Source organism: Puntigrus tetrazona, chromosome 20, assembly GCF_018831695.1.
Source record: "Puntigrus tetrazona isolate hp1 chromosome 20, ASM1883169v1, whole genome shotgun sequence".
NCBI classification, from domain to species: domain Eukaryota; kingdom Metazoa; phylum Chordata; class Actinopteri; order Cypriniformes; family Cyprinidae; genus Puntigrus; species Puntigrus tetrazona.
Window position 1 is genome coordinate 21,688,568 of NC_056718.1, and position 282,680 is coordinate 21,971,247.

The 282,680-nt window shown below is 36.9% G+C and overlaps 41 protein-coding genes, 3 long non-coding RNA genes and 2 pseudogenes across 60 annotated transcripts; 21 read left to right on the plus strand and 25 right to left on the minus strand.

The window, feature by feature from the left end:
• Positions 1–1,850: 1,850 nt before the first annotated feature.
• Positions 1,851–9,127, minus strand: fez2b (fasciculation and elongation protein zeta 2b). Of its 2 annotated transcripts, XM_043220185.1 has the most exons (9): positions 8,859–9,127; positions 8,008–8,116; positions 7,797–7,913; positions 7,552–7,693; positions 6,298–6,563; positions 5,603–5,678; positions 4,838–4,903; positions 4,698–4,725; positions 1,851–3,717 (listed from the first exon to the last, which is right to left on the minus strand). In XM_043220185.1, the coding sequence occupies exons 1-8, from the start codon at positions 9,083–9,085 to the stop codon at positions 4,715–4,717; spliced, it is 1,014 nt and encodes a 337-aa protein (XP_043076120.1). In that variant the 5' UTR covers positions 9,086–9,127; the 3' UTR covers positions 1,851–3,717; positions 4,698–4,714. The 2 variants fall into 2 exon arrangements, with proteins under 2 accessions (XP_043076120.1, XP_043076119.1); XM_043220184.1 differs by lacking the exon at positions 4,698–4,725 and having other exon boundaries at positions 8,859–9,126.
• A 1,711-nt stretch (positions 9,128–10,838) lies between these two features.
• Positions 10,839–24,495, minus strand: wdr26b (WD repeat domain 26b). 2 transcript variants are annotated; one of them, XM_043219768.1, is made up of 15 exons: positions 23,950–24,088; positions 22,772–22,865; positions 22,599–22,698; positions 20,098–20,154; positions 18,973–19,109; positions 18,704–18,801; positions 17,553–17,709; positions 17,335–17,473; positions 15,886–16,026; positions 14,870–14,989; positions 14,635–14,780; positions 14,466–14,544; positions 13,603–13,732; positions 13,330–13,524; positions 10,839–12,205 (listed from the first exon to the last, which is right to left on the minus strand). In XM_043219768.1, exons 3-15 carry the CDS (start codon positions 22,677–22,679, stop codon positions 12,180–12,182), a joined length of 1,506 nt encoding a protein of 501 aa, XP_043075703.1. In that variant the 5' UTR covers positions 22,680–22,698; positions 22,772–22,865; positions 23,950–24,088; the 3' UTR covers positions 10,839–12,179. The 2 variants fall into 2 exon arrangements, with proteins under 2 accessions (XP_043075703.1, XP_043075702.1); XM_043219767.1 differs by lacking the exon at positions 22,772–22,865 and having other exon boundaries at positions 23,950–24,495.
• Positions 24,496–24,916: 421 nt separating this feature from the next.
• LOC122324966 (adenylate cyclase type 3-like) lies at positions 24,917–41,661 on the minus strand. 2 transcript variants are annotated; one of them, XM_043219766.1, is made up of 21 exons: positions 41,337–41,661; positions 39,433–40,247; positions 37,900–38,049; positions 34,215–34,348; positions 33,092–33,203; positions 32,841–32,968; positions 31,902–32,060; positions 31,656–31,824; positions 31,511–31,582; positions 30,974–31,068; positions 30,740–30,901; positions 30,531–30,618; positions 29,767–29,883; positions 28,849–29,120; positions 28,532–28,613; positions 28,275–28,433; positions 27,194–27,340; positions 26,982–27,098; positions 26,772–26,898; positions 26,555–26,679; positions 24,917–26,068 (listed from the first exon to the last, which is right to left on the minus strand). In XM_043219766.1, exons 2-21 carry the CDS (start codon positions 40,063–40,065, stop codon positions 25,892–25,894), a joined length of 3,225 nt encoding a protein of 1,074 aa, XP_043075701.1. In that variant the 5' UTR covers positions 40,066–40,247; positions 41,337–41,661; the 3' UTR covers positions 24,917–25,891. The 2 variants fall into 2 exon arrangements, with proteins under 2 accessions (XP_043075701.1, XP_043075700.1); XM_043219765.1 differs by having other exon boundaries at positions 30,974–31,071.
• Positions 41,662–43,976: 2,315 nt separating this feature from the next.
• batf (basic leucine zipper transcription factor, ATF-like) lies at positions 43,977–52,510 on the minus strand. The gene is made up of 3 exons (XM_043220634.1): positions 52,203–52,510; positions 49,833–49,937; positions 43,977–44,826 (listed from the first exon to the last, which is right to left on the minus strand). The coding sequence occupies exons 1-3, from the start codon at positions 52,266–52,268 to the stop codon at positions 44,623–44,625; spliced, it is 375 nt and encodes a 124-aa protein (XP_043076569.1). The 5' UTR covers positions 52,269–52,510; the 3' UTR covers positions 43,977–44,622.
• On the plus strand, positions 47,399–50,180 carry LOC122325564. The gene is made up of 3 exons (XR_006247308.1): positions 47,399–49,561; positions 49,740–49,965; positions 50,058–50,180. It is a non-coding gene; the product is annotated as an uncharacterized LOC122325564 (long non-coding RNA).
• Positions 52,511–62,308: 9,798 nt separating the features above from the next.
• On the minus strand, positions 62,309–66,626 carry jdp2b (Jun dimerization protein 2b). Of its 2 annotated transcripts, none has more exons than XM_043220461.1 (4): positions 66,469–66,626; positions 64,315–64,514; positions 63,856–63,960; positions 62,309–63,051 (listed from the first exon to the last, which is right to left on the minus strand). In XM_043220461.1, exons 2-4 carry the CDS (start codon positions 64,507–64,509, stop codon positions 62,863–62,865), a joined length of 489 nt encoding a protein of 162 aa, XP_043076396.1. In that variant the 5' UTR covers positions 64,510–64,514; positions 66,469–66,626; the 3' UTR covers positions 62,309–62,862. The 2 variants fall into 2 exon arrangements, with proteins under 2 accessions (XP_043076396.1, XP_043076397.1); XM_043220462.1 differs by having other exon boundaries at positions 64,315–64,511; positions 66,469–66,622.
• A 4,928-nt stretch (positions 66,627–71,554) lies between these two features.
• Positions 71,555–75,256, minus strand: si:ch211-153j24.3 (proto-oncogene c-Fos). Of its 2 annotated transcripts, none has more exons than XM_043218899.1 (4): positions 74,576–75,256; positions 74,165–74,374; positions 73,254–73,361; positions 71,555–73,164 (listed from the first exon to the last, which is right to left on the minus strand). In XM_043218899.1, the coding sequence occupies exons 1-4, from the start codon at positions 74,654–74,656 to the stop codon at positions 72,553–72,555; spliced, it is 1,011 nt and encodes a 336-aa protein (XP_043074834.1). In that variant the 5' UTR covers positions 74,657–75,256; the 3' UTR covers positions 71,555–72,552. The 2 variants fall into 2 exon arrangements, with proteins under 2 accessions (XP_043074834.1, XP_043074833.1); XM_043218898.1 differs by having other exon boundaries at positions 74,165–74,377; positions 74,576–75,249.
• A 2,590-nt stretch (positions 75,257–77,846) lies between these two features.
• fosab (v-fos FBJ murine osteosarcoma viral oncogene homolog Ab) lies at positions 77,847–80,035 on the plus strand. Its single transcript, XM_043220155.1, has 4 exons — positions 77,847–78,087; positions 78,372–78,587; positions 78,702–78,809; positions 78,916–80,035. Exons 1-4 carry the CDS (start codon positions 77,983–77,985, stop codon positions 79,528–79,530), a joined length of 1,044 nt encoding a protein of 347 aa, XP_043076090.1. The 5' UTR covers positions 77,847–77,982; the 3' UTR covers positions 79,531–80,035.
• Positions 80,036–82,724: 2,689 nt separating this feature from the next.
• On the plus strand, positions 82,725–85,802 carry tmed10 (transmembrane p24 trafficking protein 10). Its single transcript, XM_043220054.1, has 5 exons — positions 82,725–82,966; positions 83,499–83,619; positions 83,785–83,858; positions 84,342–84,468; positions 84,569–85,802. The coding sequence occupies exons 1-5, from the start codon at positions 82,781–82,783 to the stop codon at positions 84,688–84,690; spliced, it is 630 nt and encodes a 209-aa protein (XP_043075989.1). The 5' UTR covers positions 82,725–82,780; the 3' UTR covers positions 84,691–85,802.
• A 514-nt stretch (positions 85,803–86,316) lies between these two features.
• On the plus strand, positions 86,317–90,678 carry eif2b2 (eukaryotic translation initiation factor 2B, subunit 2 beta). The gene is made up of 8 exons (XM_043218885.1): positions 86,317–86,583; positions 87,432–87,552; positions 88,581–88,732; positions 88,854–89,017; positions 89,527–89,622; positions 89,748–89,885; positions 89,965–90,031; positions 90,491–90,678. Exons 1-8 carry the CDS (start codon positions 86,412–86,414, stop codon positions 90,646–90,648), a joined length of 1,068 nt encoding a protein of 355 aa, XP_043074820.1. The 5' UTR covers positions 86,317–86,411; the 3' UTR covers positions 90,649–90,678.
• An 81-nt stretch (positions 90,679–90,759) lies between these two features.
• Positions 90,760–98,919, minus strand: zc3h14 (zinc finger CCCH-type containing 14). Of its 5 annotated transcripts, XM_043218881.1 has the most exons (17): positions 98,737–98,916; positions 98,281–98,323; positions 97,257–97,371; positions 96,853–96,893; positions 96,349–96,508; positions 95,369–95,678; positions 95,120–95,286; positions 94,942–95,039; positions 94,469–94,597; positions 94,141–94,218; positions 93,385–93,541; positions 92,895–93,094; positions 92,641–92,782; positions 91,931–92,067; positions 91,773–91,849; positions 91,075–91,181; positions 90,760–90,981 (listed from the first exon to the last, which is right to left on the minus strand). In XM_043218881.1, the coding sequence occupies exons 1-17, from the start codon at positions 98,770–98,772 to the stop codon at positions 90,978–90,980; spliced, it is 2,001 nt and encodes a 666-aa protein (XP_043074816.1). In that variant the 5' UTR covers positions 98,773–98,916; the 3' UTR covers positions 90,760–90,977. The 5 variants fall into 5 exon arrangements, with proteins under 5 accessions (XP_043074816.1, XP_043074814.1, XP_043074815.1 ...); XM_043218879.1 differs by having other exon boundaries at positions 90,760–91,181; positions 95,369–95,675; positions 98,737–98,919; XM_043218880.1 differs by having other exon boundaries at positions 90,760–91,181; positions 94,150–94,218; positions 98,737–98,917.
• Positions 98,920–99,391: 472 nt separating this feature from the next.
• On the plus strand, positions 99,392–105,576 carry rmdn3 (regulator of microtubule dynamics 3). 2 transcript variants are annotated; one of them, XM_043218883.1, is made up of 12 exons: positions 99,392–99,808; positions 99,894–100,050; positions 101,046–101,186; positions 101,264–101,594; positions 102,594–102,696; positions 102,875–102,935; positions 103,008–103,083; positions 103,165–103,242; positions 103,893–103,991; positions 104,078–104,131; positions 104,986–105,066; positions 105,141–105,576. In XM_043218883.1, the coding sequence occupies exons 1-12, from the start codon at positions 99,646–99,648 to the stop codon at positions 105,225–105,227; spliced, it is 1,431 nt and encodes a 476-aa protein (XP_043074818.1). In that variant the 5' UTR covers positions 99,392–99,645; the 3' UTR covers positions 105,228–105,576. The 2 variants fall into 2 exon arrangements, with proteins under 2 accessions (XP_043074818.1, XP_043074819.1); XM_043218884.1 differs by having other exon boundaries at positions 99,394–99,808; positions 99,897–100,050.
• Positions 105,577–105,660: 84 nt separating this feature from the next.
• rad51 (RAD51 recombinase) lies at positions 105,661–110,565 on the minus strand. Of its 2 annotated transcripts, none has more exons than XM_043218887.1 (10): positions 110,285–110,471; positions 109,835–109,929; positions 109,623–109,760; positions 109,424–109,541; positions 109,251–109,342; positions 108,223–108,317; positions 107,359–107,472; positions 107,146–107,275; positions 106,186–106,307; positions 105,661–106,087 (listed from the first exon to the last, which is right to left on the minus strand). In XM_043218887.1, exons 2-10 carry the CDS (start codon positions 109,922–109,924, stop codon positions 105,964–105,966), a joined length of 1,023 nt encoding a protein of 340 aa, XP_043074822.1. In that variant the 5' UTR covers positions 109,925–109,929; positions 110,285–110,471; the 3' UTR covers positions 105,661–105,963. The 2 variants fall into 2 exon arrangements, with proteins under 2 accessions (XP_043074822.1, XP_043074821.1); XM_043218886.1 differs by lacking the exon at positions 110,285–110,471 and adding an exon at positions 110,482–110,565 and having other exon boundaries at positions 105,662–106,087.
• A 199-nt stretch (positions 110,566–110,764) lies between these two features.
• Positions 110,765–126,462, minus strand: adgrg11 (adhesion G protein-coupled receptor G11). The gene is made up of 20 exons (XM_043218877.1): positions 126,425–126,462; positions 125,995–126,104; positions 121,953–122,090; positions 120,138–120,353; positions 119,942–120,016; positions 118,664–118,747; positions 118,413–118,541; positions 118,178–118,216; positions 117,063–117,131; positions 116,800–116,959; positions 116,267–116,426; positions 116,017–116,151; positions 115,559–115,666; positions 115,430–115,472; positions 115,067–115,167; positions 114,767–114,888; positions 113,482–113,747; positions 113,261–113,348; positions 112,052–112,347; positions 110,765–111,521 (listed from the first exon to the last, which is right to left on the minus strand). The coding sequence occupies exons 4-20, from the start codon at positions 120,310–120,312 to the stop codon at positions 111,376–111,378; spliced, it is 2,196 nt and encodes a 731-aa protein (XP_043074812.1). The 5' UTR covers positions 120,313–120,353; positions 121,953–122,090; positions 125,995–126,104; positions 126,425–126,462; the 3' UTR covers positions 110,765–111,375.
• A 2,173-nt stretch (positions 126,463–128,635) lies between these two features.
• On the plus strand, positions 128,636–135,552 carry bmf2 (BCL2 modifying factor 2). The gene is made up of 4 exons (XM_043220582.1): positions 128,636–128,784; positions 130,157–130,515; positions 131,162–131,355; positions 133,005–135,552. Exons 2-4 carry the CDS (start codon positions 130,179–130,181, stop codon positions 133,104–133,106), a joined length of 633 nt encoding a protein of 210 aa, XP_043076517.1. The 5' UTR covers positions 128,636–128,784; positions 130,157–130,178; the 3' UTR covers positions 133,107–135,552.
• A 435-nt stretch (positions 135,553–135,987) lies between these two features.
• Positions 135,988–147,234, minus strand: flvcr2b (FLVCR heme transporter 2b). 5 transcript variants are annotated; one of them, XM_043219612.1, is made up of 11 exons: positions 146,428–147,234; positions 145,500–145,641; positions 143,315–143,455; positions 141,689–141,756; positions 141,376–141,479; positions 140,568–140,678; positions 139,823–139,928; positions 139,589–139,700; positions 138,539–138,594; positions 137,525–137,651; positions 135,988–136,519 (listed from the first exon to the last, which is right to left on the minus strand). In XM_043219612.1, exons 1-10 carry the CDS (start codon positions 147,010–147,012, stop codon positions 137,568–137,570), a joined length of 1,509 nt encoding a protein of 502 aa, XP_043075547.1. In that variant the 5' UTR covers positions 147,013–147,234; the 3' UTR covers positions 135,988–136,519; positions 137,525–137,567. The 5 variants fall into 5 exon arrangements, with proteins under 5 accessions (XP_043075547.1, XP_043075546.1, XP_043075549.1 ...); XM_043219611.1 differs by having other exon boundaries at positions 135,988–136,974; XM_043219614.1 differs by lacking the exon at positions 137,525–137,651 and adding an exon at positions 136,864–136,974 and having other exon boundaries at positions 146,428–147,232.
• Positions 147,235–147,391: 157 nt separating this feature from the next.
• On the minus strand, positions 147,392–150,363 carry LOC122324883 (trace amine-associated receptor 13c-like). The gene has a single exon (XM_043219616.1). It carries the CDS (start codon positions 150,348–150,350, stop codon positions 149,364–149,366), a length of 987 nt encoding a protein of 328 aa, XP_043075551.1. The 5' UTR covers positions 150,351–150,363; the 3' UTR covers positions 147,392–149,363.
• Positions 150,364–154,032: 3,669 nt separating this feature from the next.
• On the minus strand, positions 154,033–155,766 carry LOC122324884 (trace amine-associated receptor 13c-like). The gene has a single exon (XM_043219617.1). The coding sequence runs from the start codon at positions 155,017–155,019 to the stop codon at positions 154,033–154,035; it is 987 nt and encodes a 328-aa protein (XP_043075552.1). The 5' UTR covers positions 155,020–155,766.
• An 880-nt stretch (positions 155,767–156,646) lies between these two features.
• Positions 156,647–158,038, minus strand: LOC122325102 (trace amine-associated receptor 13c-like). The gene has a single exon (XM_043219989.1). The coding sequence runs from the start codon at positions 158,013–158,015 to the stop codon at positions 157,038–157,040; it is 978 nt and encodes a 325-aa protein (XP_043075924.1). The 5' UTR covers positions 158,016–158,038; the 3' UTR covers positions 156,647–157,037.
• A 5,453-nt stretch (positions 158,039–163,491) lies between these two features.
• On the minus strand, positions 163,492–165,685 carry LOC122325101 (trace amine-associated receptor 13c-like). Its single transcript, XM_043219988.1, has one exon. The coding sequence runs from the start codon at positions 164,477–164,479 to the stop codon at positions 163,493–163,495; it is 987 nt and encodes a 328-aa protein (XP_043075923.1). The 5' UTR covers positions 164,480–165,685; the 3' UTR covers position 163,492.
• Positions 165,686–167,767: 2,082 nt separating this feature from the next.
• On the minus strand, positions 167,768–169,311 carry LOC122325100 (annotated as a pseudogene).
• A 197-nt stretch (positions 169,312–169,508) lies between these two features.
• stx7l (syntaxin 7-like) lies at positions 169,509–175,950 on the minus strand. The gene is made up of 10 exons (XM_043219990.1): positions 175,887–175,950; positions 174,936–175,046; positions 174,530–174,599; positions 174,318–174,408; positions 174,078–174,215; positions 173,306–173,355; positions 173,104–173,200; positions 172,907–172,979; positions 171,309–171,391; positions 169,509–170,821 (listed from the first exon to the last, which is right to left on the minus strand). The coding sequence occupies exons 2-10, from the start codon at positions 175,012–175,014 to the stop codon at positions 170,726–170,728; spliced, it is 777 nt and encodes a 258-aa protein (XP_043075925.1). The 5' UTR covers positions 175,015–175,046; positions 175,887–175,950; the 3' UTR covers positions 169,509–170,725.
• A 370-nt stretch (positions 175,951–176,320) lies between these two features.
• taar15 (trace amine associated receptor 15) lies at positions 176,321–177,319 on the minus strand. Its single transcript, XM_043220544.1, has one exon. The coding sequence runs from the start codon at positions 177,317–177,319 to the stop codon at positions 176,321–176,323; it is 999 nt and encodes a 332-aa protein (XP_043076479.1).
• Positions 177,320–182,174: 4,855 nt separating this feature from the next.
• Positions 182,175–183,197, minus strand: LOC122325342 (trace amine-associated receptor 13c-like). Its single transcript, XM_043220356.1, has one exon. It carries the CDS (start codon positions 183,195–183,197, stop codon positions 182,175–182,177), a length of 1,023 nt encoding a protein of 340 aa, XP_043076291.1.
• Positions 183,198–190,586: 7,389 nt separating this feature from the next.
• Positions 190,587–191,612, minus strand: LOC122325436 (trace amine-associated receptor 13c). Its single transcript, XM_043220485.1, has one exon. The coding sequence runs from the start codon at positions 191,610–191,612 to the stop codon at positions 190,587–190,589; it is 1,026 nt and encodes a 341-aa protein (XP_043076420.1).
• A 3,226-nt stretch (positions 191,613–194,838) lies between these two features.
• Positions 194,839–195,861, minus strand: taar13a (trace amine associated receptor 13a). Its single transcript, XM_043220499.1, has one exon. The coding sequence runs from the start codon at positions 195,859–195,861 to the stop codon at positions 194,839–194,841; it is 1,023 nt and encodes a 340-aa protein (XP_043076434.1).
• A 2,069-nt stretch (positions 195,862–197,930) lies between these two features.
• Positions 197,931–198,956, minus strand: LOC122325446 (trace amine-associated receptor 13c-like). The gene has a single exon (XM_043220496.1). The coding sequence runs from the start codon at positions 198,954–198,956 to the stop codon at positions 197,931–197,933; it is 1,026 nt and encodes a 341-aa protein (XP_043076431.1).
• Positions 198,957–201,583: 2,627 nt separating this feature from the next.
• On the plus strand, positions 201,584–202,627 carry taar10 (trace amine-associated receptor 10). Its single transcript, XM_043220545.1, has 2 exons — positions 201,584–201,908; positions 201,981–202,627. The coding sequence occupies exons 1-2, from the start codon at positions 201,584–201,586 to the stop codon at positions 202,625–202,627; spliced, it is 972 nt and encodes a 323-aa protein (XP_043076480.1).
• A 5,756-nt stretch (positions 202,628–208,383) lies between these two features.
• taar10a (trace amine-associated receptor 10a) lies at positions 208,384–209,394 on the plus strand. Its single transcript, XM_043220154.1, has one exon. It carries the CDS (start codon positions 208,384–208,386, stop codon positions 209,392–209,394), a length of 1,011 nt encoding a protein of 336 aa, XP_043076089.1.
• Positions 209,395–211,204: 1,810 nt separating this feature from the next.
• LOC122325159 (trace amine-associated receptor 1-like) lies at positions 211,205–212,261 on the plus strand. The gene has a single exon (XM_043220075.1). It carries the CDS (start codon positions 211,213–211,215, stop codon positions 212,221–212,223), a length of 1,011 nt encoding a protein of 336 aa, XP_043076010.1. The 5' UTR covers positions 211,205–211,212; the 3' UTR covers positions 212,224–212,261.
• Positions 212,262–221,833: 9,572 nt separating this feature from the next.
• Positions 221,834–222,844, plus strand: LOC122325217 (trace amine-associated receptor 1-like). The gene has a single exon (XM_043220181.1). The coding sequence runs from the start codon at positions 221,834–221,836 to the stop codon at positions 222,842–222,844; it is 1,011 nt and encodes a 336-aa protein (XP_043076116.1).
• Positions 222,845–226,075: 3,231 nt separating this feature from the next.
• LOC122325154 (trace amine-associated receptor 1-like) lies at positions 226,076–227,086 on the plus strand. The gene has a single exon (XM_043220067.1). It carries the CDS (start codon positions 226,076–226,078, stop codon positions 227,084–227,086), a length of 1,011 nt encoding a protein of 336 aa, XP_043076002.1.
• A 2,164-nt stretch (positions 227,087–229,250) lies between these two features.
• taar11 (trace amine-associated receptor 11) lies at positions 229,251–230,237 on the minus strand. The gene has a single exon (XM_043220547.1). It carries the CDS (start codon positions 230,235–230,237, stop codon positions 229,251–229,253), a length of 987 nt encoding a protein of 328 aa, XP_043076482.1.
• Positions 230,238–231,727: 1,490 nt separating this feature from the next.
• Positions 231,728–233,768, plus strand: taar1b (trace amine associated receptor 1b). The gene has a single exon (XM_043220062.1). The coding sequence runs from the start codon at positions 231,814–231,816 to the stop codon at positions 232,804–232,806; it is 993 nt and encodes a 330-aa protein (XP_043075997.1). The 5' UTR covers positions 231,728–231,813; the 3' UTR covers positions 232,807–233,768.
• Positions 233,769–235,588: 1,820 nt separating this feature from the next.
• On the plus strand, positions 235,589–236,611 carry LOC122325331 (trace amine-associated receptor 4-like). Its single transcript, XM_043220346.1, has one exon. It carries the CDS (start codon positions 235,589–235,591, stop codon positions 236,609–236,611), a length of 1,023 nt encoding a protein of 340 aa, XP_043076281.1.
• Positions 236,612–238,128: 1,517 nt separating this feature from the next.
• On the plus strand, positions 238,129–239,148 carry LOC122325361 (trace amine-associated receptor 4-like). Its single transcript, XM_043220383.1, has one exon. The coding sequence runs from the start codon at positions 238,129–238,131 to the stop codon at positions 239,146–239,148; it is 1,020 nt and encodes a 339-aa protein (XP_043076318.1).
• Positions 239,149–242,759: 3,611 nt separating this feature from the next.
• LOC122325420 (trace amine-associated receptor 4-like) lies at positions 242,760–243,773 on the plus strand. The gene has a single exon (XM_043220469.1). It carries the CDS (start codon positions 242,760–242,762, stop codon positions 243,771–243,773), a length of 1,014 nt encoding a protein of 337 aa, XP_043076404.1.
• A 3,033-nt stretch (positions 243,774–246,806) lies between these two features.
• LOC122325511 (trace amine-associated receptor 4-like) lies at positions 246,807–247,892 on the minus strand. The gene has a single exon (XM_043220548.1). It carries the CDS (start codon positions 247,890–247,892, stop codon positions 246,807–246,809), a length of 1,086 nt encoding a protein of 361 aa, XP_043076483.1.
• Positions 247,893–252,080: 4,188 nt separating this feature from the next.
• Positions 252,081–253,093, plus strand: LOC122325421 (annotated as a pseudogene).
• Positions 253,094–255,402: 2,309 nt separating this feature from the next.
• Positions 255,403–256,422, plus strand: LOC122325418 (trace amine-associated receptor 4-like). The gene has a single exon (XM_043220467.1). It carries the CDS (start codon positions 255,403–255,405, stop codon positions 256,420–256,422), a length of 1,020 nt encoding a protein of 339 aa, XP_043076402.1.
• A 2,410-nt stretch (positions 256,423–258,832) lies between these two features.
• On the plus strand, positions 258,833–259,861 carry LOC122325415 (trace amine-associated receptor 4-like). Its single transcript, XM_043220463.1, has one exon. The coding sequence runs from the start codon at positions 258,833–258,835 to the stop codon at positions 259,859–259,861; it is 1,029 nt and encodes a 342-aa protein (XP_043076398.1).
• Positions 259,862–262,443: 2,582 nt separating this feature from the next.
• On the plus strand, positions 262,444–263,460 carry LOC122325419 (trace amine-associated receptor 4-like). The gene has a single exon (XM_043220468.1). It carries the CDS (start codon positions 262,444–262,446, stop codon positions 263,458–263,460), a length of 1,017 nt encoding a protein of 338 aa, XP_043076403.1.
• A 2,978-nt stretch (positions 263,461–266,438) lies between these two features.
• LOC122325416 (trace amine-associated receptor 4-like) lies at positions 266,439–267,467 on the plus strand. The gene has a single exon (XM_043220465.1). The coding sequence runs from the start codon at positions 266,439–266,441 to the stop codon at positions 267,465–267,467; it is 1,029 nt and encodes a 342-aa protein (XP_043076400.1).
• A 4,312-nt stretch (positions 267,468–271,779) lies between these two features.
• LOC122325417 (trace amine-associated receptor 4-like) lies at positions 271,780–272,802 on the plus strand. Its single transcript, XM_043220466.1, has one exon. The coding sequence runs from the start codon at positions 271,780–271,782 to the stop codon at positions 272,800–272,802; it is 1,023 nt and encodes a 340-aa protein (XP_043076401.1).
• An 827-nt stretch (positions 272,803–273,629) lies between these two features.
• On the minus strand, positions 273,630–275,139 carry LOC122325422. Its single transcript, XR_006247296.1, has 5 exons — positions 274,713–275,139; positions 274,530–274,547; positions 274,370–274,445; positions 274,082–274,136; positions 273,630–273,779 (listed from the first exon to the last, which is right to left on the minus strand). It is a non-coding gene; the product is annotated as an uncharacterized LOC122325422 (long non-coding RNA).
• A 3,692-nt stretch (positions 275,140–278,831) lies between these two features.
• On the minus strand, positions 278,832–280,805 carry LOC122325423. Of its 2 annotated transcripts, none has more exons than XR_006247298.1 (4): positions 279,792–280,805; positions 279,619–279,687; positions 279,123–279,331; positions 278,832–279,027 (listed from the first exon to the last, which is right to left on the minus strand). It is a non-coding gene; the product is annotated as an uncharacterized LOC122325423 (long non-coding RNA). The 2 variants fall into 2 exon arrangements; XR_006247297.1 differs by having other exon boundaries at positions 279,123–279,279; positions 279,792–280,804.
• Positions 280,806–282,680: the final 1,875 nt, after the last annotated feature.

The window sequence follows — 282,680 nt, forward strand, 5'->3', positions numbered from 1 at the left end:
TATATATTAATTATTTTTACGGATTTAGTTAACAGCAGCTCTGCTTCAAAACAAACATTTATCAAATAAATTAAGATGTAAATCTAAAATCTAAGCTTTTTCTTTCGTTTTTTTAATATAGCTAATTTTATATATCATTAAATTATACATTTAAAACTCCACTTTGATAAGGACGAATGATTCCACCATTTAATCAGGTTTATTTTATTTCAATTCATGTTTATTTAAAAACTATTTTATGGATTTAGTTTTAGTTGAGGATAGGTTTAAGATACATAAGAATACCTATACGATAAATACTACATCTAAATGAGCTGAGATCTAAAACTTTATCAAATGTAATCTGGAATGTTTTTAAAATGTCGAATATTGATATAGTCGTAAATGCAGCGCTTTATTTTAGGAGCTGTTTGATGAATCTCGTCGTGTTCTGGTGTTGTTCAGGAGGTGATTGAGAGTAAAGTGATGGAGGAGGACGGTTCCGCCGAGGGTGAGGGGGGTTTGGTGACAGTCTCAGGTCTGTACACACAAAACCCTTTACAGCGCAGCGTCAGTCAGCTCATGGACAAGAAAGACGAGGAATCATGGGAGCCGCACTTCCGCCGCCTGGACAGCGGCCTGGTGAGAGCAGCTCGCTCTTCTTCCGGACACGTGCTTTTTCTTTTCCGAAACGCCGTTTTGATAACCTGTCTCGTGTGTGTGTGTGTGTCAGTTTGAAGGTGAGGAGTTTGTGGACACCATCAAAGGCTTCAGCACAGTCAAGAAGGAACACACCATGTTCACCGACACCAACCTTTGACCCTCGCCGTGACCTTTGACCTTCATCTCAAATCATCAGCACTTTCTCGGGACTGAGGGGAAAATGAACTGAGCTGACTTCAGAACTGACTCTGTGGACTCGTTCCTGTTATACCGACAGGAGGAAATGGACTGTAAGCGGACGAAAAAATAAAAGTTCACATCAATAAGAAACCATAATGATGGTTTGAAATGAATAATTCTGTAATACGGCAAACAAGCATCGTTTAACATTGGTATGCAAGTCTTTGCTGAAACATACTGCTTTGTAATTTTGCGATGAATGTAATATCTTGGCACTAAGCACAAGCGCCTACTTCATAATAAACATATTGCACATATTACATATTGAGACAACTTTTCATAAAAATGTATTCTGTTAAAAGTCACATTCTATAACATTTAAACTGGAAGGCCTTCTGCAGCTTTGTAGTAATAAACAGAATAACAGATTATTATTTATTTTCAAATATTTCTTAAAACAACTTATTTTCAAGGATTCATTAAACATTCATTCTTAACTGCTATTACAGTTTCAGAAAAATGGAAAGAAAATATCCCAAAGAAAAGAAATTAATTGTTTATTGCATTTATTACACTTTAATACATTTTTTTATACTTGTGTCTGTGGATTTTAATTACAGTACATAGCTTTAAAGAGTTTTATTCTGGTAAAAATGTTTTAAAAACAGGTTTTTCAACAATTTTCAACCTAGCATTCAGATTTCCTGTCTGGAAAGATATGCAAATTAGCGCATTTTTAAATTAGCTAATGCCATACTAGATCACTCATTTGCATATTTTAAAAGATTGCAAAAAAGGCCCACGTACCTTGATTATCAAACTGTGGAAATACAGTGATTTCCATGAGTTACATTCTTTAAAATGGCAATATTCTTAAGACTAAATTAATGAACAAATTTATTAGTTATCAATTTGAAGCATACATAAACATATACACGCTCAGATTTTTTTCTTTTTGATTTTCAGAAATTCAGCTCATGACTGGCATTTAGAGTAAAAAAAAAAGGTTTTACTGACAGACACAGCAGTTTTGATGAACAGATGCTTTTATTTGAAAACTGCCCTGCTACATACAATGCATTGCTTATAAAATACTAATTCAAAAGGACCATTACTGCTGCATTAAAAATAAGGTCAGTTTCAATGTACAAAATTTCATGCATTCAAAAAGGCAGCATTTCATTATTGCTTGTATAAATATATAATCTCTAGTTATTATAGTATGTGTACCCTGATTTACTGTGCACTGCTAATGTTCCTCAGAATCAGGCCACGGGCACCCAACGAAACTAACATCGTGATCTGCAAAACTGTTCCCTTTGACACCAATTGAAAGTGCATGCAGCCACTTACTTTCTGAACGCTTTACAAACAATTTCTACCCTTTGATAAGTTTCAGCTTACAGAACAGACTGATTTAAAGACATGTGAGATGCTTCAGTCTAAAGGAATAATTCACTTCGAATTTAAACTCATGATCCAAACCTGTATGCCTTTCTTTCGTGGAATAAAAATTCATATAAAAAGCAACTGTGGAAGATTTTAAATATTATGGCACATGATCCATAATGGACCTCTTTTATGCACATAAAATCATACAAGGTTTTTAGAGTGAAATAATCCTTTAAAGGTTTCATCAAAAATGACAATGAGCTGAAAGGCTACTCAACCTCAGGACATTTAAATCACTTAAACGCTCAGCAATGGATCCTCTGCAGTGAGTGGGTGCCGTCAGAAAGAGTCCAAACAGCTGATAAACCTCACAATAACCCACAAGAAATCAATCATTATTACTTAAGACACTAATTGATAGACTAGATTTGTGTGAATAACTGACGTTTTTATCAGCTGTTTGAACTCTCATTCTGACGGCACCCATTGCTGAGTAAGTGATATAAAATGCTACATATCTCCATAATGTATTCCTATGAAGAAACAAACTCACCTACATTCTGGATGGCCTGAGGGTGAGCAGATTTCCTGGAAATGGTCATTTTTGGGTGACCTATTGCTTTGAGGTCATGCATCTACAAGACTCTCTGCATCACAAACACATACAAAAATATCACCTCTATCCGTTTCAACAAAAACCAATAAACCAGAGACAATCATTTCATTTTCTTACATGACCTTAGTGAGTACAGACATAAGTGTTTCTCTCTTTACGAGTGTGTTTTTTTAGCTCTACATACCTTAAAACAGAAGTCGACAATGTCCTTCCTTCACCGCTAAGATCAGATTTCACTTCAACTGGCAGCAAATACTTGTGCCTTTCACTTCTTTTCAACTCAACATTAATACTGTTACAGAGAAATGTTAGAAAGCTGGTCAAACAGAGTTCATAATCTAGTAACTGGCCATTAAATAAATGTTGTATTTTTAAAATAGTACCACTAAATCCGTTCAGCATGACTGAACGGTTTCATTCCCATGACAAACGTTTAGATTTTGCAGCAGCAATCTTTTCCTACACGAACGTTTGTACCTGCTTTTGCTGGAGAGATTGCTTTTAAAAAAAATCACTGAAATCAATTCATTCCATTATCAGCATCTTACATTTCGTCTGATGCAAAGATCAAAAGGAAAATCTTGCATCTAGATGTGCTCTAACGCAAACGTGCATGAGTTATGACAGCTGCTCTGTGATACCTAGTGTATTCTGACAGTAAGTGAAATGTGAACCGCGTTAGGAAATGAACTAGATACTGCACTCAAGCTCCCACACACACACACCAAACACACACATTCAGACTGAGATATGAATGCCACAGGTGGGTCAATTCGGTGCATGATTAGTCAAGAACGCCATCTGGGGAGATGTAGATGATCAGATGACCGACGTACCGATGATATTAGCTGCTTTTCAGCTTCAGGAACTCTATGTGGGACACAACACTGAAAAAAAAGACGTGAAAGGATTGATCAGTAGAGGCCTGAAATAAATTACAGCATTGGTCATGTTTTTTTTGTTTTGGGTTTATTAATTTGTTTATTCAGCAAGGATGCATTTACTTGTTTAACGGTGACAGTAAAGCCATATAGAGAGCAACAAATGATTTCTGAAGGATCATGTGACACTGAAGACTGGAGTAATGATGCTGAAAATTCAGCTTTGAAGCACAAGAATAACTTACACTTTACTACATTTGTAGCAATAGCCAAAAATACACTGTGTCAAATTATTGATTTTCTTTAATGCAAAAAATCTTTAGGATATTAAGCAAGGCTCATTCCATGAAGATATTTTGTAAATGTTAATTTTTGATAAGTAATATGCATTGCTAAGAACTTCATTTGGACAAATTTGAAGGTTTAGATTTTCGATTTTTTTTTTTTGCAAAGTCAGATTCCAGATTTTCAAATAGTTATATCTCTGTAAAATAATGTCATATCCTAACCATACATCCATGGAAAGCTTATTTATTCAGCTTTCAGATGAAATACAATCTCAATTAGAAAAAAAAAGATGACACTTATTACTAGTTTTGTGGTGCATATTTCGTATTATTACTGTATTTTTGATCAAGTAATGCAGTTTCGGTGAGCAGTAATTTATATTGTTGCTGTATATTGTACATCATTACCACAATTTCTTCTCTATGAGACAAATAACGTTCACTAACACACATCACAGAGAAGACAACAAATACTACACACACACACACACACACACAGATGACAAAAACCTATTGTACACACACTTGTGCGTCTAGGTGGGGTTATTTATCTGTGGCTTCAATACAAAATTACCCCCTGAAGTGAGGGAAAAAGTATCCTTTTGTGAACCTCTTTATTTGAAATATTAACATATAAATATAGAATTTTGTCACTTTCAGGCTGGTCATTATAATTAGCGATACATAAAAGCAACACACCTCTGTCACCTGTTCTCTCACACCAGTGCTAGTGGTCAAATGCAGCGAGAGCAAAAAAATAAAACACATAAAACACAGAAGATCAATGAGGCTCAGACTGACAGCGATTGAGACTGATGGGTGATTCAGATTTCTGATACCTTTGAGGATGTAGTCGGTGAGAAGAGCAGGAACTGTGTCACTGTCCTCACGCATGGCATGAACAACTACAGAGAAACACATTCATCCTCAAGATTTTTCATATCAATATTTTTAAACTGATTTAGGTAGCAGTGATATTATTAAAATAAAATAATTATAACAACAGTAATTCAAATATAATATAATAACTCTCAAGAGTTTGTCAGGATATTTCTTTTTTTATTTGCTCAATATTACAGTTAAAAAACAGTACTATTTTGAAATATTATTAAATCGCAAATAACTGTTTTCTATGTTAAAGTGATTGAAAATAACCGTTTTAAAATATTATTTGTTCCTGTGATCCAACAAATGCTTTTGATTATTATAAATGCTGAAAACAGCTATGCTGATACATATTTGAAAAGAACTGCAATTACGTGAAATTAAACCTTTTTGTAATATTAAAAAGGTCTATAATGGCACTTTTGATCAATTTAATGCACCTTTGGACCATCAATGCTGCTTTTTAAAAAGTAAAAGTACCGCTAAAAGTATTATTTTCTCTCTTGTCCAAAAAAAATACAATTGTACATTTAAATAATTCAAAATCAAATGTTTCATTGATGAGTTAATATTAAAATACACAATCATTTATACTTGTTCCAAGTCACAGTTAAAAAGAATGTGTGAGGTTCACACAAGTGCCTGACCAAAGTGCCATTAGTGGTCAGATTAAATGAAAGTACATTTGTTTTCAGATCACTTAGAAGTAATAAACTCACTCTTGGTGAGGATCTGCAGGTCTTCTACAGACGGCGCTCCGTTGCTCCTGTCATACGGGATCACCGTCGTCAGATACTGAAAAACAAATAAAGGTGATCAAAAACTAAACAACAAAGTTTATATAGATAAATAAAAGACAAAAGTGCTGAGTAACAATTAATCACATCTAAATAAAACTTTTTATTCATATAATGTGAACATATACTGTGTATATTTAATCTGAATATATAAAAGCGACACACCGTATTTATTTTTATATTTTACATGTACATATTTAGATAATATAGAAATATATTTAATATTTAAAATTTTTTTTTTTAAATATATACATGTGTGTGTTTTTATATATACATAATATTATATATAATGCACACAAAAAAAAAGTTTATTTTGGATGTGATTAATTGTTAAACAGCCCTCAACAATTGCAATAAAACAGATCTTCTTTGTGCTGATTTGGAGAAAAAGATTAGGCTGTCGGCTAATGATTTTAAACATGGCATAATAATGCGTAAAGCGAAGCTGCAGTTGTACTGAAATATAAAAGCAATACTAATTCAGCCAAATCATCGGATAAATGGACAGACGAGGGTTTGTGTAGAGCTTTGAAAATGTTCCAGTTCTTCATAGATCTACGGAGATTTCTGCGGATGCATTTCGTGTGGGCCTGCTAATGAGTAATTAGCATCCTTACGGTTCCTGGCACATGCGAGCGGTTGGATCTCTGTTCGGAGCCCGTGGTCTTTATCTTCCTCTTTTTCTTCAGCAGCTCTCGATGTTCTTTCTGTCGGTTCTGCACGTCGATGAGAGCCGAGATGAATGTGTTCTTCACCTCCTTCTCGTAGTCCAGCTCCTCCCTGACCGCCAGCTGATCGATCAGCTCCTCGGAGAAACCGCGGATCTGCCGCTCCACCTCCTCCAGACGCTCCAGCAGCTCAGACACACACAGACCACGCAGGCCTGAGACAGAGACCAAGTCATTCACACGCAAGCTTACTTCCATTTCTACAGCACGGTTATTTCATAACACGCTCATTTCGACAGTCTAGTTCTGTCTGAGATGTAAAAGATACGTGTGATCTTTACCACTTTAATTTTTTGGCTAAATAAATTCAAATAAAACGGTAATAGAGGGGTTCCCAAACATTTTTTAATCAGCTGAACCTCTCAGACGTAGTAGTAGTATGTTTTTATGTAATGGCATGTCCGCATCTTTTTTTAATGGGAAAAACTATTAAAAGTATAATACAATAAAAACCAGTAAACAAACAAACACAAGTTATATTACCAAGATTTGTTACACTAAAATATGATAAATATTCTAAAACCTTTCCTGGGAAAATTGTACAAAATAACTCTTTAAGCGAGTTCACTGCATATGAGTTTTCCATAAAATATTTACTTAAAGATATGATCAGATGCCATGCAAGTAAACAGATTATAGTAGATATAAAAATAAATAAATAAAAATATATAAAAAAATTATAATTAGTAATTTCATTCATTTTTAAATTAACTACATATGGGCTGCATGACAATTACGGGTTTTCTATTTGAAGACAACATTACCTTAGATTTTTGTATCGACTTTATATTACACTATTATTTTATTTTATTTTTAAACATTATTTTTAAACATTATTTTACACCTAATTATTTAAGACAGGGTTTCTCATAGTCAAGGAACTTGCAGGAAATTCTGAGTTGATGCAAAACTAAAATTTAATACAATTTGCATTAAACGTTTTATAAAATTTAAATAAATAATTTAAAAATTAAACCACATTAAAACAAAACAACAAAAAGATTAAATATTTGTTACAAACATCGGAGAAAAATGCAAAAATGTTACGTAATTTAAATACTACGTTAAAAACTACTTAAGGAGTTGTGAATGCAACCGTGCAGCAAACAGAACAAGCTGTGAATACACGCATGCGGTACTTACGTTCCTCGTAGCTGCTGCTGGATGTGGAGTGTGTGAGTGTGTGTAACTCGTGCGACATCAAGGAGAGGTCAAACTGAGACGGACTGTCACGATCCTCTTCATCTGGAGACTGTTGCATGATCTCTTCAATCTCCTCAATGACCTGATTAACACGCAGTTTCGAGGAAAAGGTATAGCGAATATCATCACGAATTATCATCAATGGCTGGCCCTCGCTTAAAAGGCCTGTAGTGTATATACTGCACCTGTTCCGCAGTAAACAGCGGCTCCTCGTTCACGCATGAGATGATGATGGTGTGCATGTCCATCTGATCTCTGAGCTCCTCGTCATCGGACACGTCAAGATTATTGACCTCGGCACTCTGAAAACACACACACACACACACACACAGTATGAGGTCCGTCTGCACTGACCGAAAGAAGCACATGTATGACCGGACGGCAGACGGATCTCACCTCCTGAGGTCGGAGGTTGAGCGTGGGCAGGTGTAGTGAACGAGTGTGAGAGGTTTTCCAGTTCACCGGCATCACATTGCCGTAGTTCTCCGTCAAAGTGTTCCATATCCTGCCAAACAACAATAAAACGATAAACGAGGAAGACAGCACATGCAATACTTCGTAAAGTTTTCGCTTCACACTCTCAATCCTGTAAAGCCTGGCATATGAAATAAAAATCAGTTTCGAAATGGAACAATGTCTTGTAAAAAAAAATTGCATGCATGTATGTTTGCGAGACATATTTGATAGATCAGGCTTCTGATTTGCAAATACAATACAAAATATGCTGATATTTCTACAGCCGAAAAGTAAGCTTGAAGTAGGTTTTCTATAAAATATACATTTCGGCTGATACACTGTATATATATATGTTTCAGTAAGATTACAATGAGATACTACTACTATTTAGTTTTATGGACTAAGTCCTGTAGTTTCAATACATCATGCAATGAATGCAATACAGATGAACAAATAAATATTCATTAAACACTCTTGCATCATATCTGATAATCGCATCTACCACCCTACTTTTTTGCTGAAATGCATGACATTTTCAAAATGCACTCGCTAAAATTGTACTGCAGGGTATTTACAACAATAACACAACACTACCATGGTAAATCATGGCACTTTGTTAATGTAAATAAAGAACCGCGGCCAAAATATGAAACCTAGACTAAGCTAGCGTTGTTTACTTTGAGCAATTATAACTGGAGCGAGTATACGTATTCATTATATAAAACATATGAAATACTACATGACATATTTCGCGTCGTTATGGTTATTTTGAGCATGTTTTTGTCACTCACTCGTCATCGCGCAGCAGCTCGCGTTCACTCACTGCGCTCACGGAGACGCTCGTGCACGCGCCGCCGGAGTACGGGAAGCTCGCGCTCAGCGTCTCGTCGAAGGATGCGAAGCTTTGGGTCTGCGGCGAATTCTCCGGTCCCGCGGTCCAGCTGCTGTGCGAATCGGCCGCTTTGAATTCGTTGAAATCCTCCCAGTCTTCATCGAGCGGAGCGACCGGGGCCGCCATGACTGCGGCGGACGACGATTCACAGAGAACGCGCACGCACTATAGGGCGAAATGGGCGGAGCGACGCTGCCACGCAAACACGCGTAATCAAAACTAAATTTTAATTTAATTTTTAAAACTAATTTAGGATAATCTGTTTTGTAGCTAAACAAGCTATTAAAACGTGTTTACTTTTATTTTGGTGTTTTTTATTGAAATTTATTTATTTATTCGTAACTTTTTTTTATTAATTTAAGAGGATTTTATGCAACCTACATTTTTTTTCGCTGTTTAATTTTATTTTATTTTTTTTTACTTTTAGGCTACTTGTGATAATTGCTGTGATTATGTTTTATGTATTTTAATTTTGTGATTTCTGTGTAAAAAATCTGTACCCTTTGTAATTATGAGTTTTACTGTTTTATATATATATATATATATATATATATATATATATATATATATATATATATATATATATAAAATAACCAACCTAGAAACCTAAACAAAATCATTAACTAGTACACACACACAATTCCTATTTTACTATAAAACAGTATTTTTTTATAGTCTATATTCTAGTATAATTTCAAAATAAATGTACATAATAGCAATTTTAAAGTACCATCTGCTACTATTATTACTATACCATGGTACCACTTTTTGAAGTACTTTCTGTAGGTGGAATATTCTCCTCACAAAAGCAGACAAATATTCTGTAAAGGGTTAGGAATTGGTCGCAGTTTAACCCGTGCAGGCCAGATGAAATGCTTCATTATGTTTCAAAACCCTGAATGCTTTATTGAAAATATGCATACATAACACATCTCCTACACAACAATACAAAACAGTACAATCACTTTTGAAATAACACATTTAATGCAAATGGATGCCCTTCGTACAGGAGCAGTTATCATGAAGGAAACCTCTCACACGTCTGATTCACAGTCAAACATGAGAGCAACACACCTGCAGTTAGCTGGAAAAGAGAGACCCCTCTTGCATATGGTTAGTAGAGTACACAAACCCCACAGTACAAGAGTAACAATACTACCCCCATCATCATTATACGCATTACTAATATGTCCACTGCTGTAATGGGCAGGCTTGGTTTTAGTTCTTTAAAACAATGAGGAATAGCCAAAGAATCCGCTCTCAGATCAGCTAAATCAACAGCAAAGATGTGTCACAGTGCACAAGCATCAGCCTGGTCTGAGCAGCGACCAATTATTGTTGTGATTTTATTCAATTTTTTTTTTTGCTTATGGCACAAAATGGTCCTCAAGTAAACAGGCAAAATTCAATGAAAACCAAAACAGGCAGATGTTGCTGACCAACTCAAAGCCGTTCGATATCAAAATCCATTTACAAATCTTTAATAACTGGAAAATCATCCACGAATGATCAAATAATTGCTTTTTGTTGATTTCCACAAGCTGTCAAGGATAAAAATGCCTTTATAATAAAGTGACGCAACTTTAGAAAAGTTTTTCTGGATAATTTGGATTTCCGATTGAACTTGCACCTGCAAGGCAAAGGCCGGGGCGTTTAGCACCATCTTATGACTGTGGAAAGCATTAAAACTATGGTTAATGCAACTATTTTTATTTGTTTTTAATGGAACACTAATAATGCTTAAATAAAAAGATTAAAAAAAGGAAAAAGAAAAAAAAAAAGAAAAAAAAAAAAAAAAAGAGGAGACAATTTATCTGGTTATAGTTTAATATAATGATACAGAGAATAAAGTCAACCAAAAAAAAAAAAAAAAAAAAAAAACCAAAGAAAAAAAAAAAAATTTTAAACCAAAGAAAGTAACAAAAACTTCCATAAAAACAGGCAGAAAAGCAATTCTTTTCAAACATTTAATATCAGTCCATAGCAAACATTTCTCTTCAAAAATGGGATTGAAAAGCCGGATATTTGGTGTAAACAGCTCAGGAAAGGTGACTGAGTGGATATAACTCAACTAGCGCACAGGATGAAATTGTTGTGGATATGTAGTGCGGTCAGAGACGGTTTATTTTACTGCTGGTATGGCTGCTGCGAGAAACATTATACGGGGCTCTCAGCTCAAACGTTGCTGCATAGGTCATTTATACGCCACAAACTCCTCATCAGGAGCCGAAAATCTGATTGACAGTTTGAGTGTCACAGTATCTTTCTGTTTAAAGCTGTGCGTTTCGCCCTCAAAGTTAATTTAAATTTGTACTAATATAACAAAGTCTCTCTCCCGAACGCCACCTCTAAGGTAAGTGGTGAAAACAAGGAACTTCGCTAACAGCTTTCTTTAAAAATCAAAAAAAAAAAAAAAAAAATGGTTCTCAAGTTTTTGATCCACAGATGAAGGTCTCTGGGGCTTCGGTCAGATTCTGTTAAAATGATTTGTACGGCTAAACAAGGGACACACTCGAGCTGGTGTGAAAAAAAACAGTGCCACATGCGAACGTACACCAACTTTAGGCACATTTGAACGCCCATACACTCTCTCTCTCACACACACACACACACACACACACAAACAAACACACGGCTGTGCTACAGGAGGGAGGCTGAAGCAGAATTCAGTCGAAACGGCGACCTTTGACCCCTACTGATGCATGGGAGTCCGGTTGAAACCAATGCATTTGTGTTTTGAAAGATTAAAAAAAAAAAAACAGAAAAACTACAGCACTCCATCAACACTAAAGCCCAAGCTGATCAGCTGCTAAAGGAACAAAAGAGAGAATTGCTAGGACTAGTATTTCTTTTTAAAAAAAGTGCTTCGTCCTCTGCCGCTGGAGGATCGGGAGCGAGAGAGAGAGAAGAACATTGAGTGTGAGTTTATTACACCCGCCCGGGCGCTCCAGCTCTCGTCTTCAGGACTAATGAAAGGGTAATTAATGGGAACAGCCACGGGAATCCCGCAGAGGGAAAGAGATCAGATCCGTCGGTATGGAAGCGGGTCGGATCAGCGTCAGGTCTCTGCTGCCTCCGGACTCTTGAAAGCCAGGCTCTGAATCTCTTTCGCGTTTGCGCTCGTGCGTCGTTGTGGAGGAGGACAATGCTGTAATTGTGTTTTTCTCTGTTGGATTTTGCATTTTTCCAATGCGACGAGTCATCTGTTCCAGGGCTGCCATCAACTGTCCATACTGCTGCAGCTCTCTGAGAAAATGGGAGAAAAATAGACTTATTCAGCAAAAGTTTAGACATTTAAAATGTTACAAAACATTTCATTCTGTTTTTTTTGTATTTGTTCAAAATATAAAAGCAGCGCAACAGATTCAACAATAATAAATGTTTCTTGAGCAGTAAGTCAGAATATTCAAATGATTTCTAAAAGGTTTATGTGAGACTGGAGCAATGATGCTGAAAACTCAGCTTAGCATCACAGGAAAAAAAAAAATGCATTTTACAATATATTCCCATACACAACAGTTATATTAAAAATGAATTCTGAACAATATTTAATTAGAGTGTGATTTAGACTCACAAAACAGAGACACACACACACAAAAGCAAAAACAAATCAAGATCTGGTTGTTTGATTTTTTTCCCCTTACTAACAAAAAAAGAATATTCTCCTGTTAAATTATGACAAAACAGTGTTATTCTTTTCAGTCACAACAGAACAATGAAAAAACCTATTACAATTATATTTAAATGTCCAATAGCCTAAAATAAGATTGAATTGCAATTTTTTCTCAATTGAAAATGAAACAGGAAACTGAATTACAGAGAACAAAAAATGCAGAGTGTGATTTCATTTTTGCAATGCTGCAATAAAATAACTAAAAACAAATTAAAAAAAAAGTAACCTCCCAAATTTTCTACATTTATTTACTTACAAAATGTACTGGATTGTGAAGTGTTTTATACATAGGTAGTTGGAACAGGAAATTTAAATGACAATATTTCATACTTTCCAAAAAAAACTAAACAAAACAAAAAAAGCTCTGAAATTTCTAACAGCATTATATAGAGTACACAGTTATAGTTATCTATATCACAGATATTTGGAAGTCAGGAAAGATGTAAAACATCATGATTTTTATTTTTAAAATGTCAGAATATGACATTATTTTCAAATGCATTTTTACGCACAAAACACTAAGACCAGAATTGTGTATTAAGTCCTGATGATTTTAAGAACATTATTGAAACTCAATTATAAATTAAACTTAGATAATCATTTGTATTATAAAACAATGAATCTGAAAAAGGGAAGCCCTAACTCTCAGTGCAATTAGACGTCCTGCATGTTCTGTGACTGGAAAGCGTGTCTGTACCATTGAGGCCGTCCAGCTCTTGTGCGTCCAGGAAGGGTGCAGGTCCCCAGATACGGACTGTGCCGTCGTCAGAAGCGCTGGCCATAAGACTGGGAATACAGGGGTTCCAGCTGACACAGTTCACTGTGCGCGTGTGTCCCGTCAACTCCACGATCGGCAGCTCGCTGCGCTTGTGCCAAATATATACCTTATGATCTGAGAGAGCAAGACTGAGTGAGAACGATTCATTTGAAGCAGACCTGAAGAGAGAAGCCGAAGGATAAACCAAAGCACCTTCACTGCCGCTAGCGATGAAATCCTCGTTGTGTCCACCGAAGCAGGAGTGAATGGTGTAGAAACCCTGTGTCACACCTTGATACTTCCTGACCAACACACGGTCCTGTAGGTCCCAGAGATGAACACCCTGTTGTGAAAAAACATGACATTTGGTTAGAAGAGGGCAAAACTAATTAATATAAATTAAAGATGGAAAGTAAAACATTATTGCAATACAATTTAATACCAAAAAAGTAAATACATTTTTAAAAAGTGGAAAAATAATTTTAGGAATTATTCATATTTTCTTCATTATAAAACACGGATATTGATTCATTAGAATTTTTTTTACTTTTAATAATTAGCGTAATTTTAAACTGTGATATTAACTAGATAAAAAAAAAAACTATTTAAATAGAACAAATATATAAAATCACAAAACTATTATTAAATTATATAAAACAATATATAAAACCATTTAAGTGAATACTGCTGTAATAAAACAAAATTCCCAATAATTTTTCTCAAAATGAATGAATTTAAAACAATTATTTAAATTATTTTTAAATGATATTTAATTGAAGGGTAGTGAATATATACAGTATAAGACAGTATAGGATAATTAGTGCTGTCACACGACTAATCACATAATTTTTTGTCTGCATAATATGTATGCGTACTGTTTATATTTATTATGTATATAAAACTACACACACACACATACACACACAAACCGAGAAGATTTCAAAATGAAAGTAATTTTTTTTTAAAATCTAAATAAAAAGCTGCTGATTATTGTGATTTAAAAACTATTATTTAAAAGATGGATTAAAAATAAAGTAAACATTTTGAATACTGTAATAATGATGCAACATGCTTACCTGAGTTGCTACATTTAACAAAGCTAATCTTCCATTCTTAGAAACAGTGAAAGACATTATAGGATGATCCTCCTGAACTCTAGAGTATAAACCAAAAGAAGCGAAAGATCAGACACAGTTTTTTTTAAAACGCATGCGTTTCTGATAATCAAGTCGAATAGCTGCATACATGTTTCTGTCTGTTAGGTCCTCGAAACTGTAGCCACGGATCCTCTGGTGCGTATCAGAGGCGAGAACAGTCCGGCCGTCGGTCATACACCACAGGCACTGCACACGAACGCCTTCCCATGACTCCAACAGGTTTCCGTCAAGATCCTGGCCGATCGCAACCAACAAATCATTACTAAAGTGTAGCCCGGCAAATCCTGACAAATCAAACCTCTTCGCATCCGTTCTGAACTTACACACTGGTAGAACTGCCCTCTCTGTCCTCCTGTAACAAAGCGCTTTCCATCAGGGTTCCAGGCCACGCTGGTCAGGCTGTCCTCATGAGACTGACTCATCTTTGTCCGCAGTTCTCCTGTCTGACCACCAGGAGGAAGAAGAGAGTCAAAGGTCAGAGCTGAACTAAAGATGAATTCTGCATCTAAAACACTTGAGTGTTTTAGTCCCCCCTTTTCTGTATGTCCGATGCTGTTAACATGGAGAAAAGGATGGCCAACTGCCAAAATAAAGAAACTTAATTTAAAGAAAAACATAACACAAGGGTTACATGACTGTAACAAAAAGTAAAACAATATTTAAGTATGATAAATACAAATGTATTTATTGTGTATAATTTAACAAAATTAAAATAAAAAAATAATAAATTTATTGATAATGCAATAAAATTTAAAATAAACAGAACATTAAAAAAATTTAATTGAAAATTTTTGGGATACCACTGAAATAAATTGCTAAATTAAATTAAAAATAAATAAAATCATTATTTTTTTTTAAAAACATTTTAATCATTTTATATTCTGTCATGCTAAAAACTTAAACATACTTGAGATTTTGGATATTACAATAATGACAAAATATCTAGATATTTTGTTTCTCTTTGACACTTTCAACAAAAGCTTCTTGCGACAAAAAGTAGCCACAGCGAATGATGGCAAACATTAAATAGACATCAAATGTGGCTGAATGAGTAGTTTTAAACTTCCTATCATCTTCTCACCAACATCAGTAGGCAATACACATACACTAAATTAAACATCCACAATTACAATTTACGTGTAATACTTTTAAAAACAATCTGTTTCTGCCATGATTCTTAATTAGACAGAAAATCCTGAGCTGGTAAAAATCTGGGTAACTGTGTGCTCTTCATCTTATATAATCGTGACTTAAAAGCAGCATTAGATCAGCCCTGATTCGGAAAATCTCTTGCCACAATCCCAAAACTGCATATTTCTTTAAAAAAAGAAGGGATTACCTGAACGTTCCATAACCAGAGCTCGGAGCAGTCGTCAGGACCGCAGGCGATCAGGTAAACATCATCAGGGCTCCAGGCAAGATACGACACACCATATGCGTGACCCTCCAGAGTCCGCACAAGCTTCAGCTGATGAGAGTCCTGTGTGTGAGAGAGCACATTCATTCATTTATTCGAAATCAACACAAAAAAAAAAAAAAAAAATAATAATAATAATAAAAAAAAAAAAAAATAAATAAATATATATTTTTTTTTTAAATCACCCAAAAAAATGTATTATGCTCTGTTTTATTGTGCTTCGAAGCCTCCTCAGTGTATGAGACTTTCTGCTTTAAGACGAATTAAATCGGATGTATATTAAAAATTGTCCTGGCCTCTCCAAGCATTTCCATGGGACAAAGCAGGTGTGTGTTGTGAACAGTTCAGTAGAGAGTGCATACAGTATGTGCATCCGTAATAAAACATCCGTCACACGGCTCGGGGGTTGAAGAAAGGCCTCCTGTAGTGAATCCACTTTTTTTCCTCACTTCTGCCGACTGAAAGCAGCCCCAGCTCATGACGTAAAGTATTGTGTAGCGTGATTAGTGACGAGCGTGGAGACAGAACAAAACAAATTGAGGATTTTCAGAATATATGCCAAGAGGAGAGTGGTTTTCTTTTTATAAAAGTAAGCAAATGTTTTTATCTTTGTTCCTACATTTCCCAGAAACTTGTCTGCGGCACAGATGCCTTACAACATCCGCCAGGACTGCTTCCGGATACCAGTCTGCAGAAGTGAGAGGAGTGTGTTCATTAAGTCTAAAATATGGATATTTATCTTCCAAAAACGCATGGATTCGCTACAGGCCTTAATTGTCCCACGGAGTCATGTTAAATCAAAAGAAACAGCTTCTTTCAGTTCCTTACGCCACACTTATACTTAAAATAATCACTCATAAAGTTCAATAAGGTTGAAACTAAATAAAATATTGTTCACATTGGGTTGTTTACATTAATTTTGTCATAAAAGCAAAGTTGCAAATACATTTAACCACATTTTAAAACATGAGTGTGCAGTTGAAAACTTATATAAAAAGTTATAAATTAAGAATCAAATTAAGGGAGAATTGCATATTGAATTGATGAATTAGGCATATTCTTTTCCCCTTAATTTATCGTTATTTTTCTTTTATGGATACACACGCTGTATTTCACATATAATGAACTGTAAACAGCAAACACCTGCTTTGTCCTATTGAAAGGCTTGGAGGGGCCAGGACAATTTTTAATATGATTCAGATTGGATTCGTCTGAAAGAAGAAAGTCACATACACATAAGATGCTTTAAATGTGAGTAAAACACAGCCTTTTTATTTTTGGTTGAACTGTTTTACTCAGAAAAGTATCACTGTCTCTTTAAAAATCGACAACTTTTGAGATGCAAACAAGCAGAACAAAGTCTTCACTCACCGGTTCCACCTGCCAGATAATCACAGTTGTGTCTTTTGAGCCGGTGGCGAGTTTAGTGCCGTCGTTGGAGAACTTGCAGAACCAGACTTCATTGCAGTGCTCTGTGAGGATCTGCTGCGTGTAACAGGGAAACTGTTTCCTGCAAACACAAGTACAGACGACGCGCGTGACATCTCTGAGGACGGAGGGGCGCGTTAGAGTGAGAGAACATGGCTCACCTGCTGCAGACGTGATCCAGCAGTAAGGACACAGAGTCCAGACTGGAGTCCAGTTTGGTGTTGTGATAAAGGCAGCGATCTCTCTGCATCTCCACGGCTTGTCTGAGCAGTGTCTGCAGCCGCCGAGGGGGCAACATTACAGAGGGGGGCAAGTACGCTAAAACAAACAAACACCAAATACTAAATCATAAATACAAACATATGATAATTCTGTGATGTCCTTAAAAGTTATAAATGATTAAACATGATTAAGCACTCTAACAACTAAATCAATGTCTTAATTCGTTTATTTTAAGAACTCTTATTTTTTTTGTACATTTAATAATAAAAGTATTATAACAAATAGTATAAATTGCATAAATATTATATAAGAAAAAGAAAAAAATGGCAGCAGAAGTATGAGCTAAATCTGACAAACTTTTCTTTTTGACCATTTTGGAACGTCCTTAAAAAGATACAAACAATAAAACTAAAAAGAAGCAGTAAACCATTCTAAAATGCAAACAGTTATTTTGAAGGCATCTTAAATCATACACAGGTTGTGTAATCTGACCTGCCATCTGTCCTCGGCCATCAGAATCGGCTAAAAACATCTCTACCATCTTGACTTCATAATTCTATTCTTTTTTTTTAAAAAAGTTCCTTTTAGACTTGCACTCTATTTACTGCTTGTTTTCTTTATATAAAACATTTGAAGCATTTCTTAACACTAGCCTTTCTAATCCTTCTGTATGCCACTTCTTTTCTTTTTAATTATTATACACTTAAAGGCCTCCAACACCAGCTTGATCTTTGTTTTCTTTTTATTAATTGCTTAACAATAAAAAAAACTTGCTATGTGTACTGTATTAACCTAAATTTATAGCTTCTGTTTTTTTCTGCTAAATGAGTAAATGTGAATAATATTTATCTTAAATAGAAGTATTTTAAAAATAACATGAAAATAATAAATTACACAAATGTAATGCACAAATTACAATATTATAATTTTTATTAAGATAGCAAAAACTTCTTTATTTTAATGTGTAGTTACATGTACTTACTATAGTAATAACAATAAATTGTTTAATTACAAGCAACAAACTCAACAAGTCTACGGTATGCCTTTACTTGTATAGCCCTTTGAATGTTTTTTGTGGTTGGACACTCACTCTGGAGTTTGTCCAGTAATCTACATCGTGATCCAGCGCCTTTTCCCTCCCATTCAGCCTTTGCCTTCAGATCCTCAGGGTGACTGCACATCAGATACCTGAAAACACACAGCCAATCAGAGTGAGCCACTGACAGCTGTCACAGTCAATCACAGAGTAATTATATATATTTTTTAATTTAAAAAACACTATTGGAAAGACAAACGTTGTTTATGATTACCAATAACTGAGTATGTTCATGTGCGTGCGTGCATGCATGCATTTAGTACCCGCTGAGCACGTGGATTCGATCTGTGTTGTATTTGAGCGGAGTCAACTCTCCTCTCAACACTTGCAGAGCTTCCAGAACTTTTCCGTCCTCCAAATACTCCAGATACTTCTGCTGTAATAGCAGAAACTTCATCCGCTAGGACCAAAGAGAGAAATAAAAAAAGATTCACTTTCAGTAGCACTTGAGTGACACTGTGTATGACCCACTCTATGCAAAAGTAATAAAAAAAAATTGATCCAAAAAATAAAAATAAAAAATTCAAGTTTTTTTTTGTATCAGTATTTTTATTGACATTAGTTTTAAATACAGTTTTTGAATGTTGTTTACATATAAAAATATGTTATTTAATTATTGTTTTTAACCTTTATTTTATTTTTTACAGCGAATTATGAGGCGCAAATGAACTTTTGCTCACTGAAGACCACTATTGAATCATTAGGGGTAAATGTCATATTAAATGTCAACCCGCCTTAAAATAACAGTTCACTAAAAATCTACCATTTTCTAAACTTTTTATTGGTGTAAAGGCCCATTCATGACAAGAAACATAACAATAAAGAGAACTTTAAATATAACAATATTACCATCCAACGATATTGTGTTTATTCTCAGCACACACGTGTCTGGTGCTTTAAATTCTCAAGCACATGAGAACAAGACAGATTCTAATGGGCTGTCAATGTTTATATTGTTCATTAGCTGAAAAACAAAAATCTGTTCTCAAAATGATTCCAACGTTATTTCTTTGTGCCTTTATCGTTATAATTGTGGTGCGAACGCTGCTATTCTTTAATATTAAGAATGATTTTTAGAACTCTGACGGCACCCATTCACTGCAGATGATCCATTGGTGAGCAAATGACATAATGCTACATTTTCCTAATCTGCTCCCATCAAGAAAAATTTTAGCAATTTTTTATTTTTAGGTGAACACATGGTGCAACCAAATCAAGCACAGACATAACTGCAAATTAGCTAGTTAATAAGCTTCTAGTGTCATCTTTGTGTGTCAGTTTAAGTTAGAAGAGCTGGTGCTACCAGAGCAAGAACAATTACTGCAACACTTGTTCCAGATGAAGCTTTTAGTATTAAGAGTCTATACGGGTGAGTCCGGTGCTCTTACCACAATAGCGTTGGGTGAATGCATCAATGCTTTCAGCTCGTTGAGGTCGTTTTCAGCCTGTGTCACACAAAGAAACAAAAACGTCAGCTCAGCATTTTCATCCAGCATTTTGGGAAAAAGGAAAAATAAATAAATAAATCACCATCAACCATACATAAGTAATGGCTCATATCCTCCCCGAGCGGTACGCAATTACGAACCGTACTGTACCACTTTTTTGGTACCCTTCCATAAGGGTGGAGCTAAACTCACTGCAGAACCTGATTGGTTGACTAGAACCGTAACTTCATTGTGACACAATGAGATCCCCTTCCACGAGTTTATTTACACTGGCTTATTTACATCAGAGTGCTCAAACACACACAAAAAAGAGGGTACTTATTATTTTATATTTGCACTCAGACAATAGTCATTTCTCAATATGCCTTCTTTTCTGTTCTTGTGAACTTGTGAAACGTACGTCATTGTCCAAAATCCTGCTAATTTGCTAAATATTACTATTATTGTGTCATGAAGTATAGTTTTAAGAGTATTCAGGCAAGAACATAGTTGTTTAAAACTCAAATCTGTGGTTTATTTATGAAGCTAGCACCTATTTGATATGCTGAATTCATAGCTCAAGGTGATTGCCGGGCGCTCAATGTTTATGTATCAGCCTCAAGCTTGGCTAGTCCCTCCAACACTTGCCGCCGGCTCCGACATCTCTGTAGTGACTAAACATGAGATACGATTCATTTTGGGTAACGTTATATTCAACAGGCATTCGCAGTCTCATGCATCTTTTATTTGTTCCTGGGCGTATAGTTTGAGCTAAGCACATTATAAGTTATATTCTTTATAGCTATATTTATTTTGAACTTGATCATAGTGCAGCACTGACAGTCTTTGCTTTTGTCTTTATTTCCTCTTAAGCTTCTTATACTTTTATAATGGCAATTATTGTTCATTAAAACCCGTAACATTCAGTGGAAACGAGCTATAAAACATTGAAGCTCAGTGACGAAACAACTCAATTCTACTTAAAACAAAAATGCTTTAAATTAAATATAATGGGCCACAAAAGAATCTGGACAATTTAGTCATGCTTCAACTGTCTGAATGTATTTGTATTAAATTAGCAAAGTGCAAAACACAGGTTGAAATTCTAAAACTAAACATGTTTTTTAAAATGATGATAAGCTATGACTATGAGCCCTGAATGTGTTATCACTTTAAAATTCATCAGCATTTTCTTCACAAAATCCACTTCAAAGAAAAAAAATAAATCAGTATGTTTTTAAGTGTGCCTCTATAAATAGACGGAAAACTAGAAACAAATTATTTGGAAAAATTGGATTCAGCTTTGCCACTGTGAGGCAGAAGACAAGGAAAGGGAAAAGTAAACCCAAAATCCTGTCAGAAACGGCTGCTTCAGTTCCTTAAGACAGAAGAACTAAATGTGTAAACAATTTCTAGAGTTAGTCTTTTTCCACCAAGCCCTCTGAAAAGCATTTTCCTAAAAGGTTGAGCATGATCATCGTTTCTGCATGACATCTTAGAAGAGCTTGGTTTTAATAAACCTGCTTCTTCCTGTACAAAATATAACATTACTGGATTGCTTTTATTTCCACCAATTTAAACTGCACTGCAGACAAAAATATGAGTACACTTTTCAAGTGGCCCCAGACTCTTTCCTTTCAATTTAGTTACGAACAGAACAGGAAAAGGAAAGACCTGCAATCATGTTCTGAAAAATCACTCTTGTGGTTAGAGAATAACTGCTGCGTTAAAGTTAAACATTTGTAAGATAAAGTCTTGGCAAAGCTTTACCAAACATAAGAACAAAACTCTATGGATGCAAAACCAGAAGGAATTAAACTTTTTTTTTTTTCTTATGCTTTAATTCAAACCACCTCTGCTGGGCACCAACTTGTTTGCCAAAAAATTATAAAGTTTTATACATTCATTTGATTACCACCATATGTTATACAGTTTGTATTTTACCATACAATAAAAATAAATAATAATTAAAACAATGTTGAACTTATGGAAAATTAAACATTGTAAATGTAACTATTAGTGATAAACTACTGAATTGTTAAGGTTGTATTGATTTAATGGACTATGTATCCTTTATTATTTAAAGCATAAAACAAAATTTGAAATATTAAAATGGCAAACAGAATTTGAGAAAAAAAACTAAATGATATTCATTTCACAATGCTCTGTTTATTGTAACTCAGTACTGTGAATATTTCTCAATGTAATAAGATATTTAAATAGGAAAACGTATCCATTTTATCCACTAGGAACTGACTGGATTAGTGAAAAATGGTTGTTTGTTTACTATTTTTTTGTTTAGCGCCATGCCAACTAAGAGGAAAAATAGACTAATGAATAAATACATTAAAACAACAAATAATAAAAAGATTGTTCCAAAAACAAATCTCAAATTAAATCCAGCCTCACTTCATCAAAATAAAATAAAAAAGTAAAACATGTGAAGTGTGGCATAAGCTCACCTTGTCCCATTCACCTTCCATGACGTGGTTCCGGAATTTAGTGGCTGACGGATGCTCCAGTCTACAACCGGATTCCTGCATCAACAAATCCACCGTCTGACTGGAAAGACACAGAGAGACCTCACACACGAGCAATGAATTACAGCGCATACAACACTTTTTATTTATCTGACCTTTAGAGAAAACAATAACTGAAGCTTGACTGATCCTATTTGCCACCTTTGAGTAAAACAACGGCTAGCGCCTCGAGTACTGCTCGCATCCCATCTGACATTGAAAAAAAAAAAGTTAAAAGGCCAACTATTAACCTTCGAGTTCCTATCACATGTATTAACAGTTTCATAAAAGCAATAACACACTCGGGCTTCGCTATATTATGAAGGTAACGACGAGATGAAGGTGTTCTGGGGATTTCGTATGCACCTGCATCACTCAGCCACATTGCAGCTGATATCAGTCCTCTTATGTGCGTTTCATTATGGCGTGAAATGGTTCTATATTCACAATTCATCATTCAAGTAGAAAACAGAAAAAAAAACACAGGTGAGCCCGAACATGCAGATGAAAATGATGGCAGTGACTGGGAAGCTAGACAGGTGAAGCCTTCTAGAACAGTGAAGTGTTTTGAATGCAGGGTCTGACAGAATTACGTCATGCTATGATTACAAAAGAGAGTGTGTGTGTGTGTGTGTGTGTGTGAGAGAGGGAGGGGATGGATGTTTTCAGTTTTCTTGATGTTTGCGGTTCATCTTGTAGTCTAAATCTAGGACTTGCGTTTTCAAAGCACGCGCACATGGATCGTGATCGTCCTGGATTCATGTTTTGCGGTTTGAATTTGAATAGCAGCTGATGGCTTTAGCAGATCTTCACTAAAATTAGATTCAAGCTTCTTTCTAATGTAAACCAGCTGCTGCTACACACACACACACACACACATTCCACAGCCGCCATTAAAAGACAACCACACACAAAATGTCATAATGATTTGATAATGCGTAAACGCGCACATGTGATAAATCAGCCAAGGGATGTTGATTTGTAATTAATCAATTTGTACTTTCTACGCTATTAAAGCTCGAGTATGTTTCTGGGCCCGACAAATAACGTTACTTGACACAGACGTACAGCTGTCATCTGTGATCGCATCTCTCTTTGTGTGTAACTGTACGATAGGCCTATTCTGGGTTAGATCGTGGATAAATGTATCTCATTTTCTCGGGGAGGAAAGGTTTTGAATGTCACCGAGCGCTACTTTTAAAGCTCGATGTCGCGAGCTCGCTTCGTTGATCACATAACGGCTGCGAAATCAGCGATCAAGCGACTCGGTCCGGTCGTGAACCGCGACACTTACTTCAGCCCCAAGCCGTGCAGATGCTGTCCGATGAGGCGGATCACGTCTTCCTCCGCCTGAGACAGACGCTTCTTCTTCTTCAGGGAACCCGAACCAGTCCCGGAGGCCCCCGAAGCCGAGCCTGCGTTGCTCTGGAGGCCGTTGGCATCTCCGTTTTGCGCGTTGGCCGGGTGGTTCTGCTCCTGTCCGGTCCCGTTAGACTGCATGTTGGTGCCGGTTCGGCTGAGGTGGGTCGCTGACGGAAGGCCCTCTGAAGCCCCGGGCTCTCCTACTCCCTCCGCCGCCGAGGCTCGGTGCTTCTTCCGCGGGGGCGGCGACGCTCCGCCGGTGTCCGAGTCGGAGGAGGAGGAAGCGGAGGCCAGAGTTTCCTCACCGAGAGCGGCCGTGGTTAGAAGCCGGTGAAGCCCGGGGGAGGGGAAAGAGGCGTCGGGCTCCCGCGGTCCAGAGCGCGTTCCGTGCGAGGCTCGTTCGTTCGTGTTGTTGTTGTTTCTCTCCAAACAGCTGCAGATCTAATGGCGTCCAGACGCGCTGACGTCACCGGACATTCCCCTGCTGCCTCACTTCCGGACGGCGCTCCCGCCAAAAGGGGGCGCACACGGAACCTTACCGCATACTAATAATTTATCAATAATTATGCTAATGTATAGACTTATAGACAGATTATCAGAGCACTGGATATATAAATTGTTTACTGTTGACAGTAGCCCTTACAACACATTACTTCTGTCACATATAGCCATCTATCTATCTATAGATATTTATCTATCTGTCTGTCTTAAAATATTTCTTGTAGACTACTCAAGTATTCACTCTAAATTATGCTAAAACTTTTTGTGAAGTTTTCAAATGACATAAGATTTCTAACCTTGAAATGGCAAATATTTTTACATTCATCACTAGACTTGTTTACTTGACTTACTAGACTTCTATTGATGATTAAACCAAAAAGCTACTAAATGTGTCTGTTTAATGTAATGTTTTTAGGTTTTTTTATTGGCTGCCTTTTAAGTCATGAAATTTTCTTATTCTGTCAAACAATAAAAAAAAACTGACAACAGCGTTAAGAGCTGCTAAATCCACAATCTACAAAAAAATCCACACATTCTGAGAGACATAATTATCTGATCTATAACCAAAAGTTTCATGTAGGTCTGTCTATACATGAAACAAACAGTACGTCACGAGTGAAATGTGTTTATAAAAAGGCATTAAATGTCAATCAGCCTGCTGGGTATGAGATAAAGACCTGCAGATGGTGATTATTAAAAAAAAAGTAAATAAAAAAACGTTCTGACTATACATCAACTAAAATATTGTCTCAGTGTGATATTCTTGGCTAAAGCTACATGCAAAATAAAAATATAACTCTTAACGCTGTAATAATAGAATCCAAAATTCTGAATGATATACATTTTTTCATGCTCTTCTGTTAAAGTGATGTGTGTCTTTGAGCTGACATAATTTGAGTAGTGTTTTTTGGTCCTGATTGTGTTTGTTTGTGTTCAATAATTATAATAATCTTTATCAATTATTATGGGCTTTATATAGCCAACAATAACATTTTCTGTAATTACAACTGTCAGTTCATAGTTTACTGTAACCATATCAAATGCATATCAGCTATTTTTAAAACCAAAAGTGTATAAAGCATGCAATAGACCATATGGTGTGTTTTTGATCTGTCTCAATGATGGAACATGTGTTTTTAAAATAAAACAAGCAATATCAGTTTTTCAGTTAATACAACATTTGGCTGTTGTTTGTAGTGGGTAATTTTTCCAGAGTTGTCTATTGGGTTGTGCATGTGCTGCAGACTTGTTGAGCTGTAATGCTTATTTGGGAGACCCATTTTGACCCTTTTGCATTGTTTCTAAAAAAAAGTAGAAAAAGGCCCAAAATAACACAGAATAAAATGTCAATGTCCTTATCATCCTCAGTCTTCTCAGGATTTGTCTGGTATTTGATGTGGGAGAGACACTGCATTTGTCTTTGAGACCGGGTTGTCTTTGCCCTTCATAAAGAAAGTGAGCAGTTCTCCTTTTCCTTTTACATAGATGGGTCCTCTTCTGACAAAACGGAAACCGTACTCCTTCAGGATGTTATAGCAGTCCTCCACCACCTGGCGAGCACCAGCACCAGAAAAATACGTCTGTATCATATTATATATCTTCCATAATATAATCATTTTAGAAATATATATAATTTTATATATTTAAAATATAAATCCAGAATTCTCCAAACCACTTATTCTCCATAATGTCATGGGTAATTAAAATATATGTTTATATATTTTTTATAAAATAGTATTTATTATTTATTATAAAATAAATTATTTAAAAAAGGAAAATAGTTATTTTACTATATATGTTTATATTGGTTTGGCATATAAATCATGATGATAAAACGATTAAATATAATATAAATATAATCATATTTCCTTTGTTTTAGTGAAAATCTGAAAAATATTTGTCAAAAGGCTTAATTTTTAAAGCTGAAAAATACTGATGAGAAATACAGTATGGGAAATGCAAAAATATTGAGAAAATATTAGTAAATTATTATAATTTTTTTATAAATAAAAATAAACAAATAAAGCTTATATTACCTGTATGTTACCCATAACCCCAGTGGACTCCATACGACTGGCCACATTTACAGTGTTTCCCCAAATATCGAAATGAGGTTTGCGAGCACCAATCACTCCAGCTAACACACCCCCCTTATTCAGACCTGGCAATAAAACACACAGACAACATGGTCGAAAAACCATAAATACTCAACTATATCGTTACTTAATCAGAAGTAGCGTTCGGTTTGCTGACCTATGCGCAGCATGAAGTTATTGAACGACTGTTTGTTTAGGTTTCCAAGTGTGACTTTCATAGCCAGTGCAAAGTCTGCCAAATCAGCGAAGTGTTGCCAGCGTTCCAAGATGGACTGATCCTCTATCTGCATCCCAAACACACAATCAGCATCAGTAACAGACTACATTAGAGTACGTATTATGTGTTAGCATGTGTCGTGCAGCTGACCTTGCGGTCGGCGTATCCATTAGTGTTGCTCTCCGGCGTCACGCCCGATGCTGCCATGTATGTGCTGCCGATGGTCTTGATCTTTGTAATGTGGCGAAACTCCGTGCGATCCAGAAGCTATTCCAAATGAAAAACACATATGATTTTAAAGAGGACTTCTGCTTAACAAATGATGACAGACATGAAGAAGTAAAGGACAAAGAGACACTCACACTGTCAAAGTCAGAGATGATCTCATTCAGGATTCGAAGGCATTCTATTCCTCCATTGTTTATACTTTCCTCCGTGTAAAAGTCAGAGAAGTTGGGAATAGAGGCAAACATCACGCCAATCTCATCGTACGACTGACTGTAAAGTTCCTGCAATAAACAATTAAACATCAGTATGCGCAGTTTCATTTAAAGATTGCTCTCTGACAGGAATAGACAGCAATTGTTTTCCAACACAGGAAAAAAAAGGTAATTGCAAGTAATGGATTTTTTTTTTAATTTGCAAAAATAATTTAATTTAATTTAATAATTTAATTTCAAAAAGCATCTGAACTGTAAGATATAAAACTGTCAGAACTGTAAAATAAAAAGTTGCAATGACCTTTCTTGTTATTCTGTGGTGGAAACAAAAAAAAGTCAAAACTGCAAGATGCAAACTCAGAATAGTAAAAAAAAGGAAACACTGTGAGATGTAAATGCTGAATTTCAAGAGACAAAAAAAAAATCTAAATTTAAACTTTAAAATCCTTAGAAAAAATAAACAACTAGATGCCAATTTCAAATTCTGAAAAAAAGTTCAATATTGTAAGATGTAAACTTTGAATTAAGTGAAAAAATTTAAAAATGCAAGATAGAATTCTGAGGGAAAAAGTCAGAAGTATGAAATAAAAGATGTATAAACTGATACAAATAAATTTCTCAAAAAATTATTTACAATAGGCTATGTACAAAAAAGTCCAAAACTGTGAGATATAAATTTCAAATACTGAGAAAATGTTACGATGTAAGCTCAAAATTCTAAGAAAAAAAGCCATAATTGCGAGATGTAAACACATGATTTTGAGAAAAAAAAGTCAAAATTGGAAGACCAAAAATTTGAATTATGAGTAAAAAGTCCAAATGAAAGAGATACGTTCAGAAAAACAGCAAAATTGCAAAATGTTAACTTCTATGTTAAATTCTAAGGGGCAAAAAGTAGAATTTTGAGATGAGCCATAGTTATATACAGATTTAAGCTCACAATTCTAAAGTTCATATTGTTATGCCATGGCAAAAACAAGCTTCACTACTGTACAGTACATGCCTCATCGCGCATCTTAGAGCCCAGGAAGTGTTTGGCCACATGATCAGGAAGCATGTTAGTGACCAGCGCCTCGTTGTACGTTCTCATTTCATACACTTTCTCCTTCTGATTGTGAACCTCAATCTTCCACAGAAACAGTTTACGCGACTGTCTTTCCACCTGAGAGAGAAGAACAAAATTAGAATTAATGTGCTGATATTTGCTAAAAACTGCGTAGAGGAAATAAATGTGAGTTTCTAAGCTACTGTCGGACATACGTGACGCGCAAAGTAGTAGAAACTCATCATCATGATGATAATCATCACAGTCAGAAGATATCTGGTGGGAACCACTGAGTAACTGAAGAAAAATGTTAATTAGCACAAGTGTTTTCAACACTGATAATAATAAGAAATATTAAAATGATTTCTGAAGGATCAGGTGATACTGAAGATATATCCTTTTCCTTTTGCACCACATGATATTTTGGAATATATTACAATAGAAAATGGTTTTCATATTTTACATCATTTACACTGTATTTTCGATACATATTGTCCAAGTATGTCTGAACACAAACTCAAGCTTGTCTCACCTGTAGTCCAGGTAGCGAATGAAATCGTAGATGTCGTAAATGTACATCCAGCTGTGGATGTTTACGGCACCTGTTGCTATGGTAACCAGCAGCATGAGCGCCAGCTTGACCACATGGCTGAGCTGTACGAGCATAACAGTTGCCACGAGCGACAGCACTGATATGTATCCGTAGTGTTTGGGGTTCTCTGCGCAACCGCCGTCACCCAGAGACTCGAGTGTCATGCCGGAAGAGGAGTTCAGCAGCACAAGAGGGGGCTGAACACAGCTCAGCTGAAGAAAATGGCAGGAAAAAACATTTTAAGAGCCCTATTTAAACACAAAGTCTAAAATGCAAGTTGCAGGTGCATTTAGGGCGTGTCTAAATGCACTTTTGCTATTTTAGCGACGAGAAAATGGTCTGTGTGCCCAGGTGCATAGTTATATTGGGTTGTCCCTATTCTCTTGATAAGCAATGGGTGTTTTTTGGGTGTAATGTGCAATAATCCAACTAGGGTCTCATCTCCCATTCAAATAGATTGCTATTTACATTGCGGAAATTTTGCTTTTCAAGTGAAGAAACCGATCTGCTCATGCGCAAGGCTAATTCTGATACACGCAATGACTGTCCATCATTACATTTTTATATGTATGTAGCCTACAAAATAATATAACTACACAATAATCCTTTAGTTTTTAATATTTGGCATGTGTGCTCCTGGGCATACTTGTGTGTAATAAGCAAAGTCAATGTGCGTTGTGGACCCGCCCACATTAACGCTAATGATAGGGCCCTAAAATTCAGAATTTACTAAATGATTTTTGAAATATGCAATACAATGGCAATACAAAGTCAGGATACAGGACATCATACGATCATGTCAGAACAATAATCAGTCAGTAATAATAATTTGAAAATTGGTGACGTCTCTTTTCTCACCATATCAGCCACCTCAGCCATGGTCAGAACAAATATGGCAGCCATTGCCCATGTGTTACGAGCCCATCGTGTGCGGTCGATCCACTGAGAGAAAGACACCAGCCTACGGGGGAAGACCTGATACACACATATCACAATATTGCATAGTCAGTCTCTCTCTCACACACAGCCAAAATTACTCAAAAAAGTTTGAAAAACGGGAAGCTGAAATAAAATAAAATATAATATACTGCATTAAAAAAAAATCTAATTAATTTCAATTAAATTCATTTAAGTACTGAAATGACTAAAACTGCAATAAACTGGAATGTAAATCAATTTAAGCTAGTAATGTGTAAATTTGTACTTTTTGAATAGAAATATGGCGTATGTAAAAAGCGCAGCCTTTTGCATTTCAGTACAGTAACTATCCTCCAAACTGTTGGCATAGTTTACATCAGGCAAGAGTGTGCACGTTTATATTGACAACATGATTAAATATTTGGAGTATCTTGCTTATAAAAAACAATGACACAAGGACTTTTCATTCTGATGTAACTGATATGTTCATCGACATAAATACTTGATTTTGAGAGATTAACTAAAGATTTTTACATGCAAATATTAATGATGATTCGAGAAAAATGCTCTCAGTTCTGCGACTGAGAAAAACTTAAATTAACTCATTAATGAAAATATTAATTATTTTCTTTCTTCTACTTTTAAAAGTGAATAATGACAAAAGGATGCTCTCGTGAGTTCACTCAATGTGATGTTGGACTTACTCGAGGAAAGATGGCTGCTAGTGAACACAGCGTCAGAATCAGAAGTAACAGCTCACCAACAGCTAGAGTCACATAATTCACTATCAGCCTGTCAGAAATCAAGCGGATATGAAAACATTACACAAGAGAGGTGTTAATATCAATAAAGTATATGAATAGTCCATTTATTATGTTGTATTAGTGATGAATTATTTATGATCCTCACTTACTGTGGGTCTATGAGCATTTCCATGACTGAGGTGAAGATCAGAACGACACAACAACAGCTGAACGCAACACCCGTCCGTCTCTCCTTCTCTGCTGAGTAACGAGACTCCAGATCAGAGTCCTCAAACCTCAGAGACAGAACCGACGTCTTCCTCTTCTCCAGACTGAGAGGGAGACGGTGATGTGAGACAAAGCAAAGAGAAACTGGGACTGAAGCAAAAGTAAATGGTCATTACGTCTCCTCTGTCTCTCTCTCCAGCAGAGCTTTGTTCAGCAGCTGGTTCAGATGCTCATCCTCTATCCCTTCATCGATCATATTAGCCAGCTGCAGCTGCTGAGAAACCACACACAGGTCAAAGGTCGATATGGAGAGACAGACAGATAGATAGATAAATATAGACAGACAGACAGACCGACAGACAGATAGATAAATATAGAAAGACAGACAGACACACAGATATATAGATATAGACAGACAGACAGACAGACAGACAGACAGATAGATAGATAGATAGATAGATAGATAGATAGATAGATAGATAGATAGACAGATAGATAGATAGATAGATAGATAGATAGATAGATAGATAGACAGACAGACAGACAGACAGACAGACAGACAGATAGATAGATAGATAGACAGACAGACAGACAGATAATAGATAGATAGATAGATAGATAGATAGATAGATAGATAGATAGATAGATAGATAGATAGATAGATAGATAGATAGATAGATAGATAGATAGATAGATAGATAGATAGATCTCACCTGTGTCTCTGACTCCTCAGGTATGTTCTTTACTGATGTGTAACTGCCGCTGGGTTTTGTTGTATTAATCACCTGAAGAAAGTTTCAGATCAGTTATAATGAGAACAGCAGATCAGAGAATAAGAAAATCGATCTTGATACGCACTGTGCCGTTGGTCACTCCGTTTGTTTTGGGAGTGTCTTTGGACACGAGCACCAGGTATGTGTCGATACCTTTCTCCAGAAGATACTCACAGCGCTCTCCTCCATTGCCCTCCTCCAGCTCAAACTCACCGTGCAAACAGTCCATTGTGTTCTGAGAGATGTGCACACGCCTGCAGAGAGAGTCAGCTACACTGCAATTCACAAACAAGAAACTAATGATTTAAATACAGATTGCAGCTCATCTCACCCTGGGATGCCTCCTGACTCCATCTTGTTTGCTACAGTAACATCAGTAGACCAGACATCAAACTGCCAGCGCTTCTGTCCCAGGACTCCACCGAGTACAGTACCCGTGTGCACACCCACACGCATGTCCACTTCTGTCTGAGTTTTTTCACGCACATATCTGAGCATAAGAGAGAAGCATATGAGTCAATAAAAATGTCTGCTTTATAGTGGTTTGATTATATTAATCAATTATAATATAACTGTATATTTATATGTTTAATGAAAAAATCATATATTGATTATACATATTATACATATTTATTTATCTATGTTATTTAATTTTTTTATAAATATAAATTATATATATATAATATATATATATATATATATATATATATATATATATATATATATATATATATATATATATATATATATATAATATATACATAAAACTTAAAATGAAAACATAAAAATAATACATATACACATAAAACAGTATATAGTATTTTGTAATTGTAATAATGTATATATAATATAATAATAATAACATATATATATTTCAAAATCAAAAAACGCAGAACGTTTTCTGTAAGGGGTAGGGTTAGGTGTAGGGTTGGTTGTGGGATGTTTTGTACAGTATAAATACAGTCCAATAAATGACAAAAAACAACATGCGTGTGTGACTGTGTGAGTGTGTATGTGTATAAAACTGATTTTCATATTCATATACCTACAAACGAATTCCTTAAAGCAGTAGAACCCTACTTTTGTAGGTGGTTTTTAAGTGCCCTCTTATTATTCATAATTCAACAAATTCATCAGTGTTTCTTCCAACCCCTCCCACACTGATAAGCTCTAGGTAAAGTTTTTTCACAGATGCCATATATTTGAGATAAAACCCCTCCCATATGGCGTGTCCTGTAGATAAAGCTCCACCCAGTGGATGTGTGCTTACGAGATGGCCTCCACCATAGACAGGCCCATCATAATGGAGCAGACAGCATGATCTTCACGGTAATCTGGCAAACCACAGATACAGTAATAACAGTCTCCCAGAATCTTGATCCTCAGCTGGTGGTGTTGCTGTTAAAACACAGTGTTTGTATCTCATAAAAGTACCCTATAATATATGAATTTGTAGTCTTTTCTTCACAAGGTGGACATACATAAATATATAAAATGTGTGCGTTGGCTGTTTTTACTCACTGCTGCTAGTTTGTCGAAGCGAGCAAAGAGTTCGTTGAGCAGTTTGACAAGTTCTTTTGGGGTCACGGCAGAAGACAGTTGTGTAAAACCTACAATGTCTGCGAAAAGGATACTGCAGAGAGCGTGGAGATGTTAGATCAATACTTCAGTGTGTTTGAAGAATTTGAACAGCCTTGTTTGAAGTCAACATGAAATGACTGAACAAACCTGTAATGTGTAGTATTTGTGAATTAAACATGATATTCAACAATAAAAAAATGCTTTGGCTTATTATGAGACATCGTTTTGCGATCTACTAGTGTAACGATATAAATACAGGAAGGTTACACTGAAAAATTTGTATTTATGTATTTGATTTGCATTTATAATTATTCATTTGGATTATACCGTTTTAACACAAGAACACGTAATAAATGTAACATGAAGCATATTTGTCAGTCGTACATTTATTAAACATAAGAAAAAGGTAGGATTTCTACACTCAAAAAAAATGGCAGTTTATTAATACATTTGCATGTATTTTGTTATATTTAAAAAATATTATTTTCAAAAGGCACGTATACAAATAGCATAAATCTTTTTATTGATAAACCAATTACATTTATTCAGTTAAAAATTATGGATGGAACAATCAATATTTAGTTAGTTAATTCAATTAATTAAAAAGAGAGGTACTAAAACTAAAAACCAAGCAGTTTTTGTTATAATATATATATATATATATATATATATATATATATATCAGCTTATTCTCATTTTCACTGAGGTTATCTCAATGTACTAAAATAACAATAAACTGTATTTAATCAAATAAAACTAATTGAAAGTCAATAAAATATGTATATATATATAAAAAAAAAACTATAATAGTATCTAAAACAACCATGATAAAAATATATAAGATTAAATTAAATTAAATTTATTATTGATATATAATTTATATATCAATATATAATTGATTTATTATTGCATTCTATTTATCAGCACTAGAATAGAAATGATATCTATATATCGGTGAACAGACTCAAAAGAATCACTGAGGTGAATCAAAATCAAGTTGTGCGTAATAATAAATGAAGACAGAATAACAGTCATGGAGTGACCATTAATTTGAGTGTTTTACCTGACATTTTCATGGCGGTACATGTACATGGTATTGAACTGCTGAGCATCTGATTTCTGATTGGCTCCTTTCTTCATGCCCTGAAGCATCTCATCTGCTATGTGCTTCGGCAAAATGGACAACAGCAATTCCTCCTATACATGGACAAAACATACGGTACATATCAAAATACGTATCTACACGTTTGTGATTATGCACTATAATCCTATCGTAATTATAACAAATAAAGAATTGCAACGTCTTATGATCTTTGCAAGAGTCAAATGTATATTTATAATTTAGTGGAGCTTCAACAGGTGTATCTAAAGTCTAAAACACTGTCCTCGCTCTAGTTCACGAGAAGAAGAGCGATGTGGGATTTCGGGAGTTTGATCGCAGAGTGCATTTGTCCCTTGACGCCGTTGCCATGGTGAGTTAAACCTGTCATCCGTGCTCTGATTGGCTGGATGCACTCAAATCCCAGAAGCCACCGCTACTGCAGTGGCATTCTGGGATTGACAAGGTCTCTGGAAAGCATGTGACAACATAAGCAGGACAGACAGAAATACATGCTGTACAGATAGGCTGGTGTTAGCGATTAAGGATTCCATTAACACTTAATAGCAAATACTGTTAGTCGGTAATATGGCACAAGCTGTCAACATAAATGGGGCAAGACATCACATGGGAACCTGCCATTAATTTGCAGAATTTAAACAGTAAAATAATGCTGATAAAAAAGTAATTCATAAGCGTAATGAAAAAGTTGCATAGTTGGGACTACTAAGTATCCCAAGTTGATTTCACCATAAAACATTTTGGTGCATTAAGTGGTTCAACAAAATTGATGGATGACATATTTTGTCCAGGACTATCTGTTTGTTGACTAATAGCAGAAAGAAGGAGCGCTTTGAAAAATTAGTTTCAAAATAGTTAATGTTTGCAATTAAAAAAAGGTTTACAGTTTGGATTTGTGATGCTAGTGCCACAGAAATACCATCTGGTAGTGGTATCACGCCTTTTTTTTTTTGATTTTTTCCAATACTCACTGATACACATGCATCACAAAATCCTCTTTTGAGACATTTATCTTTCTGTTCACTAAGCTAAAACGATAAAAAACTTTTTTCATCACTTCAACACAAAAAGTGTTACCTTGTACTTGTACATGTGTAATGACAATAAAGTTGAATCTAATCTAATCTAATCTAAAATAAAATATATGTTAAATATTTGAAAAATTATTGTATTTCAGCTAGTTTTTCAGGTAGTAAGCATTGTTTCTTTTTTTTATTTACTTTAATTTGTACTAAAATAATAAAAACTAAAACTGAACTTATATATATAATTATAATATATAATTTAATACATGTATAGTCTTTATGCAGCTATTACATAAACAATTTAATAAATATATACAATGTTAAATATATATATTTTTATGAAGCTCTTAAAATACTTAATATGTTTTCATGTAGCTCTTAAATTAATAAATATGTAATTCAATCGTACTATGGAGGGTCGAATTACTAAAAATGGAAGAGTAAATAAAATTTTTAATATATAAATAAATTGTTAAATACATAATAAAATAATGAAATATATAAATAATGTAGAAATACATAAATAAATATATAAATATTTATTCATGTATTTAATTATTTCATTTTAATTATTTATTTATTTATTAATTAATTCATTCATTCATTTATTTCATTGACATTTAATTTTCAGGGTTACAGTTGTTGGATCGTCACCAAGTGGGTTGTATCACCTTTGATTTGAACTTGATTTCTTCGGTCTTGCTTCTAGTTTAAGCGGCTTTTTTGTTTTTCGCATCACGGGCTATAGCTGAGAATGACAAAAGATCAGTTTTTGTGTCTTTGACACGTTTTTTTGCCATAATTCTAAATTGTTAATGATGAAGTATGACGTCTTTAAAGCTGAAAATCTATCTAATTATGAAGGTAAATCAGTAACACAACTCGAGAGCCGTTTAAATTGAATGTGAAAACTTGTCATATTAATATTTGTATTACAGAATTTACACTCACAGCTCTGATGTGAAAATCTGAAATTTGAAGTTGTGGTTAATAGTTCTAAATTTGTTCAAAATTTTCAGTGCTGCTCTCCTCGCGTCGTTTCATGTCATCTTCTCACTCATTAAACTATGACAGTTGCTTTACTGCAAAAAATGGTCACTCTAAAGTGATGAAACTATGGTTCCATGTGCTTTTTAAAACCATTTTCATAGGCAGATGTATCCCTTCTGCCTTGACCATAAAGTAGATTCATTTCTACTATGAATGTGAATTGTTCTACGATGGAAATAAACACTTTATTCATTCATTTTGTGTTTTAAGTAAATGTGAAAAGAAGATCGGTTCACATTTGAATTGTGTCACGACACGTTAAAGAGCCACAAAACTATATTTATTGTTTTATTAACCTTGTTTTATATCATAAGTTACCTGCTCTGTCTTGTTTGTCGGTGTTTTGTCATCTTTCTCTTTTGAATTTGTATTTTTTTAATGCGTGAGAAGACGTGTGTAGTGTGAGAGCTGCATTGTGTTGTTCCTGAACAAGAAAGAAGACCAAAGAAATCGAGTTTGAAAGGTGACGCCACTCACTGAGTGACATGCTGGCAACCGTAACACCGAAAATGAAATAAATAAATAAATGATTAAATACACTAATATACTAATACACTAATAAAAACAATGAATAAATAGATAAATGATTAAATAGATAAATGAATATATAAATAAATATGTGATTAATCAATTAATAAACAGATAAATAAATATAAATATTTACATATTTGTGTTTGCATTTTTGCGTTTAGTTATATATTTAATTATTTCATTTTGTATTTAACAATTTATTTCTAACAATTTAAAAAAACTTTAATAAACAAATCAGAAGTGCTGATTATGTTAATGATATTACTATAATAACTATATGTAAATAATATAATAATAAATAAATAATAATAATAATATATACATGGATGTGATTCATGCATCTGTTAAATGAATTATTAAATAAATATAAGTCTTCATATAGCTGCTAAATAATTTCATAATTGTTTGGTATTTTTTTCTTTATGCAGCCCTCAAATAGTAAATATATGTAACTTTTTGGCTGAACTAATGTCTGTATTGCACTTTAATAAAAATAAACTATATATATATATATATATATATATATATATATATATATATATATATATATATATATATATATATATATATATGCCTATCATAAAACTAGGTTTAGTACGTACTGTGTGACCAACATAAAATAATGTGTGATGGCAAATTTGGGCTCTTGGGTCTTTAGTGTTGCTGCTGTCACAATAACAGTAGCCTAGGGATTGACTTCAGTACTGCAATAAGAGTGACAACGGAACACAACCTGCTCTATGTGTGTGTGTGTGTGTGTGTGTGTGTGTGTGTGTGTGTGTGTGTGTGTGTGTGTGTGTGTACAGTGTGTCCTTGTCTCTAGTTCTGCTCAGATGTGCCAATAACAGGTAACAGGACACATGGGTCCCAGAGCAGAGCTCCACCACTGAGCCCAATTAGAACATCTCGGTGCATTCATTACTCACACACTCTAACATGGCGCAAAATCCCCACAATAGCATCCGGTGCAACCGTTTTTATTCAGAGAGAATATGTATTTGGGTATGCATTTGTGCACGTACCTGCTGTTGGCTCTGTTCTTTCAGCGTAAGACTGACTTCCAGAGATTGTTTGGCCTCAAGGAACGCCGTTCGGTACTTACGGTCGGCCATGAAATATGACATCACGCCCACCAGCACAGCAGCAAAATACAGCATCAGATTCGCCACCAGCTACGAGAAACAACACACTCATGTCACTTTTGTTTGAATATACACACTCCAGCCTCACAGGACATGGTTTTGCACATGAAAAATGTAATGTTTTAAAGGTGTGGTTGAGATCGACCCATGACGTCAATGTGAAATTGTCGTATCATATCCTTCCATGGGACCGGTGTGCATGACATATAACATGTTGCTCCCACAACCCTCTGCTGTATGCATTACAGTTTTAGGGACTGTCCCACAATCTCCCCAAAGTACCGTTTGCAAGTGTCTATGTAAAATTAGAAAACACTTAAACTGTTACTAATTCAGTGTAAATGTTTAGGAGTTATTTTATGCTCACTGAGGCTGCATTTATTTGATGAAAATACAGCATAATAGTGTGAAATATTACAATTTAAAAAATTACTTTTCTATTATATAAAATGTAATTTATTTCTGTAAGGGGAATCGTGATTAATCACATCGAAGGTAAAGAATAATAATAAAGATTATATTAAAATAATAATAATTATTATTAAAAATAATTATATTGTAAAATAAAAACATTATTAAATATCACTTCAAGTAAAATACTATTATAGATATTATAATTCAATTATTACAAAATACAATTATTTCATATAATTTATTTATTACATGAAGTAGCCTACTATTTTTATATGGTTAGCCTATATTAATATATCGATTATATTATTCAAATGTAAAAAATAAAATAGTATTAAAATATAATATAACACAATTACTCAATGCAATTTATTTGTCACCTCATTAAAGACTATTTTTGTAATGAAATTAGACTGTGCCTTCATAAACACCATGGTAACAAAATTCATACCATTTAAAAAAGTATATAAAATTGTAATTACCATTACAAAATAGCACTGTGTGGGTACCAAGCGCATTCAGAAGCATAAACAATGCAAATCGCTGTAAATGATTTCTTCACAAACAAAAATACTTTTAAGTATTTTCAATATATATATATATATATATATATATATATATATATATATATATATATATATATATATATATATATATATATATATTTTTTTTTTTTTTTTTTTTTTTAAAGTGGCATGATAATATCCTAATATTCAAGGTTATTCAATGTTAAGTGACAAAACTATAAGTGCGCGTTTCTGTGAACTGGGGACGTCTATTACTTATACTGACCAAAAACATCCCCTAAAATATCCCCTTACAGAAAACCTGTTTGCATTGTTACACTTTCAGATAGGTTAAACATCATTTACTAGTTTTGATATTTTTTGGCCAGTCCCAAAATGTAAAAAAAAAAAAAAAGATTTTTACTATCCTTTTGGGGATATTAGGTCAAGTACAAGTATATATATATGTGTGTGTGTGTGTGTGTGTGTGTGTCACCTGTCTGATCAGCACTGTTAACTGCAGTTTGTCTTGGTGTCTCTGTGCTATAGTGAATGCCAGCAGAAGCGTGTGCGCGCAGCACGAGAGCGCGCTGAGCAGCGCGATGGGCGCGAGCGGCAGCGGGAGCGTGAGGAAGAAGGAGAAGAGGAAGAACGTCTGCCATCCTACAGTGTCACCGGCCGCGTGAAACCCCGCGAAGTTCAAACTGAAGTAGCACAGCACGTGGACCGTGATGAGCGTCCAGAGTGCGTACGGCACTAGTCCCCGGGACACGAATCCCGGCAGCAAGCGGAACCGGCACAAAATGTAGAGCAGAATATCGGACGCGAGCCCGCCCGCCGCCACCGCGAGCGTCTTCAGTTTATCCTCAGAGTAAACCACCGCGCACATGATGACGACATAACCGTTAAAGAGGGCCGCGAACACGATCAGCACCAGTAACGTCTCCTGCCGCTGCCGCAGAAAATACGTCTGATAAACTTTCTCCAGAGACTCCGGCGCAAACTTGAGACGCATGAAACGCGGCAGCGAGAGCGAGCCGCCGCGCGCCGCCGTTATCTCGCGCGCGCCTCCGCCAGCGTGCGGCTCTGCCACGGTAACCGGGCCGTCCTGAGTCCCGTTCACCGACATACTGAGGCCCTACCGGAGTTTGACGTGTAATACTGCCGTCTGTGGAAGATCCGTCACGGCTGTCCGAGTTTATTCCGCTCGGGTTTGAGTAGAAACGCACCGGAGAGATTCAGTTCGTCATTCCTTAACGATCCCCGGCTCCGTTTCCATGACAAACGCATTTCGAATCGCTCTTCCACATCCTAAAAATACAACAATAACCAGGAAAGGAACAAATAAGCCCTAGTTTCCTTATTCATTACGTTAAAATATGTAGATATTAAAACCGTCGAACGATTAATCGCGATTAATCAGATTTGTTGACAGTTTTGTTTACATAATATAGGTGTGTACCATATAAGTGTATTAATGTTTATGTAAAACCACATGGAATATATTTTGGAAATATTTACATATATATTTATATTCATGTAATTCATATTATATAAGAATATATTTAATAGCTTTCTTGCATATATATATATATATATATATATATATATATATATATATATATATATATATATATATATATATATATATATATTCATGGCTGTGTTTTTCTATTGTTTATACATAAAGATGAACACTTATATATTACGTAAACAAAAACTAAATGATGACTCACTTAACAGCACTAATTAAAATGTTATTCATATATTATAGCCTAATGATAGCTCTCATGAACTAGGCTACTATAGATAACGCTAAAAAAAGAAGAATTTAAAGGTACACATAATCACGCAAATTTAAGTACAAGTTCATTAATTGACATACGTTTTTTAAAAATGATCTCTTTAAAAATGTTTGTGGCGCTCGCCTCAACAGGTAACCTTAGAAAGAGAACGCTGCTCCATGGATCTGTTTTATGACAGTATTGCCTGGTCAGTTGATTAAATATAAGTATAGGCTATACTAATAGCTTAGTAATTGTCTACACAGTCTGGCTAACTGCACATATATACATGCATGAATAAATAAATCAGACTGTTATCAGATTAAGAAAGACCAACAAAAATTTGATTGTATAAACTGATTTGATTTTACCCCACTATGCGTTTACTTTTTGGACTGAACGCAAAAATAGAAATATATGGAGAATTGTTACAGATTTTCCAAGTAAGTGCAACAGCAGTATCTAGGATAAATGAATAAATATAAAAACATAAAATATCATAGGTAATCTACGTGACGTTTTTTATTTTTGTGTGCACTGATTCTGATTATGACCTTAATGATAAGACACAAATCTAAACACCAATACAAAATTAATGAACAAATTTGTATCTTACCTGATTCAAGTGGAAGCGTGATTTTTTAAGCTACTGCTGTTAAAGTGGCAAATCACATTTCTTGACATTCTTTAAAATAAAACTAACAAAAAAAAAATACATATATATATATATAAAATTATGAAGGGATTAAATTAACTGAATATTAAGTGATATTTACAAATATTTATTCCGTTAAAGCCAGATATTCCATTTTGGAGGTTTGGTAAACAATCCATATATCACTGAAGGCTTTCTGATAACCTTCATGTAAGACTGTCAGTATCCTCAGTGAACCTCAGATACAAACAATAACTCCAGCTCTCGCTCTCTCTCTCTCTCTCTCTCTCTCTCTCTCTCTCTCTCTCTCTCTCTCTCTCAAACACTCTCTCTCTCTCTCTCTCTCTCTCTCTCTCTCTCTCTCTCTCTCTCTCTCTCTCTCTCTCTCTCTCTCTCTCTCTCTTCCCCTCTCTCTCTTCCCCTCTGTCTCTCCCTCTCTCTCTCTCTCTCTCTCTCTCTCTCTCTCTTCCTCTCTCTCTCTCCTCTCTCTCTGTCTCTCTCTCTCTCTCTCTCTCTCTCTCTCTCTCTCTCTCTCTCTCTCTCTCTCTCTCTCTCTCTCTCTCTCAGACAGTGTTGCTGTAACCAAACCCAACTCTTTCCAGGTTGCTACAGTGTGTTCTCTTGTGAGTATAAAGCTGATGCCTGAGGGAACTACACAAATGTGTTGTCGCATTAAGTTTTCCATTCTATAATATGTTGTAATGATTTCCGCTACTGTTTATGTTCATGTAGTAGTACTGTTCATGCCTGTTTGTTTACAGAGCTTTCACGTGGGGTCATCATTCAAGAACATTTATCTTCCAGAAGCAGCAGTAGTATTACAAAGGTATTCCTCGTTTCCATGCTGGCTCTGCTTGCCTTTTTATCGCACTCTTCGTACTTCACAGGTATGTTTCAGCGAGAGTAGGTGTGTAAATAGAGCTGTTTCGTTTGCATGCAAACATTTAACCATTATTCCCCAGTTAAGACAGTTAATGTCCTCTGCAGGGATGCTGGATGGAGTTGTTGTCCTCAAGGCCACTCGTACACATGGGGGCAGCAAACTCTTAGATTTGATTTGTTTGAACACAAGGCGTCCTCTAGGAGGAAAACCTGTAAATAGGAGACTGCTTTGTAAGCTAATTTTATTTATTCTTTATATAGCCAGGAGAATCCCATTAAAACCTCACAATGTCTTTCAGGGAGACGTGGGGCCTTATTTATAACTGCTGTGCACGCAAAACAGAGCTAAAAAGATGCAAAAGGTGAGAATTAAAAAAACAAACTTGACTGGAAATTTGCCGACCTGCATGCAAACTCTGACCCATGCATACGCACATCTTCCTGGAGTGGATAAAAAAAGGCATTAAATTAAGTCGTTTTGCAGAACTTAAAATAGAAAATATTTTTTTAGCACGAACCATGATGAATGATGTGCTTACGTAATGTGATGTTATGGCGCACATCACTGGATTCGGTGGCCGAGCGGTCCAGTATCCAGACTGAATAAGTCTAATGATAATAGCTATATGATAATAGTCTAAAAATAGCTTACTGTACAACTTCAGTTGATTACATGGAGGTGTTGATGTCATGTGAAGGCATCTCTAAAACATTATGAAAAGTACCGCTATTTGAAGGATAGGCTACAACTTGAAGAAAATGGTAAGATTTAGGCTACACGTTTACTTTTTAAAATACTTTGTTAGTGATGCAGTAAATACAGGCCTATCTGTTTCCACCAAATTAACTAAAATATGTTTACCTTATCAGCAAAACTGCATTTTAATTGTTTAAAACAAATTAAATACTATTTGGTCAGTGAAGGAATGAGATCGACTCTATTCTAATTTATGTTTTACTTGATATATTTATTCTTATACATAACAAGGATATTGGATTAAATTGAATGTATGGCACAAAATGGCATTTATAGTCTGTATTTCATATTTCCCTAATGTCTTATACCTTTGATGATGTGAAACGGTGTCACTTGGATGGGAAATGATATGCAGATCAGGTTATGCATAGTAAAACTAGGTATTGTAAGCTCCGTATATGGTTATTTGGTGGAGGAGTTGGGGTGGGTTTGCACAAGCTTCCCCTAACTGGGATTTATTTTAAGTCTGAAAACTTTTATGTGTATGGAAAATTTTGCTTTTGAGCGTACATACACTTTAAGTACTTTTTAGTTTTATAAATGAGGCCCCTGGTCATGATGAAGGCATATATTGTTGTAGACCTATATTGTTGGATAAAAACAAATTCTACAACAATCAGTTACTATATTTGATTTCACGTAATATTTTCTTCCAGCGCCTTTATGTTTATGATATGGTGTTTTAGGAAAAAATGGCTGGTCAGAATTCATTTACAGTTTATGAATAAAAAATGGAAAAGGGAATAGGAGGAGGACAAGAAAGTGTGGGCTCAGTTTGATATAGATACTGGATAATAGCCTAATTTCTAATCAGAGGTATTTATTTAGATGACCAAACATGCTTTTTGGAAATAAAATATTTCATGCATTATACTTAGGCTAGAACATGAACCAATTACAACATTTTTTCACAATAAATGAAACAGAGATGACAATTTGTTCAAATTCATTAAAAGTCTCTGTGTATTTTACAGTTTTTATTTTGTCCTCAGGTGATCACGGGTACAAATTTTTTCTCCCTCCACATTTGAGATATAGCCTCATACAACTTTAAAATATCCCAAAGGGTTTAGAATAAAAATACTTTTCTAGAATCGTGTATAAAGTACATTCAGAATGTTTGACCAATTCAACATCTTAAATGAGTCATAATAGAAAAACATTCACACATATTATTTGTGAACAGGATAAACAATCATTTTTCTTAGAATCCAGTCATCTCATAAACATTTCACAGAAATAGAATTAAATAAATGATCATATGAATCAGTAGAGTGGTTTCTAATAAAATCTAAATTAAAAACATTCATTGTGTCAGTAGCCGACGTTTAACACTACAGATGCTTGCATTTTACAGACATGAGTTTTTGTTCAAGGAGCTGGGATTATTTTACTTTAGACGAGAAAAAAAACGAAAAATTCTATTCAGATGTCAGTGCCACAAAAATCATTACATCTGCAGCCTTTTTTTTTCTGATATTCAGGAAATGATTGTAAGATCACTTCAGTGCCCTCTGATGACTCTTGTGTGGTTCATGACTCAAATCAAAGTTCATTGACTGTCGCCCACAGGCGGATACCCGGTGGTTCTGCGGCGTCCTCTGCTGGTCAGAGCGGGTAATGAGGCACGCTGATGTGCTGGTGAAAAGCACCATGGTGAGCGCCGTACAGTAGCTCTGTGGACGCACCGCTCAGGCCCGTGCACAGCGGCTCATGGTTGCTCAGGACCGTGGACAGATATTTGGCCTCTTCTGTGAGTCTTTTCACCTCTTTCCTGAGCGCCGCGTTCTCCTTCTCCAAACTCTCACTCTCCTAGAGCACGAACAGAAAAAATACATTTGATGAGCTCCAGAAGTCAGAAGGATTGAGATAAAACACATTTCCTGAAGAATATGTACACTGAAAAAAAAAAAAAAGGCAGGGTGTAACTTAAATTTACTATTAAAAATGGTTATTCATTAACTGGTATAATGTTAATAAATCAACCTATCAAAATCTATCAAAGTTCCTTCATTGAATTTACTATTTTTTTTAGGGAAGTGGTTGCAATCAATTTTTTTTTAGCTACATTTAAGTAAATTAATATTGCTAAAAGTTGATCTACTAAATTTGTTTATTTAAATGTAACTTGATTGAGGCGAAAGTCACATGATGAACCGTAGCTCACCACAATCAGCTTTTTTATATATATATATATATATATATATATATATATATATATATATATATATATATATATATAAATAACACGTTGACCCTGCTAAACCTAACTGATAAGAAAAAACTAAAACTAATATATTTATTTAAAAGAAAAAAATACTATATTTAAAGTGCAACAGCTTTTGATTGTAAATTACAGATTTTTTTTCCACACCCAAAACAGTATTTTACTGTAAAAATTCATGAAATGTCTATTACAGTTTTTCACCATATATATAGATAATTAACAGGTTTTACTGTAGCATTTTCACAGTAATTTTCCGTTGAATCCCCTTTTTTTTTTTACAAAAGTTTTTCACCATATAGAGATAATTAATGGTTTTACTGTAGCATTTTCACAGTAATTTTCCGTTTTTTTTTACCATGTCAAGTACATTCAAAAGGACATGAACTTCAAGTTTTGTCCTCTTGAGGTCCGCCACAAAATAAGTAGCCTACATTAATCATGGCTTTTCCTAATCCTTAGTAATCCCGGCTATTGACTATTCCAGATTTCACACTTTACATTTGTTGAATGTTGAAGTTCCTATTTACATATTTATATGGTCAATAACGTTTATTGGTCAAGTAGGCAAGTAGCTCAGTTTAATTATTCATGTGCTCTGAACAGTCACGGAATGTTTCATACACCCTTATCTTTCATATACTGATGAAAATATCAAACGTTATAAGTAGTTATTAAGGATTTAGTAGTCTTTGCTTTTTGATTAGTAGTCTGTTGCTGACGTTGTAACACATTCTTCTTAACACATTCATGAGGTCAATAACTTGGAATGACCAAACAGGCATAAACCTATTTTTATAACTGCATAATATTTTTTTGTATATTGCAAATTTGTATGAAGTAGTCTATGAATCATTTATAAGGTAAGCACTGGTTTACAATTGGCAGTCTGCTGCCTATACATTTGTAAACATGTTACCGTTCTTCTTTACAGATTTATGAGGTCAATAAAGCTTTTTTATTTCACTGTCAAAGCTTATAAATAATTAAGGAAGTTGCTACTAATTGGTTGCCATCTCAAATTTTAACCTAAGGTTTGTCATATTATGTAAAGTATTAATCAAATGTTAAAAGGCCAAGTCATTTTCATTTGTATCTTACTTTTCACAATGTTTCAAAACAGAAAATAACATCACAGAGCAAAAGGAACCCCCCCTCCACAAATGAAGAAGAATCCAAGAGTCATATGCATTCACATATGTGCATAAATGTTCATAGGTACAATTTTAAATAGATGAAAGCATGCATATACTTTTATCATTATTTTTAGGCGCTGTAGGGGGTCACGATGGTTCCCGCTCAGTGACATCAGCGTCCTGTGTTCTGCAGCTCAACTAGCCGCTCCGCTGCCTTCCAGTCACTCTAGGGTAAAACCCCTCTGACAAGCGTCATTCAACTTTATCTGCCCACGGCACATAGCGACACCTTACCAGAAATGACAGCTGAACACTCCCCTTGACGGCCCACGTTTCTCAGGCAGACCTCAACTAAAAAACACATCATGTCATACGGAGGGAAATTTTAGCTTCCTGTTTATCAAGTATAGCCGCGAAGAGCGAAACCACATACTACACTAAACACAGAACAGTGAGTCTCCCTTACACAGAATGGGTACATGAGTTTCCTCTACAACATATTCAGCTTTGGACTTGTGTTTTTGTTTGTCAGGAGTAGATTTATTATTATTTCATATCTAATATAATTAATTAGATTTAAATTATTTGTAATGTGCAATAAAACAAGAACTAAAAAAAATTAGACAATTGTTAGTGAATTTCACAATTAATCATAAACAAATTGCAAGCAACAAAATGAATTAAATGTGAAACTTTTAAAGCAGATAGACTGAAATGATATTTCTTGTTAAATATACTCCAATAATATTTATTTAACTTCTTTATTCTTTACTTATTACAAAATATCTTTTTCAGTGAAATAACACAGGCCCAAAAAAACCCCCAAAAAACTGAAAGTGCTAGAAAGCTATATTGACATTTAAAAAATATATAGGCCAGGGTTTTTTTGTACAATAACATACCATAAAACTAAAAATAGTTTATAAATAAAATAAAGTAAAATATAAGTATTAGATTAAAAAAAATAACATGGAATGTTATCTTGGCATTTAAACAAACATAAATAAATCAAATTTAATCTAATATAAATGATAAAAAATACAAATGTCAAAACCACTAAACAAAATTACTAAAAATAAAGGGCAATTCAAAATATTAATAAAATACTATAATAATACCAGATGCACATATGACATGCTTAAGTCAAAAGTTCAGGTGTTTACAGATCGGATTATTAAGCATTATTAATACATTACTAGTATTAAGACTCAATATTTCTATCTGCTGATGTGTGACCTATATATGCATTTCTCAAAAACTGTGCAACCTCAAAATCGAAATGATATGTGGTTCCTGGTAAGCGGTATGTGCCTGTCTGGACAGCATTTCCCACTCTGCGTTTAACCGGTTGAATTCAGGGGAACTCACATGAGGTCAGTGTGTGTGTGTGTGTGTTATCAGATCACTGATGCTAAGAACTGCAGCGGGGGCTGTCAGGACTGAGTCTGACAGCAGGTCAACTAGCTAATCAAACGTCTCTTTTCCTGAGAGAAAGCTGCTTATCAGTTTCCTTTGACATCTACGTTCTGTGAATCAGACCCGATCTCATTCTTAAGCACAATCCACAAAGTTGAATCACTCCAGTATACACTCTCCGAAAAAAAGATAAGACTACAAAAGCTGGCTTATTTACCTCTAAATGGTACATTTTAGTAGAATTTGATTTTTAGCGCATGTGCACAGTCAAACGCACAGCCTTTCAATGTTTCATATCTTGCATTAAAGGAGTGCTCAAAACACATGCGCACTGCAAAAATGTATATTTTTTTCAGTGTCTGCGTTTTTTCCCACATTGGTAATAAACTATAGAAACGTCTTTATACTCAAGAGGTGTGTATATCAGAGTAAATCTAGCTGTATATATGGAAGGCCGAAAGGGCCAAAATACTTTAAATGGAATGCGTGATATTTTATTGCATCAATACGCACTGTTCATTCTCGTTAACATGCCTTCAAATTTACGGTTGTACTGTTTTACAAAAGTATACATAGTTATATATTAGTACCTAAAGCAGTGCTCAGCAACTTTGGTCCTGCAGAGTTTAGTTCCACCCCTAAACAAACACATCTGCCCGTATGCTCTTAAAAATAAAGTGGCTTAAAACCATTTTTGAACCATTCGATCAAAGGTTTTTTTAAGAACCATCTCTTTCTTACCTTTGTATGATATGAAAATCTTATTTTGTCAAACAGAAAGGTTTCAATACTCTATATAAGTCTTCTAAAGCCAATAACCGAAGTCTTCATTCAATGATTATCTCTTCTCAGCCGCAGCTTTCAAATGTCATGTTTTCATACACTCATTTTCAAACCGGGTTTGATATCTTGCAGGTCTCATAACGGAACGTGACATGCAAAATTTTCATTTGCCGACACATGAATGAAAATATCTTGTTTTGTGTTCCAGACAGTCACGCAGGTTTGCTATGACATGAAAATTAGCAAAGAACTTTAATTGTTAATTGAACTATCCAAATAAATAAAATAAAGTCAGTTTATTGGCGTTGTTGGTTCCATGAAGAAACTTTAACATCCATGGAACTTGTCAAACGCACAAAATGTTCTATAAAGTCAAAAAAAGTTCTTCAGATGACTAAAATGTTCTTCACACTGACAAATAAAGGCATCTTTTAAGATATGCTCATATAAATTGGAATCAAAAATGTGTTTGCTGTGAAATCCCCCTTTTGAACTTTTATTTTTAGGATCTTTCTTTGTAGCTGATGTAAAGAAGGGCATAACTGCAGTGGATCTGTTCTGTTGAGTTTCTGGAACAGCATGTGCAGCGATCAGAGGAGTGAAAGGACGTGAGTAATACCAAAGGGAAACACCCATATAACAAAGATGCTGAAGGAAAGTGATAGAGAGTTTTGGCTTTGACTAAAAGCCAAATGCGATCCAAACGGTTTGACGACTGTTAGACAGGCGTGTGCTCGAATGTACAGACTGCAGGAACTGAATGCACGCATGCAAAGCATTGCATTTCTGTAAGAACCAGTCATGCAGATTTGAGGGCCGTTGTTGTTGTTTTCTTGATAAATTACAGAGAATTTACGAGGTGCACGGCCGCTCGATTCAGCTGAGCGCTTCACCCACGCAATGTAATTAATGCCAGAATCTGAAGCAAACAAGACCAGAGCCACAACAAGTGTGAAGCACGACAGAAGCCGTGACGCATCACCACATGGTCAGTAAAGCTTCATGTAAATACAGTCAGAGTCGATCAGCATCATGCCTGTAACACAGCTGGATGCAGTGATGCTGGACCCTCTTTTTGGATTTAGCTTCATATTATTCTCAAAATGTTTGCTTGTTCGGTTGTTTTTACTGAAAATGGATTATTTTGTCTCGCTAAACTGTCACAGTTTGCAGCACTAAATAATTCAGGTTTGTGGTTAACGAGAAGATGACCGGGTGTCAGGTGCGTCGTGGATGATGTTTCTGGATGAAGTTCTCACCAGGTGCAGACTGTCGGCTTTCTGCGTTTGTCTCATTCGGCTCTTCTGCGCCGCGATGCGGTTCTTCTCTCTCCTCATCACCTTCCTTACGTCATCCGTCGAACCCTGAAAACCAGCACACACCAGTTTATGTGTACGCCAGCACAAAACTTTCGTGACAACGAATGACATTTGCAATCCTTTTTATGAGACATTTGCTCAGATCCAGTCTTTTTGTCATTCCAGAACACTTTCGGGAGGGTCTCTGACCAGGATGTAGAAGCTGAAGGTCAAGTTCCTCCAGAGCATCTCCATGTATCCCAATCATACAAAATAAAACCAATAGTGTTTTTATTTTTTAGATTTTCAGGCCGTTTTTTATTTATTCTAATTCTAATTCATAATATGTGTATGTGTATGTGTACTGTTTATATTTATATGTAAATATATTGTATTTTACGTAGGTATTTTATGTGTTAAATTGTTTACGTTTATGTAATATTTATATTTTATTTCAATTTATATAAAATACCGAAAGATATTGTGGATTTTAAGTGTTGATTCTACAGCTGAGATGTTTTTTTCATTCTAGTAGCTTAAAGAGCAATACTTTGGTTGAAAGCCTCCTCCATGACTGCATGTTTTTCACATGTTGTGGCAGACAGGTGACATTTTCAAAGAGAGGGCAATCTTTTCCCACAACCCCAGCAGCCCCTGAGCTCTGACGTCCTTTACTGAACCCACAAGAATCAGAGTCAGAGCGACTTTTTCCATATGACAAATTCCCCACAACAAGAGACCCTCCAGAGGTGTGTGAATGTTTTTGACTAGCTGTTTCAGGTTAATTCAGGGAAACTTCTACCGCCAGGCCCAGAAGTTCACAGCTGAGCTACTTCATGATAAATTCATCATTCAGATAAATTCATAATTCAGACATTATGCACTTTTTAGTATTTGCAATGAATCAACCTATATATTGTTATTTTTAGTAGATGAAGTATAATGTCAGTTCACTGAAACAAAGTGTCACAATACTTCATTTTTGAACCTATATATATATATATATATATATATATATATATATATATATATATATATATATATATATATGTGTGTGTGTGTGTGTGTGTGTGTGTGTGTGTGTGTGTATATATATATATATATATATATATATATATATATATGTGTGTGTGTGTGTGTGTGTGTAGCTTGAAAAGTGCCTTTCTTAAATAAATAGTAGTAATAGTTTTGCTAAAGCATTGATGTTCATGTGTGGCTTAAGTGTCCAAACAGTCTTTGTGGCCACTGCTTGTAAATGCACGATACATGGAAAGAAACTGAAGGAGGACTTGCACAGTTCCTATGTCTGAATCATGCTCATGATAAACATCTCTCTAGTCCAGTGAGGTTGGAGAGGATGTAGTGGTCGTTCACTTTCAGCTCGTACAGCCTCGTGCCATCTTAACGGCAGTTTCACAATCACTAACGTCGGTCATATTCTTTCACAGCATGATGCTGTGTACAGCTCTATAGTTAGAGTCAGTTACTCAACGCTTAAACTGATTACCTTCATAAATATTGAAATAGCATGTGAATGGTTCAGTATAGAGGTTAAAATCACCATCAGCCTCATGACTTCCTCTTAGCAGTCTCATAATCTTTCGTGCACACGTGCAAATCTACATAGTGACATTCACACATACTCTGGAAATGCATGCGCAATCTACAAGAAAATAAGTGGATTTAGGTGTTTAGGTGTTATTCATATTTAACTCGTTAATTTTTTATGTTATATTCCATCTGGTTAGACGCATGTTGCATCATCGGTTTCAACATCTATCTAAACCAAATCTAATAACTGGAATGAATAAAATTCAATACAAATAAAGAAGCATGCATGCATGAAGAATACATATATATACACACATACATATTAATAAAAAATATGTGAGAATCCGAAAATAATCCAAATAAATACAACTGTACATTTTGTTTCTTATTAATATTGCATACATTTATGTTAATATTTTACATAAATAGCACAATTAAAATAGTTACAATTTGTAAAATTTTTGTACATTTTTATGTATTTATGTATTTATGTATATAAATATATATATATATATATATATATATATATATATATATATATATATATATATATATATATATATATATATATATATATATATATATATATATATATATAAACAAAAAACTATTATTAAAAAATTAAATGTCTTTTATCTATTTGAATTAATTGATTATTATCTCTTTGAAGTAACTGAACACATTTATTTATATTATTTATCATATATTAACATAAATAAAGCGATGTTTTAAATGCATTTGCAGTAGGTTGGTGAAGTGTGTCTGCATGGTATCTCTTACCTGTTTATTGCCCGGTGAGGGGGATTTGGTATAGCTGGTGTCGTTATTGTCAGAGCCCTGAGCCATGCCACTTCAGTCCCTGTGAAACCTTTGACCTCCTTCAGCGTCTGTCTTCCGCCGGTGTCTTTCTCTCTGCCTGTTTAACTATCTATCTGTCTGTCTCTGTCTGTCTCAGGCTATGTGAGACTGCATGTGTTTAGAAGAGAGATGTGAACTGATCGCGGTCCACTGAAGAATGAGTAGAGACTGCAATACTCACACTCTTTCTTTCTTGCTCTGCTTCACTCCCTCTCTCTCTCTCGCCCTGCCTAATTAGCGATGTGTGATGTGGTCGTAGTTAGAAAACCTCTACTGCACTAGACTGGAAGTCACATGCTTCCTGGAAACTTTGCATAAAGCTTCTTATTTGCAGCAGAGCTGATGAACCTTCACAAACAGGACAGACAGACGGATGGAGTATCACATCTTCTCCATATGAACTGTGTGGCAAAAAGTGATTATAAACTTAAGCAACACTTGAAAATATCTGTTATAAATCATTCAGCTACATATAATTATAAATAATAATTTATATAATTATAAACATAGTTTTCTTATATTATAAACTAGTTTAATTATAAATAATATTTATGTAATATATTATATACATTTGCATTTAATAATTTAGCAGATGTTTTTATCCAAAGCGAGTTAAAGGAACACTTTTTTTGGAAATAGGTTAGTAAGTTAAACTTTGCGGTTTTGGAATCTATTCAGCCATGATATACACAATATAACTACAGATGAGTCAAGTTTTAAATAGGAAAAACATCAAAACTCTTTGGTCATTTTTGAACGCTATGCTACTGGTCTAATTGGATTCAATGATCTATGCTAAGCTAAGCTAAAAGTGGTATCGCTAGACGCGGAGATCAGCTGAATGGATTCAAAAACGCTAAAACTCATAAATATAACAAACAATGCAGTGTACACTGTAAGCTTGAAAAAGTTGTATAATAATGTTTAATATGAATACACAGTGCTCATAAACGGCTGCTGAGCTTGTATTCTCAAGTAAAGCGAGTTGAAACAGTGCTCCTTACGTCACCACTTAACAAGCGGATTAATTGGTCATCTACTGGCGAGAAAGATTTTTTGAAAATGCCTAAAGACTCACTTTCTCGAATTGAGATAGGCAAGTCATTCCACTAGCTGGGTAAGAGTCCAGGAAAAGGTCTGAGAGAATGTTTTTTTTACCTCTTTGGGATGGCGTCACAAGGCATTGTTCATTTCTCTTGTAAACAGCAATACCTTGCAAACAGCAATACCTTGAATTTGATGCAAGTGGCCATTGGCAGCCTGTGTGAACTGATAAAGTTAAATGTTAATTCAGGAATTTATAACCTCGAGGTTAGACTATTGTAATGCTTTATTGGGTGGTTGTTCTGCACGCTCAATAAACAAACTTCAGTCCAAAACACAGCAACCATAGTCCTTACTAGAACCAGCAAATACGATCATATTAGATCAAACACTGCTCTGGCTCCCTATCAAACATCGGATGAAGTTTAAAATCTTGTTAATTACTTAAAAAACCCTGAATGGTTTAGCCCTTATCACATTATATTCCTGCACATCCGCTGCGTTTTCAAAACTCTGGCTATTTGACAATACCTAGAATATCAAAATCGACTGTGGAAAGCAGATCATTTTGCTATTTAGCATATAGACTGTGAAACAATCTCCCTAACACTGTTCGAGAGGCAGACACACTCTGTCAGTTTAAAACTAGATTAAAGACCCATCTCTTTAACCTGACTTACACATAAACACACTTATACACTTCTGTTATTCAAATCCGTTAGGCTGCATTAATTAGATCAGATGGAACCAGCAACACTCCCCATAATTCACAATGTACACGTTATATTGTGAAAAGAATGGCATCTACACTAACATTAGTCTGTTTTTTTTTCTTATTCTCTTTCTCTGTTCGCATCCAGATCAGATGATGGATCAGCACAAAGAGATGACCTTCATCGGAGACCAGAAAACCAAGATGTGGACAAATCACGTGGACAAATCACACACACACACACACACACACACACACACACACACACATAAGTCCTTTACACAATCTGACATAGCTGCGTTTAAAATTTAACTGGAAATTAAATGCTGAAATGTGAACACCTACAGTCTGATCATCTGGTTGGAATGAGAAGCTGAGTGTCCCCAGAAGAGAAGATCCAAGCACTGAGCCTTAAGGAACCCAATGACAAGAAAGTTGTGACTTCTGAAACCGTACCCCATCCAAGACACCCTGAAGGAGGTAAGACTTTACTTTTTTTATATATTATTTATATTTTTACTGTATTAATAATTAAAATATTTGTTTAATATTTTCAACAATATTTTTTAAAAATCTTTAATATATACACAAAAAATCACCAGTTAATTAAAAACCATTCAGCAAAAATTATGTTTAGAGTCCATCCAAATATTTTTTGGTCCACTATAACATCTATTTAGCTCTTGGAGTTAAATTTAACTCTGTTTAATTTAACTCTATGTGAATTGAATTAACACTGCCAAGTTTGCTGTGTAGTAATCTTGGCAGACAGCATCCCGACCGCCTGTGTGTGTTTGTGTGTGACATTTAGATACAGAGAGAGACAGACTCATTAGTGCTGTTTACCGAGTAAAGTGTCAGTATTCCTATTGCTCATGATCTGAACAAACCCATAACAGAAGTGTTAAACTTCATTGCATAACTCACCCTGTGCTGTTTATTTTACAGACATAAATGATGCGGCTTGTTGATGTGGTGTCTTTTCATAGCAACAACTCAGAACATCCTAGCAACATGCTAAAAACACTGACCAAATTAGCAACAGCACAGCCATAGCATTGTGGCTGTGGGTTTTACAAGAGTATGCACCCCTTAAGTTTTCTTTGAAAAATATGAATATTTTACTTACAAAAATATTAAAATAAGTCAAATTAAACTAATTTTTTGTTTTTGTTTTTGTTTTTAAATAATACTTTCATAGTAATAACTTAGAAAACCCTAGCAACCACACAGCAACATTAAAAGAAATAAAATAAAAATAAATACAAATGTGAAATAAAATAAAAGTACCACTCCAGCTTTTGTCAGAAAATATCAGAAAATATTTTATTGTTTAAATTATTATTTCTATTCATTTTTAATTTATTTAATTAAATTCAATTAAATTTATTTATTTTGTTTATTAATACTAGTCCTATAGTATTACATCAGAACAAGCAACTACACAGCAACATTTTAAATAAAATGAAATAAATTAAATAAATCATTTCAAATTAAATTAACAGCCATTTAAGAACACACAGTATAATTTTAAATAGTTTTTTTTTGTAGTTTAATAGTAAATTTTATTTATACATTTGATTTAATGTAAATGGAATGTTATAAAAAGTTATGAATGAAATAGCTTTTTTATGTTTTTTTATTTTACATGCTTAATGATAGAAAATGTAGCTGCATAGCAACAAAAATAATAATAACAATAAATAAAAAAAAAAAAAAACACTCAAGCTCAGAATATATGGAAAGATTTATTTTATTTTTGGTTGGTCTTTTTTGTAATATTTTATTGTTTTACATTACTTTTTATTCTACTTCCATTTCTATGATTTTTTTTTACCTTTGCTATTATTATTATTATTATTTATTTTATTTAGCAGTTATCTACAGTTTTGTTATGCCAGTAATAAACTGAAAGAAACTGAATTTGAAATTTAAGACAGAGAGAGCAAGAGAGCGTGAGTGAGAGAGAGAGAGAGTGAGAGAGAAAGAGAGGGAGTGAGAGAGGTGCTTCCCCTTCAGTTGCGGAGTATTTCAGCAGGTGCACTGATCACACTCTATCACTTAAGCTCAAAAATTCCACATGACTTCACCCTCCACATTACCATAAGATCAACAGCAGCAAAAAGTTTTAAGCGGCATATTTTCATAAACGCCGCAGATGACAGATCTCCCACCAGTAGTCTGCAGACAATCCAGTGGCAGCGCAGTTACTGTCAGTGATGCAAACGCCGCCCAGTGCCATGCAGTGAAAGCTGAGCTCCACACAAACACAGCCTTCCGCAAAATGACACACAAATTCAAACAAAAGCGGCCTCAGGGTTTCTCGCTTTCCTCAGCACGAGAAACTGCTGGGATTTCTGAGCTGGAGACTGCTATGAATGCGATGATTGAGGAGGAAACAGAAACTTGTTATCCTTGTTTGCTAAGGCAAGCATAGCATTAATACGAACCGCTTACAGAACAAACCGCTCGATCAGAAATAGACATGCATGCTGGTACCTTAATATAACACTGATAAAACGGCAAGAAACTCTCTAAACACTTTAGCATAGGCTTCAGCATGGAGATTATTGAACAGCTGCAACATCATGCTGCCGGGTTTCGCACAACAAATTTTTAAAAAAATTTTTAAATTTATTTGACACATGCTTAGAAATATACAGCGTATAGTTTCTATGTTTTTGAAATTAAGACTAAGCTACAAAAAAACTAAGCGTTCCAAAGTTTGGGGCAGTGTTATTTCACTATTCACATATATATATATATATATATATATATATATATATATATATATATATATATATATATATATATATATATATATATATATTACTATTACATACATATATATATACTATTATATTTGAATTGAATTTGCTTTTGTATATATATATATATATATATGTGTGTATATATATATATATATATATATATATATATATATATATATATATATATATATATATATACGTATACTATTATATTTGAATTGAATTTGCTTTTGTTTATTTTTATAGGGTTTTTTTGTAACATTTCATGTGTTTTGCCATTTTTTTGTTTTTAAATATTTAATTTATATTTGTGCAATTAATTGCATACAAAATAAGTTTTTGTTTACCTAATATATGCACGTGTGCTGTGTATATTTATCAAGTACATGCATGCATGCATATATCTTACAAAAATATGTTTATACATTAAATATATTTAGTTATATTATAAACTATATGAATATAAATATAGACATGTAAACAAAGCAAACAAACAAATATGAGAAAATTGCAAAATAATTAAATATCAAATATTTCTTTTCTTGCTGCCTTTACGGTAAAAATCGAAGTGATTGCAGGCTTGCAGTGAAAGCGAGCTGCTCTTCTTCCTGCCGGTTTTAGTGCAGTAATGCGCAGTGATCTGTGTGGGAATACCGCTTGTTTCTTTCCCGAACGCGTTTGTTTGTTCACCGTTTAACGCCTAATCTTCTGCAGTCATCACGTATGCTGGGCAGCGTGTGTGAGTAAGATGAGAAGCCACAGAGATGTGAATGGATAGTTTTATATTGTGCTGCGCTTACTGGATACTCCACCTACACACACATACACACACATCACGAATCAGTCAGAGCTTCTTCTCGAGGCCTAGCACTGAATTCTGATAGATCACTAGACAGACAACATCCACAGATGCTCATCTGAGCGCTTGTTCCCTTCAGATCAGTGCCTGAAGCATTCTGCACGCTTCAGCACAGAATTACAAGCAAAAATGAGCGGTCAGTGAGATTTCAGTTGCGAAAGAATCCATTAAAGGATGCATTAAATTGACCAGACGTGACAGTAAAGACATTTACAATGTCACTTTTTTTTTTTTTTTTTATAAATGCTGATCTTTGAACTTTCTATTTTCGCCAAAGAATCGTAATGTTCGAAGCAAATATTAAGCTGCACAACTCAGTTTAGAGCTGAGCCATGATTCTTAGCAATTTTACACATGGGTTGGAGTTGTTTTTCAGATTTTGCCATATAGTTACATTTATATATATATATATATATATATATATATATATATATATATATATATATATATATATATATATATATATATATATATATGATTGAAGATATGAAAACACAAGATATGATAAGTGTTTACATTCATTCTGCTCATAAAAATATTGTACAAATGAAATATTGTTTTATAACTGCTGCCTCTTAAATACTGAAATATTAAAGAAATTCCTGCTGAAAGACTTAAATGCAAAACTATTGAATAACATACCAAAATGATGAAAATTAAAATACAAAAAAAAAAAAAAAAAAAAAAAAAAGAATTATTAGAAAAAATTACATGTTGGAATATTTTTTAAATTAAGAAAGAAAAAGGGAAGCACTAAAATATAAATGAATTTTAAAAAATATATTTTAAAAAATGTATTTGAAACAAAACATTTGTGCAGCTATTTTTATTGCTAAAGCTTTCAATGCAGGTAATCATCAATCCAGATTACGTAGTATTGGAGTGTCTAATTTAACCTTGGATTACAAACTAGTTCTTTTACAGACATGCAAAGATCGATCAGCAACTATCTAAACCATTAACTATTAATAAAGGGGTCCCTCAGGGCTCCGTGTTAGCATCAACCTTGTTTTCTATCTACATTAATAATATTCCTCATCTGTAGTCAGAAAAATATATTCACCATCACGTCAGGATGAAGTCTTAAAACAGGCACAGAATAGTTTTAATAATATTCAAGAGGCTTTTAATGAATTAAATCTAGCTTGAATTAGCACAAAAACAAAAGAAATGTCTTCTGACATTATAACTGACATTATAACTTTGCACGAGGCAAAAATTGAAGTAGTATCTTCGTATAAAGATGGCTTGCTAGCTCTTTGACTTTGCTATCCACAGTTAATAGATCCTACCACATTGGCCAAGAAATATCTTGATGAAACCACTGTTTTATCATTGTTTAAATATAGTGATGCGGTATATAAAAATACACGTTCTGGATCAATTACACGCGTTGCATCATGAAGCAATCGATTACTAATGCACCTTCATGGCTAATTCTACACCCTTTGCATAGAAGACAGGAAATTCACGGGTATATAAGTTCTGCAAGGTTTATTATTTAAGATCTTTTCAAAAGTTGCTGAAGCCTCTTTTTTAAACATGTACAACTAGATCACTTCCTTGACTATCCCTATAAAGAAAAGTACTTTTGGTTGGGCAGCTTTAAAATTTGTCTGCCCCGTTTTTTTGATTGACGATTTTTCCACCCCAGAATGAAAATTTTGTCATTAACAATTTTCCCTCATTTCTGTCCAAGCTGTAAAATTCTAATTTTATTTGTTGCATAAATAGATACACATAGGACAACATGTAGTGAAATGTTTTGTGAGACTGTTCTGATATGCGTTTATAAACACTAATAAAACGACTAAAATAAATCATATAGTGTGTCGTTAGTTAGTTTATAGAGAGTTGGTATATTTAATGTGAAACTACTGAGTGTAGGATGTACAGTGTTCAGTAAGTTGTACTGAAGGTCATAGGTTAATTTTCTGGAGTTTCCTTTTTTTACTGGAATTGTAAAGGTAATTTCAATATTTTCTTCAACAACAACAATTATTTTTAACTACAAGCACTGCAGCAAGAATTTTTATTTGTTTAAACAGAAATATATATATATATATATATATTTATATATATATATATATATATATATATATATATATATATATATATATATATATATATATATATATATATATATATATATATATATATATATATATATATATATATATATATATATATAGGAGGATATATATATCCTGCTGAAATGCTTAAATGCAATAACTTGAATAACTTTACCGAATAATGAAAATTAAAATAGAAAAAAAAAATATTATTTACAAATTACATTGAAATATTTTTTAATTAAGAAAGAAAAAAGCGAGCGCTGAAATATAAACACAAAAAAAATATTTAAAAACTTTGAATGAAAATAATAAACAACTGACTAAATGAAAGATAAAATTAGGCAGATTAGATAAAATTAAGTACTGAGCCTGACTTACTTACTAATCAATTAATTAACTGACTGATTAGTGCCGTCAAAAGATTAACCGCATCCAGAAAAGATTTCGTTTACATACTATATGTGTGTGTGTGTGTGTGTGTTTATGTATATGTACACACACATATACAATATTTTGAAAATATTTACACATATTTACCTGTATACGTTTACACTGTTATATTTTATATTTAAATATATAAACGTATATTTAAAAAATATATACATGTGTGTTTGTATTTATATATGCATCATAAATATACACATTCATATATTATGTAAAACAAATACAGAAAAATAAAAAAACTGAATTTTAATGAACAAATTAAAAACTGAATCACCTACTGAAATAAAATAAATAAAATTATTATTATTATTATTATTAAAAAATGCTGAAATGTGTACATAGTACAGTACTGAAATACGTGAACAGTGAAAGACTCTGGAGAGTTAAATAAGATTAGCTGGACTTCTGATCTCAGCTATAAGAAGTGCTGTTTTTAGGTCACTGCGGTCGCTCTCATGAGTGATTTGGAGCTGTTTGTGTTCAGTTCTGCCTGTTGAAATCACACAGTTCTTGAGGTAGGACTCGATGGCACCCAACCAACATTTTTTTTTCCCTCAAGCGCTTGGAGAAACAGGGTGAGGAGCAGATTCTGACAACCGCCCACGTGAGAAACATGTTCTGCCAAAAAGACGCATTTTTAAAAGCCTGGAACTGCTGAGCAGAAGGTCAGACATTTGATCAAAGCAGCTTTCAGAGCGAGAAAGTCTGAAGCCAGACCTCAAGAAAGCTGATCAACCCAATTCTGACGTGACAAAAAAGAACTAAAGACAGAAAATGAACAAACAACGAGCAACCCACTCGATCCGGCTTTCAGCTGTTTTCATTAGCAATTACAAAGCGGCCCGAAAACGCAAACTAATCGACGCGAACGAACGCATGGATGTAACTAAGTTCAGCTTTTCCAGCCAAACATTTCACAAATGATAAACCAACAGAGCTTCCTTTCAGACTGAACGATGTGGAAGTATTTGGACACGATCCAAATATGTTATATATGTCATATATTCGTATCTTAAATGTCCAAATGCATTTCAAGTTTATTGCACCGCGTGATGGAGGAAACGTGTCAAAATTGTAAAAGGAGAAAACAACAGGATCAATGGAAAACAACTGTAAGGCAATGGAAATCTCAGTGGAAATCACCTGGTTTTGTCAAGTTCATTTCTCTCTGACAACATCTTATTTCCACTAACAAAGTTGGCTGCAAAAAAAGAAAGTGAAAGGGAAAAACGTCTAAAAATGTTATCTAAGAGCGATGCAACTATTACATTTGTAATGCAAAAATCCTTCCTTTCATTAATCCATTCTCCAAGCCTTATGTCTTCTGTAGGGTCATGGGATGCTTAAGCCTAATATATAAAAAAACAAACAAAAAAAACTACAAATAGGGCATTTCTCATAGTTTAGAGTAGGCTAGTCTGCAATTTGAGAAATAAATAACGTGTATTCTACTTTGTAATCTTAACATTTAAGTAACTTATTTGAAAAAATAACAATCGTCTAAAAAAATTCAAAAACCATTTAAACAATAGTATTATAATATATGAATCTAAAAATAATATTAAACAATACAAAATAATAATCTTTTAAAGTAAAATAATGTAAAAATAACTAAAATATATTATATTAAAATAATAATATAAAAGTAATGTAAAATCAAAAAGCACTGGCTAATAATTAATATTCTAATTATGTAATATTAAACGTTTACATTTACACACACACACACATATACATATATATATACATATACATATACACATACATATATATATATACATATATATATATATATATATATATATATATATATATATACACATACATATATACATATACAGTATATATATACATATATATATATATGTATATATATATATATATATATATATATATATATATATATATATATATATATATATATATATATATATATATATATATATATATATATATATATATATATATATATATATATATATATATATATATATATATATATATATTTATAGAACATAAATATTAAACATATTTTAATATAAAAGTGTAAAAAAATAAAATATAAAAATTAAGAATATTATAAAATAGTAAATTGATATGTAACAATATTTGAATGAGACAAGTTGTATTTGAAAAATAGGCTTTATTTTAATGGGGCTTCATGTAACAAAGAAGCATTATTTGGTAATAAAAGTGGCCGTTCAACAGACACCCTGAACATAAAACATACTCTGTATCATGTAATGGCACAATAAAAATGTAAATACAATAAACAGTACAATATACAATTGACCGCGTCAATGCAAACAACTGTAAACAATCGGTTCTTAGCGACGCCCGCGTCAGTGAAGAGTTTATCAGACAGCGCCGCCTGCAGGCCGCCGGAGGAAGCGCTCAGATCAACTGAGAGACGCGACGCCTGCAGCTCCACCAGCGCCTTTCTAACGTCTTTGAGCTTTTTGGGTGATCTCGTGGAGGTTTGTTTGTCGTCCACACAAATGTCCTTCCTTTTTGCTTTATGCTGATATTGACACTGACAGGATGTTGTTGTTGTTGTGTTTTTTTTTATATGTATAAATCCCAGACCGTTTCCTCTGAGAGTGAATGTCCTGCATCATCTCTTCTTCTTGTGCTAGTGTCCTGACAGCGCCTCAGCTGTGTGTGTGTGTGTGTGTGTTCAGTCGGACTGCTCCTCACGCCGGTCCAGCACGTGCTCGTCGCTCTCGGGGCTCTTCACGCTGTCTGTGCGGACGATGCAGGTGGGCCGGTGCAGGTTGAGCATCACGATCAGCTGCTGCCGCTCAGATTTCAGATCCTCGATCTGAGACTTCAGCTCCGAATTCAGCGTCTCCAAGCGCTCAGACTCCTACAGCAGCAACCAGAAAGCGTTCGGGTTAATTGGGCCGTCTCGCCGCACACAAAAACACACAAGTCACGCTACTTTACAGCGTTTGTGTTAATGGTTATTTACAAAAGCTGCAACTATTACTAACAGAATAGTACTAATAAAAAAATGAATAAACAAAATTGCATGCATAATTACACAAGTGTTCTGTATACCACAAATATAAAATTTAACATTTATAACATTTTAAATACCTTTTACATTAAATAGTTTTAACGTTCACTTTAAGGTAACACTTTTCAATAAGATGTCATTCGTTGAAACTAGTTAACATGAACGAACAATTATTACTCTTTATTAATCTTGTTTTTAGTTCATAAAAATACAGTCATTCCTTGTTTGGTCATGTTAGCTCACAATTAAAATGAATGAATACTGTACAAGTTCATATGAACTAATGCAGTTAACTGATGTTATAAACCTTATTGTAAAGTGTTACCCATTTTAAAGTTCTGCAATATAACAAATGAATTACCAAAAGCACAAATATTGATAAATTAATATTATAAAAAAAGAAAAAAGGCATGCATAAAAATTGCATAAGCATCAGGAGTTTTTAAGAAAAGCTATATTAAATAACTTTTATATGAATAACGGCACAGTAAACAGCTAAAACCGACTGAAATGACGTCAACTGCTGCTGCTATAGTCATTAACATGTAACAGGAGCACTGTAAAATAAAGTTTTCCTTTATTTTCTTTTCCTTTCCCCTCAGTGACCGCTAACGAGTCCTCAAAGGGGCTTTTGTACATCTTCTAACTCACCTTCTGGAGAAAGTCTGTTCTTTCCTTCTTTCTGTTTCGACAGCGAGCGGCTGCGACTTTATTCTTCTCTCGCCTCCTCTTCTTGCGTTCCTCGTCATCATCTGCCTGCGGACAGAAAAAATCAAATGTGTTCGTTAGATCTACGCGCACTCATTTATACACGATAAAATGTTATTATAATACACAGTACTTGAACTAAACCTAAACGAATTGTAACTCTCTCGTGTCCAGCAGGTGGCACTCTTGACCAGTTTTTTTTTTCCTAAAGGGCTTTCAAAGAAGCTTCTCAATCAAAAGCACTGGTTTCACTTTCTCAGCTGTTGCCCGTATGTTTTGAACTACTCAACTTTCCACATTTTTGAACATCCGACGTAGTCTGATAGCGATCTGAGTTAGAAGATGCAACGAGAACTTGGCCTTGAGTGTCTGTATGTGTTAAGTGTCATGTTTTGTTCTCACCTCACCCTTGATGACGTCGAACGGTCTCTTGGCGTGTCTGTTCAGGATGAGAGGAGACAGAACCGCGCCGAGGCTGTAGAGCTCTGCTAGTTTGAGCTGGTCTGTCAGGGTGGTGGCGGGAATCCCAGCCAGAGGACCGACGCTGGGCAGAGAACCGGCCGTCATCAGCGGATCAGGGATCTGACCGGGCATCATTTCTGCTTCAGAAACAAACAGGGAGATGTCAGTGCTTCTGTTGGTTTTAAAGAGCGTTCACGCATTCAAATTGCAATAATTCTTCTGTCCTGTAAATCAAAAATTGCACTAAATTATCACCAAGTCAATATATTTGTTGACTTGTTAGCACAGGGGTTTTTTGAGTCGCAAAAGCGTTACTTGTGGATCATCTTGACAATAATATGATCAACGATGCATGAGCTCAGATCAATGAGGCACATGTAATAACTGAAGTTGAATGCCAAAAAAGACCCACTTTTATATTAAGTGGCCTCCATTACTCGCATTTAAATTAATCATTTTGGAAAAATGCACTTATTGCATACATGCATATTTTTACATTGCACTTATATTTTTAAAAATACCTGTTTGTAATTACATTGTTGAACCATCCCTCACTCCTTAACTTAGCCTTCAACCTACCCAGACCGCTAAACCTGTCCCTAACCTTACCCATATCCCACCTCAATAGCACCAGAAGTGTTTTGCAATAAAACATAAACACAATAATTGATGCAAGTGCATAGTTAAGGCCACCTAATATAAAGTGTGACTAAATGCAATATTTATATAAAAAATACTGTGCTGTAATTCATAAGCATTTTTGTATGCTATTCCTAAAAAAAAGTGCAAGTATTGTTTTTTTTAGGAAGACGTTATACTGTGTTTAATCAAAGTCGGTATAGGTTTTAGTTCAATGCAGAAACATGAACTAGTATTTCCAGTAAAAATAAAATCCTTTCCGGGTCAAAATGACTAGACAACTGCAAGAGGGTTGAAGAAAACACTAGCAGTAACCTTTTCACAAGTTTAAGAAGAGTTTTTATTTTGGAATTAAGTTTAACAAGGACTGATGGGTCAAAATGCGTTTCGTCTCCAATGGAAAGCCACAGAGAATAATGAAGTTTCCACGAGAGGAACGCAAACTTTGTAAATGTGCATGTAAATCTGCCTCTCACAGAGTTATAGGAAAACGTCAAGATTCCCAAGAGCACAAACAACACCTACGCATGTTAAAACCGAGGCTTCTGTAAAGGCCATTACAAGATTATGTAACAGTCAAACATGTTTCTATCCTGAAAAACTCCTCAAGCCATTCGCAGCAGCTCCTGGCTACATTCTTCAGAGTACTTCAGAAAGACACATTTTACTGGTGATAGACTAAGAGCAAATGATCTTTTTTAATTTATTACATTTTTTGCGACAAATCTGCATAGAGACAATTTAGCATTTCTTTTTGCATCTGACCATTAGAAGTTCAAAAGAGAACATATTTCCACATTAAGAAACTATTTAATGTTAAGGACGAACATTGAATAAAAGCAGCCAGTATTTCAGGTCCGGTAAATGCTCAGTGTTTGAAAATGTTTTGCAGCCGACATCAGCAGTGCGATAAAATGATTTCAAAGTGCAGATATAATATCAAAACAATACAAATGCATAAAACCTAAGCATATAAAAATGTAGTTGTATAACTGCAAGACAAGGCATTTAAATCAGTCTCAAATTTAAGCACCCCTCAAAAAGCTAGTCTTTTTTTAATACTTTAACTCTAACATATATTACCATCTTCTATAATGGGTAATAGATGGTCAATGTATTCAGTTTTAAAGTCTCTAAGAGACCCCTGGTTAGAAAACACTGAGCACAACAATACAGTTAAAGTAGCCTACAGTACAAAATGTACTTTTGTGTGCATTAAATAACTTGGCTGCTACAGAAAATACATTCAGCACATCACAGTGATGCATGAATATAACCGAACTCTTTCCTAGGTTTTTATTAGTATATCTCATCGTCAATGCAGTTGTATCATCAGAAGTGCAGCATTTTATCATCACCATGTTCGACCTTTACAACGCTCCCGACGTCTTGTCCGATTCAACTCCGTGATTTCAGCGTGAACGCATTGTAATAGCAGCAGAATAAAGCACTTACTTGTTCGCTGCTGAGAGTCGGCGGTCGCTCGTCCGTTTAGCTCGTTTGCGCGTCTGTTCCCGTTGCATCAGCGCGTTTATGTATCGCTGGGCGCCGTGGAATGCGGAACTCTCCGCGCGTGACGCCAGCAGGAGCGCTAGGCCACGCCCCCTAGCAACCAAACAACACAACAACAGCGACCGGGACTCCCTGCGAGAAGCCACCGACGCGGGACATCCCGTCAAAACACAAACAATACAACACCGTGAGCTCATGTGTTTATCTTTATGTAACGAAGCCTCGGGAAAACTCGAGTTTCAGTAGGCTACGAGAGCCACGAAAATCGAGCCAAACCGCGCAAACATCTGCAAGGTGTTTACAAAACCATTAGCCTACATGTACCTTACCAGTCCGAAGCTTTGGGACAGTAAGACTTTTAAATGTTTTTTTTTTTGTTTCAAGGACGTCTCTTGTGCTCACGGTAAAATTATAAAATAGTTTCACTTTTTTTAAATCACTTTTCATTTTGAATACATTTTAAAATGTGATTCAAGAGCTGATTTTTTTACTCCAGTCACACTTCAGAAATCATTCTAATATTCTGATTTGCTGCTCAAAACACACACACACACACACACACACACACACACACACACACACACACACACACACACATATATATATATATATATATATATATATATATATATATATATATATATATAATGATTTTTCTGGTTTCTTTGTGAATGGAAAGTTCAGAAGAACAGCATTTATCTGCAATAGATCAATTTAAAGCACCCTTGCTTATATATATATATATATATATATATATATATATATATATATATATATATATATATATATATATATATATATATATATATACACAGACACACACACATATTACAAAAGCTTTTTATATAAGATAGTGATTTTTGATCTTTCTATTGAAGATTCCTGAAAAAAATTTACCCAAACGTTTTTAATTTGAAAAGTTATTTTTAAAAAAAAATAATAATAATTTTTACCTGTACCTCGGATCAAATAAATGTAGGCTTTGTGAGCAGAAGAGATTTCTTTAAGAAAAAAAAAACAACATCTTACTGGTAGTAAAAAAAACTTTGAACTGGTAGTGTAGGCTATCTGTATAATCTTTGTTTCTCTTATATTACATTACATTTGTTTATATGTTATAAAAGGATTTTATAAACTTGTAAAAAAAACTAAGCCTGTAACCCTGCTGAAAACAATAGCTAAAAGCAGTCTATTCTGTTCTCCCAACCTGGTCTGACCAGCTAAAACAAGTCTGCCAGCTATGACCAGTCTGGAGCTTAGGCTGATTTCAGTGTGTTTTACAAGTCTTTCTTCTTCAAAATTTCACCTTCAACTCAATGTGATTTTTGCTATTTGTTTTTAATTATTTGTGAAAAGTAGTTTGTTTGTTTTTTTGAGTAAATCCTTTTGTTGTCATTGCTAGATAGTGTATTATTTATTTATTTAAACTTACTTTTATTCATGTATCTTTTTATTAATTTATTAAATAAGTTTTAATCAAAAGTTATTTCACGCAGTTTTTTCTTTAAACTTTTTCATGGCCCTCAACCCAGGCTATGTCACAAAATATAGTAATATTCAATAAAGATGTTTATATTCAAGTTACTGTATAATACAGTACAGAATACAGACTGGAAGTCTTTGCATAACATCAAAGCAGTTATTAGCAGTTATTTTACAGAAATAAAAGCACAAGTGCACTTTAAGCAGAACTTATTGAAAAGTGATAAAAAACAACTATAGCGTAGATAAAATACTTCTGACGGTTTGTGGTTGTGAAATGCAGGTGTGAACTGCACCTGCGGTTTCTCTGCTAAAACACCTGTTTGAACTTGAGGGAAACTGAGCTCATACTTTACTGTTAAGACGAGTAGAATTAAAGCACGTAATGAAAAAGGTGGGAAAAGGCAAAATGCCTTCGTTAAACTACATTTGTATCAACTGAGCACACGATACAGCGTCATTCTTTAACATGATATTTCACGTTTGTGTCTTAAATGGAGACCTGGAGACATTTCTGCAAATTTGCTTTAACATTTTTCCACACCCTCAAGAGACAATATGACTACAGATAGCTTTACAGGCAATCATTATCCTGTTGTATAACACGCAAGATGCTTTCGCTTTCTTACAGATTTACAAGCTGTTACATAAACTTAGCAATATATATGACTTTCTTTAAGTTTAAACGTTACTATTTCAGATCCAATAAAATCTGCAGTGAAAAAAGGTTTTAAGTGCCCAATACAAACATGTCTTTCCAAATCTGCTTTATTGCATTTGAACCAGACTTTAAGTCTTTTAAGCTGCTTCGTGAAGACGTAACATCTTATTATGCAGATCTCTCTCACATATTTGTTTTTTAACAGTCATTCGTGGCTATCTGTGGTCAAAATCACCGTATATCTGGCCGTTGGGCCATATAACTGAATGCATCTCAAATAATCTAATAATTTCCACAATTTTGCAATAATGAATGCAATGCATTTCTGTTCGCACCCACAGACACGAGAGAGAAATCGGTGTAATGAAATGGGAATTTTATGATCACCCATTTTTTTTTTATCTGCAAGTATGGTTTATGTATTTATGATTCAACAATCCAACCTGGATCTTTTGGCATGTACTGAAATACACAGACAGACTGACCGCAGACACAATCACCTCTGTGTCTCACCTCTGACACACAGACAAACTTCCTCTTCCACATTTATTGTCCGACAGCATTACTTTATCATCAGAAGAATCATCAGGATTCATAAGGCCTGGTCTTCAGTTACATTTAATGCACATTATGTGTCTCTTTGTAAAGATTTAACACTCAAAAGTGCAGACATGCAAAACTTTTAAGGGCGAAAGGTTGAAAAGGCACGAAACGTGATGAGATATTCAAGCTTAATTCCTTCTTCACTGACTGTATGTGCACACATTAAAATCCTGATGAGCAATGCTGAGTACAACACTTCTGCATTTCACCATCATATTAATAAACTTAAGACAATGATACATTTAAACCAAACAGCAACCAGACATTGTTGCAAACTGAGGCCCACTTCCAACCCTGGAAATATAATATAATTGGAAACACAGTCATTTGCAAACGCACAATCACAAATCAGTTATACGCACACTATTTATGCAATTAAACAGAAAATAACGCTGCATTATCAGCAATATGCAGTTTCTTTTGCTTTTATTTGCCAAATATTTCCTAGAGCAAACTATTTCTCTGCATACTTAAAAAGTTGTTTTGTGCATGATAGTTGTATGACTCTGTATAAAGAGTCAACATTTTATTTAATAATTGTGTTAACATAAACAAGCTTGTGGATTTAAATACAATCTGCAGCGATATCCGAAACATTTTAAGTCAAATGTATGAGAAGAAAACCAAAGGACTTGAGGCACGCCAGATATACATCTGACTTTAAACTTCACTATATGTTAAAAATCTGCAACCTGAATCATGCACGAAAGAGGAAGCCCTGCCGGACATCGTTTTATTTTGGCCAGTTGAATCATTAACCTGGCACATGTTGACTAATCAAAAGCTGTCTGTCTGTCCATCAGGTTCCCTTTTTTTATCCTTTGTACTTTAATAAAGTGGCCAGAATGAGATGTTTGTATTGTGTTTGTTCCAAGAACATGCTGTAAACATTGCCAGCAGCAGCGGTATGTGGATGTGAGCAGTGTGTGTCTATATTGAGCTGCTTTGGTAGGGAAGCAGAGCTTCACCTAAATAAGAAGACAGATTTAATTCTGGGCATATTTACAGTTGATGTATATGACCAAGATCATGATGTGTGTGTGTGTGTGTGTGTGTGTGTGTGTGTATTATATACATATATATATATATATATATATATATACATATATATATATATATATATATATATATATATATATATATATATATATATATATATATATATATATATATATGTGTGTGTGTGTGTGTGTGTGTGTGTGTCACAAAGTTTTAAGATGGTGAAAACTTTTAACAAATTATAGATTTATAGAATTTATAGAAATAATTTCCATTAACACGTATTTAGATGCAAGTAGTTGGTCACATTTGTTACAATGTAAAAGAAATGAGTTTTTAAGTTCAGCTTATCACTAAAATTGTTGCTCTGATTAAACATTTGAAATTAAACGTTTTAATTATTATTAAACTGGACAATATAAGCGTTTTCACTAATGGCCTTGGACTTTTGGACTCACTTTATACTGCAGATAATCAAACACACACACACACACAAAAAGCACTGCTATAATATGGGCACGGAAGTTAGTTGTTATGAGCAGTGCTTACTTAAAAAAACAGGAGTAAAATGCTTAAATGAACAACAGTCCAGTGTTTGACATTGCTTTAGCTCTCAATTACTACACTTAAATAGAGGAGGGATTTAGCCGTTCAGTGTTTTCATCGACATTATGACTTTGCAGCAGTGCAGAGGCCATTATCTAAGAAGTAAGTTCGTTATATATGAACGTACGTGAACGCTTAAAATATAGGCACTACGTTGGAAACCCAAATGAAGTCCCGAAAAATACAAAACAGTTCCCGTAACATACCGAGAGCTTCGCTCCCCTTCTCTTTCTACCAGGTCTTCCGGGAAAACTTTCATTGGTGAAACACTACTCTGCTGTTTCCATAGAGGCAGAACAACAGCTCGATTTCGTTGCCTAATATGGGCACGGAAGTAGAACCGAGAGCGAAAAATGCGTGCGCGTAAATACGCAGTGACGTCAGACGCTTTAAGTCGCGTCCCAGGCGTAGAGAGAACGTTCCGGCCGTTGACAACAGCCTCGGTATTGGCGTATCGTCGTGGGTGAATGGCGTTTCACAGATACCCTAAAAAATAGACGGATGGCGAAATTCGTGGAGTGATAATAGACGTGGGTGAATGCCTATGTTTAGTCGAAACGATGCATTCATTTTCGTGCGTGCAAATGTAAGAAACTCCAAGAGATGCGTTACATTTCTGCCTCCCTCTTATTAAATAAATCAATGCACACATTTGCTAATTTTGATATCTATTCTTTGTTTATTATAAACATGCCAGACCATTGAAAAGGAAGCAGGAAGAACAAAAAAAATGCATAATGATTTTTTTTTTTTTGCCACCATGGTCAGATTATTATAATTTTTTTTTTTTGGACAATAGCAAAAAACAGTTAGTCACACACTAAAGACACGGTGTAACAGACTGCACTGTACATCACCACACCAACTGATACATTTACACGTACCTACATGGTACAAAAGTGCATATAAGCATGTCTTTCACAGGATGAACAACATATTCAACAATGTCAACATCTGGAAGAAACAAACAGTGACTATAGTGACTTCACTGGATGTAAGGGTCACAGTACATCTACTGCACAGCATTCACTATTTTTTTTTTGTAAATGTTGAACATGTCAGACTCATTTATGAAAGCGTTTTTATGAGGGTTTTTCGGTTTTTCAACAATATTTCACAGCTCACCCTTTCTTTCTTAGATCATTTTACTCTTAAAAATAAAGGTCCTTTATTGGCAATTAAGGTTCCGTGAAGAAATTTAAAATAACATCCACAAAACCTTTCCACTGCACAAAAATAATGTGCTGCTCTAATAAAAACAGAAAAATAGAACTGTTCTCCCGGGAAACCCAAAAGGTGTTTTCACACCAATGCCATAGAATGATTATTTAAAAAATAAAGATTCATTATTAGCATCAATTCTTCTATGAAGACACTTACCTATCAGAAACGTTTGTGCGTGGATAAATTTCAACAAAGAACAGTTTTTTAAAAACTGAAAGGTTCTTTTTTTTGCACTTTTAAAAATAAAGGTTCCGAAACTGTTGGAGGTCCACGGCAATGCTATAGAAGAACTATTTTGGGTTCCCCAAATATCCTTTTAGTGACCAGCTATTAAAAGAACCATATGTTCTTAGCGTGGACAATATCATCATGGAACCGTACATGCCAGTAAAGCACCCTTGTGAAAACCCCATCTTGGAACCTTTATTTATAAGAATGGTGTGCCAGAAGCTTCATAAAGTCGTCAAGATTTCTTTGGCTGCATTAGATTTCCCTTCTTTCCCACTGTCATGCTTCTCCATGTCTGCATTGCTGAAGCTGAAGACGGGCACGGCGCTGGTGCTGCTGCAGCTGGGGCTGCATGACGGAGAGCTGAGAGGTTCCAACCCTCCACCCATCGACATGTACAGGGTTTCCCATTCGCTCAGACCCAGAGAGCTAGTGAGGTCAATATCTGGCACTAACAGATCCATGTCGTCGCCGCTGTCAATCACCTCGCTAATGTCTTCCATGGACACATCTCGCATATCGATGTATGGCTCCACCTCGGCGGGACCCAGTTCGGCGCTGGAGCACAGGAGGACATCGGAGTCGCCAAAGATGGCGGCGCTGGTGGGGTCGGCCTGCTGAGGGGAGGTGGGCACCTGTTCTGGGGAGGCACTGGGAGCTTGAATCTGCTCCTCCTGGGCTTGGGTTTGCTCCTCGCTGTCTGCCGCCGTCTCCTCCTTGAGTTTACAATGGGGCTTGTGAGCCGAGAGGATGAGTTCGAGCCGTTCTTTCTCCTTTAACAGACTGGAGATCTCAGACTGCAGAGCCGCTTTGTCCTCCTCAAGGCTATCGGTTTCCTATACGAACGCATATTATAATCATATCGTGCACAAACGTATCGTTTTTGAAGAAGGTGGTTGCAGAATATAGGGGTTTGTGAACTTACGGCTTGGAGGCTGTTGGTTAGCTCTCGTCTGCGATTTCGACACTTCGCGGCTGCGAGTTTGTTCCTTTCTCTTCTGATCCTCTTTCTCTCCTCTTCCTCTGGAGAAAGCTAAAAATAAAAAAAGCACATTTATATATATGGATTCTAGAATGATCAAGATAATCAAGTTGTCTTCTGTTAACCAAAGCACCATTCATTTTATAAAAAATAAAATATATCTAAAAAAACTGATATTGCTCAGAAATAAAGGTACAAAAGCTGTCACTGGGGTGGTATCTTTTCAAAAGTATAGTTTGAATACTAATATGTACCTTTTAGGTACAAAAATGTACCTTTTAGGTACAAACATGTACCTTTTGAAAAGGTAATGCCCCTTTTTTTACCTTAATTTCTAAGAGTGTGAAATATCACAATTTAAAAATAACTGTTTCCTATACCTTTCATATTAAAATGTGCGTGTATATCATTAGAGTTTCATATTAAAATCCATATGCATGTTATGAAGTAGTATTAACTAAAGAAAATTAAAGTAATAAATAATAAATCAAGTAAAGCAATACGGGCATATATCTGTGGTTAATAACAACTGAGTGATTTTTTCTGCACAAAATTCAAACATGCATAGAACAGTTTTACTTAAAATTGAATTCTTAAAAATAAAGAGGATGTTTACAGAATAATCATTTTATGTTATTCAAAGAACACACAGGTGTTAACGATAAAAAAACATTTTAATAATAAGAAGCACCTTTTTTTCCTATTAAGAACGTTTTCTGCAGATGAAAGGTATATGAAATAGTATATCAATGACGTAAATATATGTTTTCTACAGTCAGCTGAATGTGGATTTCTTCAGAAAAACATATAAACAAAAATCTAATTTATGTGAATTATATGAAATGGGCATTTACCTGATCTTTCACCCCCTTCCTCCGTCCAGCGAAGGTCTTTCGAGTCGGTTTGGCATCTGTGGAGTGAGATGAGCTCTGTGGTTTCTCGTGTCTGCAGGGCGACACTGAAGAGATGTCAGTCGACAGGACCATCCACTTGAGATCTGGAGCTGAAGCTACAGCAGTGACCGTTGGAACAAAGGGAGCACCAGCATCCTTCAGAATACCTGTCTTCTGAGAACGGGCACGGAAATGTGTTCATCATACATGGTCCATAACAAAATTGCATTTTAATACCACTTACATCAATCATTTGTTTGTATTAAAAACAAAAAAACCCTGAAATAATCACATAAACATAAATAACCAATCACAGCTTTTAAAAATATCACATTTAGGTTACATTCCAGGTAAACATGCACTTGATTGTACCTGCGTATCCTTCATCTCAGAAGCTGATGTGTGCAGCAGCTGTTCTGCAGACACCTGAGAAACACTCGCGTTTTTAGGCATCACTTCTGCTAGATCGCTCCAGGAGATGCTGGGAACCAGATTAAAATGTGACTAATGTCACCGAATGCTATTCTTCGTTTTTTTTTTTATATCTAGATTGAGGTTACTACGCTAGGAGGCACCAACCATCAACGCCGCTTCTCTTTATAGTGAGGCAGATTTTTATGAATGAAATCTGTGAGACTGTACCACTGATCCGGAGGGGAGACAGTTAAGCGTGAGCCCAATATATATACGGCATTTCGCAGATACGCCTCGCTCGAAACAGTGCTCGTTTTCATGCAACGTTTTAGGCTTTCAAATAAAGCGTGCTGCGCGTAAACCGAGGTCATTTTGTTAAATTGCAACCCTGCAGCTTTCACATGAATGAACAAGATACGTCATTTTACGTGCCTTGTTTGCAGCCTGCCTTTTGCATTCCTGCGAGAGGATCGATTTATGAATATTACAGACTTATATCTCCCTGTATAAGATGGCTTGTCTGCAAGTGCGCGATTGTGGGACGAGGCATGTAGCTGACAGAAATAAGCAACAAAAATACACGCTTGCATTTGACATCATGGGTGTAAGAAAGTGTTAGCATGCCGAAGCATAAGGCGAAATTAAACAATAAAATAATTGTTGGGATACTTCAACCGCGCCCTTTCTATTAAAAACTGTGATTTTTCGTATCCCTTGTCAATTACAATGATGGATCTCCCACTCAGAGCGCTCCAGCAACAACCCTGTCGCTAATGTGAGCAGCCAATCAGAGAGCTGCGTGCCATGACCATATATGGCGCATCCGGTGTGAAGCGTCTAGCTGCAGCGCTACTGCGGCACAGCCTATTTTTATCATATCACACTTAATTCAATGACAATCTTATGACGACATCTTCTCCAAGTAGCCAAAATTATCTAAGTACGTGATTTAAACTTTTTTTTATAATGAAGCTGTCGATTTCATAACTGTCTGCTGGCAGACGTTATTCTCCGCGCGATATTAAGGATTTGCAGTAAACCCCAAAGGCTTTCTCACTAGGGCTGGTAGAAAACGCCGTTGTTCTTCTCCATAACCTGTGTGAAAATCTCTATTCATAGCTCTGATGAGGTAATCCTGCTTTCTTTCACACGAGGGCGTGTGAGTGGGGCCTCCCTTCTGTCCACAGTCCAAGTGTTTCCCGGCAGATCCGCCTCTGGTTTCTGATCTGTGATTCTCATAAAGGCAAAAGGGCCTTATGCAGGGCTATTCCGCAAAACCAGTATGTATTACCGAAATAAATTGATTTTAATAAAAATGTAAAAAAAATATATATATTTTTATGTTTTATTTTGGAAACACTTTCTGTATTTTAAAATTTTAATTTAAAATTTTATTTTAAAAATTAAATTTTAAAAATGTATATATTTATATATTATTATTAATTGCTTTGTTTTCTGTGTGTGTGTGTGTGTGTGTGTATGTGGAAGTCATTTTTGGACTGCTCTCCAACTTCATATTTCAAAAACCTGATGTCACAGTGACATCATAATCTTTTCAGGATATGAATTCCTCATATCAAGGGTATTTAATCCCTCTTTTTTTTAGCACATCTATTATTACACACGTCGTCAGGTTTCTCACAAGGTGATTAAAAATAATCACAGGTTTCGGATACCATTATTTTGCACAGCGGACTAGTGATTGTTAATAAGCGCAGAGATTGAATTCTATTTATAAAAACTCGCTGTGGTCTCATGACCTTGAGCACAAGACTAGCAATGGCTAAATAAAGAATAAAACTTTCAGCCTGGTTGAAGGAATAGTTATATAGTTATTGTCAGTAATAACTCCAATACCTCAGACACATTTTTCTGCTTGTTTTCCAAAAAAAAGCAACGAGAGTGACATTTCCAATGAAATAATGATCGCTCTTTAGTTTTGTAAGCGCCTTGGAGTGCACACAATCATTGCATTGTTTATTTACTGTCAATGAGAACAGACGGTGAAAGGCGAAACTTTAGACTTCATTCGCGGAGGCTCGGGTTGCAGTGACGTCGGTGGGAGGGGCGTTGCTTAGACAACGCGGAAGATCAAACAAAACACGAACACAGAAGTAGAGCAGTAAAATATGACATCACATGGGAACGCTGATAGAGCTATTTTCGTTTGTTAATCAATAACAAATCTACCTACTTAGGTCATATTTACCCGTAGCTAATGGCGGGACGTGAAAGTCCAGAATATATCCAAATAGACATTGTGCGACCCAAAAATAATAATAACACAAATGTAGGACTAAATATATAATAATTAAATAACCACCACTCGCTCTCTCTATATAGCTACACACACCAATAAACAGATGTGTTGATTTATTTTTATTAATATGGGCCTAATATACCGACAGCCTAGAATTTGAAATATGTAGGCCATCTGAAATATTAAATAATGTGAAAATGTGTTTGTTCCAGTGACGCAACACTCGCCGCTATGAAGGCAACTCAGCATTTTATCGCAAAGCAATCCGTCATTAAACAAGCGAAGGCAGCTCAGGCTGTATTACTGCGTGTTTGTGTGCAACTCTCGAGACACGCCTTTTATTGCGCAAAGGCACGAACACATCCCGAGGCCGTCCGTGTTCCGAGTATGCAATCTAAGAACATAAAGTGTGCCTAGAACGTGAGCTTTAACTAAAAAGCATTTAAAGTTTGGATCAATATGTTTTGCTTTATATTACATTGATATTACTTTAATGACAATAACTGCCTATTATACAATATAATAATACGGTGATGATAAAAATGCATTTTTTTTACTTCTGTAAATAAAGCAGTTTAAAAGTTGTCTATGAAAACAATGAAGCCTTCTCGAAGTATCTTTACATAATGCTTTACACTGCACAGAGTGTTTCCCATCAGCACTCCGCCTCTTCAGGATGTATTCCATATAAGGTAAATGACGTCTTGGGATCCCCTGCTATGGAACGTCATGTATTCCACTCCGTTTCTCTTCACAATATTAAGCTACGAACGTTTTTTACAAACGTTTTGTCATGTACTAAGTTTATACATGTGCATTAGATGTGTACCGATTTTGTATCCAGCAGAATGCGTCCATGACGACGTGTTTTCGGAGGTTTCCAAGCAAACACTGGCAGCTCGAGGCTCCTCCCACCCTTTGACGTCAGTGCGCAGACTCCTATAAAAACTCCGCTGGCGCTGTGGCTCGGCAGTCAAACTTTGGATACCGACAGAAAGGAGAACAGCAGACGAGCAGGGAGCTAGCTGACCGAGGCTTTTGAAACCTTTCTGACTTTCTGGATATATTAGCGCTGGATAGCTCTTGCTTTTCGACTTTGGACAAGATGATGTTTACCAGCCTTAACGCCGACTGTGACGCGTCTTCCCGGTGCAGCACGGCGTCGCCGAGCGGAGAGAGCGTCGCGTATTACCCGCTCAACCAGACTCAGGTATTTAAGAACATTATTATTCACATAAAATGATTTAATACTCAAAATGACTTATTTTGTAGTTTATTTATCGTAGCTGAAGTGTTCAAATTGGGAGTCGTAATAATTTAAATGTGTAATACATAGGTTAATAATAGGTAATAAACATAATACACGAAATGATTATTACATAAATGTTGTTGTTGTTGTTGTTATTATTATTATTTTTTAAATATACATAAAATATATAAGCATAATCTACAAATATCTGGCAGATATTAAACTATTTCTTACGTGCATTTCAGGAGTTCACAGACCTGAGTGTCTCAAGTGCCTCTTTCGTGCCAACCGTGACCGCGATCTCCTCATGCCCAGACCTGCAGTGGATGGTTCAGCCCATGATTTCATCTGTGGCGCCCTCCAACGGCGGAGCTCGGTCCTACAACCCAAACCCTTACCCCAAATTGAGGGTCGCTGGAGCCAAGTCCCCCAACTCCAACAAGAGAGCCAGAATTGAGCAGGTAAGCAATGCACCAAGTTTGTTTTTAATGACTGATCATCCAGTGCACCTGCTGCATCCGTTGGTTGCTTTGCGCCGTTCCGAAAGTAAAATCTCCATGTTGTCGCTTCCGCAGATTTCTCCAGAGGAGGAAGAGAAGAAAAGGGTCCGTCGGGAACGGAACAAGATGGCTGCCGCAAAATGCCGCAACCGCAGGCGAGAGCTCACCGATACGCTGCAAGCTGTAAGTACAGAGCAGATCTTCGCAAAGAGTCTTTCTTTAAACAAACCGTGCAAGTTAATGTGTGGCATCTATCAGTCTAACAAGATTCATGTTTCTTCCGAAACAGGAAACCGACCAACTTGAGGATGAGAAATCCGCCCTTCAAAACGACATCGCCAACCTGCTCAAAGAGAAAGAGAGGTTAGAGTTCATCCTCGCCGCTCACAAACCCATCTGCAAGATCCCGTCCAGCTCCGTCTCCCCCATCCCCTCCGCTTCAGTCCCCGAGATCCACAGCATCACTACCTCAGTGGTCTCCACCGCGACCGCGCCGGTTACGACCTCTTCCAGCAGCTCGCTGTTCTCCAGCACGGCCTCCACCGACAGCTTCAGCTCCACGGTGAAGATCTCAGACCTGGAGCCCACCCTGGAGGAGTCTCTGGAGCTCTTGGCCAAAGCCGAGCTGGAGACGGCTCGCTCGGTCCCAGACGTGGACCTGTCTAGCTCTCTGTACACTCAAGACTGGGAGCCTCTCTACACGCCCGCTAACAACGACCTGGAGCCCCTTTGCACGCCCGTCGTCACCTGCACCCCGGCCTGCACCACCTATACGTCTTCCTTTATGTTCACCTACCCTGAAAACGACGTCTTCCCCAGCTGCGGGCCTGTGCAACGGCAGGGCAGCAGCAGCAACGACCAATCATCCGACTCCTTGAACTCCCCAACCCTCCTCACTCTTTGAGAATTCACTAGAGACACTTAGAATTTATATTTCTGACACACAACTTGATATAATCTGGTATTGCAGGGCTATGGAACTGACTCTATCAAGCAATCGTCATTGCTTCCTATATTTAACTGAACCATACATGCCTGCCAAATGTAGCAAGATAAGCATGGATTAACTGATTTTGCATTAATGATCTAGTTATTGTTAAGTTGACTAATAATTTTTTTTTTTTTTTTAGTTTACTGGTGCTAGATTTGAATTGTTGTATTAGTGTGTTCTGAGCAATAGAGAACTGATATGTTTTGCCTTTTACGGTTGATTTCTGAATGTGTGAATTTTATTTACTCAGATGTGTGCTGCCTAACCATTGCATTAAATGGTCTGACGTCCAAGTATGAAGTTTTCTGTGAAAACGTAGTCTGTTTAATTTATGGGATTTTTATTTTTGTACTGAAATGTGAACTTGCGAATTGTTTGCAAATCTAGAAAAAATAAATATTAAATGTACCAAACATTATTTGTGTTATCAGCTAGATTTATTGATCAGACTTCAATTATTCAAAAGTATCATTGTCTTTATCTTAATGAATTTTTTTTTACTCAGAAGTGACATCAACAACATTTAATAGTAATAAATCACAATCTCTTTTTTGCTTAATAAATGCTTAAAGACTCTGTATTAACTAGTTAGTCCAGGTAGACTTAAGTTTTACAATCCTAGGCATGTTTTAGCCTAAGAATGAACTATATGACTGAAACCACACCTTGGTGATAAATGAGACATTAAGATTTTCTATTAATGTTCAAACTATGATTCTTTGTGTATTTAGTGATCGCACGTCTTGATAGACACCAAACCTGTGGAAATCCTGAATGTGTCAACATTCGTTCAAACCAATGACCAGAGCCCTTGTGATTGGTTTGCCTTATTTTATCTGTAACATATTGCTGTCCTAAGAAATTGCAGCGGAAATGATGTTGTTCATGTGCGTAAGAGACTGTGACGCAACCACAGCATTACACTAGGGTCACTTCCTTCCTGTTTCATGCTTATCGCAGTTGCACACTTAACAAGTGACTCTTGAACCTCAAGATCTTCTTCCTTTTGTCCGTCTGTAGCTATTTAAAAAAAAGTAGAACTGAAAGATACTGACGAAACAAAAATCAATGCCCAAAGGCTAAATAAAATGTTAAGCATTGCATTAATAAAGAAAAAGCTCAAAACTACCGCTTTGTGTCTCTAACAGCAGACACAGCCAGTCAGGGAGAAAGAGGGCCCTGACGTGAAATCACGTAGTATGTAATAATTCCCTGTCTATTAATACAATTGGCAGACTCCAGAGAGAGGCAGAGACAGAAATAGCAGGTGCGCTGCCTTCACCATCAGCATCAGCATCAACAGCAGTAAAATTAGCACACGGTGACGCCGACCTGCGTCGATGCAGCAGCCCAGGGGAGGAAACAGACAGGCAACGTATGCTCGAGAGCAGAGGAAAAAAAGCTGGAGAAAAGGGAAAAAAAGGCAGAGAGAATCCAGGCTAAAGATAGAGCATAATGCACTGCTCCCTCACTGATAGAGACACGCAGTTGGATCGCCGCCATTTTCTACATCATCTGGTGGATAATTACCAAACTAAGGCATGAGAAGACTGTCTGATTATTTAGATGAAAACACATTTATAAAAGCTAATATAGGGTCGCTACTGCGTATTGATAGTAGGCAGATGTCACACTAATTTTAAACCAGACAACATTTCACCCAGTGATCAAAGGCAGTAATAAATATGAGCAGCTTTCATGATGCCACACGTGAGCTAAAGTCCATAAAGACCTCAATGTTAAAAAAACTTTCATTCATATAAAATCTGAAAACAATTTCTAAATATTGAGTTTAAAATTGTAATTAAAAAAAAAATGCATTTTAAAGCAGTAAATTAAGGCCATATTGCTAATAAAATTAAATTCAACATGTAGTGACAACAAAATAACAAAAAAGAAAGCACAATGAAAATGTATGTAAATGTCAGTTTACAGGTTTTGACTGTAAAATTATACAGTTATAGGCCTAATGTATTAACTAACATGAACTGTGAACAGGGCATTTATTACACTAATCTTTGTTAATGTTAGTTACTAAAAATTAACTGTTTATTCATGTTAGCTCATAGTGCATTAACTAATGTTTACAAAAACAGCTTGTAATAATAATGCATTGATATGCTGAAGTCAGGATGAACTAAGATGTATAAATGCCGTATAAGTATTGTACATACTTGATATTAAATATAATGCTGTTAACTACTGAACCTTATTGTAAAGTGTTACTGTAAGATGATTTGTTAATTTTTAATTTTGGAAATAGTACTTCTAAAACATGCCATTAATGTAAATCATTTGATTTAAATCGGGACTCTGGAGTGCATATCATGAATCATTTTATTTAGACTGGAACTTAGTCTGGAGAGGTTTTGTGAATCATTTTTTATCATTCATTATTTAGATCATTGGACTGATCCTTTCCAAATCTCTTTAAAGCGGCTGATAATATAGCAAAACCTCGACAAAGAGACCAGAAATAGAAATAGTGCAGCAAAATATAAATGTGTTATATTTCACAAGTATTTGTACCTTGATGATGTTGATGATGGCAATTTTCTTACCAGAATACAATAAATGCCAATATTTATGTCTCTCTATTAAATGAATAATTAAATGCATAAGCAGTTGTTAATAATGCACAATCACAATATCAGAGCACAAATCTTGATTCACAATTGTGTCACAGTGTATGTTTTCAACGTTGATTATTTCAGTCTTTTCTTATAAAAAACCCCACTTAATTCAACATCCAACAACTCACAGCTACAAGCCACTACAGTACCTGCTGAGGCTTTAAATTTATCAGCATATAGAATAGAACAGATGAAAACATACACAAAAATAAACTTCACATGAGCATTATTTTGCCCATGTTTACATGTTGCATTTTTATTTATTTTTTTGGCATTTAATATTGCCCTAAGTCATAGTTTCGTAACCTTGCATGCGTAAAATGTCTCAAAAATTAAAAGAATAAAACATTTCTGTACATGCGCAATGTGTGTTGGGAGGCCTGTGCTGTTCACCGTATCTCCGCGAGTGGGCGCTCTAGATTCGCAAAGAACCGCAGCGTGGGTGCGCAATCCGCGCATGCGCGAAATCAGTGCGCAGGCGCAGTGCGCAGCTCGATCCGGGCCTGCAGCAGTGGAGCGATCGGCTCGTCATGGCGCGGTTCCGTGTGCTCTCGCTCTCTCTCTCGCTGTTGTTTGTGGTTCAGTCGGTCGTATCGATCTCATTCTACCTGCCGGTGCGCAGCAGAAAGTGTCTACGGGAGGAGATCCACAAAGACGTGCTCGTTACCGGAGAATACGAGATGAGCGAGCAGCCAAACACGAAAACCAACCTGAAGGTGACGTCACGCCACACATTTACCGGATTAAAGATTTAAATATCTGCACCAAACCGTCGTTACCGGTGTATTCAACAGTTACTTTACGTTTGTTCGGGGTTCTTGGTTGATTCGTGCTGATCGTAGCGGCTCGGCGAGTTTAAACGCGAGGCCGTGTGTTAGTGCTACATGGCGCTTCCTGGTTGGACGACGATTTAATGATTCATTACAGTTGGTTTTAATAACATCCCGCTGGTTAAGTAAATCAGATTAATTGATGTAAATGACGCTACGCCTTTATTTAGCAACACTAGCCGCGTGAAGTATAATTGTGAATGTAGTTTGTGTTCCGCATCATTCACCCGAGTTGTAACACGTCAGTCTTACTTCCACACTCCCATACAGAGAAAGCGTATATGGATTAACCTAATCAGTGTTGTATAAAATATTAATTGAGTTATTGATATGTTTGGCCTTCCTTGTAATAAACAGCTGTTTGGCGCGTTCGTCTGCTGGGCTGTAACTGAATATTCAATGTTGTGACCCCTGTTAGATCACAGACTCCTCTGGACACATCCTTTATGTGAAAGAAGATGCAACCAAGGGCAAGTTTGCCTTCACCACAGAGGACTATGACATGTTTGAGGTGTGCTTCGAGAGCAAGTCCCCTATGGGTGAGTGTTCGACACATCCGAAGGCTTTCTTATTAGCACCTCGCTGACATATGTTCGGCTAAAAGTGATGATTCGATGGGAGATGTATACAAATCAGCACCGATACAGGCCTACGCTTTAAATTCTGCGTTCGTTAATTAATAATTTTTTTCCCCTTCCATTTAGGAACTGGAAGAGTTCCTGACCAACAGATTAACTTGGACATGAAGCATGGTGTTGAGGCCAAAAATTATGAAGAGGTTTGTCTGCATTGATTTCTCAAAGGTTTGGGGTCAGTTTCGGCAAGCTCACCAAGGCTGCATTTATGAAAATAAAAATATTATCAGCATTTAAAACAACTCTTCTATATGCATATAGTTTGTGACAGAAAGCTTTTTTTCAGCATCACTACTCCAGTCTTCAGTGTCACATGATTCTTCAGAAATCCTTCTAATATGTTGATTTAATGCTGAAGAAACATATTTTCAATCCTGAAAACAGTTGTGCTGCTCAGTGTTTTTTTTTACATGACACATTTTTAACTTAACTTAAACAAAAACATTTTAAGTAGTGAGTCTTTTATAAGACTAAATGCCTTTACTGTCAGTTTTAATAAACCTATGACCCCAAACTTTAAGCAGTAGACTTTCAAACAGTGCTTTTGGAGGTTATCTACACCTACCAGAACTGCAGCTGTTGCTTTGATTGCGCAGTCGCTCTGACGTCTTTCTTCGCTTGTCCAGATTGCCAAGGTTGAAAAACTGAAGCCCCTGGAAGTAGAGCTCCGCCGGCTGGAAGATCTTTCAGAATCGATTGTCAATGACTTTGCCTACATGAAGAAGAGAGAGGAGGAGATGAGAGACACCAACGGTAAGAAGCCTCAAAACGTCTGGCCGAAGCTTATTTCGAGCGTAAAGGTGAGGGGTAAACGAATCGGCACGGGCGGCTGACTTTCTGTCGTGTTTTGCAGAGTCCACCAACACGCGTGTGCTGTACTTCAGCATCTTCTCCATGTGCTGTCTGATCGGTCTGGCCACGTGGCAGGTCTTCTACCTGCGCCGCTTCTTCAAGGCCAAGAAGCTCATCGAGTAAAATCTGCCTGTAAATTCAGGGACCCAGAACTACTTCCTGACATCAGAACCTCCGGCCCCTGACATTTTGCTTTGCCCCGGCGATTTATTCCGGTCGCCGCGGGTGACCTGAAGTTTATCGGGAGTGGACGTGCATCAGGGAATTCTCTGGGAAGCGATTGATGCTTGGCGGCCAAATTGTCTTTCAGTGCGTTGTACATTTTTGATACAAGCTTGTTCGGTATCATTTTGGTAAAAAAAACAAACAAAACAAAACACCCAGTTTATTTTGCTTTATTTTCTCGTATTTATACTAAATGACAGCACAAGCCCCTATAACTGATAAAAGCTACGCTCCCGTGAGAGAAACTTTGTGCTCGTTGAATGTGTGTGTGTTAATTACTGTAATCTGTTCCGCCTGTTATTTGGAAGGATTGATTGTTTCACATGAACAGATTGCAGACTGATGTGTCGAGCTGTCTGTATTATTTCTAGAAAGACTTATGTTTGGTAATGCAAAGCCATTTCATCAAAATGAAGTCCCACTCACTGCAAGTGAAGAGAGAGAGAGAGAGAGAGTGACCGCACGTCAGAGCTTCAAGCTGTCATATATCATTCTTATTTTGAGAAATGTACTAATTTTTAAGCAGTTTTATTTTGTGGGGCAGCATCTCTATTTAGTTTGCTTTATTACGGGAAAGTGTGTGTTCATCTGTGATTAAAGTCTTTATTATTTGATTGTTAGATATTCGTTTCTCCACAGACTGAATAAATGTTCAATACAGCAGAACTCTTGCAGTGGGCCTGAGGTTAAAGGTGCATAAATGCCATCGCTGCTCCATCGGCTCTGGTTTGATTTGTTACAGGATCTACTCGTGTTTGACAGATCAAACTAGACTTTGATTTTTCTTTTCAAATGCTTTTTATGGAATAGTGGTTACACATGTCCTGGGTGGTTTGGATCAGATTTATTATTATTATTTGCTGCCAGTGGTTTAATTTTTTTTTTTTTTTTTTTGGCTCAAGTGTTCAGTAATTTACAACGGCGATGTTTTTGATTCTAATTAATTTTGGTGAAAGTGGATTTCGGACATATAATTGGCTTGTCATTCAATAAAAATTGTTAGTAAAGTATTTTGAGTGTTTGTGAGTTACTAGCAAATGAAATTTGTTGCAGCAACGGGGCATTTTCATCTGACAAAATCTGAAAATTATAAGACAGAAAATATTTTTTAAGTTAATATAAGAAAGAATAACGTAAAACACTTGTCATCTGACACTAAAGACTTGAGTATACTGAAAATTCAACTTTGCATCACAGGAATAAAATACACATACAGTCTAAAAGAAATTATTTTACATTGTAACTATTTCAAAATATATTTTTTTTACTGTAAAAGGCATATGGTACTTCTGAAACATTTAAAAATCGTACCACCATTAACTCCAGTATAACAATCATTAACTACAACCAGTTTTATATGGCTATAGCGCATGTATTTTAAATATACAGCGCATTTTCAACATTTTAATAGGCTACTTTTGCATGCAATTTGTTTTGTGGTTCAATAGAAAAGACTGGATTGATGTATGGACGCTAGGCGGCGCTGTTACAACAGTCCCGATCGCAGATAAAAAAAACAGAAGAAGAGCAGGACTCGTGAACCGGAGGAGGTTTCTGTCCGGTTCCGCGAGCGTTCAAGCTGTCAGGAGAATCAACGCGTTACTGAGACACCGGTCAAAATGCCCGGCGCGGATAAAGAGACGGACCTGTCCGAGCGCATCGAGTCGTTTCTGTCCGAGCTGAAGCGCTGCGGCAGCGGGGCGGGATCCCTCCGGGGCTCGGCGGAAACTGCCCGAGAAACGACCGCTTTACTCCGCAAAATCACCGCGCAGGCCCGCTGGGGCAACGCCGGTGAGTAAGCGCCGTCTTGCTCGATAAATGCTTCGCTGACATCGTTCCCGTGCTTGTGCTCGACAGCAGAGCTTTGCAGTCTTTCATATCTCATATTCCTGATGGACCCATTCTAAAACGTACATGCGGTTAAATATGTACTTGTAAGAGTTTATGATGTAAACAATACATTATTGTCATAAATATGTTAAACATTACCACAGTTACTTATAATAGTAGTTATTTGTTCATTTGAACACTTATCTTAACATTTGTTTTTAATATTTATTCTAATCATTTAATTATTAATTGTTGTGATCAACTTAGTTATTACAATATTAAATTTAATATAAAGTAAAACTAGATTCAAATAAATTAGCTACTTTTATTATTTATTTTAATGTATTAAATGTTTTTATTTTGCTTTCTAAATTATATTATTAAATGTTATTTTAATACCATATTGTTTTTTTATCTATTTTATTGAATTATTTCTTGTTTATTTGCTTTTAATTATATTTTAATGATTTTTGTATAGCACATGTATGTCAAAAATGTATAATCTTATTTCTCTTATGTATCTATTTACACGTTTTTTTAAACACTGCTTTCTCTTCTTTTTCTCTTGCACTTCCATAGGGCAGGGATCTTCAATAAATCCAGTTTCCTGCAGAGTTTAGCTCCAGCCCTGATTAAACTCCCCTACCTGTTTTTTTTCGAGTGTTTCTGAAGACGATTGGGGTTAGAGCTAAAAACTGCAGGAAAGTGGATCTTGAGCCAGATTTAAGGATCCCTGCGATATGGATCTTCCCCATTTTGAAACAACATCTTGAAGTTTTTGCTTTTTTTTTTTTTTTTTTTTTGTTCAGGTGAGCTGATGGAAATCATACGGAAGGAGGGCAGGCGGATGACGGCGGCACAGCCGTCCGAGACCACCGTCGGTAACATGGTCCGCAGGGTGCTGAAGATCATCCGAGAAGAATACGCGAGGTATCTGAAAGTCAACCTTGTAAATACAGCCCCTCTTCCCTAACGCTAATATACAAAACCTTAAGGAGCAAACGAAAACTATTATCACTGAAGCCCAACCAATATTCTCTTTAAATTTCACACAGTCAAGGGAACAAACATGATAACCAATTAAATCTCAGCATTTTCTCAGTGTGAATGATAGATGAGGTCTGTATGCTAATGTTTTGTTTCCTCTTTGAAATTGGTCTCTTTAGGAACTGGTGCTATTTTTAGGTTTTCATCTAACCAAATCACATACTATTGTTATTTCCGTACTGTTTCCGTTGTAGTACATGACATCTCTAAATCATTTACCATTAGGTCTGTTTGCCTAGAAATTGTCTTTCCACGTTTCCATCGTTATCAGATAGCATTGGATATTTTTAAGGTCTGTGTTTCCTGTTGGAAAAAAAACAGCATATGCTGTTTGAAGCCGGTTTAAACCGGTCCTTAGCCGGCCATGTGCTGGTTTTAATTTGTTCGGACCATCTTAAACTAGCTCAAAACAACTTCCCAGCTGCAAAACGTACTTGCTTATTTTAACAAGCCAAAACAACAACAGCGACGACATATAAACTACTCACCTGCTTATAAGACCTATGTATTGGACCGCTTTCTTACGTTTTTTTGGTCGAGTTTTAATGTTATTAGCTATCGTTTGTTGTCACGAGCCCAGCACGCGTCTCGAGCCATCAGATTCCTCCGCGCGCAGAATAGCGGAGCCGAAGCACAACTCCCGACCAAAACAATGTTCCTCCGCGGATAACGTGCAGTATAACGCTTCAACCACTAGAGAGCCAAAAGTTATATTTAAAGTAACAGTAGTATATTTTAAATTAATGCCGTGACGTCGTCAAACAAACTAACACGTTATATTACGCTTCCCCCCCACATTAACACATGATTAAAAATGACAACTTTTTCTGGCAGAATTATTCAAGGTTGAATAAAAGACGGATACCGGTGTTGGAACATGACATAGATGAGCAATCTGAATCTCTCCTCAGATCCAGAGGCAGCAGCGAAGAGACGGATCAACAGGAATCTCTGCACAAGCTGCTGACGTCTGGAGGATCCAGCGAAGACAACTTCAGACAGCACTTCGCTCATCTCAAAGCCAACGTCATCGAGGCCATCAACGAACTGCTGACAGAACTGGGTGAGAATCCACTTATGCCTACATCCAGCAAACTGATCATCAGACGTCCCAAAGAGCCCGAGAGATTTTTTTTTTCCCTTTCATATTTTCTTGTAAAGCTAAATATGCCTGTGATTTTTAGAGGGCACCACAGACAACATCTCCATGCAGGCGCTGGAACACATCCACTCTAACGAGGTTATAATGACCATCGGCCGCTCCAGAACAGTGGAAGCTTTCCTGAAAGACGCGGCGCGGAAACGCAAATTTCACGTCATCGTTGCGGAGTGTGCACCCTTCTGTCAAGTGAGTACATATTTGCATCCATTACATTCAACTAAAGTGGCTCGCAAACACCTAATAAGTGGAAAATAATAGGACAGCTAAAATTTAAATTATGATATTATAATCATTGTGTTTTAAATAGTAAATGTAACATTTTATCGTATTAATCATTTTAATACATGATTAATAAAACATACAATTTTGATATTTAATTACTATATTTTAATTTTTTAAAAATAATCAACTTTTTAAAAAAATCATTTAATGCATATTTGTTTTACATTTATTATAAATTTTACTATATATGAATGAAACAATAATATGTTTGGCATAGATGCATGTATTTTTATAAACTATTTAAATACAAATATTAAATACTATGATGTAAGTTATTGCCACTGTATTTCTATTAATATCTTTATGAATGTTTTAAGAGTTTAACATCATAATGATTTTGGTTTTTATACCAAGTGTATTGAGTAGTGTTGTAAATTGAGGTTTACAATAATTTTTTTTTTTGGGTCCGTCAGGGTCACGAAATGGCCACAAGTCTTTGCAAAGAGGACATTGAGACCACAGTGATCCCAGACGCGGCCATTTTCGCTGTAATGTCAAGAGTCAACAAGGTGAAACTACGAATTGATGCCCAATGCTGCGATTTAATATTCCAGATTTTAATAAAAATTGTGTTGCATGTTAGTCATACAGACTCTAGTTACTCAAGTTCCTGACTGAATCGCTTGCTGTTCAGGTGATCATCGGCACACAGACGGTTCTGGCTAACGGCGGTCTGCGGGCGGTTAATGGCACGCACACACTGGCTCTGGCTGCTAAACACCATTCGACTCCTCTCATCGTCTGCGCTCCCATGTTCAAGCTCTCGCCACAGGTATCCCACACCCCGTGCAGTCAAAGCAGACCTTGTGCATGCTGTCGAGGTTTCATGTGGATCTTTTTTGTTGTTGTAGTTTCCTAACGAGGAGGACACGTTTCATAAATTTGTTTCACCACATGAGGTGCTCCCCTTTACCGAAGGTAACGTCCCGCAGCAGCATTTTACTCAATTTCGTTTTGGAGGGTGCTAAATGGTCAAGTTCACTCGCTCACCAGTGGGCCCCCTGCAGTGAATGGGTGCCGCCGGAATGAGTCACAAAGAGCTGATAAACACATTACAATAATCCACACCACTCCAGGTCATCAGTTAACACGTGAAGTCTTGAAGTAAAAAGCTAGATCGTGGACATCTAAAAGCTATCTGCATTTGTTTCTTACGAACATGCAGCTTTTCATTTCAGTTGTGTGGTTTACTTTTATCAGCTGTTTAGGCTCTCATTCTGACGGCACCCATTCACTGCAGTTGATACAAATCTATACTTATGATTAAAACTCACCTTTGTTGATGGACAATTGGTAGTTTTATCAGTAACTATACTTTACAAGAACTAGTTTCACTTATTTGTTGAAGTTGTGCACAACGTTTCTTTTTTTTTCCAGGTGAGATCTTGTCTAAGGTCAACTCTCACTGTCCGGTATTCGACTATGTTCCTCCCGAGCTCATCACATTATTCATCTCAAACATCGGGGGAAACGCTCCTTCATACATTTACCGTTTGATGAGTGAACTTTACCATCCTGAAGACCACGAACTGTAGACTAGAAAATAAAGAAACTCTTGACTCGCATGTTTGGCTTTCAAAATCTGTGACTGTGAACTCAATGAGTATTTAAGTTACTGCTCCATACTCCATAAAAGACAACATTTGTGTGTGTGTGTATTGTTGACATTTAATACACCAAATATATTCTGTAAATAGCTTACAGGAACTTGCAATTTATAAAACTCATTTGTTTTAAAAATGTCAAAAAAAAAAAAAAAAGGAAGAAAGAAAAAAGCACAACAAAAATGATGTGAGAGATAGAAAGCTCTACATGAACCGTAGAAAAGCTGCAGCTCAGGCGTGATCAGTTACTCCAGTATTTCTCAACTGTGGGGAAAGAAACAGATTTGATGATTACAGATATTTGATTTCACAAGTACATTTTATAGGCTTTGCTGTAATAGTCCGAGTTTGTGGCACCTGCTCTGTGTTTTGGTCCATTTCAGAGCACTTCTGGGCGGCACGGCCACAGCTGGATGGTAGAAAGTACAGCCCGCTCGCTTGCACTGCGCCGCAAATCTACACGGCTGTGAAAAACAATTAAAAGGAATTAAAGCAAGTGTATAAAAATAAGGAAAGATTTTGCGCACAAAAAGTAAATAGTTCTGAGCTCACGCTGACTTGTTAATATCAGAACTTCTGCTTTGCTTTTTTAATTTGATTTTTCAGAGACTGCTGAAATTCTTCGAGTGTCATGTATTTATTCATGCAGTAGCACAGCTCTAATATGCAAAGTTTGCATCTTAAAGCGCACCATGTATGAAGTTACTGAATCTAGTCGTCTTTAAAACAAGTCCCAAGACATTACAAGTTGACAACAACGTGGAACAGCATATTCACCCACTTGTTGATCTTTTCAGTTTGGCCTGAATGGAAACGCAAATTGACACTAGGTGGCACTTTTGAAGCATTAAAAGCTCACAAAAGCTGCTTAAATGAAATCTACCAATCACTGGAGGGGTTTGGAGAAATTAATCGTTTGGAAATCTATATACATAAATATCCAAATAAATGCATATTATAATAAAATTCAAGTGTTTTTTTGACTTTGTTCCAAATGCGAACCTTTCATAACCCATAATAGGGGCACTTTAAAGTGAAATTGATGCAAGACTCACTTTAGGGTGGTAGAAGGGACAGTCCAGCTTTTTACACTCTGGGAAGAAATGGCACACGGTGCTGGCTGGAGCTGGATCTACAGGGTCAGAGGTCACAGTTAAAGATCAGCGGCCTCTTATAAACACATTCCAGCGTATTTTATCTTCATCTTACGCACCTGCTCTCGTAGGGTTACTGCTGAGTCTGCGGCTGACGTGTGTGAATGGACAGTCCGCTTTGGAGCACTTGGCATCAAACTTACAGTTTGGATGAATGAACAGACACTTGTTGCCAAATTTACAGTTGGGAAACATTCTGCAATGGAACAAAAAAAAAAAAAAAAAAAAAACGATTTTAAATAAGCTTTGCTATGCATGACTGAAAAGAAATCTCAAATTATTAGTTTATTATTAATTACTCAATTCCAGCTCCACTGTTCATGACAGGAAGGGAGAAAAAAAACTACAGAAAAGTTCTAAGATAACAAAAAAAAGGTTTAAAATAAATCAATAAATATAGATACATAGAATAAAGTAAAATAAAAAGCCTGTCTAAATAAGCTGTCAGTTTATAAAGAGTAAATTAAAATGAACAGAAATAGGAAGATAGTTACTGTAAAATACTGTTATATCTGTTATTACTCAAGGTTCACTGTTATTAGTTACAAAAAAAAAATTGAATTGCATGCAAAAAATTTGAATTAAAAAAATGCAACAATTGTTGATTGCTGTAAGTTGCAAAAAAATTAAATGACTACAAACTAGACTAGACGGTTTTTCATCTGACGCAAAACAAAGACCAATTAGTTGAGGGTTTTTTTTGTTACAAAAAAGCACAAATAAATAGTAAAATGAAAAACGAAGAGTTGGGCTGGTAATGTGTTCTCACTTGCACTGTGTGTTGGGGTGATGGTACAGACACTCTTCTCCGCTCTTACACGCGGGCCAAAACTTGCAGCGTTCTGGAAGTTTCTGTCGTTTAGCCTGAACCGGCTCTACGTCCATGTCCTCCACCTCATCCGGCTCTCTATCTGCAGGAGAAAGACAGAATGAGGGTGAGCAGGGCAAATCAGAAAGGAGTGTTCACTACAGCTATATGTAACGTCAAAAATAACCACACACACATGAAACTCTTCATCTTACCGCCTGTGTTTAGAAACTCAGTGCCGAGTCTGAGGTGGACAGCAGGTTTGGGTCCATTATTTTCTGGAAGGTCAGAGGTCGCATTGAACTCATCCTCAGGCTCCATCTCCTGATCTGTGCGGTTTGCTAAAGGACTGGGGACTCCATCTAATGTCACGATGAACTTGGGACTCGCAGCTTCCACGACCTCCGCTCTCTCTCTGCAGAGGAATGAGATATGAGCATGTGACACTAAAAACTGAGTCTGCATCTCAGCAATAAATTACATTTTGAAATATATTCAAACAGAATACAGTTGTTTTAAGCAGATATAATTTAGATATAGATATAAATTCACAATAATTCTGTTTTACAGTTATTTATTTATATAATGCAGACTTGAGCTTTCAAACATTTATTTTATTTAGACCTTGCTAAACTCGAAATTGTGCATGGTGGTTTATATGCATAAAAATAAGAACTGTTTTCGCTTGAAACCCGTCTGTGGTACCTGGCCTGCACCATTCGGGATGTGACGGGTGGGTCTTCGGCTTGATTGACAGCGCTAGGCCTGTTCCTCGCTGGAGTCTGTTCAAGTTCTGGCTTCCTCATGATAAACGAACGAGTGTCCAGAGCGTTGAGTCTCGCCGCCTCCAAAACCTGCAGCTCTGAATAAAAAAAACAAAACACGATTCTGAGCGAGTATACTACCGGTCAAAAGTTTTGGTCGTAAGATCCCAGTTTTGATCGGTAAGATCCCTTATGATCAATAAAGGTTGAATGAACAAAAATACAGATTTAGATTTAAAGATTTAAACTTTTCTATTGAAATTGATTCTTGTGACACTGAAGACTAGAGTAGTTTTGCGTCACATGATCCTTCAGAAACCATTCTACTGAAGATGCTCATTCTACCAATCTTGAAAACATTTGGGAAGATTACATTATTACAGCTTCCACAAAAATAGTACATTTAAATATATTGTAAATAGTCAGTTGCTTTGATCATGTGTTGACCAAATGGTATTTTGAACCAAATCAACTGACAAGTCAGACTAACTGAATTTAAGCCTGGCTGATTTGGTGTTTTATGGATGAGACACAAGGCCCACGTCTGATCTAAAATATCCAGATAGAAATTTGTTGGACATTCTCAATGGTCAAGTGCAACGTTGTTTATAAAAAGACTGCCCAAAGGTTGCCTTGTGTATCATCAGCCTAAGATAGACTTTGCTGTCACAGGTCAAAGTTAGGTTATGTCCCTCACTGTATTCACCGAGCTGCTCTCGACTGTCCTCTTCTGGAAGCTCCAACTGCAGACGAGATGCTAAAGCTATGGATTGTGCTGAAAAACACAGAAAAGAAACCAATTTGTAGTTTGATAATTTGCTCCTACCGTCAACTCAATATTTGAAAACTTTTTTTTTCTCCCATTGTCAAAAATAGTGTTATTTATTACGTTTGTGTGTTTTTTAACCTAATCCAAACAACCCAACTGTATTATGATTGGGATTAACTGAAATGCACAATGAAAAACAAGATTTTATCTGTTACAGCAAATGCACTCTTAATTTCTTCAAGCAACAGATGCTCACCATTGTGCAGCGTTTCCTGGGGTGTGAGAGCGTGCAGGTGCTCCTGGACCAATCGGATTGCAGCATTATTCATCTCGTCGCTCGCCGAACGTGTCCGTGGTGCTACAGGAACCGTTTGCCGCTGGGGAACTACACGGGAGAATACAGAACAAGGGTTATCATTATTAACAGCTTTGGAGACCCCCATTCTAGTACAACAAGTTATAATAATTAAAAAGAAATTACTAAATTAAAACTCAACTGAAAATGAAACGTTGCCTTGATAGCTAGCTGAAATAATTTGTGCTTAGATTATTTTAATTAACTTTTAGTTACCAATAATAACCCTGAGTTGTAATAATTTGTTCTCTCATGTTGTTAAAGGACAACAAATCAGTAATTCAAGGCCACGGTTTTTTTTCTTTAAATTACAGGCTCTTTAAATAAATACACTGTGTTAAACCAAGAGTTATTATTAATTATAAATGTTAAACCTGTGTATGTAGTGGTTTTACTGATGGATTCCTGAGCTTCTGAGATTGCTTTGAGGATCAGATTTTTATTGGCTTGTTTAGCTGGTGGAAGAGAAGGCCTGCAAACACACAAAACACCAAATTAATCTGCTAGGAGTAAACATTTTTTCCCCCCTCTTTATTTTAAAGAGTAACATACTTGCGCTCAGGTTTCGATGGAAGAGACACTTTGCTGGCAAGACCGTAGTCTTCCTCATCTTCATCCTCCTCCTCATTCAGATCATCACTCTCTGGTCCGCGTTCATGACCTCTGTGAACCCGAACCACCGAACTGGCAACAGGCGCCTTTCGTTTTCGGGACAATTCCTGAAGGATGCCATTGACTAAGGTGACGAGCTACGCCTTCATGGACTGAACTGTTGCTTTGACTATATGGAAATTCACTCACCCTGCTGCTCTCCGCTGAGCTCCTGTAGCCCCGGCCATGGCTGGAACCTGACCTCTCCTGACCTCTCGTGACGTCTGAGGACCTGTAAGCATCTGCAGTCTGTCTTGAAGACTCCAGCACTGGTCGTGGCCTGTCCATGGTCGAGCGGCTGTATAAAGGCTGAGGGGTCAAGCTCTGCTCCAGGGGGTCGTAGCCAATGAGGTCATCATCCAGATCAGGCTTGATGTCAATCACAGCTTCTGCCGACGCCTCCATCAGTGGTTTGACAGCGGATGTGAGTCTGGAGGGTCTTTCAGAAGAGCCTCTCCTGCTATATAAAGCAAACACTGGTGAGCTTGTGATCAATTAAAGTGCCCTATAAGAGAATAAAAACATCCTGCAAAGATTTAAATCTAAAAGTACACCGTGTATAAAGTTAGTGTCTCTCAAACAAAGGTTCACTAAAAGGAGTCATTTTTAAAGCAAGTCCCGAGTCATTTAATTTTAACGTCAACATGAAACATTAGCATATTTTGCACCCACTTGAAATTAAAATGCAAATTAATTCTTTGCCACTAGGAGCGGCAAAACAGACCTGTGCTCGCAAACACGGCTCTTATTATGAAATGGATATGAAATCAACCAATCACAGAAGATTATCATCATTCAAAGGTGGGGTTTAAAAAAAAAATTAATCGCTGAGCAGATTTTGTTGTTGAACAAAACCAAAATATGATTCTTTCACAACCCATAATAGGGGCACTTCAAAGACGATGATTGATTTCTATAATACGGACAAAATTACTACCAAAGTCAAAAGCAACCAGTAACCTTTTGGTCACCAACATGCATCAAAATTCTAAATATATTATTTTATGTTCAGCAGAAGAAAGACACTCATACAGGCTTCCAACAACTCCAGAGACGTTCTTTTTTGGGTGAGCTATCCCTTTAAGACAAATCTGCAGTGATTTGCTGATCCACTCATGGGAATTAGTTACCTGGTGCGGTTCTCGTGGGCTGAGCTTGAGACTCGACCCTCCAGCTTATCAGAGCGCGAGCTGGAAACAGCAAGAGTGCGAGGCTCCACCCCCCTCCGGTTGTTTTCTGCTGGGATGCTGGTCTCTGAGTGCAGAACGGATGGACGGAGAGGTGTGGGCTCTGCAAAACCAACAGAAATATTGGCAAACTAACTTACAATACACAAACCGAACCAATAAGTTTAGGCTGAGACATTAAAATTAACGGGAAATCTACAAAAACAAAAATGAAAAATGACAAAATGGTAGAATGATACGTTTATACAAATAAAGCAAATTCAAAATGTTAATTATGCAAAAACTGATACAAACAACAACTGACCAATTTTCCAGTCAGCAGGTCACAATATAATTAATGTTTAATTAATACATTGACTTGTAATTGATTGTAATATTAAATGCAAAAAAAAAGAAAAGGATTACATAAAACCGTGCACAATGGGATAACTTTAACATAACACATACCTACTGCAACCGATCTTAGCTTGTCCAGAACACCATGTAGCCTACAACACACACAAACAGCATTTACTTCACTGTTACATACTTTCAGTACAACTGTTTTCAGCATTGATAATACTCAGAAATGTTTCTTGAGCAGCAAATCAGCATATTAGAATGATTTCTAAAGGATCATGTGACACTGAAGACTGGAGTATTGATGCTGAAAATTCAAGTTTGCATCACAGGAATAAAATAATAAAAATAAAAATATAATATATATAAAATTTTATTTTAAATTGTAATACTACTTTACAATATTACCATTTTCCTATATGGACATAAATACCTTGGTTAGCAAAATGAGACTTAAAAAAAATATATAAATCTCTCTGACCACAAACATCACAATGTAGACTTTCACCTACCATACAGTGAACTTGATTGTATTGTTGCCTAGAAACAAGGACAGGTCGTCTGCCATCTGCTTTGGGTTCTTCTTATTGGCCACCATGACCATGATGTAATCTGGAAGCTCCTCATCTGACAGAGACACACAGCAACATGTTTAATCTGACCATTAACGCAAAAAAAGTGTAATAGACATCTTGTTTATTAGACATCCTGTTTCCCATACAACATAATTTAGACATGCATGAAGATGGAAGAATTTGCTATTGCTATTTTTAGCAGTGAATGGGTGCCGTCCCAATGAGTGTACACACAGCTGATTAAAATATCACAATAATCCACAAGTAATCCTCACCGCTCATCCTCAATCCATCAGTTAACAGCTTGTGAATTAAAAAGCAGTGTGTTTGTTAGAAACCATTGATAAGACGTTTTAACTTCAAACATTTGCTTATGCCTGAAATATGAGTAATCTATCCAATCTTTTTTTAACTAACAGAAGAACTTTTCACATGACTTTAATTGATGGTCTGTAGTGGTGTGGATTATTGTGATGTTTTCAATCAGCTGTTTGGGATCTCATTGACATGTTTGACGGCACCCATTCACTGCAGAGGATCCATTGGCGTGCAAGTGATGTAACGCTACATTTCTTAAAACCATTTCTAATAAACTTATCTGAAAGTAAATACATTTTCAGCAGAATTCCTTTCATTTTACTTTTAGATATTCGTTTTGCATGGTAGTACCCAAGCTATCGTAATCGCACATTGCACCAGCTTTGCTGCAAACATTTTGCAACACAAATGCATGGCTTCTGTAAAGTCAGTCAAGGTGAAAGAGGCAGAATGCAACTGTTCATCAGCTGATCGTGTCGCTTTGATCCGATTCTTTAAATAGCTCGCAGAACTTCCCGTTTTGCAGGTGACAAGACTTTCCTCTTAAATTTTCCCCTGCGACAAGCACACTAAAAACTAAAAGTAATGAAACGCAATGCAGTGGATTAAAAATTAATCACGCATATCCGGTGCGAGCTCTTACCCACATATGCGCCGAGCTCTTGCAACTTTCCTTTGATTGCGGTCTGAAAAACAAGAAATCGCATTATTACATGGGAAATCTAAACAAAACAGCACGTACATCGATACGTTAATATTTCAACAGACAAATGCTACCACATTTAACCTTTTAAAAACAGCCAGACGACAATCACATGGTACTTTAGAAGATATCATGGTACCGATAGCTCATGTAACGCAGTATTCATAATATAATACTTAGTGAAGATCACTGATACTCAAGCACACAAAAAGCTAAAACTTTTTGCTATATTATATACACACACCGATAACATTTAGTAAACAAAAAAGCACATGGACGTAAAAAAAACAGCAAGAAGAGAGTATCGCACTTAACAAGGGACATTCATTAAAACACAGCTGTGGGTTAGCGAGCATGCTAAACACTGCCGAAAGCGACGCGTTGAGAACGGATTACCCGTATTTTCTTGCTGATCTCAGTTCCGATCTCCATTCTTGTTTGGTTTGTTGCTTCCCCTCGGATTCGAGACACTATTTCAATTAACAAGACATACAAAAAAACAAGACAAGAACAGTTTGTCGTTGCTAGGCCTCGCGTGCCGCCTATCTATTCATACTGCGCATGCGCAGCCGGCTGAGCACGATATTGTCAGTTTGTTTCACTTAAAATCATTTTATTAATAAAAACATAAATATAAGTCCCGAATATGTACAATATATTTTTTTTAAATACGATTTTAAAAACCATTGTTTTAAATTGCTCACTTGAATATAAATAAAACTAAATAAATGTGTTTATTGTTTAATAGCAATGCTTGATAATATATAATCGCAATAGTAATAAATGATCATATTTATTATAATTATAATTTTAACATAATTATAAATATAATTTTGATTTAGTATTATTTTACTTTATTGATTAACACGATATTTCTAATAAACATTTTTAACAAAAGCGTTTATTTATTTTAGTCAACACGGATACAAAAAGGACACGTTTTAAACTGTTTAAAAATATTTGCGTCAACTCTGACGGTGACTAAATTCTTTATGAAGTCTACCCGTTTTTGTTTTGTTTTGTCGCTCAGTATTACCTCTTCCGGTCCGCCAGGGCGCGCTAATGCTCTCCCTCTCTCACGCAAACGCTCCTGACGCCTCCTGTCAAACAGCGTGAGTTTGATGGGATTGAGATATTTAGTCTTTAAATAAATAATCGAGAATTACAGGATGAGCCGGAGCTGTGTTTACATCTCTGAATCATGAGGATAACGAGGGATAACGCGACGGCTAGTTAGATCCGCGTGAGAGAAACGCAGATGCGCCGATAGCAGAGGATTCAGGGGGATTTTACGCGCGGTCGGCGATGAGCTGGCTCGGCAGGAACGCCGCGATCGGTCTCGGCGTCGGTGTGACGATCAGCACCGGCCTGATCGCATTATTGATCATTAAGGAAGCTCTCAGGAGGAGAAACCGCCGCGGCCGCCTGGTGCTTCACAACGCGAGCTCCGCGCTGCCGAACGACATCGGTGCGAACCGAAACGCATCACGTAGCCTAAATCGTCCGTTTCACGTGTGTGTGACACTGGTGTGTGTGTTTGTGTGTGTGTTCAGTAGACTCCGCCGTGAGCGGGTTGTCTCCTGAGCAGCAGGTGGAGCTGAGGAAGACTCTGGATGAGGTGATGAAGAGCGTGTCCGGTCTGAGGAACGAGATCGCGGAGCTTCGAGAGGGTCTGAGGGACATCAGCGCCACCATCGCTGAAGACGTCAAGTGGGTCTATTAATATTCAAGAAACCTGAAAATGTGTAATATAAACAAACAAGACAACGTATTTTTTCCACACATAAATAAACAAATATTGAATTCATATGACATAAAATTATAATTAGAAATGCAGCAGCTCAACTGTAATGTAAATAATAATGTATAATAATGTAATAATAATAATAATGTAAAAAAATGTAGTTTTGCATGACTGGAATCAATTACATTTTTAAATATATTCAAATAGAAAATTTTGATTAAAACGTATATGTGTATTTAACAAATATTTAATTAATATGACATAAAATTATAATTAGAAATGTGTCATGGTTGCCACAAAAAAAATAAAGCAGCACAACTGTAATGTAAATAATAATAAGAAATGTTCAAATCAGAACTAGAATAAATTACATATTTAAATATATTCAAATAGAAAATTTTGATTAAAACCTATGTGTGTAATATAAACAAATAAGATAACATATTTCCCAGTTATCAGAAATAGTAATTATTAATACGTTAACATTTAAGTTAAGCCTCTTTGCCTAAACTTATTACTAAATTCACTAAATTACATCTTTGCAATAACGCATAATACGGTATTAATAGTTGCTATATATAGCCTATTAATTACTAGACAAACTGAAATTAAGTGCTATAGCTTAATATACATTATACATTCCAAACAAACATCATATGGAGTCGAAGCTTTTACAGTATTTACAAAACATAAATAAAAATGTTATTTATTAAAATAGATAATATAGACGGTTATTTGAGTATAAGAATTTAATGTAATATTGGCATAATGTACAAAAGTTGTTGTTTTTGACATGCAGGTTTATTTAGACATTGAACTTGTGGCGATAGAAAAATGTTTTCTCAGCATAGGATAAATGTTTTTTTTTGCGGTTTATATACATGGGCTTTTTTTTATGCCTTTATTTGGACAGGACAGTGCAGAGTTTCTTCATCTGCCTCTGTTGTCTCTTTCCTTGCAGGAAGACGGTGGAGGAAAGTCAGAGATCGCGTCGGAGGCGTACGCTGATGCCGAGGGAGCGCTCCGAGTCCATGAGCTCCAGCTCCATTTACTTCACCGCCAGCGCCGGGGTCGCCAGCCTCTGTGACGACAGCGAGGTCGGGTAAGTCCCGTGTGCCGGGATCCCGCTTCGCTCTTTGAGGCTGTGGTGTTCGTTTCAGCAGTTGAGCTCTTCCACAGATACTCCACGGCTTACTCCAACGCAGAGTCCGATTACACAGACCGAGAGACGGATCGCGATGGTGAGGACGATGGGAGGGACTCGGAGGAGGAGGAGGAGGATGAAGATGAAGATGAAGATGAGAGCTGCGCTACTGTGCTCACGCTGAGACACGACGACTCGCAGGCTGAGGAGGAGGACGATGAAGAGGCCGGGCTCATGGTGGACTGTTTAGCAGATATTCCTAGCCCTGAACTCGCCCTCCTGCTCGCCCAGTGTGATCTGCTGCATGCAGGGGATTCTGGGAAAAAAGCAGAGGGCTTCCAGCTCTTGATGGAGAACAGACCCCTGGTGAGATATTTAATGATAAGCAAGGAGAGATACATAAAAAAATATTTTTAAATTGCTAATTATTTTGACACCGTATTTAAAGAAAATACATTGTATTATTATTAGTAGTAGTAGTAGTATTATATTTAACTTTTTTTATTACCATTTAAAAGTTTGGGGTTAGTATTTTTTTTTTTTTTTAAAGAAATAAAAAAAAAAAGAAAATTTTAACTTTATCAAAGAATTCAGAAAAAATGGATCATGGTTGCCACAAAAAATATGAAGCAGCACAACTAACTTAAATAATAATAATAAGAAATGTTCAAATCAGAACATTAGAACGATGCTGAAAATTTAGTTTTGCATCACAGGAATAAATAATATTTTGAAATGTATTGAAATAGAAAACATATTTTACGATATTTCAGTTTTTGTAGTATTTTTAATCAAATAAATGCAGCCCTGGTGAGTATAAAATGCTTTATTCAAAACATATAAAAATATTATTAACACCAAACTTTTGAATCATTGTGTATATTTTATTGTACTTAAATATAAAGTATTTAGTATTTACAAATTTATTTGGTATTTACGTAAAATTCAAAACATTTAAATTCTAAACATTTTACAATGTATACAGACAAATTAAATGCATGAATTATTATTAACTTGTATATTTTAATTTATTACACTTTTCAAACAATATATTTTAAAAATGTTTTATTCAAAATGAATACAGAATTCTAAGTAAAGCTAAATCACTTCAGAGGTAATAAAATAGTAGCCCTGTGCAGCGATTATTCACATCCAAAATGAGGTTTTTGTGTACAAAATATAAATATATATGTATATGCATATGTATATGTGTATATATATGTGTATATGTATGTATGTATATACATATGTGTGTGTGTTTTATGTGTGTTTTTATGTACACAAAAACTTGTATTTTGGATGTCTAATGGCAATTAATTGTTGCCCAGCATTAAAATATAGGCTTTTTTGTGTATGTGTGGTCAGTATGCTGATAACGTGGAGTTCATGTGGCGACTGGCTCGTGCCTACAGCGACATGTGTGAGACAGCGGACAACAGAGAAGAAAAGAGAAACTACGCCGAGCAAGGTGAGGAAATATCACACGAGTGCCCTACAAAGTGCCCTACACTTCCTAACATCATACTTCACGAGAATAAAACACTGCAAAGGCTAGGAAACATCACCTGCTGAGTGTTGAGAAAGCGTTACACACTCAATTATAATGTACTGTACCTGCACTGACCTTTGACCTTTTGACACTGAAGGCCATTATGAGGCAGAGGCGGCGCTGACGAGGAACGAACTGAGCGCTGATTGTCACAAGTGGTATGAAAACACCTCAAACATACTCATCTTCACTGCATGCGATGAGTTTTGACGTCTAGCGTTTTCTCTCAGGTTTGCCATCCTGGCGCGGTTGTCTTCACAGTACGAGAGCATTCACGGAAAAATGAAAAGCGGTCGCGTGCTGAAGGTGAGCCTGTGAGGGTTCACGGCAGTATTGCAGACGGACGCGAGTGTCTTGTGTGTTTAACGGCTGTGTTTGTACCGACAGGAGCATTTGGACCGAGCTTTGGCTTTACGCGACGACGATCCCATCTGTTTCTATCTGCTCGGCCGTTGGTGTTTAGAGGTCAGATCTGGCTGCTAAAACAGAGCCGACACTCTCTGTAATAATTTATAGTGCTTGCTAATCCTCCCTGGACGGGAAGTCAATAGGGTTTTGGATTACTGCAGAAAATAAGCTCTGTTACTAACAAATGCGTTTTGCTCATTAAAGGGGTCATACGATGCGATTTCAACTTTTTCTTTCTCTTTGGAGCGTTACAGGCTGTTAGTGCATAGACAAGACTTCTAAAGTCTCAAAACCATAGAGATATTCTTGTCTACAACCCCCTAAAACAACTGATTTAAACAAGAAAGATCACACATGCAGTCATGGTGTTATGTTTACATTTTTCTTTAAAAAAATCTACTTGTTTCGGAAGCTCAGAGGAGAAACAATAATGTACAGTATGTGGAAAATAATGTTTTTGCAACCTTTCAACGTCTTTAGTCACATTTAGACACATATTAGCAACTGCCTTTTTTAAGACACAAGTGAGTATTACTCATGGACATTATATACCACAGGAAAATTTAAAAAAACCCACTGATTCTGGGATCAAAAAGTAAAAAACAGAATGCAAGTAAAAATAAATAAATAAATGCTGATGTTAACAAATGACCCGAAATATCTCTGAGATGCACATGTTTTTGTGTGTGTGTATGTGTGTGTTGTAGGTGAGCTCTCTGGGTTGGCTGGAGAGGAAAACCGCTGCTACGCTTTATGCTACTCCTCCCACATCCTCAGTGAATGAAGCTCTGGAGAACTTCCTCAAGGTAAAAGACAAGTCTAATGTACGGCTTCAACTATTGAGAAGATTCAATAAACTCGTGCTGATATTTCTGATTTGTCTGATCTGTAGGCAGAAGAATTAAATCCAGGCTTCTCCAAAATAGTTCGCCTTTATATCGCCAAGGTAAATGTATCGTCTATAATGGGTTTATTCATAAGATGTGTCATTCTGTTAAGGCAAGACACCACAGGTGAAGACAGTAATTTGAAATGTGAAACTTAATTGATATCACCATACTTAACCCCATTACCCCTTTGATTAAAAAAAGTATTTTAAGAATGTTCTATAGTCATTTTTTTAGAACGTTATGTTTAAATAATGTGCTATCCAATTAAATATGCACTAATTGTTATATTTCCAGAAGAGAAATCTGAACGTTGGATAAAATCGGGTTTAAAATAGTTTTATTTTGTTTACATACTGAGGCGGTTTTGGATATGTATTTTTCATTTTTTAATTTTTTAATCAACAGCCAACAAGAAAATACCTTAAAAGTGATGTTATTGAAATAAGGCAAATGATGTATAAAGAAACAGATTAGAATAAAACAAATTTAGGTGCTATTTAGGTGGAGATTTCTGACTTATATTGAAGTAACTATGTAGTTTTATTCATTTATTTTTTTACCTTTTTAAATATCAGTTTCAGGATGATGGCACAATGACTTTTAGTGCTGCTTCTGTTAAATGTCTGATCTGGAAAAGTTCTTTCTGTATATTATTGAACTGTGCATTGATCTGGAAAAGTTTGAGGCGAAAGGGCGAATTGCTTTACGGCAGCAACAAATGCACGTGTTGAGCCGTAATATTTACGACAGCGAACTCCACTCACTTAACTGTAGGGGGCTCCAAAGTCGCAAAAATACACAAAACAATGGTTTTGCCTGCAGTATGTTGACTGTTTACACAAATAATTATTCTTTTCCTTTTAAAACGTCTTACTGGAAATCCATGCATTGTATATCCCTTTGTTTACAGTGTCATAAGGAGCTAGGAAATGTATCAGAGGCCAGGAATTGGGTCCAGTTAGCTCTGAGCACACCAGTAGGAACCAATGAGGTGAATTTGTGGTCTTCATAGTTTAATTAGTATTTTAGGTTTTGAGACTCGGATTAATTGTTTTGTTTCTTCAGGATTCAGACAGCGCAGCTTTACAGGAAGAGCTGAAGCCTTTGGCTGACAATACAACGGACCAACCAATAAGCAGTATGAATAATTAGGGTGGAGTCTGAAAATTGTCTAACGTAAACTTTTTACATTTTATGTGGTACGTGCTCTATTTATTTAACGTTATTTGCAGTTGTGCATTGTTAAAACATATTTTTAGTAATCTATAAAATATTATATTACTATAAATATTCTATTAAAATTGTTTGCTATTGTTCACATATCTTCACAAAACACTGCATTTCATTCCCTACGAAAGATGAAGGCATCGTATCGTTCCTAATTCTTAATATGCTGTGAAATTAAGCATTTAATTGTTTAAACGAAATGACTGATGTATGATTTCGTTTTGACGTGATGTGAATTCCTGAAAGATGACAATAAAATAGCACATTTATCTCATATTTCGGCATTTTTCAATGGGTTTACCCGATGGTACCATACATCAAAATGCACTTTAATTAGCTTAACAGATAAAACACTTTAATTCTGAGTAGTTTTATGTACAAGACAACGGTTCAGTCCAGACAAGACAAACAAATATAACAAAAAAAATATATAACAAACAGCACAGAGGCTGAAATCAAAGTAAAGGGCAAATAATTACACCAGCTCAAATCATTCATTTCCACCAATCTGCATATATGTAAATAAACCAAGGATTCACTCTCTTTCCAAATAATTCCAGACTAAATGTGTCCACATTTACGCATTTCAGTCGTTCTACAGGAGTCTTTTCTCCGGCCGATGGTCTCGTATCACACGCTCGGGTTCTCTGTTGAGATCCTTTCAGTCTTTAGCGTCACCCACTCCATCAGCATTAATGGCAAACATTGCCTCTGCCTCAGGTAAACAAGGAGAGTCGTAGATCTTGCATATCCGTGTCTCTCCTCGACCCTTCCGCAGGTATAATCTAGAGACAATTAATTAAGATATCATCATTATTATTATTATTATATAGAGTACGAGAGCATTAAACAGCAACCAAGGTCATATAATGCAAAGTTCTACCGAGTAGTCGAGGCATGTGCCAGGATATTTCCTCCAATCGGCTTCTTGGGATCTGCTGAAAACATGGCCGCTCCATCCACCTGTGCTACCACCTGGTTAGTGATGACCACGGCCACACCAAACTACGAACCGGATTTAAAAAAACATAAGATATTTAGATTATTTCCATAAACTCACATCACATATATGTCATAGAAGTCACATTTACATGCTTTACAGAAATAAACGGGAAAACAACAGTAAAGTTCTTAACATTTTAAAGCAACGACAACAGCGTCATTATTCAACTCAATTGAGATTCACAAGACAAAACCATGCAACAAAATAACATTTTTCTTTAATTCAGACAGAAAGTGCTAAAGTCATTTTTTTTCAGTTTACCTTAAATCTTTAAATGTATTAAATGCTATTTAAATCTACTACACTTACTTTTGTAATTTAATGTGTAATGCATTGTCATTGTTTCACAATTTTAAAATGTAACAATACATAAGGTATATTATAAATTTATTTTATCCACCTTTTTTGAGGTTTCCGGTTTGTTAAGATGCAATAGGGAAATAACAACCTGCAGTAAACGGTAAAACTGTACTAGACACCAGTGTTTTCATAATTTAAGATAATACATTAATATAACATGATAGGACACACCAATTTTCCAAAGTATTTTGTACAGCTAAAAATAGTTGGACGTGAGTATAGTTTCCAGTGTCATCCATCGAATTTACAAATGGCGGCATTCAATTTTGCATCAGGAAAAAAGGTGGATAGCCATTTGACAGTTTACAAATGGGAGCAGCCAATGAACTTTCAAATGCATTTTAATAAATGCGTCCGAAAACAAACAACGAAGTGTAGTTATTACATTTTAGAAAGTTAAGTCTGGGGGACTATGTCTATACGATTCTACAAGGAGGTTGTAAACTTATAAACGGCATGTGTGTGATCTTTCATCTGTACCTCATCGGCGAGACGGAGCAGCATGCGTAGAAAGCGGCCCAGATGGCCCTGGCGGGCGGACAGCTCTCCTCGACCGGAGTAATCCGTCCTGTACAGTGCAGTAGCGCTGTCTACAATCAGCAGAGCGTATCTGGAGAGAGAGAGAGAGAGAGGATATTTCAACACAGAGCTAATGGAGTCTGGAGTCAGTTTCTGGCTGGATGTGTGTGTTACCTGGACTCAGTCATCATAGCGGAGGCCTGATACAGGAGCTGTGTTTGATGGTCCGTGTTGAAGGCTCTGGCATACGCCACATTATCCAGCACATCGCTGCCCACCAGCCCGTACCTGACACATCAAACACACACTTCATTCAGAAATAGGCCTAATGCCAAGGTGAAATGTTTACAAAGATTATAATGCACACTGTAAACAGACTTTATTAGCTTATTTTAGTTTCCTTCACTAAATTTTATCCTTTTAATTTATCAGTATTTCGAAAAGAAATGCAAGAAGCTATAGCCTATATAAATGGCAAACCGAAACAAATTCATTTGAATTTGAAAAAAATGAAACTAATGTTGGGTCTCTCAATCGACACTAAATCAACCGTTTCCATATTTGTGATGCATTCGAATGCCAAATTAATTGATTAGTCTATATATCCACAAAATATTCACATAAAATCTCACGCAATCTTTTTTATTTCTAACATTAGGAACAACTGTTCCTTTTAGCAATAAAAGATAATCAGAATTTTAAACATTTGCTTTCTGTTCGAGAAGCACAAAAATAAAAAAAAGTAATAATAATAAAAAAAAATTAAAATAGGGCTACATGTTGCAGTTTTTCTTTATTAAGTAAAATATATTTATTTCTATATAATACTTTTTTCCCCCCATTTGCAAACGAGCTGCAGGTGCGTGATGTGATATGACCTTGTTTTCTTTTGTTTGCTAGTTTTTGGAAATACAGGAGTTTTTTTATGGGTCAAAGATGCTTATTCTTTCTCATTTAATTCAATTCTAATTAAAAATCTTGATGGTTAACACACACAGACCCACAACAGAATAAAAGTGTTTCTAAAAGGACTCTGACCTCTCAGCTACAGCCAGCAGTCTCTCTGGACGAAAGGTTCCTTCGGTGTCGATGTACATGGCTTTTCCTTCTCCACCGCCTTGATCTATGGGCAGCTGAAATTTAACATTAAATGTTAACATTTTAACACCGTAAATCCGATATGAAATAGCAGCCAGATGTATATAGTGTACATAAATAGTGCTTACTATACACATGCTATACAAGCATTTACTGCACCCTTAGAAACGGAATGAAAAAAACAAAACAAAAAAAAACCACATATGTTGTATCCTATTTGATGCATCAGGATTATATACTGTGATACTGGTCAATATGTAGCTTTAACCTAAGAAGAATACACGTTAGTTTTATTCAGAGGACCAAACACAGAAGAAATATGCAATTTGGTGCAGCTGAAATTCTAAGCTTGTAATGTAATTAATGAGATCTTTTTAACAGTATTGCAGACTACATAAAATACATATAAATATCATCTGTCACCATATCTCCCTGTAATGTTTGACATTGAAATGTTTGGCATTTATAAATATAAAACTATTTCAAAATGTATACAGTAACACAATGATGGTTGAGAGATAAACAACGTTCCTCAAAAGACCGATAGACACAAGATAAGTGACAATATTTGACACTCAATTTTAACTAATTTTTTTAAAAATAATTTATGGATAATCACATAAATCTAGGCCAGCCTGTTCTCTTGAAATATAACTTACAATATAAAATATTGTTTATTTTTATAAAAATCTGTACATTTCACAAAGATATGTAAATAATGTTTTTGAAGTCTCATGTTCACCAAGACTGCATTTATTCTACCAAAATGCAGTAAAATGTATAATATTGTTACAATTTAATTCCATTTCTATTTCAATACATTTAAAAAAAAAACAACTGAATTTTCAGCATCATTACTTTTAGATTATTATCAGTGTTTAAACAGTTGCCCATATTATACACATCTTCCTTGTCCCTTAATGTGTCCCATAATTTAAATCATCTTAAAAAAAACAAAGAAGTTTTACCTGGCAGGTAACGGCCAGTGTGTGACACAGCTGTGTCTTTCCTGTGCGAAACTCGACGAACATCTCAGTGATGGATCCCGTCTCGATTCCTCCTGCACAACACAGACAAAGATCGAGTCAGGCGATTCTAGCATTTAGCACGTTATTATCTGACACACAGTTCAGCGCCGCACCCTGCAGGAGTTTATCAAGCTCTTTGGATCCTGTGGAGATCTGGATGATCTCGGCTCTGCGCTGGTGGAACTCCGTCGCTGTGGTGAAGCCCATGGGAACCATCTTAGCCGCCTCCGTCTGTTAGTTAAAAAAAATTTAAAGTCTGCTCGCATCACTAACGGAAAGAACCAGCGACAGCGACGGGGACCGGGGTCTCACCAGGATCTTGTCGGCTTTGGCTTCGCTGATTCCCTTGATGTTCAGCAGCTCTTTCTTGGGCGCGTACGCTACAGCCTCCACGGTGTGAAAACCACCATCCTCCAGCTTCTTAACGTCGCTGCTGCTGATGCCACATTGCTGCAGAGAGATTTGCAACATCAGCACCGAACGAAAAGTCGTTTAAAGGGTGTTTGTGTTTACATGCATCATACCTCCAGGCGTGAAACTGGTTGTGGCCCAAAATTTTCTTCCTCTTCGACTTCGGCCACTGCCTCCACCCGGGACGCGTTCCTCATAGCCATATTTACTGTTTGGTAACACATGACACTCTATCAGCTTCACAGTTGAAGTGAAAACTTGGTAGATACATTTGGGTTGTACTGTTTACATCTAAACCAAACACTTAACGAATGCATTTAGTAAAAACAAAAATGACATCCATGTAACGTTATATTAATGCATTATCACGCCTTTCGTTGATGGTAATACCACAGTCTTTTATAGCAGAGATTTGCATAGGTTTCCAAGCAATACTGTGAAAAAGTACTACGATATTACAGACGGACACAGTGTTTTCTAAGACTCAAAAGCAATATCGGCTTATGAATGAACAAAAACAGCAATCATTAACCAGTTAACTGCTAATAATGTGGGATATTAACTTATTGATCAGTCCGATGGTGCGTTAGAAAAACCGCAGGACAAACACAAACATCCTAACGAGCTCCAATCGTCACAAACAAACAATGTTCAACGTGCTCAAACGCGTTCTTACAACAAAAGTCATATAATAATCACGTAGACGCGAAACTATTTCATCGGTTAAATCTATAATATCGCGTTTTGTGTTGTCGCTCACCCGCTAAGCTGCAGCTCCTCAGTCTGAACTTTCCCGCGTGCCGCCGTCACGCCACGTCACCGACGTCGTGACGCAATCACGTCATTGATCATTCAACGCGTCATATCTGTATTTGTTTTGTTTTTAAAAATATGCGTGAATGCCGATTTGTGAGGACATTTAAAACAGTGCCCCCTACTTTAAAAAAGTAATTGGCTATAGTTTTAATATATGACGCTTTAAATAAAACCGTGTAGTTCGAAGCGTCTGTGTAGGTGCAATAAAAACTCAATAATTCATAGCGTTATATTATTTCGAGTTTATATATGTGACCTGTCAACAATAAAACGCTTGTACACGGGTATACACAAACAGGTAATGAAAGCACAATAGAAAGTTATATTTTTAGAGCTGTTCATAAACTACCAAAGTCAAAGACAGAAAATATACCCACTGTATTGATAAATTAACAAAGCATTGTAAAATTCTATCACAGTGCAGTAATAAGTATTTAGTTTAAACAAAACAAATGTATACACATGAAATTACACAAACACAAATTCATCAATAGCAATAGCATTGTATTATGAAATTCAGCTACACATGTAACAGTTTTTCCAAGAAAATTTAGTAATTAAGTATTATATATTGGATTATAATACATTATTAGTTATACAGTTTTTATTTTTAAAATATTTTCTTTATTTAGTCTTAAACTTATTAGATTTTGTGAAATTACAATTCAGTTAAGTTCACGAACTGAAAGAAGGCATGTTCTTAATTTCTAAAGAGTACATAAAGAAGTACGTATGTTACAGGACAAAATGTGCAGTGGACTGACTCACTATAATACTACAGAGGAATAGAAAATATCAACAGACAGACATTTCAAATCCAAAGACTTAGAGATGAAGGTCAGGTGGCTTTTTTGGTGTCTTCTGTTGGCAGGTCTTCGTATGGATTTTCTGTATTGGTGACTTCAGTCATGGTACTCTCTTCTGAAGCTGCTGGGTCTCCTATAAGGGTGCTTGTTTTCAAGTAATATATGAACAAGAACAATCCTAGAAAACCAATTAATAAAAAATATGGATTTGATATTAGGCACGTTTTATGTTATATTAGAAAACAATATTAGGTTGAATGTTTTTTTAAAGCCTTTAAGGCTGCATTTATTTATTTAAAAATACATTAAAAATGGAATTGAAAAAAACTCCATTAATGAATAATATTTTTAATTATTCCTGTGATGCAATTTTGAGCATCATTACTCCAGTGTCACTGAAGTGTATAATCATTCTAATATACAAGAAATATTTCGAATTATTATCAGTGTTGAACATTGAATGCTGATCGCAATTTAAAATATATATAAATGCAATATTTCACAAATTCACAATACAGATTCACATTGTATTTTTGATATATGCATCCTTGGTAAGCATAAGAGACTTCTTTCAAAAACATTATTATTCATTAATATTATTCCAAATCTTTTCTCATTATTTTAAAGCTTTCAAGTCGTATATATGATAGTGCATCCCTAAAAGCTGATCAAATGATAAACATATGCATTTAAAATCAGTGCTCTCACCTTGAAGGGAGTTCAGGATGGTGAATATGTAGTATGATGGCAGACGCAGAGCTCCATAGCCGAAGAACGCAAAACTCCAGGTGAGTCCCAGCATACAGCAGAGGCCCAGGACGGAGGTGATGTCCGAGGTGGCGGTTCTTGAGTGCTTCACCACTGTAACCGTGTTTAACCTGCTCATCTTCAACATGGAGAGCCATCGCAGCACAACAATGAAAGTGCTAAAAGTGAAGATGAAGATGAAGCTGTAATAACCGATGTTCACGTAGTAGTGGACATCAGAGTCTAAAATCCAACACCTGCAGGGGTAAAAAGTGGAGATGGTTAAAGTTAATAAAATTACATACTAATGTAGATACACCCTCAAACCCATTTACTAATTATTTCTTCGTATGAACAGATTTGAAGCAATGGATGCTGTGCAGTGAATGGGTGCCGTCAGAATGAGATTCCAAAAAGATGACAAAAAATAATCCCAATAATCCACAAGTAATCCACTCCAGTCAGTTAACATTTTAATAATTTGGATACAGGACTATACTGGCCAAAAGTGATGTTATTTTAAAAGTTTCCACATCTAATATCACTTTAACAATTAGTAACATTCTCAAGTCAATATATAGTGTTTTACAGACAATAAACTGTCATTAGTAAATAGAAAATACAAAATGCACTTATTTAATTTTAAAATGCATTTTTAAAACCTTAATAAAAGCAAAGACTACAAAAGGGGATTTCACAATTTCGGATTTCTATTCCTACTACAATTAAAATATAGAATATAAAGTTCATCCCCAGCTCCTCTTTTACAGATGCATGATCACTTAACTGCTCATCAATAGAGATATATAATCTATGAAGCTCATTGCTTAATTGTAAAAAAAATATCCATAGTACTGTATTACTCTTGGAACTTGGAAATGCAACTGCTGTTTATAAAAATATCTGGCAATTTTTTAGCCTTCAGAGAGGTTGAAACCTCAGCAAGGTTTGCCTGAGATAACTTCTACAGTAATCTAACCCAGACTGAACAAAAGAAACTTTTTACATTATAAAAAAACTTTTGCATACTAAAGTAAGTTCCATGGATGTTAAAGGTTTTCATAAAATGTTTTGGGATTCATAAATGGTTATAAATGCTTTTTATGCATAACATCATAAGGCTGCCATTATATTTTAGGAAGGCTATCTCATATTTTGCGATCCACTTACATAGTTACATTGCTTGTGCCCGTTGTTATGGTCTGCTCGCCATATCTGTGCAGGGCGTAAATGACACTGACAACAAGAGCAGGAGGAGCTGAAACAAATGCAATCATAATATTAGTAAGCGAGCCTTCAAAGTTGTTGGGAATTTTGACCATTTGATCATCTTTGATTGTCAGAGCACTTAGCGAAGTTCTTCAGAATGCGTATTTAATTAGTGAACGAACCCCAGCCAACCACAGAGATCTTGAGGATGTAATGTTTGATGGTGACTGAGTGTTTGGCCATCTGCAGGCAGAGGTGAAAAGCCTCCACTCCAAACCAGGTGAAACTGGATAGCAAGCAGTAGTGCATGAATCCAGCCATGACTTTGCAGGCAGTGGTGTCTTTTGCACGTGCTACGTACTCATTCGACAGGAAGGCCACGTTGAGCAGGAACAGCGCCACAAAGAGATTAATCAGCACGTGGGCTGAATCAGTGGCCTTCACTTTCCTGAAATTTAAAACGCAATTCATATTTTTATTTCATTGCCTTAAGATCAATCAATCGGTCACTTTTATTTTTATAGTGCTTGTATCAATTCAGATTGTGTCAAAGCACTGAACAGTATCAAATAGGAGTAAAGAGTGATTATAATGACAAGATTAAACACTTAGTTTTTATTAAATGCAGAGATGGGCAGTGTAATCAAATCAAGGGTAATTGCCTTGATTGGCCTTGATAATGAAGTTACGTAATCTTTAAATCTTTTTAAAGTGAAAAGTATTACGAGCCAGCAGCCACAGGATATCAATGTAACGTCAGGTTGATGTTGGAGTTAATGTCAGACAGTTGCATTTTGGCTGAAAATATAAATCGGGTTGGCGCTAATGTGACGTTGACTTAACATTTGAGTTAAAAACAACAAATATCAACGAGGGCTGATGTCGGTGCTGGACGTCAAATTAACATTGACATTAGAAGCTGAATTGACATTGAAGTTTGGTCACCAACCAAAATTGAACCAAATATCTTTTCTTGAGACTGCTGGGAACCATCATTTTAAACCGGGATTTAATTTAGTAGTTATGCTGCATCTAAATTAAACCCATTGTTAAAGCATTATTCTGGGTTTAAGCTTAATCAGTAGCACCTGTGACACGACACGATTTTATTGGAGTAAAAAAAAAGTTTTCATAATTTAATAAGGCTGCATTTATCTGATGGAACCCCAGTAATATTGTGAAATATTATAAAAATTTTAAATAACTGTTTTCTGTTTGAGTGTATTGTAAAATGTAATTTATTCCTGTGATGCAAAGCTGAATTTTCAGCATCATTGCTCCAGTCTTTAGTGTCACACGATCCTCCAAAAATCATTCAGATATGCTGTTTTGCTGCTCAAGAAACAATTTGTATCATTATCAGTGTTGAAAACTGTTGTACTGTTTGATATTCAGTGCTGTTTTTTTTTTAGCAAATACATTTAGCCTTGGTGAAACGTCTTACAAAACTCTTTATTAGCATCTCACCTTATGAGAAAGTGCATGAAGAGCCCGATAGACAGGAAGAACAAGGAGAGGCCGCAGCCGATGTAGGTGATGTAGGTGAGAGCGTTGAGGTCTTCTGAGGAAATGGTTACATTTGGAGGGATCTGTATTAAAACAGTGTTTAGTTACACAGGACACCGGCAACATGAAATATTTACTAACCATTAAACCATTATCTTCACTGAACCATTTTACCAACTACAAATGAATAAACAAATCTAAAGGTGCAAATACAGCTTGGAAGTTAATATCACAAATTCCAGAAGGAAACGGAGAACCTACCATGAGCAAAGCGAAGAAAGTCAAATGTTCGCATTTACATGTTATATCGTTTTGTCCTTTAATGGTAATACACCCTTCAGTTGTCCAATTTGGCTGACTTCCTATAAAAAGAGAGAATGGTTAGTTTTGAGTTGAGTGATATTTTGAGCGAATTAATGAAATTGACATGCTTTGGTCAGCAGAATGGGCCGTAATATTTAGGACAAATCCAACATTAAAATGTACCTCTCTGTGATACAGAAACTGCACATGTATTATTTAAAGTGACATTTTTTAAACAGAATATTTTAATGTCTGTGGTGTAAACAACATGCAAAAAAAATAATAAAAATAAAATAAAAAAAACACAAGAAGATCACAGACCATTTCCATCCCATGATTTACAAACAGGAGATCCAATCACCGTCTATAGAGGAACACATCAGAATATAACAAAATAAGATTAGGATAGATTTAGACTACTAGAAATACATTCTCATACATTTTTAATACCTGACTTATTTTGAAGGTCAAGCTGATAGGGTCACTCAGATTGGTAATATTTGCCCCCATTTCGATTGCATAAACCTCATCATTTAAAACCGTACTGTTCTCTGCATCCTTAAAATAAAAAATTAAACGAGATTGATTAGGTTTGTTTAGTTTTATTGCTAAGAAACAGAACCACCAGGTTTCTATAGAAACATAATGTGATATATATGACAAATATGATAAAGTGAAAAATTATAAAATAAAAAAAAAGCAAAAAAAGCAAAAAAAGAAAAGAAAGAAAAACATGTTCAGGATAATCAGCCTGTTTCATAATCATTTTAAACCACATTTGTTTTTATTAATGCTGTTATGTACAACTAATTTGTAAAATCGTTCTGTTAAAAGTAGCAAAAAATTCTCGTTGTTATAAAAACATCCTTTAGAGCTTTAATAAGCCTATTGTTGATGTTTCTTTATACCTTTGTCATATTGGGAAAGCGGAACACACTGATAAAAGCGTTTTCTGCACTTTGGTTGAGCGCTTTCATAGCGGCTTCCTCTGGAATACTGAAAGCGTTGGAATAATTCTTCAGTACATCAGCATCTTCTAAAACCTGCAAACACATGGATTTCCACACTGATGTACATTTTATGTTTTGAAGAAGCTTTTTTCACTGCCATCATTCAAAGTCAAAGAAAACATATGTCTGAAGTCATCCATCCACTTACTCTGATGCCAGTTGCTGAAGAGTAGATTAAGTAGGACGTCTTGATTTTGGACTCTGGTGAAATTTTCTTCAAAATCCCTTTAACGTTACCCATGGATATAGAGGCCACGGTCAAATTTTTCATCGTAGCCACAATGCTGGCAAGACTTTTCATAACCTCACTGAACGAGATACAAGATTATTTTTGTTATTGTTGTGATAATAGAGTAATGGTTTAATTTATAGCCGTTGGGACAGCATGTACGGCAGCGTTAAATATATAGTGAAAAATGCTATGTGACAAGCCGCGATCTCCCATATTTAAAAAACACAATTAATTGTTTTAGCATAAAAATATACAATGTTCCATTTAATTGTTTCTCATGTGCATCTGTCCAATACATTATCAAGTTCAGCAAGTTACGGAAACTTTCTAAACACGGTTTGCAATGTTTGCATGTCAATGTGTGCAATTTATAAAATAAACTGCTACTTGTGTAACAAATATTACCACTAAAAACCTGACTAGACTCAAATTTATAAAAAGGTACTTACGCAGCTGCACCAGCATCTGTTTCTGTTTTAGTAGTATTAAATTTATTTGACATTTCGTTCGGTAAGACGACAGTTTCCATAACTTGAAAAGGATTTCCACATTTATAACAAAATGAAGTTTCATTTTGAAACTTAATGTTGTTTATTTTACTTTCATCCCCTGCATTACATAAACATAAACATAAATTCAATGAATAAGAAGTAATTCAAAGCAATATCCAGCACTGGTTTTTAATGACACATATATTCTGTCCTGTTCTTACCGCTACAGCTGTTGTCATATTTTGCATCCTTGCAGCGCTTTGTGGGATTCACGCAGGTAATATTACATGCTTACACACACACACACACACACACAAACAACATTATAAGCTATATATATATATATATATATATATATATATATATATATATATATATATATATGTTCCAAATTGTTAGGCAAGTTGAAATTCTGGCACAAGAACATTTTATCAATCCCAAACCACATCAAACTACTATTGATTTTGTATTTAATCATATATAAGTTATAAATATTTGTGTGTTCCAAATTATCAGGCAATTTTTTTCCAGATAAAATGAGCCAAAAATGAGATTGAACTGAAATGGCCAAGAGAAGGATACAATACTAATACAATAAAAGGTTTAAAGTTAAGAAATGACCATTGGTCAGCGAAATGCTCAAGGGGTCAGCAGAGTCAGAAAAATAGGTGGATAAGAAAATAAATATGTTAGGAATATATTAGGAATTAATGTCAAAAATTAGGTAAGAAACCACCAAGAACCATTTAGTCTCTAGCGCCATCTTTTTCCAAAACTACAATTCCTGCAGTCTCCACAAATGCAGCGTTTCAGGTTTTCAGAGAAATCCAATAAGTCTTTTTAAAGATTTTAACGGACTGATAAGTTATGAGTGAATCTTGAAGGAACAGCTTCACATCGTACTGTTTGAAGAAATTCATTTTCCAGAATCTGGCAGGAGGTTTTAGGAGCTCGTATTAATAGAAATTGACTAAAATGAATTCAAGATAGACATTTCAGGATAGGAGGCACTCATAACTTATCTGTCTCTAAAGCCTATGAAAAATCAGTCTTAATGGATTTCACAACACTTCAGCATGTTATTCTTATAAAACAAGTGTTATTTTCTACCCGAGCAAAGTCTCTGAGAACATGAAACACTGCACTTGTATAAATACATGCACACACATACACTTGACATCTTACATGAATAAGAACAGTATTGCACAGTATTTACTAACGATTATTACTACATTATTACTGCAGTATTTATAATATAATCACAGTATAATAACTACTACTATTATTTAATTATTTTATTTTATATAGAATGGACATAGTACTCTGAGATACTCACTTTGGTCATATTTAGTGCTTGTGTTGGTCCACATACAATCTTTAAGATAAAGAAGAAAAAACATTTCAGCTATCTCAAAAAGCAGAGCTGCAATACAGTACAACTTGTAATACAGTAAATATAGTGAATGAACTGAAACAGAATGTCTTTAAAGATGCCAACAGTTGTTGTCATACACTTCTAAAATCATAGGCTACCAATTGCATACAAGCAAAATGACAAATCCTTCATTCACCTTGTCCAGGACTAAACCAGTTTATCATTTTGCTGCACTTCGCTTCAATTAAACAGACAAACGTGGGTATAACACTTCTGCTTATATTGAGTGTGTATGGAGGGGATCTAGACAAACTCACACCATTGTCTGCAAGAAAAATACACATTTTCATTATTGACAGTGGCACTATGCTCTAAAAAGCATATTTGTGTCTAAAGCCCAAGACACGAAAAAGATCTCAAATATGAATCAAATATGTTTAAACCCACCATTGCTGTATGTTGTACATGGGTTGTTTGTGCATGTATTGTTTTCAAATGAAAAAACTGTCATATTGAGCAGTTGTGGTTTTACTGAAAGACATAAAAATTCATATTTTAATGTTAAAATAAAGTTAAATGTACACGCACACACACACACACACACACACACACACACACACACACACACACACACACACAGCAGATCAATATTAGAGAACAATCTATAAATAGATTTATATATTTTTAAGCAGAATTGATACTTCAAATCTGTCCCAGCCACCTCTACTTTATTACAAGAGTATCCTTCTGATCCAGGGACATTAATTTAAAAATGCATTGAAAAATTATATAATGTTATAATAGACACAGCCAGGTTTACTCACTGAAGTATTTAATTGTGATAAAATAATTACTTTATAACCGTATTGGAATCTTACACACATGCTACAGTTAATCTGAGCCATGCATTATTTTAACTGGTGATAAATATTATTGGAGTGGCTTAATATAGCGCAGGAGATGCAGATAACATGACCCTTAATTAAGAAACTTAATTAATGCTGCCGCATAACAAATCTGTTTCAAAGAAAAAAATTAATTAATTGCTAATTACAACACTAAAATAAAAAAATTAAATCATGTATTAGAAATTATGAATATAAATAATTGAGAATTGTTTTGCAGTGTGATGGGGGTATTGTCTCTCTATTAAAAATTACAGACTGATTGGGAGATGCTTACAGGGAAGGAACTGAAATGTTGCTGGAGGAGGTTCTGATAAACAATTGCATTCACTCTGTATAAGAGGCCTGCCCTTGGGCTTTGGTCATTCAGACCCATTAGAGTTGCTCTCATTGCTAAAGTGAACTGTGGACCAGGTCTCATCTGTGATATCATTATGCCTGCTGCGGCCATGTTAGTTGATTATTTCGCCGGAATGAGAGTATAGTTCCTAATCATATCGGCCTAGAAAATCGCAACATTTGATTTAACATGCTATAGCTACAAAAGAGTCAAGTTTTAAATAGAAAAATATTAATATAAATGCATTCCCTTGAAAGTTTATGTCTTACCTGTTCAGACTTTCCTGTTCAGAGTTATGACTTTGCAAAACAGAATTCTTATATGTCAGAGATGTGAAAATTATCTACATTTATATTTGTATTCCGTATTTAACAGTATATAAGATTTTGGTTTTCTTAGTTTTTGAGGTTCTCAAGCAATTTTAAGTGAACAGTTTCTCTATTTATTTTGCTGTTTAGGCTAAATTAAGTTTTTCCTCACCTGACCCTCCAGTAGAATTGCAAGGAATAGTAGACTGGCACTGTAGTTTTCTCCATGTACCATTACTGCATGCACCTATTTAAAATCATAAACAATACAAAATGATTATACAATAACAACAGTTACACATTAGACATTCAGTATTTTAGTAAACACATTCTTATTTACTTTAATGACCATGTCTGCTTTAAATCACCTGTCATGTATCCCATGAAACCATCTCTACCCAGTATCAGCATATCCATCCCCCCATTATCCGAACATTGCGAAGTCTCTTGTGAAGGAGGAGGACATTTAAGACAGAAATTTCCTAAAGATATGCAGAAGGCGCCGGATACAATGAGCAGGAGGCCACAATTGGTCAACTTCATCCTGGACAGGATGTCAAGGTTCCTTAATAAAATCTGAATAGCTGCAAGAAAAGTAAAACATGAACATGTTTTGCTTGTAAACTCAAATGAAAATGAGAACAGCTGAAAAATTTTGAAAAATCCCTAAAATTATTATTTTTTAAATAATCCATGATTCAGGTGTCATTTGCTTCCAGTTTTAGGTGTACAAAAACAGTCTGTTATACTGACTTATACTGCAAATGGGTGTTTCTTTTCATATTATTTTAATTTTATTGTTTTTTATAATAAAATTACATTTGATATATATTTTATATAAATATATAAATATATTGTTGGAATACTGTTGCAGTGCAAATAGTTTCCCATTTATTGTACTTTACTATTCTTCAAGTTATTTACCTGTGGCTAATGTCTCATATTCAATTCTCACATATTCTTAAAATAGCTTACTTTTATGTTGCAAAATAAGGTTGTGTATATGTATTTATTTTATTGTTATACTTGGTGTAGGTTTCATTAATTTGTTTGCCATAAAAATAAATAAAACTAGGTATAGGTCAGCGGAAATGAATTTCTGAATGAAAACCGATGCAAATTTTATTGTAGTTATGTTACGGTTTTGAGCTTTGGAACATTTAGTAGCCATTGCCTTAGTTTATATGTCGGACAGACTGCAACGTTCTACTGAAGAAACAAAGTCACCTACACCTTTGATGTCCTGGAGGTAAGCAGATAAACATCAAATTTTCATTTTTGGGTGAGCTATCCCTTTAAACTTTTTAATTTGACTGTGAATGAACCACATGTCCACCTGTGAATTATACACTATAATGTTTTATATTATTATTATTATTATTTGTAGTGATACAAAGTACTAGAGAAATGCTCAGAAAGAAGATAAAAGAGTGCATATTGAGAAATGGCTATTGTTTGTGTAAAAATTTTTAATTCTAAAATACACTGCTATATTTTTCTGTGTTTGAGCAAATAAACACTCAATGACAGCCAAGCAAAGTTTTATCTTCTTCTATCACGCAAACATGATGATTCTAGTCACCCAATCAACTTTTGTACCAATCAACGTCTGTAGTTTAGCTTTGGTTCGGACATAATTGTGAACCATACCATATTGTACTGAACTTTATCACTTGGCGGAAGCTGCTCATATGTAAACATGCATAATGAAATGGTTAATTTAAGACAGTACTAAATAAACCCACAGTTTTCTTTTTTGATAAAATTGCTAACATTTTGCATATTCTGCAAGGGGTGTGCAAACATATGAGCAGAACTGTACATTCAGCAGATACTGTTATGCAAACTGATTGAACCAACTGAGAAAAAAAACACAATTTATCGCAGCAGCCATAATTTCAAGATTAAACTAGAGTAGAACAAAAGTGTAGAAAATAATTAAATGAAGCACAGTTATTTTTGTTTATACAAAATACAAAATAATACAAAATAACTGGCGTTAATGCATGAGTAACCATTACACTCCACAAAAAGTAGTTTCTTGGTAGTGGAAAAAGCTCTTTAGATATTCAAAATGTTCTCCACATAAAAAAAATAAAATTCTTTGAGGATGAAAACAGAATGAAAAAAAAAAACTCTTTTAGAACATTTATATTTATAAGATAACTAAATGAACTTCTTACCTGTTGAAGAGTCGCTGAGTCTTTAAAAGAAATTTTCATTTCATCAGATAGAGACGGTACATAATTTTGCATGTAGCATTTCCTCCCTCCCCCTGTGGGTTTCTGTTTTTGCTATTCACACCTCTTGATGCAAATAATCTGGGAAAGAAAAATGAGATGAGACAGAGTCACTACATGAACAGTCATTCTTTACGGTTAGGTGATTATTCTGGGACCTCAGTAGGCAAATGAGTTTAGACAGGTTTTACTGGTTAATCTTGTAAAATTGCCCATGGATGTGTTTTTTGTATGTACATGAGAAGATACATCTTTACATGAACATGTACACTGACAATCATAATTAATATACAGTTACAAACTTTAAATTAACTCCCTGTGGCACTTTCTCTCATTCACTTTCTCAGTATATGATATCACAGCCAGATCAGTACAACTGAATGTCACAAATAACATTTATGTCTTTCGTAGGAAGACAAATACGCCCTAGGAATCATCTGTTGCTTAACAAGGCATCAGTAAAAAAAGGGCTCTGTAGTCATATCGGTATCATAGTGCGGTAAATAGTAATTCATCTGTTAAACAAATGAGATGTGTCACAGAAGACATCAGCCAAACAAATGAAACCTTGTGAGCTTATAGTATACTATAACACAGACACATTTCAAATGGCTCTATGTTGAACTGAAGCACATACTGTGTGTAGATAATATACAGGAGTATTCATGATAATTATCATAAATTTTGATTATACACGTGGACCTTTTTACAAACACGTATTGTTAGAGAATTATTTTACTTTGACTTATAAGTCCGAGTGATTTCAGTTTAATCATGTTTGGGCAAATGTAAGCAACTCTGTTTAATTCTGTTTGCATCTTGTCAGTCGGCTTATTTGGATCATTTAAAATAACCCCTTTTTTTCAGGATTCAAGACACATGCTGGGTGTTAAATGGCATAATGAGTCACCGCTGGAGAAGATTCAAACTCATTTTGTTTTAGAAACATCCACCTTCAGGTTGTGATGTCTTTTTTTTTCTGTGGTATGGTTTTATAAACATATGAATATTGTTTTAGGTTGCTATTTATATTTCAAGATTACCACTTATATTTACAAGATTAACATTTAAAAGTAATAATAGTGAGAGATATTATTATGAGAGTGGCAACTGATATGTAAACAGATACAGTGTTATAAACATCTCATTGATGTTACAAGCTACCAGAATTTCATCCTACTTTTGACCATAGAAATATCAGGACCTGTACCAAATTGCAGTTTTTTTTGTTCACTTTGGGCCTCTTAAGAAAACTGAGGTCCAAATTCTCCTGTTTCATACTATATAAACCATAAAAGCAAGGTGTATTATTGTAAATTATACATCATGCAATACACATACATTATGTCAGGCTTTTCAGGGTTAAGTGTCCATTAACAACCACGCTCTTGTTTGTGTTCCGTTCTGAATATTCCCATCTTTTGTTCAGATTGCCAGTCTAAATCCGACTGACAAAAATCACATGAAATACACTTTTTACTAATCCATGTCAACTTTCAAGTCACATACATATGTGGTTTGAAACCATATCATCATCGCATTTTTGAAACCGCTCAAATCGGAAACTGAGTAACTATTTTCCTATGAACAAGGAACTTCGTTTTTAATGTAGATTTTCAATTAATATGATTTGGTCCAAAGTCATTTGATGGAACTGTTGCAGTACAAATATTTACTTTAGTTATGTATTTACTCAAGTTTCATGTTAAGTATTTTAAATATTACTTTGGAAGACAATTAACAAACAACCATCACACACCTGATAATGTGCAGGATTTTCTTTTGTTTCTTAAAAAATATCTTTTAGATCAATAATTTTATGAGCTAATGAATCACACTGCATCATTAAGGTTTGGCATGAGGTTGTGAGTTTACAAGGATCTTTCAGGAAATGAATGTAAAGCAGGTATTTCGCTGCAGTGTTACCTTATCACCAGTAGAGGACACCATGACATTTTTACTGTGACACTGTGAAGTTACTACTCTGAAAAGAACTGCCGCTTTTAATTAGAGGAAATAGCTTAAACAAGATTTTCAAGTATTTAAATGACAAAAGAATGCCCAGTGCTGAAAAAAACACCCAACTCAGACTGTTCAGAGACTTTTCGGACGCACTTCAATGGTGGTTTGACATTTGTAAACCATGACCTACTGTATGACACAGCCTACAAAAAAACTGCTTATCTCATACTTCACACCTCAGCAATGTGCGCTGCTCATCTATTTTTAGAGCTCAGTTGAGTTTGTGGTAATAAGATGGTGGGACATCTGTTCTTTCAATGAACTCATACACACATGCAGGTGGTTGAACACAAGAGATCCCGGGGGACCCTATTGGATGCCAGGCTGCAGTTTGCTGACATCACCTGTCACCATCTTCCCTTCGGGCTCCGGATGAGGATGGAGCAGTTTCCTTTGATCCAGAGCTGCTGTTATTGACATCATCTCAGGGATTTCCAGTAGTGGTTGACACACACACACACACACACACACACACACACACACACACACACACACACACACACACATGTTGGTATTTGTGGTTCTCCATAGGTGTAATGGCTTTTATACTGTACACACTGCCGGTGTATTGACCGGTGACGGTGACTCTACATTCAACCCTACCCCTTACAGGAAACTTTCTGCATTTTAGAATTTCCAAAAACATAAAATACAAATAAACACCATTTGGTATGTTTTTAAGCCTTTTGAATTAGGAGACATAGGCAGTGTCCTCAAACCACCTTTCAAACTGTAATACCTCTGTCATACCCATGTCATTGAACAAATGTCCCCGTAAAACTGTACACACGCATACACGAACACACACAAACACACACACAAACATACACACACACACACACACACACACACACACACACACACACACACACACACACACACACACACACACACACACACACACACACACACACACACACACAAACACATCTATGTTTTTCTTCTTGGTTTATGAAATACTTTAGCTAATTGAACGACTGAATGTTTGCAACCACCGTTACTGTATTTGTGGTACTCAAAGCTGCATTTAACACATCTTTTATCTTTTCCTTATACATTATATTCTTAATATATATATTGAAGACCTGAGTAAATAGAAGCACAAGCCCCATGTTTTTGCCATTGTTGCTTACAGTTAAGAGTTAAAAGCGGCTTTAAAAATTAATCCAATAGTTTAATTATTAAACTGATTATATTTATCCAGATCGAGGTGGATTATTTCTTTGTTCTTTCAACTTTCACGTATTATTTCACAATTTACATTTTACTTTTTATTTAAAAAGTGGTACGAGGTATAGGTCTACGGCATTATTAACAGTACAGACCTCATAATAATGAAGTAAAATGTAAAGTAAAAATAGACTTTACAGTAAAATTGGTCACATACATCGACATGTTTAATGTTTATCATGTATATGAAGTTTTTCCAACTTCAGTTTATGAAGTACTTAATTTAATTGCTAAATTCATATTATTTAGTTGCCAGTGCAATATATATATATATATATATATATATATATATATATATATATATATATATATATATATATATATATATATATATATATATATTAATGTAAAACCTTTTTTAATTTATTTTTCAACCAACTTTTTGGTTTACAGTTGCTTCAAATAGCCTACAGTATGTGGTTGATGTCTTTTACAGAAAGCTTTCCTAATACTGTTGGCATCGGTGCAAAAAGGCCAGATTTTCTTACAGTAGCTTCCACATAAATGAAAGATCGGACTAAATACATGCAGACATAATCCTTATATTATTGCCATTGTGGCTTAGAATCTAAAAGTAATCCAATTAGCTTTAAAAAAAGAGACTTACTCAACTTATTAAACCGATTATATTTATCTAGATCATTGAGAGCGATCATTACTTTGCCAGTTCCTTCTGCTTCAGATTTGACATATTAATCTGTCTTCCCTCAAGCATGATGTCATGCAATCTTACAGCCATGATGTCACTTCTGATTCGTCTTCGGTTCTGTTCATTGAGCTGCTGTCGCTTGTCTGGGGACTCATTCTTCTTGCTATGTGAATCACGCACTGCTCAACACGCATCTAAAGTTTAAACACAACAGAAGTAAACACTGTTTAGAAAAAAAAGGACCAGCCATACCTCAAATAGGACATTGCAAATGCTAAAATTTGCAAACGTAACGTCTTCACTTCAACAGTTTATAATATATATGTCGTTTGTAGCAAAACCTCATGTTAAATTCTGAGAGGAGCCGCATCAGATATCTCAGCAAATACTGTCATAGTATGAACAAGCATTAAGAAATCACGTATATGTGATATTGCAACAGACATTTGACTCCCAGATATTACGAGTGCAAAAAGTGTGTTAATGAAGGCCTATCGTACAAAATACTTCTTACTAAGAGCAGAACGGCAGCAACAACATCATGTTTGGCTAGCATTTGGATGACTGACAGAAGCCTAACCACACCCTGTTTTAGCAATTGTGGTTTGTTACTAGGAGTCCACGTTGTTGCTCGGCCAATCAGGATGAAGAGAAGTTGACCTTCTGCTGTGGGTGTATCTCGTCAGGGCAGCGGCAAAAACATATGAATGACTGCGAGATCGTCATGAGCGACCAATCAGGACGCAGAGATGATCTGACCAATCGCAGTCGCTTTCTGTTCTGCCGGACAGTTACCAAGTCACTGTTACTGCCTGGGAAAGCTGGGGCCGCCTGCCATTGGCTGAAAGTGCTGAGAACTTAGCGGCTGATTGGCTGAATAAACACACGCCGTTGCTAGGGAGGTGCACCAATCACGGTGAGGCCGAAGTCAGCTGTTTGGTTTCTAGGCAGGATTTACTCACTGAGATGTTTTGGCGGGAGAGCGGGGAGGAAGGAGGGGGCTGTAGAGTGAAGTGGAGCATGTGATGTGTTTGTGTGTGTGTGTTTTGCTCTTCCTCTTGTAGGATCTTTCTGATGCAACATGCAGTTGTGAGGGAGGCGTCTCCTGGGCCTCTTGTGATTTGATTTTTTTTTAACGGGTCTTTACTATGAAACAAGAGCCAATGATGTAGCTGTTGCCACGGAGGCAGCGCCAGCATTTGTTTTGCCTCGCTCTCATCTCTTGTACCTCCCCATCCACAGTTACCGTAGAAACAGAGTCACTTTGAGTCTATTTCAATCCTCTTCCTCTAGTCAGTGATTTGTCTGTACCTCATCCTGAAACCATCCCAACATTTTAGCAAACCGAAATCCGTGCCAGTACTGGCTAGTTAGTATGCAGGCTCCAAACAACGTATTACAAAACTGAAACTATTCCTCCTTCACGTGTCAGTCAACACATTCTGTCTTAGAGTTAACTAAGACTTTTTTTCATATTTAAATTGGCCATTGCAACCACGCGGTTGAGCAGCATGGCAACAGTGAGCGCAGGAATGCTGAGCCCAAGGGCTGTCTGAAAGGATGATGTCATCGTAAGCGAGTGAGAACAGGAAGAGTGATATTCAGGTGACTCACTGCCCATTTACAACAAGTGCACTTGAACTGTGCACTTGAATTCTGCCTCGCGCAGAAAAAAGCATGCACAAAAATGCAAAAAATGGAAATGTTCGTAACGGCCACATATGTTCCTCTGTCCAATCAACTTTAAAAATGTTAACCAAAAGAAAGGTCGACAGATGTCAGGGTCAGTGTGTTTTGTCCCTTACTAACCAGAAACGAACACTGACAAGGTTTTCTCTGGACCTTAAGATTTTGCAAACTACAAAAACTGTGCAAAAAGTGCAAATTGCATACACTTTACCAAACCCATATGTCTTTCTTTCTTCTGTAAAAAAAAAAACACAAAATGTGTATATATTAAGATTTACTCTCTCTCTCTCTCTCTCTATATATATATATATGTGTGTGTGTGTATATATGTATGTGTATGTATATAAATACACACACAGTTGTCAACATTTGAAGTTGATCAATAAAGTTTATCAAAGCGAGAACACATTTTAGGTTTTAGGACAACTTTGATAAAAGGTTCAGATGCACTTCAAATGTTGACTAGTGTATATTAGATATGCAGGCTTTGGATAAATATTATTTGTAACTTCTAAAATAGTTTATAACGTTCTCGGAGGTGATGGCCATCTTGAATCTTCCAAGTCCCAGGAATATCACATAAAATGTTATGTTAAATAAAAAAATAAAGTGTTTAATGTCATCATTATACATTACTATACATCACTCTATTCTCCTATTAGATACTGTTCAGTGCTTTGATACAATATGTATTGTTAAAAGCGCTATATGAATAAAACTTATTGATTGATTGTGACAACGGAAACGTGCCTTTCACTCATTTTGAGCAGTTTAAAGCACTTTTCTCAACAAACCCAACGTTAAAGCAGCATTAAGAAGGTTTCTTTTAGTAACGTAGCCACTTAATAACAATCGGAAACTACTTAAACTGCTGAAATATGCCGCTTTTAATAAAAAAAAAGGCTTACAGTCTCAACACAAACCCTAAACTGACCTTTCCCTCGGGCACCAACAACAAGCAGATTCCCGCCTCCCGCTCGAGTAATTACCATATCACGTGACGCCAGGTGGGCGCGGCTTTCTGCGCGCTCTTGTCCAATACCGACATCTCGAGCGCACGGCGCAGAATGAAAGCGGAGCGAGTTCGTGTTAGTAAATACAAGCAGAGTGAAGACGGAATAAAAAGAGCGCTGACACAAAAAGCGGAATAAAAGCAGCACTGACACACACATTCAAGCACTGGCGGTGAGTGTCTATTGTTTCCGTATTTTAATTACTGCAGTTTCATTGTGCATTTTCTGATTTCTGTGGTTTACCGTGTAAAAATAAGAACCGAAATGAATCTGCTATTGGCGTTTAAAAAACTTTTGGTTTTGGTGATTTGATCTGTGAAAGAAAGTGACAAAAATCTTAAATGACAGAATAAGCATCAGAGCATACTGAAATGTCATATTCTGACTTGCCCGCTTGAACTTTATAAAACTGAAATAATAAAACAAAAAGCATCACGTGAAGTCTCATTCTGTCCTGATTTTTTTTAAGCATTTGCTTGTACTACGGTGTTACCTGGTGCTGTATCCTTTGTTGTGGTTTGTTTTTGAATCCCCTGCTGAAAACATCATCTTAAACCGCATGAAAATGGTTTGGTAAATAATATGGTGGTTTATGATGGTCTGCAATGGTTTTTCAACCTGGACAAACTGGTGTACTGTTTGCCTCTTGGAAAAAAACACCCTCTTAAACCAGCCCACAGGCAAGGGTAACCAAGACCAGCCAAGACCAGCAAACGATCTTGGGCTGGTTTTTCAGGAGGGATTAAGAGTTTAATTCTCCTTAATAATCATCTGTCCATATGATAATCTCTCTATTAATAGAATTACACGTTTTAAATAATTATTTGTCCCGATGACTACAGCATTCACGCGCTGGAAACAAATTGAGCAAAATAAAAAAACCGTCTCAAAACTCTTCTTGCAGTTTCTCAGTTTGACTAATTTCACTGCAGCTGCTATGTATTATACGAAACTATTCTGTTTGAAAGCATCTGTACTAATCTGCACTGTATCTTCCAGCTGATCAGATTATTCATGAACACTTCATAAACGGATTTGTTTGTTATGCTGGTGCAGATTTGAATCGTATTGTTTTCTGGGAAACGGCAGCAGACTCAACCCTTGATTGAGCGCAGGCCTGAGACTTCCTCTCATTTGTATGAGGCTCCTTTGAAATGTTGCCATTTGACATTTTGGCGGTTTTATTTGTGACTTGCCTGTGACTATCTTAGTCATCCCACCACGACACTTTCAAGAAAGAAGTTGCACCTCATGAGCCGATCTACTGTGAAATCATAGTTATTCGTTGTCAAACCGAATAAAACCCATACAGTTCAGTCACGGTTGCTTGTTCGTGCGAATGTGGGTGAGCTCTCTGTGATATTCAGCACTGAGGCGAACTGGAGAGTGAAGGAGAACAATGTTTTCCTGATGATTCAGTAAATTAATGAAGCAAAACAGCTCCATACATTTTTTTTAAATTACTTTTTTGTCATATTATGTAATTGAACAGCATGCGAATTCTCTAACGGTTGCACAGAGTGACAGTCTGTGGTATATTTCAGGGCGGTTTTGCTGACTCCGCCGATGGATGATGAGGAGGACGAACAGCTTCCTCGCTGCTGTGAAATACCGCTAAGAAACAAGAGCTCAGAGAACAGAGACGGCCCACAAGGAGAGGTGGGACAAACGGCTAACAGACACGGACGCTTTGAAGACAGATCGACGCAGACTGCCAGCTCTGTGCTGAATTCAGTGAGAGACGGAGATATGGCACCATTCCAGGGTTTGGAGAGAGATGCATCCTCTCCCTGCAGAGCTGTGGATGCCAGGACTGCATTTGGGGCTAACTGTGGAACTGGGGGCCTTGCGTCACTTACTATGGGCCCCGGGGCCCCTGAAGGGCCAAGAGCACTTTTTCATGGTAGGGAAGCACAATATGCATCATATAGTCATATATGTGTCATAATATTCACCCCTGGGATCTTTAAAAATTAAATTATTTTACTGTATGTACTGTGATATGGATTATATAAAATATTAAATATATAAATAGAAAATATGAACTGTAACAACACACACACACACACACACACACATACATATATATATATATATATATATATATATATATATACGTGTGTGTGTGTGTTTGTGTATATTATATACACATATTATTTTAATTTTAGCTCTGAGCATTTCAAACTGTTACATTTGTGTTGAAATTAAGTAATAAATTAAGGTAATGATTTATTTCAAGGTCCTTGTTACACGTTATATGTACTTACTATTATAATAACAATAAATTATGCATAATTAGGCCTACATGCAAGTAACACTAAACCAAATCCTAATCTTTACCAGATAGTAAGTACACTAGTTAATATTATTTAAATCATAAAAAAATTTATAATTACACTAAAACAAAGACACCTTAAAATAAAGTGTAACCAAAATGAATTCTTGTTAGGTAATTGATAATAATACATAAAGCTTTTTTTATTAAATAATATATTATTATTATTATTATTATTATTATTATTAACATTAATATTGTTTTCATCCTAAAGGAAATGCTGGATTTCGTTCCCACTTCCCCGCACTATTTGAACCCGTCCTGGATGGCACACAAAACACAGACGAGGCGGAAGGGAGACCAGAAGAAAAGGAAGATGAACGCGATGCGGGGATTAGCGTGGAGGTTCAGATCGGACGTAAACTGCGTGAAATGGGGGATCAGTTTCAGCAGGAGCATCTTCAGCTGGTAAGAGTGATTTCAGATCACACTAGTTCAAGGGCGACGGGAATCAAACGGGTTAAACAGCTTCGCAGGTGTTTGTGCAGAGACTCTGTGGTTTACATTGCAGTGGTTTCTGTCACGATGTGCAATGACATCATCGTCTGTTATTTCAGTGCTGCATATGCAAATGCTCAGCGGGAGAGATGACATCATTTTTGGTTTACCCGTCCTGTTTACTCAAGTGCTCTTAGATGTTATCACATGTACCTCAATAATGTTACAGTAAATGAGTTTAAACACTAGATGTTTATACAGCAAATTCATATATTAACCTTTTGTTTTTTACTTTTAGAACTATTTACAAAACTAAAGTTTGCATAACTATTGTAAACATATCTATATTTTAATTACGTTTAATTTTATTTGGTTTTAAAGGTTTTTTAGGGATGGGGCTTACTAAAATAATGATATGGGAGGTTATGATCATTTTTAAAAGTGCATTTTTATCATGTAAATATGGACTGTGAAGGAGTTGATGGTTGTAGTTTAAAAGCAAATGAAGACAAAACGGTCTGGTTAAATGATAGTGTGGCATTTGCCTGAGGCAAACATTTTCCATGTTTCCATTTATTTATTCTTTTATTTAAACTGACTGATAACATTTGCTTGTATGAGAAAACAAAATAAACTCACACCCTCTGAATTATGGTTAACAGGGATAAATTTAGATTCATCAAGGTTTCCAATAAATGCCAGTTGAGTTTAGTGTATACTCCGGCCCACTACAGTTTGTGTGTGATCTCAGAAAGAGGATGTGAAGTGTGTTTATACTGCAGGCTAAATTTAGACCCTGACTCAAGGTCCACGTCAGCAGACATGTGACCACAATCTCAAAAGTAGGCTAATGTAACACCTTTAGTAACACTCTGTATGTGTTATATGCTAAGGTGCCACAACTGAGGTGTTTTAATGAACGTGCAGATTTTATAGGCTGCGGAATGCGGAGATCAGCCACCATAAGCTCAAAAACTGAAATTTCGTCTTCTCACCGATTAAAAAGGGGCTGAATATTTCAAAAAGTTGAAAGATGACAATCCGACTCGGAATAAATGGGTCAGTTTTATTTGAGTTAGTAAATGGTAATTACAGTTTGCTAACACTTTTAAATCTAGCATGCCTTCAGTAAGAGAGGCAGCTTATGCAATACACTGCAATAGTCAAGAACTACAACACACGCCCACAACAAAGCTTGACTGCTAATTGGCCGCTTTAACTGTCCATCAGGGAGATTTACAGGGAAGGGGCGGGGTTTGAAGTGAAGCTTGAGGCCAGAGCGCCATCTTATGGCAGATGTATGCCATTTTGACCCTGTTTACTTTCTTAAATAGGCTACTGGTCTTACTGTGCATGGTTTATTTAAAATAACTTTCCTTTTTTATATAGATTTACAATAATGTTAACCAACAGTTATGATTGGTATCTTAGATTATCCACACAAGTAAATCACTTTTCGCATTATGGAAGAAAAATGGGTTGTGAAAACTGATGTGGACTTTAATTGTGAATGATTTGGTTATATATTAGGAACTCTCTTGGCTAATAAAATGCAGTTTTTTTTACCTATGGCAAAATTCAATTTGATGAACAAATATATTTGGTTTACTTTTGTGCAGTTCACTCAAAGGGGCCAGATGGGTTTGTTCCAGCTTGTGACGGCACTCTACAACTTCCTTTTTCCTCAAGAAAGACCCCGAAATGCAAGAGCCCAGAGATGAGAGGCCACGGCGCACCTCTTCAGGACCCAAATGAGTTTTACGCAGCACTGTAAGATGCGCAGATCTGGATTTACATGGCTCAAAAAGAAGGTTGCCGCTGGTCGGAGACTTTCCTCCTTTTTTTGAAGAAGCCATTCTCTAAATGGAGCGTTGGAGGAAATTTTCTGCAGGTTGCATATCAGTAGGAAGATTATTCTGCCTTATGTCTCCCCAACACGTTCACATATTGAGCGGATCTCAGCGCCTTAAAACCCTCAGAAAAAGAAAGAACTGCTTCAATAGGCAACAAGCTGTGAAAATACTCAAGGTCAACAGCATTCGAGTATTTGTGCTGACTTCAATACACCTTCTGAACTCCGACGCATCCCAGAACAGTATATTCATCTTTAACTGCTGGTGTATCACAGCTTATGCTTGATTCACTGCTGTTAACAGTGTTATTTTAACAGAGATGAAGGACAGAATGGATCCGATGAGATGCGATCCAGAGGCCAGTAACATCATAGAGGACCGACACAGAACTGAAAAAACTTTGTTCAAATGCAGAAAAAACAACTTGAACATCAGGTTTTAATACCTGTATAACAATCATGAGCCATTTCTCAGAACACGGAGACAAATATGAATTTTGTGATTTTAAAAGGGTCATTTTTTCTTATTAAGGGAGAATGCACCATACAATTATTTACAACAATTTTACCCTTCTGGAATATTAGTTTGCCTTAATGAATTCTATTGTTCTGCTGTCATATATCACAGGCTGACATGATTTCTCTCAGGCACTGAAGTATTACTTGAGATATCAGTGTTTATAGCATCTCTTCAGTAATTGGTGACATTCAAAATGTGCTCAAAGAGCATACACCAAATCATATTTTACAGTACAACTCAAGCGATAAATGCAATCAGTAATATCTAATCCAATCTACAAGTTACCATATAAGAATATATTAAAGTTCTAGCAAGAGATGTGTTGGTATATATATATTATGTCAATCAAGTTATTGAAAAGCGTTTTTTACTACTGTAAATGTCTTAAGAGGGAAAGTGTCTTCTGGATAGCGTAAATATGCTTTAATTAAAGGGTCAGTTAGCACAGAAATTAATATTACGTAATCTCTTACAAACCCTCATGTCATTCCGAGCATTCATGTGTTATTTTCTTTCTTCCATGTTAAAAAAAAAGTTTAGGTTTTCTTTAGGGTAGCGCCATGTTTAATTTTGGCGGGAACGAAAACGAATCGTTGAGGGACAAACGGTGCAAAACTGCATTGAGTTAGGACATTTTACACAGTAGGCCTACATGCCATCCCTCAGACTCGTTTTCGGCTGCATAAAATTATACATGGCCAGGTTTGTAAACGAAGACAGAATTCGCAATTTTTTTTTTTTTACGTGAACTGTCCCTTTAAGAATGAGGACGTTAATGAACTCAGATGTAGATTTCTATTGGAGCGTCCAGTGAGGTCACGTCACGTGACTGGCTAATGACCTGTCGCCGATATGAATATTTAAGAGTTTGTATATGATATGCGACAAAGCGGGGTAATTTATTTTCCACATATATATTTGTAAACTCATATTGTAAAGTGAAATTAATATAAATACGAGATTAACGATTTAACTTAATTTATCGGAAATAGATATCGTTCCATGCTTTTCTGTGGTACAATCTACTGAGGTGCCTGTACTTTTCGCGGTTTACAATTTTACATGGTTTGCTTGTGCATTATCGATAGTTTAATACACATAATATCGTCGGTATAGTGTTGTTAGAGACCATGAAGACGGCGTGAGTATAACGCAAGGCTGTCCGAGTCCGCAAAATCCACATCATTCCTTGGCAATTGTTACGATTTCAGACCATTTCCTCACAGACTTTCCACGGAGGTGATGTTCCAGCGCTGTGATGCGTTCTTGTCCTGTTGTTCTTCTGACAGGTGTGCCTCAAATGCTTGTGTGTTGGTTAACGATGACACTCGCAGACAATCAAACAGCTGAAGGTGCCTTAGAACAGCAGGCCAACGATGATGAAGGCTTGGGCGTGGACTTATAGATCACACACGAACGAATAATACCTCCGGCTAAACAACAGGGAGCTCAAAACAGACTGTCAGAGAGAACCTGAAGTGATGATTTGCAGGAACAGGCCGCTGCTGCTGCTGCCTCATTCATCTGAAATGCCCTTTCAAATGCACTCGTCTCAGAAAGTCGTCAAAGGAGTAAAAATGTTTTTACTTTGTTTCGAATGTGTACGGGACGTTACTGCTGGTTCTTTTTTTAATTTTGCTACTTAAAATTACTATACGGTTTGATAAATATATTAAATGCTGTTATAAAATTGTGAAATAAGATGTCTTTTTTTACGTATATCATAAATGCTGTCATATAAATGCTGACACTTTTTCTGCAATGTTCACCGCATTAAAATATTTATGGATACTCATTTGAGCTCGGTTTGTGATTACTTTCGATGCGAGAGATTATATACATATATTACTAAAATAAATACAAATTCTAAAAATTATTACTACCAGTAGGATTGCTCTTAAGATTACTATAAACGGTAATCATAAAATTATAGCTTGAAGTTATTTTAAAATATAAATTTAATTCTACAATATATAATAAATTATAATATTAAATTATATTTGCATTGTGATTTATTTTAAAAATTTAACTATAATTATTATAATGGATGCAATTTCATGACAAGATATAATGTTGGCTATTGTAATATAAATAAGAAAAACAAGGTGTATTATTGATGTATTTATTATTCAATGTCGGGTAAATTTTAAAAACAAAATAATATAACAGTAATACGATTTAGATGTTAATTTGTTTTATTACAATTTATTCACATTTTTCAGTTCATGAGTTAAAGTAAAAAAAAAAATTAAACGACTGTATAAAAATAAAACAGTTCTTAATGGTGTTGCTTCGGTTTCTATTATAAAGTTCAGACAATATTGAAATGCTCCACATTCTTATGAGTTTCATCAGATTTATTTTTATTTTTTAAATTTAAATTTTTTTACATGCAATAAGAAATTGTTTAATGAAATGCAATTTATGTTACCATTAATAAATTAAATCATCAATTGATAAACTAGTTTATAAAAATAGAATATATCCTATTTGAGATGATTAGTGATCAAGTTAACTCAAATGATCACAACATGCAAAAAGACAAATAAACAAAACAAAAAAAAAAAACTAAAAAAAACGATCAGTCCCTGGCTGTTATAAACTCTCAACACAGTTCAAATGAACATACACACACAAACACAAACACAAACCAAATAACAATTCAAAAGTTCGAAATTTAAGGCCGGATAAACACAATCCGTCCCTGGATCACATTAGAGTTTGGCTTCTAAAGCTTGTGCCGATGACACTTCCACAGGGCCCTGCAAACATAAAACACATCATCACTAATAGATAATCAGTAAAATTGCGCCCCCTGTTGGCCACAAACCAGTTGCATGCATACCTCTGCAGTTAGTATGTTAGTGGATTAAACGAAGGTTAAATGTTAGTACACGTCGAGCACCAAGCTACAATGAACACACACACACGCACACACACGTACAAAGCTCAAGGGTGAAGCGTTCAGACAGAGTAGGCAAAAAAATCATGAACTTTGCTCTCTGAGAGAGAATCAAAAGCACATCTGAATCACTTCATAAGCAAGAATTAAAACGAGCCTTATCGATCGTGAATCAGAAGGGCTGATCGCGTTTGCCACCCATACCTGAACCACAGTGAGCAATAAAATCAGGCAGTAATTGATTGATCACATGTGTGTGGAGGGAAGGAGAGACGTCCCACTGTGATCCTGAACGTCTGACCTGCCCAATGCTGCCTGTCAAGACACACACACACTAATCTGTAAACATGAATGGATTTAGACAGATAGGAAACTAGAAGAGAAAATTATATGATCAGAGGAGGTTAAGTTTAAAAAAACATTCATAAAACAGAAATAGAACATGATTAAGTGAAAAAGGAAGAACAGGTGAAAAAAGATGGGAAAAGTACATTTTGTTTTTCTTATTATTAGTCTTTTTTGTCACCAAGAACACGGAGAATTGATCAAAAGTGTCATTTAAAAAGTTACAAAAAAATTATATTTCAAAATTAACTTTCTATTAATAATAAATCATGGTTTCTATTAAAACATTTAGCACTTCACATTGTTATAACAAATATTGTTATAACAAATATATATATATATATATATATATATATATATATATATATATATATTATACATATATTTATATATATATATATATATATATATATATATATATAAATTATATATTTATATATATATATATATATATATATATATATATATATATATATATTATGTATATAATTCTACAACATTTACTCATTTTATACGTTACCTGAGCAGTTAAATTAGTATTTTTCTTTGTATGCATTTTCCACTCAATGTTCTACTGTTCTGTCATAGGTCATTACACTTAATTTTTTAAGTTGCATTATCTTTTCTTCCTTTTCTTTGTTGTCGTTCTGTTTGTTTCACGAAAAAGCAAAAACACTGTTAAAAAGACTATTTAACATCTATAAGAAAATGTTTCTTGAGCCGCAAATCAGCATATGAGAACGATTTCCAAACGATCATGTGAGACTGAAGACTGGAGTAATGATGCTGAATTTTTGCTTTGCATCACAAGAATAAATGACATCTTAAAATGCATTCACATAGAAAAAGGTTTCACAACATTACTGCTTTTACTGTATTTTTGCTAGAATAAATGCTGCATTGGTGAGCAGAAGAGGCGCTTTTCAAAACTCGTACCAACTCCAAACGCTTGGATGATAATGTAGCGTGTATGAAAGGAGAGAGGCAACGAAGTGGAAAAACAGAGCACGATAATGAGGAACTGGAAAGAGAAAGCGAAAAGAAGGAAACATGGCATCAAGAAAACGTGACATCGCGTGTAAAGATGGACTGATGGTAAAGAAACAGGATGAAATGTGTTTATAGAGCGGGTTTGATTCTCAAAGCATTTCCCGTGTGTCATCCAATCACAGCGCTGGAGTGTCAACACAATAAAAAGTTCAAAAGCGCCACGGGAGCTTCTCTAGGCTGAAGACCCTCGAGAATCTGCAGGAACACAGCTATCAAACCAAAAACACCTCTGAATGAACACTGGACTTCAGGTTAAAACACAACAACACAGAAACGTGACAAGAGTGTCGTTTTCTTTAGTATGTGCGGCACGTTAGTGGGCATGAAATTAATTCTATAGTAGCAATCTGACAAACAAGAGACGCGCTAGCAGAAAATACAAACAACTTATTGCTGGATGGGTAGGTCATGTAAAACTTCTACCATCAGTATATTGCTTATAATGTATAAAGTGTTTTGCTGATAGGTTTGGTTTGATACTTACAGCTGCCAGTGCTTGCTGGTTTGCCAGCTGTCTGCGTAGATCTGACTTAATACAGGCTAAGATAAAGAACAGAAATTCAATAAAGACAGACGTAATGATGGTTACTATCTACTAAAATGACTGATGCAACCTGCAAGCTTTAGTCTATCTAATCAGTATCCGAATATAAAATTGATAAATCCCTCAAAGAACATGTCCAGGGCATCACTTTTTTTTTTTTTAATAAAGTAATAAATCTTCAACCTAAAACGATTTCATGTTCTTTAGGCAAATTAATAATGATAAGAGAGATTTTATTATTTAAAAAATTTAATTAATGATAACATTAACGTCAAATATCAATCTGATTTAGGCTTGAGATGCAAGTCGTTGTCAACGTAGAAGCAAAGTTTAAAAGCAATTAAACTTTGTTCCTCTATGCATGAATGTTATATGAAGGACTATATAATTACTTCACATGAACGTTTATTGCTTGGAAAATTAGTTGAACATTAACAAGGAACAACCACATAAATAACTGCAGCCAACGTTATTATTGTAATTAAAATATTATATACGAGTTTATAACATTTAGACCATACACCAATATGCTACAACCTGGCATTTATGAAGACATGCTTGTCCTGACAGCACAGCTAAACATTTGATTAATATCTACCTTCATTTTAAAAGCCTTTTACATGTAAAACTAACATGTGTAGGCTCGGTGTTTGGACCCTGAAGGATTCTGGCTGTGTATTTTTCTGTATTTCTGTATTTACACAACCAAGTGCATACTTTTTTTTTCTGTTTAATAGCTCATACATTAACAGAAACATTAGAGGACACCGCAGCTCTCATAACGTCACATGAATTTAAATATACAGTGCTTTCCAAGAAGCACTATCAACACCAGGAAGCAAAATATATTCAAAAGTAACTATAGTTCATAGGACCAAAAAAAATTAAAAATTTAAATTACAAGGAAAAATTCATAATTTATCAAGTATAAGCTACACTCGATTAAAGAGGAACAAATGCTGAAGTAGAAGAGCATAGAACGATCTGCACCTGTAATTATGGTTCCTATCAGGAGGAAGGCACACAAGAACAGATTCCCAGCCAGAGTATTAAAAGAGTCCATGATTTTCCCCTGACAGATCGTAAAAATGATCCCAAATACCTGTATTAAAAACTCACAATCATTAGAATTGCTAATAACTCCGTATCAACAGTGAATTCAATACAAAATAAGACGCACGCGATTATAGATAACATAATTAACACTAAATATCACACACAAACCTGTGCAGAACAGTTCAGAAGACCCGAAGACGTCCCCTCCGACTCTGGGTAAGTCAATTCGACTGCAAACTCAAAACCGAGGGGAAGGTAACCCGTCATGAAGAACCTGCGCACACAGACAACACATCTAGGGAAAACTTATACGTGACCTCGGACCAAAACTGGGGTAAGCCTATGGGTGACAGTCATTAGCTGCTATAGTTAAATAGGAAAAATAACAAATGTGTAAACGGTGAAACGGTTAAACCGTTTGCACTACAAACCGGTGTGTTCATAAATATAATACGCTAAGACACACCAATTTTCCATATCATGCAGCAAAATTAACTGCTGGGTACATCTACAAACAGCTGGAAAAAAGTAAATTAAAAAAAAGGTTTATATTTGGAGCAATAGCCAAAAAGACAATGTAAGGGCCAAACTGCTTTGGGTTTAGATTTTTCTTGTATTGTATAGATTAAGCAAAGATCATGTTCCATGAAGATATTTAGTACATTTTCAGACCTAAATACATTAAAAAACAATATTTGATTAGTAATATGGATGGCTGAGAACTTCATTTGGACACCTTCAAAACTTGTATGGTTGTATCTTGGCCAAATATTGTCCTATCATAACAAACCATACATCAATGGAAAGCTTTATAGATTGACATTTATGACTGGTTTTGTGGTCCAACATAATATATAACAGCAAGAAAGAAACAAAAAATTAAAGATGTTTTCAATTTGAAATCTTCTGGTACCCGAGAGCTCCTGCTGTGATGAAGACCACCCACAGGTGACCCAGGTCCAGGGTAAAAGCATAAAGCACCAAACCCACAAGCGACATCACATACACGGCTAAAGTCGTTTGTCTGTGGAGATATGACAGAGACATCGGACCGGTTAAATCTCTCATCAGGATCCGACCTGTAGAGTATGATCGGACAATTGAGTTTGATCATATTATCCAGTGCAGCTGGAAATAAATGTAGATCCAGTGATAAATAAATGTAGATAAATGTAGATCACTTCCAGTGGATTTAGTAAAACGGCAACTGCTAAATCTGAATTTAACATACTTAATCACTTTGTTTTGTCAACTATGAGCACTTAAATTTTTAGTAGAAAATGTTTTGGTTAAATTAAGGCACAACTGTGGGACATTAATAATGTGTGTAACAACTAAATATCTCAATAACACTCAATATTAAAATACATAAGTATTATCTGAAAAGTATCTGACGTATATATATCAGTGAACTCCAGCGACACATTGTCACAATATTGTCAATGTTAGCTGAACAAAAGAAACATCACAATGTCCAGGAGGGAAAGGCGTGCTGCGAGGGGTCAAATACACTAAAACAAAAGGTCACATAGTCACTAAAGTCTAGGTTCACGGGTCAGAGATTCAAACACCTGGATAAACACACTAAACCGAAGCACATGAACAGACTCGTGGTGGAGGGGGACTCAAAAACACACTTATCTTTGAGGAATGAAGACAAATGTTTATCGAGCACTGTCGCTGTCTGAAGGACATTTTAAGATTAAAGTCCAACTTCTTACTTGTACGTCTTAGATCGGTCTAACCAGATCCCACAGATGAGGGATCCCACCATGCCAGCGATCACGATGGTGAGGCCGATCCTGCCGGCGTTCACCTCCTCTCCCTGTTCAAAAGAAAACATTTTACAAAAAATGCATTGAGTTCAGTTCATCTGGATAAACAAATAACGTAATCAATGAATCCCACCAACAATGCTAACATGAAAAGTAACAAATGATTTCAGTAAACCGAAATGATTTATGCAAACTGCTTTTAGCTCAGGGTTAGAGCAGGCTGTGATTGGCTGGATAGGAGGGGGCGGGAGGGACTTACAGGATAGTGTTCAATGATCATTCGGTTGAGAAGCGTACTGACAGCATAGAAACAGCCAACATTCAGCCCTGAGGAACAAAGACGGATGAAGTGAAAAACAGAGACAGGCTGAAAGAATAAACTTGCAATTTAAAAAAAAAAAAAAAAAAAAAAAAAAAAAAAAAAAAAAAAGGTAGTCTGGCCGACAGCGGATATGTCGTGCATCTACTGAATGTCTTCACATTTCTGAAACAGCTGTAAAGATATAAAGAGCTCTGCATTCCTGCTGGATTATTTCTGTCAATGTTCAGCCAGGTTAAATGGAGCTACAGGCCTCTCATGCAAGTATTATTTCACAGGTGTGTGTTTGTGTGTGTGTGTGTGGAGCATAAACTCAGTGCTAATGTACTTCATTCCAGTCAAGTTATGACAAATCCGGTGTAGTATTTTATTTTATTTTATTTTATTTTTTTCAGAAGTAAATGTCATTTTCCATTTACTTGCAAACAAAATTGCATTAAAATTAATCTTCATGCCATCATAAGCTATTCATATATAAATGTAGAAATAAACACGTTTTTGAAAGACAGCGTTTATGTAATCAAAAATACAGTAAACATAGCAGGGTTCCATTTAAATATACTTAAAAGCAATTTATTATAGTTAGGCAAAGCTGCATCTTCAGCATCATTACTCTAATCTTCAGCGTTAAATTATTTTGCACAAGGAATTCAAATATGCTGATTTGCCGATCAACAAAATATTTATTATTTATCAATGTTAAAGTGCCCCTATTATGGTTTTTTGAGCTTTCATGCAGTGTGCAACAGCTCTAAGAGAATCAAAACATTATTATAATATGTCATTATTATATGTCATTTGCTGCCTCTCAAAACAAAGAGTTTACTCTGAATCATAAAAACAAGATGTTTTTAAAATGAATCCCAAGCTGATTCATGTCGACATTAACATGAAACTTGAGCCCACCTGATGGTTTTTCTCACAAACATTGCTTTATCAGGCATTACAGGCATAATGAAATGAGAATAAGACCAATCACCACAGATTAGTGTCAAATAAAGGTGGGGTTTGGAAAAACTAATCGTTGAGCAATAAAAGTAAGAATAAATGCATATTATAAGACAATGAAGTGTATTTTGACCTTGCATGCTTGTCAACCTGTTGTTTGGGGCTCCCAAAACCAAAATATGAACCCTTTGTTACCCATAATAAGGGCATTATAAAACAGTTGTGATGCTAAATATTTTTGTGGAAATCTTTAAACAATCATGGAAAAAATGTTTTATGAGATAATATTCTATTTTAGAAAGAAAGAATAAGTAATTTGGCTGAAGCTGATATGGCAGCTGGCACTGACGCAAATCCATTTTTTCTGGCCCATAACTGCTTTACTAAAATGTTACATAGTCATAATGTGAATATGACTAAGTAACAACACGTGCGTGATCTGAGGAATCATTCATGGCTGTAGCAGGATAAGTTATATGCTGACGTTAAAAAAGATCTATTCATGCTGACGTTTTCAGTAACAAACTACGACTGTGCGTTTAAATGGCAAGCAAGCATAATGAACCCCAGTTCGAGGTCCTGAATGGATGTGTTGTGTGCGCGGAGTAAGGCAGTCACCGTAAGTGATGACGAGGAGGATGAAGGCTTTGTTGCGGAGCAGCCTGAGGATGGATGCTGTGTATGAGTAGCTCTCGGGAGAGATCCGCCGGGATGCGGCCTGAGAGTGGGTGGGAGGGATCTCCGGACGCTCCTCAAACACTGTTGAAAACATAAAAACACAAACATACAAATCACAGAGAACTCTCCATTTACATCGTCATTGTCAGCCGGAAGCTTTATATGTGACTATGGACCACAAAACCAGTCTTAAGTCGCACAGATAAAATTATATACATTTATAAAAAATTTAAAAAAAGCCAAAAATCATTAGGATATTAAGCAGATGTTTCATGAACATATTTTGTAAGTTGCCTACCCCACGTATACATACATATGTACATATAGATATAACTGATTTGATTGTTTCAGTAATATGAGAACTTAATTTGCTCAATATTTACATTTTTAATCAAAAAAACCATACATCAATGGAAAGCTTATTTCCAAATAAATTACCCTTATGACTGGTTTTGAGGTCCAGGGTCACATACATCCATATTTTGACATTTTTACTTGTTTTTTTCATAAATAAAATTATAGCATTATTTATGTCTGTATGTGGGTTTTCCAGATATTAGGCCAATTAAAAGCATTAAAAGTTTTTGACTGAACCTCAGAGTAGTACTGGATCCTCAAACTCTCATCAAAGCCTCATACAATAAATAACCGCAGACCGTTTTCAATTCTCTGCTTATTTGCGATGCAAGGGTAAATAAAGAACTGCTTGTTTGAATTAGCAGAGCGTCTTCTTCACTCGAGAAACTCCATGTCTATAAAGTCTAATGCTTTGTGTGTTTAAGGGGCAGAGAAGTGTGTCTTAGCCCAGTTATAGCCAGTGCTCTATTAAATATCCTTTTCTTAGCATTTCAACATTTGCAATGTTACTGAAAGACAGAAAAAAGCTGGAGTACTGAAGTGATTAAAGCTTCATTAACCTAGACAAAAAATATCAGAGCTGGTGAGGTTTTGGCACAAATCTAATGTTTGACAATATAAAGAGTTAAAAAAAAAGCCATTTGAAATGATATAAGATAAAAATATACTTATACTCTTAAATAAAAAGACAATTCATGTCTAAGTGTTAAATACAGGAGGTACATTTGGGTGTAAAGCTTCTTTAAGCCATTGTTTTGACATCCGTGAATGTTTGCGTTTGAGTAAAAATGTAGCCCGCTGCCCCCAAAACAGCAGGTGACTGAACTCTATACATCCTCTATTAAACATACACTAGATATTACAAACTCTGCAGCAGAATTCAAAACGCAGAGCTAACAGACAGTTTATGTTCTTTACTAAAGATTTACACAACAGGGGATGTTTAGCAGAAAACCCCAGGTGTACATCACCATTCGATGAAACCAAATAGGGAAGGATTATAAAAGCATAATGTTTCCAAAAAAGGTTTGGAAAAAGAAAGCGCGTACATTTTTGGGCAAACTGTCTCTTTAAACCATCTTGTGATTTCCTTGTTTAACTCTCTAGACAAGCATTTTCGCTTGCGAGAACAGAACTGAACGTGACTTTTTTGTGGCCTTGTAAAGATAAAAACGGGTGGCTCAGCACATAAACAACAAAAAACAACAACATGTAGAGTAAAATAAGTTGAAACTGAAAAATCTCATTTCCCCTTCTGCCATCTGGGCTAAAGGTCAGACAATCATCACCACTGACATACTCCGTTTGCCCTCTTACAAGTAAAATAAAAAAAAAATATAAAATGCATTGTTAGCCAACAAACTATATATATGCCATTTCGTGTATTAAAACTATATGTATAAAATTAGTCTGTGTATATGCAGGAAGAAGAACAGGGTAAGACTCGACAAAAAGTAGATCAGACAGGCACCAGAAGATAATAACACACTAAAGTTAGTGATCTCGCTTCATGCTGCCTACATGGACAGCTGCCTTCTAAGATATCATCCTAATCTTTGTCGAAACTCTGAAATGACGGGAACTCCCTAACTCCTTGTGCCACACAAAAAGACTCGCAATTTGATTTAAGCATGCTGCCAAGATAACAACTGCCATGTGAAAGACATGCAATAATTTGGCTAAAAGAAGATAACACATAAAGCACTTGAATTATGTAGCATCTTATCCTATGAACTCCTTTGGAACTGACGTTAACGTTTGCACTTACCGATAATAACCAGTACAAACAGGAAGGTGGCCACCCCCGCCGTGATGTAGAACATGACTCTGATGTAAGCCGCCAACTTGTCCAGATCGTCCACATTTGGAACCAGTATTGGTGGAACTAAAAAGCCTATGGCGATCCCCAACTATAAATAAAACAACAACAACAAAAAACTGAGGTTACATAAATGCCACATTTCCAGCTAGGCTTGATTAGCTGCCTAGTTAAAATGGCACTTGCTTTGTTTCTGTCCACTCCCTATTCTCCCTAATTTCTGTTTTGAATCAGTACAGATGTTCTGTTTTGAATCAGTATGTATATGTATGTATGTATATATATATATATATATATATATATATATATATATAAAACCAGACACATATGATAAATTAAAAACAACAAAAAACAGCTTAAGGCTGAGAAAAACATAGCAAAAGTATAGCAAACGGTGTAAAAATTCTCTTTTTTAAAAAAAAAAAAAAAAATTTGTTTTCATTTATTTTTATAAAACATGTTTTTTTTTATTGTGTTTGTGTGTGTTAGCTTAGCTGTTTTTTTTTTTTTTAAGTTAGCACTATTTAATCAAAACAAACAAATCAAACAAATCATTTTTTTTTTTTTTAAACAATTTTTAAAAACAGAGTTCTCTGTATATAGATGGATAGACAGATAAAAAATAAAAACAACAAAATGTTTAAAACGGAATAAAATGCAGAAAACATTGGTTCAGTGTATGAAGAGCGATTGTGGGTGGGACTATGTTTGCTGACCAATAGCAAATGGGGCGTGTTCAAGATACCTGTGTGGAAACAGTCATTATTTTTTACGCTAGTAGAGCAAACTTTAGCTTTAACTTTCACAGTACAGTGCAGTTAAATGAGAAATACTCTTATTATTATTATTATTATTATTTCACTGAAATAAAACCCACCTGATTTCCGAAGACCCCGATGGAGCATGCAGTGGACACTTCTTCCGATCCGAACCACACCGACGCGATGCGCGAGGGCATCCCGAGGATGAACACCTGAGCCACCGAGCAAGTGAACTGACCCAAAAATGTGACCGGAAAAAGGTCCGGTCTCGCGCTGGCCACCTTGATCCACGTGCCCGTGCAATTCAGAGCGGCGGCCACGAGCGCGATGACCCTCAGCCCTTTTTTATCCAAGAGCCAAGAGACGGGGAAAATGAGCGGAATGTACGTCAACATGTAAATCATGGACATCCAGTCAATGGTGAAAGAGTCCACGCCGTAGAAGCGCATGAAGATATTGTTGATGATTCCGTATTGAATCCATTGATAGGAGTTACACAGCGAGTACGAGCTGAATAAAAGCACTATGACCCATCTCTTTTTATATAAACGCGTTTCCGGCGGTGTGTTTCGGTATTCAAAAGTCACCTCTGCATCGGTGGAGTCTGTTTTTGGGAAATACTTGTTATCGTTCACCTCTCCGTCCGCTTGCTTTGATTCATCACCCATTTTCACTCGAACTTCCCTGAACGACTCATTCATTCATAATGAGGAGACGCCGGTCTAATATTATTGGAACTCGCTGCAGTACTGTATAACATGTCAAAGTCTGTTCTAACTAAATACGTTCTACATAATAAACGAATGACATGTTACCTGAGTTTAAATGCTAGTGGATGAACCTCCCATAGTGCATCAGCGCATGCTTTCCTCTGCTCGGACTTAATAAAGTGTCCGGTTGCCGCAGCAGAAACTCTTCAAACATTCGTTGAAACTTTCGTCGCCGTGATGAAGTTCCTGACGTGAAATAACTAACTAGAAGAGAAATTCATAAGCAAACGGGAGCGGAAATGGGCGGGGTTTTGCTGTAAGGCGGTTGTGTCAGTCACGTGACACTCTTGAGCAAGTAATTAGAACAACAATAATGAGAACAACGATACAGTATACGCTTCAAAACTAAATTAAAGAATTACAGAAATAAGTAGCTATAAACGAAGGGGTGTGATTCGATCAAGTCCTTCTGGAACGATAATGTAAATATTTCCAGTTTTAAAATATAATTTCTTTTCTTTAAGACTTTCCTATTCAGTAAATATCAATGAGATAATTAATTACGTATTTTGTGTAATGCTAATTAAGAACAAAGCATACTTGTTATATGTTTACCTGGTCAGTGAGCGGAAAATTGTACGTCGAAACTACATTTCCCATAATTCTCTAGTAGCGCAAAATAAACAGATGATGCCACATCGGAGAGTAAATCACTTATAAGTACTTATTAGCGCGGCAAATATAAGTGAAATATAATGTTTACATCAGGAACTCAGCAGTTTTATAGCGATGAGCAGCGCAGCATCAGTACTGGAAAATGTCGTTTGTGATAACAGAGCACATCAGTTTATTGAATTGTATTATAGTGATGCCTGGAGTGGGTTTTACCTTTTATTCCAGATACCAATTCTTGAAGTCAGGATGATCATTTTTAGTATGCAAACACCCACAAAAACATGAGATTTGAATGCTATTCACTGTAGGACTCAACTTTTTGAGCCACAGAGCGCCCACTATTGGTTAATACTTTAATAACACAGACTTGAAACATCCCACTGGTTTTAGATCACTGATGTTTGTGGGCAGTACGAAAGAGATGGCGCCCTCTGCTAGGTTGGAGCTTCCGGTGAAGTTTTGGCTATTGACGTGTGGAACCGGATGTGTCAAACTCTGCGCCATTAAATGCTCCAACTAAATATTTCCAACATTATAAATATTAGCCCACATAACATGTCCATCTGGAATAAAAGGTGTATTTTGGTGAATAGAAAATCTTTGTTTATTGATGATTTGGTGGAAAAAAGGCATATGGTCATATTATGGACAACTTAGGGAGTATCTTAAGTTATGAGAATATTTTGTGGTAAATACAATGTAAGTTGCCCCTAAAGCATATGGTAATTGTTTATTGGAACTTTGTTTTACAGGACCAGGGAGGGATCTTATATATTTTTTCAATTTGATATGAAAAATGTGTTTGAAATTAGAACCAATTTTCTTACATTCTGTCACCCCTAAATGTAAAGAGGTGCATTTTAAAATTCTGAATCACATTTATCCTGCAAAAAAGATTTTTCTGTCTAATTTGGTACAAACATTCTGGAATGATGCATTCTGTTGGATTTACCAAAGATGACCTATAAAACTGATCCTTAAAATTTGGCTCGTTAATTAAGGATAAAAAGATATTGTATTAAATAATTTGTTGCTTCTGTCAAAATATTTCATTCATAAATGTACATTTTTGAAAACTCCCCCACATTTAGCAGTGTTTAAAGAGGATGTATTTGGAGACATTAAGAGTAAATGAAAAGTCCCAAAGCAAGATATTTATACTCTTTATTGGAAGATTTTGGTTTCATAATCTGAAAAATATCTATTTACCTACCTCTTCTCTGTCTTTATTTATTTATTTTTATTACGATTGAGTGTGAATTAAAATTGAGAGTACTGTCAGTCTGTTATGAATGCATTTCTGCATTAATAAAAATAAATATTATTAAGCTAAGTATTATACATTAAGTATTTATTACATTACATTTAACATGTAAGTCTACATAATGATACTAATGTCAATGTCTAGCTATCATGGCATTATGAGAACTGTACAATTTTGTTTTAAAAATTTGTTCTTAATTGCTCATTACAAACAAAACACAAAATATAATAGATATGCAAATAACAAAGGAAAATAAAATTCCCCTCATCGATGTTAGACAGTATACTGGCATGATTAACAACAATATCTGCATCTTCACAGTCAAGTTTAGTATGAGACAAAATCATTTGCTATAGGAAAATCAGGAATAAATTAGGAATCATTGTCTCTTATGATTAGTGACTTACAGCACATTCATCAGTGATGAGTCTTTATTAAACACTTTAAATGTGAAAATTAATTTTAAACTTTTCTGAAACCAGGGATAGAATAAAGCATAAATTATGGGATTAATGGTGGAGTTCAGAAAGAAAAGCATGACAGTAACATCTCTGACATAAAACAAATCATCACCACTGTATGGAATCACTAAAGAACAAATATAATACGGCAGTAAACACAGGAGAAAAATTATGACTAGAATCCCCAGCAGTATTGCAGCTTTTCTCTCTGATTTGTCACTGACTCTGTTTTTGGAGGTTTCTGTGCTGTTATGAACCTTAAGGGCTCTTATAGCAGTTGCATGTCTCTTAGCAATGACAAAAACATGAGTGTATAAAATTATAATAAGTAAACATGGCATAAGAAACACAACAATGAGATCAATGAATGATGAAATTCCATCTATAATAGCAATACATATTCCTGGACATGTGACATCAGTGAAATTTCCATTAACAAAAAGAAGAGTGAAGTTATAAAAGAGTGAAAACAACCAGTTAAATAAAGTTGCTATGCAGATCACAGTGGGTGAGATTTTCTCTGAGTAAAAAAAAGGAGAACTTAAAGCCAAAAACCGATCAACTGCTATCAGAGCCACAGTGTGAACAGACACACTCGTTGCTTGAAAATTCACAACTTTTAAAGCAGAACACATCACTGGTCCAGAGATCCAGCATGACTCAATAACCCAAGACAAATGCAGTGGCATCACAAAAACTCCAACCAGTAGATCAGACACAGCCAGAGAGAGGATGAGGATGTTAGCAGGTGTGTGGAGCTGCTTGAAGTGACTCACAGAGATGATGACCAGCAGGTTTCCAAACACGGTCAGCAGAGACACAGCTGCTGCGGCCACATACAGAATCACATACACAGATAAAGAAACTGATCTCTCTGGACATGAATATTCCTGACAGACATCACTTCGGTTCACTGCTGTAAGATTCATTGTGGAGTATTTGGAAGAATCATCCAAACAGAGTATCGTTCCATGTGACTCCGGTTATATGAAGTGCAGCATATACATATGCTAGCTGCAAGCTGCCTTTTATACACTTGACATGCTGACTCTATCTAAGACCGGCAGCATCAAGGGAGAAGAACAAACAGCTGGGAACTGATTTACAAAAGTGTCACACAAAGCTGATACAAAAGCATTAGGGAAGTTTTATGAAATCAAAAGCTAAAAGTAAAAAAATCGAACCTTTAAAATACTTATGCATATAGAATATGCTTACTTTGAGTTGATCTATTAAAAAAATAATATTTATACACTAACTTTCACAGTGTTGCAAGTAGTATATGTAATTTTCTTTGCACTAAAACATCAAAATACTTGTTTGCAGAAATTTTAAAAACATTCATATACTTGTTTCTCCAAAAAAAACCCAATACTTAACAGTATTTCAACATCTCAGGTTAGAAGTCGGTGGAAAACACTGCAGCCTGTACTGCAGCACCGGGAATCCAGCAAACAAACAGGGTTGGAGATCGCAGGTTTTACATTACCTGACCTAAAATCTATTTAAAAAGCTGTGTGACCAGAAATAATAAAACATTGATAAATCATCTTATCAGTTTACAGTCTTTATGTGTAAATTTTCTTGTTATGAATGCATTTCTGTGTTATTGTTCAAAGCACTGAATAAAAATAAATAAATAAATAAATAAATAAATAAATATCCATCCATCCATCTTTTACCACTTATCTGGGGCTGGGTTGAGGGGGCAGCAGTCTAAGTAGGGACGCCCAGACTTCTCTCTCTCCAGACAATTCCTCTAGCTCTTCCGGGGGCACACAGAGACATAGTCCTTCCAGTGTGTCCTAGGTCTTCCCCAGGGCCTCCTCCCGGTGGGACATGCCTGGATCACCTCCTTCGGGAGGCATCAGGAACAGATGCCCAAGCCACCTCAGCTGGCCTCTCAATGTGGAGGAGCGAGTGAATGAGCTCTTCACCCTATCTCTAAGGGAGCACCCAGCCACCCTATGGAGGAAACTCATTTCGGCCGCTTGTATCCGGGATCTCATCTTTTTTATCATGACCCAAAGTCCATAGGTGAGTAGGAAGGTGAGGTCCATAGAGTAAGAAGGCAGATCGACCAGTAAATCGCGAGTTTCGCCTTTCAGCTCTGGTCCTTCTTCACTACAATGAAACTTTACATTGACCACATTACTGCAGAAGCTGCACCAATCCGTCTGTTGATCTCTCATTCCATTCTTCCCTCACTTGCGAACAAGGACCCCAAGATACTGAAACTCCTCCACCTGAGGCAGGAACTCCCCACCAACCTGAAGGGGGCAAGCCACCCTTGTCCGACTGAGAACCATGGCCTCAGACTTAGAGGTGCTGATTCTCATCCCAGCCGCTTCACACTCGGCTGCAAACTGCCCCAGTGCACGCTGTAGGTCCTGGCTAGATGCGAATAACAGGACAACATCATCCGCAAAAAGCAGAGACAAGATCCTGTGTTCACCAAACTGGACAACCTCTTGCCCATAGAAGTAATGAACAGGACCGGTGACAAAGGGCAGCCCTGCTGGAGTCCAACATGCACCAGAAAACAAGTCTTTCTGCTGGCATTGCGAGCCAAAATTCCTACTCCGATCATACAGGGAACAAACAGCCCTTAGCAAAGGGCCCCATACCCCATACTCCCAAAGCACGCCCCACAGGACCCTGCGGGGGACCCGGTCAAATGCCTTCTCCAAATCCACAAAGCACATGAGGACTGGTTGGGCAAACTCCCATGAACCCTCCAGTACCCTGCAGAGGGTATAAGGCTGGTCCAGTGTTACACAACCAGGACGAAAACGGCATTGTTCCTACTTCGGTGACTTCAGCCAGGGTGATCTCTGAGCCCCCCCTGGGACCCCGGCCTCTGCTTCCTCAGTGAAAGATGCGTTGGTGGGATTGAGGACCCTCATGACCCTACAGGTGTCACTAGCATCACCCATGCTATTGTTGAAGTCCCTCAGCAGAACGACAGAGTCCCTGGTTGGAGCACTTTTCAGCACCCCTCCCAGAGACCCCAAAATAGCCGGGTACTCTGCACTGCCATTCGGCCCGTAGGCAAAAATGACAATGAGAGACCTCCTCCCAACCTGAAGGCACAGGGAGGGACCCTCTTGCTCACCGGGGTGAACTCAAACACTGGCGGCTAAGCTGGGGGGCTATGAGCAAGCCCATACCAGCCTGCTGCCTCTCACTGCTGGCAACACCAGAGTAGTGGAGAGTCCAGCCCCTTTTAAGGAGATGGGTTTCAAGCTGTCCGTCGAGGTGCGCCTGACTATATTTAGTCGGTACCTCTCGACCTCCCTCACTAACTCAGGCTCCTTCCCCCCCAGAAAGGTGACATTCCATGTCCTTAGAGCCAGATTCTGTGTCCACGGATTGGGTCGTCGAGGTCGGCCGCCACCCAAAGCACAATACACTGACCCCTTATGGCCCATCTCATCAATTTACAATGTGTCAGTTGTGCTTGTTCCTGTTGCGTGTCTTCAGACTGGCAACCTGCAAAATCGTTGAGTCTTACACAGTCTCAAGACCAATATAGAATCTGTCACCATAATAGTATGTGCGTACTTGCACATCATCCGATTTTTTTTAACCAAACATGCTTTGCAAGTGCATGTCACATTTTTTGCACTATACTGTGAAACAAGTGTTTCAGCCTTGTGGAACAATTGATTAGAGCATAAAAAACAATAAATGCATGTGTGTGATGTGCATGTACAATATACAAAAATAGTGTGGTGTGCATATAGTATCACGAACCCTCCTGCATGTAAAAACCGAAGTGTACTTTGGGCTTTACTGGACAAGATTGAGCAACGGTTTGCACAGAAGATTGGAGAGTGAGAGAGTAGGAGAAAGATGTGCACAGTTCTAGAGAAAAGTGTTAACTGAACAGCGCTCTGTCATTTAGAATAGAGGCTATGCGTTAACATTACTTTCCCCCAAGAATACATCCTGACAGTGGCAAAAGAGCCTGCTGCATGACTGGATTTAATAGAGAAGCTGCAAAAATGGGAGTAAAACAATTACAATCAGTTAACTAAGGTTGATGGACCCAATATTGTGTTCCTTACAACTTACCAAAGATCCAGTGGTTCAAAGATATTGACAAAAACTATAGAATACCCAAAACGTGACATCAAACAAAGCCCTACCTTCTTAGCAAAAGAACTAACTACCACTGTTACTGCAGCTTTGCAAACAGTTTTTATCAACCTTTATTTTGTTATGCAGCCAGGAATCATGTTTCCTGACATTTTATTTAGAGGTCAGTGAAATACATAAAGCAAATTTGCATGTGAATATTGGAAAAGGCCTATATAAATACAAAGCAGGTTGGCCTAAATCCAGGTTATACATATACATATACATACTCCCATATACATATGCATATTTGTGACACATTACCCTCACTATAAAAATATATTTTTAAAGATGTGAATATAACAAATATTACTGGAATATGCTTTACAAGAAAATACTATTTCAGTTTTTCTACGAAATGTCACATTTTCAATTCAATTTTAACTGCCATTTCTTTGTAACTGTTTATACACCATTTTGTCCAGTACACTTATGAAACTAAACAACAGAAAACATTTTGTTTTCAATAACTTAAAGTACATTCATCAGGGATGAGTCTTTATTTAACACTTTTAATGTGAAAATGATCTTTAAGCTTTTCTGAAACCAGGGATAGAATAAAGCATAAATTATGGGATTAACGGTGGAGTTCAGAAAGAAAAATATTACAGCAATTAATCTGACATATAAACTGTCAGCATTGTCATATGAACACACTAAAGAACAAATATAATACGGCAGTAAACATAAAAGAAACACAATGACCAGAATCCCCAGCAGTATTGCAGCTTTTCTCTCTGATTTGTCACTGAATCTATTTTTGGAGTTTTCTGTGCTGTTGTGAACCTTAAGGGCTCTTATAGCAGTCGCATGTCTCTTAGCAATGACAAAAACATGAGTGTATAATATTATAATGAGTGTACATGGCATAAGAAACACAATAACAAGATCAATGAGGGAAGAAACCTCATCTACCATAGAAATACACACTCCCTGACACGTGACATCAGTGAAGTTTCCATTGATGAAAAGAAGAGTAAAGTTATAAAAGAGTGAAATCAACCAGTTACATAAAGTTGCTATGCAGATCACAGTGGGTGAGATTTTCTCTGAATAAACAAAAGGAAAACTTAAAGCCAAAAACCGATCAACTGCTATCAGAGCCACAGTGTAAACTGACACGCTTGTTGCATGAAAACTCACTAATTTTAATATCGAACATAGCACTGGTCCAGGAATCCAGCATGACTCAATAACCCAAGACAGATAAAGAGGCATCACAAAAACTCCAACCAGGAGATCAGACACAGCCAAAGAGAGGATGAGGATGTTAGCAGGTGTGTGGAGCTGCTTGAAGTGACTCACAGAGATGATGACCAGCAGGTTTCCAAACACGGTCAGCAGAGACACAGCTGCTGCGGCCACATACAGAATCACATACACAGATAAAGAAACTGATCTCTCTGGACATGAATTTTTCTGACAGACATCACTTTGGTTCACTGCTATAAGATTCATTGTGAAGTATCAGTATTGTTCCCTTTGACCTCCTTCATATAAAACACGCGTAACCACAGATTAATATGTCTGAAGATGCTTGTATGTTTGTAACTCCAACAGCTCTGATCTGCTCATCATCTAAAACACAATCTATATTCATATCTTAAGGTTCTAAAATACCAGGTAAAATAGGCTACATCTTACACTGCCTTTTATACACTTGACTTGTTGACTCTTGAATACCAGCAGCATCAAGGGAGAAGATCATACAGCTGGGAGATCAACTGATTCTCTTCCACCAGAAGTAATTAACTTTAGAACTAAAAGTGTGCTTATATGAATCATATTTGCTTCCAAACATATTTATTTTGATCTTTACACACAGAGAAACATGATCTTTGATCCCAGAAGGCTGTAATTACAGCATCTACCAGCAGAGGCTGACTGGGACACATTTAACCTTCACCTTCACCCTCAGTCAAACTGTAGGTGAACAAAAACACAAGACAGCATCTGTAGGCCGACTGTCTTAAAATCTAAATTTCATGAAATCGGGTCTGTGTACAAACCATATATATACACACACACACAAACACACAATTAGTTTCTCTTTATTCCGTTGATTAATTAGTCAGTGTAAACCCTGAGTTGTTGGTTTAAATTATTCGTACTGGATTATTTTAAGACATTTTAAAGCTACAGCCCCATTGACTCACTCTGCCAATGCATTGATGAAATCAACAGTTGGATGTGCCAAATTTTTCCTCAGTTAAACAAGGAGAAAACTGAGGTCATTGCGTTTGGAAATAAAGATGAAGTTCACAAGGTGAATGCATACCTTGACTCAAGGGGTCAAACAACCAAAAGGCAAGTCAAGAATCTTGGTGTGATTCTAGAGACCGACCTTAGTTTCAGCTGTCATGTCAAAGCAGTGACTAAATCAGCGTACTATCACCTAAAAAATATTGCAAGAATCAGATGCTTTGTGCCCAGGCAAGACCTGGAGAAACTAGTCCATGCCGTCATCACCAGCAGGGTGGACAATTGTAATGGTCTGCTCACTGGCCTTCCCAAAAAGACCATCAGACAGCTGCAGCTCATCCAGAACGCTGCTGCCAGGATCCTGACTCGAACCAGAAAATCAGAGCACATCACACCAGTCCTCAGGTCCTTACACTGGCTTCCAGTGAAATTTAGAATTGATTTTAAAGCACTTTTACTCATCTATAAATCACTCAATGGACTAGGACCTAAATACATTGCAGATATGATCACTATTTATACACCTAACAGACCACTCAGATCACTAGGATCAAGTCAGTTAGAAAAACCAAAGGTTCACACCAAACAAGGAGAATCTGCTTTTAGTTATTATGCTGCTCGCATCTGGAACCAGCTTCCTGAAGAGATCAGATGTGCTGAAACATTAGTCACTTTTAAATCCAGACTCAAAACTCATCTGTTTAGATGTGCATTTACAGAATGAGCACTGTGCTGCGTCCTAACTGTTTGCTTCTTTTATTTTAAACTGTTTTAAATCAATCTCTTTTTGCTTTAAATTCAATTTATCTTAAATCAGTGTTTTTATTTTATTTTAATTTCTTTTATTGTTATTTAAATCTTGTAATTATTTTATTTCCTCTCTTGTAAAGCACTTTGAATTACCATTGTGTATGAAATGTGCTATATAAATAAACTTGCCTTGCCTTGCCTTGCCTTGCTCTGAATGAGTTAAATATTTTAAAAATTATTAAGTGACATCATTATTTAAACACAACACGCAAGATTGATACAACATTTGAACAAATATATAAGGTTTAGCCAATTTATCATAGTATTAAAATAATGACTGGAGCAAGGCCACATCTTAATCTTAGTAGTCTGCTGTAGTAAAACAAAAAAAGTATAAATACAATAATAAGTACAATAAACTGTATATCAGTAATTTTTGAAGAAATATTTAGTACATATTTTGTAGCCAAAACTTGTGTTTAATGTGACAATATATTAAAAAATAGACATTTACATTCAGTGCATTAGAGTACATTCATCAGGGATGAGTCTTTATTAAACACTTTACATGTGAACATTAGTTTTAAGCTTCTCTGGAACCAGGGATAGAATAAAGCATAAATGATGGGATTAATGGTGGAGTTCAAAAAGAAAAATATTATAGTAACATCTCTGACATAAAACAACTCATATGGAATCACGAAAGAACAAATATAATACGGCAGTAAACACAGGAGAAACACAATGACCAGAATCCCCAGCAGTATTGCAGCTTTTCTCTCTGATTTGTCACTGAATCTATTTTTGGAGTTTTCTGTGCTGTTGTGAACCTTAAGGGCTCTTATAGCAGTCGCATGTCTCTTAGCGATGACAAAAACATGAGTGTATAATATTATAATAAGTGTACATGGCATAAGAAACACAATAACAAGATCAAAGAGGGAAGAAACCTCATCTACCATAGAAACACACACTCCCTGACATGTGACATCAGTGAAGTTTCCATTGATGAAAAGAAGAGTGAAGTTATAAAGGAGTGAAAACAACCAGTTAAATAAAGTTGCTATGCAGACCACAGTGGGTGAGATTTTCTCTGAATAAACAAAAGGAAAACTTAAAGCCAAAAATCGATCAACTGCTATCAGAGCCACAGTGTAAACAGACACGCATGTCGCATGAAAACTCACTAATTTTAATATCGAGCACATCACTGGTCCAGGAAGGAAGCATGACTCAATAACCCAAGACAGATAAAGTGGCATCACAAAAACTCCAACCAGGAGATCAGACACAGCCAAAGAGAGGATGAGGACGTTAGCAGGTGTGTGGAGCTGCTTGAAGTGACTCACAGAGATGATGACCAGCAGGTTTCCAAACACGGTCAGCAGAGACACAGCTGCTGCGGCCACATACAGAATCACATACACAGATAAAGAAACTGATCTCTCTGGACATGAATATTCCTGACAGACATCACTTTGGTTCACTGCTGTAAGATTCATTGTGGAGTATTTGGAAGAATCATCCAAACACAGTATTCATATAAAACACGCGTAACCACAGATTAATATGTCTGAAGATGCTATTTGTATCTCCAACAGCTCTGATCTGCTCATCATCTAAAGCACAATCTATATTCATATCTTAAGGCTCCAAAATACCAGGTAAAATAGGCTACATCTTACACTGCCTTTTATACACTTGACTTGTTGACTCTTGAATACCAGCAGCATCAAGGGAGAAGATCATACAGCTGGGAGATCAACTGATTCTCTTCCACCAGAGGAAATTAACTTTAAAACTAAATGTGTGCTTATGTAAATCATATGTTCTGCCATTTACTTCCAAACATATTTATTTAATCTTAACACACAGAGAAACATGATCTTTGACCCCAGAAGGCTGTAATTACAGCATCTACCAGCAGAGGCTGACTGGGACACACTAAAGGCCTTAAGAGTTATTAACCAAATTAATTTTATAAAATCAAATTTTATTAAATCGGGACTACTTTTTTTGTGTACAGGGTTTGTGTATCTTTTGGTAATTTGATTTTCCTTTTAGAAATGGGTATTGAAAAACAAAAATAGAGTGGCTATTTGATTTTCCTTTTAAAATATAAAAAGTAAAATTGAAATGCAAGGCGTTTTTTTTTTTTTTTTAAAATGTGCAAAATAAAAATGGTTTGATTTTCATTTTATATTTTGAATAACGAAAAATATATATATTTTTTTTATATGTCTATTTTTTTTATAAGACCGGATATGGTAATTTACATGACAAGTAGTGAGGTTCTGTGCTAGGTTTAGCATGTCTGTCCAAATTAGTCCAATTTAGCGGTGACATTAACCTTAAATGAGCTATCAACGTTGTTTGCTGTTGCCAACATGTAATTTCACAGAGGTAAAAGTGTTACAGAAAGGACTGCAGGCACTTAAAGGGCTATAGTTATAGCCCTGAAATGTCGGTCAGAATGTAGGACAGGAGGCAGTAATCAACATATCAAATATCACAGATATCATAATTGCTTAATGAGAAGAGAGACTGTCTCTTATTAAGAACTAGCAGTAGATGGATCAGCTTTGTCAGCTTCTTCACATTGGAGTGCATGTTCATGTTGTGACCTCTACTAATTAACTCCATGTAGCTTCATACTAATTGCGGCCCTGGAAACACATAAATACCACGTGGTTCTTCCCATTATGTTCCATCAGAGGATGGGAAATGAACCACAATTCTTCACTCTGTGCAGCTTCTTCTGGGGTCAGCTTGTGCACAGAGCCTTTATCCTCATCATTAGCAAGCCAGATTTTGGGCAGTGAATGCTCCATTAATGTGGTAATTCTGTCTTGGCTGTCAGGCAGGGGAAAGACTGAAAGAGACAGATGCACCTTGAAGCACTTTGGTTTCTTGCCCTATTTTTCTCAGTGTCAGTTCCTCTGGAATTCCACGCAGGCTAAGCTTATCTGCAATCTCAAAAAGAACCTATATGAACTGTATTGAGAACAGTCTTCAGAGATCATTCTCAATACTGCAGATGAACCTTCACCCCTTTTACCAATACCCAACTGCAGTCTGTGGGTTGATTCAGGTAAGCAGTGCCAACATCGGAGCTTAGCATGCATATGTCCTCTTTACTTGCCTTGGCATTGACTTCATGCAGGATCTGAGGTGTTTATTCTGACAAATGCTGCATGGTTTTGTGAGAGTGCAGTCAGAAACAGCATGAGATCAACCACATTTCATACACCTCCTGTTTTCTGTGATGAAAGCTCAGTGGTGAAAGTTTGGAAAGTTGCACATTGACTTAAGAAGTGTTCAGAGCTCTCACAATAGGGACAATAAGACTGCACTTTATCTATTTTTCTGCCTGATGTGAATGCTTGCTTTAGGTCCTGGTTCTGGGTTCTTCACCTGGGAGACAGCTTTGGCACCAGGGAGGACAGTGGCCGGTCTGGTTAGTCGGACTGGCTTCACTTGACTCTTAAGATTTCTTTTATTTTTTTGTTGTTGTTGTGAAGGAACAGCCAGCCAGTGTGCAGAGTGTGGTAAAGAATATGGAGCTTGGGTTGGAGGGCGAGTAGGGTAAAGTTATGGACTGAACTGACCCTGTATATCTTGTAGCACAGGATTAGACATGATATCCCTTATAGGAGGCATGGATGCAGGATTTTGCACTGAGTTCACAATTTGTCCATAATAGGGCTGTGCTACTGATTTCTTTACAGCTAGTTGAACTGAATTCAAATGGCTGATGGAAGTAGCATAGCTTATTGGGAATTCAAGCTTTTCTCTAGCACTATAAGAAATATCATTACATACAGGAGGTTAGTTCACTCTACTCACAGCAGAGTACCTGCTTCCTTCAATGCCCCATGGCATTTAGATAATTCATGCTGGTGTACTCACGTAAACTCCTTATGAGTTGGGTGTCTTGGCCAAGCTCAGCTTGAATATCTCTGCAAGGTACCGACTTTCAGTCCAGGCAGCTGCTGAACCTACTGAAGACCTTCTCTTGACACTTCAATGCCCTCTTCTTCAGGTCTAAATGTAGTCTGTGATGCCATATTTTCTACATGAGAAGAAGTCAGTTCTCACTGGCCAGTTACATTCAAGTGGCAGTGTGACAAATAGGTTGGTTGTCGTTTTGGTTGCACAGATTCTGAAAGGTCTTCACTTTTGTCTTTAGAAGTAGCCATCCTTTGCCTCAGTGCTTAGGTAAGCACTGAGGTTCCGGCTCAAAGGACCAAAATGTTACATAGAAAGAACTGTTGGCGCATAAGAGGCTATAGTTCTTACCCTGGAACACTGGTCAGAATGTAAGACAGGAGGCAGGAATTAATCTGAACAGTTCAATCTGAACAATCTGTTTCATGACTAAATTTGACCAGCCTGGTGGCCAGTCTTCATTGATTGTATATTCCACCAGTAAGAGCAGATTATAAAGGTTTAATCAGCAGAGTATAAGCACAGTTTTGCTTAAAATATTGCAATACACACAACATTAAGGGTGACATATCAAAAGAGGACAAATTGTTGGTGCATGTCTTGCTGACACATCTGTGACCTAGACAGCAAGTCTTTGTGATGTATCAAGAGCCACGGTATCCAGGGTAATGTCAGCATACCACCAAGAAGGATGAATCACATCCAACAGGAGTAACTTTGGACGCAAGAGGAAGCTGTCTGAAAGGGATGTCCAGGTGCTAACCTGGATTGTTGCTATAGCCATGGTCGTGCCAATGCAAAACGCTGGTTTCAATGGTACCAGCAGTGAAAATCTTGCACTGTGGACAATATGAAACATGTATTGTTCTCTGATGAGTCCACCTTCACTGTCTTTCTCACATCTGGGAGAGCTACGGTGTGGAAAAGCCCTAAAGAAGCATACCACCCAGACTGTCCAGAGTGAAGCATGGGGGTGGAGCAGTGCTGGTTTGGGCTGCAATATCATGGCATTCCCTAGGCCCAATACTTGGACTAGATAGGTGCGTCACTGCCAAGGATTAGCGAACCATTCTGGAGGACCATGTGCACCCACTGGTTCAAACATTGTATCCTGAAGTCGGTTTCGATAATGCTATCATTTGTACGTCGCTTTGGATAAAAGTGTCTGCTAAATGACTAAATGTAAATAATGCAACAATACAGCAAGACTGGTGACAGATGAACATGAAAGTAAAGTTGAACATCTCCCATGGCCTGCACAGTCACCAGATCTAAATAATATCGAGCCACTTTGGGGTTTTTGGAATAAAGAATAATCTCTTTCTGTACCTTTACAGAATACAAACCTGCAGTTTTGCAGCAAACACAAAGACGAACAAACCATGAAAATGTGGCTTCTGTATGTATTATCTTACAATTATATAATAAAGAAGATATTCTTTAATTATTTTGTCATATTAATGGTCAGGGCATGGCGCTAATCACATATTCTTGTTTATTGTATGGTGCTTTAATAATTTATGGTTATTTAATGATTGAATAGCATATATAGGCCTATGGAAAATCAAATATAGCCTAATATTGACTGCATTAAACATAATACAATACAATACAATGTATTATTAGCCCCAAAATAATTATTGTCAATATAGACCGATATATAAATAGAAAAAAGAGTGAAGTTATAAAAGATTGAAAACAACCAGTTAAACAAAGTTGCTATGCAGATCACAGTGGGTGAGATTTTCTCTGAATAAACAAAAGGAAAACTTAATGTCAAAAACTGATCGACTGCTATCAGAGCCACAGTGTAAACAGACACGCTTGTCGCCTGAAAACTCAAATTTTAACACAGCACTGGTCCAGGAATCCAGCATGACTCAATAACCCAAGACAAATGCAGTGGCATCACAAAAACTCCAACCAGGAGATCAGACACAGCCAGAGAGAGGATGAGGATGTTAGCAGGTGTGTGGAGCTGCTTGAAGTGACTCACAGAGATGATGACCAGCAGGTTTCCAAACACGGTCAGCAGAGACACAGCTGCTGCGGCCACATACAGAATCACATACACAGATAAAGAAACTGGATATGAATGTTCCTGACAGACATTACTTTGGTTCACTACTGTAAGATTGATTGTGAAGAGTATTCTTCCATTTGTCTTCCTTTATAGACAAAATTCACAACCACCGATAAATATGTCTGAAAATACCATTTGAATCTCCAACAGCTCTGAACTGCTCACTATCTGGAACACAATCTACACTGACTCCTGGAGGCTCCACATTACCAAAAAAGACACTGCCTTTTATAACCTTGACATGTTGATTCTTTCCAGTATCAGCAGCATCAGAGGAGAGATCAACTAATTCTATTCATGTGAGCAAAAACAACCAAAACAGCACAGCAATTACAGGCCAGCTGTTTTGACATCGCATTGCAACATATTACCTTTTACAAATTATTTACTAAAATGATTTTGCACACTGAAAACAATAGTGGATACAAAGATAGAAAAGTTGCCAAACTTTAAACTAGCCTCATGCACCTATCACAAAAATATAAGGCATTGGGAAGAAAACAGATTTAACATGGACAAGGGGGTGAATGAATTTAATATTATCTTCACTATCATTCAAATAAGACTTTCTTGTGCTAAACTTTTCTTTCATTTAAAACAGCTCTGAAGCTCTAAAGGCTCTGAATGTTTTGAACTATTATGTAACTTAATTACTGAATTGCACACATATAGGCTAACAGCATGGATAAAGCACAACATTTAAACACAGATTTTCCTTTTCATAGGTTCTACTTTTTTATCAAATTAAAATATAGAATTACAGAGAGATGACTGGAGCCTGTACACATGGGCTATAAAGAAACTCAGTAATTAAGGAAATAACAGCCGTCCCAATTAGGACCCGATTGGGTTGCAATATTATAAAATAATGTATATTAACCTGGACAATATTAAAAAAGAAACAACAGAAAAAAAAGAGAGGAAGCATTGTGTATTGCATTCAATGAGTTACAGGACATTCATCAGGGATGAGTCTTTATTACACACTTTAAATGTGAAAATTAATTTTAAGCTTTTCTGAAACCAGGGATAGAATAAAGCATAAATTATGGGATTAATGGTGGAGTTCAAAAAGAAAAATATTACGGCAACATCTCTGACATAAAACAAGTCAGCATTACTGTATGGAATCACTAAAGAGCAAATATAATACGGCAGTAAACATAAAAGAAACACAATGACCAGAATCCCCAGCAGTATTGCAGCTTTTCTCTCTGATTTGTCACTGACTCTGTTTTTGGAGGTTTCTGTGCTGTTATGAACCTTAAGGGCTCTTATAGCAGTCGCATGTCTCTTAGCAATGACAAAAACATGAGTGTATAATATTATAATGAGTGTACATGGCATAAGAAACACAATAACAAGATCAATGAGAGAAGAAACTTTATCTACACTAGAAACACACACTCCCTGACACGTGACATCAGTGAAGTTTCCATTAACAAAAAGAAGAATGAAGTTATAAATAAGTGAAAACAACCAGTTAAATAAAGTTGCTATGCAGATCACAGTGGGTGAAATTTTCTCTGAGTAAAAAAAAGGAGAACTTAATGCCAAAAAACGGTCAACTGCTATCAGAGCCACAGTGTGAACAGACACACTTGTCGCCTGAAAATTTACAAATTTTAAAATCGAGCACATCACTGGTCCAGAAATCCAGCATGATTCAATGAGCCAAGACAAATAAAGAGGCATCACAAAAACTCCAACCAGGAGATCAGACACAGCCAGAGAGAGGATGAGGATGTTAGCAGGTGTGTGGAGCTGCTTGAAGTGACTCACAGAGATGATGACCAGCAGGTTTCCAAACACGGTCAGCAGAGACACAGCTGCTGCGGCCACATAGAGAATCACATACACAGATAAAGAAACTGATCTCTCTGGACACAAATTTTTCTGACAGACATCACTTTGGTTCACTGCTGTAAGATTCATTGTGGAGTATTTGGAAGAATCATCCAAACAGAGTATCGTTCCATGTGACTCCTGTTATATAAAGCCCAATATAAAGACCTCTGAAGATGCTGTGTATTTCTGCTCCACTGAAACAGAATCTTCACTCCTGAAATTTTCACAGTAAAGACAAGCTTCAACAAGCTGCCTTTTATACACTTGATATGTTGACTCCTTCTAAGCATCAGGGGAGAAGAACATTCAGCTGGGAAATCAGCTGATTTAGAAAAGTGTCAAACAGAGTTCATACAAAAACATCTGTACAAACATTTTTTTTCTTTTTAAATCACATGTACATAAGTATTCACAGCGTTTGCTCAATACTTTGCAGCAATTACAGCCCCAAGTCTTTTTGAATATGATGCCACAAGCTTGGCACACCTGTCTTTGGGAATTTTTGCCCATTCCTCTTCGCAGTAACTCTAAAGCTCTATCAGGTTGGATGGGAAGCGACTGTGTACAGCCATTTTCAGATCTCTCCAGAGATGTTCAATAGGATTTAGGTCTGGGCTTTGCCACTCAAGGACAATCACAGAGTTGTTGTGAAGCCACTCCAGTGATATTTTGGCGGTGCGTTTTTGGTCATTGTCCTGCTGGAAGATGAACCGTCACCCCAGTCTGATGTAAAGAGCACTCTGAAGCAGGTTTTCATTCAGGATGTCTCTGTACATTGCTGCATTCATCTTTCCCTCTATCCTGACTAGTCATCAGTTCCTACTGCTTAACTGTAGGGATGGTATAAGCCTGGTGATGAGCGGTGCCTGGTTTTCTCCAAACGCCTGGCATTCACTCCTAACAGTTAAATTTTAGTCTTATCAGACAAGACAATTTTGTTTCTTATGGCCTGAGAGTCCTTCAGATGCCATCCATCCATCCATTTATTACCGCTTATCCGGGGCAGGGTTGTGGGGGCAACAGTCTAAACAGGGAAGCCCAGACTTCCCTCTCCCCCAGACACTTCCTCCAGCTCTTCCGGGGGAACACCGAGGCGCTCCCAGGCCAGCCAAAAGACACAGTCCCTCCAGCGCGTGCTAGTTCTCCCCCGGGGACATGCACGAACACTTCCATTGGGAGGCAGAGGGAACAGATGCCCGAGCCACCTCAGCTGGCCTCTCTCGATGTGGAGGAGCAGCGGGTCTACTCTGAGCTCCTCCCGAGTGACTCACCCTATCTCTAAGGGAGCGCCCAGCCACCCTACGAAGGAAACTTATTTTGGTCACTTGTATCCGGGATCTAATCCTATCGGTTATTACCCAAAGCTCATGACCATAGGTGAGTGTAGGAACGAAGATTGACCATTGTGGCTCAGCTCCTTCTTCACCATGACAGACAGGTACAGCCACCGCATTACTGCAGAAGCTGGACCAATCTGTCTGTCGATCTCTCGTTCCATCCTCCTCGCACTTGTGAAGAAGACCCCAAGATGCTGAAACTTCTTCCCCTGAGGCAGGTACTCCCCACCAACCTGAAGGGGGCAAGCCACCCTTGTCTGACTGAGAACCATGGCCTCAGATTTAGAGGTGCTGATTCTCATCCCAGCCGCTTCACACTCAGCTGCAAACTCCCAGGAACCCTCCAGTATCCTGAAGAGGGTATAGAGCTGGTCCAGTGTTCCATGTCCAGGACGAAACCTACATTATTCCTCTTGAAGCTGAGGTTCGACTTTTGGACGAATTCTCCTCTCCAGTACCCTGGCATAGACTTTCCCAGGGAGGCTGAGGAGTGTAACCCCCCAATAGTTGAAGCACACCCTCCGGTCCCCCTTCTTAAAATGAGGAACCACCACCCCGGTCTGCCAGTCCAGAGGTACTGTCCCCCACGTCCACGGGATGTTGCAGAGGCGTGTCGGCCAAGACAGCCCCACAATATCCAGAGACCTGAGGTACTCGGGCGGATCTCGTCCTCCACACGGTGCTTTGCCACCGAGGAGCTTCTTAACAACCTCAGTGATCTCAGCCAGAGTGATAGTTGAGTTCTCCCATGGGTTCCCGCCTTCTGCTCCCTCAGTGGAAGACGCGTTGGCAGAATTGAGGAGATCCTCAAATATTCCTTCCACCGCCCGACAATGTCCCACGTCAAGGTTAGCAGATTCCCACGAGCACTGTATACAGTGTTGGCAGGGCACTGCTTCCCCCTTCTGAGGCGACAAAGGGTTTGCCAGAACCTCTTTGAGGCCGTCCAATAGTTTTTTCCATGGCCTCACCAAACTCCTTCCAGACCGTGGAGACACCCTTATGTTAGAACAGGGTGTTATGGCTGTTATGGACAGACCGTAACTAGATCGGGTTTAGATCGGGGCAGGCCGTTCCTCCCAATCACGCCCCTCCAGGTGTAGCTAGCATCACCAACGTGAGTGTTGAAGTCCCCCAGCAGGACGATAGAGCTCCCGGTCAAAGCACTTTCCAGCACCCCTCCCAAGGACTCCAAGAAGGCAGGGTACTCTACACTGCCATTCTACCCGTAGGCACAAATGACAGTGAGAGTCCTCCCCCAACCCAAAGGCACAAGGAGGCGACCCTCTCGCTCACTGGGGTAAACTCCAACACATGGCGGCTAAGCTGGGGGGCTATGAGCAAGCCCACACCGGCCCGTCCGCTTTTAAGGAGGTACAGTCCACACAATTATTTGTTGGTAAAAGCAATTTTTTACATCTGGATGGTGTAGCTGTTAGTTAGTAGTTAGTTAGGTGTTAGTTCTACCATGAGCAAACCAGCCTTGATCTTAAGGTAAACTGTTCATTTTTCACTTGATAGTGTTTATATACAAGACAGAAACAAGTAATAAATCAGTTTCAAAATCATTCTGATGGCACAATGACTTCCAATGAGGATAATTACTTTAAAACAAGTTATAATTAGGACAGTGAATGAATTTTGCTCACGTAAATGTAGGGAGCTCCAAAAGTTGCAAAAATATATTTAGGCCAAACCAGATCATCTAAACCTCTAACCTCATCATCTAAATTATTCTATATGATAATCTAAAACACTCATCCATCCACACAATAAATAGACGTTTATTACATTTTCCGAACAATAATAAAACGTCTCTGATAAGTTAAATTATGAAAGTTATACTGCATATTTTAATGATTTAACCAAAGAAACTAATGAAACTTAGATTTAATTATAATAAGTATATAATAATTTATATTTAATTAAATGTATAATTAATGATTTTGCAAAATTCTTAAGAAACTGTTACATAGATGTGTAGAATTTCTTATCAGATTTATAGAAATATTGATCTGTTGTAAATTTTTCATTTTTCAAACATTTCACTTTCAAGAATCAATGGTGTTTTTGAATATAATGAGGAAGCGCTTGTTGAACCACATAGTTTTATTCATCAAAATATGCGAATAATCATATTTTACTGCACAATAATGCTGGTAAAGCAAATCATAAAACATATAAACAATAGAAAATTGAGGATAGACGTTTAGACATCAACAGTTTAATGACAGGACATTCATTAGAGAGGAGTCTGTGTTCAATACTTTAAGAGTTAGAATTATCTTTACACTTTTCTTAAACCAAGGGTAAAACAGAGCATAGATTAAAGGATTGATAGAGGAATTAAGATAAAAGAGAATCAAAACACTGTTGATAACATTAGAAAATGAGCCATCTCTTAGGAAATTTGTTAAAGAAAAAATATAATATGGCAGTAAACACAAAAGAAACACAAAGACCAGAATCCCGAGCGCTAAAGCAGCTTTTCTCTCTGATTTGTCACTGACTCTGTTTTTGGAGGTTTCTGTGCTGTTATGAACCTGAAGGGCTCTTATAGCAGTCGCATGTCTCTTAGCGATGACGAAAACATGAGTGTATAATATTATAATGAGCGTACAAGGCATAAGAAACACAATCAGAAGATCAATAAGAGATGAAACCTCATCTACAATATAAAGACACTCTCCTGGACACGTGAAATCAGTGAAGTTTCCATTAGCGTAAAGAAGAGTGAGGTTATAGAGGAGTGAAAACAGCCAGTTAAATAAAGTTGCTATGCAGATCACAGTGGGTGAGATTTTCTCTGAGTAAAGAAAAGGAGAACTTAAAGCCAAAAAACGGTCAACTGCAATCAGAGCCACAGTGTGAACAGACACGCTTGTCGCTTGAAAAGTCACAAAATTAAAAACAGAACACAGCACTGGTCCAGAAATCCAGCATGATTCAATGAGCCAAGACAAATGCAGTGGCATCACAAAAACTCCAACCAGGAGATCAGACACAGCCAGAGAGAGGATGAGGATGTTAGCAGGTGTGTGGAGCTGCTTGAAGTGACTCACAGAGATGATGACCAGCAGGTTTCCAACACACGGTCAGCAGAGACACAGCTGCTGCGGCCACATACAGAATCACATACACAGATAAAGAAACTGATCTCTCTGGACATGAATATTCCTGACAGACATCACTTCGGTTCACTGCTGTAAGATTCATTATGCGGGAAGTACTCTGGAGAGACATCAAGTCTTCTTTTTTGTATTGTATAAAACAAAGCAACTACCAATTTGAATCTAATATGTGTATTTCCAGCAGAGTGAGTCCAGTCTCTTTCGGTCCTCAGTGTAAATTGTTTGCATTGTTCCCAGTGAGCAGAATGACACCAACCTTATCAAAAAATACTTGTTGCTGATTTTTTAATACATTAATGTCTCCTCCCCCTGACAATAAATGTTTAATAATGTGCTTCTGCTGGGAGTTCATGTAAATTTCGTCTTCACATAATCACTATTTTTTTCATTCTTTCATCATTATACAACAAATTTCAAACACTTTTCCAAAGCAGTTTGAAAAGTAGAAGGATACGAAAGACATTAAACTGGCAAATATATACAAAATTAAAAAATGAGTCTGATTGACCAAAATCAATTATTGCAAACAATCTGACAATGCATATTGTCTTTTAAAATTTTTTTATATATAAATTAAGTTTCTCAGACTTCCGAGTTCAAAATAACAAACAAACATCTCTGGATGCAACTGTATTTGTGTTCATTTATCTCCATTTTATTAGTTTTCTGGAAAATGGTGATTAACATTATTTACATAATTTCAATTTAAAACTGCACTAAATCATGAAAAATTTCAAAAAGAAGATAAATTATAGCCTACAAAATAAATTAATTAGGCAGCCCTTCTTCAAACATTTTGCATGTGTTACTCATTTCCAGCCCTGTGTGTGCCAGGTCAAAGGTGAACTGACTCATTTCAGCTGAACTTTAAAATGAAACTCTTCATTTGACTTTGTCTCCATCTAGTGGTTATTTCTTGCAATTGGGTAAACCTGATTTATTTCCCTTTTAATGATTAACCATACTTATTTCAGGTCATGCAACATTTATATACAGCAATATCATACATATAAACAAACATTTACTGACATTGCATGTTTGTTGAAACTGCAGCATCTATTTCAGGATTTTACAAAGAAGACTTTGGCACAGTGAGACTGGATACATGGCTAATAACAAAATTTAAAAGGAATCGGGTAACACAAAGTGCATTTACGTTTACCTGGATATGAGAGAATTTGTAGCGTCATATAATAATCTGCACAGATATTTTTTTACAATGCATTTCATTTCCACCGTTTTTGTTTTGTGCTTAAAATTCAGAGATTATTCCACTTGTTAAAAAACAAAAAGTATATATATATATATATTCGAGCGAATTAGGTTTCGATTTACTTTATTAGACTTAGATTTAATTTATTATGACTAGACTAACGTTTTGACTGATGTTTTGTAGCGTGCTCTTATTTTTATTTTGATTCTTTACAATTTATTTATTTTTTATTTATTTAAATATAGTATTTGAGAGCAGTTTAAAAGTGAAGTGCATATTTCCACATTTATAGCAGCAGCTTCATACTGACTGTCAGAGATAAACACATTCATTCTTTGCCATTTTCAATCTCATATTTAAGAATGGCAGCTTCTATAACACACCAGACGGGTGAAATGCTTGAAGCTGGAATGATTATCTATTAACAGCATCAATGTGAACATTTTAAACACAAGTTAAGCTCTACGTACAGTCTCTGTGGAACATTTAATGAAGCACACACCAAACATGCAGTCCATAGAGCTTAACTTATGCTATACATTCCGTTAGTGGCAATATCTGTATTTAGAAAGCTTCACTTCATCACAAACCTTTGTCTATAACTCATTATAAACATGCCAGTGCAAATTCTGTTGGACATCAGATAGTCAGCTCATTTTTTGACAGAAGCCCAGATAATCAAACCAATAATGACAGCCGCCACAATCAGAACAGCGATCAGGATGAAAATCTTCTTGCGGAATGAAGTCTACAGTGAAAAGAATAATAAGAATAATAAGGGTATAATAATAAAGGTTGTCTACAAAGCATGTGCATGAAATAGTATATTTTGTTCATTATTATATATTTATTTAAATATTTAATCTTAAAGCAATATAGCGATAAAATATGTGATTGAAAATGAATGCAAAGCTGTAATACAATATGATAAACCATCATAAAAGTAGGCCATACACCAACTCAAACATGCCAGCGCAAGGGGAGCTTACAAGCAAATTGCAACTTAGATTTGCATCTATTTCTCACACAAAGCTAGCATATGGCTTAAGAGGACTTGGAATATAGTGCATATGGGCTAGTTTAGGGTGCTTTTTCATTCTTTCGGAGTTTGACAGTGTCTCTCCCCATCTACTTTCCTTAGGCTACATTTCTTGTTTTGTGTTCCACAGATAATATGGGTTTAAAATGATGCAAGGAAAAGTAAACAATAGGTCTTTAGTAAGATGACGCTGTACCTGGTGACCTGCTGCTCTGCTCAGCTGCTGTGTGGCCGACTGCACATTGATCTCTGCGCTCGATACATTGGCCTCTATACTGTCTGCGGGATGGGAGGGAGAAAAGACTTCATAGTTTTGCACTGACAACTAAACAAGTATTCTGACCCTTCCATCAAAAAGTTATTATGCATTGTTTAAAACTTGGATAATGTATTGTCCCCTTGGATAATAATTAATTTCCTCAGAACTTCAACTTTCAAATCCTTTATTTCGTCATTCAATCAGGTATGTGTGAGAAAGACTGGGCCGGCCAGCACAGGCAATGATGCAAACTCTTGTAATTTTGATGAAATATCACATGTGTAAACAACACAAGAGTGTGCTTACTAATAGCTCACGTCTTATCATTAAAAGTTTAGTGTATGAACAAACAGTCCCACTGAGCTGGTTTGTGTGAAGCCTCTTAGGTGTTCATTATCAGCATCTGCTTCTCCATTTTAACACCTTTAATTGCACTTTCCTGTCTGAGAGTTTCATCACTCCCTCGGAACCAAGTCTAAACAAACAGACTTTTTACATTTTATTTTTAGAGGAAATGGTTTGAGTGTGTGAACTGAACTGAATCATTCTGAAACATTATAACTAATACAGGCCTAATATATTGGTAATTAACTGTTTTGACCTGGGCAACCATCTGGCAACCTCCCAAACAACTTCACAGAGACTTCTGCCTGGTTGCTTCTTAGTTTTATGCAAATGCACTGTAAAAACTAGGGCTGGTAAGTGATTAAAATGCAAATAAAATCAAATTAATTACTCCCAAAAGACATCAGACAAACATTACAAAAAGTAGCTTCAGCAATAAATATTTTGACTTCCATAGTAGGAAAAAAAATATCAAAGTCAACGATGACCCAAAACAGCCTGTTTGCAAACTTTTTTCTAAATATCTTCTTTTTGTGTTCACCAGAACAAAGAAATAGATTTTTTGGAACTATTTATTCTATTCGATCAAACGGCTGATGCATTCAGGAGTGAAGTAAGGGTCCTTTAGGAATGGTCCATTGAATCATTAGGTTTATTCGACTTGAAGTGGATTATCACTATCAGACAGGTCAGTGTGGGACATCAAGGTACCACGAGAGCGATTAGAAAGAATAGGACTCTACATACTTTTGAATTACTCTCACTTGACTGGCCTGCGCCACAGACAATGGTTCAATGTACCAAATGATTCACCCGATTCGCTAAAAACGTGAATTAAGAAATTAAATGATGTGTGTTGTTTGAAGACAATAGTTCTGCTTTGTTTTTATATATTCATTGGTAAATTTGAGCAAAACAGACAAATATAGTGCCTATAACACAATGTAAGTTCTTGTTAATGTTGTCTAAAATTAGTATCACATTTGCACTTGTGTGATATTGCACGTAGCCTATTGCTTGTGTGATATTGCTTTATGCATTTTCGCCCCATATCTTGGGTTGTTAAACATTCTAACTATGTTCTCTACAACCACTTATTTCTGGGGCGAGACAAGTGTATTAAATGCATTAATGATTTTAACGCAATTTAGCAGCCTAGTAAAAACCTAGTTATATCTCTCTGATCTTACCAATCATGTCTCCCTGTTCAAGCACCATCACGCCCAGATCTCTGAAGATTTCATTAATGTCTGTGATGTCCGACTGAAAAACAAGAGTGTGTTTTACACATCCCTAAATGCTTTTGCAGAGTTGGAAAAGCATAACACTAGCACAATACTTGTCACTTGTAAAAAATGTTCAGTCTCTGTGCTTGAATGCGTCTTACCTCCAGCTGTCTGATTGCTGATTCTCTCTCCTGAATGAGCTGCAGATCTTCCTCTGTGATGGCTTCATCATAGCTCTGAGTTTGAGCACGAACCTCACTGAAAACACACATTTCATTTTTTAATTAAATTATTATTTTTTTTTTTTAAGGTATAAGCGTGACAAGCTCAGGTAGTGAAAAAACACTTCTTAAAGTGTGTAACCTTTGAAAGGGTGATGAAAACCCTCCAAACCCATCATCTGTATCACCAACCTATAAACAGACAAAAGACTGTGAGGAAAACATATAGAAAACCATAATAAAGTTCCAATATGCAACTATTCCCTTTTATTAATCAAGAAAAAAATACTTTAGGCAAACTATTATCTGCAGTATAAAATGGTACTTCAAAAAATCAGTGATTCTCAATCATGCTTTTTAAACTAACATTCAATGCATGCTGTCTGGAGGCTTTTAATAAGTGGGATATTACACCTAAAACTAAAACCACAGAAATAACCTGAAACAGAGTATTAAAAACACTAAAAAGTAATTAAATTATTTTAGCCCAGTTGCCGTGATAACATTTCTCCTTTTTTATTTAGTTTTACTTGAAGTGCTAAACTAACTCAAACTAAAACTAATACTAATAAATAAAAATGTATAAAAACTACATACATACATGTTTATATATATATATATATATATATATATATATATATATATATATATATAAAAACAACTAAACAAATAAAACAGTATTAAAAACTATATAAAAACTATAAAATGCAGAAAATGTAAAAATAAAATGTAATTAAAAATATTAAAAACTATAATAGTAAATAAATGATGCTACATGACTAATGATGGACTACTGTACAATAACTGGCACTTTAATGACCGTATCTGATCATGGGATTCAAACTTCTAATCGGTGGATAATATCAATTCATTTATGTAATTCTTTCGGCTCGAGTGTAATAGATGAAACCTACTGAAACTCTCGAGCTCGCTCGGACTCGTGCCACAAACTCCTTCTCCTTCTTTGCGACCTCTCGCTGAGCTTTCTGGAAAATGGCTAGCGCGTTGGAGAATTCATTGATGAGACGCTCTCGCTGGATTTTTCTTTGCCGCTGTGTGAGCAAAGGGGAAGGTCATATCTAAACAGGACTGTTATGCACATAATCAAAGTTTATTCACAATATCTTCTATGTGGGATAATGAGAAAGCTGTACCTGGTCTGTGGTCACAGGTAAAGCACTGAAATCTTTCATGCATTTGTCGGTCACTTTAGCAAGCTGATTGACTCTCTGCTGTTTCTCCTGTCTGTATGTTTTGACAAATGCAAACAAATATAACTAAATTGATATATATATGACAGTTCTTCTTGCAATTCTATGTGCGGTCAGTTAAAGGGAACTGAACTAGCTGCTTGTATTCGACTCACAATGTCTGGCGCAGGTCAGTCGTGTCTAGTGCTGTTCCAAAATGTCTCATCATCTGCTGGATTTCATTAGCTGTTAAAAACACAGACAATATTTAGACAAACACACACTGGAAAACACATCCTGAGCCACTGGTTTATGCAAAAGTGCTTATTATGGTTTCCATTCATTTACATAATAAGTTCATCTACACACTTTTGCATGCTGTGGTTCGTAGATGTGTTTTTTTTTAATTACAACGAGTAACAGAAACACGGACAACATTTGGTCCAAGGTATTTGGTCCAGATAGTTTTAGGCCAAATGGATGGTTTAGTAATATATTACAAAAACGTATGATGATTTGACATTTAATGTCAACAGTGTTCACTTCACATAAAAAAAGGACGGATGTAGTAAAACTTCTCACTTAGCAATGTTATTCTCTGGATATTCGAACTTATATTCTGCGCTAGCACATTTGCGTCAACTCCGCCTGATCCAGACATGATGGAGATCTTCGCAGAATGAGACACCAAACCTAAAAAGATTACATGTTAAATCACATTTGCTCTCACAATCACAGCGTAAGCATGCATATGAATATACAGGAGCTGTTTCATAGAAGATACATATGAAAACATGTATCATATTATTGTCATGTGATGTATACTATTAACAGTAATAGCTTATAACTGTGCAATAACAATGGTCTTCTACCTCAATATTTATTAACATCTATTTGTTGGCATTGTTTGCTGTACATATTCTTTATTTATTGCCATGTTTTGGATATTTGTGTGCACGTGTTTACTTTTCTACTGGGCAAAATTCGTTGTAAAAATTCGTTTCACACCTGTTCTAATTCTAATTCTATATTGTGTCGCTCACATTGTGACAACCTTCGCCACGCAGTTCGACTACTAGCCTTGCTTTAAACATGTCTCAGTTCAATAATGATACGACAACGGCTAACTTAACGCCGTTGAAATGTCAGCAGGCTAACTAGTAGACCTTGTTCACCTGACTAGTTTACCGACCTCTACTGCACCTGCGAAACGAAAGAATGCGGAAATCACAGCGCGAGAACTAATACACGCGTTCATTTATAAAATCGTTCAGTCTTTATATTTACTTCACTGACACCGAGCATTCACCAAAAACGTCCAGGAATTTGAATTTCGCGACCGTTTAAAATAAACGTTTAGATCACGCGCTGTCAGAGACAGTTTCGCACCGAATAAAGTTCAGGATCAGAGACGCTTCTGCTTATTTCACCACTGAGTTTTTCTGTAAAGTCCTTCTTAAGTCAACGTATCAACTGCACTGAGTACAACGACACGTCTTTTACTTTGATTTGTACGTTACTTGTTTAGTTTACCTGGATTTCCTGAGTGAAACTCCCGAGTCCCCAGCTGATTTCTTGACGCCTGGGTCACGTGATCTCTTTTCAGTCTTCCGCTTTAGTTTAAAAACGAGGGCATTTGCATATTATGTATTTCCATTCACGCATATCTGATGCTTGTTTCAAAACATAAGACTTACCTCGGCTAAAAAGAAACCATACTTTTTTTAAAAACTGCAAACTAATTAAAAATAAAGCAGATATTAAGGATCATTCAGACACCGATTAATTAGCCTATTCATCATTATGCTTATGTTTTAGTAATAACGCTTTAATCTCATAATTTTAATGTCTTTATTGTGTGTTGTCATTTTAAATGAAGAGACTCGATGTAAAAGATCAAAAAAGCCACAAAAGATCACCAGTGCAAATATAGCCTAATTTCTGTAACAAGCGCATGCATTTTCATATTAAACGTCTTTGGTAAATAAATTAATTTGGTTAGTGACTGTATGCAGTATTTTTAGGCTAACCACTAGCTTCACTGACCTTTTGAACCAGGGGTAATATATTGCATATATAAAGGGATTGATGCATGAATTAGTGTAAAACAAACAGAGTAAAGCAGAGAGGATCACAGATGACTTCTGAAACTGTTTCATATTAAGCATACTTATATACCAGGGAACCCAGCAAATAAAATACACAAGGACAATTATGCTCAACGTTTTGGTTGCTTTCACCTCTGATTTCCGGAATGACTTCAGATTTTTCTGAGATTCCTTTTTCTTTGAAGTGTTGGAAATTATTTTAGCTTGTCTTAAGGCCACAGTAAGAATTCTTACATACAAAATTAACATTATTATACACGGAGCAATGAAGCTCACTATCAAGTCGGCTGGACCCCAGGCATTGCTGACAGCCACTGCACATTCCCTTAGACAGATAACAATTTGTCCTGTCAGGTTTGAATTCCCTAAATCCACTGGTACTAGATTATAACATATGGACACAGACCATCCTAAACTTATGCACATCAGTGTTTTTCTAATTGTCAATTTGGACACATACATGAGTGGCTCACAAACAGCAAAATAACGATCAATAGCTACAAGCATGATGTTAATGAGTGACACAGACCCAAGCACAGACATAATCACATGAAATATATGACAGTGCGACTTTCCCATATAAAAACAGGAGTTAATGCTTCTAATGCTTTCAACAGGCATCACACAGATTCCCACCAAGAAGTCAGAAAGGGCCAATGAGAGGATGAGGAGGTTGGCCGGCGTGTGAAGCTGCTTGAAAATCATTATAGAAACGATGACAAGAAGATTTCCACACACCGTCAGCACAGAGACTGTGGATATGTACAGGAACAAGAATAGATTAACATAATTCAAATGAAAGTCAAGTGAACAGCTTGTATTCCAGTGAGGAAGACAGTGATGTTCAAGAAATTCCATGGAAAAAATCTTCACAGCTTTAAAGTTCCAGGCTTATGTTTATTGCATGTTCCAGAATCATTAAGAAGAACCTCACTACCAGTTGGCTTATATAGAGGAAAATGACAAGTGTTGTTTATGGGAGTGGCGGAAAATTACATCAGCTACAGTAATAAACAATATCTATGAATGTTTACTGGTTTAGGGTCTCCTAATTTTGATAATAAACAGCAATTGAACAAATGGACAATACAACTGTCCAACAAAATAGTGATTTAAGTTTTTGATTTAAGCCTCATATTTAAGAAACACAAACAAAATCATAAAATCATAAAATCAAAATGTGTTTAATAGGCTAAAAACTATTTGATAAAGGGCAGTAAATAATTTGTTTAGGTGGATGCAGATAGCAGCAGGTCTATTAGGTTTACTCTAAAAAAAATGCTCTATTTTATCCGTAGCTAATGAACTCGATACTCAACATTACAATATATGACTAGTATTTGCATGCAGCATGCTTTAGAAACAGTAAAATCAACAACTAAGATAAGTCTAATCCATATTGCTTTGTGTAACGCCTAGCCAGCAGAGGGCGTCCTCATCCAAGTACTAGCTGGGCTCACACCCTCTGCTTCTTCTCCCATCATTTCCTGGTTAAGGGCTTTCTAACCAGAGGCCCTCCATTGCGAAGTATTGCCAGTTCATCTGCCTTACCAAGCATTCTACTCATTGTCTTTGTTTGCCTGCATGTGTATGATCTTTGTTTGTTTCCTCAGTGACCGATTCCAGTACCTGCTCTTCTGCTTTGTTTGCCTGATTGGACTCATAACCTGGTATAGACCCATTGCCTGTTTTAGGCTTAACTAGTCGCTATCCTGGACTGTTGCCAACTCTCTGCCTGCCTTCTCATTTGTGTTTGCTGCCCTAATGTTTAATAAACCTACGCACATGGATTCTACTCCCTCCTCTGCCTCCTCCTTACAGAATACTTTGCTTGCCCAGAATCCAGCGGAAACATCGAATCTACAAGCAGCTTTCGCATACCAGAGTGAGTCAATCAGTCAATGAGCATCTAACCCATTTCATTCGTGCACTTCCTCCAACCTCTACTTCGACAGTAAGCTTTGCCCTCCCCGATAAGTTTAATGGCTCAGCTGATCAGTGTAGAGGTTTTATTCACCAGGTCAAGTTGTATTTCACCCACCAAGAGACTAAATTTGAATCTGAAGAGAAGAAATGATGCTCTATTACGATACGAATATTTTTGTAAACAACTCCATGAAGTATTTGCATATTCGCCCAAAGTGGTTGGAATGGTGTGGCTCTGAAAGCTGTATTCCTCCGAAGTCTGAATCCTGAATTACAGACCGAACTGGCTTGCAGAAGAGAGGAATTGTATTTTACCAACTTCGTGACTCTGGCTATAAAGATTGATAACCTGATGAAACAACCACCCAAGACCAAAACTGCAAAGGCAGTCCACTACCAACCACCTTTGTCCATGCCATGTAACCAAGATCATGAACCCATGCAACTCGGCCTCTCCCAACTACCTGAGAAAGAAAGGAGAAGGTGCCGTTTGAATCACCTATGTTTTTTCTGCGGCAAAGCAGGTCATCAAAGTCTCGGAGACCCGCATAAACTATCAACGCCCAGGGTAAATATTGAACTTGTTTCTCTGTTCTCCAATTGTAGCCAAACTTTACCCATAACAGTCAAGTTAAACTCCCTTTCCATTGATCTAACAGCGATGACAGAATCAGGAGCTGCCCTCATCGACCAGAGCCTGGTGTCTAAATTTAACATCCCAATTCAACCCTCAGCTCACGATCCCAACATCTCCTGGCACCACGGCGAACTTCTCAACTGGTCCCCATTTTGTCATGCTCAATGTATCCCCAAGAAACCAATTTCAAGTTTCATCACTAGTATCGAAAGTCCTGAAACACATCATAAGGTAAATATCCCAGCACCTTATCAGGACCTCCTAGAAATCTTTAGTAAGACCCAAGCTACCAAGTTGCCACCGCATCGACCTGGGGACTGTGCCATTGATCTTCTCCCAAATGCATTGCCACCCAAGAGCAAGAACTCACTCCTCCCGTAAACTCACTGCTGCAGAGAGAAACTATGATGTCAGCAATAAGGAGCTACTCTCCATGAAATCCGCCATCGAAAGAGTGGCGACACTGGTCAGAGGGAGCCATCCACCCCTTTCAAGTGATTACTGATTATAAGAATTTGGAGTACATCAAGAGGGCCAAGCTCGATGGTCCTTGTTTTTCACTAGGCTCCAGTTTACTGTCACCTATCAACCAGGAAATAAAAATAGCAAAGCTGATGCCCTCTCTAGACGATTTCACCACATTTATAATCAGGACCCAGAACCAATTCTTCCTCCATCTGTGATTTTAGCCCCGGTCTCCTGGGATATTATGGAGGAATTGCAGTGAGCACAACAGCAAGAACCTGCACCAGCCCAATGCCCCCTTAATGAACAATATGTCCCCTCCACTCTACGTCAACGCAGTGGGATTTCTTAATGCCGGCCACCCCAGCATCTCATGAACAACCACTCTCATCCAGAAGACGTTTTGGTGGCCCGGAATGATCAAAGATATCAATCAATATGTGAAAGCACGCCAAATTTGTGCTCAGTCAAAAACACCCAAGGAACTACCCATAGGTCTTCTCAAGCCATTACCAATTCCCCAATGCCCATGGTTCCACTAATCCATTGATTTCATCACCGATCTTCCCCCCTTCCGACGACTTTACCACAATCTTGGTTATTATTGACCAAAGCCTGCTGCATTCCAACAGCCATGGAAACAGCTCCAGCCCTGTTTATATTATAAATCTATGAATATAATGAGGAGCTAAACCATTCAGGGCTTTATAAGTTTATATAATTCAGAGCTTTTATACGTTTATAAGGTAGATTTTAAAATGCATTCAATGTTTCATGGAAAGCCAGTGCAGTGTTGACAGAACTGGGCTAATATGGTTATACTTCCTGGTTCTAGTAAGGACAAGCATTTTGCATTTTGAACCAGCTTGATTTTGTTTATTAATTGTGCAGAGCCACCAACCAATTAAGCATTGCAATAATCTAACATCGATTTATCATTTCTGCATTTCACATTTGAGGGCATGTAAAGTGTGAAAAGTAAAGGTCAGAATACTGAACCACTGCTTTCACCATGTACATTGGCGTTTTCTCAATGTACACGTTCATTATTTTTAAGGTCAGTGTTTTCATTGTGATGAGTGTGTGGTTCATCACACTGCATGCACACATTTATTGCAGATGTATCATTGACAGAAGGGAAAATAAGTTGAAAATATACCTTTACCTTTATCTGTGGCTGTTTTAGACGGGTGTGTAGACTATACGATGATGACAGTACAATGCACATTGTCACATGAAATATGCAGGATAAAATGTCATCAGTACGTGGTAGTGGCAAACAAAAAGAGCATGATCTATCACACTTCAGCAGCTATATTTTTTATGTGTGCTGAAAAAAGTGGAAGAGGAAGGGATAAACGCTTGAGGTAAGCAATTTTATGTTTTAGTGCTGTGTTGCAATGGTTTCATGTTTGCTTTTTTTAGATTGATCAGTAAATGTGAATTGTACAAACAAGCACACTGTGAGATGATCATGCTGTATCAGATTTTCTATATTTCAATATTTAATGAATCTGCATTACTGAAAGGGTAGGTTTAGGATTGGGGGTATATGCACATGTTAAAAATGCTAAATCTAATGGGTAGAAAAAATATTTATTGTTATATTTCTTGCCAAATAAAGGAACACACTGCAAATAGAAAAAAGCACCAGCAAATTAAGCAAACAACTTCATCAACCAAATTTATTTATTTAGTTAGAGCATTTGCATCATTGGAAACTGATGAAGATGTATTGTTTTAATTTGCTGGTGCATTTTTCATTTGCATAGGTGCATTAATCTCTCAAGGCTGCCGTACAAAACTCTCAGTATGGCCCCTGTCATTTTGCGGTAGTGATGTCATTTAGAGCCAGTCTGTGCTTTAGTGATCAGGAAGTGGAGCCAAGGTACCAGAGTCCCACCCAAACGTCCACAGACCCAATCACAAAAATACAATAAATGACACCACACATAATTTTTATAGCATCAAGTTAAATTTGCTTTTTTTAACTATTTTTTTTTTTTTTTTTTTTTTTTTTTTTAGAGGAACAGACACTTAAGTATAAAAGCTACCTAAAATGATCGAAACCATCTTTGGAAAAATTGGTCATTTGTTTTTGACTTAATGTCATGCAGCATGTTTTTTTTTTTTATCTTCCTTATCATGCAATTTATATAGTTACATAAATGTAGTTTAGTTGTTGAATATTTTTTCCTAAATGCACAGAAAGAACTTAGGGACCACATTTAGTTCCCATTTATAAAGTGTAAAAGAATACAATGGTTTAAATGAAATTAATGTTCACTAAAAAAAAGCACAGAACCACATCCGAATTTTTTAATGGTTTGATTTAATTCTAAAAAAACAACAACAAAAAAGGCTTACTTAATTACCTTTTGTAAAAATTTATTCTGTTCCTTTTCCTTTAGAAAACACTGTACAACCTGTTTAATGCACTTGTTCTTAATACATTCATAACACAAACTAGGATGGACTGCTTTTGGTTTTGTCAAAAAGTCATTTGTAACCCAGACTTGGGATATAGGCCATTAGTGGGACTGACTGACACATCATTGCCTGTTTATAGATTACAGACATTTTTTATATGTACCTGGTTCATAAGTACCTGGTTCATTATTTGTGCTGTGCATGTATTGTTGATCAGTAGTGAGTCAGATCAAAATTACATGACAGGAAACAAAGTCAGACAGTGAACACACTGATGTCAGAAGAGTTTGGTTCAAATATTTTCAATGTTACAATGAGATAAAGGGTTTTTCTAAACCATGGGTAGAAAAGGCCATAAATGATGGGGTTTATGGTTGAGTTAATGTAGCCTAACCAGACAAATGCTTCAAACAAAGCAAAAGGAGTGGAAAAGTTGATGTAAGGATCCATCATAGAGTTAATAAAAAAGGGCAACCAGCAAATAATAAAAGCACCCACAACCACACCAAGAGTTTTTGCTGCTTTGCGTTCAGATCGGCGAGAACTTTTAAATGTACTCTCATTTTCATGATTTGCCTCACTGATTGTTCTGATGTGCTTTTTTGCAACTACAAATATTCTTGCATACAGTCCAATCATGACAGAACAAGGCAAGAAAAAGGTTAGTAATGTGTCTAAAACTGACCACAGTGCATTGAAAAACAAAGTACAACTTCCCATACAGTATACTGATTCAATATATTCCTCCAGTCCTTCCACGTTAGCTTTTGAGTACACTAAACCATAGGAATATAATGCAGCCATGCTCCAACTTATCAACACCATGACCCATGCGACAGGTATGGTTATTCTTGTAGGATACTGAAGCGGATAGCAAACAGCCTGATGTCGATCAATTGCAATAAAAATGAGATGAAAAATAGACACTGATGTGAGAAACAGATCAAAACTTGAGTGCAGCAAACAGAAGACATCTCCAAAATACCAGCAGCCATTTACAGAACGAATCATAGCAAAAGGCATGACCACCAATCCAAGCAGCAGATCTCCTAGAGCCAGAGACATCACCAAGATGTTCGTGGGAGTCTGGAGCTGTTTGAAGTGTGCAATGGAGATGATGACCACCAAATTTCCTAGAATCGTCACAATCATCGCAGACACCAACAGGAGATACACCACAGTCTGAGCAGAAACATGATGTGTGCCTTTAAGACAAGAGTTGTTCGCTGAAGGAAAACAAAACAGATTAAGATCGTATTCTTGTGATGATGAATCCATCCTTCCAGTCACAGAAAACTAGAACCTATAAAATGCTGTTTTATTTAGACTAGACAGCATTTAAATACTCTACATGCTATTTTCTGACCCACCCACCTCATCACAGGGCAGCAAATAATAATCAAGCACTCATTAAAAAATAAAGAAAATATGCAGTCTTAGTTATCATTTAAATATTCTGGTTTGTCCATTATTCAACAATTATTTAGCTTATAAAATAGTGTTAAAGACCAGATAATTAAAAAAAAGCTACACCATTTATCTCATGACAAAGATAAAAAATCCATTATTTAATCAAAAGAATCTGTGAAGCCGAACACCCATGATCTGAATTACTGTCACTGAGATGAATAAGAGTGATAAGACTGGCTAATGATACAAGTCACAACTTAATTATAAGGTTGTGATTTGATTCGATTCTGATCTCAGTTTCATTACATTTTGATGTATTTGTATATACATGAGGTACAGGACAGTGTTAAGTCATGTACTACACAGTAAACATGTTATAGGAGTCTATTAAAGGATAAAATTGAAGTTGAAGTTTGCATATAAGGCAGTTGGTATTACTACTACTACTAATTTGTTAATTTATAATTAGGTTTTTGCTCCCATATGTTTCTTGAAATTTAAACTGCTGCTTTCACTAGTTTTCATGATACAATCCGCCCATGGCCTTCTGTCTGATTGCTACCAGGGGTCGCTCTTCTATTAATTTGACTCTCACACCTCACAAACTGTTAGGTCGGGCATGCACTGGCTGTATCTGAAATCGCCCCCTAAAAGCCATTTTAAGTGGTGTCTAAAACCATAGTGAAAGTTCTCAAGTGCACTCATTCAATCCCACAAAGCCCCGCAAAAATTTAGTGTACAACCCATAATGCAGTGTGAATATTGTTGAATTAATGCTGAATTAATTTCTGCGTTTTGCCAGCAGATGGCACCCACAGGTAAATCATCCATCCATTTATTTTACGAAGCACTCGTCCATAGCGTAATACAACAAAAGTACAAATTAATTAATTTTGTTAATTATAAATTACGGTTTACACATAATAATTTCTGTGACAGAATTCAAGATTAATCATTTAAATTTATTACTGGAGCTACCAGATTTACATGATTATGAAGCAGCAAACATTTTATGCCACATTGAACACACAACTAAAGCTTGGGTAATAAAAGATTAAATTAGATTATGCCTCACTGAAAATTATTTAGAACCTTTAGATATATTCCACAATATAGGTGTTACGCCCCTTGGATTATTGTGTTTGTTTGTATTCCCTCTGGCTACTCCCAGATCGCCCTCCAGGGCCTGCATGTGCCTCATAGGCACCTTCCATTGCCCGCTCCTCAAGAGCGCCCTCCAGTGACTCCGCTGCAAGAGTGTTCACCAGTGACTGTGCTGCAAGAGCGCCCTCAAGTAACCACGCTGCAAGAGCACGCTCCAGTGGCCACCCTGCAAAAGCGCCCTCAAGTGTTAAGCCTAGAGAAGTTTACCGCCCTCCCACCTGTTCCTGTCTCCTCCACCTGTGACTCCTGACAGCCCCATTGCTCACCCTTAGCCCACCATCTGTGAGCTGGATTCATTACGGGTCTGCCAGTTTCCACTGACATCATAGCTAGAGGATCCCTCGATACTCCACCTCGACCCATCGGCTCCACCATGGTCCATGTGATGAAGCTGAGCCCCTCAGCTTGCCTTCGGGGGAAAATAATGTCCCTGAAAGGATGTAAAATGATGGCTCACTTGTAAAAGCACTTCAGTACAACGTGGAGTTTTATTTACAGTGGCAGAAAGATTGTCCACAGTGAAGGATATATACAAGTACTGACAAGTATCCCGAGAGAAAATCAGAATCACCCTGGAAATGGACAAGGAGCACCTGGCTGTGCCCATCACAGGCAGATCGATCACACCTGCAAGTCATCCCGGCTTTGCTACATAAACCACGCAAGGCACACCAGGAGTTTTCTCTATGAGAAAAGGAACTAACGCCATCACTTTCACATTCTTCCAGATAGCAGTGTGTGACCGATAGCCCCCCACGGAGCACCACACGGACCCACTCCACCAGAATGAAAGAGATGTGTGATTGTGCTTGTTGTGTGATTCTTCACCCCATGACACTGGTGGAGAATGCAGGCAGAAGAGTGAAGAATCACAGACAAGTGATCTCTTTTCACCATTTTTTTTTCTCTTTGTGTGTTTTTATGGATTGTGTTTAAGTGAAGCATCCTTCCCCACCATGGAGGATGCTATTCAGCAGCTCACCAAGGTCAGCACATCAACACATGTAGACAAGACCGAGCAGGAACTTACAACACTAAGGACTACTGGTGCGGAATGTGGATGTGGAATCCTACCACCACCTTGGAGCTCGACGAAGTCGTTGAGCTAGGGGATCCAGTTTAACAACGGGAGCTTGGGGAGTGAGCGCCGCCGTTTATGTCGAAAAAAAATAAGACAATACTCTATACAAATGTCTTTCAACTCCTCTGTGAGAATGTGTAGTTAATGCAGCAACAGATTGTCAGTTTTTATTTTAACTTTCTGTAGCTTAATGAATTTTACAACTATGCAGTTTGCGAATTGTTTGTGTGATAGCGTATGGACTGGCTCGCCATCATGGTGAAATATCTGAAATATCATCCGACCATCTGATTGCCTGTTGGGAGAGGCTAATCACTTCTCTTTTCCCCCTGTACATTGCACGAACACTGCAAGACAAAGGATGCACAACAAAATGGAAATCAGCCCGACTCAAAATCTGATGAAAATTGCACAGTGTATGCCTGGCTTTACGCATCACCCTGGACTACATTTCCCACATTCCACTGCATTGATTGAACTCACCTGCTGTCAATCACAAGCACGTTATGCACACAGCAACAATTGTGTTTGTCTGTCCTGTGTCTGTCCTGTCATGGTTACAAAGACTGCTCATGAACTCTTGCTTTATCCCAAACTGAAATAATATTTGTCCTGTTCTGAACCAGCCAATATTGTTATTGTGTGCCATGTGTTCCGTGTGACCTGCTTTAGTTAATTGTCTCAGCGTTTTCACCTGTGTCTTGTTTAAGTAATTCCGTAGAATATTTAAGTCCTGTGATTTCAGTCCTGTTGGTCCGATCGCGTCTTTATGTGCCTGTGATTTTGTCCTATCTGCCTGCCTGCCTGTATTTATATTGTTTATTTAATCTCTGAGTAGATTAAAACGCTTTATTTACCTTTATGTTCGTTGTGTGCTCTCCTGCTAACCACACCCGTGACAGAAGATCGGACCGTACAAAAGTACTAGTAAATAGCGGCGTTTATTCCCTTTTATTTTCATAATGTTTTCCCCCTACAAAGACCCGATCTTCCTCATCCACCTGCTGGAACAGGGGGATTGCTCTCTCGAGGAATATACAGAGACATTCTTCCTCCTCGCCAACGACTCCCGTTACCCGGACAGCTTTCTGTGCGGAATTTACTTCCGCGGACTAAACATCTCTAATCAGGCGCAGCTGTCCGGGAGCGGTCCTCGAGAGAGCATTGCCACTTACGTCGAGTGGGTGCTGGTGTCGTGCAATTCGTCAATGACTGTTGTGCTGGAGGACAATGACACCAGCCCCACTCAGGATCCAGAGACCAGCCCATCAATTCCCCGTATGGTCGAGCCCCAGCCTGAGCCCACCGCTGACACAGGTGTAGAGTCGAGCAAGACCACGGACCCATCACCAGAGAGAGCGACAGAGCCGTGGAGCGTCACCGGACCCGAGCCAATTACGTCAGACCAGGTGCGTGAGCCGGCAACAGAGATCGCCACGGTGGAGACGGCCGTCTGCAAGGAGAGCGCGGAGTCGAGCTCCGCCAACTGCACCACGGTTGAGGGTGAGCTGATTATCCACATGGGGCTGCTGTATCCTCAAAAGGACACCCTAGAGACTGTTTCCCAAGAGCTCCGTCCAGTGCCCGCGCCATGCGCACTCCGTCCCGTGCCCATGCCACGTGCGCTCCCTCCAGTTCCCGGGCCACGTGCGCTCCCTCCAGTGCCCGCGCCTTGTGCGCTTCCAGTTTGCCCACCCTCCCACCTTTGTCATATGCTGTCGATTGATCCCAGCAGCCCCTGCGCTCATCCTCAGCTCACCATCTGGAGCTCGCCACGGGTCTGCCGGTCTCCATCGCCGTTGTGGGTGGAGGATCCCTCGCCTCACCATCACGCCTCCGAGTACCGGACTCCACCTCTGCTTGTAGACTTGTCGGCTCCCCCTAGGCTCCTAGCTCCCTTCTCTCCACCGTGGTCTGTCAGTCCACCAGCTCCACAAGTCTCCATCGTCCCTCTGGCTCCGCCTTGGTCTGTTGTTGACCATCCATCGCATTGTTCTGTTCCAACTGCTCCATCACGGTAGTCTTCTGCACCACCTGCTCCATCATGGTGGTCTTCGGCTTCATTGTAGTGGTATTCTTTTCTTCAATTCAATTCAAATTTGTTCAATTTGCTTAGCTGAAGAGGTTTTCTGCTCTGCTGTGGCAGCCTTCTGCTCCACCAGTTCAGCTTTTCCTTAGTTCCTAGGGCCTCATTTATAAACAATGCGTAAACACAGATGTGTGTAATGAGAGCATAAGAACATTTTAATGCAAAGTGTGGTATCTTCCAACTTGTATTTGTACATAGATTAGGTGTGTAAATATAAGCACACTATTAAGCATGCTTACACAGAGATTTTAGTGTTAGAATAGTGACACAACACATTTAAAAGCAATCATTTGAGCAATCCAATTATTTGAGCAGACAATGTGCCCCAAAGCGTTTTTAAAAACTGTGCTTTTCTGCTTGGTGAGAACACAGACAAGCTTCTATGTAAGGTTTCAATCACTTGGTTTTTAAAGAAAAGTCCATACATTTTCCCCCTCCATCGCTGGGCCCTTAGAATCAGCCCTTATGGTGCCCCTGCTTACGTACATGTGGAGTTTATCAACAATGACTGCTTAATCATGTGCGTCAGAACCGTGTGAGCATGTTTGATAAATATACATTTACTTGTATTTAGCCAAATTCAAAATTTTTAATCATAGAACAATAGAACCTTTTCTACGCGCTCTTGATAAATTAAGGCCCTGGTCTTTTCGTTTTTACATGGACCTGGTCCTCTGTCCCTTCCTCGTTCCGCCTCTGGTCCACCGCCCTCCTGAAGTTGAGAGGGTCCATGACTTTGCCACCAGAAGTTGCTCTTCTATTAAATGGACTCTCTTGACTGTTACTCATCGCCCTGGACTTTTCCCATGTTGCTTTGCACTGACTGAACTCACCTGTTGTCAATCAAATACACAATATATCCAATAAGATCCTTTTCAATTGTATTGTTTAGAGTTTATCACTGTGATAGCCGTTAGCTACTTTACAGAGACTGATTAAGTTTTTCTAAATTTGTCATAGTCTTGCCTTGCCTGTTTTCTTGTGTTCTCATTATTGCCTGTGTATTTTGGATTAACTTTTTGTCTTGCTGTTTGGGCTCCGGTTGACACTGCCTGAACTATTAATGTGTACCTGGATTATCTCTTGTAGTTTTGCCCTATTGCCCTGTTACCCTCACTTGTTCACCGGACTGCTATGTGTCTTGTCCTTAAGATACCTGTTTACCATCATCAGACCTATGCCTGACTGTGAATAAAACATCTGCGCATGGATCCCATGTGCTAACTCTGTAACTCTTGGAATATGGAGCAGAATTGGATAATTCTTGTTTGTAAAAAGATTAAATTAATTTGCAATTTTTTAAACCAAGAAGTGCAAGTTTTGATAATCTAAAAAAAACAATGATTAGTTACAAAGAGGAAGAGATGAATGATTCACGTGAGCTCCATGCAAGATTGTAGCTTGGTGTTTACAGGCGCATATTGTATTCTGTGACACTATAGTAATGAATACAAAACAATATTAATTATTTAAATTTCATGATGAAATAGAATCTGAAAGACATACTGCATTCTATTGGGCGGTCTGCACGCCACAAATAGCTAATGTCTTGTGCAGTTTTGTTCACGCATGTGAAAACAGCATAAAATAAGATTCTCAGTATTTACAAATTTAATATCGGTTCATAAAAATCTATCAAAATGGAGAATTTTTTTTTAACACAGTCCTAATAGGAATGCTAAGAGTTATTATTCATGAAGGCTGAATTTTTATAGAAATTATACTCAGTAAATATATACTAAATGTGTAAACTACTGAATAAGGTGTGGGATGAGCTGTTCACAGCTCCACACAAGAAATCTACTTTTGTGATATAAAATCTGCTTTTTTGAAATCATCAGTCAGAATTCACTTTTTCATCATTTGGGAGGCAATATGTTTTAGGGATATTATCCGGGTGCAGTCGTCGAACGACGCGCTTGTCTAGCGGCGGGACGAGCTCCTTCACGCATTGCATGCACGGGAAGAGACCGGTCTCGAGGAGAGACGGTATTTAACGGGAGGTATTTAACGGCGACGGTGACAAGGCTAATCACCCACTCCCGCCGGGAGCCTTTCACGGTGTGCCTTGCGTCATGCACGGGAGAGACCGGTCTCCCGAGGAGAGCGCTCATATTTACGGTGACAAGGCTAATCCCCTTCAGGTGCCTCGTCACACGCCGCCAGAGAATGCGGGGTGATGGTGACGATAAAGAGGAGGGCAGCCGACTCGTCACATTCCCCTGAAGTGCTACCTTCCTCAACCAGGCTCCAGCGGTCGGGTGGGCGGGGCAGGGATTCCTCTCCGGGCAACTCCCCTCTCGCACGGGACAGAGAAACCGGGAATTAGTCGGAATGCTCAACCAGCCACCGGGTAAATGACAGTAGCGAAGTCTCCGTTGTTCCTCCGTCCGGCATGGATACCATATATACGACAGACACAGTGGGCGTGGCGTCAGGCCTCGGAGAGGCTTTTTATATATATATATATATAAGTATATATATATATATATATATATATATAGGTCAGGTATGTTATATATATATATTTCATATACTGGGGCCTAATAAGACCTATATCTATGAATGCTACTTCATGCTACTTCATGCATCAAAAGAGTTTAGCTCCACAATGACATACCACATACATGTTTGACATGTGACTCATACATGTTTGTGCGCTAACAGGTGTGCCTCGTCGCACGCCATGAACTGTTCGCCGCCAGACTCTCCGATACTTTCACTTAGACCTTTATGGTTTTTATGTTTTATGTAGGCCTATTTTGCCATGATAGAAAGTCAGATAGATCATCTTTTCAATTTGTACAAATAAAACACATGAAATTTATACTGTTCTTTATTCAGTTTGCACATTTTGTTGTAAATTATTTCAGTAAGTATAAAAATATTGCTTGTTGTCCAATGTGATGTACAAAGACTGAAATTAAACAGTAAAAACATTAATATCAGATGAGTTTGGTTCAAATATTTTCATTGTTATAATGAGAAAAAGAGATTTTCTAAACCATGGATAGAAAAGGCCATATATGATGGGGTTTATGGTTGAGTTAATGTAGCCTAACCAGCCAAATGCGTCAAAGAGAACAAAAGGCGTGGAAAAGTTGATGTAGGGATCCATCAAAGAGTTAATAAAAAAGGGCAACCAGCAAATAATAAAAGCACCCACAACCACACCAAGAGTTTTTGCTGCTTTGCGTTCAGATCGCCGAGAACTTTTAAACACATTCTCATTTTCATGTTGATTTGCCTCACTGATTGCTCTAATGTGCTTTCTTGCAACTACAAATATTCTTGCATACAGGCCAATCATGACAGAACAAGGCAAGAAAAAAGTTAGTAATGTGTCTAAAACTGACCATAATGCATTGAAAAGCAAAGTACAACTTCCTATACAGTATATTGAATCTCTGTATTCTTCCATTCCTTTCACATTAGCTTTTGAGTACACTAAGCCATAAGAATATATTGCAGCCATGCCCCAACTTATCATCACCATGAACCATGCGACAGGTATGGTTATTCTTGTAGGATACTGGAGTGGATAACAAACAGCCTGATATCGATCTATTGCAATAAAAATTAGATGAAAAATAGACACTGATGTGAGAAACAGGTCAAAACTTGAGTGCAGCAAACAGAAGACATCTCCAAAATACCAGCATCCATCCACAGTACGGATCATATTGAAAGGCATGACCACCAATCCAAGCAGCAGATCCGCTAAAGCCAGAGACATCACCAAGATGTTCGTGGGAGTCTGGAGCTGTTTGAAGTGTGCAATGGAGATGATGACCACTGAATTTCCTAGAATGGTCACAGTCATTGCAGACACCAACAGGAGATACACCACAGTCTGAGCAGAAACATGATGTGTGTCTTTAAGGCAAGAGTTGTTCACGGCAGGAAAACAAAACTGATTGGGATCGTATTCTTGTGATGATAAATCCATCTTCCCAGTCTTGGGAAAACTGTTGTTTTATTTAATGTAGTCAGGCCCTTAAATATTCTTCTTGTTCTTTTCTGACCCTCCCACATCATCGCAGCGCAGCAAATTACAATCAAGCACTAGTCAAAAATGTCTTACTGCAGTCTTACGTTACATCATTTAACTATTCATTATTAATTATCTTATGAAAGTATAGTTTAATATAATTATTTAAACAATAATATAAATCAAAGCTATGCCAATTATCTTATGACAAAAATGAAAAATGCATTATTTAATAAAATTTAAATTACTGTCACTGAGATGACTAAGAATGATAGAAAAAAATCACAATTTCATTACAGGTGTGTAATCTGATTCAGTTCTGATGTCCATTTGATTGCAGGATATACAGGTACAGCAGTGTTTTTTTAAGGAAAAAACACACAAAACATGTTGTTCTAATACTAAAGTGTCCCTATTATCGATGATGAAAGGTTCATATTTTGGTTTTGGTAGTCCCCAAAATCAGTTTGACATGCATGCCAGGTCAAAAAGCACTTTCTTTTTCTCATAATATGTATTTATATTTACCTTATTTGCTCACTGACTCCTAGATGATTAGTTCAACAATTAATTTTTCCATGCTAATTCTATGGTGTTTGCTCAGTTTAATTTAAAGCAGTGTTTGTGAGCTTTTAGCATAGTTAAGACTGTACAATGATAAAACCAATTGACTAATACATTACGACACATGTAACTATAGAACAATGTCACCAGTATGTGCTTACGAGAAAAAAAAGAGCATGATAAATCACACTTTAGTAGTTTTTATTTGTGCTGAAAAAAGAGGACGCGGTAAAAGAGGAAGGTATAAGAGCTTGAAGTAAGGAGCTTTGTTTTAGCATCATGCCTTGTTGATTTCATGTCACATTTTGATTGGTTGGTCAGTGGATCATAGCATACTTTTTTTCTCTTGAACTGAAGCCTTTTTTCAGTCACGCAGAGTAACAGCACAGCCATTGGTTCATGCAGTGTATTAAAGATGAATCAATGGCTTGGCAGAGGTACTGCATGAACCTATGGCTGCAAAGCCTGCCAAAACCCATTAGAATGGGCAAGGCCATCTGGTTAATCTGACTGGAAGCCTGCTAGCTGTTGACACACCTTGCAGCAAATTTCTGAGCAAATTTCACACATTGTTTGAAATGTTGAGCCATTACTGCAGCAACCACCGAATTTGTGTTTCCTGCTTGGGGAAATCCAATGCCAAATCTGTGCTCAACAAGAAGTCTACATCCAGCATAATCAGCTTCCCTCTGCTGTTGCAAGTGACCTGGGGGCAGTGACGACAAGCTGCTAGATGAAAGCATGTCACTAAAAGACTCGGATGTGAGGAGCTGTTGGGCTCGTCTGCAAACCCGGTCCCCTGCCACTGTCCGAGTCCAGCCATGCTAAGCCTGGAATGGAGGCTGAATTACTAAAATGAGCTGGGGCTGGAGTGGTCTCCTCCAGAACATCCAAGCCATTCAGGACCTCGAAGATCTCTGAACGTGGCTACTCATCAGCAGGAATCTCCTAACTAAGATGACAACTCAGGTGATAAAGACATTCCACGGCCAGTGTAGTTCTCGATCTGAGGCATCTGAACTGTGCCCTCATAAAACGGCTGTTCAAAAGAATCTTGAGATTCGCCTTTGAGGGAGTGTCTTATCAATACATGGTCTTCCCACAGGTTGTCTCAAGTACCTTAATGACTGGCTCATTCTGGCTGATCCAGATGCAGAGTCTCTATCTCACAGAGCCCTGCTCCTCAGCCACCTAGAATGCCTGGAGCTCAGGGAGAACTGTGCCAAAAGTGTACTGTCCCCCAGCGAATGAGTTTCATTCATGGGAACAGTGTTCAACAGTGCCTCCTTCACAGTCGGCCTTTCGCCCCCTTAAATCATTTCAGAAGCTGCTGGGCTGGAAGTCTCCAGTGCTATTGCTGGGCCTGCTCTGTATGCATCTCCTTAGTATTGGCTATAACCACGAGTTTCATCCCATGCATGGCATCACAAACATCTGCTTATCAAGGCATCCAACACAGTTTGGAAAGTTCTGTGCAAGGGAAGACCTGGGCCAAATCTATTCTACCCCGTTAGGTAGTTAAAGGTCAAAATTTAGGAACAGCTGGTTCTGCTTTGTTGGCTGTACAAAGGGGCATCCGGTCATCAAGCAAAGATTTTCTAAGTTGGTGGTTGATGCTATTCTGCTAGCCTACTCTCCCTTGGGCCTACAATGCTGCATTGGAGTAAAGGTCCATTGAACTACAGGGGCGTGATCTAGTGGAGTGCCCATTGCAGAAATTTGTACAGTGGCCAGCTGGGTTTTGCCATCCACTTTCACACTAGTTAGGAGTCACAGAAATCATCACAATCAATTCATAAAGCCGATCTTTCATCTGAGACAGACAAAAATCACACAGTGTGTTTTGGGCTTAAAGAGTGTCAAAACATTTAAATTTGGTAATAAAAAAAAGAGGCTCCATGTCCCAAATAGCTAAAGTTTAGTACCGTTTTGTTCAACCATCAACTGAAAACAGCATTGATTGATTCTCTGGTCATAAAAATGTATTAAAATGGAGAAACTGGTTTCAACCCAGCCATAACAAGTATGCTAAAGGGATTGCTCATAAGGGCTTTTGTAGAAACTGGGTTGTGTCATAATAATAAACTACTGAATAAGTGTGCCTTAAGCTTCACACAAGAGTTCTCTTGTATGTGATTCAAAATCGTCATTTTTGAAATGTTTGGACCATCAATTCAGAATTCATTTTTTCATAATTTAAAATATTTTATGTTATTTTATTTGGCACAGTGTGCCAGAATTCCTTTATTTCTGTTCATGTTTTCCTCATAATGAATGAGGGGGCAGTTTTTAAACCTAGTAGGGCTTATATCTGTGCAAGTTATTTCATGCATTAAAATACTTTAGCTCCACAATGATATACCACAATAGATGTAACATAACACATGTTTTTGCTTGACATGTTCAGTTCCAACAAACTAATATTAACTGTTTTTCTTTGATTTCTTTTTTTTTTTGAGTTGACTATTTTGCCGGTATACAATGTCGGATAGTTTATCTTTTAATTTTGCACAGACAAAAAGACAAAAAAAAAACATGTTTTTTACATTTCATTGTAAATTAATTCACTATGTATAAAAATATTGACTGTTGTGATGTGATGCACAGAGACAAAATTAAATCAAACTGTGAAAATGTTGATATCAGAAGAGTTTGGTTCAAATATTCTCCTTGTTACAATAAGAGAAAGGGTTTTCCTAAACCATGGGTAGAAAAAGCCATATATGATGGGATTTATGGTTGAGTTAATGTAGCCTAACCAGACAAACACTTCAAAGAGGGCAAGTGGTGTGGAGAAGTTGATGTAAGGATCCATCACAGAGTTTATAAAAAATGGCAACCAACAAATAATAAAAGCACCCACAACCACACCAAGAGTTTTTGCTGCTTTGCGTTCAGATCGCTGAGAACTTTTAAACACATTCTCATTTTCATGCTGGTTTGCCTCACTGATTGTTCTTACATGTTTTTTTGCAACTACAAAAATCCTAACATACAGTCCAACCATGACAGAACAAGGAAAGAAAAAAGTTATTAACGTGTCTAAAACAGACCATAATTTACTGAAAAGCAGACTGCAATGTCCTATACAGTAAATTGATTCAACATATTCCTCTAGTCCTTTCACATTAGATTTTGAGTACAGAAGACCATATGAATAGACTGCTATCATAGCCCAACTTATCAGCACCATGACCCATGCAATGGGTATGGTTATTCTTGTAGGATATTGAAGAGGATAACAAATAGCCTGATGTCGATCTATAGCAATACAAACAAGATGCAAAATAGACACTGATGTGAGAAACAAGTCAAAAGTGGAGTGCAGCAAACAGAAGGCATCTCCAAAATACCAGCAGCCATCCACCGAACGAATCATACTGAAAGGCATGACCACCAATCCAAGCAGCAGATCCGCTAAAGCCAGGGACATCACCAAGATGTTAGTAGGAGTCTGAAGCTGTTTGAAGTGTGCAATGGAGATGATGACCACTGAATTTCCTAGAATGGTCACAATCATCGCAGACACCAACATGACATACAAGACAGTCTGAGCGTCATGATGTGTACCTTTAAGACAAGAGCTGTTCATTGCAGGAAAACACAACAAAGTGGGATCATATTCTTGTAATGATAAATCCATTTTGTCTGCTTCTTTGTCTCAGAAAACACAAACCTAGTCAATTCTGTTTCAGTTAGATTAGTTACGCCCTTAAATACACTTCATGCTATTTTCTGACCCTCCCACATCGTCACAGGGCTTAAAAATATACCCTTTAGAGAAAAGATACACAGCTATCACCAGGGGCAGTAACCTTTGAAATTAAACAAACGGCATATTTTGGTGTATATAATTGTATATATAATGGTGTATTAAAAGTAACTTTCCTGGTTATATAATTTAGTCTCATTAACTGATTAACAGCTTAATATTATTTACATTAGCCTACCTTTTGGTTGCTATTATATTCCAATATCATTATGCTTCAATTAGCTAGATATAGATATAGAGTTGTTGTTTTATTAAACAGCTCTCTGCTGTTTAATATTTATTAAAACATATAACTTGTAATAAAATTACAGGTTTGTTTAATATTTATGTTCTGTAAATGCATTGTCTGATGGTTTATTTGGCAACTTTTCAGTACACCACATTAAATATGACATTTAATATGTTAAAACTTTGAATGTTAAATTTAAATTAACACCTGACCACATGTGTAAATTTGCAAAAAAATCACAGAAGAGTACAAAAACACACCCGGCAAACAATTAGTATGATGTAAAAAATACTACAACAAACAAAACTGGTCATGGGTGTTTGGTGGTGAGATTTGTGTGAATAAACCAACTTTGACAATAACCAGTCATGTTGGCGACACTGAGGGTCCCCCAAATAAAATTTTGCTCAGGGCCCCAAAAAGGCTTGGGCCCACCCTGCATTATACTAACAGTAAGTAACTTTTTTAGTCAACTATCAGTCATTAGAGTATAACTTTGTTAATAACCTAATATCTCTTTATTTTGATGAGTCTACAACATACAATAAGAAATAATACAAAAAAGTATGTCAGCTTATTCTACTAACCCTAAACCTACCCTAACAGTCTGCTCTGACAGTTAGTAGACATGTAGTTGCAAATTTATGAGAATTAGTTGACATGTAGTTACCAAAGATACTTATAGTTAGAAGAATGTGTAAAGTGGACTATCAAAATAAAGTGCAACCCAATATACAAAACTATATTTAATTTTCTCCACTTTATCAAGGCAACATGGATAGTGGTGGGCAAATTTCTTAGAACAACTGGCGTATTTAAGAGGTCTCAACTGTTTTTTGGTTAAGTTGGCCATTACGGTACCTATAAAACAAACTATTGCTGGAACTCCTTGTGATGGAAGGAATCTGCTGGAACATTGAAAATGATGGACTGGCTCTCGCAAAAAAAGAACTGGAAAATAGATTTAACAGATCTAGTGTACATTCAAAGGAAATTAGTTTACTTTGAAAGTGTTGAAGTTCTCAGGAAATGTATTAATACTATGCCAGAGAGATGTGCTGCTGTAATTGGAACAGGTGGACATAATAAAAGTTACAAATGGATAAAAACAGTACGGCTTACCTTATCTGCTCAGATCAAACATCTGCTTATTTCGTCAACATTATGAAATGAAATCATGCTTTGGAGGCAAAAAAGGTCAGTATTTTTACATCTGTCAGGTGTTCTAATAAATTCAGCCACCACTGTATATGTAAACTGCGATATACATATTCAGTTTTGTAAGCTAATAAAAAACGGATCTGAACGTGCAAAGATGGCAGAAAGTAGATCATGTATTTTAAAGCACATACCACTTAGAGAAACAAAAACACAAAGGAACGACTTTTTCCTCTTAAAGACCTTCTTTGGCTGAATTACTTGAAATACTTGTATAAAATAATGTACAAAAATAATTTTACAATGTATAAAAACCCACTGAAGAAATATACCTAAGCATACCACTTTTGTACACTAAATATATAAAAAAGTATACATGTAAAAAATGTCAGAATCATCAAATCAGAATTCAAAATGAGTTTTGCATCATTTTCAACAATTTCACACTAGAATGTGCCAGTGGTCTGATTTTAGATCACTTTTTTGATTTTACTATTTTTTATTTAATGATTTGCAAAGATATCAATATGTGCAGCACATATAAAAATTGAAATCAAACACTGAAGACATTTACATCAGATGAGTTTGGTTCAAATATTTTCAATGTTATAATAAGATAAAGGGTTTTTCTGAACCATGGGTAGAAAAGGCCATATATGATGGGGTTTATGGTTGAGTTAATGTAGCCTAACCAGACAAACACATCAAAGAGAACAAGTGGGGTGGAAAAGTTGATGTAAGGGTCAACCAAAGAATTTATAAAAAATGGTAACCAGCAAATAATAAAAGCACCCACGACCACACCAAGAGTTTTTGCTGCTTTGCGTTCAGATCGTCGAGAACTTTTAAACATATTCTCATTTTCATGCTGACTTGCATCATTGAGTTTTCTAGCATGCTGTTTTGCAATCACAAAAATTCTTGCATACAGGCCAATCATGACAGAACAAGGCAAGAGAAAAGCTATTAATGTGTCTATAGCTCCCCACAATGCATTGAAAAGCAAATTGCAGTTTCCCATACAGTATATTGATTCAATATAGTCCTCCAGTCCTTCCACATTAGCTTTTGAGTACACTAAACCATAGGAATATAATGCAGCCACGCTCCAACTTATCATCACCATGACCCATGCGACAGGTATGGTTATTCTTGTAGGATACTGGAGTGGATAACAAACAGCCTGATATCGATCAATTGCAATAAAAATTAGATGAAAAATGGACACTGATGTGAGAAACAAGTCAAAAGTGGAGTGCAGCAAACAGAAGAACTCTCCAAAATACCAGCAGCCATCCACAGTACGGATCATACTGAAAGGCATGACCACCAATCCAAGCAGCAGATCCGCTAAAGCCAGGGACATCACCAAGATGTTCGTGGGAGTCTGGAGCTGTTTGAAGTGTGCAATGGAGATGATGACCACTGAATTTCCTAGAATGGTCACAATCATTGCAGACACCAACAGGAGATACACCACAGTCTGAGCAGAAACATGATGTGTGTCTTTAAGACAAGAGTTGTTCACTGAAGGAAAACAAAACTGAGCAAGATCATAATCTTGTGTTAAAATATCCATCCTCTAGTAAAACACAAAAACCTATAAAATTCTATGTGGACTACTGGTGTGTTAAGAGTGAATGAAGACTCCCTTAAATACACTTCATTGGCTTCTCTGACCCTCCCAAGTGATGAGGCAGCAAATAATATCCAAGCACTTAAAATATACACTTCAGTCTTATGGGTGGGAGTTTAGAGTTGGTAAGTTTTTTGGGGTTTTTGAAAGAAGTATATTCTGCTCGCCTAGGTTGCACGATAGTAAAATAATACGAACATATTATTATAATTTAAAATAACTGTTTTACTGCTTGAATATGTTGTAAAATGTATGTTTTTCATAATATTTATTTTTTATATTTGATATTTTATTTGCTTGATTAATAAAAGAAGAGGTTGCAGTTGCTGAACCACTTAATTATGACCCTTAAAAATACAAGTGCAAGATTTTTCAAAGTAATAGTTCAACCAAAAGTGAACATTATGCCATAATCTACTCTTCCCGAGCCATCTATATGACTTTTTTCTTTCAGACAAACACAGTTGGAGTTTTTTTTTATTTATCCTGGATCTTTTAAGCTGGGTAAAGCTAGTGGATAGCTGCCTTTATTTTGAGGCAATATTCATGAATACCGCAACGAAAAAAAATAACCTATAAACCTCCAGGGGTTTATCACATATCCTCTGAAGCAGATCAATGGGTTTTTGGCAAAAAAATGTGTAAGTCAAATTACTGACTTCTTACAATACGTTTGAGAGAGAGGCGAGATTCGGCTTCTTGGCTGACCTCTGATGTAAGCTGATGTAAGTCAAAGGTCAGCCAAGAAGCCGGAACTCGACTGTGTTTGTCTGAAAAAAGAAAGACATATACACCTCGGCCGTGAGTAAATTATGGAGTTGTTTTCATTTTTTGCTAAACTATTCCTTTAAGATGATTTACAGTCTCATAATGCATTGCAATAATCTCTGTAAAAAATTAAATCTACCCAGCATGTAATTAATCCATTCTGGATGAAGTGAGATAAATGTTCATTAAAGTTTATTCAACAACTGAAAATAATCAATAAGCATAAATGCTTTAAAACATATGCTAGGCCTAAATATTGCCTTGCTTATCATGTCACTTAATTATATCTGCATATTTTATATTTCATTACATACAAAAACACAACATTTACACCATATAAATACTTATAAGCCATTATTTATTATTTTTCAATAAATTGTTATTATATGTATATGTAATTATTTAATAAATTATTATTATAATTTTTTTTATATTTTTATTTTTCTTGTTTTAATGATGTTCCTTTAATGATAGTCCTTATTACTCTGTATTATATAATTAGAACAATAAGAATGATGCAAGTCCAGACGCTCTGAGGTGAATGTTTTCACTCCTGTAGGGAGCAATCAGAGCCAAGTGTGATTGTTTTGGAATTTAATGAGGACGGGTGTGAATGTGCTGATAAACAGCAATCTTGTTTATTGCGTTTAATAAGTCCCTCAGCTTGCAAGCATTTTTAGATGAAGGAGACAAAAAACTAACCACCAGTTATTTCCACAACAGGATTTCTCTAGAGTCAGAAATTACACAGGTATGATGTCACAGTTTCACCGGAGAAATCAAGAATAAAAACATTTGATTATGATTTTAAGCATGAAATATTTATGTTATGTAAATTTTAATGACATGAAACACATTAACTGAATAAATGTATTATTTTATACACAATAACATTTTCGAAGACAACCATTAGCAACCATTCCATTCCTTCAAAGGCAAAGGCTTGTACTTCAAAAATGATCTATGAATTAAATGTTTGGTAAATGAGTGGGGCAGCTTCTTTATCAACACCATAAAAGCATGAAAAAAGATCCCATTATGTTCCCATGTTACATGTTCATATATACTGAACATTTAATAGTATACATGTATATGTGAGTAATTTGTAGGTGTATATGTTTTATGTATGTATTGATAAAGAAAAATCCTAAATCCCACACAGCGCCTCATAACTCTCAGTAACATCTATTTTCAATAGTTCCTAAAATAAAATTAGGGTTAATTATGATGGGTTTTCTTTTTACATTTATATCTTTTTATTTATATTTTACACACACACACACACACACACACACACACGTATGGGTCTGCGATGATAAAGTAAAACAATAAAACATACACATGAAGTACATTTAAGATAACCAAATACAAGTAATAAATAAGTAATACATGTATGATTAAATCAATATAAGCAGATAATTTTAATTTATATAAAATATTCAGGAACATAAAAGCACCAAGATGAAGAAAAAAATATATGTTTGACAAATTGCATTCATTAATTTATACAACTCGGGATCAAAATAGAGGGAAATCTCATGGGAAAAGCTTTTTTGTTGTTGAAAGACAGTCGTGATGCAATACAGGAGGGGTAAAAATACAATAAGTACTTTCTGCACGTTGGCTATTTTGTAGACAGGTAAGGTCTGTCATGAATGTCTAATGAAATTTGTGTTTAAGATGCAGTGCTAATAATGTTCTTGTGATGTTATGGCTATGAAGTCTACTATTAGATTGCATTATCAGTGCATTATTTGCTAATAAATAAATATGTGTTTTTAACAGATCATGTCCAGCTGGTGATGGACCTAAACAATTCAACTCAAACTAGGATTGACCGTGGACCTGCTCTCTGTTTTGAGTCGTCCAACAACTCATGTGAAAGATTTGTCTACCCATCAGAGATTCAGATTTTGCTTTATTCATTCTTCAGTGGCATTGCGCTAACCACAGTATGTGGAAACCTGCTGGTCATCCTCTCCATCATTCATTTCAAGCAGCTGCACACGCCAGCAAACTACCTAATCCTGTCTCTGGCCGTGGCCGATCTGCTCATCGGAGGTTTTGTGATGCCTCCCAGCATGCTGCGCTCTGTTGAGACGTGCTGGTACTTGGGAGACGTGTTCTGTAAAATACACAGCAGTGTTGATATTATGTTATGCATCACATCTCTTTTGCACATATCTTTTATCTCAATTGATCGCTATTATGCCGTATGTCACCCGCTTCATTACCGGAATAAAATCACTCCTCCCGTTTGCCTCATTATGATTTCCCTAAGCTGGGGTCTAGCTGCGTTTGTTGGATTTGCTATGGTGTTTCTACAACTCAACATTCTGGGTGATGAGGAGTTTTATTTCAATAATATAGCCTGCAAAGGCGCCTGTATCATCTTTCAAACCGCAGCAGCCAGCACCATTTCCTCATTTCTTGCTTTCGGTCTTCCCGCAATAATTGCTGTCAGCATTTATCTCAAAATTCTCCTTGTTGCACGAAAACAATCAAAATCTATACAGCATTTAGTCCACGTGGGCAAAAATAACTGTGCTTCCATAAACAAAACTGAGGGGAAGGCCACAAAAACGCTTGCTATCATCATGGGGGTATTTTTTGTAAGCGTCTCACCCTTTTTCTTCTGTAATCTAGTAGACCCTTTTCTAAATTACACAGTACCACCGGCCATATTTGATGCTTTTTTGTGGATTGGATATTTTAATTCTCTGTGTAACCCTTTTGTGTATGCATTCTTTTATAGATGGTTTAGAAAAGCTCTGAGAATCATCATTTTAGCCAAAATATTTCAAGTAAATTCTTCACAACTTGACATAATGGAAAGACGTGATTAGGAATGACTGTTTCTTAAATGATATATAAATGTAAATAAATAGAAATGTCTATGTAGCTACAATTACACCTTGCACAATAAATATGATGCCAAATAAACAGATCACACTTGCATTATTTATACTGAGACACTGCAGAATACATTTAAACTACATAATATTTTATAATATGAACTAATGTCAAAGTCTATATACCATATGTCAACCAGATTACACTAACATTAAGTCTTTTTAATAATGACCTTGATTGAATCCCAAATGTTTTCACTACAGCTCTGAAATTTATTATTATTAAGAATTATACGAAGCATAATTTTTCATACGCACTAAAATAATTTCTATTAGAACAGATCTCTGTCATTCACTCCTGACTAGAATTATGCTAGTACTTCAGAAGAAATCAGAAATGCCCTGTCCTGCTTTATTTTTATTTTAAATACTTTGCATTTTTTAAATCAACTTTGTTAGACCTTATAACAGATGACATCATTTGATTTGTGGTGATTCTAGTTAAGTGATAAAAAGCAGTAGAAAATGTTGTACAAAATATTTATACTCATCTGTGCACCAATAAACTGAAATCTTTTTCCAAATGATGAATTTTTAATTATTATAAATATTTAACTTATGCAGAGTTAAATATTAACTCCGCATGACTATCTGGGGTAGCGCTAATTTGCCTCCAATTTCAGCCATTTGCCAGCGATTTCACAAAATCTTTTGGCAAGTGAAAATCGTGACTATAAGCATGTAGCGAGAACTTGACATTAGATCGGAAATGTTTCCCTGATCTCTCACGAGACCTCTTCAAACAGGCTTGTTTGTCAGCAGTTTCTTTCCACCAACTGCGCTGATCTAAAGCATGATGGGAAACAGCTGACTGGCGACACAGCTTCATGCTTATTGGTTCAGATAACCATGATGCTGGGTTCTTATCTAAAATGTTTTTTTTTTAATTTTTTTATCTGATTTCATGCGATTATGTATTTAAATTATGCATGCATATTTCCAAACACTATGACAGTGCAATCTTTGTGCAAGATATGTCATGGCTGTAATATGTTCTACAAAAAAAATAAAATACACATTTGTATTAAAGATGATAAATATGCATTTTGTATAGAATTAAATAGCATGCACTTTGTCTTGTTTGTGTAAGCGAATTAGCTTGAACAGGAATTATAAACCTAAGACACAAACTAACTAACACAAACACACTCAGCCTGAATCTGGAGATTTGTACTTGTGTTACCTTTGTGTTAAGGGATTCCCTTGTTGGCATTGTTGCCTCGAGGTTAAACTATTGTGATACTTTATTTGGTGGTTGTTCTGCACACTTGATAAACTTTAGCTGGTCCAAAACGCAGCAGCTAAAGTTCCTAACAGAACCAAGTAGTATGACCATATTAGCCTGATTCTGTCAACACTGCACTGGCTCTCTATCAAACAAAGTCCTGAATGGTTTAGCTCCTCAATATTTGAGCAAGCTCTTATCACATTATAGTCCTGCACGTCTGCAGCATTCTCTAAACCCTGGCCATTTGATAATACCCAGAATATCAAAATTGACTGAGGGTGGCAGATCTGTTACCTATTTACCACCTAGACTATGGAACAATCTCCCTAACACCGTTTGGGAGGCAAACACACTCTGTCAGTTTAAATCTAGATTAAACACCCATGTCTTTAATCTTCATCAGAGACCAGAACAGCTAAATGAGCACCATGGACAAATCACTGTAACCGGATACACACAATAAGACCTTTACACAATCTGACATAGCTGCAATTAAAAATTAACTGGAAATTAAGTGCTTCTCCTCTCTTCCCCAAGCGAGGCTAAGCGCATCTCAAACAAGCCTATTTATTTTAACATATGATGCATGATGGGATACACCAAGCCTTTAGGTTGTGTTCCATTCTACTGTTAGACTTGTGGATTTCCCTAAGCACTTCCCCTTGGGGGAATCCCCACTGCCACTTTGAAGTACGTTCCACTTAGTGGACAAGGGAAGTTTGTATGGACATACACTCAAACTAACTAACTAACTAATATATAAATAATATATATATATATATATATATATATATATATATATATATATATATATATATATATATATATATATATATATATATATATATATATATAGTGTAACGGGGTGAAGAATCAATCAACAAGGAGAACTCAGTGAAAAGTCCCCAAAGGGTGTGCCTTTGGTAGAGCCCTTGTTGAGCAGCAGCTGTGACTGATCAGCTTCTGATGGGTACGGCCAGGAGCTCCTTGTGACTTACCAGGGCAATGCTGATGATCCATCAGGACGCCTGTCACTCTCCCCTGGCCATCCACTTGACGGGTTGGCAGTAAGTCCAGCCCTCCGGAGCTCCAAGAGCACCCTCTGCAGATGCTCATGATGATCTTCCCATGCCTCAGAGTGAAATTAACACATCATCCAAGTAGGACGCGGCATATGCTTTGTCGGAGAATAATGTCCATCATGTGCTGGAACATAGCTGGTGCCCCATGTAGGCCAAAAGGGAAGGGTCCGGTACTGCCAGTGTCCTGAGGGGGTAGAAAACACAGTTTTAGGTTTTACAGATTCAGATAAGGGCACATGCCAATACCCTTTTGTGAAGTCCAGGATTGAGATGTACCGGGCCCTTCCCAGCCAATCCAGCAACTCCTCCACTCGGGGCATGGGATCCCCATCGAATTCAGAGATTCCGTTGAGACGTCTATAGTCATTACAGAAGCAGAGGGGGCCTTCCGGTTTGTGGACCATCACGATTGGGCTGGACCATGGGCTGCGTGATGGCTCGATTATCCCCAACCTCAGCATCTGCTGGATCTCGATAGCCTGCCAACGAGCCTCTGGGACGCAGTAGGGATGGTGCCGCATGATGACTCCAGGTGCCGTCTTGATGTCATGTTCAATGATGTTGGTCCGCCCGGGGTGAGGGGAGAACACAACAGAGAACTGACCAATCAGGTGCTGGAGCTCCCTCTTCTGGGCAGCCGAGAGATGGGGGTTTACGTCTACAACCACAGGATCGGTGGAAGCAAGAGTGGCAACCTGGTCCCCGTTCCGTACACATCTCTTCAGTAAATTAATGTGGTAGAGCTGTTTTGTACGTTGTCGTTTGGGCTGGTGTAGGCAGTACGTAACTGGTCCATTTCGCTCCACCACCATGTACGGGCCCTGCCAGGTGGCCAGGAATTTGTAGGCTGCTGTGGGAATGAGGACCATGACTCTGTCCCCGTGCTGAAATTCCTGTGGTTGGGCTGCCCTGTCGTAGTGGCATTTTTGGGCCTGTTGTGCCTTGATGAGGTGTTCCCAGACTAATGGCATGGCCCGGTCGATCTTCACCCTCATTTCCTTGACGTCCTCAACGACGGTTTGATGAGCTGCCGGCTTCTGTTCCCAAGCCTCCTTGGTGACATCCAGGAGGCTGTGAGGCTGCCGACCAAAAAGTAGTTTGAACGACGTGTAGCCAGTTCTTCTTGAATGCCGAAGAGGATGTATGGCAGCATGAAGTCCCAGTCCCTTCGATCCTCCGCCACTACCAGTTGGAGCATCCGTTTCAAGGTCTGGCTGAATCTTTTGGCGAGGCCATTTGTCTAGGGATGGTACATGGTGGTCCTCAACTGCTTCACCCATAGCAGCCAGCAGAGGTCAGCCATTAGCTGGGACATGAAGGGGATACCCTGATCGGTCAGTGTTGGGTCTGGATGCCTCTTTAAGGTTCTTTACCTCCCCGAAGACAACTCAATAATAGACACGAGAATTTGTTCTGAATGTTTAACTTGCAAGTGACATCGCTTCAGTTGCAAGGGAAGTAAATTGTTTCCAGCTCTCTTCAGTTTGCTTCTGAAATGCAGCCCCTCACACATCTTTATTTGTACATAAAGAAAGAGAAACACCCATAGAAAGATTACAATAGGGAACATTCGTTTCTGTGTGTGTGTGATCCTGATTAAATGTCAGTTAGATGGAATCTGCATGTGTGCGAGCTCAGCAAGGTGGAAGCTGCAAACAGCTTCCTGTTCTTTATGGGTGAGGCACCAAACTCTTTACACACACTCACACACAGAAATCCTCCAAAACAACATTGATATATTAGACAATAATGTCAATAAAAGTATGAAACAAGAATAGTAGTTCCAACAGTCAGTATCTCGGTTGGGATGCTGATGTGGCTGAAGAGCAGTAATAACTCCCGTGCGATGGCTTTGGCAGCTGCTTTTCGTACTCATAGTCCACTATCACCAGCATGTGTTCATGTCCCCGGGCAGACTTCTGCAATGGCCCCATAAGGTCCATCCCGAAGCGGGAAGGCAACTCGATGATAGGCACTGGATTGAGTGGACTAGGGGGGAGGCTTCCTGGGTAATGTAAGTGGTAGGTGGGACATACCTGGCAGAACCGCTTCTCGGATCCATTGTTGCGTGTTGGCGGCGCCTAAGTGCCTGGCCATGGGAAGGGAGTGAGGCAGTTCTAAAATCTTATTATAAATCTTGGCACCAACAAGAGTCTTTCCTCCCCCCTCCATTGGGTGACTCAGGACAGCAGGCCATTTTTCACAAAATGAGGATGGGGCTCAGGTTGTACGTCTTTCCCCTCAATGACGCGCACATGGGGCCAGCATTGTTTGAGCCAGTTGTCCACTTTTTGAGATGTCTGGGATCACACCAGGCTCAGAGCGCTTCCAGGGGCATGAAAAGGCTTGCCGTTGATCTGAACAGTCCCCAGAGGGTGGATTTATTGACATAAGGTTAACAAACAAGTGAAATGGTCTAAACAGTATCCCGTTGCTCGTGGTGCAGTGTCTCTGTGGGACGGGCTGAGGTGAGTCAAGCAGATCGGTCACACGCTGCTGTCTGCCAGAAAAAAGAAGAGAGAGAGATGTTAGCTGCATTCAGAACCAGAGGCATTGCTCAGCTGCTAGTCTCTTCTGTGTCGCTTTTGTTGAGCCCTTGATGAGCAGCAGCTGTGGCCGATCAGTTTCTGATGGGTACGGCCAGGTGCTCCTCGTGAGTTACCAGGGTGACTGATAATGATAGGGTAATGACCAGGGTAATGATCCTTCAGGACACCCATCACACTATATATATTTGACATAATAGCACCATAACGTAGCATAATGTAGCATAACAAAGCTTCTCAGGCTTTTCAACACTGTGTATGTTGTAGTCTTCTGGTGCAAATGTTTATTGCTTTAGAATAATAATAATAATAATAATAATAATAATAATAATAATAATAATAATAATAATAATTGTTTGTTTTAATGTTGTTTTGAGTGCACTAAGATACCATTTTTTTACCATGGTAAAAAAGTCATCCAATCAGTGTCAGTACTTCCTCAGAGGGATACATCTGGGAGTTTGCGTTACTATAAAACTAGGCTGATGAGTGACTTTGCAACTTGAAAAAAGAGGTAAGGTGATTGAGTTATGCTACTGAACTGAACACTGAACCAAATTAAAATAAGGAAATGTATGGTTTTCATTATGTAACTGAAATGTACAGTTTGTAATTTCTTATTTGTTTGTTCTTTGCTATTAATAACATGTTTGAAATGATTGTATTATTCAATTGTAATTTGTGAGAATTATAGCTTTTAGAAACATTAAGAACCTATAAAGTCATTATGATTAATGATAAGAGTAAAATGTATGTATACTTAGTACGCTTGTTTGCAAGGGTCAGCGGCTAATATTTTTCTTTTTTACAGAACAGTGAACCTTAATTGTGTAAATGGATGCCCCAGTCAACATCAGCCAAATTGAAATCTGGGAAAAACAATTTCTCTGTTATGAGTTTAGTAACAGGTCTTGTCAGAGATTTATCTATCCTTTGGAAACCCGAATATTACTCTACATCCTTTTCAGCATCTCATCAATTGTCACAATCCTAGGAAACCTGCTTGTGATCATAACGGTCATTCATTTCAAGCAGCTTCACACACCAACTAACTACCTAATCCTGTCTCTGGCCGTGGCCGATCTGCTTGTCGGAGGAGTTGTGATGCCGCCCAGCATGCTGCGCTCCATCGAGACGTGCTGGTATCTGGGAGATTTGTTCTGTAAAATACACAGCAGTCTTGATGTGACATTGTGCACCGCATCGATTTTAAACCTCTGTATCATTTCTCTGGACAGATACTATGCCATATGTCACCCCTTTCAATATCACAGTAAAATGACATCTCTTGCTACACTAGTTATGATTATTATCTGCTGGACTGTTTCAGCTGCTCTGGGGTTTGGCATGATCTTCATGGAGCTTAATATCATTGGAGTTGAGAATTTTTTTTATGATAACATTGACTGTGATGGAGGCTGCTTTGTGTTTCAGAGTAAAGCTGGAGCTACAGTATTTTCACTGATCTGTTTTTATGTTCCTGCTTTTGTCATGCTCTGTGTGTATCTTAAGATCTTACACGCAGCTCAACTGCAGGTTCAGGCCATTCAGAGTGTGAATTCTGAGTTAAAAAAAGAGGGAAAAGCTACCAAGACTTTAGCCATCATCATGGGGGTGTTTCTGACCTTCTGGATTCCTTTTTTTCTTTGTAATATTATTGATCCCTTCATTGGTTACTCTGTACCACCACTGCTGTTTGATTTGTTCCTATGGGTTGGATATTATAATTCCACCTGTAATCCCATAGTGTACGCCTTCTTTTACAGCTGGTTCAGACATGCTTTCAGAGTCATTTTATCCAAAAGAGTATTTCAGACAAATTCTTCAAGAACAATACTACTGTAATAAGGAAAAACATCATTTGCAAATACATTTCATTTTCTGATTGGTACAATATTGTATTTTTTTAAATATTACATTTTTTTTGTAATTTTATAAATTGAACCTTCATGCTCAAAAAAGTGCAAAACAAATCTTCATTTAAATAATTGTTTGTGCCTGCATATATGAGTGCTGTATGTTCAGGGCTCCTCTGAGTCTACCAGTGTTAATCATTGCCCCTCCCATGGATTCTCATTAATTAAATAATAATGAAAAAAAAATGTAAATCAGTAAAAACTACATTTTTCATTCATGCAATTTCTTTGCCACCAGTTCCACATGGCTGAACTGCCAGATACACATTTCAGAATATCATTAAAATATCACTTGTACAAGAATATCACTACCTAAAACTGATTTGCACTAAAAATGGCAAGTCATCCCATAAAAGGAGTGTTGTTAATTTTTTTCCATTTATCTCTAAACAAAATATTATTTCATGTGATGATTGCATATTTTTATAAAAAATATTTTTAAATAAGAAATTTAAAGGCATACAGCCTATGCATAAAGTATAACTAGTTGTTGAAAATATATCAAAATTTTTGTAAACAAAGTAATAATTAATAAGCATTTAAAACAAAATACAGTACAATAACATTTGAATATTATATGCTGATTTTGGACAAGAGGCTGAAATTTATTGAACGTAGTATATTCAGAGCGAAAAATGATTCAAGATTGGGTGTCAGCACTGCATGTTATCTTGCTTATTGTGCCTAAGAGCATGATCTGTTCCCTATTATACTAACAAGAAACTACACACCACAAGTCTAACCACGCAAAGTTTCATTGTCCATTTAGTCTTAAATTTAGCAGTTAACCATGTCATGTAATGATCTAAACACGTTGTTGTGACACACATGAAGTGTTGATGTTAAAAAAAGCTCTAATTTAGAATTATCATTTACACATTTCACTAAATAACTGACAAGCAATGAGGTGGAAATGAGGTGGAAATATGACAGTTTCGCAGATTAATAAAATTATTTTGTGGGTCAGATTAAATAAGAAAGTGGGCCAGTTTTGGCACTCAGTCTTGTTTTTAGCTAGCTTGCTTTGTACATATTTTACATTTAGACTAATTCTAATGAATTTTATGACTTCACTCAAATTTATATGATTTTTGCTAAATCGTACACATTTTAACCCTGCCCTAAACCTTACCCGTCACTGGGGTTTTAGACAAATCATACAAAATCTTATGATTGAGGTCATATGAATTCGCACTAATTAGCCACAAATTTGCCAACTCGTAAAATACATACAAATTGGTTGTGAGACTCAGTGTTGTTTTAGCACTGTTGTAAACTGTTGAGATTTCCTTGGAAACGCAAATGCGTGTGATTTGACAGGAGGGAGATTGTTATGAAACTCTTGAGCTATAAATGTGAGCTCTCTGTGATACACGAGACAGCCTTGGTTCACTGTGGAAGGAAAGGTAAGAACACAGAAGAGAGATTTCCATGTATGTAAATGGACATGTCTGAATATCATACATAGGTTTAATATAGGTATAAATATTATAAACTGTCTTGACTGGATTATTCTAATTTCAGTGCAAATTGAATCTCTATTTGGTAATTCAATTTTTATTTATTTATTTTTTTTTAGCATGGTTTTCTTGGATTTATGCATAGCATGGCTGTGCATAGATTATACTCTTATATGCAATGCTTGAAAACATTAGAACTTGTGCTCTTTTAAGATTTTATCATGTAACGTCAACATGTTTTAAATTCAGTCTCTTGTTTTAAACAGGAAAGCTCCAGAATTGTGTAAATGGATGGCCAAATCAACATCAGCCAATTTGCAATCTCGGAAAAGCCTTTTCTCTGTTATGAGTTTAGTAACATGTCTTGTCAGAAGATTGTGTATCCTTTGGAAAGCCGAATATTGCTCTACATCCTTTGCAGCATCTCTTCAGTTGTCACGGTTACAGGAAACCTGCTTGTGATCATAACGGTTATTCACTTCAAGCAGCTTCACACACCGACTAACTACCTCATCCTGTCTCTGGCCGTGGCCGATCTGCTTGTCGGAGGAGTTGTGATGCCGCCCAGCATGCTGCGCTCCATCGAGACGTGCTGGTATCTGGGAGATTTGTTCTGTAAAATACACAGCAGTCTTGATATAACATTGTGCACTACATCAATTTTAAATCTTTGTATCATTTCTCTGGACAGATACTATGCCATATGTCACCCCTTTCAATATCACAGTAAAATGACATCTCTTGCTACACTAGTTATGATTATTATCTGCTGGACTGTTTCAGCTGCTCTGGGGTTTGGCACAATTTTCATGGAGCTTAACATTATAGGTGCTCAAGATTTTTACTATGAATACATCAAATGTGACGGACGTTGCACACTGTTTCAGAGCAAAGAGGCAGCTACTGTAATGTCACTGGCCTGTTTTTATGTTCCTGCTTTTGTCATGCTCTGTGTGTATCTTAAGATCTTACACGCAGCTCAACGACAGGTTCAGGCCATTCAGAGTGTGAATTCTGAATTTAAAAAAGAGGGAAAAGCTACTAAGACATTAGCCATCGTCATTGGGGTGTTTCTGATCTTCTGGATTCCTTTTTTTCTTTGCAATGTTATTGATCCCTTCATTGGTTACTCTGTACCACCACTGCTGTTTGACTTGTTCTATTGGGTCGGATATTATAATTCCACCTGCAATCCCATAGTGTACGCCTTCTTTTACAGCTGGTTCAGACATGCATTTAAAATTATACTATCAAAAGCAATTTTTCAAACAAATTCTTCCAAAACAGTACTGATGTAATAATAAAATGGCAAATTCTTATACTTGATATTACTAATATTCAGTTGGCACATATTGCAGTTTATCTATTTTAGTATGTGATTTCCTAAGTGCATCTTCATATTCAAAGAAGTGCAAAATAATTCCATCCTTTAAGATTTCTGTGATATACATGCCATGTTGTTTTCTGAGTCCAGTCCACCAGATTTTTGTTTAAAAGTGTAAAAACTACATGTTAAGTGCTAGAAGATCTTCAAATCACATTAAACAATAACATTTTTCAAAGTCCCAAAAAATAAATTAAAAATAATTTTTTGTACATGTCATTGTTGTTGTGCTTTTTATTAATTCATGACAACACAGCTGAATTGCCAAGAGCATATTTCAGGAGATCCAAACAATTTTCAGTGGATTAAGGTGTACAACACACTTTTAATAACGTATTCTTAATATACAGACACCTACCACTTTCATGTTAGCTGTGGCTATTTCAAACAGAATAGTGAAAACAAAATAATGATTGTGAAAGTTTGTGAAAAATGTGAATATTTCATTTTAAAAAATTACACTTTCAACATTAATCTTTGCTTTTACTTGATTTGCTTTGTCAACCCAAATAATTCCAAGAAAGTGCCATTTATATTCACAACATTTTAAGAGCACAAAACAAATGTGTTTCTCAAGCTGAAAGGTGCTATACATGATTTTTACTTACAAATAAAATGTTCAAAATCCTATTTGCTATTTAAAGACATATGCCTATTATAGTATATGCATATGCCTAGTATAGTTACCAGAGAGTTAAGCACAATAAGGTTGTTTTGTAAAAAATATTAAAGAGATTAAAGAGAGTTTGCTCAAAAATGACAATTCTGCCTCACCCTCACGTTCTAAACCAGTAAAACTTTCCTTCATATTTGGAACACAAATTAAGATATTAAGATTCCTCTTCAGGAACTCGAGCCGTGTCGAAAACGTTATGGGGAACGCCTTCCAGTGTGATGGCTCTGAATCGTGTGTAAAATCAAACCAATGAAATGGTGGGACATCACAGGCGGGCGACGTCACTGGCCAGGAAGCATAAAAGCATGTGGACTGCTGGTGGTTTCAGCTTTTTATCATTCAGCGCAGCGCTCTCTGTGTGTGAATGTGTGAATAAATATGTCATAGAAAAGTGAAAGGGATAAGGGCGAGTCATACTACCGCACGTGTGCTCATTCGTGCAAACGCTTCATCTTGGTGGATGACACACATAGCTTGCCTGGGGGCGAATAGATCTGACTGCCCGCACTGCGAGCATATGCCACTGCACGTGTTTCACTCCCAGAAAGATTTCTTCAAAGAGGGATCCATCTCTAGAGATCCTTGTGGCACTGGACCTGCTCCTGCATTGCCCCAGTATGAGGAGCTCTTGGAGGTGGTAACTCGTGTCGTAGCCAAATTAAATATCGAATGGCCAGCCGAGGTAAAGGACGAGCAGTGTCATAATAAACTTGATGAGTGTTTTCTGTATGCTCGACCGCCACCTTCTAGGCGGAGCCTGGCGTTTTTTCTGAGGTGTCGTGATCATGGAATAAACCATTCTTGCCCCACCTCTTCTTCCCCGCACCTGACTGTTATGGGAATGAAAGGGTGTGGTTATAAGACGATGCCACAGGTTGAGTAGACGCCTGCACCATCATCGTCTTTAACGGCTCTGTGCTTCCCTTCCAAGCTATTGCAAATTACTTTAGCACTTGACTATCATGCAGGCTCATATGCACCCTGCTCGGATCTAGTCAATCCACACTGCAGTCGCAAGAGTAAAAGAAGGCTGGTTACTCACTGTCAAGTAGTTTCAGAGACTGCTGGGCATTATGACAACTGTGTCCAACGTTGTAGCTCTTGGCCTGCTGTACATGGGGCCCCTTCAGTGGTGGCTAAGGAACAGGGTTCAAAGTGTCACGCCGTGCTGTATGTGCCTTAGATATGTGGAGGAAACCCTGGTTCCTACTTCAGAGCTTTCAACCAAGGTTGAGACCATCCTCTATTCCAGAGCTCCATCTACAAGGAAACAGTACGCCCTGAAGTGGAAACTCTTCACTTCATGGTGTAGAGACCACCAGCTTGACTCAGTTAACTGCCCAGTTGGTACAGTGCTAGAGTCCCTGCAGGTTTTCTACAGGGGTCTGCTGCTAGCACTGTGTTCCCTGAGGAGAGTAGGTGACCTTCAAGCCCTCTCAGTGGCCCCTTTGTTTGTAAAGTTTGCACCTGGCATGGCCAAGGTGTTTCTGTACCCGTGGGTGGGTTACAGTCCAAAGGTCCCTATGGTCACACCACTGCTTGTCATACCAATCCTCCTCCCTTTCGGGAGCCAGGCCAGCAGAAGCTAAATTGTATATGCCCAGTGCGAGCACTGGACTTGTACGCCCACAGAGCTGCCTTGTGGAGAAAAAGCAAGCAGCTGCTTGTCTGCTTTTGTGCTCCCAAGAAGGGGTTTCCTGCAACTAAGCAGACCTTGAGCAGGTGGATAGTAGATGCCATCAATCTAGCTTATGAGTCCTCTGGGCTGCGTCTCATAACCACACTTCAGGCATCCCTGCCTGCTTCACTTCATGACAGAAATTGAAGCTGGCAGCATTCCACATGCTTTTATGTTTCCTGGCCAGTGACGTCACCCGCTCCAGTCATGTCCCTCCATTTCATAGGTTTGATTATACATACAATTCAGAGCCATCATGTTGCATCGCTATTTGACGCTGCTTATAATATTACCTCAATTTCGTTAGATTTTATCATTTATAGCATATTTATACAATGACCACTTAAGCTTATTGGTAGCTTGGAGAACTGATTCTTGAACATGGAAAGCAATTGGTGCAATTCTAACTGCAAGGACAGTCTGGTGCTTCTGACTCACAACCTGTAAGTAAGTTACGTTTTCATTTACTAAAAGAACCAACTACTTACTATTCATATGCGTGTTTTGAGCAGTGAAGGGTAACGTTAGTGCTTGTTGTTCGTCATTTTTCATGGAAACATGGTGTTATGTTTACATGGCACAATGCAACATGACGCATAAAAAGATTACAACTACTGTACTACTTCATGATAATCAGTAAGTATGTGCCCATTGGATGCAGCAAATGTCTAATGTGTAATGGCTTGCAATGTTTTGGTGTAATAGCGCAGGGACGCGTGGTATCATGTTATAGTAAGGAGCGTAACATTTTCACCAGACGCTTGCGATTTTTAGGCAATCAAAATGCACTAGATAGCTGAGCACATCTCGCTATTGTAGATTGATGAGCTTTCTACAAATCAACCTGTTTCAGAAGGCAGGGCTTAGAGGAGAAACAATAATGTGCAGTTTGTAAAAAATAATGTGTTTTTTGCACCTTAAACTGTCAGGGATTGGCAGTAGCCTGTTGTGTTTGTCTTGTGTTTTGTTGTCCTGAAGCACATGGCCTTTGTTTTGACAGCTCGCCATGTGCTTTGCTGTTAACTCCTCCTCTTGTTAACCCTAATTGTTTCACACTCCTGCACACCATTTCTGTTAATTACCCTCCCTACTTAATCTCCTGGTGTTTTCTGTCCTTTGTCAGTCCGTGGTGTTTGATGTTGTTCGTTGTGACGCTGAACACCAGCAGTTTGCTTGTCTGATCTGTCTTGTTTGTCTTAGTCTTAGTCTTAGTCTTAGTCTTAGTCTTAGTCTTAGTCTTAGTCTTAGTCTTAGTCTTAGTCCTGTCTTCAGTTAGTACTGCTTTGTTTTTTGGCTTTTTGTTTGTTAGTTTCTTGTTTTCCCCCTTTTGGCTCCATCTCTCCAGCCCACCTTTTACCTGGCGCAGGACTCTCCTCTCACAAGACAACCTCCGGGTGCCAGTACCTGTCTCGGTCCTCTAGCGGGTGGATGTTGGAAGTGGCCACAGTGTGAGGCTCCCCAGTCATTGCTTGGACTGGCCACCTTTTTCCCACCCCACCGGTTGGGTCTGGTTCACCCTTCGTCTCATCCAATTGTGTCCGTTTGATGAGCCATCCTCCACCTTTCAGCAGTTGGGATTGTGTCTGAGTCGACTGCCAGCGAATACACCTTTTGGACTATTACTCAAACCCTTGTTTGTCAAATAAACTCTTTTTTCCTTCTGCAATTGGGTCTGCTCGTCTGTTCTGACAACGGACTGACCAACATGGACCCAGCGGAAGAAAACCATGTCTGTACCGCTCTGGCCCACCAGGGGGTTATGATTGATTCCCTCACCTCTCAAGTGGCTAATTTAAGCGGACTGGTTCGAGATCTTCAGCAGGAGATACGAGTCTCATCCCACATTCATTCCAACCCTGAGCCACATGCCAACAACCCACCTCCTTATGATGGGGACCCGAACTGTTGCCAAGCCTTTCTGTCCCAATGTTCTTTGGTGTTTGCACTTCAGCCAGGTCGTTATGTCTCTGAACTAACTAAGGTGGCTTACGTCATCACCCTTCTCACCGGCAAGGCTCTCGAGTGTGGGGACGGGCCGTGTGGGATGCTCAGTCACAGATATGCTCCAGTTTTGTTAAGTTCAGCACTGAGATGAAGAGGTTGTTAGACCGACAGGGAGATGAGGCGGCTGCTAAGCATTCGACTCCGCCAGAAGAGTCAAACAGTCACTGACTACCTCATTGAGTTTAAGACCCTGTCCGCCGAGTGCAAGTGGGATGAGGGAGCCCTGCGTGCCTTGTTTCGGGAGGGTTGGATCCTCAGATCCAGGATGAGATTGCTGCTCAGGAGACCCGGCAGATCTAGAGGATCTTATCAGCCTGGCATTGCGCATTGAGGCCCGGATCCATCTTCGCCGAAAGCGTCTTTTCCCATGGTCAGCAAGGGACTCCCAGAGCATCGAGCACCTACCATCCCTGCCCTCCAGTGACCCTGAGCCAATGCAATTAGGTCACTCCACCTCACGGCTCAGAGAGAAACAAGATCGTTTGGCTCGTGGGCTGTGTTTGTACTGTGGCAACTCTGGACACCGGGTCTCACGTGCCCCTTTAAAAAGATACCAGGGCGTCCAGTGGGTTCGTCTCCTATGCCCTCCTCCTATTCTCGTACCCTCCTTCCAGCAGTAATCACCTGTTTAGGAACCTCTCACAGCTGCGAGGCTCTGGTTGACTCCGGGGCCGAGGCCAACTTCCTCGATGTCCCGGCTAAAAGTTGGGGCATCCCAGCCATTCCTCTCACCTCCCCTGTTCCTGTCTGGGGACTATCTGGCCAAAGACTTTCCACCATCACACATTCCACTACCTTGTAAGTCTTGTTGTGTCGGGAAATCACTGTGAGAACATCGTGCTGCTTCTCCTGGAGTCTCAACAGGCTTGTCTTGTTTTGGGGCACCCATGGTTGAGGCAGCATGGCATTGAAGTCCCATAATTTAATTCTGTCCTGGGACAAGTCTTGTTATGTGTCTTGTTTGGGTGCTGCTTCTCCTGTCTCTGTGTCCCCTTTCCTCAGGATCAGGAGGTGGATGTCTCCTCAGCGTTCCCGATCTGGGTCGGGTGTTCAGCAAGTCCCGAGCTCTATCCCTTCCTCCCCACCGACCCTACGACTGTGCTATCGACCTTCTCCCAGGCACAGGGACGTTTATTCTCCCTGTCTGCTCCTGAACGAGAGGCTATGGACACCTATATCCAGGAATCGCTCCGTAATGGACTCATTCGCCACTCCTCATCTCCCGCTGGTGCTGGTTTCTTCTTTGTTAAAAAGAAGGATGGTTCTCTGCGTCCCTGTATTGATTACAGGGGACTCAATGACATCACTGTTAAGAATAGGTACCCCTTACCCTTGATGTCTTCTGCTTTTGAGCTCTTGCAGGGAGCTAAGGTCTTCACCAAATTAGACCTCCGCAATGCCTACCACCTAGTCAGGATCCGGGAGGGTGATGAGTGGAAGACAGCATTCAACACTCCCTCGGGACACTATGAATATCAGGTCCTTCCGTTCGGTCTCACGAACGCTCCTGCTGTCTTCCAGAACATGGTTAACAGTGTGTTGGGAGACATGATTAACCGTTTTGTCTTTGTGTACCTTGATGATATTTCATCTTCTCCCCTTCTCTCCAGGTGCCACCACGTTCGCCTTGTTTCCAACGTTTGCTAGAGAATCAGCTCTTTGTCAAAGCGGAGAAGTGCGAGTTCCACGCCAAGTCGGTCTCATTCCTTGGGTTCATTGTTTCGGAAGGGGAGGTTAAACCGGACCCTGTCAAGGTTAAGGCAGTCGCCGAATGGCCAGTACCCGACTCTAGAAAGGCTCTGCAGCGATTCCTGGGATTCGCCAACTTTTATAGGCGGTTTGTCAGGAATTTTGGCCAGGTGGCTGCACCCTTAACTGCGCTCACCTCTACTAAGTCACCTTTCGTATGGAATCCTCGGGCTCAGGAGGCCTTTGATAATCTTAAGTCCCGGTTTATCTCTGCTCCTGTTCTCTCTATTCCAGATCCTAAGAGACAATTCATTGTTGATGCATCAGATGTCGGGGTCGGGCGCTGTCTTGTCCCAACGCTCCTTGGGAAAGTACATCCCTGTGCTTTCTTTTTCGCACCGTCTGAACCCTGCTACGGAATTACGACATCGGCAACAGGGAGCTGCTGGCAGTCAGGCTGGCCTTGGGGAGTTTCACTGGTTGGAGGCCACTCAGCCCTTTTTGGTCTGGACGGATCACAAAAATTTAGAATATATCCGTTCAGCCAGCGGCTGAGTTCTCGGCAGGCTCGCTGGGCACTTTTTTTCAATCGCTTCAGGTTCACCCTCTCGTACCGGCCCGGATTGAACGTCAAGCCTGACGCCTTGTCTCGCCTTTGAGCCCCGGAGAAGCGGCGTCTACCGACCCGATCCTCCCTCATGGGGTGGTTGTGGGGGCTCTTACTTGGCAGATTGAGAGACTTGTCATTCGGAAGGAGTGGTTGTTCCTGTGGGGTGTCCAGCGGGTCGGTTGTTTGTTCCTGAGCAATTGAAGTTCTCCAGTGGGGTCACGACTCCAAGCTAACCTGGTGCCGGGAGTCAGGAGATCGTTGGCTGATTTTGGTGGCCATCTATAGGCCAGGATGTCAGGCAGTTTGTGTTGGCTTGCTCAGTCTGCGCCCAGACGAAGACCTCTAACCAGCCTCCGTCAGGTCTGTTATGTCCCCTCCCTATTCCCACCCGTCCTTGGTCTCATATTGCCTTGGACTTTGTTACTGGCCTTCCCTCCTCTAAGGGCAACACCGCCATCCTTACGGTGGTGGATCGGTTCTCAAAATCGGTTCATTTCATTGCTCTTCCCAAACTCCCCTCAGCCAAGGAGACCGCTGCGCTACTGGTTATCGACCACGTCTTCCGCTCCACGGGTTGCCCACGGACGTGGTTTCTGATCGGGTCCCCAGTTTGTCTCCCGGTTTTGGCAAGAATTCTGTCGACAGATCTGGGCCTCTACGAGTCTGTCTTCAGGTTATCACCCTCAGTCTAATGGTGAGCGAGCCAACCAGGATCTTGAAAGAGCACTCCGCTTTTTCGTAATCCTGCCTCCTGGAGTCAGCAGCTTTCCTGGGTAGAGTACGCCCACAATACTCTACCAGTGGCATCCACAGGTATGTTTTGAATGTTCTGTTGGTTATCAACCCCCTTGTTTCCCATCCAGGAACCCGGCGCTGCGGTGCCGTCTGCTCAGCCTTTGTCCGGAGGTGTCGTAAGACCTGGAATAAGGCCAGGAGGGTCTTGGCCCAGACCTCTAGACGCACCAAGGCAGCAGCCGACCGTCATCGGACTCCTCCTCGCTACATTTGTGGTCAGAAGGTATGGCTCTCCACCAAGGACCTGCCTCTCTCAGGCGACTTCTCGCAAGCTGGCGCCCAGGTTCAAGGTCCATACCAGATCACCAAGGTTCTCAGTCCGGTGGTTGTTAGGCTCAAGTTACCCTCCTCCCTTGGTCGGGTACAGCCTGTTTTTCATGTATCCAGGGTTAAGCCTGTCATTGGCCCTCCCATCTTGTAATCGGCTAGTGGATGGTTCTCCGGTCTACACTGTCCGGAGATTGTTAGACGTTCGTCGTAGGGGAAGAGGTTTTCAATACCTGGTGGACTGGGAGGGTTACGGTCCTGAGGAGAGGTCATGGATTCCGGCTCGGGACGTCCTGGATCCGTCGCTCATCGAGGATTTAGTAAGGATTATCCTCCTTGATACGCCTGGGGGCGTTCCTGAGAGGGGGGGTACTGTCAGGGATTGGCAGTAGCCTGTTGTGTTTGTCTTGTGTTTTGTTGTCCTGAAGCACATGGCCTTTGTTTTGACAGCTCGCCATGTGCTTTGCTGTTAACTCCTCCCCTCTTGTTAACCCTAATTGTTTCACACTCCTGCACACCATTTCTGTTAATTACCCTCCCTACTTAATCTCCTGGTGTTTTCTGTCCTTTGTCAGTCCGTCGTTTGATGTTGTTCGTTGTGACGCTGAACACCAGTTTGCTTGTCTGATCTGTCTTGTTTGTCTTAGTCTTAGTCCTGTCTTCAGTTAGTACTGCTTTTGTTTTTTTGGCTTTTTGTTTGTTAGTTTCTTGTTTTTCCCCCCTTTTTGGCTCCATCTCTCCAGCCCACCTTTTACCTGGCGCAGGACTCTCCTCTCACAAGACAACCTCCGGGTGCCAGTACCTGTCTCGGTCCTCTAGCGGGTGGATGTTGGAAGTGGCCACAGTGTGAGGCTCCCAGTCATTGCTTGACTGGCCACCTTTTCCCACCCCACCGGTTGGGTCTGGTTCACCTTCGTCTCATCCAATTGTGTCCGTTTGATGAGCCATCCTCCACCTTTCAGCAGTTGGGATTGTGTCTGAGTCGACTGCCAGCGAATACACCTTTTTGGACTATTACTCAAACCCTTGTTTGTCAAATAAACTCTTTTTCCTTCTGCAATTGGGTCTGCTGTCTGTTCTGACATAAACCACATAAACAAATTTAATTACACCAAATACATAAAATAATGTGCTTTTTAGCAATATTATATGACCCCTTTAAATTAAGTCTAGAAGATTATCATTAGGTCATTCATGATTTGTTGGCAAAATTTGTCAAGCACAACCCACCCCAGCACATAAAATGAAGGAGAAAAGTATTTTACATTTATTTTTTTTATTATTATTATAGTATTATATAGCATAAATTTGTGACCAAGAGCCATATACTCATCTAAATGTAGCTATTGTTTGTGATCAGGTAGTAAAATGTATTTTAAGAGGTAAAGCAAATACTATTCATTTTTATTGAGTTCCCTCTTGGTGTTCAATAAAATATGATGTAGAGTTTTGGGATGATTAGGTTGCTTTGGAAACACAAACATTGTGTGGTTTAAAAGGAAGGAGGTTGTTGCGAAACTCATCTGCTATAAATGTGCACTCTCTGCTCCATGAGGTGGCTCATTGTAGAAGGAAAGGTAAGAACATGGATCAGAGTCTGTGACTGGACTATTATTCAAAATAAGATTTCAGTGCAGATTGATTGTCCTGTTTGGGCGATTTAGAAATTGCATTGAAAACCTAGTGGGTTTTTTAACATGTAATTTATTCATAGAGATGCATAAACATAGCTGAACTACGCAGTGTAGGCTCAAATTGACTTTACTTCATTGTTTCAGACAGGAAAACTCCGGTGAGTTGTGTAAATGGATGTCCAAATCAACATTAGCCAAAATGGAATCTGGGAAAAGCATTTTCTATGTTATGAGTTTAGTAACATGTCTTGTCAGAGATTTATCTATCCTTTGGAAACCCGAATATTGCTCTACATCCTTTTCAGCATCTCATCAATTGTCACAATCCTAGGAAACCTGCTTGTGATCATAACGGTTATTCACTTCAAGCAGCTTCACACACCGACTAACTACCTCATCCTGTCTCTGGCCGTGGCCGATCTGCTTGTTGGAGGAGTTGTGATGCCTCCCAGCATGCTGCGCTCCATCGAGACGTGCTGGTATCTGGGAGATTTGTTCTGTAAAATACACAGCAGTCTTGATGTGACATTGTGCACCGCATCTATTTTAAACCTGTGTATCATTTCTCTGGACAGATACTATGCCATATGTTACCCCTTTCAATATCACAGTAAAATGACATCTCTTGCTACACTAGTTATGATTATTATCTGCTGGACTGTTTCAGCTGCTCTGGGGTTTGGCATGATCTTCATGGAGCTTAATATTCTGGGAATTGAGGATTTTTATTATGAAAATGTTGACTGTGATGGAAAATGCTTAGTATTTCAGAGCAGAGAGGCAGCTACTGTAATGTCATTGGCTTGTTTTTATGTTCCTGCTTTTGTCATGCTCTGTGTGTATCTTAAGATCTTACACGCAGCTCAACTGCAGGTTCAGGCCATTCAGAGTGTGAATTCTGAATTTAAAAAAGAGGGGAAAGCCACTAAGACTTTAGCCATTGTCATGGGGGTGTTTCTGACCTTCTGGATACCCTTTTTTATTTGCAATCTTCTTGATCCCTACATTGGTTACTCTGTACCACCACTGCTGTTTGACTTGTTCCTGTGGGTTGGATATTATAATTCCACCTGTAATCCCATAGTGTACGCCTTCTTTTACAGCTGGTTCAGACATGCTTTCAGAGTCATTCTGTCTGGAAGAATATTTCAGAGTAATTCTTCAAGAACAATGTTATTGTAAATGTGAAATCACAGTGATCCTAGCCAAATACCTTTATTGAAACATTCACCATGTTTTCATGTTCAGTGCTGTTATATTACTGTATTTTAATAACTGATGAGCCTCAAAATTTTGCTGTTATTGTAATTTTTGTGGCCAATTTTGCCTCAGCAACACTGACATGAAGTACATTTGCCATTACTCCAGATGATCATTCAATCTAGAATTGATACATACCACAAAAAAAAATATAGCAAGTTTTTAATTATTCTGTATTGACTTCGGTAAAAATATACTTGATTTATTTTAACACATTAAAATAGGGTTTTATTTTTTGTTAAGACTAATGAACAATATTAAACAGCATTTCTTACTCTTATGTTGATTCCTGAATTTGTTAAAAACCTTTTTTGAAATCAAAAGGCTAAAACGACTCATTTAAACATGCCCCTAAGTGTATCATAACACAAACATTTTTTTCAGAACACCACCTAAATGCGCGGCCCCCTCAAAAGCAAGGCTAATATTAGAAGGGTGCTGGACCAGTGTTAATTTTGACAGCAAATTTTAATTTAGTTCTAGTCATAGTCTTTTCACTAAAATAGCATTTAGTTTTAGTCGTCTGAAGTGTTTGTAGTTTTAGTCTAAGTATCATATGGTTTTAGTCAACTAAATCTACAGTACGTTTAGTCAGCTAAAATCAAATGGGTTTAGTTGCACCGCAATGCATTTATTATGCATTTTCCTAAAATGTCATCAAGATAGACACTGATTTAACTATGGTGACACACAACATGCTATTATGTTAAACATAAGCTCTGCTTATAAAGAACAAGAACATGTTTTACTTTTTTTTATTAAATACCAATGGTTATTTAGGCTAATTATGCATTCTTTATAACAACTTGTTTACCATATTATTAATCATTTTTTTAAGGAGCGAAATCAAAAACCTGTAATGGAATAAGACTAATCTGAGAAAGGATATCCAAAGGAAAAAAAGGACTTCAAAACGAGAGTAAACAACACCCCTTTTTTGTCATCTCTCTTTGTTGCTTTACCACAACCTCTTCACCTCTGCTCTTCCTGCTTCCCCTCCTTCTGCCCAAGAGTTGGCTTAAGGTTCATTAAGAATAAGGCATAATATGTCATGTGTCTTGTGAACCTATTTTTCTTCACTTTCATGTTTGGTCTCATTTGAAAGGTCTCAGTGCGATTGATACATTGGTCTCAATTTCACAGTAAGGGGGTGTGACCTCTTTTAGGTTCTCTGAAAGATTACAAAGTTACAGCAGGGTGTGTGACCCTGGAGCACGGGAACCTAAACACCAAAAGGTTTTTACAACTGAATTTGGGATCTCTTTGTCTGGTCTATATAAGGAAGTATGCAAGGAAAGTGACAAAACACAACAAGGCGCGATTCTGTAGCCACATCGGCCCGTAGTGTGATGTGTGTCTCCATACACCACACTATGTACTTTCTAAAGACCAGATATAATGACCTTTTATGTTTGCTTTTATTTTGTTTTGTGTTATTTTTGTACTGCTGATCAGTTGTGCAAATGTGTATGAATTAATCCAATTTGGAACATATTCTTGCCTGGCAAAATAAACGTTAATCTTGGTTAACTTATAATATTGTCTGAAATCATTATTCTAGTAGGTTAGTGACTTCTGTGGTTTTTCACATTGTTGGTGTGCTAGGGTGAGTAAGATCAACGATCAATGGATGGAGCCGGGGGCACGTTTTTGAGATCTTGACTTCTGGCCACCAAACTGGCTTAGCATGCTATTACTTAGGGATCGCATAAAAATGACTCTTTTTAAATCTATTGAGGAAATGGCTGAATTAAGGTAAGTGATCTACGGGGTAGCCTCTGACTAAGACCTGGACTAGCCTAGATGTGTCGTGAGTCTGTTCTGGCCAAACAGGTTTCTAAGAGATCCAGACTCCTAACGAACTAGGAAGTATTATAGTTAATTAATGATCCAAATTTAATCACAACTAGAGGGATCAGCAGTTACATTTAAATATAATATAATTAAAATCACCAAATATTGAAGTCAGACAAAATTATGTGAAGGGTCAGAATTAAAATTGGAAAGCAAAAGATTAATAAATATAAGTGATTTTTTAAAACCACAAGGAAAAGACCGAATGTGCATTAACCTTCAACCAGGGCCTCTGGATTCCGTTCTTCAGGAAAGAGGGGACCCTTACAATTTCAAGCAGACGTATATTTCTTTATATAAATACTTCTGCTGTGGTCTAAAGAATGAAGGCTTGTCCTGGTAGCTGTAGAAGTCATCTCAGGGTTTTGCCTTTGCAGAGGACGCAGGATTTGGGGATGTCTTTCCTGCTTGAAGTGAAGCATACAGGGAAAGCCGCTCAGCTTTGTTTGTGTGGCTTGACTGCTTGGCAAAGTCTATTTCTCCTTGGCTAGAGTGGAGGATAAAGCTGAGTTGTAGAAGGACACTGGAGAAAGTTGCGGATGCCTGGAGGATTAGGGAGAATGCGATCCTTGGCATCTAGGAGAAGGAGTGGCGGTGGTGCGGTCCTATGGCTTTGGGTTGCAGCTGCAGGCTCAAATGAAATGTCCTATAGGACATTGGTACCTTGAATGCCAGCTGGCGACAAAGTTGTTATCTTCAGAATAAAGATCAGTCTCTGACATGGTGCGGTGATTGGAAAAACCAATGCTAAATTGAGAGATACAAAGATAGGACAGTCTGGATAATTAAAGAGATTTCTCCTGTTCTGATTGGATAAATATATAATCGCTAATGATGTACCAGCCGTGTAAATTATCTGCGCATGCTCATGACTACTTTTACTATGAGGCAGCTTCATGGCCTTGTTGTCTCTATTGTATTTTCTGTTGATATGATGTAAAGTTTTGGGATGATTAGGTTGCTTTGGAAACACAAACATTGTGTGGTTTAAAGGAAGGAGGTTGTTACGAAACTCATCTGCTATAAATGTGCACTCTCTGCTCCATGAGGTGGATCATTGTAGAAGGAAAGGTAAGAACATGGATCAGAGTCTGTGACTGGACTATTATTCAAAATAAGATTTCAGTGCAGATTGATTGTCCTGTTTGGGCGATTTAGAAATTGCATTGAAAACCTAGTGGGTTTTTTAACATGTAATTTATTCATAGAGATGCATAAACATAGCTGAACTACGCAGTGTAGGCTGAAATTGACTTTACTTCATTGTTTCAGACAGGAAAACTCCGGTGAGTTGTGTAAATGGATGTCCAAATCAACATTAGCCAAAATGGAATCTGGGAAAAGCATTTTCTGTGTTATGAGTTTAGTAACATGTCTTGTCAGAGATTTATCTATCCTTTGGAAACCCGAATATTGCTCTACATCCTTTTCAGCATTTCATCAATTGTCACAATCCTAGGAAACCTGCTTGTGATCATAACGGTTATTCACTTCAAGCAGCTTCACACACCGACTAACTACCTCATCCTGTCTCTGGCTGTGGTCGATCTGCTTGTCGGAGGAGTTGTGATGCCTCCCAGCATGCTGCGCTCCATCGAGACGTGCTGGTATCTGGGAGATTTGTTCTGTAAAATACACAGCAGTCTTGATATAACGTTGTGCACTGCATCTATTTTAAACCTGTGTATCATTTCTCTGGACAGATACTATGCCATATGTCACCCCTTTCAATATCACAGTAAAATGACATCTCTTGCTACACTAGTTATGATTATTATCTGCTGGACTGTTTCAGCTGCTCTGGGGTTTGGCATGATCTTCATGGAGCTTAATATTCTGGGCATTGAGGATTTTTATTATGAAAATGTTGACTGTGATGGAAAATGCATAGTGTTTCATAGCAAAGAGGCAGCTACTGTAATGTCATTGGCTTGTTTTTACGTTCCTGCTTTTGTCATGCTCTGTGTGTATCTTAAGATCTTACACGCAGCTCAACTGCAGGTTCAGGCCATTCAGAGTGTGAATTCTGAATTTAAAAAAGAGGGGAAAGCCACTAAGACTTTAGCCATTGTCATGGGGGTGTTTCTGACCTTCTGGATACCCTTTTTTATTTGCAATCTTCTTGATCCCTACATTGGTTACTCTGTACCACCACTGCTGTTTGACTTGTTCCTGTGGGTTGGATATTATAATTCCACCTGTAATCCCATAGTGTACGCCTTCTTTTACAGCTGGTTCAGACATGCTTTCAGAGTCATTCTGTCTGGAAGAATATTTCAGAGTAATTCTTCAAGAATAATGTTATTGTAAATGTGAAATCACTCAGAACTTTATCAGATTTTGAAGGACCATTTTATAGTTTTTGTGAAGTTTAGTCTTACAATCAGTGTTTGTTACTTGTACATAAGTGTCATCTATCACTTTCTCTGATTTTAGGCATTACTCATGGGTAAAATTAGGTTTAGGTGTAGAGAATAACATTTTGACCATATCTGTGATCATATATTTAATCCATGCAATTGGATTAAAATGTTGTTCCAAGGTCAACAAAATATGTTGATCCAAAAACACAGAACTCAGCAATATCAGGATGCGTGTGAAATCACAGTGATCCTTGCCAAATACCTTTATTGGAAAATTCACCATGTTTTCATGATCAGTGCTGTAATATTACTGTATTTTGATATATGACATGCCTCAGATTTTATGTGCCCAATTCTGCCTCAGCTACACAGAAATAAAGTCCATTTGCCACAATTCCTGATCATCACTCAATCTAGAATTGACCCACACCACAAAAATAAACATTTACAGATTTTAAGCTTTGTTAAAATGTATATCTTAACTAGTGCTTACAAATGAGAGCTTATTGTGAAGTGTTACCTTTATTGTACAAAAAAAGAAAAACTTAAAAAAAACAAAAAAAAAACACTTATTTTAAAAATGTATTCTCCTTGGTCTACCATTTTAGGCCTCTGTGTGTATATACCTGGTATTCCCTACATTAAAGTCCCAACAAGGACAGTAAATTCTAACTGTGTTTTTTTGCCCTCATAAGAAAAACTACTTACAAATCATATAGAATGAAGTTTCCTGAAAAACTAGAATTGCACACAAATGTTTTGTGTGAGGGGTAGGTTTAGGGATGTAGGGTTAGGTTAAGAGGATATAAAATACAGTTTGTACTGTATAAAATCATTATGCAATGGCAATGCAAAGTGTGAGTTTCAGAGAGTGAAAAAATCATTGTGTCAACTAAACTATACAACATGATCAAAGGGGTGAAGTATGACTGGTTTGGTCTGACCTCTTTAGCCCCCGCTAGTGGATGTTGTAACTACACAATCTGGCAGCAAATGTGTTTTCCTCTTCATATCTTAGTCAAATCATTGATTTTAAAATCACAAATATTTAATTACTGACTACAGCTTCAGTTTGCTTGGCCAATTGGTTTATGTTCTTGTAAAAATATAATGGCACATAAGTACTTTTTTTAATTTCTGGATTTATTTTTGGGGCATCTCAGGATTGTCCTAGATTATTTTACCTGGGATGCCAGTGGTTTTAAGAGGACAAACATACTTTAAATACAGTGAAGCAGTAACTTTGTTAAAACGTACATACTAATGTATATTTCCATGTATAATTTAAATTAATTTTTCTAGCATATTAAATGGTACTTATGTTTGATATTAGGCGTTATATGATTCAGAATTTAGGATGGCCAAATTTTAGATACAGTTGGGTGACCCCCAGTTTTTAGTACATAGAGAAAGCATTAAATCTTCCTCAGCAGCATATATGTATCATCATATCAGACATCAGCTGTTTATGTGTGTTTAATTTGATTTATATTAGATCATACTTAAACTTTAAAGTAATATTGTGATATTTGCAATACAAAGAATATTTATGATAGTAGTATTTTCTCTGCCATCAAAGAAAATATGCCTTATATATACCAAATGGGTTTATTATGAATGTTAGGATGGGAGTGGGGGGATATATGACTCAACAGACCTCAGTTGATCTTGAAGGAATGAAACACACATAATTTTATTGTATCTATTTTATCTGATTGTCTAATTTGATTCATTTGATTATAAATTTGGCACATGGGTTTGATGCTTAAGAAGAAAACATTCCTTAGATTATTAAAGAAATAACGGTTCAGAAAGAAAGGCATGGAAGCACATAACAGTTATCAAAACACAACAGAAACATTTTATTACAGTGAACAAGTGCATGCATGTTCTAAATACTATACAAATGCATGATAAGTGCATATAAGTCATAAATGATTATTATGCAGTAATATATGTGGTTTAAATACTTCATAAATAAAAGCTCGACATGCAATGAATATTTCTCAGTGCCGACTGAAACATTAAATGTTGCATTTTTACACAAGGGAAAATTTAAAAAGAAAAAGAAGAAAAAGATAGAAATGACACCAGATTTTACAATAGGCCTGTTACCACAATTTATACAGTTTTTTAAATAACATTTTGGACTTTTCTCTAAACCAGCTGTAAAAGAAAGCATAAATTAAGGGGTTCAAGACTGCATTCAAATAAGCCACCCACATTAGCACCTCATATAACAGTGCTGGTATTGTATGGTTAACAATAGGATCTATGATGTTACACATGAAGTAAGGTGTCCAGCAAGACATAAAAACTCCAATGACAATAGCAAGCGTCTTAGTGGCTTTTAGATCCTTTTTACTAACTGACAATAAGCTTGTGGGGTAGCTATTAATAACACGAACATGTTTGAGTGCTATAACAAAAATCCTGCTGTAAATGCTCACAATTATAAACATAGGGAGGAAGTAAAAAACAAGTGAATATGTGACTCCGATTTCTCTTCCATGCAATGCTAAACACCCTCCCTTGCAAGCAACATGCAGCTCCTCGGTTCTTTTTCTTTCGATTTTCAGCTCTGAGAATATGATTCCAAAGCCAAAAAAGGCAGAAAAGCCCCAGCTGACCATGATCATGAACACACTGACACGTGTGGTCATTCTGCTGTGATATCGGAGCGGCTGACAGACCGCATAGTAACGGTCAATTGAGATGAAAGTGAGGTGCAAAACAGATGCATTACACAGCATAAAATCTGTGCCGGAGTGAAACTTGCACAAAAACTCTCCAAAGTACCAGCATGTCTCCAAAGAGCGTATCATGCTCGGAGGCATGACAAAACTGCCCAAGAGCAGGTCAGATACGGCCATTGAGACGATCAGGTAGTTGGTGGGTGTGTGGAGCTGCTGGAAAGAGGAGATGGTGCAGATGACCCACAGGTTGCCGAACACTATCATTAAGATGGTTATAGTAAAGACCAGGTAGAGAGGAACACGAAAGACAGGAGAATAAACTATCTTCATACAGGAGTCATTCAAGGATGCGAAACAGAGGCCGAAAGTCTCTGCTGCCCACGGTTGACTCAGATTCATCATACAGGCCCTTTAATACCTAGGATAAGAAAATGACTTGATTCTAGTTAGAAGTTCTAAATATTATAAAGACTTTTAACAACTTTTAACCAATATTTACATATTTACAGTACATAACACACATCCGCAATATCTTTTACTTGAGGTTAGTATTTGATAAGCAAGTGTGTACGCTGGAGTTTTTGTGATCTTACCGCAGAAAGTCTTCCTGCGTCCTCAGCAGATGATTGAACATCTGTATTTTGTAGCCTTTTGAATACTTTCACACAGAGAATGTATTGTTCTGAGCCAATGAAAAACGGCTTCTTGTTGTCATGTGATTACAAGGAAGTCGTAATTGGCTTTCGTAATTGGCTGTTTTGCCAATGTTTTTGCTTTGTTGAAAGCATTAAAAAACATTTAATACTCAAAGACCTTTTTACGAAGCAAAAAAGAAAAAAAAAACATCTTGAGGCTTTGGGAGTTGTATTAGAGTCTTTTTGTGGCCCATTTAATCCAATCACCATTGACATTTTTTGCAGACTGAACTACATTTTATTTATTTTTTTGGTTTGAGTTGTTAAAGTTATTGAAATGGTGAAAAACATATTTGATGTGTTTCATAGCAAACGGCTCTCTGGTGTTTTAATGAAGATTCACAGACTTAGTATCATGAAGCTAATTGTTATTTTTTAATAATTAGGTCGGCTACTTATTTTGCATGTTGATTTTACAATTCAGTACTTATGCATTTTGTGTAATGTTCATGAAGAATAGCTATAAAGCATGGCAGATAAGCGATTTGCTGAAAAACAAGCAAACAAACAAAAAAACAGAACCGCTGTTGAAGTGACAGTTGTACTGCATTTCCCATAATTCTCTCTGGCAGCATGACATTCTGCTACACTTTTTCAAGTAGAAGGCATAATAATTCTAAAATATATGTAAACACTTGATATTATAGTTCTATAGCCTGTACGCCTATATATTCTCTAAGACAAAAGACATGGTTGTTTCTAATCTGTTATGGGCAATTTCTGAGTTCTTTAATTGTATTCCCATATCAGAATTGTGTATCATGTGTTTTCAAGGTGAGACAGGAATGGAGCTTCTGTATTGATTTCTTAAGGTACGTAACATTTGCTTTTGTAGTTCGTGTGTGCAAACAAAGTCACAGCTGTTCTTAATGAGTCATGGATACATATATAGACAGATTGATTGGACTTTGTACCTTCAGCTGTATTCAAAGCTAGTAGAATAAATTAATAGTGGTTTTATTTGCTGAACAGAGACAGACCAGGACTTTCTGTAGTAAGGCAGCATTTCTATTGTGAGGAGCGTTGTTGCTTTGAGAGACTAATATTTATAGTAGCTCTCTCCTTTGGAATTCCTTAAATGGAAAATTTAGTAAAATTAATTTTTCCCTTGGGAGGAAGTCTGCTTTTGTGGAATGCTGTTTAATTTAAACTGCAGCTTTATTCTTGGCCATTAAAATTAGATGTCACAATAGCAGTTCTAAAACCATTTTCCACAAAGCTATTTGTTTTCATGCGTTTCTGCATTAGCTTCTTCATCGGATTGAGGTGAATGGAACACTAAAATGGATCTCTGTTACGAGGCTTTGAATGGATCCTGTGGGAAGTATGTACGACCGTATGGTGTCTATGTTTCTATGCTCATTGTTATGATGTTGACCTCCATTGTCACCGTCATTGGGAATGTACTGGTCATCATCTGCATTGGACATTTCAAGCAACTCCACACATCAACAAACCAGCTGATTTTATCTCTCGCCCTGTGTGACTTTCTCCTTGGGCTGTTTGTCATGCCGTTGAGCGCCGTCCGTTCCATGCAGGGCTGTTGGTACTTTGGTGATTTCTTATGTAAGTTACACACATGTACAGACATGACTCTCAGCACTGCTTCGATTTTCCACCTTGTGAGTGTGTCGGCTGAGCGATGTTGCGCCGTGTGCAGCCCATTAACATATCATTATCGTTTTGGTTTTCCAATGGTGCTGTTAATGATCTCCATCAGCTGGTTGATTCCTGCCATATTCGCTTACGCGACTACCTACTTCGAACTCAACCTTTACGGCGACAGGGACTTCTACAAAACCCACATAAGCTGTGTGGGAGGGTGCCATGTCTTTTTCAGTCACGTACCGGCGGTGATCTCTTCACTTGTTTCCTTCTACATTCCTAGCCTCATCATTATCGGCATTTATTCTAGAATTTACATGGTTGCCCGAAACCAAATGAGATCTATTAGTCTTCAACTGAACCAGCTGAGAAGAGCTTATCCATCGGAAGGCATGCACTGTCAGGGACGGAAAGCTACGATAACAGTTGCTATAGTGGTTGGAGTTTTCCTTGTTTGCTGGACTCCTTTTTTCCTCTGTAATGTTATGAATCCCTTTATTGGCTACACAACACCCCCAATGCTGATTGATGCTCTTGTTTGGTTTGGTTATGTCAATTCCACCTTAAATCCGTTCATTTATTCATTCAGGCATTCTTGGTTCCGAAATGCTGTGAGGGTTATAGTAACTGGGGAAATATTTCAGAACAATAGCAGCAGAAAACAGTTGTAAAAACACTTGTAACTAAGGCCTAATTTGGAAAAACACAGCATAGACAAATTGCTTTGAAAAACAATTAAGCTACTGGTCAAAAGTGTGCAAATGCAACCAAAACTCAGCTCAAAGTTGCATTAAATGTGAAGTTCCTGTATGTGTTCTTGTATTAATTTGGAGCCTGCCTTCCTGCCATAAAAATATCCTTCAGCTCTCTGATGTTGTTATGTGACGCTTCAGAAAATTATAATGTGTATGTTTCAATGCTTTTATGGTGTAGATAGTTAGGCTTGTTTGTGAACAGTTTATGCAATAAAACAGCATCATAGCTATGTGCACCAACATGATAATGCTAATAACTGACTTAATAATACATTTATAATGATGATTTTTAAGAATGCATATTTACTCTAATTTTTTTGTATGACTTAAAACATGCAGTTACTTTTTTTCGTACTGTTTATGTTGTTTTTGAAGTTCTTGTGCATCTGATGTACATAACTATTTTTTGCCTCTGTTACTTCTTTCTACATTCTACTATTCTATTTAATATGTTGTTTGGATTAATGCATGGATGTGTGCTCTTCATCTTATGTCTGTCATTTCATATAGACCAAAGTCTGTGATAAATGGGTGATTATGGGTTGATGGGTCATTAGTGCTGTAGAGTCTGTTGTTGTGTTCATCCTAATGAGTGACAGTGTTAACGATGGGACTTCACACATTTGGATTTTGAGGCATGTTTGAGAGTCATTAAAATGAATTGGTTGTAACAAGTCTCATGGGAAAAACAGAAAAACATTACATCACTACAGAAGAGTGTTTGTGTGAATGGGGCCTATGCATGTGTTTTTATGTGACAAAATTAATATGCATTTTAATGTACCTTTAATTGTTATATAACTAAAATGTAATATGTTATCTTAGAAAATGTCTGTGTTAAACAAGTATACTTTAAGAGACATATGCATTATTGGTTCCTGAGGCTATAATTAAATTTATGCATGCATAGATTGTGTGTCTATGTGTACTGAGATTCTGTGCATAAACTGAATATTTTGGGCCTTGTGCTGTCAACATTTCTGTGAAAAAGATTTGTGACAGTAGTTAAAATGTATTAAATGTTTTAACAAATTTGTGATTCCACCATATCACAAAAATAGGCTAAAACTTCATTTTTTAAATTCTAAAGTTATTTTTAAAGTTATTTTTTTATTTGCTATGAAGAAAAGTTCAAAATAATTTCTTAATACCCCTTTTCCGGAATTTTCCTTATAATTATAATAAACATGGAGGTTAGGCCAGTGGAAATATTGGCAGGGCAAGTAAAACTAAATAAGTGAAAAAGCATAAAAGCAAACAAACAATAAAGAAATAAATAATTAACAAACTAATAATACAAATTCTTTCTATTGCACATTATCCTTGTTTTGTTTTTCTTTGGTTAATTTATTATTTAAAGCCATAAAATTGATGAAAAAACTTTCACTTATAATTATAATTGTAATAAAGTTTTATTGATGTATTTATAACCCTATTATTGCTGTCTTGTGATTAGACTGAAACACCACAAAGTTAAAGTTTGTTTGTCCTGTCTTTCTCCCTAATGATAAAAGGTGAGCACTGTAGGGCATTATAGGTAAACAGGTTGACTGTGATAATAATTTGACAGAATACAGCTAATAAGTTTCATGTATGCCATAAGTGCTGAGCGGTGAGCGCTGGTCTTAACACCTTTGATTGGTCGGACTCCTTTGAGAGTCACTCTGGTAAAATGGAGTATGATAACAAGCCTCTTGGGTTCAAGACATTAATGAGGTGTGTGTGTGACTGACAGCTGTGGATTTGAGAGCCTGCAATGGAGGCCCAAATAGACATTTACTGTGCAAAAATATATAGAACTAGTTTTATACAAACATGTATTAAACAGAACCTCTTGTAAAAGTTAAGAAAAGCTTATATATATATATATATATATATATATATATATATATATATATATATATATATATATATATATATATATATATATATATATATATATATATATATATATTGAATTAAGGAATTTAAGGACAGATTGAAGATTCTTAGTCTTCTAGATTGAATATTACAACAGGTGTGTGTGAAACATTCCCATATTTTTATATTTAGATCTAATACTAACTTCTCTCTCTCTCTCTCTCTCTCTCTCTCTCTCTCTCTCTCTCTCTATATATATATATATATATATATTATATTTTATACACTAAACAGTACATTATCAATAATAATAATCTACTAATACTGAGCACTTATGGCCATAATGTTTAAATATAAATTTTCTTATTTGCTATTGTGCATAAATTAATTGTATGTGCTTGCCTAGCTGCTAGTATTTTTTTTAAAAGGTTGCATAATTGTCTAATTGTAATGATAATTCTAGAGGGCCAGAGGGCCTTCAACGATATTTATTCATGTATATTTATCTTCACAGGTTAAGATAACTTTTTTCATCAGTACATAATACGTTTAAAAAATACTGCCCTTTTTATTTGTTGTTTTTCTAACCACCATACTGACAGGTGTGGGTGGGTTCCTCTCAATATTAGGGTATATATATGGACAAAACTGAGTTGTTCTCAGTCCATTTATGGGGTTAAATTGGATGAGCATGAACTATATATATGTATATCTATCTTTGGATGTTGGTCTTTATCGAACTGTAATTCATGACATTTTTCTTTTAGTACTTATTTTTATAATTCTCAACCTTTTGATAATTACAAAGAATATATTTTTAGCATCCAGGGTAAATGTGATGACTTTTAATGAGACCGCTATTTACTTTGAAAATATGTTTCTTTGTTATCCACTTCTGCCAAACTCATGTCTGAAGCTGCAGCGTCTTACTGTAGTAAAAGTGACTATGTATGTTTTGATGGTGCTGATGATCCTCACAACAGTTTTTGGGAACCTGCTGATCATCATCTCCATCTCTCACTTCAAACAGCTTCAGTCTCCAACTCATCTGATCATTCGCTCTCTGGCTACTAGTGACTGTCTGCTGGGCTCTTTGGTCATGCCGTACAGCATGGTGCGATCTGTTGAAGGCTGCTGGTATCTGGGAGATGTTGTGTGTAAAGTTCATTCTAGTTTAGACATGACTTTTTGTATCTCCTCCTTAATGCATCTCAGTTTAATATCTGTTGACAGGTACATGGCCATTTGTGACCCTCTGAGATACAGAATGAGGGTCACAAACAACACTGTGACTGTATTTACAACACTAACATGGCTGTTTTCATTTTTCTACAGTTTTTCTATTGTGTTTTCAGGTGTAAACAAAATTGGTTTGGAGTCATTCATTATGCAGGTGTATTGTGTGGGAAGCTGTGTTTTGTTTTTTAACAAACAATGGGGCATTATATGTCCAATTCTCACATTCTTTCTTTCTGGGACGATCATGAGCTCTCTGTATATAAAAATCTTCCATGTTGCACGAAAACATGCAAAGATTATGTCAGAAAGAGTGACTGGAGGGATGAAGAGTCAAAGCTCTGCTCACAGAGAGAGAAAAGCAGCTAAAGCTCTGGCGATTGTCATGGGTGTTTTCTTGTTCTGCTGGCTGCCCATTTTTATTGCAACTATCATCGACTCTTTCCTTAATTTCGTGACTCCCGGTGATGTTTTTGATGCATTGGTGTGGTTTGGATACTTAAACTCTACTTGTAATCCATTGATCTATGGGTTTTTCTACACTCGCTTTCAGAAGGCCTTTAAAATTCTTATATTGTCCTGTATATATGGCTTTAGTGACCTAAGCACCTGGACATTTGAATGAATATATATATATATATATATATATATATAACAGCCTCTTTCTTACATCAGGCTATCATGTTATGCATTTTAATAAATACTTTCTTTTTCTTATTATCCTACATCCTTTTATCTGTTATGATACTGTGGACAATAAAATATGAATTTAGATTTTAGAATTTAGAACTATCGCAATAAACTGTTCTATATGTAAGAATCTCCTAAACTCACTCACACAATTTGTGATGTCATTCTTTACTATTCCTTATAACTGTAAATAATAACTGCAACATTCACACCTAAATGAAGAGCAAGGTTATGCATCAGCTTAAACTAATTCAGAAATTAATGGATATGACGTAAAAAAATATATTTATGATGTACAAATGCAAAAATATCGATCACATATGCAGGGTTTTTACATTAAAATGATTCCTTGAATAGAACATCTGTGTTCTAGGTTTACTCACCAGATGGCACTATACTTTATTTGGTTAAAGGGATAATTCACCCAAACTGGAAATTCTGTGATTTGCTAGCCCTAATGTTGTTCCAAACCTGTATGAATTCTTTCTTCTGTAGATCATGAAATAAGATATTCTGAAAAATTACAAACTAAAACATTAATAGGAGCCATTTGCTTTCATAGTTTGAAAAAATGGCAACTATCAGCTGTTTGGTAATGCACATTTTTCAAAATATCTTTTGTATTTGACAGGTTTAGAATGACATGTAAATGATGGCAGAATTTCCATTTCGAGGTGATTGACCCTTTAAGTGTATTTTATCACCATAGTGATAATGATACTTTACATCATATTTCACCCATAAATGAAAATTAAAGAATAATTTTCTCTTTCTGATGTCATTCCAAACCTGTGTGATTTTAATTTATAGACCACAAAAGTGTTTTTTGGAAAATCTTTCTTTTATACATTGAAAGTCACTGGAGTCCCATATGGTGTGATGTAGTCTGATGAGTCTGAAAGGTGCAAAGTGTGTAATATTTAGGAGGATCTATTGATAGAAATACAATATTACATGAATATTACACAAGGACAAACACTATGACATCTTAATCCTGCACTATAGAGTTTTTTAGACTCTCTGTTTTTTTGAGATTTCCCAAAACAATATTAGGAGCCTTAGAAATGGCATAATAGAGACATGTTAATTTCTTAGCTAAGCACCCTCAAACAAAAGCAAGAGTACCCACAGTTGAAGCTGTAATAATAGCATATAGGTGAAACTAGTTTAACTCATCCATTGATCTTCAGATCAGGACACAATTGGAAGTATGAATTTTCTTATTTTAATCTCCTGAGATCATGTTGTGTTTGTAGCTATGGGTAACAGTGACGTGTAGGGAGGGTTAACTCGAACCTCAAGTCATATAAATATATATATAATGATCACATTTATTTGGATATTGGTCTTTATCAAACTATAATCTACAAAATTATTCAGTTTATTATTTGGTTTATAGTTAACTGCCTTTTTACAGCAACAAAGGGATTTATTTCAGCATCTGGAGCAAACATGATGACTTCTAATGAAACCGACGCTCAAATTGTTTTTCTCTGCTATCCACTCCGGCCAGACTCCTGTCTGAAAATATCACGTTATGTTGTGGTTAAAGTGGCAATGTATGCTTTCTTGGTGCTGATGATCCTCACAACAGTTTTTGGGAACCTGCTGATCATCATCTCCATCTCTCACTTCAAACAGCTTCAGTCTCCAACTCATCTGATCGTTCGCTCTCTGGCTGCTAGTGACTGTCTGCTGGGCTCTTTGGTCATGCCGTACAGCATGGTGCGATCTGTTGAAGGCTGCTGGTATCTGGGAGATGTTGTGTGTAAAGTGCATTCTAGTTTAGACATGAGCTTCTGTATCTCCTCCTTACTGCATCTCAGTTTAATATCTGTTGACAGGTACATGGCCATTTGTGACCCTCTGAGATACAGAATGAGGGTCACAAGCAACACTGTGACTACATTTACTACCTTCATATGGCTGTTTTCATTTGTGTACAGTTTTTCTGTTGTGTTTTCAGGGATAAATGCAGTTGGACTTGAGATGCTGATACTGCAGACTCATTGTGTGGGAAGCTGTGTTTTGTTTTTTAACAAGCAGTGGGGTCTTATATGTCCAGTTCTTACATTTTTTCTTCCTGGGATGATCATGAGCTCTCTGTATGTAAAAATCTTCCATGTTGCACGGAAACATGCAAAGGTTATGTCAGAAAGAGTGACTGGAGAGATGAAGAGTCAAAGCTCTGCTCACAGAGAGAGAAAAGCAGCTAAAACTCTGGCTATTGTCATGGGTGTTTTTTTGTTTTGCTGGATGCCGTATTTTACTGTTACTGTTCTTGACCCTTTTCTCAATTTTATGACCCCAGCTGATGTTTTTGATGCTTTGGTTTGGTTTGCATACCTGAACTCCACTTGTAACCCACTGATTTATGGTTTTTTCTACCCTTGTTTTCAGAATGCTTTTAAGATTCTTATATCCACTTATGTCTGTTGCATCAGTGATTCAAACACCATGATATCAGATTGATTACAACACTTATTCATATTCATATTTCTATGTAAAATTCATATTTTTATGTAATTCTTTTATTTGCTAGCTGTATGTCATGTTGATACCATTTGCAAATATATTATTTTTACTTATGAACTTTTACTGCATTTAATAGCAGGAGTGATGTATTACATTTTTTTTTCATACAATTCATACAAATATCAAAACACCATGGATTACCTCTCTTGCTCAAAATCTTTAGTTCATATCACAAAAATAAATATCTGTGTCAATGAATGTGTCATGTGGTCAATATAACAGTGTATTCTGGAGGGTTGTTCTGATCTACAATATTTACTATACATATATATATATATATATAGTGTCAGTGGAAGTTTGATTGCAAGACACTGGACAAGATTCACATTTACACTTTTACTGTTTGTGCTGTAATTTGTTGACAGACCATGTCATTACAATACAGAAAGGAAAGGACAGTACTGTATAGCACAAAGAAAAAAAAACAAAACCAAAAAAAGTAGAAATGTGAACATTTCTGTCACAATCTCTTTAGGGAAAACTGTACACACAGTGCTGTAGGAATTACAATGCTGTCTTCCTGCACCTCCTGATTGAGAATGTGGTCTACAAGTGTGGCTCTTCTCTCATCAGGAACACGCACATGTCCTCGGTCTCTTCTGCCTCTTCCTCTGTTTTGCCTTTTGCCTCTCAACTCCCTGCCATGCTTCACTCCTCTTCCTCTTGTCTTATTGACCCTGTCCAATTCCTTAACATGAGAGCATTTACATGAGAGCTATTTACCAATTCAGGACAGATTTAGAAAAAAAGTCTAGTGGAAATTCCTGACATATTATGACAACTTCTTCATCCATTTTGCATGTAAATACTTATGATATGAACTAATGTCTAAATGTTGTGGGAGATGAGACTATTCAACAGAGACCCAGCAGAGAATTGAACAGCGACTGAGAAAAAACTTTATATTTAGTTATCTGAAAAGAGGGCCTGGTGCATTAAAATGCAGGGCAAAAATCCATGGTCCAAAAATATGACAGACAAAATACAAAACTGTTTGTACTATGTTCAGAAAAATGTAGTCATTAGTATTTTAAATAAAATACTTTGTGATTACAGCATACTGGGTTTATATTATGCATGGATTTATATTGTTTTTGTAACTTTTAGTTAAACTGACCCGAGTAGGAGGGATTATTTGGCATATCAGGGTATATAAGAACAAGACCAAGCTACCTTGAGTTTGTTGTTAAAATGGATGGATATGTTGTTTCTCTATATACTTACCTTTATTTGGATATTAGTCTTTGCTAACCTACATACTTTTATACATATTTATGGAATTATTATCCGTATGATTTCAAAGAAAAACATCTAAGCATCTTAAGCAGATGTGATGACTTCAAATGAGACTCAAACAGAAAATACATTCCTCTATTTGAATGAAATTCGCTCTCACACTCATTTCAGGCATCCCAGTAAATATTTATTTTCATGTAATTATTATTTTTATTATTTCATATATACTGGAACCATTTTGCAAATGTGTTTTACTATAAGCAACTACCCTGATATTTTTAGAATTCTGGTGGAAAAGAGTGGCACACGTGCACAAAATATATTTCAGTTATTATAAATAACCAAAATAACCTAAATGCATTTTTTTAAACAATAACAGAAGCGAAGCTTGATGAGGCAAAGACTGAGAATGGAACGTTGGGAGATGTAGTTTTTCACAAATGATGGAAGCAAAAGCTCATTTATATCTGTTTAATCATCTAATCACCTGGACACGACTATTACTTGCAAAAAAATGTATATATTTGTTTACCTGTCTATTAAAACACGTGCAAGAGTCTATGGCCACGTTCACACAGTAGCAGAATACAGTTGTCAGTCCTGTATTTGGGATTGACAACCGTATTTTCTTTACAGGTGTGAGTCTCGAAATGTCTTGTTCACATTGCAGCTTACATTTGAGTTTAGAATTCTGTCTGTATGAACGTGCAACTGGAGTCATGCCCGTATTCCTTACTAGTAACCATAGCGAAAGTAATATCAAAGATGGCGACGTCCGTAAAACTGAACGTCTTATCACTTTCTGATAAGAGTCTAATTTAGCCGCTAGTTCTTTCTTCAAACCTTCACGAACTGACAGCAGCTTTTACATTTGGGTGGAAAGCCGAGCATTTGAACACAGAACTGACTGGAGCGGCTTCTGTGGGAAACTTGATGGCACTCTTATTTCTCCTTTACTGTAAGTTACCCAAAACATACATGAAAACACATAAACACACGGTAGACGCGCGTTTTTGCGGCAGAGCAGCTCTTTCGACAGACAACTAGTTTTCCAGTACTTTTCCGTTCACACAGCGCTTGTGTTCCGGGAATACAGTTGTGATTCCTGAAAATTTAGAGGCGCGAGTTCGGTTACAGAATGCGGTTCACACCCGTAAATAACCAAAGTGTGTGTGAACGTAACCGTATTAAGGACTCAAAAACAGGACTGACAACCGTATTCTGCTGCTGTGTGAATACAGCAGAACTTAATAAGTGTTTAAGTGCACGAATCAATGATTACAAACGTGTCAGCAAAAAAACAGTAGGGCTGTTAACTAATAATTCATTAATACAATACTGCCTTTTTGGTTTAAGAGATGAAGTCAGCGACACTGACCTATCATCTTAGCAGTAGTAGATGCACCTCTATATTTGATATGGATATAGATAGAGAAAAGCAGTTAAAACTCTGCTCCACTCATTGTCATGAGTATTTTTTGTTTGTTTTGCTGGCTGCCATATTTTACTGTTACTTTTCTGTTACTGGCCTTTTTTTAATTTTATGAGACCACCTAATATTTTTTATGTTTTGTTTTGGTTTGGTTTGCACCCTTAATCCCCGTTCACACCAAGCACAATAAAGATATATTCTGTTCTCAGTACACCACAACTTTAACAATAAAAGCACAGAGAAAGAATATCATTGGAATCATTTTGAGAACAATTTTTTTTCAGTTGATGAACGATAGGTGATTGTCTTCAGAAGCATTTTTTTTGGAATGCCAGGTTTTCATTGCTTGGAAAACCACTAACATTTATAGGCAGTTGATATGTAGGCATTACTCCAGGGTTGACCAAGAACTGAATGCCAGATTGGTACAGAGTAAAATAGCAGTGTCAGGCAACGGGAGAGGGGAAATTAAAGAGTTAAAGGTGCAGAAACATTTTTTTTTGTAATGGCTATTGCAGGGAGGGTGTAATGTTCGTTTCAGGCTTTCAGAGATGTCTGTTTTTTTAAGACAAAAGTTTGTTTTCTGTCTCCATTTTAATCTCCTGAGTTCATATTGTTTTTATAACCATGGGTTAAAATGACAGGTGTAGGAGGGGTTATTTCAAATTTCAGGGTATATATGGACAAAACCAAGCTACTGTACCTTGAGTCTATTTATGTTGTTATGTTGTCTATTTATTGTAGATATTTTCTCACTATATGTTTTTCTTTCTTTGGATATTAGTCTTTTCATAGTATTATTCTTTTGATACTTATGTTTATAATTATCAGAGTTTTTATGATTTCAAAGTAAATCATCTCCGCATCTGAAGCAGATGTGATGACTTCAAATGAGACTCAAACTGAGAATATGTTCCTCTGCTATCCACTGCGACCCAACTCCTGTCCAAAATTGCATCGTCTTATTGTAGTTAAAGTGGCAATGTATGTTTTGATGGTGCTGATGATTCTCACAACAGTTTTTGGGAACCTGCTGATCATCATCTCCATCTCTCACTTCAAACAGCTTCAGTCTCCAACTCATCTGATCGTTCGCTCTCTGGCTGCTAGTGACTGTCTGCTGGGCTCTTTGGTCATGCCGTACAGCATGGTGCGATCTGTTGAAGGCTGCTGGTATCTGGGAGATATTGTGTGCAAAGTGCATTCTAGTTTAGACATGAGCTTCTGTATCTCCTCCTTACTGCATCTCAGTTTAATATCTATTGATAGGTACATGGCCATTTGTGACCCTCTGAGATACAGAATGAGGGTCACAAACAACACTGTGACTGTATTTACTACCTTCATATGGCTGTTTTCATTTTTCTACAGTTTTTCTGTTGTGTTTTCAGGGATAAGTGCAGCTGGATTAGAGACGCTTATATTGCAAACTTACTGCGTGGGAAGTTGTGTTGTGTTTTTTAACAAACAATGGAGTCTTATATGTCCAATTCTCACATTTTTCCTTCCAGGGACGATCATGAGCTCTCTCTATATAAAAATCTTCCATGTTGCACAAAAACATGCAAAGGTTATGTCAGAAAGAGTGACTGGAGGGATGAAGAGTCAAAGCTCTGCTCACAGAGAGAGAAAAGCAGCTAAAGCTCTGGTTATTGTCATGGGTGTTTTCTTGTTCTGTTGGCTGCCTTATTTTACTGCTGCTGCTCTCGACCCTTTTTTTAATTTTTGGACCCCAGCTGTTGTTTTTGATGCTTTGTTTTGGTTTGCATATTTCAATTCGACCTGCAACCCCTTGATTTATGGAATTTTCTACCCTTGTTTTCAGAAGGCCTTTAAGATTTTCATGTCTACTATCTGTGGCATCAAGCCTTCTAACACCTTGGTACTTGAATAAAAACTTTTTTCACTTATTTCAGGCATGACAATAAATATTTATTCTTTTTATTTAATATATACTGGAACCTTTTTGCAAATATGTTTTAATATAAGCAAATAATCATCTTATTTTTTTTTTGTATTGTGGTGGAAAAGAGGGGCATGTGCCCACAAAATATATTTCCATTAATATGAAACAACGGTAATAACATGCTTTTTTATGAAATTAAAAATAGCTTATGATCTTAAAGCTCTTAATATCACATCTCAGCGACTGAAAAAAAATTGAAAAAAAGTCGATTGTCAGAAAAAAAAAACCAGTTATAAGTTGACAGTTAAAAAAAAATATTACAAAATATTACAATTTGACAGGTATGGACAAAATGTATAGACAAGATTTTACTAGTTGACCAGTAGTTGTTCAGTTGAAGCATTAGTTAATTAATTGCATGTTTATTAATAAACAATTGAAATAATAAGCTTTCAATTGTCTACATAGCCTAATAAGCATTTAAGCACACACATAACGCTTGTCACAGCATGGGCAGCAGCAATGATTATGAATGTGTCAGCAAAAAAACAGCAAGCTGTGTTAACATTTTAATTATTCATTGATAAACTAGTGCTTTCTTTGTTTGATTTTCTCTGCAGTAGTGGATGCACCTCTATGCATGTTTCATACTGACACATAATGTGAGAATATTTGTTTTCCATTTGAATTAGTTTATTTGAATATAGACAGTTTGTTCTCTAAAGATTTTTTTCTGTGTAAGGTAAAGATACATGGAATAGCAGAGTTCATCCTGAAGTTCACAGACCGAGATGACAAAGCTTATCCTGTTTGCGATCATTATTTTACAAAAGTGCAATGATCTCAGGCAGTCCTGCAGAGAGCTCAGTTTATCTTCAAACACTCCACACAGACACTTACAATGCACGTTTCTCTAGGTTAGCATCGGATTGAGCAGCCATGTAAAATGATTAATACTTATTTCAAATTATTATTAAGCCGGATGTGAGGTCGATGAATGATATAGGTGAGCATTCGAATGTCTTGCCTGATGTACTACAGTACATAGACCCGCCCTTAACAATTTGTATGACTTTGCCAACATGGTTTTTAATTTTTTTTTTCTGATGGAGGGAATGGAGACATTATGTCCCCTTGCCACAGCCTCAAACCACCTCTTAGTGTAGGGACCAGTTCTCGACAGACTGGGGTCTTGCTTGGAACCTTGATTCATTCTATATCTGTCAGTCACCAAAGACTGGGGTCCATGGAAAGTGTTACAACCTGAACCCTGTCACAATCTTATGGCACTGCAAATGTTGACAAGCAACCGCATGTCAAACAAATTCTATGCAAAGGTTGTAACCTTCCCATCGTCCCAGAGCAAATTCGCTGACCTCGGTGCCTGCAGGTACCACAGGTGACTACATCGCTGCTGGAGAAACTAAGCTGCTGTTCCTGAGATAGAAATATTTCGACCCTCAACAAGACACTGCTCCAAATTGCTCTTATTTATTGTTACAGTTTGGCAGAATGATGGGGAGCGAGCCTTCCGAAGAACGATCAGTACTAACTCAGGTCTGGGGAATCAGGAATACGGGGAAGACAAAGGAGATCCTTTAAGCACACACCACTACCACAGAGGATGCTGTCAGGGACACTGGAGACAACTGGAACATGAAGAGAAACAAGAGGTAAGTAGCAAGATGCGTCCTTAGTCAGTACTTCATAGAAGCAAGGGAGAGAGTCTACTCTGTGTATACAAGCCTGGACACTGACTGAACTGGTGTGTGCTTATATAGTGCTTGTGATAATTGGCTGATGAGGTGCAGGTGTGGCGTGTTAGATCACTGTAATTGGGTGGCAGAACCTGGCAGATTTCGTCAGACACAGAGATCAGCTGAATGGATTCAAAAACGATAAAATTCTATTCTATTTCCAAAAAAGTTGGGTGTTTCTTTAAAACAATGGAATATGATCCACAGTCTACCGACATGTAGACTGCTGTTGTGTTCACTGTGTATTAAGAAACAAGTCCTGCAGACTGTGAAAACAACAACAAAATAATTTAACAGTCTTGAAAGCTGACTGAAATTAATGTCTAAATAACAGTTAAATATGAATAAATTGTAATTTTGGGACTTTTTTGCTTTTGGATACAGTATGTGTATTAATAATGGGAGTATTTTGTGTTTTGTCCCATGTGGGTTAGCCTTTAGTATTGTGTAAAAGTACTTGCAACTTTAAGCTGGGCATGCATGAATGAACAGGGGGAAACAAGAAGCGATTAGTCTGACTTCTGCTGTTCCTTTATACAACTATGTATTAAAACATTATTTAGTTTATTCATACAGATACAGTATGTATTCAACTTCTTTCTGCTGAATCAGGGTTTCCACTGGTCCATAAATCATGTGTTGAAGCTCTTTGCCGTCAAACAGTTGAACACTGCCATGTGTTTATCCTGTCGCAAAATATGGCTAATTGTTCTATACGAAGGTAATAATGTGATTAAGGGATATGTATGTCTATAATGCAACTAAAGTAGGAATACACCACATTTTTATTTGATTTGTGTTTACTTTGAGTATGACTTTACCCAGATTAAGGTAATCAAAATCGTCTGTTTACATGGTAGATTCCTAATCAGAGTATTAATCATATTAAAATCAGGATATTGTTGTCCATGTAAACATAATCAGTGTAATGAGTCATTCATTTAAATCAGATTCCAGTCAGATAATCTGATAATCTGATTGTTGTTTTAAACATAAACATGCTGTTGTTTTTTGTAAAATAAGTTATGGGGGAATGTTTAAATAAAAACAAAAAAATATGGCAAGTTTATTTACATTCCTAGAGTGTAGGGTTCTTTATTCTCCAATATTTTTTAAGTTTAAGTTGTTTTTGGCCTCACAATCTGAAGGTATGCCTTTAACCCTGTTGTACCCAGTATAAGTGAATGAATAAATAAATAGTGCATTAGCATAGAAAAGAATTACAGAAAATAAACATAATTGTGATAAGATTGGGATGCCTTATTTATGTAAATGTTGTCATGTTTGAAACCTTGTTGCCACAGATATAAGTGGAAATGAGAATCTTAAATGCACTCTGAAAACAAGGGTAGAAAAACCCATAGATCAAGGGGTTACAAGCGGAGTTCAAATATGCAAACCAAATTACAGCATCAAAAACAACAGCTGGGGTGAAGAAACTGAAAAAAGGGTCGAGAGCATTAACAGTAAAAAAAGGCAGCCAGCAGAACAAAAAAACACCCATGACAATAGCCAGAGTTTTAGCTGCTTTTCTCTCTCTGTGAGCAGAGCTTTGACTCTTCATCCCTCCAGTCATTCTTTCTGACATAATCTTTGCATGTTTTCGTGCAACATGGAAGATTTTAATATACAAAGCACTCATGATCGTCCCAGGAAGGAAAAATGTGACAATTGGACATATAAGACCCCATTGTTTGTTAAAAAACAATACACAGCTTCCCACACAATATACCTGCATAATGAATGCCTCCAAACCAACTGTGTTTATCCCTGAAAAGACAACATAAAAACTGTATAGAAAAGAAAACATCCATATTAATGTGATAAATACAGTCACAGTGTTGTTTGTGACCCTCATTCTGTATCTCAGAGGGTCACAAATGGCCATGTACCTGTCAACAGATATTAAACTAAGATGCAGTAAGGAGGAGATACAGAAGCTCATGTCTAAACTAGAATGCACTTTACACACAACATCTCCCAGATACCAGCAGCCTTCAACAGATCGCACCATGCTGTACGGCATGACCAAAGAGCCCAGCAGACAGTCACTGGCAGCCAGAGAGCGAACGATCAGATGAGTTGGAGACTGAAGCTGTTTGAAGTGAGAGATGGAGATGATGATCAGCAGGTTCCCAAAAACTGTTGTGAGGATCATCAGCACCATCAAAACATACATCGCCACTTTAATCACAGTCAAACGATGCAGTTTTGGACAGGAGTCCAGCTGGAGTGGATAGCAGAGAAGGATGTTCTCAGTTTCATTTGAAGTTATCACATCTGCTCCAGATGCTGAGATGATGTTCTTTATAACTATATCTAAAGTCAAGTGAACATATATATAGTACATGCCCATTTTATTTTAACTTCATAAGTAGACTGAGAGCAGCTCAGATTTGTTCATATATACTCTCAGATTTGAGTTAACCCTCCCTACACCTTTCACTGTTACCCATAGCTACAAACACAACATGAACTCCGGATATTAAAATGGGTGGAAAAATTACCCACTTCACTTCTGCCCTGAAATGGGGATTAACTAAAAACAAATGTGTTACTTATTTATTGTTGTTCATTTTTAAATGAGTGTCATATAAAATGTAAACATATGCTAGAACTTCCAAGACTAAAAATCCCTTCCCAGTCTAAAATGACCATTGGAAGATTATCACAAGCATTAAATCATTATAGGCGTTGAATTTTCTTTTTTGAATTTTTTGAATTTGCTATTTTTCTGGTATTTACAATTTGTCAATGAATGTTTGCATAATACAGATTCAATTGTCTTATGTCGCTATAGTTAGGACTGCTAAAGTTAAACACGAGAGCCAATGTAAATGAAATATTGTAAAATAAAACATCATCATGTTTTAAAGTAGTGGCTTAATTAAGCCTAATAAAACCTAATGAATAAATGACTTCAAAAGTAAATTCATGAGCCATAATGTTTAATTTTGCTTTAATTTTAAGTTACTAGGTTAATTTCGAACCTAATAAACCTAATAAAATAGTTTGATTGTATTGCATCCAAATGACATGGCCGTCACTCTTGAGTCTCATCTCATCATATCCATTTTAGAGACTCGTATCGTCATCACTGTCTTCTGTGACCTTTGTGTGCAAAGATAAAGCAGTTGGTGTATTCATCCTCCATCCATCCATTTTCGTCCACTTTTTTGGGCCAGGTCGCGGTGGGCAGCAGTCTATGTAGGGAAGCTCAGACTTCTTTCTCCCCAGACATTTCCTCCAGCTCTTCCAGGTGAGCACCAAGTTGCTCCCAGGCCAGCCGAGAGACATAGTCCCTCCAGCGTGTCCTAGGTCTTCTCCGTGGCCTCCTCCTGGTGGGACATTGCATCCAGAACAGATGCCCGAGCCACCTCACCTGGCTTCTCTTAATTCAGAGGAGCAGCAAGTCTACTCTGAGCTCCTCACTCTATCTCTAAGGGAGTGCCCAGCCACCCTGCGGAGGAAACTTCGTTTTGGTCGCTTGTATCTGCAGGATATCGCTGCAAACTGCCCTAGTGCATGCTGTAGGTCCTGGTTTAATGCAGCCAACAGGACAACATAAAAAAAAGACGAGATCCTGTAGTCACCCAACCGTACCCCCTCCGGCCCCCGACTGCATCTAGAAATCCTGTCCATAAAGATAATGAACAGGACTGGTGACAAACGGCAGCCCTGTCAGAGTCCAACATGCACCAGGAACAACTCTGACTTACTGCCGGAAATGCGAACCAAGCTCCTGCTCTGAACAATATACAGGGACCGGACGACACTTAGCAAAGTCCCCCGGACCCCATACTCCCAGAGCACTGCCCACAAGACACAATGAGGGGCATGGTCAATTGCCTTCTCCAAATCCACAAAGCACATGTGGACTGGTTGGGCAAACTCTCACGAACCCTCCTCTACCCTGCAGTGGATATAGAGCTGGTCCAGTGTTCCACGTACAGGACAAAAGCTAGATTGTTTCTCCTGGATCCAAGGTTTAACTATCGGATGAATTCTCCTCTCTCCTCCTCTTCTACTCTGGCATAGACTTTCCTGGGGAGGCTGAGGAGTGTGATCCCCCTATAGTTGGAACGCACCCTCCGGTACCCCTTCTTAAAAAGTCCACCCCTGGTGCCTTGCCACTGAGGAGCTTCTTAACTACCTCGGTGACTTCAGCCTGGGTGATGGCCGAGTCCTCCTCTGGGCCTCCAGCCTCTGCTTCCTCAGTGGAAGACGCATTGGCAGAATTGAGGAGATTCTCAAAGTATTCCTTCTACCGGCCGAAAATGTCCCCAGTCGAAGTCAGCAGATTCCCACCCACACCCTATTGGCAGGGCACTGCATCCCCCTCCTGAGGCACCGGCCAGTTTCCCAGAACCTCTTTAAGGCCGTTCGATAGTCTTTCTCCATGGCCTCACCAAACTCCTCCCATTGCCGTGTTGACAATGGAGGCAGAGAACATAGTTGACTAGGACTCAATATTTCCAGCCTCCCTTGGGATCCTCACAGTACATTTGAGCCTGCTGAGTCTGTCCAGCTTTCTCACCTGCAAATGGATCCAACTCACCACCAGGTGGTGATCAGTTGAAAGCTCTGCTCTTCTCCAAGACATACGGCTGGTGGTCTGATGAAACAACTGTAAAGTTGAACATCGACCACCACTCTAGGGTGTCCTGGTGCCACATGTAAAGACCAGTCCTTAATCGGTTTTAGACATTTTATTGTGCATGATGGAAGTCCAGCCAGAAGAGCACTGCAGTAATCCAGGCTAGAAATGACAAGGGCCTGGACAAGAAGTTGTACAGCAAGCTCTGTTAGAATGGGCCTGATTTTTCTGATGTTGTGTAATGCAAACCTGCAAGATTAAGCAGTCTTTGCAATGTGGTTTTTGAAGATTTCTGACCAAACTTGATATGGAATAGTGAGCCTAGCTAGATGGTGAGTTAGAGTGAATCAACTGTTTGAAATGAGAAAAAAACTGTCATCAGGTAGGAAATGCCATGTCTGTGTATGATGGGACCCAGCAATGTAGTGTATATGGAGAAGAGGAGGGGTCTAAGAACCGTTCCCTGTGGAACCCCATTGACCAGTTGGTGTGCTTTAGATCCTGTCCTCCCCAGGCCACACTGAATGACCTACCAGTGAGACAGAATTCAAACCAGCAAAGTGGAATCCCTATAATGCCCAGGTCGCTGTGGTTCTGACAAGTAAGACATGACCTTTTTGTTGATCCTGGATCAGCAATACTGTCCAAAAATATAGACTTACCCCTAAACCTAACCCTAACCAAAATGTATTCCTAAAATCAGTGGGAAATAAGTGAGTTAAGAAGCACCTAACCCTGATCATAAGCCTAAAACAGATATTTGCTGAAAAATTTTCCATCAATTCTAATTGGTTGATTGGACAAGAGTATTGATCCAGGAACATCTTGTACTTGGTGAAATCACAGTCACTGTATTGCCAAGCAGTGCTGTCAAAATGACTGAAATCAAAATTAAAGTTTTCTACTTAAATATTATCAAAATAAAAATATATATTCTAATTGAAAAGGTATCATTTCAGTTAGGGGGAAAAAAAGGTTTTGCCTTCTGTCCTGAGGTCACAAGAGGGCGCATCAAGCTAAATATTATTCAAGTTTCTTCAAAGCATAATAAAATTGCCACTACCAGTTGTTTTTGTTTCCGTTTTAGCCATCAGAGAGCACACTCCTCTACTGCCAGTTTTTTTGTTATTTTCTCATTAGCTTCAGACTTTATATACTCTGTTCAGTTTGTCTTATGTTGCTTGATTGTTTGTTCTGTTTTCCCTGTTCTTTCGTGATGTGTTTTTTACTCTATGGATTATGTTTTCTTGAAGTTCATTTTAACTTTATATTAGATCTAAAAGTCTGATTCATTTCCTTGAACCGCTTGAAAAAGAGAAACAGGAAAGAGAAACAGGTCTGCAGCTTTCTATAAGTGAAGTGTTTAATGTAGGATTTTTGAGCAAAAACAAACTACATAGGTTGTTTTTAATGGTAAAATAATCCATGTGGCATCAAGGGTTCAAACTTAATTTTATGAAGCTAAGAGCATGCACATACATCTGTGTAGCACCATGTGTATACACATGTCTTGTTTTCAGTTATCACAAGAATTAGGGGTTTTTTTGGAGGCCAGTGCTGATATCTTGGAGAGCAGGGTGGTCGATAGCCTATACTAGGCTGATATGATTATATTTATTTTAACTAATATTTTTTAATATTTCAGTACTTATATTTGTCAATTTTTTGTGTATTTTTCAAATTGCATGGTTTTCATGAATTACATGAACTCTTTTGCTATGATCATGTTGTGTTTGTATCTGTGGGTAACAGTGACAGGTGTAGGAAGGGCTAGTTTCTTATATATACAAACAAATCTGAGCTTCTCTCAGCCTGGCACACTTATCTTTGGATATTGCTCTTCATCAAACCATAAAAGATTGTTCTGTTTATACTTTGGTTTGTAGTTAACTGTCTTTTGCACAGTTACAAAGGAATAGCAAGGCATCTGGAGCAGATACAATGACTTCTAATGAAACTGATTCTGAGAATGTGTTTCTCTGCTATCCACTCTTCCAGACTCATGTCTTAAAGTACAACATCTTGATGTTGTTAAAGTGGTGATGTATGTTTTGATGGTGCTGATGATCCTCACAACAATTTTCGGGAACCTGCTGATCATCATCTCCATCTCTCACTTCAAACAGCTTCAGTCTCCAACTCATCTGATCGTTCGCTCTCTGGCTGCTAGTGACTGTCTGCTGGGCTCTTTGGTCATGCCGTACAGCATGGTGCGATCTGTTGAAGGCTGCTGGTATCTGGGAGATGTTGTGTGTAAAGTTCATTCTAGTTTAGACATGACTTTTTGTATCTCCTCCTTACTGCAACTCAGTTTAATATCTGTTGACAGGTACATGGCCATTTGTGACCCTCTGAGATACAGAATAAGGGTCACAAACAACTCTGTGACTGTATGTATTACCTTCACATGGCTGTTTTCATTTGTGTACAGTTTTTCTGTTGTGTTTTCAGGTGTAAACACAATTGGTTTGGAGTCGTTTATCAAACAGGTGTATTGTGTGGGAAGTTGTGTTTTGTTTTTTAACAAAGAATGGGGTATTATATGTCCAGTTCTCGTATTCTTCCTTCCTGGGACAATCATGAGCTCTCTGTATATAAAAATCTTCCATGTTGCACAAAAACATGCAAAGGTTATGTCAGAAAGAGTGACTGGAGGAATGAGTCAAAGCACTGCTCACAGAGAGAGAAAAGCAGCTAAAACTCTGGCTATTGTCATGGGTGTTTTTTTGTTCTGCTGGCTGCCTTTTTTTATTGTTAATGCTCTTGACCCTTTTTTCAATTTCTTCACCCCAGCTTTTGTTTTTGATGCTGTAATTTGGTTTGCATATTTGAACTCCACTTGCAACCCCTTGATTTATGGGTTTTTCTACCCTTGTTTTCAGAGTGCATTTAAGATTCTCATTTCTACTTTTATCTGTGGCACCAAGGATTGTAACACTTTAGTATTTGAATGAATAGGGCGCTCAAACTTACCACTCCCTTTTTTCTCCCTTTAATTCTTTTAAATGGTATAGTTTGTTTAATAATTAAATTAAACTGGAATCAATTCTCCATCAGTCTGTAAGAAACAAATTAGCTCAGACAATAATTAATTAAGATTTTATAGAGAATCATTTAAGATTTTATAGGGAATTTGAACAGAATTGCAGAAACCTAAACAACCATCAATCACTAGACTAACCCTCGAATTAAACTCCTCAATGAGGTTAAGATTTATATGAAATTCACCAGTTCAGCCTGAACCTGGATGTTTGTACTTGCATTGACTTTGTGTTACGGGTTTCCCTTGTTGCTGTCATTGCAGAAAGGGGTTTCTTGGGGTTGCTGATTGGCTGGAAGTTCAGTGGAGTTTAAAGTCTTAAGAGGCCGATGACTGGGCGTTTGCTGGAGATGTGGAGACTGGGAGATTGCAGGCAAATTTAACCTACACAAACTCTCACGGAAAGAAAAGAAACTAAAGAAATAGAAGTAACGAGAGTAGATGGGGGTTTTTTCTCACCGTAACTACTTTGAAGCAGATGTGCAGGCTGAAGCACATTGGAATGGCTCTCAAAGAACGCAAAACATGATGAATAAAAGCACAACTTAAAGGCTAAAAGCATGATTTGAATTGTGTCTTAAGTATTTAAACTCATATCACATATCTTAACCAATAGATGTCATTCTAGCTCAGGGGTTGTGATTCTGTTATGACTGGGTTAAAAGGTCTCTTCAGGAATTTCGATGTCCTGAGAGGGGGGATGGAGATCCAGGAAAGTCTTTAAATTAATTTTCCCATGTGCTATGTCTCGGACTATTAATCGTTGGTTATGAGTCTGTTGGAGTTTATGAATTAATGAGTCTGTTGGATCTGCATGCCTTGTGGCATCAGGGTCTCCTGGACAAATTGACATCCTGTTGTCTTGGGCCTCTTTGTGAAATTCGCCTTCTCGCGTTACAGTGTTTGGTAGAATCTTAAGTTGTCTGATTCTATCTGATACCCTAAAAGTTCATTTTATTTGACTTATTGCAGGGTACAGCAGGGCTGAAGACATACCTTAACACTATAAAGCCTGACATGAGAAATCATAGTCATAATCAAAATTTTTAATAATAATAATAAAAAAAAAAATCATTTAAATTTAAACTTCATTTAAATGCTTTGTTTTATAACATATTAATCATATAATGCAATGCAGTCCAAAACAATGGCTACTGAGAGATGAAAAAAAACAATATAGTGTGTCTATATACACTTAGTGCAAAAGCCCGCCTTTTTGGCAGTGGCTATTTACACTAACTCTGCCCATCAACGTGTGACAAAAAGATGACTGCTTGATATCAATTTCAGTGGTGCAGATGGTAAAATGTATGGTGATTGTATTTTGAATCAATCGATGAGGTTCTACTGCGCATTTGACTACTTTTTGTCTCCTTTTTAAATTTTAAATCATATTGTAAAAGCATTTATGTTCAGTAATAATGAAGAAAATAATCAAAAAGTTGAAAATAAAGTGTTGGGTAGGTATAGGGTAGGTGTAGGGAGGGCTTTATTGTCCCAATAAGGGTGTCAACCATGGCATCTATTTAATAATTAGAATTAAAATTAATATTTACACTCAATAATTTTTATAATGTACTTCAATACTGAGGTGCAGATAATTGCCATTTGCAATAAGTAGTATAGCAGAAAATGCTCTTTGTGCTTAATGCTGCTATTTTCAGTTAGTGTAAATAGAATCCACTGCTATATGCACTTAGTGTAAATATGCATCTATGCTAAGAAAGTATGTTATTTTCACGTGGTGTAAATAGCCGCTGCCAAAAAATAAAAGGTCATACAGAAAAGCACTTATAATAATTTTATGGTTGTGATGTCATTCTATGAATGGTCATTTTGGATTGGAGAAGGTTAGAATTAATTAGAAGTTAGAATATTATTCCTGTTTTTGTATGACAACTGCCTTTAAGGTTAGGGTTCATGTGTTTAGTCTTAAAGTCATTCTTCATTTAAAAAAAGAGTGTGTTTTTTTCAAGTTTGAGTTTTTTTTGGTTGTTTGTTGTTTTTGTAACTATGGGTAACTGTGACATATGGTGGGTGGTTACTTTGAATCTAAAAGGTTTATATAAACAACTTGCATGTACTATAGACATATATGTTCACATTTCTTTGGATTTTGGTCTTCACCAAACTATAATTTACAGAATTATTCTGTTTTTACTTTGGTTTGTATTTTGCCTTTTTACAGTGACAAAGGAATATAATTTAGCATCTGGAGCAGACATGATCACTTTAAATGAAACCGATTCTGAGAATGTGTTTCTCTGCTATCCACTCCTTCCAGACTCATGTCCTAAAGTGCAACACCTTGCTGTAGTTAAAGTAGCAATGTATGCTTTAATAGTGCTGATGATCCTCACAACAGTTTTTGGGAACCTGCTGATCATCATCTCCATTTCTCACTTCAGACAGCTTCAGTCTCCAACTCATCTGATTGTTCGCTCTCTGGCTACTAGTGACTGTCTGCTGGGCTCTTTGGTCATGCCGTACAGCATGGTGCGATCTGTTGAAGGCTGCTGGTATCTGGGAGATTTTGTGTGTAAAGTTCATTCTAGTTTAGACATGACTTTTTGTATCTCATCAGTTTTGCATCTTGGTGTAATTGCTATTGATAGGTACATGGCTATTTGTGACCCTCTGAGATACAGACTGAGGGTCACAAACAACACTGTGACTGTTTTTACAACCTTCACGTGGATATTTGCATTTGTGTATAGTTTTTCTGTTGTGTTTTCAGGGATAAATGCAGTTGGACTTGAGATGCTTATATTGCAGACTTACTGTGTGGGAAATTGTGTTTTGTTTTTTAACCAAGAGTGGAGTATTATATGTCCAATTCTCACATTTTTTCTTCCTGGGACGATCATGAGCTCTCTCTACATAAAAATCTTCCATGTTGCACGAAAACATGCAAAGGTTATGTCAGAAAGAGTGACTGGAGGGATGAAGAGTCAAAGCTCTGCTCACAGAGAGAGAAAAGCAGCTAAAACTCTGGCTCTTGTCATGGGTGTTTTCTTGTTCTGCTGGCTGCCTTTTTTTACTATTAATGCTCTTGACCCTTTTTACAATTTTTGGACACCAGCTGTTGTTTTTGATGCTGTAATTTGGTTTGCATATTTGAACTCCACTTGCAACCCCTTGATCTATGGGTTTTTTTACCCTTGTTTTCAGAGTGCATTTAAGATTCTCATTTCCACTTATATCTGTGGCACAAAAGATTGTAACAATTTGGTATTTGAATGAATATTGCTTACATGTATAGGATGTAGTTTCCAGTTGATTGAACTCTAAATTATAATGTAATGCACTTTCTACTATCACTGCAGGTTTTTCTAGTGAAGGTATTTATCAGTAAACTTTGGTTGCCAACATACTATTACATCCATGGCTTGTAAAAACTACTAACAGCTTGTGAATAAACATGCTGTCAGTTCACCCAAATGAACAACATAATTTCACCATGTTATCACTTACATGTCAGGTTCACAGCTCAGATACAGGACATGACAGCTACTTTACAGTTTAACGATGCACCCTAAGCCGGTTAAAAATCAATAGTTGAGATGTTAAGTGAATTGCAATACAACTTGAGGGTGGAGGCTTATACGAATGCATCTCTGATCAGAACTGTCTTCAGAAAGGTTTATATGGTATTTTATTTTCGTCTTACTATATAATTAAATTAAGAGCAGCTCTGCTTTCTTTACACCTGTGAATTTGTGATTCTTTCAGGTGTGTTTTATTTAGTATAGTTTCAAAAAACTAAAGTCAGACCACTTTGGACTTTGGTTGCCTGTAATGTGATTGAAACTGGACAGGTTGACAATTCATCCTTAGATTTACTAGCTGGAACTGGACAGATTAAGAATTCAACATAATTTCTTGACTATAATAGCACAGATAAAGTGTTTAAAAATATTAGGACAGACAGCTGATTCAGCATTAGATTTCTTGACTAAAACTGGGCAGACAGAGTGTTTAAACATATGACTTAACATTGTACTGACAGATAATTAAATATCAAGAGCATTAATGGCAACTGAACAAGCAACTTCAGATTCATAGGTTGAACCCAGGCAGGCAGACTCATTGACTGAAAAAGTATAACCATATTCCTCAAACTCTGACTCTTGGGTTGGAACTGGACAGCCAAAAAGATATATAGACATACAGGAACTTTACAAACAGTCATATCACTTGAAATAGAATTGACAGACAAGGCTTCCATGGCTGTGACAAGGCAGGCAGAGAAATAGCCATGACAGGACAAAACAAGAATTCACAGACGGCCTCCTTAGCCGTGACAAGACAGGACAAAAGTTCATTGGTGGGTACCACTGACACCTCTAGAGGTTCTGCAGTGGGTGCCGCCAACCCTGGAGGTTCTACAGTAGTACCATCAGGAAACAGGGAGAGTTCAACCATGGTTCCTTCGCTGATAATGCATTGCTGGGTGGCACCCCCACACAAAGAGGTGACATGCGCCCGCCACATTGAGAGTTTCTGCAGCATATGCTGCCACCTCTGTAAAACAAAAGAAAATGAAATAAGGAATGTTTTCTTTGTCAGTTAAGGCAAAACATTTTTATAATGTTTTTTTTCATGGTAGGATAATGCTTAACATGTAATTTATGGTTACCTTTTGATCTTTCTTTGAGGTGACTCATTTTGTAGTGACACCAGTGTAGTCTCTAACATGTAACCAAAATGTAGTTGTATAACAAAGGAAAAAAGTGACCATTTATTGTGCTCTCACGTCATGTTAGTAAGATAATACTTATGAGTTAAATACACATGAATGTTTACAAAATTGTAATTATGAGTGAGCGAGTTTATAATGACCCGAATCTCTGAGCTGAGGCATGTCAGTAAGAGATCTTACACATCACGCAAGAGCAAATACATTAATATTGTCATATCAATCACCATGCTAAAGAGTTGTCATTTGGGTATGTAAAATCTTTCAAGTGTCTCCCATGAGCGCTGAATCATAAGGAATGTTGACATAAAAGTCGCATGAATTCTGATATAACTGTTCACACTGTGGTTGCATTGCAACACATCTGACCTGTATCAGATTTAGTATTATATATGGAGGAGGCATTGAAAAGATTGCATACTAGGTGGTTGCTGTTCACGCTGTCGTGAGAAAAACGTGAGCAAAAAAAATGGATTAGGGAGACATTTTGTACATAGCTGGTCCTTACAGATGCAGAGCGTCTTAAGGGACATAGCAGTAAAAAAACTAAAGTGTATATTTCTTATATAGTTATGGAGCTGTACATTTAATTAGTTGTTTTTGGCTTTATCTCCATTACAGAGGAAGTTTATTTATTTAATTATTTTTTTATTCTCCTGAGTTCATGTTGTTTTTGTAGCTATGGGTAACACTGATAGATGTAGGAGGGTTAAATGAAATTTGAGAGTATATATGGACAAGCCTGAGCTGTTCTGAGTCCATTTTACATATTATTCTGGGCATGTACTGTATTTATATTAATCTTTCTTTGCATACTTGTCTTTACCATGTTATTATTTTTAAAACAATTCTAGGCCTTGGTCAACTTGGTCAATATTTAAGTGTCTTTTTTCATTTACAAAACAAATACTGCGTTTCAGTCTTGGATATCAGTCACTATTTGGAGCAGACAGGATGATTTCAAATGAAACTGATATTGAGAATGTGTTCTTCTGCTATCCACTCCGGCCGGACTCCTGTCCCAGAGCTCATCGACTTAGCATTCTTAGAGTGTCGATGTATATTTTCATGCTGCTGATGATCCTCACTACAGTTTTTGGGAACCTGCTAGTCATCATCTCCATCTCTCATTTCAAACAGCTTCAGTCTCCAACTCACATGATCGTTCAGTCACTGGCAGCTTGTGACTGTCTGCTGGGCTCTTTGGTCATGCCATACAGCATGGTGCGATCTGTTGAAGCCTGCTGGTATTTGGGAGATGTTGTGTGTAAAATTCATTCTAGTTTGGACATGACTTTTAGCACCTCGTCCATACTGCATCTCAGTTTAATTGCTATTGACAGGTACATGGCCATTTGTGACCCTCTAAGATACAAAATGAGGGTCACAAACAGCACTGTGGCTGCATTTATTACCTTTACATGGTTGTTTTCATTTGTGTACAGCTTTTCTGTTGTGTTTACGGGGGTAAACAATGTTGGATTGGAGGAACTTATATTGCAGATTTCTTGTTTTGGTGGTTGTGTTTTGTTTTTTAACAAAGAATGGGGCTTAATTTGTGCACTTTTTGTGTTCCTGATTCCAGGAACTATCATGAGCTCTCTGTACATGAGCATATTCAGTGTTGTGAAAAAACATGCCAAAGTCCTCTCAGAGAAAGTGTGTGTTGTCCCCACTGTAGGTGGTAATTGCCAAACTTCCTCACAGAGAGAGAGAAAAGCAGCTAAAACTCTTGCCATTGTCATGGGTGTTTTTTATCTCTGCTGTCTGCCTTTTTTCATCGCTACTGCTATTGACCCTTTCCTTAATTTCATGACCCCTGGTGATGTTTTTGATGCCTTGATTTGGTTTGGATATTTCAACTCTACTTGTAACCCACTGATCTATGGGTTTTTCTATCCTCGCTTTCAGAAGGCCTTTAAGACTCTTATTTCCACATATATCTGTGGCATCAGTGAATCACACACCTTGATATTCGAATGAATATGAAAATATATCACCTTTCCTACACATAATTTAATATTTTAATGAAAAAGGTTATGCATGAATAAATAATAAATAATTAATAAATACTATGCATATTTTAAGATTTAATACCAAAGATTTAATTGTTCATGATTAAATATTTAGCTTATTTGTTTTTTTAAAATGCTATAATGTTGATGGGACCTGAAGTGTTTTTTTTTTTACGTAAGCAAATTTAAATAATTTGTACTGATACCTCAACAATGGTTTCTAAAATAAATGTAAAATGTAGTTATACACAGAATAAATAATGTGTCTATATTCTATTTTTTAAAAAAAGAAAAGCATATTTATTGTTGTTTCTGATTTACAACCAAAGTAAATAAAAACATTTTAAATACTTTTTTTGCTATTTGCTATTTATTAACTACTGTATATGTCTATGTTCAAATAAAGTAGGTTGATCTGATGTGAGATGTGACTGTAAACAGCATTTAGTTTTCCTGAACTTTCCTGAATGACTAAACATTGAGAGCTGCTCACCTTTGAGAATCACACTGTTATTAAAAGTGAGAACAGATAATAAGTCTCGTTGGTACCGTTGTTGACATGACACAACGATTGCATCACAACTAAGGTGTGTGTGTGTGTGTGTACAGTATGATTGAGTGACATGGACGATTAAACATTGTAAAATATTAAATTAGATATCTAATAATTATCTTAACTTACACTATTGTATGTATATATACTATATGGATAGTACGGCTACTTGATATGGCACCAATGAGCTTAACTTAAAACTGTTAAACAGCATATTAAAATACATTTTCTAATTATTATAATTGCAGTTTTCCTGACACAAATTTGGTTGAGAGCTTACATTGACAATTTGCACTTTTCCTGACTGGTTTACACAAGCATTCAAATAAGTTTTTGGTTTGTCGCCCCTCGTAAGGATATCGCGCAATTTAAGCAGAGCCACAAACTGACCATTTGTTTAATTATCTAGTTTAGAGAGAGTACCTAAGCACTGTCTTTTCCATTGTCTAGCGTCTGGTATTAATGTTGCGCTCCTGCCTGTAGATGGTACAACGTATGGTGATTATATTTTAAATCAAACGACGTAGGTTCTACTCTATATTTGACTACATTTTTTTCTCCATTTTTAAAATTTAAATCATATCGTAAAAGCATTTATGTTCAATAATAATGAAGGAAATAATCAAAAAGTTTAAAATAAAGTTTTGGGTAGGTTTAGGGTAGGTGTAGGGAGGTCATTATTGTCCCAATAAGGGTGTCAACCATGGCATCTATTTAATAATTTTAATTAAAATGAACATTTACACTCAATTCAGTTTTATATTGAGGTGCAGATAATTTAAACTTTCAATAAGTAGTATAGCAGAAAATGCTATTTGCACTTAAATAATGCTGCTATTTTCAATTAGTGTAAATAGAATCCATTGCTATATGCACTATGCTAAGAAAATATGCTATTTTCACGTAGTGTAAACTGTACATGAACCACAGCTATGTGGTAGCTGTTATAAATTCACAGTAAAACAAGGCTTCTTGGCCTTATTCCTTTTTTATCCACCTTTTTCCTGAACGCGGAAGTAAACCTATGGGTGAGACTTCCAGTTTGTTGGATGCTATAGAGAAATAATAACGTGCAATAAATGGGTAAACTGTGTGTAAACACACTAAATACTAAACACCAGTGTGTTCATAATTAACAAAATACATTAAAAATAACACCATAGAACACACCAGTTTTTAATATCAAGCAGCAAAACAAACTGTTTTGTACAGCTAAAAATGGCTGGACGTGGGTAAGACCAGAAGCTATACCCATAAAATTTACAAATTGTGGCACCCATATTTGTGTCTGGAAAAAGGTGGATAAAACAGATGTTTTATTTTGTGAAACGTTACTAAGCATATGAAATAACTGTTTAATAAAAGCAATAAGATCTGTGAAGTTGTGGTTTACAGTGAATTTATAAGAGCTAAGGGGCGTTGTTAGGCACTTTGTTAGGTTCTTGGGGCTTATTGCTTTAGCAAAAGTATCTTTTTAAAACCTGTGCCAAAAGTATAGACAAAGCTGAAAATAAGTAACCACTTTCCTATATTTCCAGCTTGCTGCTTTGCTACATTACATTAATGAGATTGATGAAAATGATAATTTTATGGTTGTGATGTCATTCTATGAATGGTCATTTTGGACTGGAGAGGGTTAGAATTAATTTAGAATGATCTTTCTTTTTTTATATGACCACTGCTTTTAAGGTTAGTCTTGAAGTCATTCTCCATACAAGAAGAGAGTGAAGTGTTTTTTTTTTTTTTTTTTTTTTTTTTTATCTCATGAGATGTCATATGGTAGGTGGCTACCTTGAATCTAAAAGTATATATAAACAACTCAGAGCTCCATTTTGTAAACTACACAGGCATGTACTATATACATATATGTTCACCTTTCTTTGGAATTTGGTCTTCACCAAACTATAATTTACATAATTATTCAGTTAATACTTTGATTTTTATTTTCTCTTCTTATAGTGACAGAGAAATTTACCTTAGCATCTGGAGCAGACATAATGTCTTCAAATGAAACCGATTCTGAGAATGTGTTTCTCTGCTATCCACTCCTTCCAGACTCATGTCCTAAAGTGCAACACCTTACTGTTGTTAAAGTGGCAATGTATGCTTTCTTGATGCTGATGATCCTCACAACAGTTTTTGGGAACCTGCTGATCATCATCTCCATTTCTCACTTCAAACAGCTTCAGTCTCCAACTCATCTGATTGTTCGCTCTCTGGCTACTAGTGACTGTCTGCTGGGCTCTTTGGTCATGCCGTACAGCATGGTGCGATCTGTTGAAGGCTGCTGGTATCTGGGAGATTTTGTGTGTAAAGTTCATTCTAGTTTAGACATGAGCTTCTGTATCTCATCAATTTTGCATCTTAGTGTAATTGCTATTGATAGGTACATGGCTATTTGTGACCCTCTGAGATACAGACTGAGGGTCACAAACAACACTGTGACTGTTTTTACAACCTTCACGTGGATGTTTGCATTTATGTACAGTTTTTCTGTTGTGTTTTCAGGGATAAATGCAGTTGGACTTGAGATGCTTATATTGCAGACTTACTGTGTGGGAAATTGTGTTTTGTTTTTTAACAAAGAGTGGAGTATTATATGTCCAATTCTCACATTTTTTCTTCCTGGGGCAATCATGAGCTCTCTCTATATAAAAATCTTCCATGTTGCACGAAAACATGCAAAGGTTATGTCAGAAAGATTGACTGGAGGGATGAAGAGTCAAAACTCTGCTCACAGAGAGAGAAAAGCAGCTAAAACTCTGGCTCTTGTCATGGGTGTTTTCTTGTTCTGCTGGCTGCCTGTTTTTACTATTAATGCTCTTGACCCTTTTTTCAATTTTTGGACACCAGCTGCTGTTTTTGATGCTGTAATTTGGTTTGCATATTTGAACTCCACTTGCAACCCCTTGATCTATGGGTTTTTTTACCCTTGTTTTCAGAGTGCATTTAAGATTCTCATTTCCACTTATATCTGTGGCAACAAGGATTGTAACAATTTGGTATTTGAATGAATATTGCTTACATGTATAGGATGTAGTTTCCTGTTGATTGAACTCTAAATTATAATGTAATGCACTTTCTACTATCACTGCAGGTTTTTCTAGTGAAAGTATTTATCAGTAAACTTTAGTTGCCAACATACTATTACATCTGTGGCTTGTAAAAACTACTAATAGCTCATAAATAAACATGCTGTCAGTTCACCCAAATGAACAACATAATTTTTCCATGTTAGTGCTTACATGCCAGGTTCACAGCTCAGATACAGCACATGACAGCACATCAGCCACTTTACAGTTTAATGATGCACCCATGGGTGAGGCTTCCAGTTTGCTATAAGAATGCGCAGTAAGCGGTAAAACTGTGTACTAGACACCAGTGTGTTCATAATTAAGATAATACAATAAAATAACGGGATAGAACACACCAATTTCTAACATCGCTAAGATTCTTATATTCTATATAATTAAATTTTTATAAGTGCATCACTGCACTTTACACACTGGTAAAGTCGTGATTCTTTCAGGTGTGTTTTATTTAGTATAGTTTCACAAAACTAAAGACCACTTTGGACTTTGGTTTGGCTATAATTTTAAATAGAAAGAGACCAGGGGGAAAGAACAGAACTGGGGGAGCTGAGGACAACCATAGCCGAACAAACAAGTCCAAAGATCAGAGCAGATGGAACCAGCAGAGCAGAAGACCACTGACTGAGCAGAAGACCACTACAGTGAGTCAGAAAGATTAGGAGGACCTGGCAGAGACTAAGACTAGAAAGTTCAGGCAATGTTCCTCAGAATTAATCAAACATATTGATTGAGGTTAAGAGCATTGATTGGAACTGGACAGGTTGACAATTCATCCTTAAACCTACTAGCTGGAACTAGACAGATAAATAATTCAACATAATTATAATAGGGCAGATAAAGTGTTCAAAAATATAAGGACAGACAGCTTGACAGCTTGACAGACTTAACATTAGACTGACAAATAATTAAATGTCAAGAGCATTAATTGCAACTGAACAAGCAACTTCAGATTCATAGGTTGAACCCAAGCAGGCAGACTCATTGACAGAAAAAGTATAACCAGATTCCTCGAAATCTGACTCTTTGGTTGGAACTGGACAGCCAAAAAGATATATAGACAAACAGTCATATCACTTGAAATAGAATTGATAGACAAGGCTGAGAGTTGGCTTCCATGGCTGTGACTAGGCAGGCAGAGAAATAGCCATGACAGGACAAAACGAGAATTCACAGATGGCCTCCTTAGCCGTGACAAGAAAGGACAAGAGTTCATTAGTGGGTACCACTGACACCTCTAAAGGTTCTGCAGTGGATGCCGCCAACCCTTGCCAACAAAAGGAAGTGTGTATATATATGTATATATAATTGTATATATATATATATATATATATATATATATATATATATATATATATATATATATATATATATATATATATATATATACATTATATTTATAATTATTATGGGGCTATTGGCCAAAATTAGTTAATAAAAGTATTTGCATATCAGATTGTTGCAAAAATCAAATATTGTGCATACCTAATAATGAATTACATTTTGATCTTTCTTTGAGTTTTTGTCATTTTGTATTGACAACTCTAACAAACAATATGTAGTTATAACACAGGAAAAAAATAACCATTTATCATGCTTTCACATCATGTTAGTAAGATAATATTTATGAAACACACATGAATGTCTACAAAGTTGTAATTGCGAATGGGCAACTCTGGACTTTTCTTTGACCAGAATCTGTGAGCTGAGAGTTCTGACACATCACTGTACTTCTGCAGATAATGTTTCGCAGCTGTTTTGCTAAATATATATTTCAGTCATGAAACTGTAGAGGCTGCAGGCTGATATGTTATTAGCATAACTGATGATATTCAGTGAGACATAAACGACTTGGCACAAACTGATTGGTTCATGGTGCATATTCAACCAATGAGCTTACTGCATTTATTGCTCTCTAGCATTCACTCAAGTTTCTCAGAAAACCTCCACCTTCCCCAGCTTTATATGCTTTATATCAAGTCATATTATTTAGCAATATCAAGTTCCTGCACTTGCTTGCAGCAGCAGCAATAATCTACAATTATAGCAATAACCAACAGCAGCAAGAGCAAATACATTAGTATTGTCATATCAATCATCATGCTAAAGAGTTGTCATGATTTAACTTTGGGTATGTAAAATCTTTCAAGTGTCTCCCATGAGCGCTGAATCGTAAGGAATGTTGCATGTCGCAGGAATTCTGATATAACTGTTCACACTGTGGTTGCATTGCTACACATCTGACCTGTATCAGATTTAGTATTACATATGGAGGTGGCATTGAAAAGATCGCATTCTGTGTGGTTGCTGTTCACACTGTAGTGAGAAAAATGTGAGCAAAAAAAAAAAAAGGATTTGGGAGACATTTTGGACGTAGCTGGACCTTACAGATGCAGAGAGTCTTAAAAAGCGTTAAAAAAATAGATGGGAGGAAAAATTATATTTACATTCATTTGCTTTAACACAAGTGACCGGTTAAAATAAGAAATAACAATTTAAAGTGTACATTTCTTACATAGATATGGAGCTGTACATTTAATTTTTTGTTTTTAGCTTTATCTCCATTACAGAGGAAGTTATTTAATTATTTAGTCTGTTTTAATCTCCTGAGTTCATGATGTTTTTGTAGCTATGGGTAACACTGATAGATGTAGGAGGGTTAACTTGAATCTGAGAGTATATATGGACAAGCCTGAGCTGTTCTGAGTCCATTTTAGATATTGTATTTAGTGGGCATGTACTGTATTTATATTAATCTTTCTTTGCATATTTGTCTTTACCATGTTATGTTTTATAAAATAATTCTAGGCACAATTTGCTCAATATTTAAGTGTCTTTTTTCATTTACAAAACAAATACTGCGCTTCAGTCTTGGATATCAGTCACTATTTGGAGCAGACAGGATGATTTCAAATGAAACTGATATTGAGAATGTGTTCTTCTGCTATCCACTTCGGCCGGACTCCTGTCCCAGAGCTCATCGACTTAGCATTCTTAGAGTGTCGATGTATATTTTCATGCTGCTGATGATCCTCACTACAGTTTTTGGGAACCTGCTAGTCATCATCTCCATCTCTCACTTCAAACAGCTTCAGTCTCCAACTCACATGATCGTTCAGTCACTGGCAGCTTGTGACTGTCTGCTGGGCTCTTTGGTCATGCCGTACAGCATGGTGCGATCTGTTGAAGGCTGCTGGTATTTGGGAGATATTGTGTGTAAAATTCATTCTAGTTTGGACATGACTTTTAGCATCTCTTCCATACTGCATCTCAGTTTAATTGCTATTGACAGGTACTGGGCCATTTGTGACCCTCTAAGATACAAAATGAGGGTCACAAACAGCACTGTGGCTGCATTTATTACCTTCACATGGCTGTTTTCATTTGTGTACAGCTTTTCTGTTGTGTTTACGGGGGTAAACAATGTTGGATTGGAGGAACTTATATTGCAGATTTCTTGTTTTGGTGGTTGTGTTTTGTTTTTTAACAAAGAATGGGGCTTAATTTGTGCACTTTTTGTGTTCCTGATTCCAGGAACTATCATGAGCTCTCTGTACATGAGCATATTCAGTGTTGTGAAAAAACATGCCAAAGTCCTCTCAGAGAAAGTGTCTGTTGTCCCCACTGTAGGCGGTAATTGCCAAACTTCCTCACAGAGAGAGAGAAAAGCAGCTAAAACTCTTGCCATTGTCATGGGTGTTTTTTATCTCTGCTGGCTGCCTTTTTTCATCACTACTGCTATTGACCCTTTCCTTAATTTCATGACCCCTGGGGATGTTTTTGATGCTTTGGTTTGGTTTGGATACTTCAACTCTACTTGTAACCCACTGATTTATGGGTTTTTCTATCCTCGCTTTCAGAAGGCCTTTAAGATTCTTATTTCCACATATATCTGTGGCATCAGTGAATCACACACCTTGATATTTGAATGAATATAAAATATATCACCTTTCCTACACATAATTTAATATTTTAATGAAAAAGTTTAAGCATGAATAAATATTATGCCCATATTACGTTTTTTTTTTTTGCATCCAGAACGAATATGATTTTACTTTTATTATCATTTATAGTAACATGTGTACATTAATAAATACTATGCACATTTTAAGATTTAATAACAAAGATTTTATTGTTCATGATTAAAAGTTTTGCTCATGATAAACATAAACATGTTGATGGGCCCTCAAGTCTTTTTTTATGTACTAGATGTAAGTAAATTTAAATAATTTGTACAGATACCTAAACAATGGTTTCTAAAATAAAATTTAGTTCTTCCCATATATTAAAATAATGTCTATATATTCCTTTGTTTTAGAAGAAAATCATAGTTATTGTTGTTTCTAAATTTTCAACCAAATTAAAAACATTTTATACTTTCTTGTGTATTGTGCTATTAATTAACTACTCGTATTGTATAATGTATCAGTCTATGTTCAAATAAAATGGGTTGATTTGATGTGAGATGTGACTGTAAACAGCATTCAGTTTTCCTGAACTTAATGAATGACTAAACATTGAGAGCCACTCACCTTTGAGAATCACACTGTTATTAAAAGTGAAAACTGATAATAAGTCTCGTTGGTACTGTTGTTGACATGACACAACGATTGCATCATAACTGTGTGTGTGTTTATGTGTACAATATGATTAAATGACATTATTAAATTCAAATATTAAATTACAATTAGATATCTAATAATTATCTTAACTTACACTATATACTGATATAACAGCATATTCAAATTCCTTTTCTAATTATTATAGTTGCAGTTTTCTTGACACAAATTAAGTTGAGAGGTTACATTGACAATTTGCACTTTTTCTGACTGGTTTACATATACATATATATAAGTTGTAGCCCCTGAAGTTCATCCCAGTATTATTTGTCATTTACTCACATGTGTAAATTCATGCACATAATGCTTTGTGTTAAACGGTATAATAAATATCAGTATAGTTAGTACATAAATTCTACTGAATTCACATGAGCCTTAATTTGGCAGAGTATGTTTTGCGTACACAGCAATAACTGGAGTTGATATTACTATGGATAAAAAGATAAAAATGGTCTGTCCCTGCAGTAACACGCACATCGGCCACATCGCTTGACAGAAGTCATGTGCAAGTTTATCTATAGACACTACCTGTAGCCAGTATATGAAGCAGTGTATTGCCACTTCGGTCCCAATGCAATGCAGTAAAAACAAATAGGATATCAACAAATATCTCTTCTTTCTTTCGCTGGTGTTACTGAAGTGTACATGGCAGATTTTATAATAAATAATGAAACACTACTCCGTTTTCAGGATTTCCTGACACAACACAGATGAGGTGCATGGGATGAATCTAAAATATTATGCAATAGCATCGTGGAGTATGCAGAAACTAGGCATATGTCTCATATATCACCTGTTGAAATGATATTTCCCTTCCAAATGTGCAATTGGACTAAATTAATTTATTTACCAACTTGCCACAGTCAAGGTCCATCCATCCATCCATTTTCTACCGCTTATCCAGGGCTGGGATCGCGGGGCAGTAGTCTAAGTAGGGACACCCAAGCTTCCCTCTCCCCAGATACTTCCGGGGGAACACAGAGGCACTCCCAGGCCAGCCAAGAGACATAGTCTCTCCAGCGTGTCCTAGGTCTTCCCCAGGGCCTCTTCCCGGAGGGACATGCCCGAGCCACCTCAGCTGGCCTCTCTCGATGTGGAGGAGCAGCGGGTCTACTCCGGGCACCTCCCTAGTGACCAAGCTCCTTACCCTATCTCTAAGGGAGCCCCCAGCCACCCTACAGAGGAAACACATTTTGGCTGCGTGTATTTGGGATCTTATGCTTTAGCTCATGACCATAGGTGAGTGTACGAACGAAGATCAACTGGTAAATCAAGATCTTCACCTTGCAGCTCAGCTCCTTCTTCACCATGACAGACCGGTACATCGACAGCATTTCTGCAGAGGCTGCACCAATTCGTCTGTCGATCTCTCGTTCCATCCTTCCCTCAGTCGTGAACAAGACCCCAAGATACTGAAACTCCTCCACCTGGGGCAGGAACTCCCCACCAACCTGAAGGGGGCAAGCCACCCTTGTCCGACTCGGCTGCAAACCGCCCCAGTGCCAGGTGCAGCCAATAGGACAACATCATCCGCAAAAAGCCAACGATATCCTGTGGCCACCAAACCAGACCCCCATAAAAATAATGAACAGGTGATAAAGGGCTGCCCTGCCGCAGTCCAACATGCACCAGGAACAAGTCTGACTTTCTGCCGGCAATGCAAACCAAACTCCTGCTCTGATCATGCAGGGACCGGACAGCCCTTAGCAATGGACCCTTTACCCCGTATTCCCAGAGCACCCCCCACAGGACACTGTGAGAAGACCAGTCAAATGCCTTCTCCAAATCCACAAAGAACATGTGGACTGATTGGGAAAACTCCCAGGAACCCTCCAGTACCCTGAAAAGGGTATAGAGTTGGTCCAGTGTTCCACATCCAGGACGAAAGCTGCATTGTTCCTCCTGAAGCTAAGGTTCGACTATCGAACAAATTCTACTCTCCATTACCCTGGCATAGACTTTCCCGGGAAGCTGATGAGTGTGATGCCCCTATAGTGGGAGCACACCCTCCGGTGCCCTTTCTTAAAAAGAAGAACCACAACCCCGGTCTGCCAGTCCAGAGGTGCTGTCCCCTGCCTCCACGCGATGCATTGTCAGCCAATGGATCGAACTCACCACCAGGTGGTGATCAGTTGACAGCTCCGCCCCTCTCTTTACCCAAGTGTTCAAGACATGTGGGCAGAGGTCAGATGATACAACCACAAAGTCGATCATCGACCTCCGCCCTAGGGTGTCCTGGTGCCACGTGTCCTGGTGGACACCCTCATGCTTGGTATTCGTTATCGACAAACCGTGACTAGCACAAAAGTCAAGCTACAGAACACCACTCTGGTTCAAATCTTGGGGGGGCCTTCCTCCCAATCACTTTCCAGCACCTCTCCCAGAGACTCCAAGAAGGCCGGGTACTCTACACTGTCATGCAGCTCGTAGGCACAAATGACAGTGAGAGACCTCCCCCCAACCTGGAGGTGCATGGAGGCGACCTTTCGCTCACCTGGGTAAACTCCAACACATGGTGGCTAAGCTGGGGGGCTATGAGCAAGCCCACAACAGCCCGCCGCCTCTCACTGCAGGCAACACAGGGGAAAGGGAAAGTCCAGCCCCTTTCGAGGAGATGGGTTCCAGACCACCCTTTGCTTTGAAGGTTTTGGCTAAATAATCTTAAACAGTATAACGTGTTGACAGCGTAACCTTAATATTAATTAAGTGTAATATTAATTAATTTTGGCATAAATATTATATACATACATTCATACACATGCAACAGAATAATAATTAAAATGTGACGCATATGAATAAAAACTCAATTCTGACCTTATTCATCAGTTTTATCGCACTATTTAACCAAGCACTATCACCATGTGGTGTAGTAACATTACGTTACAATCATCAGAATATCTCTTCGCCTGTCTCTGAAAATGTCTGGATTTCGAAATCATTCTGCAGATGCTCATTTTAACAGGTTTTTATTCAACTATGTGAGAACAGCGTATTGAAAATATACATAACCAGAAGAATTGATACACTGCTTCAATGGGCACTTCCAGCAATCAATTTCACTGTGATAAAGGTTTGATTACACCCACCTGTTAAAAAATATTTGTTTCATTCCTAGATATTACTTAAAGTCCCTATTATCAAGAAAACAATTTATCAATACATGATAATATCCATAATCTGACATGGATTTATCAGTAATATTTTACTGGGCCAGAGCAGTATTTCACTATTCCCTTTCTCCAGTAAAAGGGGGATAGTAACAACCCTGATTTGAACCTTTTAAATAATTGGAAACAGATTGAATGAATTAAAAAAAAGTTTTTCATTTTGTCACCACCTGGGGGCACTCTTTGTGCCACAGTTACTCCACCATTTTTGCATATTCAAATATGTTTATGCAAGTAAGGGTGTTACCTGTTTTGATAGTATATAAACCCAAACTAGGTGGCTGACTCCATATATATAGTTTCTTATGTGCATGTACTGTATATATAGAATCATTTTCTGTGTATTTTGGTCTCTATCTTATAGTGGTCGATTTCCTTAAGGCTTTTAAAAATATCGGTGATTTTATTTTTTTACATTTACATAGGAAATATTGTTTTGGTCAGTTTATATCTCCGTAATGAGCTCAAATGAAACTGCCATTTATTCTGAGAATGTGTTTCTCTGCTATCCACTCCGGCCGGACTCTTGTCCCAGAGCTCATCGCCTCCCTGCACTTAAAGTGGCGATATATGTTTTGATGGTGTTGATGATTCTCACGACAGTTTTTGGGAACCTGCTGATCATCATCTCCATCTCTCACTTCAAACAGCTTCAGTCTCCAACTCATCTGATTGTTCGCTCTCTGGCTGCCAGTGACTGTCTGCTGGGCTCTTTGGTCATGCCGTACAGCATGGTGCGATCTGTTGAAGGCTGCTGGTATCTGGGAGATATTGTGTGTAAAGTGCATTCTAGTCTTGATATGACTTTCAGCATCTCTTCTTTAATACATCTCAGTTTAATATCTGTCGACAGGTACTGGGCCATTTGTGACCCTCTGAGATACAGAATGAGGGTCACAAACAACACTGTGACTGTATTTACAACACTAACATGGCTGTTTTCATTTCTCTACAGTTTTTCTGTTGTGTTTTCAGGTGTAAACAAAATCGGTTTGGAGTCGTTCATCATGCAGGTTTATTGTGTGGGAAGCTGTGTTTTGTTTTTTAACAAACAATGGGGTCTTATTTGTTCACTTCTCACATTTTTTCTTCCTGGGACGATCATGAGCTCTTTGTATATGAAAATCTTCCACGTTGCACGAAAACATGCAAAGGTTATGTCAGAAAGAGTGACTGGAGGGATGAAGAGCCTAAGCTCTGCTCAAAGAGAAGGAAAAGCAGCTAAAACTCTGGCGATTGTCATGGGTGTTTTTTATCTCTGCTGGCTGCCTTTTTTTACTGCCACGGCTGTTGATCCTTTCCTCAATTTTGTGACTCCTGGTGATGTTTTTGATGCTTTGGTTTGGTTTGGATACTTTAACTCCACTTGTAACCCACTGATCTATGGTTTCTTCTATCCTCGCTTTCAGAAGGCCTTTAAGATTCTCATATTTACTTATATCTGTGGCTGCAATGACTCAAGCACATTGATACTCGAATGAACAGATCACCTTTTATTCATCTATAAATGGACTGGCCATTCATGAATAAATATTCATGTCTTTATTATAACATGTTTATGCTATTGTCAGACATGATTGAATTTTCTCTGAGGATCTCCATAAACAGCCTAATCATATGAATGTTAGACATTATTGTCTTAAAACTGTATAAGGACGAGAATGGAATATTGATGTTGTGTGAAAAACAAAGAGAATTCTTATTTCAGATGCTTAAACAGAGTATAGATGATACTGATCTTTGTGCAGTTCCCTAAGAAGCAGTCAACATTTTCAAATCAACTTTCAGCTTAGCTTTTTTTTTAAGTAGGTCCAAATTAATATTTCATAATCCACTTTTGATTTACTCTAATTACTTTTCTCCAGCTGGTGGACAGTCTAGTCAAAAAGACACTCCATTAATTTAAAAAAAAAAATCTTTGTCTCCATCTGGTGGATCATTATTTGAAGTTCATTGATAAATTAAGGTAATTCCGTGGTAAATGTACAAACAATGGCTAACAAAAACATTTTGGAACAAAAAAACAAGAAAAGAATAGGAAATTAGGTTTAAGATTCAATATAAAAGTCTCAATGTTTGGTCAATTACAACGTAAACCCAGGGTTGTCTTTGTTTGTTTTTTTTGTTTTGCTATAAACTAAATACTGTAGTGTAGAAACGTAGAACATATAAATACATTTCTTTAATACAAAGTATTGTTGTTAAACCAATTCCACTTGACAGGGCATGGTGAGTTTTTTCCTACTTTTTTAAGGTTGGAGTTTAATAGATTACAGCATGCAATAGTGGACAATGACCACAAAGAAACTGGGAAGACCTTAAGAATTTATTTAGAATTCCAACATTTTATAATTTATGAGGGGAGATCTAGGTGGGGGTTTGATCCAAAAGGATGTCGTCTGGAGATGGTTCAACATGACGCTGAAGGATGGTGTAAGGTGCAGGGGGTTTCAGGCTCCTGGAGAAAGAGAAAGATCATTGATACACATGCTTGAGACATAATTACAAGATTTTGATAAAAAACGTATTTCCTTGCAGTAAATACTGTTTGAACTTTAGAAAACCCTTTAAAAGATGGAATGTGTAAAAAAAACTAAAAACCTTGGACACAGATTGTTAACTGTTAAATAGCCACAGTTTTATGTACAACCTCTTAAATGGTGTTATGGAATTGGAAAATAAATACATCAAGTGAATTAGTGAACGATTATTTTTCTTTTCAGTTCTGTATTATCTGCAATATGTTATTGAAAGACTTACTCTTCGGCAAGACACAAACTCCTGACCCAAAAGTGCGGTTTGTAGTCTGGAGGCGCTTGTTGTTTTCAGCATGAAACAGAAATAGATATACCTTTTGAACATGAATCATTTTTGCAAACATTTGAAAACTCTCAGGTACACATTTGAACGTGATGCATTTTTGACAAGGTTCAAACTTAGTCTGTATCCACATTACTAATTGATCTGAAATTATATTTTAAGAATCCGTATCCAACAGTAATCATTTAAACATGTAAACTTTAATTTACTGTAGTTTGATTGTATTACCTTGAAACAGATGCTTTCACTTTTCACTACTGTGTCGCCTGTAACAATATTCTTGCTCCAGACCAACAAGAGACACCTGTTCATTTAATTTAAAATATTTAATGTAATGACAGTATGGATGGAACAAGTGGGATGGAGTATGCAACAAGCCAGCACTAACCTGTTCATCATATGGTCCCTGTAAACACACAATTAAAAAGCATGAAATGCTTATTAAACTCTTTACACCTTACTCATATAATAACTTATATGTATACATAAAATTGGCTATTTTGCCAAATATAATCAATTACAAATGTATTTGTTATATAAATGTATCAGTTACATATATATAAGCACTTACAAGGTTTTGACCCCTCTCCACACCGTTGTCAGTGTTGCTCTCCTTATACATCCTTTTAGGGTCCAAGTTTGGGGGATGGCCTGACACTACAATATATCTCTGCATGTCTTGGGCATGACATGGGGAGAACATGCAAACTCCACACAGAAAGGTCCAGGGACCTTCTTGCTGTGAGGCCACAGTGCTAACCACTGAGCCACCATGTCAGAGTCAGAAAATAAAGTGGGGATGGGCTGTTACCAATTTTTATTTTGCTGTAATTTAGTGCTGGTGTGTCCAAAGGGTTGACAAATATTGATATTATCGAGCCTGTATATGGAAGCCTGTGATATTACTTCATTCAAATTTAAAAAATTAAATAAAAGAAAAATAATGTTAAAAAAAATTAGGAAGCCGTAAAGCTATTCCATATACAGGTGAATTCTTTTTATTTACTAATTGTTGGACATACATGCCAACACATTTACCAGAACTGGTAAAAACAGGAGTCTATATCTACCGGTTTAACCAGGAGTCACTATCTCCAGCTTCACCTGTTTTGTCAAAAGCAAACTCATTATCAAAAAGATAAAAATTCTCCTTTAGTTTTTTTTCTGTTAGTGAATCTATTTTAGTACATTCTACTCTTTCAAAATTCCCTATGTTTAATTTGTAAAAAAAAAAACGATGCATTTGGATGTTGATCGATATTATTACTAACTTTAATTCTAGCAATATCATCTTTTTCAAAGATGATGTTGTCTGGGTTGATATGGTAGATTAAACTATTCTTTTCATTTAGAAAAATGGCAAATAGATTTTTTTTTTTAAGATCTTTTAGATTATGTTTAGCCGTCATTATGATTCCAGATGTAATATTTTCACATCAATATAAAAGCACATCTTTCCTTTTTCTTTCAGTTGATTTTAAACATTTCTAAACTAAGATTAGAGTGCTCAAAGATTAAATTAACACTTCAGTCTATAGGCAGATCTTAGATAAAACAAGGAGAAAAGCAGTGCGATCTTTGGCCAATAAGGACACAGCGTCATCCTCTTTGTTGTGCTGAGATGTCATAGGGCCATAAACAGTATGATATAAGTAAACTTAAAGTAAAGTAAGACTGCAAGCAGAGTAAACAGCTTTATTTAGCATTTTCTAGGGATTTGAAGCAGCATGCCGATTCGACCGTTTCGTTGGTTGTGGAAGGGGGGCTGTGGTACAGTGGAAATGTAATTGTATGTCTTTCAGCATTCTGGTTAGCTACTGGTAACCAACAAACATCAGTACAGTCAGTGTGAAAGGAATTCATGTGATTACAATCATTTTGAGTTTCTCAATCACTCTACATACTTTACATAGATCAGTGTGCTGCATGTCAGCTCCTTCCCTGAAACCATGTTGTTATTTAGAAATATGTTTGATCAGTCGCACGCTTGATCAGAAAGTAAAACTAATTCATTGTCTTGGAAAGAAACTGCTTTTGTTTTGTGGGTACTAGAAAACAAAGCTGCAGAACAGGACAGCAACACTCAACAGTATTTCATTTGCAATGCTGTGCTATATATATATAACACAAAACAAATTTCAATATATAGTATAAGTTAACCTGAACATTTGAAGTCTGTAAAAATAGGGCCAAATGTAACCGTTGTCAGGTTTGTGTGTGTGTTGTCAGGTAATTATTGGTGTGTCCAAAATCATGTATGTATGAATATGGATAGTATGGATGGAACAAGTGGGATGGAGTATGTAACAAGCCAGCACTAACCTGTTGGATGCTGGTTTAAGCTGGTCCCTGTAAACACACAATTAAAAAGCATGAAAAGCTTACTAAACTCTTTACACCTTACTCATATAATAACTTACATGTATACATATCATTGAGGCTGAGAAAAGAACACAACAGGTAGCTAAATGCTTCTTTGCACCTTTTGTCAAACCAAATAATAATGCTAGATCTAAATTCAGATCATTTATATGAATCAATAAGGCATGGCATTTTAACATGACTTTCTTTAAAGCTGCTTTGAAATGATATGTATAGTAAAATTATTTATTTGACTTGACTGTTGAGTCTCCATTTGACATCTGAACATGCAAACTGCAGTTACGATTAACTAACATCCTTCAGAAATGAAAGCATTTGTGCCTTTGAAGCAGCTTTGAGTTTTCCGGTCCGGCACGCTTTAGGCTGATCAGATCTGAAAAGAATTCCTGTCGTTACAGTCATTTTGAGTTTCTCTATGGCTTTGTGTTCTTCATTGTGTTTTAAAAAAAGCAACCAAGTGTGCTGAACAGTACATACTTGACAGATCAGTGTGCTGTCAGAGCATGTCCTTTCATCATTTGGATGTACTTTTGATCAGTCACACGCTTGTTCAAGAAGTTAGACTAAGAATTTGTCTGCAGACCTGCTGAACAGGTCTGTAATACATAGAGAAGGCTGTCTGTTTATGGCAAGCCGTTTCAACTTTTAATCTATAAACTGCACTAGTATCTATTTCCATGTTACTAGCACTTATTTTTTAGATACTATCTTTTCCATTATGTACTAGTACTTAATCATTAACTACTAGTGCTTATTCTTTAAGTACTACAGTAGCGTATTTGTTTAAAGTTACTAGTACTTATTCATTAGATACTTGTACTTAATCATTAGTTACTAGTACTTAATTATTAGATACTAGTGCTTATTTATTAGGTACTAGTACTTATTCATTAGATACTATATTAGATTTTAGATACTGTATTAGATACTAATGCTAATTTCAATAGTGACTAGTAAGTATTATATTGTTATTAGTAACAAATGTAAAAATTTTCACCAAAATATCAATTATTCAGTTTTGACTGGTATGTATTAAACTGGTGACTAATTAATTTGTAGGTATTAGTAGTTATTAATTTGGTAGTAGTACATATTTATAGTACTTTTTCAAAAAAAATAAAAATTATTTTACTAATAAGTTTTTTAATTGAACTCTACTGTAACTATTTCGACTAGTCATAAAATAAGATGAGTCTAATAAGTACTATTACCTAATGAATAACTACTAGTATCTATAAAATAGCTACTAGTATTTAATGAATAAGTACCAGTATCTAAAAATAAGTACTAGTATCTGATGAATGCTTACTAGTAGTATTTAAATAGATACTAGTCACTATTGGAATAGTTACTAGTTAAAATGAAAAGATGATATCTAAACTACCACTATTTGTTCATTTACGAACTAGTGAAAATGCATATAGAAGATATCTTAATTTAAACAAATCATTACATAATCATAAATACCTCTCAATCGTCCAATCAGATTTGACATGGCAATGCAATACATTAATGTGCTTTTTTTTCCTAGCAGCTATATTTATTATTATTATATTTATTTTTAAATACTAAGTTTTGCATATTATAGTGCAATAGTGATTGGCTATTTCAAAAGTATTATTTCTTATTTATATTGATACATAAAAACCAAATTGTGTGCAGCACTACACGTACAGCAAACCTGTTTTTTTTTGTTTTGTTTAGCATTTTTTCCTAATAAATAATCTTTTACTAAAATAACCCTAAGGTTTGGATTTAGTGTGCTCTTAATTAATAAAACCATCTGTAGTGCAATATGAAAAAAGCTACCCTGATTTGATATTATTTTTACTAGAGGAAAAAGAAAAAATTAACAGATAATAAAATTGTTGTCTTATTTGGCCACTAGAGGTCGCTCGATGACCAACAAACACATTTTATGCTATAAAATTTATCTGTGTTTTTTTTTCCACTTTGAACTCATCTGTTGTACATTTTGTGCTTCAGCGTTTGTTGTGTTTGGTCTTTTATTTTAAGGCAGCGGACGTGTTAGGTGAGACTCAAAGCAATCCCTGTGAATCTGGTATGAGTGTAGATTCAGAGCAAACGCTGGCAGTGCTTTTGTTTCCTTTGGAATTTATAAAAAAAAAATATTGCTACAAATCAAATTAGTTAACATGTACAAACTATGCCTATGTCAGTTACAAATGTGATTTCTGTACAACCTACCTCACTAGTGTGTATGACTCAGAAAGAGGTGCTCACGAGACTATATGGGGTTTGAGCTCTTTTTAGTGACAGCAGCAAAAAAATGTCCACAAACACATTGTCATGTTCATCATTTATTCCATATAACAATGAGTAAACAGGTCGCTCAGCTTTTTTATACATGCATACTGTCAAGAAGTCATAACAACATCAAGAAACAGAATGAGTTTTTCAAGATGCGCTATTTTTCAAATTATGCAATTATTTTTTTGGGGCTTCCGAGCAATCAAACTTAATGACCAGGGGTTTTTGTGGTCCTAGAGAGAGCGGAGAGAGAGAGAGAGAGACTGAGATATAAATCAAATTTGTTTAATGTTATTATTTATCTGCTATATTTGAATGAAAGTCTTACAGTTATGCTTGGCAAGACACCATCTCTTTAGAGGCCAGCTGCAATGAACAATTTTACTTGCATTGCTCCACTGAACCTCAGCACAAGATTTGACAAAGAGAGATCTGATTGAGACTTCACCCAAAGCGTGCAGTCTGGAGATAGTTCGAGTTGTTTTCTGCATGATAGAAGATAGAATCGAAGAAGTCCCACAGACGTTGATGACGTTTCTGAAAAGTGAAACGCTATACTTTTCATGGCTTTTTTTATTGCCTTGGTTCCGTGAAAAACCTTTAACATCCGTGGAACCTTTTTTGTTTGTTCCACAAAAGTTTCTGTAAATGATTAAAATGTTCTTCGCATAAAAAAAAAAAAAAATACATGTTCAATAAAATGGGTCTAATTTGCTGAAAAATTATCTCTCAACCCTTAAACGCTATATGAACAATAATAGTTGTGGCATTTTAAAGAAACATTTCAGTCCTGAACGATCATTTAATTTATACCAAAAGCTTACCGAATCTTAAGCTTTCAGAATCGCTCTTCTACCACTATTATGATGATCTGCTCCAGACCAGCATGACACCTGAAAAGTACAAGTGGAATGTAACTTTAAATATTACAGTATACGGTAAAATATTCTTCAAAATATCTGTACAGGTTGATTATCTGTTTATCTGTACAACTTACCAGCTTTTGTTGTGGGCAGGACAACAAGATCTCTCTCTGGGCAACTGCCTGACAATGGACAATGGACAATAACTTCTTATATTTATGAGAACCTAATTATTTTTCAATCTTGCTCATGGTGGCCCTGATGACTTCCCAGCCCTCCGCTCTCACCTGTCAAGAGGGCTCGGCGTCTGCCCTTGGACTTTAATTTTGAAGTGTTTCTCTGCCCCAGCGTTTCTGTCTTCACTTCCTGAGTTTAGATCCTTTTACTTTAGGCTGCTTGTTTATTCCTATAGTTTTTCCTTGTGTGTTCCTATAACAACTCTTTAAAGATAGCTAATTAATAAATTAATTTAGTGAATAATTGTATGTTTTTATGGAAATATGCTAATATTTTGAAATTGTCATTTACATTGCTCTTTTTAAATTGATAGTCATAAAGCAACACCTTAGGAAAATGTTAAATGTTTTTGTTAATGTTTTTGTTAAAATGTATTTTTTTTTATAGTATTTAAGTTGGAAAAATTAAATACAGTGTGTAGATACAATATTGTTTAATGGAAAATTTGTACACACAACTTGCATAAAACGAAACAGTCTATTGTTGAAAATCTAAGGCAATCGAAAGACAGCGCACCTGACATCACCCCTTATACCTACCGATGTTACAACAAACAGAACAGAAAAATGTACATTTAAAAGTTTAAGATTTTTTTTTTTTTTTTTAAGTAATTATTAACGTAATTCATCATCAAGTATTTTGTCAAATTGGTAGTATTTGTCTATTATTTCTATTATCAAATGTAGCCATACTACAAAATAATAGTAATAATAGTAATAATAGTAATACAAATAATATTATTACATAAAGAATAAAATTTTCAGAAATAGGATATTTTTCCACAATAAAATTTAAAATCATTCTTACTATTTCACGTAAAAAAAACATCACCATTTTTTCGAAAATAGTTGCTAATGAATCAACATTATGTGTATTATTGTCCATTGTCCTGGGAAAACAAGGGATAATGTTTGTTATTAGAAAATACTAAAAATATACTCACTACATTTTTCCCTGGAACTACAAGAACTGCATTTGAGATTCCAAACACAGTAGCATTTTACAATAAGGTTCATTAGTTATTGTGAACTAAGAATAAACAATACTTCTCCAGCATTTATTGATCTTAGTCAATGCTAATTTCAGCATTTACTTACACATTATTAAGATCACAAGTTGCGTTTGTTAACATTAATAAATGCACTGTGAGCTAACATTAACTAACAATAAATGATTGTATTTTTAGGAAATAATTTGAACAAAGATAAATAAATACTGTAATATGTATTGTTCATTGTTTGTTCATAACACAACTAATGTTAATAACTGACACCTTATTGTAAAGTGTTACCACAAATACTAAACTCATTGTAAATAATCATCTGTTTAGATATCTATTCTTGCTATTTATTAATATAACAGTCTAAATCAAGTTAACATTGCCTGAAAGTTGTATATAAATTTTAAAAGAAGCAAATATTTTAAAACCATACCTTTTGCGCAGTGCGAAGATCACCTGGACATCTTAGTAATTTATAGAGGATCTGAACCAATCATTCTTCATGGGTGGTACATGGGAATTTCTCTGTAAGTGGAAATGAGTAATGAGTAAACGTAGCATGCTTTTGGCGAGGTGTGAACTAACAAAGAAAATGAAAGCATTCAGGTCAAATGGAATTACTTTGACTTTCTCAATCACTCGCTTTGGTTTACAGATGAATTTTTGCATTCCATTCTACATTCTCTCTATTACAAAGAAAGACATACTTCAGATAGATCAGCCTGAAACCTCTTAAACCACATTATTATTTGAAAACAAAGTTAAAAGTGCAGTTAGATGATGTACCAGCATGTACTGACTGGCCAAACCATGACCACCTGATTAACCCTGACACAGAGAACCGTGGTGCTTTCAGGTTGTCAAGTTCTCTGTTGCCTGAAGTTACGAAACGACATAACTTTGGGCTCCTTAGTGACTTGTAGGCTGTAAATCTGATCGTGAGACTTGAAATGCTGGGTTTTAGATGATTTGTTGACTTTTTAAGATAGTGGATTGGAGTCAGAACAGTTTTATGAAAATGAGAATGGCATCAGCATGAGATGAGTGAGACCAGACATGAATATATGCTGGAACAGTTGTATTATATTGCTTTCGGCTGTATAAAAGTGTTGGTGTTAAAAAACATAATGAGCATTTATAGAAAGATGAATTTTGTTGGGGATTACTAAGTACATTTAATGTTCGGTTTTGTTACACTAATTTCTCTGGGTGCATTTTTCAAGGAAACGAAAAGAAAAGACAGAATAACCCGCCTATCGCAATTACATGCATTCATAAAAGTATGTGAGCCAGATTTCTGACGTCTAAACAACTTGATCACCAGGGAAGGACAAAGTACACAGATCCATTGCTTCTAATAAACACTGGTCAAATATTACTCCATTGCAAGTAAAAGATGTAAAAAATAATTTTTGTAGTATAGAGGTACTTGCTTTTAAAAGTACTTAAGTACTGTATTATGAGTAAATTTCCGAGCAAAGCATAGTTTCATGTTGCATTGTTGTATGTTATACTTGCAATACCTTTATGCCTCTGAAGCCACCTACTGAATACTCTGACTAGTTTGTAATATCTGTGTAGTAAAGAGCTTATAAGTAGGAGGAATAGGAGTGTTAAATGGAAGACGTGTCCCACAGGTTGGACGGCAAGGTTTTGAAGGCTGTGAGATTTTGCCAAACACACATTTAAGTTTGCCTAGAGCTTCCAAATGTCTAGATCTGTCCCTGGAGTTAATTAAAATGTTTATTTTTAAATTTCATAGGATCGGATGACAAAAAAAAAATTG

What these genes read in the sequence shown, in the direction of transcription:
- fez2b (XM_043220184.1), bottom strand. Translation starts at nt 9,085, where the DNA reads ATGGCGGCCCCGGTCGCTCCGCTCGATGAAGACTGGGAGGATTTCAAC. An exon ending in GCTCGCATGTGCCAGGAACC is followed by an intron (nt 5,679 to 6,297) that starts GTAAGGATGCTA and finishes TTTGTTTTTCAG; the next exon opens with TATCTGACGACGGTGATCCC. An exon ending in CCTGCAGATCCTCACCAAGA is followed by an intron (nt 4,904 to 5,602) that starts GTGAGTTTATTA and finishes GTTTCTCTGTAG; the next exon opens with TTGTTCATGCCATGCGTGAG.
- wdr26b (XM_043219767.1), bottom strand. Translation starts at nt 24,155, where the DNA reads ATGCAGTCTAACGGGACCGGACAGGAGCAGAACCACCCGGCCAACGCG. An exon ending in TTATCTGGCAGGTGGAACCG is followed by an intron (nt 16,027 to 17,334) that starts GTGAGTGAAGAC and finishes TCTCACACACAG; the next exon opens with GACTCTCATCAGCTGAAGCT. An exon ending in TGTTAAATGTAGCAACTCAG is followed by an intron (nt 13,733 to 14,465) that starts GTAAGCATGTTG and finishes TTTTCACAACAG; the next exon opens with GGTGTTCATCTCTGGGACCT.
- LOC122324966 (XM_043219765.1), bottom strand. Translation starts at nt 40,065, where the DNA reads ATGTCGGTGAACGGGACTCAGGACGGCCCGGTTACCGTGGCAGAGCCG. An exon ending in TAACAGTGCTGATCAGACAG is followed by an intron (nt 38,050 to 39,432) that starts GTGACACACACA and finishes TGTTTCTCGTAG; the next exon opens with CTGGTGGCGAATCTGATGCT. An exon ending in GAGAGAGAGACAGAGGAGAC is followed by an intron (nt 30,902 to 30,973) that starts GTAATGACCATT and finishes TCTCCCTCTCAG; the next exon opens with TCTGGAGAAGAGGAAGACGT.
- batf (XM_043220634.1), bottom strand. Translation starts at nt 52,268, where the DNA reads ATGGCTCAGGGCTCTGACAATAACGACACCAGCTATACCAAATCCCCC. An exon ending in CCTCACCGGGCAATAAACAG is followed by an intron (nt 49,938 to 52,202) that starts GTAAGAGATACC and finishes GCTGGTTTTCAG; the next exon opens with GGTTCGACGGATGACGTAAG. An exon ending in AAGCCGACAGTCTGCACCTG is followed by an intron (nt 44,827 to 49,832) that starts GTGAGAACTTCA and finishes TTCGTGCTCTAG; the next exon opens with GAGAGTGAGAGTTTGGAGAA.
- jdp2b (XM_043220461.1), bottom strand. Translation starts at nt 64,509, where the DNA reads ATGATGCCCGGTCAGATCCCTGATCCGCTGATGACGGCCGGTTCTCTG. An exon ending in TCGACGTCATCAAGGGTGAG is followed by an intron (nt 63,961 to 64,314) that starts GTGAGAACAAAA and finishes TTCTGTCCGCAG; the next exon opens with GCAGATGATGACGAGGAACG. An exon ending in GAACAGACTTTCTCCAGAAG is followed by an intron (nt 63,052 to 63,855) that starts GTGAGTTAGAAG and finishes TTGCTGCTGTAG; the next exon opens with GAGTCTGAGCGCTTGGAGAC.
- si:ch211-153j24.3 (XM_043218898.1), bottom strand. Translation starts at nt 74,656, where the DNA reads ATGCCTAAAAACGCGAGTGTTTCTCAGGTGTCTGCAGAACAGCTGCTG. An exon ending in CTGAGATGAAGGATACGCAG is followed by an intron (nt 74,378 to 74,575) that starts GTACAATCAAGT and finishes GCCCGTTCTCAG; the next exon opens with AAGACAGGTATTCTGAAGGA. An exon ending in GGAAGGGGGTGAAAGATCAG is followed by an intron (nt 73,362 to 74,164) that starts GTAAATGCCCAT and finishes TTTTATTTTTAG; the next exon opens with CTTTCTCCAGAGGAAGAGGA.
- fosab (XM_043220155.1), top strand. Translation starts at nt 77,983, where the DNA reads ATGATGTTTACCAGCCTTAACGCCGACTGTGACGCGTCTTCCCGGTGC. An exon ending in ACCCGCTCAACCAGACTCAG is followed by an intron (nt 78,088 to 78,371) that starts GTATTTAAGAAC and finishes CGTGCATTTCAG; the next exon opens with GAGTTCACAGACCTGAGTGT. An exon ending in AGAGAGCCAGAATTGAGCAG is followed by an intron (nt 78,588 to 78,701) that starts GTAAGCAATGCA and finishes TCGCTTCCGCAG; the next exon opens with ATTTCTCCAGAGGAGGAAGA.
- tmed10 (XM_043220054.1), top strand. Translation starts at nt 82,781, where the DNA reads ATGGCGCGGTTCCGTGTGCTCTCGCTCTCTCTCTCGCTGTTGTTTGTG. An exon ending in ACACGAAAACCAACCTGAAG is followed by an intron (nt 82,967 to 83,498) that starts GTGACGTCACGC and finishes GACCCCTGTTAG; the next exon opens with ATCACAGACTCCTCTGGACA. An exon ending in GGAGATGAGAGACACCAACG is followed by an intron (nt 84,469 to 84,568) that starts GTAAGAAGCCTC and finishes CGTGTTTTGCAG; the next exon opens with AGTCCACCAACACGCGTGTG.
- eif2b2 (XM_043218885.1), top strand. Translation starts at nt 86,412, where the DNA reads ATGCCCGGCGCGGATAAAGAGACGGACCTGTCCGAGCGCATCGAGTCG. An exon ending in GGCCCGCTGGGGCAACGCCG is followed by an intron (nt 86,584 to 87,431) that starts GTGAGTAAGCGC and finishes TTTTTTGTTCAG; the next exon opens with GTGAGCTGATGGAAATCATA. An exon ending in TAATGTCAAGAGTCAACAAG is followed by an intron (nt 89,623 to 89,747) that starts GTGAAACTACGA and finishes CTTGCTGTTCAG; the next exon opens with GTGATCATCGGCACACAGAC.
- zc3h14 (XM_043218878.1), bottom strand. Translation starts at nt 98,772, where the DNA reads ATGGAGATCGGAACTGAGATCAGCAAGAAAATACGG. An exon ending in ACAATCAAGTTCACTGTATG is followed by an intron (nt 96,894 to 97,256) that starts GTAGGTGAAAGT and finishes TGTGTGTTGTAG; the next exon opens with GCTACATGGTGTTCTGGACA. An exon ending in GTCCCTTCTACCACCCTAAA is followed by an intron (nt 91,182 to 91,772) that starts GTGAGTCTTGCA and finishes TGTTTTTCACAG; the next exon opens with CCGTGTAGATTTGCGGCGCA.
- rmdn3 (XM_043218883.1), top strand. Translation starts at nt 99,646, where the DNA reads ATGAGCTGGCTCGGCAGGAACGCCGCGATCGGTCTCGGCGTCGGTGTG. An exon ending in AGCGCTGATTGTCACAAGTG is followed by an intron (nt 102,936 to 103,007) that starts GTATGAAAACAC and finishes GTTTTCTCTCAG; the next exon opens with GTTTGCCATCCTGGCGCGGT. An exon ending in TCGGCCGTTGGTGTTTAGAG is followed by an intron (nt 103,243 to 103,892) that starts GTCAGATCTGGC and finishes TGTGTGTTGTAG; the next exon opens with GTGAGCTCTCTGGGTTGGCT.
- rad51 (XM_043218887.1), bottom strand. Translation starts at nt 109,924, where the DNA reads ATGGCTATGAGGAACGCGTCCCGGGTGGAGGCAGTGGCCGAAGTCGAA. An exon ending in GCTATGATGACTGAGTCCAG is followed by an intron (nt 107,276 to 107,358) that starts GTAACACACACA and finishes CTCTCTCTCCAG; the next exon opens with ATACGCTCTGCTGATTGTAG. An exon ending in GCACATGCCTCGACTACTCG is followed by an intron (nt 106,088 to 106,185) that starts GTAGAACTTTGC and finishes AATTGTCTCTAG; the next exon opens with ATTATACCTGCGGAAGGGTC.
- adgrg11 (XM_043218877.1), bottom strand. Translation starts at nt 120,312, where the DNA reads ATGAAGTTGACCAATTGTGGCCTCCTGCTCATTGTATCCGGCGCCTTC. An exon ending in CTTCAGCAACTGGCATCAGA is followed by an intron (nt 116,152 to 116,266) that starts GTAAGTGGATGG and finishes ATGTGTTTGCAG; the next exon opens with GTTTTAGAAGATGCTGATGT. An exon ending in CTTTCTTCGCTTTGCTCATG is followed by an intron (nt 114,889 to 115,066) that starts GTAGGTTCTCCG and finishes GTTTTAATACAG; the next exon opens with ATCCCTCCAAATGTAACCAT.
- bmf2 (XM_043220582.1), top strand. Translation starts at nt 130,179, where the DNA reads ATGGATGATGAGGAGGACGAACAGCTTCCTCGCTGCTGTGAAATACCG. An exon ending in GCCAAGAGCACTTTTTCATG is followed by an intron (nt 130,516 to 131,161) that starts GTAGGGAAGCAC and finishes TTCATCCTAAAG; the next exon opens with GAAATGCTGGATTTCGTTCC. An exon ending in AGCAGGAGCATCTTCAGCTG is followed by an intron (nt 131,356 to 133,004) that starts GTAAGAGTGATT and finishes ACTTTTGTGCAG; the next exon opens with TTCACTCAAAGGGGCCAGAT.
- flvcr2b (XM_043219612.1), bottom strand. Translation starts at nt 147,012, where the DNA reads ATGAATGAGTCGTTCAGGGAAGTTCGAGTGAAAATGGGTGATGAATCA. An exon ending in TCGGGGTCTTCGGAAATCAG is followed by an intron (nt 145,642 to 146,427) that starts GTGGGTTTTATT and finishes TTTTATTTATAG; the next exon opens with TTGGGGATCGCCATAGGCTT. An exon ending in CCTCCTCGTCATCACTTACG is followed by an intron (nt 141,757 to 143,314) that starts GTGACTGCCTTA and finishes TTTGTTCCTCAG; the next exon opens with GGCTGAATGTTGGCTGTTTC.
- LOC122324883 (XM_043219616.1), bottom strand. Translation starts at nt 150,350, where the DNA reads ATGAATCTTACAGCAGTGAACCGAAGTGATGTCTGTCAGGAATATTCA.
- LOC122324884 (XM_043219617.1), bottom strand. Translation starts at nt 155,019, where the DNA reads ATGAATCTTATAGCAGTGAACCAAAGTGATGTCTGTCAGAAAAATTCA.
- LOC122325102 (XM_043219989.1), bottom strand. Translation starts at nt 158,015, where the DNA reads ATGAATCTTACAGCAGTGAACCAAAGTGATGTCTGTCAGGAATATTCA.
- LOC122325101 (XM_043219988.1), bottom strand. Translation starts at nt 164,479, where the DNA reads ATGAATCTTACAGCAGTGAACCAAAGTGATGTCTGTCAGAAAAATTTG.
- stx7l (XM_043219990.1), bottom strand. Translation starts at nt 175,014, where the DNA reads ATGTCTGGATCAGGCGGAGTTGACGCAAATGTGCTAGCGCAGAATATA. An exon ending in ACTGACCTGCGCCAGACATT is followed by an intron (nt 174,409 to 174,529) that starts GTGAGTCGAATA and finishes CAAAACATACAG; the next exon opens with ACAGGAGAAACAGCAGAGAG. An exon ending in TACCTGTGACCACAGACCAG is followed by an intron (nt 174,216 to 174,317) that starts GTACAGCTTTCT and finishes TTGCTCACACAG; the next exon opens with CGGCAAAGAAAAATCCAGCG.
- taar15 (XM_043220544.1), bottom strand. Translation starts at nt 177,319, where the DNA reads ATGGAATTTCTTGAACATCACTGTCTTCCTCACTGGAATACAAGCTGT.
- LOC122325342 (XM_043220356.1), bottom strand. Translation starts at nt 183,197, where the DNA reads ATGGATTCATCATCACAAGAATACGATCTTAATCTGTTTTGTTTTCCT.
- LOC122325436 (XM_043220485.1), bottom strand. Translation starts at nt 191,612, where the DNA reads ATGGATTTATCATCACAAGAATACGATCCCAATCAGTTTTGTTTTCCT.
- taar13a (XM_043220499.1), bottom strand. Translation starts at nt 195,861, where the DNA reads ATGGATTTATCATTACAAGAATATGATCCCACTTTGTTGTGTTTTCCT.
- LOC122325446 (XM_043220496.1), bottom strand. Translation starts at nt 198,956, where the DNA reads ATGGATATTTTAACACAAGATTATGATCTTGCTCAGTTTTGTTTTCCT.
- taar10 (XM_043220545.1), top strand. Translation starts at nt 201,584, where the DNA reads ATGGACCTAAACAATTCAACTCAAACTAGGATTGACCGTGGACCTGCT. An exon ending in GTACTTGGGAGACGTGTTCT is followed by an intron (nt 201,909 to 201,980) that starts GTAAAATACACA and finishes TTATCTCAATTG; the next exon opens with ATCGCTATTATGCCGTATGT.
- taar10a (XM_043220154.1), top strand. Translation starts at nt 208,384, where the DNA reads ATGGATGCCCCAGTCAACATCAGCCAAATTGAAATCTGGGAAAAACAA.
- LOC122325159 (XM_043220075.1), top strand. Translation starts at nt 211,213, where the DNA reads ATGGATGGCCAAATCAACATCAGCCAATTTGCAATCTCGGAAAAGCCT.
- LOC122325217 (XM_043220181.1), top strand. Translation starts at nt 221,834, where the DNA reads ATGGATGTCCAAATCAACATTAGCCAAAATGGAATCTGGGAAAAGCAT.
- LOC122325154 (XM_043220067.1), top strand. Translation starts at nt 226,076, where the DNA reads ATGGATGTCCAAATCAACATTAGCCAAAATGGAATCTGGGAAAAGCAT.
- taar11 (XM_043220547.1), bottom strand. Translation starts at nt 230,237, where the DNA reads ATGATGAATCTGAGTCAACCGTGGGCAGCAGAGACTTTCGGCCTCTGT.
- taar1b (XM_043220062.1), top strand. Translation starts at nt 231,814, where the DNA reads ATGGATCTCTGTTACGAGGCTTTGAATGGATCCTGTGGGAAGTATGTA.
- LOC122325331 (XM_043220346.1), top strand. Translation starts at nt 235,589, where the DNA reads ATGACTTTTAATGAGACCGCTATTTACTTTGAAAATATGTTTCTTTGT.
- LOC122325361 (XM_043220383.1), top strand. Translation starts at nt 238,129, where the DNA reads ATGATGACTTCTAATGAAACCGACGCTCAAATTGTTTTTCTCTGCTAT.
- LOC122325420 (XM_043220469.1), top strand. Translation starts at nt 242,760, where the DNA reads ATGACTTCAAATGAGACTCAAACTGAGAATATGTTCCTCTGCTATCCA.
- LOC122325511 (XM_043220548.1), bottom strand. Translation starts at nt 247,892, where the DNA reads ATGTACTATATATATGTTCACTTGACTTTAGATATAGTTATAAAGAAC.
- LOC122325418 (XM_043220467.1), top strand. Translation starts at nt 255,403, where the DNA reads ATGATCACTTTAAATGAAACCGATTCTGAGAATGTGTTTCTCTGCTAT.
- LOC122325415 (XM_043220463.1), top strand. Translation starts at nt 258,833, where the DNA reads ATGATTTCAAATGAAACTGATATTGAGAATGTGTTCTTCTGCTATCCA.
- LOC122325419 (XM_043220468.1), top strand. Translation starts at nt 262,444, where the DNA reads ATGTCTTCAAATGAAACCGATTCTGAGAATGTGTTTCTCTGCTATCCA.
- LOC122325416 (XM_043220465.1), top strand. Translation starts at nt 266,439, where the DNA reads ATGATTTCAAATGAAACTGATATTGAGAATGTGTTCTTCTGCTATCCA.
- LOC122325417 (XM_043220466.1), top strand. Translation starts at nt 271,780, where the DNA reads ATGAGCTCAAATGAAACTGCCATTTATTCTGAGAATGTGTTTCTCTGC.